This window comes from Acomys minous, assembly GCF_964271855.1.
Source record: "Acomys minous genome assembly, chromosome: 2".
Taxonomy (NCBI): Eukaryota; Metazoa; Chordata; class Mammalia; order Rodentia; family Muridae; genus Acomys; species Acomys minous.
The window spans coordinates 142,316,387-142,604,744 of record NC_140484.1 but is presented as its reverse complement, the minus strand read 5'-3'; the positions used below and the strand labels follow the sequence as shown (position 1 = coordinate 142,604,744).

Here is a 288,358-nt window from a genome sequence, read left to right as displayed (position 1 = left end):
CGCAGGTGATTCTAGACTCTTGAATCTAGGGTAGCGGTTGTCAACCTGTGGGTTGCAGCTCCTTTCAGGGGATTGAAAGAACCTTTCATAGGGTCGCCTAAATACAGATGTTTTTACCTTATGATTCATAATAGTAGTGAAACTACAGTTAAAATCTTATGGGTAGAGTCATCACAGCATGAGGAATTGTACCAAAGAGTCGCAGCGTTCGGAGGTTGAGAGCCACTGGCCTAGAGCCTTCAAATCAATGGCTGAGATTAAGCATCAGAGATGGCAATACTGTAATTTAGATCTGCAATGAACCCCTAAAAGTCTCTGGGACCCATTTTATTGCTCTTGGGATGTTGTGGAAACTTTAAAGGGTAGATGTAATGGAAGGTTTTGAGGCATGGGGGCAATGTCCTCAGAGAGATAGTAGAACTCTGTCCGGCCTTTTCCTGTTCTGGTCTTATTTTTATTTCCTGGCCAGGAGCTTGGGCTGTTTGTTCTATCATGACCTCCCTGAAACGATGTGCTTTCTACACACAGGTCCAAAACTGCTTACGGATTGAGACCTCCAAAACGGGGAGCCCAAGTAAACCTTTTCTCTTTTTAAGACGATTTCTCAAAGTATTTTGTTACAGTAACGGAATGCCAACTACCGCAGGGAAGATGCAGTGAAGTTAAGTAAGACAGAGGAGTGCCTTTGAGCGAAACTGGGGGTTGGGGTGTGGTCTGAAGGACGAAGTAGAGTAAACTCAACTCTGAAGTCTTCACTGAGGGTCATGCTGGCCTAAGAAAAGGGCCTTTAGAAGGAAAACCAACAGCTTCAATCTTGCTTTTTTAAAAAATGTGGATGTCATCCTAAAAGCTCCAGGGACATCCTACAAGCATCTAAATGATTTACAAAGGAGTGGACAAGAAGGCAGAGTATGGGACAGCGGTCTTCAGGCCTTATGTTCACTCGTGGAGGCCGTGCGGCCAACAGTGTCCTTAATCCAGCTGCACAGGCTTAAATGCACGGGAACAGGGTCTTGTAGGGCACAGTAACTCTTGTGTTTGTCTCTTCCCTAAGATTCCTGCATGCAGCGGCTCACTAGAAAAGATTCAGTTAAAAGGGCTGAGTGGGCCAGGGTCTGTGGCTCAGTTGGTACAGTACTTGCCTAGCATGCAGGAGGCCCTGAGTTCTAGCCCCGGCTCCACGTAAACTAGCATAGCCTCCCATGACTACTTCCAGCTCTCAGCTGGAGGCCAGGGAGTCAGAGCTCAAAGGCACTCTTGGATACATAGGGAGTTCAAAGCTAGGCTGGGCCTGCAGGAGGCCTGTCAATAAAACTAAAAAGCTAGAGACAGCTCTGGTTCAGCTTGGGATGTCACCATGAAGGACTTTATGAGGCTGACCACACAGCTCTGCTCTGTAGGGCATCTACCCCCTTGGGGCATTCGTTCAGGATAATATGACCTCTCTCTCTCTCTCTCTCTCTCTCTCTCTCTCTCTCTCTCTCTCTCTCTCTCTCTCTCTCCCCCCCCTCCCTCTCTCTCCCACCCCCTCTTCTATTTTTCTTTCTTTGCTTCTTTTTCTTCTTCTTCTGTTTGTTTGTTTGTTTTTCAAAACAGGGTTTCTCTGTGTAGCCTTGGCTGTTCAGGACTCACTTTGTAGACCAGGCTGGCCTCCAACTCACAGCGATCTGCCCTACCTCTGCCTCCCGAGTGCTGGGATTAAAGGCGTGTGCCACCCCGCCCAGCAACTTGTTTTTGTTTTTTAAGACAGGGTTTCTTTATGTAGCTTTGGCTGTCCTGAAACTTACTATGCAGCGGGCTGGCCTCCAACTCACAGAAATTCACCTGCCTCTGCCTGCCAAGTACTGGGATTAAAGGTGTGCACCACTGTGCCTGGCCTTCTATTTCTTATAGCCACTCCAATATTTACTGGGAATTTCTCACCTCTGTCTTGTGCTAAATCTTCACCTGACAGGTAATTACCAGCTCTGGGCTATGGGTGAGATGGCTCCACCTCCATAGGGGAAATAGCTGAAAAGACCTTGCTGTGGCTAAGCCTTCCCAATTCTTTCTCACAGGTCTGCTGAACTCTCTGTGAGAGGTCTCACGTGTGTGCAACCAGGTCCTGGGTGTGAGGCCAGGCTAGGCTGGAATCTCATGTAGCTTTTTTGGGGGTAGGGCAGGGGTTCGAGACAGGGTTTCTCTGTGTAGCCTTGGTTGTCCTGGAACTCACTAAGTAGACCAAGCAGGCCTAGAACTCACAGAGATCCATATGCCTCTGCATCCTACATGCTAGGATTAAAGGTGTGTGCCCCCACGCCCAGCACTCCTGCCAGCTAATGATCAGAAAGACAAACTTGGTTTCTGTGTAAAAGGTGGAGATTTAGAAGGCCCACCTCACAAGAGGAATGCAGGGAAATACACATCCTCCTACAATGTAACCTCTTGGAGGAGTCCAGGCAACAGTGGCTTCCCCACTCATCCTGCAGGAACATACATTAGGCAAACATTTCCACACTGGAGACTTCACTTCCCTTTTCAAGAATTTAAGAATGGGCTGACAAGATGGTGGGGAGAGATGCTTGCTGCCAAACCCAGCACCCTGACTTCCACCAGAACCCACATAGCTCAAGAGAAATGACTCCTACAAATTGTCCTCTGATTTCCATACTCTTACTGTGGCATGCGCCCCTCCTCAAGTAAACAATCAATACATGTTTGTTAAAAAGGGGGGGTGGCTGGAGAGATGGCTCAGCGGTTAAGAGCACTGACTGCTCATCCAGAGGTCCTGAGTTCAATTCCCAGCAACCACATGGTGGCTCACAACCATCTGTAATGTGATCTAATGCCCTCTTCTGTCATGCAGGCAAGCACTGTATACATAATAAATAAATAAATCTTGAAAAAATATTTTTAAAAAAGGGGGTGGGGGAGGGGTAAACTAGTCTAAGAACTGAACAATGAGTGGAAACTGAAAACCAAAAGTAAAAAGAATTTAAGAATGAGGCCAGGTGCAGTGTCCTAGCTAGAAAGAAAAGCTCAGACAAACCTAAACTGGTAGCAGCTGTTAATTAGCAACTTGGCCCGTATGTTTATTGTGTTTAGGTTTAATTTTTGGTATAGGTGTGTAAAGAGAAACATAAATGTTTTCATGACATCACCTTCTAAGAATCACTGTTCCACTAGACTCAGATGAAAAAGATAATTGTTTGTTTTTATAGCTCTAGTTCTTCTGTTATCTTCGTTGTCCTGCTCCTAGGGAGTGTTGGCCCCTCCTACTTTCACATCATTGGCCAGTTCTGTTGGGAGACAAGATTGCTAACAGGTAAATCTGCCCAGAGAAGGAAGGGGAAAAAAAAAATGAAAAGAACACTTCGCCTTCTTCTTCCTCTTCCCTCCCCACTCCTCCTCCTCCTCTTTTTTTTTTTTTTTTTTTTTTGTTTTGTTTTGTTTTGTTTTAATACAGGGTCTCATGTAGCCCAGGCTGGCCTCAGACTCATTGTATGACTTTGAACCTTTGACCCTCCTCCACCACCTGTCGAATGTTGGGATTATGGTTCTGAACCACTATGCTTTTTTTTTTACATAACCCTGAAGATCAAACTCAGGCAGGCAACTCTTCCAGGAGAGCTACACCCCATCCCTTTCCTGTCATGCAAACTCCTCTAAGCAAAGGCTTTTTTCCTTGTTGTTGTGGCTCTGGAGCAAAGCCAGGGACTTGAACATTTACACAAGAACTCTACCACCAAGATGCACCCCAGCCCCATAAACACCTCCACCGGTTAGGACAGTGATGTTCATGAGGCCCTGATTTTGAGACCACATGAATTAATAAATTTTAATGAAACTATTTTTAACAACAAAAAAACAAAGCAATATCTAATGACGTATACAATAAAACAGGTACTCTTGTGCATGTTTAATTAGGATAAATAGTTTGAAAGGAGCGGGGCAATGAGCATAAGCTTATGAACGTGACTGCTCTTTAATGCGAGGATTCTCTTCCTGAGAATCTTTTGGGGTGAGCAGGAAGGGAGTCTCCACCGCAGATGCATCGAGTTACGTTACAACAGTTAGAGTGGAGGTTAATAACGTGAGGTGTCAAGAAACACTGAAGCTCTTACCAGGTGGATGGATCTTCTCCTGAGTGTTGGCTGTGGTATAGGGGCCGAAGCAGGCACACAACCTTATCAAAATTATGTGCAACAACAGAGCAAAATGGGAAAGCTTCAAAATGCACACAAAGCCCTGAAGGGAACTTCGGCAAATTTTGGCAGTGACAGGCTTTTTGTGATAAGAGACTGGGTGTGCCTTTTCTTTCTTTCCCAAATTCATGTCGTGTTCAGGTTTTTCATCAAGATTGTGCTTTGCAGCTGGGCAGTGGTGGCGCACGCCTTTAATCCCAGCACTCGGGAGGCAGAGGCAGGCGGATCACTGTGAGTTCAAGGCCAGCCTGGTCTACAGAGTGAGTCCAGGACAGCCAAGGCTACACAGAGAGAGACCTTGTCTTGAAAACAACAACAACAACAACAACAACAACAAATTATGCTATGTAGCTTTTCTAAGAAAGAAAAAAGTAATGACGATAATAACCAGCTTTAAAAAAAAAAAAACATTTATTATGTGTGTGTGTGCGCGTTCACGGGTGCATGACAAGGCATCCCTGTGGAGATCAGAGGACAACTTCAGGACTCAGTTCTCACGTTCCACCACGTGAGCCCTGGGGATCAAACTCAGGCTGTCAGGCTTGGTGGCAAGCGGCTTTTACCGGTGAAGCCACCACCTCATGGGCCTAAGAGCCGCACTTTACAGAAGGAAGAAAGCATGGTGAGGGCGCGTGGGTCATGGGCATGGACAAGCACAGCAAATGGGATGCGTGGGGACAATTGCTCAGAGCATCATCCTAACTCCAGAAGAAAGATGGGGCAGGCTGGGTAGCAGCCTAATGACATTGTCTCCATACACTCGCTGGACCTCCATGGGGCCTGGAAACAAACAGAGAACCAGATCCCCTGTCCCAAGGCCAGGGACGCCAATGTTGTCTCACCCCTAATGTCATGAGAACTGTCCACATGCAGAAAAATGGGCTGCACTCAGCATCCGAGCCCACGTCCACGCTTGTGACAAGAACTTTTCACAAAATCAACTATCGCGCCTCCTCCTGCTCCCAATCCTCTTTTCTCCTGCTCTCACAGAGAGAGCCTTTTAGGAATAGAACTGGTTGGAATGAAAGAAAAAAGCAACAGACTGGACTGTCCTTTGTTATAAGCAAAGCCGCCAGTTGCCGGTTGCCAGAAGAGTTTTAAGTAGGGAAACACTTTCAGGTGCTAGGGACGAGGGATGTTCTCAAAGCCCTGCAGGCCCCTCCTCCTGTGATGTGGCATGTTTGCTTTGCAGGTTTCAGGCATATTTGCTGACGTCAGCTACCCATCAAAGTTTAAAATAATAATAGTGAAAAGGAAAACAGCTCCTTTCTGCCAGGCAGCCACGCTCTGCCAACTTCTATGTTCTTTCTGAGCTAATAAACATCCAAGAACCACCTCCCCTACAACCCTAAGGGGAAAGGGGGGGGGGGGAAGCACAATAATTTAAAAAACCACCAGGTCAGCCCATTGCCAGCACAAACCATTCAGACAGGTGGCATTTGTCACAGTCTAATGAGGACTTTACCTCTGCCTCAAAAGGAAGGCTGTCGTTAAGCTTTGTGTTTACCGAATCACATGACTATCTGAGGACAGGGAGTTTCTTTTGGTCCCTACCTCATTTAAGTGATGCCATGGGGCCACGTGTGTGAATGTTTTCTGCATCAGATGAAACTAAGCAACAACAACAACAACAACAACAAAACTGCACCAAATAAGGTCTTTCAAAAAGTATTAATTAAGAATATCAACTTTTCACTTTGACTTTACTTGAAAACCTGAGACCGGTCGCATGTGTTCTAATTCCACAGCAGCAGCAGGGTTGGGACAGTCCGGGAAGGAGACCCTCCAGCAGTGGGTGATTCAGGGGCTCAGGAGGACATGCTCTTGCTGGGGGACACTCAGACAGCTGATCTCGCAAGGAAAGAAACAGCTATGAACCCCAAGGCCTCTGCTGTGGGAACTGGAGGCCAGCCCCTTGCTAGCTCAGTTGATAGCAGCCTTCTGTACCTCACTGGCAGCACACACACCCCATTGTTAATGCCTCCTTCGCACAGATTAGATCCACACTCCTCAGAAAATACTGAGCTCCACAGGGAAATGGACCAGCGGCCCCCTTCCACTGGCCCAACAGCTAACGACAACTGATAAGTTTTAATTGAAATACCGGGAACAATTACATTGAACGCCCCCCAGCACTATCACCAGCTCCAGGAGACAATGCCACTCTTATATCTCCCCTGCCACTCGCAAAGCCCTCCCCTCACCCCCCAGCCAGGGGGCGGGAGCAACTCAAGTTCTTAACTCACTTTCAAGTGCTTTTACCATGGCTCCTTACTATGGTTAATCTATTTGTTTACCCACAGTGGCCTATGGGATTGCTCCCCGCCCTGGCTCTTTGGGGGAGGGGGAGGGAGGCCCTAGCTAGTAACCCCTGACGTTTGCACTTGAAGTTAATTGGCACTTGCAGTTTACTTGAACCAGAACCCCTCTCTCCAGCCAAAGAAACTGAAGCTGCACTTGGGTCTGGCTAACAGGCATGAAAGTCATGGCTGGTTTTGCTCACAGGGCTGGATTTAACAGCTAAACACTATGCAGAGATCTTTGCTTTCAAGATGTAGTTGACACGAGATGTTCTTTAGAACGGCAAAGCGGGCTGTGCTTCATTCTGCAGCTACCCCCCCCCCCTTTTTCTTTTTTCTTAACTTGTAATTGAGTCAATGAACAGGCATCATGAACTAAGCAGACAGCCCTCCTGCCTCTGCAGAAACACCCCAACGAGCCAGATTACATTTATATCCTAGATTGTGTGTGCCAGGATTTTATCATTCCAAGTGCTACGTTGGGGGGGGGGGGGGGGTTGCAGCTTTTAACACATTGTAGGTAGTAGAGAGACGCTTAGCCTTACGTTTCAATGCAGTTTGGCTTTTGGCAGAAATAAAAGGCAAACGATTTAGCAGACGGGTAATTCGCAAACCTGAAGCAATGTAAACAGCCAGGATTTTATGCCTATGGGTTTTTTTTTTTTTATCAAAGATGTTAAGCAAGGCAGGGACCAACACTAGTGCGTCCTCTTTGGCTAGTTTTAACACGTTTCCAGTCACAATTAACATTCAAAGAATTTCCTTTTCATCCAAGTGTTTTCTTTTAACAGCACTTTATGCCACAGACCATAGTTTTAGCTGTCATCAGTCCTTCCCATACAGAGGAGTGGTAAAAATGTCCATAATCTTTTTCCTTTCCGCTCCCTCTCCTAGTTTTGAAAATGGGCTTGGACCTCGTCGATTTACCTAATGTGTTTTTAAAAATAGGGGGGTGGGGGGTGGGTTTCTCACCTCCTGACTCCTTTTCCCTCTAAAGCATAGGAAGTTTAGGGCTTCCTTGTCCACGACCCTCCCCTACACTCACTCTGAATCAGAGGAGCACACTGCCTAGCAGGCGTCCCCTCCATACTCCAGACCCGTCTGTGGGAACTCTGAGCTCACAGCTCACCCCCACGGCCTCAATTCGTGTCCCTGAGCAGGCTGGGCCAGTGCATGCTGTAACTGTCTAGGCTCACTCCCTACCACTTTTCTACACGAGGGATTCGCCCACGGGAGGTACCGAGTCCGAGTCTTGGCTATGCATGGAGCTCAGCCCGGTATCTGAGTCCTCGTCGTTGCCGGGGCAGCTCTTAGCTAGTCCCCGGGCCTGGTCTACCCACATTTCTGCACAGGTCTGGGGCTGAGGTTCCCGAGGGGGCCCACCGGAACCCAGAGCCCCATCATGCACCACTGTCTGCTCAAACGTGCGCAAAGTCTGCAGAAGGCCCTGCAGCTCGCGCTCCTTAATGTCCCTCTGCTGCTGGCTGTAATCCAAGTCCGCCTTGACGGCCTCCAGGTCTGTGCTGAGCCTCAGCCCGATGTAAAGGCTGGTGCTGAGCTGCGTCCTGACCCGCTCCTGCTCCAACAGCAGCTCGCCATCTGGACCGCCGTCGGGCTCCGGGGGCTCCTCTCTTGCCGCCAGTTCTTCATTGCGCCGCTGCATCCACCGCTGGTTCAGTTCCTCCTGGATCTCGGCGGACAGGCGCTCCAGCAACTCCTCCTGCTGGGAGCGCTCCTCCTGCAGCCTCACCAAGTCGTCGCAGCGCCGGGCTAGCTCCTCTAGCGCGGCCGCCTGCACCTCGCCGTCCAAAGGTGTCGTCGCCTCCGTCCCCTTCTCCGCCAGCGTCGCATCCTCGGGCTCCTCTTCAGGAGCTGGCCCGTCGAAGTCGATGCCGGCCCCCACCAGATACGTATCCTGCACGTAGTTGACTCCGTGTCTCCGCATGCGGTCTAGGTGCACCTTGGCCTCGTAGCGATCTATCTCGCGGTCCAGTTCCCGGAGCCGCTGCACCTGTTGGCGGATAGTGTGGTCCTGAGACAGCACCAGATGCACCAGCGTCTCCATGCGCTCCACCGACGCGCTCTCGTGGGCCCGAGGAGGCGACGAGCAGGAGGAGGTAGTGGACGACGACGTGGACGAACAAGGCGATGGTGGCTGCTGCTGGCGCCTCCGGTTGAGCTTGGCCAGCTTGCGGAAGGCCTTGCGTACCACCCGCCGCTGCTTCTCCTGGGTCAAGGCCAGGCTGGGCCGCGCCGGGGCTCCCCGGGCCGGGCAGGGGCGCTCACGGCTGAGCACTACCCGCGCCTCCGCGCTGCGCGGCCCGGCGTTGGGCAGCGACGCCTCGCTGCGTACTAGCACGAAGCGCACATTCTCCTGCTCTTCGCCCCAGGCAGTCCAGAGGCGCAAGATTCGCGTCTTGTTGGGCAGGATGCGCTCAAAGCCGCGCCACTTCTCCACGATGCAATAGCAGTGCGGGGGCCCACATAGCATGCCCTGGGGCATCGTGTCGTCGTCGTCCTCGTCGTTTTCATCCGGGGGCTCTGGCAACTCCAACTGGCCGGAGGGGTCCTCCGCGATCCCCCGTCGCTGGCCCCGCCGCTGCCTGCGGCGCCGCCGGCAGCCGTCCTCCAAAAGCACTCGCACCACGTCCGAGCAGGTGGTGCGGCGGGAGAGGCCGGACACGAGCTTCTCCTCCTGGCAGATCCACACCGATATCTTCTTCTCGGAAAGATCCATGGCGCAACTGGGAGGCGAGGGACAGATCCGGCTGTGTGCTACTGGGGCGGCAGGGCCAGCGCGGGCAACCTGGCAGCTCCCGAACAGAAGAAGAATCCGCGACCCGCTCTCCGGCCTCACTAGCCTTTCTCCCCGACTGTGTACTGAACTCAGGCGGCGGCTCCGGCAGCAGCGGCTACTTTGGGCTGGCTTGGACCGCGGGCTCTCTCGAGGCAGGGTGCCGGGGTTTGTGTTCCAGCGGCTCTGGCATTGCCCGCGGTGCCCGAGGCCTCCGGGTTTTGCTCCTCCCCACCTGGCTCCACCTCTTCCCGCCCCCAGCGCCCTGAGTTGCAGCGGAGAGCACCGCGGGCGCGGCACCCAGACTCGCCCCTCCCAGTCCCGCCGCCGGGTCTGCCCCTGGCTCCGGTTACTGGAGTCCAATAAAGAGTTTTATCCACTCCAAGCAATGGACTCCGGAACTTCTCTGCCACAAGGCCTGGAGCCCGCACCTCACTAGGTATCTGCTCCGAGCCTCCCTAGGTTCGGCTTCTCCTTGCCTTGTGTCTAGAGCTGCTTGGAAACACCTTCCTTGTTTTCCAGTTCCCCCAATCCTCCAGATGCGCGTGGTCTTGGTCCATCAGGACAGCGCCCTCTTTGTACAGGCGGGGAAACTGAGGCATCAAACAGTTTCTAGTCGAGATGTTGTGATCCACTACCTAAGCAGCTTAGATGTGTAATCGCTGCCTCTTAAGACTTCCACTCTTCCCCAACTACAACCGGGTCCATGCACTGACGTGCAATGACCTGAGGGTGGTGCCCAATTCCCCACAGCTGAGAGCTGACGATTCCCGCCTCGCTCCTCCACTTCCCACAGCCTTCTTGACAGAAGGGGTCCAAATTCCAGGGGGCCCAAATCTAAATTGTTCACAGGTCCTAATTCCAAAGGGGAAACTGAGCCGAGCGTGGTGGCGCACGCCTTTAATCCCAGCACTTGGGAGGCAGAGGCAGGAGGATGGCTGTGAGTTCGAGGCCAGCCTGGTCTACAAAGTGAGTCTAGGACAGCCAAGACTACACAAAGAAACCCTGTCTCGAAAAAAACCAAACCAACCAAACAAAAAACCAATGGGGAAACTGAGGCTGTTACTATAACTGTTTCTGTTATTTTCTGGCATCTAGATGTGTTCGGAAAAGCTCAAAGTCAAGTATCAGAGCACAAATCCAAAGCCACAACACGAAGCTCAAAGCCCTCTCAGTGCAAGGCTTTCTCTGAGCTTGTTCTGGGAGGCTCCATCTGAGCAGTGAGGAGATCTCACTGCCCTGTCTAAAGACCTTGGACAGCTCATTATTTCTTGTAAAGTACTTTTGTCGATTGACTGATTCCTCCCTGGAACATTTGCTGAGTTCCCACTGTGCTCTAAGTCCAGGGCAAGGGATGTGATGATGAGCAAATCTCCTGGCCTGCCAGGAGCTCACCGGAGCTCAATAAACATTTCCAGCACCAGGCCTTGCGTGTTCTGACCAGGGAAGTCACCGTGCGTTAAGGGAACACACCTGGATGCTGCACAGAGGCATAGACCTCATCTGGGAGAGTCCGAAAAGACTTCCCATCAGGGGTACCACTGAGCAACACAAAAAAGAGCCATTTGAAAGAGATGGGAGGGGCAGGGGTAAACACATGACAGAAAGCATCAATATGCAGACTCAAAAAAAAAAAATCAAGAGAGCATGGCAGTCACTGGCTATAAAGAGTTAAGTGAAGAAGTTTCTGATAAGGATGAACTAACAAGAGCCAGGTCAAGAAGGCTCTCATGCTATGCTTTTGAGCATATTGAAAGCATGGTGTAAATGCTGGGTGCTCACAGTGGATGCTTTTACCTACTGTGACCTTAAGAAAAATATGCAATATCTCTGAATCGTATCTGTGAAATGGTGATAATTTTTAAAAGTAATTGCTGTAAGGATAAAATGGCAAGTCCTGGTAAGTCTATAGCAGAAGTTTTTATTGAAAGGTTAGAAACTCTGGAGGTATATGGTTTTTCACTGCTATAAAAATGGATTACCATGAACTTGGTAGCTGAGAGCAACACCCACACATGGTTTCACTTTTCTGAAGGTCACGGCTTGTACTTGGCTTGCTTGCTCAGAGTTCCAGGCTAACGGTAGTGTGTTTCGACTAGGCAGGGTTCAGGATGGAGAGGGAAGCCACTTCGAACCCGCTCAGGTGTGTTTCCAGAAGCCACTTCCCTCCCGCTGAAGCTCTGAAGTCCCCAGCCTCTTCTCAGTGTTTGCCCCATTTAAAGCTGTAGTGGCAAGTCAGAACACCCCCCATCCCACAAACACCCCCCCCCCATCCTCTTGGCATCTAATCCTCCAGGCATCATCCTTTGCTAGCTATGAGAGAAAATTCTGCTTGTAAAAGGCTGGCGTCATCAGGCAGGCCCACCTGGTGGAGAAACTCTCTATATTAAGGTTGACTGATTAGTCACTGCGCGGGCTAGATTTATGTCAACTTGACACAAGATAAAGTCATCAGAGAGGAAGGAGCCTCAATGGAGAAAATGCCTCCATGAGACTGGGTTGTAGGCAAGCTTGTAGGGCATTTTCTTAATTAGCGGTTGATAAGGGAGTGCCTGGCCCATGATGGGTGGAGCCATTGCTGGGCAGGTGATCCTGGGTTCTAACAGAAAGCAGGCTGAGCAAGCAAGCAGCACCCCTCCATGGCCTCTGAGAGGCTGCTGCCCTGCTTGACTTCCTGTCCTCACTGTTTTTGATGGTGAGCTTAATATGGGACTGGAAGTGAACTAACCCTTTCCTCCCAGGTTGCTTTAGTCATGGTGTTTCATCACAGCTATAGTGACCCTAACTGAAACGGTGGCCTTTAACTATTTCTGCATGGTGACTTTGTGGGATGTAACCATCCCCAGAGCAATGACAGGAGTGGAGGAAGCAGGGAGTCATGAGGTCAGCTTGAGATTCCTCCCACCCCCACAATGGAGTTTAACAACATGACCGAGCTTCACTTTTGAACCATCACACTGTATGGGGGCCACAGGGTGGGGAGAGGTGGAGTGTCAGGCTAGAAGGCCACTCAGCCAGGCGGTGCTGGAGCAGGCAAAGGCGGGTGGATCTCTGTGAGTTCGAGGCCAGCCCGGTCTACAGAGTGAGTTCCAAGATAAAGAAAGCCTGTCTCAAACAAACAGCAAACAAACAAAATCCCACTCATGAAAAGAAGAGTTGATGGGCTACATTGCTTCTAGAGAAAAGGATGAAGGAGACATGTGTGTGGTCATTTAGCAGTGTTCCAGCGGGTTCTGGAGGTAACCCCCAATAATAAAGGAATAAAACAAACTCTCCTGTCCTCTCACTCAGCAGAAGTGGGTATGAAGAGAAAAGGGCTCCCACCCACTAAGCGGATAAGCGGTTCTTCGGCAGCCACCAGCTAACTGCCTTCAAACTCAATTTCATTCTGACACTGTCCGCCTTGAGAGCTCAGTACCTAAGGCTGACCCCTACCCTACCCCAAATGACAGCCTCAAGCCCAGGCTTGAATCGAGGGTCAGATGGAGAGGTGCAGGGCAAGCTGTAGTGGGGTGGGGTGCTTCCATGCCACCTTCCAGGTACCTCCATGTATTCAACTGTGCAAAATTCTCCAATCCAATCATTTGGGGGAAGGCCTATCACCAGATAGGCAAGATGGTTGAAAGCATTGGCCATGATGGCCAACCTAACCTTCATTCTGTCTTCCATCCAAGGGGCGTGAGCCCTCCTAGTCTGGCTGGCTGCTCTGGCAACCATCCCTCCCATCCAGTATTTACTCGAAGAGACATCCCAAAACACTGTCTCAAGCATGCTTGCAAGGGCTCCCCGAAAAACAAAAGCTTGTCTATCACCGCCATCACTCTGGAGATTCTTTCAAGGACCAAGGACAAAAGAACAAATGTCTGCCCCCCAAAATGCCCTTCTTGCTCTAAATCATTTAGGAAATTACAAAGACTGCAATGGCTTCACGCCAGGAGCTGGTGATCGAGAGGGAAGATGTGCAGTCACGAACTGCATAATGACGTTCCTGCCAAGGACAGACCTCATATCGGGTGGTGTTCACATGACAACAGAATGGGGGAGCTGGAGGCTTCCTGTTGCCCAGGGATGCTGTAGCCACCCTCGTATGATCACACGCTACCTGGGTCATGCGTGCCGATGTAAACAAGTCTGCCATGCTGCCAATGCTATAAAAGCAAAACACAGACAGTTACTGTCGGATAATGGAAATTAATGAGTGTGTTTGCTTTGTGTTTATGGTTTGTGTTCTTAGTATACTGCACTCATGAGTGTTATTTTAGAGTGAACTTGTGCTTAGAAAAACACGCTTGGCTGCAGAACAGCTCCGCACTGTCCTGTGCAGGCCGCAGTTCAGACATGTGTTTACGGCAACACTTCACTGCAAGGCTTTCGCCTATGCTTGATTTTATCTTGTGTTGTTTTTGTCTCTCATGATTCTAGCAGCCATAGGAGCGTGTGTGTGTGTGTGTGTGTGTGTGTGTGTGTGTGTCTGTGTCTGTGTGTGTCATCCGCTATACCATCTAGGTTTGTGTGAATATTCTCTGCAGTGTTTGCACAATGACAGATTCACCTACTGCATTTCTCAGAATTTATCCCTTCCTCCTGTTGTCCAGCAACGGAAAACTGTACGTCATATGGCCTGGAGAGATGACTCTGTAATTAAGAGTGCTTACCACTCCATCCCAGAACCAGCACTCTATTCGGTCCCCAGCACCCACATAGTGACTCAAAACATCTCTAACTCCCACTTTAGGGAATCTGACCATAATGTCACAATAGCCAGGAAGTCCCCATCTCCTGATCTGAGTAAAGCGTGAGAATCATCTTTATGGAGTTGATGCTACATTGGAACAAAACAACGTACAAAACATAAAATACTTAGCAGGTTGATTATTGTCAACTTCGCTGGGTTTGGAAGCACCTAAAAAAGACACATCTCTTGGCACATCTGTGAGGGTGCTGCTAATAGGTAACTCAGGGGAGCGACTCACCTGATTGCGGGAGCACCATCGCATGGACTGGGGTCCCAGGATAAAAGGTACCTAACAAAGGATAAATAAGACACAGCACAAAGCGTACACAAGGGGCACTTTCTGTTTTTGTAGCACATTAATGGAGACCACGGGAATACCCACCCATTAAGGGATGACTCCACAGACAGGAAGTTGCCCCCAGCTCTGAAGGTTTGCAGCAATTAAATCTGGTAAAGTAGATTTATTTGTCTAGGCAACAATGAATCTCCAACATGTACTGGCCAGTACAAAATGCCAGTTTCAGAAGGATTCTTGTCAGAGGATCTTGCTTGTATTTTAGAAGACATACACGGAATACAGATGCAGATGCATAAAATTGCTCTGTGTGTTTTCCGGGAGTCCAGACACCTGTATGGACATGCATAGAGAACAGTCCTAAGGAACAGTCAGCTCAAAGCAGTGACTCCTTGGGGGGGGGGGGATCAAATGTCACGTCATAATGATTTTATATGAATTTACTCATCTGTTAACTATTCGGTCACAATGAATAATTTGTTTGCTTCCTTGCTTGCTCCAGGCAGGGTCTCACTCTGTAGCCCAGGGCTGGCCTTGAACTTGAAGTAATCCTACTGCCTCAGCCTCCTGAGTGTTGTTATTTACAGGCATGTGCCACCACACACATCTCTGTAGTGTGTAACTCTCAGAAGTGAAGATGCTAGAGTTGGCACCCCTGCCGGTTCTCCTGCAGGCCCCTCCCTAGCCCGCCTATGTCTCCTCTCTGTGGTCCCAGCCACTACGCAGCTGTGTCTGCTGTGTCCACAGGGAGCATTTTACGTAGCTTCTGACTTTGTGCCAATGCTTGTGAGAATAATGGCGCTCCTGGTAGAGGGATGGAAGGCAGCATGAGTCCCACAGCGTGTGCTCTACACAGCTTCATTCGCCTCTCTCCAGGGACACTTTCCAAATACTTCTCAGTTCTCAGAGGGGTGGCAGAGGCCTCTTTTAAATTCCCACGTTGGCTCTCAAAGGTGGCACGTCATTCGAGCCTGTGGGAGTTTTGTCAGTGGTTTACCTTTCTAAGACCTATGAGAGGTAAGGCATAGCTCTTTTACCATGAGAAAATTGGGGCCAGAGGGGAGGGGTTGGCTAGTTTCCCAGCTCACATGGCTCTGTGGACGGTGGCATTTTTCTGGAACTTTCTACTTTTCCAATCTGTCAGTCAAGGTTCACAGCAGTCCGGAAAACCCCAAACAGGAACTTCCAACCTTAATTATGTTGAACCACACAAAAACGTGACTGGATTTTATTGACTGAATCAGCTTCTTGTAATGATTAGCTCCAGAAAATAATTTGGCAAACTGTGTTTACAGAAAGTTGTGGCTCCTCTCAGGCTTGGTGGAGGAAGCTGAACACGACCACCCGTATACACCTTATGGACAAGCCCCTTCCGTAACACAGTTGAGCCCAGAGCTGGGGCTATTATCCTGGGGACAGATGCTTCTTAAAGTGAGGGAGAACCTGGCCCTGTGCTTTTAAAAATGTAGTTTACTGGACTCTATTCATGGGAATCCTTGTCTGTAAACCCAGGAGTCTGTTTTTAAGATGGTCTTCTCTGATGGTTATTATTTACAAAGTCAATATTATTTTAAAACATTATTATCGTTATTATGGTGTGTGTGTGTGTGTGTGTGTGTGTGAGAGAGAGAGAGAGAGAGAGAGAGAGAGAGAGAGAGAGAGAGAGAGAGAGAGAGAGGAGAGAGAGAGATTGTCTGAGTTTGGGCACATACCTGCCACAGCACACATGTAAAGGTCAGAGGACAACTTTTGAAAGTCTGCATTTGCCTTCTACAATGGGTCCCAGGGATCGAACTCAGGTAGTCAGGGCTTGTCAGGCTTGCATGCTTTTTGTTGGGTTTTTGGTTTGTTTGTTTTTGTTTCTTGGGTTGTTTGTTTGTTTGTTTGTTTTGAGACAGGGTTTCTCTGTGTAGCCTCAGCTATCCTGGACTCACTTTGTAGACCAGACTGGTCTTGAATGCACAGCGATCCTCCTGCCTCTGCCTCCCAAGTGTTGGGAATAAAGGCGTGCGCCACCACACGCGGCCTGTTTTTGCCTTACGAGCCACCATCTGGCCTCTCCTGGTGATTCTTATGTACACTAACCTATGGGGACACATATGACACAGACACATGGGGATCTAAGAACTAGATGTAAAAACAATGAGAATTTGCTTTGGCCATTCTGGCCCCGTAGATGACAACGATACACATCTTTATACAAGGACATGGCAGGAGCATGTGGCAGGTTAGAAAAAGATCCCTCAGACAGGACGGAGAAAGCAGAGCTCAGCCAGGGTGGGAGGAGCTGTTTATCTACTCTCCTCTTGGGACCGGCGAATGGTTAGTGGACATCTGGGCTATGAGCTGAGAACATAGCAACGCTTAGGTATGGGACTCTAAAGCAACAGTCACTCCAGGGATGGGACAGACATTCTACAAGTGTGTAAGCATGCTTAGTCTTTGTTCCAAGCATAGGAGCCTGGCATCTGTTTGAGAGATCCTCTGGGAATTTACAGTACATACAGAGCAGAGCTGTCACCTATTCAAGGTTGGTGACATCACCCTTGAGGACTATGTCAAAGGGGGTTTTGTTTGATTAATTTTCATTATCTGTTGTTACCGAGTAATGAAAGGTGATACTATTAATGAGTGTGTGAACGAGACAGTGTCTTCAACGCCATATCTGAACCGTTCCCAGCTTTGTCAGGGTTGAATAGCCCTGACCCAAAGTGTGCCCTTTCTCCATTGTAGGGAACACTAGTCTTTCTCTCCAAGTGTCCCCGACACCAAATTATTGTGTATCAGCTGCTCGCTTCTCAGAGCACAGTATGAGGCCTGTGCTTGAGTTTCTGTTATTCTGTGTGGGCAGAATGCGAGCTTTCTTTCTGCAGTGAAGTTGATTGAGTTGAGAGGAGTTTCAATGCCATATTGATTGGCTTGGAAGTGTGGCTCTTTTAGAAGCTGGTACGAATTGCAAGGACTCTCGAGTCCATTTGAGGAACATTGTTTTGAAGAACTTAAATTGGACTGAGCGGAGCATTGGATGCAAATGACCGCTGAAATGCTGAAACCATCCTCACAAGATGTCCTCGTTTTCTCCACGGAGGAAGGCATGGAGGTATTTTCCGCCTGTCATCACATCCATCCGGCGAGAAGAAGAAGGAGGCTGTGGGTTAGATAAGAGATGGAGGTCACATCCGGCATCCCGGAGTTCTTTCCCCACTCGCTGAAGAGGCTTCTCTTTGTTTCGTTCCTGAAGCGCAGCGTTGTTTTCTTGGGCCATGCTCTGGGTTAAACCTGGGTTACACTGTGGATCCCTTACACTTGATCCCGTGATTGGGAGACCCACACAAATGCAAGCCTAGAACACAATCGGACCCCTATTAGCTGAAAGCTCCGTGAATAGCCCAGAAGCCACTCGATCTCACGGAAGCCCTGTGGGGTGGGCTTTCTCATTTGTACCAGCTAGGCTTCCAGATGAAATCAGCTGGATTGTCAGCCTGCGGGTGTTTGCTGCTTTCGAATACACCTTCTGAGAATTCTGCAAAACTATACATACTTTCAGATGTACTTCCTCCATAGGATAAAAAAAAAAAATTCTCTCTGAATAGGTATCTACCCAAACGGACTGATAGCAGGACCTCAGAAATGGTCGCACCCCATGTTCATCATCCACAATACTGTGAGGTCTACTGATATATCGATGAATAAATACCACTGCTATATACACATAATGAATTGTTGTAAGATTTAGGAACCTTGAGAACATCATGCCAAACAAAGCAAGGCAATTTATCAAAAAGACAGACGGGGGCCTGGAGAGATGGCTCAGAGGTTAAGAGCACTGGCTGCTCGTCCAAAGGTCCTGAGTTCAATTCCTAGCAACCACATGGTGGCTCACAACCATCTATAATGAGATCTGGTGCCCTCTTCTGGTGTACATGGAGCCAAAACACTGTGTATATATGATAAATAAATAAATTTTTATTTTTATTTTTTTAAAAAGACAGACTGTTCTAACTCTCCTTGTATAAGGTGCCCAGAATAATCAAGTTCATAGAGCCAGAGAATCCAGTGGTGTCCCAGGGCAGACGGAGGAAGTGTCGACCGAGGGCGGAGGGAGGAAGTGGGGAGCTCTCACATAGCTTCGCTTCTGCAGTAAGAAAACAGTTCTGGATTCTGACGGTGGTGACGGCTGCATAACACAGACGCATACTCAATGCCACTGAATTTCTCATTTAAAGCCACTTAGGACGCTCTCGTGGTTTGAATGAGATGCCCACCCTAATATCAGGCATTTGATTGTTTGTTTGGTTTTTTGTTGTTGTTGTTTTTCGAGAATACCACATTTCCCGCTGGTTGCGCTGTTTGGGGAGGCTTAGGAGGCGTGGCCTCGCTGGAGGAACTACGTCACTGGAGGCGGGCTTTGAGAGGATAAAGACCCAGTGGCGGTTCCAGTTCATCCTCTTCATGATCACGGTTCAAGACGGTTCAAGACGTGAGCCTCCAGCCTCGGCCCTAGCTGCCACAAGTGCTGCATGCTACCCTGGTGGTCTTTCACCCCTCTGGAAGTGTATGTCAGATAACAAACCCTTCGTCCACAAGTTACTTTGGTCATAGTTTTTTATCACAGCAATAGAAAAGTAACTGACACCAGGTGCTAAATGTTACGTATACTCCTCTACTTTTGAAAATAGTAACAAAGGGCTGAGAGGAAGCTTATCAATTAGGAATTCTTACAGCTGTTGTAGATGGCATGGGTCATCTGCACCCTCACTGGGTGGTTCACAGCCACCCATGACTCCGCAGGCACCTGGAAGCACACAAGACACATAAATTCACACAAACACACACACATATAATAAACCTTTAAAAGAAAATAATACATTTTTTCTTTTTAAAAATATTTATTTATTATGTATACAATGCTCTGCCTGCATGTAGGCCTGCACACCAGAAGAAGGCATCAGATCACATTATAGATGGTTGTGAGCCACCATGTGGTTGCTGGGAATTGAACTCAGGACCTATGGAAGAGTAGACAGTGCTCTTAACCACTGTGCCATCCCTCCATCCCATAACTTTTTTCTTAAAAAAAAAAAACTTCATATGCATGGATGTTTTGCCTGCATGTATGTATGAATGTATGTCTATACCATTTGCATGTAGTACACAAAAGCCAGAAGAAGGAGTCAAGAGTCCCTAGGAATGGAGTTACAGACTGTTGTGAGTTGCCATGTGGGTGCTGGGAATCGAACCTGTGTCCTCTGCAAGAGTAGCCAGTGCTTTTAACTGCTGAGTCATCTCTCCAGCCCCAAGTAATAATAGTTTTAAAAGACTTTATGCTCTATTTCTTATTAAGAGAGCCTCCAACTTTGTCAGTTGTCGGTGTTGTCCGTAGCTTCACTGCTCTCGGCTCCACCAGCGACTCAGGTAGGCAAGTGCACCTATTGTTACGCTTGATGACAGATGGCTGGGTACCAGCAACTCTGCATTGAGGAGCCTGTATGTCTCTCTGTTGACAAAGTGTATTCCTAGTCTCACCAAGATTGATGTTCCTTCTACTTCTCTAAGATGCTCACAGAAACCACAGCACACAGCCTGCCTGAGTACCTGGAAACTGCGGGCAGGACACACGCCATCCCAGCAGGTGTTTGCTTATTAATCAATAGTTTAAAAAAAAAAAGTGTGGTGGATTCAAAGGCTCTTCATCCTTGTACCCTGGAGCACTAGGTCCCTAAGCAGTGACGCGAAATGGAGCTAAGCCTTCATGTCTAAGTCAGCTATGAAGCTGCATTTGTGTTTGTATACACTGTACATTGTTTAAGCACGAGGTGGCTTCTGAGAGTCTCCTTGGCCGCTGTCATTACTGTAGGAAGCATACCTACACTGATCCCGAGTGGCACGGGCCAGTCACCCACTGTGGCCTTCAGAATCAGTCAGCAAAATAAACACAGGTACACGAAGTGGCTTGACACTGATTTGGGGGTTCAGAGGACACCTCTGGTGGGGTTTTAGGTTTTTGTTCCCAGAACAGGAAACTGAACAGAGAAACCTAGCTATAGCAAAAACAGAGACAGATTATTAAGAAAAGATATGCTTCCTGGGGAGGAAGCAGGCTGGAGCAAGGAAAAGGTTTAGTAGTTGAAAAAAACCATATGTTTTCCCACACATGCTATGTTACATGTAGCCCAGCTTGCAACTTCATGTGTCATGTGTCTCATTAGCATTTTCAATCACCCAGGGTGAGCAAGTTGGCATTGTAAGGAGCCACGACTCGCCTTCACACATACGAGCTGTGCTAAGAGCAATCACCCAGTGTTTTTTTTTTCTGTCCTTTCTCATTTGCATAATTCTCACAGCTGCATGACAGGAAGGAGATAGAAGCTCCCTGCCCATCAATAAAGACATTAGGTGAGTTTCAAACCTTGGTGCAAGGGTGGGTGCAATAGCACAGTGGCAGAGCACCTCTCTAGCATGCATGAGGTCCTGGGTTCAATCCCCAGTACTGCAAACAAAACAAAACAGAACAGTGCTTTTTCTTTGCACTGCTGGGGTTGGCCAATAGGTTTGCTGGAAGCCCAAATGACAGTGGCCTCCTGGATCTAGGACCGATGGCCTCTTCCAGGAAAGACACAAAGACTGGGGAGCTGTCTTCCAAGCCACCCACCGCACAGACACATCTAGCGGTTTCCTTGGAAGGAATGGTGTACCAGGCAATCTACTAGGGGAAAGGGGGGCATTTGTTTTTTAGTTTAAATGTGGGAAACTGGCCGTCCTCATTGTCTACCTTGAAAGTAATAAATCTGAGCAGCTGGCAGCTCAGGTCCAGAGCAAACCCTCATATGTGCAGTCCACGGGGGCTTTCCCACTTTCTTCTCCAGACCAGGGCTGACACTTAAACCCACAGCCCCACACTTAGTAATTGCTTGTTTAGAGAACCCTAGGTACCACCCAGGCCAATCTGAGAGCATAGTGTGGCTGCTGAAAAAGCAATATGAAATGGTCATTGTTTGGAGAGATGGTGATGTCAAAACGGTTCAAGTGACAGGTACGGGAAGAGGTGCTTTAGAGATGTGCCTCTTAGGCCAGTGACAGGTACACTGCAGGTTCCATGGTGATGTGTCTACAAAGATGGTGGTCCTTAAAGATATTCAGATGGAGGAGGCTGCTCACAAAACAAACAAACAAAAAAAAAAACACTCTATTTACCAGCGGACAAGGCTGATGCAATGGCTTAGTGGGTAAAAGCACTTGCCCCACAAGGCTGATGGTCTGAGTTCGATTCCCGAACCCAGAAAGGTAAAAGGAGAGAACTGATTCCATAAATATGTCCCCTGACCGCCAAATGTACACTTTGGGATGTGCATGTCTGTGTGGATGTGCACACACATGTTGATAATAAATAAATGAGGGCCTGGCTCAGAGGGTAAAGGCACTTGCCACAAAGCCTGGCAGCCTGAGTTTATCCCTGGAGCCCATGTGATGGAAAGAGAAAACTGACTTCCACAAGTTTTCCTCTGACCTTCACACTTGTGCTGTGTGGCACACTTGCCCATACACACACACACACACACACACACACACACACACACACACACAAACTAATTTAGTTTAAACATCTTTTTAAGTGAACAGGTGATTTAAATAAGCAAGGCAGAGTAAAGCACAGGTTCAGAAACTCGGGGCCCTGTTTGCTTTGTTTCTTCCTCTGTCTGCCGCATTCAGTGGCCTGGGGAGTCATTTGTGGTTGCAGAGGGCAAACAGGTTGACCCAGAGTCTAATTATAGTTGCATGCCTTAAGGCTGAGGGAAGCCTGCATGCAGATGATGAGTTTGCCCAGAGACAGAGGGCATCTTTCTGAGGGATGCTGAGGGGGTCTGGGAGACAAGGCAGGTGGAACTCACCACTGGGGCAGATGGTTGGCTTGGCTCATGATAGGAAGAAGGGACCATCTCTGTAAAGAGTAACAGTGGATTTGAAGACAGACTTTGGAGTACACAAGCTACATCTCCCAGCTCTTGCCGACAGTTACGTAGGCCCTGTGCTCCCGACTGACTGAGTCCTGGGATCACCCCGGAGTGTCTCAGTGCTTGGATCTTTTGCCTGATGTTTACATTCAATTGATCTGAAATGGAACCCAGAGATCAATATTTTACAAAAGCCTTGAAAGTGGCTCTCATGCTCCAAGGTGGAGAATCAGTCATAGCTCAGAGCAGGAACGCCTTTGGAATGCCACCGTTGGCTTGTGACATGTTGAAGGAACTCAAAAGAGACACTTGGGGCCTTTTGAACCACACTCTACACATCTCCGCTGTCTCAGCAGGCCCTGGTCTCGGGACTGACAAGTTGCCTTGAGAGCATGTCCCTGAGGGGCCCCTGAGAAGTACACTCATGATACCCAACCAGGCAGACGTCAAAGAGCACTGCAGAACCCGCATGACACTAAAGGGACGGTCACATTGGGGGACTGGCATAGAGCACAGAGCACCAGGGGGGCACCAAGAGCTCTGTCTGTCACCTGTAACTCTGAAACTATCCTGCTCTGCCACCTGGGGACATTGCTCATCTTTCTGATCTCCCTCAAACCCTCACTTTCGGCTAAGTTCCCTTGGATTCATGTGACCCAGAGATGACCACTATTAAACACTCTGCTGTCACCCTTTGGGTCTGGAATGTCCCCCACAGGCTCATCTTGTGTTTGAACACCTGTTTCCCCATGCACAGTGCTGTTTGGGCTGGCTGTGGAACCTAGAGGAGCTGCGATTTGGCGGGGCAGGCAGAACTCGGGGAACCCCTAGTTCTGGTCCTGTGCTCAGTTCCTTAGTCTAGCCACCACGTGAGGAACCCTGTCCTGGGCTTTCCCCCCCATCACAAACTGAACCCACCCCTTTGCCACAATGAACTGAAAATGCTCTGAAAACCATGAGCCAAAATAAATACGTCCTGAAGGCGTGGTTCTGTTGGGCAGTTTTGATGTGAGAAGTGAATTAGTACGCCTACGAGTTGCTCAGTTTCTTGACTTTGGGAAGGAAGGCAGTATCAAAGGGCAACACAAAAGGAAGGAAAAAACGGGCATAGGTTATTTACACCTTAGGAGGAATTAATAAGGTTCTGTGCCTAGAGTCCACAAAGCACTCTAAAGTTGTTTCATGCTGAAGTTCTTTCAGTTCTTCAGATTGGAGAGGAAATGGTGTCCTAAGTGTCCTAAGTGTCCTAATAATGGACACTTAGGTCAGAAGCAATCTACCACGATCACCCATATCACCACCATCAACTTCAAAATCATAAGAGACATTTACATAACACTCGACAGTTTGCAAAGTTCTTTCTTTCTTTCTTTCTTTCTTTCTTTCTTTCTTTGTTTTGTTTTGAGACAGGGTTTCTCTGTGTAGCCCTGGCTGTCCTGGGCTCGCTTTGTAGACCAGGCTGGCCTCGAACTCACAGCGATGCCACCCACCTGCCTCTACCTCCCGAGTACTGGGATTAAAGGCGTGCGCCGCTGTGCCTGGTTGCAAAGTATTTTCAAATAACACAAACAGCAACAACAACCACTATATAGTAGCTTATAGTAAAAGAAGATGTTTAAAGCTTTTCCACATGCCACTGTAGGGATGGGTGCTGGATAAAGTTCTACATGGGCAGGCTTGGGAGGATGGGCATCTACAGCTGGAGAGTGGACACCTCGGAGGATGGCCGGGTCCACCTGTGTGTCTCGCCCAGGGGTTTCCTTGTCTTGTGCTGAGCAGGATTTGAATCATGCAACTCTGCTACCTTCCTGGTGTCTTTCCTTAATCATCAGCTGTCAATCATTCTGTCCTTTGTCTCTGAAGAGAATCCTTGCCTGAGAGTGAAGAACCTTAAGCTCCACTCCCAGCTCTGCCATTTAATGACTACATTCTTTCTAACCAGTCCTCACTTTTCCTGCCCAGGGAGGAGCACGGAAACAGCTTTTATCTGCCTCCGTAGGTCCATATGAGGCCCAAATACAGTGAACTTTTTATTTTGTAAGTGAGAAATATTCAACAGCTCTATTCAGAAGTATCTGAAAGAGAGCACACAAACCTCGTGGGGGAGCACAGCAGAACCGGGAATTTGCTTTCATTGCTTTCAAAACAAGTCAGTGTGATGCTGACCTTATGACCCTCCTGGACTCCTCTTCCTGGCCACACAAGCATCTGGGTACACTGGTTCTGGGATGAGGCCCGGTGTGAAAGAGGTGAGAAGATTGCTAGTTTGAGACCAGTCTGGGGTACATGAGACCCTGTTAATAGAGGAAGGAAGGTAGGAATGGAAGAACGAAGAGAGGGAAGGAGGGAGGGAGGAAGGGAGGGAGGGATGGAAGGAGGGAGGGAGAGAGAGAGGGAGGGAGGGAGAGAGAGAGGGAGGGAGGGAGGGACAGATGGAGGGAAGGAGGGAGGGAGAGAGGGTAGAGGGAGGGAGGGAAGGAGAAAAAGATCTGATGAGCCTAAATGAAACAACGGGCTTTGAAATGTGTCCCTTGATGAGAATTAATATTTAGAAAGCCTTGCTGAGCAATAACATACCCTGCAAATTCATGGACTCCAGACAATAGCTTAGGATGCTACATAATTAACATCAGTGGCGATGCAGGCCTGCATGGACTGGGGGAAGAAATAACACCTCAGGGCCAGTGAAAGCCAGTCTCAGAGCATCCACCCTGGCAGGAGCTGTGGCCTGGGACAGGGATGCAGCAGATGCCAGAGGCACAGACAGGCAGAGAAGAATCTCCAGCCTTCTCCTGTGGCTACCCTTCCGTCTCTAGCCAATGCCTCCCTGGCTTCAAAGGAAATCAGATGGCACAGAGCTTTGTGATGTTTTCAGGGACTGACCCTTCAGATCCCAGAGGCAGGCTTGGGGTGGGCAGTAGAAAGAGAAAGACCAACCCAGGCAAAGGGAATCTGAAGGGATTCTCTTGTCATTTTGAAGTCCAAGATAGAAAACGGAAGGGCTTAGGGACCTGACCCCTTATGCTTATTTCTTTCTGTGGAAGATCCATCAGAGTTGGCATGAGTGACTATAGAAACAAAGACCTGACGAGCTCTGCTACCCTGGGACAGACACTGCTCAAGTGGCATTCGTGGCTCCAGTCAGAATTCCTGGATGTGACTGGCACTGAGTGGTCTGCCAGTCTCTTAAGTGCTGATCATGTGTTAGAAGTAGATTTTGAAAAAAATTAAATCTTCAGGTTGGCAACTTGCCATTATGGAAGGAGCCGACGTCCCAGAGTCAGAGAGTTCTGGGCTTCCTGGTGTCTTCCCGTGAGGCTCTTCACACACACCCCATGTGCGTGAGCGGACATTGGGAAGGCAGGTCACAAGAGACACCATGGTGTCTGTCTTATTCTCCACCTGGCTCATTCTGCAGAATGTCACTGCTAAAGAAGCCAAGCTTCCAGATCAGGGTTACAAGAACGAAGTCTCTTGCTGATCCACTCCCCAGTCCTCTCATGTCCACTCCCCATCCCTTGTGACCTCCCCCTCAAAACAAAACAAAATCTATTTTGTATTGTCCTCATATTCACTGGAGCATAGTCAAATTCCCAGTGGCCAGCCCCTTAAGGAAAGCCGAGACCTTCTCCACCTGCACCCCTGCCAGAAGCCACCAACTGTGGAGAGCCACACTTGACCATCCCTAGCACAGTGTTTAAGAGTTTTCTTGGGTGGCTTTCTTTTTAGGATGTTACTTTTTGAGGGCAAGGCATGGCGGGGGGGGGGGGGGGTTGGAGATGAGGCAGAGGTTGTCACAGAAGCCTTCTGTGCCTCCCTCTCTCAACTGTGTGTCTGCAGTCATCAATACAAACTGCAAGAGGATCTTTGGTGCCTTTACAGTCAGCAGGAGGATGAATTCTGGGCTTCTCCGTGGTTTCTGACAATAAAACGGACCTTAAGCATCCCTGTGGTCTCCAGTATCAGCACGTGCCAAGGACCTTCAGTTGGTCTCCAGTAGCAGTAAGGCCCACAGACATCAACATCATCCTCTGCCGAAGCGTGGGCCATGGACCAGCACAGCCTCCAGGAGAAAGGCCTCCACAGGGGTCACTCAAGGAGGTCCAGTGCAGTAAATGGACCCTTCTTTATCTCAGACATCCTGTTTACTGTTCAGAGGCAGGGTGACTGTGCACCTGGGCAGCTCGTTTGGGGGCTGAGTCTGCTCAAGCTCCAGGCTTCTTCACACCATCCTGCTGACCTGACTGGGCAACGACCTGTTCCTCCATCAACAGCAGCAGCCTCCTCTCACACCCACCACAGTTGTCAAGTCTCTAGTTCTGCACACACCACTCTGCTCCTCCATCTTTCCCGCCTCTCCATCGCGTATTTGTTCATCGTAGTGGGAAGGAGAAGGAGACAGAGAGACCCTGATTTGCTGGTATTTTATTACTAAGACATAGGACAAGCCCTGGCATTAGCACATCAAAAGAATCTACTTCTGCCTTTTCTGCATAGGGAGAAAAACTAAGCTCTCCCCTCTAATCCTGCAAGCATAGAAGACTTTTGCTTTGGGTGGCCTGAAGGCATGAGGTCTGTTGAGACCCCCCCAGTCTCGAGGGCGTAGAGAGTGCTTTTGGGGCTCCATCAGGACTGGGAACAGAAGGCTCTGTCAACAATCTGGGCTCAGCAGCACACTGGAGAGGAAACCCCTGTTTGCCAACAGCATGACTTCACAGACTTCTCTCTACCCAAAGACTTTCATGTGGTCTCAAGTTCCTTTGTCTTCAGCTCCGGAAGAAGCTGGCTGCCGGAAGAGGTGAACGCCTGCTCTGGTTTTATTGCTGACTGCCTCACCTTGGTCTTGATCATGGCCCAAGCTCTGCTTTTGTTTCTAAAGGCCACAGGTGGAGAAACCTCCTTTGCTGAGTCAAAATGAACAAGAAGACAGAATTGTGGCCATGGATGAACAGAAAGAACCTCAAAACTTAGAGGAAGAACATGTGTGTGCGTGTGTAAAGATGAACATTCTTAGTGAGGTAGACAGGTAGGAGGGTTGACAAATTTGGCAAATATATTCTTGGGCCTTTGAGGTGCCCACTGGGTAAATGCGCTTACTGACAATCTTGATAACCTAAGTTCAGTCCTCAAGACCCACACGGTGGAGGGAGAAAACTGGATTCCCAGAGATTGACTTCTGACTACCATACACATGACCTGAGTGCATATGCACATGTGTGCATGCACACATATACACACAGATACACACACACACACAGATACACACACATACACACACAGATACACACACATACACACACAGATACACACACACACGCACACACACACACACACAGAGACAGAGAGAGAGAGAGACAGAGAGACAGAGAGAGAGAGACAGAGAGAAATACAAGAAAACATTTATATACATACCACATAAATTTAAGAAAATATTTTTAAAGGACTAGAGAGCTAGCTCAGTGGTTAAAAGTGCATACTGCTCTTACAGAGGACTTGAATTTGGTCCCAGGGACCCACATCAAGTGTCTCACAACCAGCTCCAGAGAATCGAACAACTTCTTTAGCTTGCACTTGTACACACACGTACACACATATACACATAGTTTATAAAACAGTAAATCTACAAGATAGACATTTTTGATGCCCATGGACTCCCTGAAGCTTCTCTGACTGAAAAGCGTTGACCTCTCACAAGGCAGCTAGAAGCAGAATGAAAGCCTGGTGTCTCTGCAGTCATTCAACACCAATCTACTTCACTTTGGCTGAAGACCCAAAGATAAGTCATTATCCGAAACCTGCCGTCACCTTCGATTCTAGGAACGGCAAAACTTCGCAGGGCAAAACTTCGCATTTATCCGTGCTGGTGAGATTGTGTTCTGGAGCATAAGTGATGCCCTCCAGAGAACGTCATTGTCCTCTCAAGCAGCGATTTCTCTGCTGCAGAACCAGGTAGACTGGCTGGGAAGAGAATGGAGAACAGAAAAGGGCTGGGATACGGGGAGTTGGTAAAAATCAAACGCGAAGGGTATCAGGGCCACGCCCTAATAAAGCACCAGAGCGAGTCAGTCCAATTGGAATTTGTAATGTCACCATGATAGAGGGCCACTGTCATCTTACTTAGCCTCAGTCCAGCCAGGCTACTGGGATGACTGGAGTTCCTGAGGTCAGAGATGGTCCACTGGACACTTTGCTAAAGTTTCCAGGGAAAAGCAGGGTCGCTACAAGTTATATCCTGGGAATCACAGCTGAATGTCAGTACTGGACAAACCTGAGCTCTGTTCTGTCTCTAATCTCATAAGTACCGTGCCAGGAAGGGAAGGCAAAGATGAAACACAGGACAGGTGTGGAGTAGTTTGAGTGGGTCCAGCACCCATCCATGGATTCGGGATTGCATTAATTGTTGTTCCAGTGCCTAACACATGGTGGATCCCCTCACTTCAAAGATAAGTGAACAGAGTTGTAAACACGGTATCCACAAAGTGCTTGCCACATAAGCACAAACAGGCATGGGTGTGTGCTTGTAATCCCAGTTCCGGCACAGCGGAGACAGGAGAATCCCTGAGGCAGGCCAGCTAGTCTGGCCAAATAGGAGAGTTCCAGGTTCAGCGAGAGACCCTGCCTCAAGGAACAAAGTGGCGAGCACTATAGAAAGACAGCGAACATCAACCTCTGTCCTCCAAAGTGAGAAACTCTAACATCTAAACTAGAGAGAAGAAGTAGAAGCCCCGTTCCTTCTAAGCTTCCAGATCTGCCATAGTACCTAATCACAAAACAGGATGCTTTCTAAGCTTCCAGACCGCCTTTGCAGTAGACTGACTCTCTCTGTGTGGGCCAGGATTGCCATCTAGGTGCTAATAACACATGATGCAAAGCCCAGCATAGAGAAAATGACCAAGCAAGAGCGGGGCTGCTCACACAGGGGGAGATGCCAGGTTCTAGATACATGTTGAAGGCAAAGCCAAAAGGATTCCTTATTGAGTTGAGGATACAAGAAAGAAGAGAAGGTAACTCAACAATTCTGGCTGGGGAGCCTGGAAGGTGGAGAAAGCTGGAAGTAGGTAAGAGGCTCTCCTTTGCACAGGTGCATTCTGGGTGCCCATAAGCCATCTGAAGCAAGAGGCTGCATAACAGCTCAGGTTCGAGAAAGAGGTTTATATTAAAGGTAAAAAGAAAATTGAGATTCTTTGGCATAAAGATGATATGGAAAGCTCTCGAAACTGTGTGCTTTCACCAAAGAGTAGACATGGGGTGGCCCTGAAATAGTACAATAGGAAAATTTGGGGAAGAGGTAGAGACACCAGAAAACAAAAACAATGAACAGTGACCCAAGATATAGCTAAGAAAAAGAAAAAAAAAAAAAAAAAAAGAGGAAAGACAGGGATGGCCTAAAAGAGTGAGGAAAAAAAATCACATCAGGGAAAAAGGATGGATGTTCAACAGTGTCAATTGCTTTTGAGGGAGCTGAGGAGTGAGAATTACACACTGGACTTAGCAGATGGACTCACGGTGACCACAATGAGACTGTGTGTTGGTCAACAGCTTGGGGGTGAGTCTGAGAGAGGGAGAGAGGCTAGGACCTGGAGATTAGGAAGTCTAGTCACTACAAGAATTCAATAAGTGTGCTGAACAGATGGCTCAGCAGTTAAGAGAACTGCCTGCTCTTCCAGAGGTCTTGAGTTCAATTCCCAGCAGCCACATGGCGGCTCACAACCATCTGTAATGGGATCTAGTTCCCTTTCTGACATGCACTAATATACATAAATAACTTTTTAAAAATTCGATAAGCAATGGTGGTGCATGCCTTTAATCCCAGCACTTGGGAGGCAGAGGCAGGGGGTCTCTGTGAGTTCAAGGCCAGCCTGGTCTGCACATGAGTAGCAGGACAGCCAGGGCTACACAGTACACAGAGAAACCCTGTCTCTAAAAGCCAAGAGGAAAAAAAATTTGGTAAGGAGAAGCAACAAGATGGGCACTATAGCCAGCAGGGGATGTGCTGGGAGGTCACATGTTTGTCACTCTTGGTAGAGTATCAGCATGTGGGAGCACTGACTCTGCTGCCTTGATGAGACAATGGCTGGATTGCCTCAACTCAGCCACGCTTCCCTTCTCTAGGTCTGAATCCTAATTTTTCTCAAGGAGCACATGCCTTTTCCTTGATTCTTATCCTATTGCTACTAAATAGATACTTAGAAATCAACCTCATGAATGACTGTACGCCTGACCCAATGGTTAACTGAGCCACAGTTACTTCTGCCTCAGTATTAAATACAAGACACATCAGTGCATAGAAAGGGTCTGGTTTGTCATTGGTACCCAATATTACTTTCAATAAATCCAACTAATCCAATGCCTTCATGTTATAGATAACGTATCTAAAGTCCAGAAAACAGTTTGCTCAAGGTTTCACAGCAAGTGGCAGATAATGAATTCTCTTGAATTTCTTCCATGGGACCAGATTGAGGTCATGAGAAGCTCAGACATTCAGAATCGATAGCAGCTGTGAAATCTCCCTGTGCCCTTCCCACATGGCCAGCATACAACCTTTCCATGTGACATGTCAGCCCTGCCAGGCCACCCCTTGCTCCACAGTGTTCCATAGCCCTCTCTCGGCTTCTTTTCTTGTTTTACCTGAACCCCATTCCTAACCTCCTGGTAGCAACCCTTGCTATTCCTCTCATCTTCAAGTCAAGTGACCAAGCCCCCCCCCCATGCGCTCTTTTCACTTATAATTAACTGTTTTTTAAGCTCAGGTGGCTGATTCTTCTAGCTCCAAGCACAGGTCACTGTCTCAGTACAAGGCCAGCATCCGTTTCTGAATGCATTAATGGACGAGTTTGTGAGCTAGGAGCACACCTCTGTCATTGTCCTTGTGAGCGATGACCAGCCTACCCTTTTCCGGATGAATGGAGCCTGTTTACTTTGCCTGCATTTATCCATGGAGTACTATATGCAGCAATCCCTTTAATAAGACAGTAAATCTTTAGCGTGGTTTATAGCTGTCTTTCATCCAAAGACCTCAAAGACATTTTACTCACACCGTCATTATTAATCATCCAGCTTGCCCAGGGAGGTAAGCTGTGCTTGTTTCAAAGAGAGAAACTGAGGTTCCAACAAGGTTTATGTGACTTCTCAGGGTCATGAACAAGGTCAGAAGAAAGGCCTGGGCACGGAGCCCAAATTCCTTTCTATCAGGCCAAGAGCCCAGCCCTCCCCTCGAAGCTCTCCAAACACTCCCTTTTGGTAGAAAGCATGATTTGTTACCTTGATCTATTAAGCAGGAATGAACCCTGAACTCTTCTTCAATGACACCGGGAACCCCACATTTTATTTTTGAAGTTCCCTCCAGTCATAAAAGGCCTGATTCACTGTGTTAAATACTAGCATCGACCTGAGCAGATAGCTTTGTAGCTAATAATACCCTGGATAAGTGATGCCTTGGCAGCGCAGTTCACAGGCTTCTGAAGACATTTGGTCTCTTTTTGATTTCAAGTATCTCCTTCCTTTGCTTTTCCCGCGTCTTCTCCACAAGCCCCTCCCCTTCATCAAGCCCCTTCTCCTGCTAATCCCTCGGTTCTGCGTGTTGCCCCAAGTTCTCAGGATAAAAGGAACTCTTTGGGGGTGGACCCAAGAGAGCCTCCCAGGACTGTGGAGCAAGTGTGCGGTGAGAATCCGTGGGGATCCTCCGACACATATATATGGGACTGAGTCCTGCTTGCGAGGACAGGTAGCAGGCGGCAACTGGTCGCTCGGCTGCTGTTTGCCAACCTCTGCTCTGGGTGTTTGGATAAGAGAAATCCTTGGTTTGTATGACTGCTGGGTGCATTTGGCAAGGAATTACGGTCAGCATCTAAGTTTGGGAAGTAATGACTGGTTTGAGAGAAGAGAAGAGAGGAACGAGAACTTTCGGTCCTGTCTTACCCCCACCCCCACCCCACCCCTGTCTCCTGAACTCTAAGTGGTCTACAAATGCTGTGGGGCTCTTAGTGCCCACTCAGATGTAGGAACAAGGAGGGACGTTATTGGAGAATAGAAATTGGGAAGCAGAACTCAGTGTTTTAAAAAGACTCGAAAAACTGAGGGGAGAACAGAACTGCACCAAGTACAAAGGCCCTGGGGCGGAAGTAGTCCTAGGATCCTCAGGGCAACATGGGTGTCAGTATGACTGGAGCAGATGAGACAAAGTGTGGGGTGACAGATGGACGTGGGGTGATGGAGAGGAGATCACAAGAGTGGTTGTAATGATCCTGAGGATGCTAGTTTTTAGCATGGGAAGCCCTAGAGGGTGTTAGAGTGGCCAGGAACGTATGCTTATACACTGATTTATGGCTTTCTTTTCTGTCTCTCACTCTTTCTTTCTCAAATTGAATCTCATGTAGCCCAGACTGGCCTCAAACTAACTATGTACACAAGGATGATCTTGAACTGCTGGCCCCTCCTGCCTCCATTTCTCCAGCGCTGAGATGATAGGCCTGTAGCATTGTGCCCGGTTTCTCCAGTGCTGGGGACCAAACGGGGGGCTCATGCATGCTAGATCAATACTCTACCAACTGGTCTCCATCCCCAGGCAACGATTTATGTTTTCCAAAGAGTTATCCTGGTTAGGGGGCAGAGAGAGAGAGACAGAGACAGACAGACAGACAGACAGACAGACAGACAGACAGACAAAGACAGACAGAGACAGAGACAGAGACAGACAGAGACAGGGACAGGGACAGGGACAGGGACAGGGACAGAGGCAGGCATGGTGGTGCCCACCTTTACTCCCAGGACTCAGAAGGCAAAGGCCTTGGATTTCTGTGAGCTCAAGTCCAGTCAGTGGCAAAGTGAGATCTTGTCTCAAAAAAGAAACAAACCAAGGAGGGGGTGGGGGTTAAGTAAAAAGATTAGGCAAGAGTTCTTGCAGTAATCCACGTATCAGTCCATCCATTCAGTCAGTCAGTCAGTCACTCACTCACTCACTCACTCACTCACTGCACAGGCATTTCTTGGCTCCACCCAGAATGAGATCATGGCTGGTATTTCCCATTCATAAGGTTGTCATAAGGGACTGCCATCGAATAACACTGCGGGATCCGACAGGAAACATCATTATCATAACATGAGATGATATGGAAAACCATAAGAGCGTATCCCTTTCATCTGGGCATGGTGGTGCGGGACTCCAATCCCAGCACTGTGGATTCTAGAGGGTCAGGACTTCAAAGTCGTCTCTGCTGCCAAGCATGTTGGAGGGCGGTCTGTGCTATTTGAGATCCTGTTGAGAGAGAGGACTTTCACTGTTGACTTTTGGAACAACATCCTTATTCTCAGGACCCAAACACTGACGTTTAAAAGACTGAGGGGTACATATGATGGAAAAGCATACCCCATAGAATTTACCTTCAAGGGTTCAGAAAACAAACATACCCCAAATATATGTGCATGTAACATAGTAAAATACATGAGTGTGTTTATAGACACATGTGCTTAAGAGAATAAGGTGAACACTAATACAAAACAGAGCTTCTGGAAAGGGCTGCCGAAATTATCGACACGACTTAAAAAATACTTCTCCATTACATTAAAAAAAAACTTCTAAAGGCTTTTACCCAGGCGTGGCAGTTTGTGCTTATAATGAGCACTTGAGAGGCTAAGTAGGGATATTTTGGTCAGTTCAGGTCTACCCTGGGCTGCATAGTGAGTTTGAGGCCAGCCTGGGCTACACAGAGAGACGTAATCCAAAGCCAAGTAGAAAGTTGAAAAAAAGAGAAAAACAAACAAGCTGGCCATGCTGTAGCCCCCTGCCATAAGAAGATGGGCGGGGTGGGGGTGGGGCATTCTGCTTCAAGGACACCCTGATATTCAGAGGTCAGAAAAAAAGATGAGAGCCTGCTTAATTTCCGACCAGAAGTCAGTAAGCCATCCACTCTTGCTGCCATGGAGCAAGAAACCATGGGCTTGTAACAGCCACCAGGCCTGCCTGGCTCCCACACACACCAGGTCTAATAGCACCTGAGGCAGGAACTCCCGCAGCCTTGCTGGTCCCACCTCTGAGGTTCTGAGCTCCCGTGAGGAGCTAGGAAGCAGGGGAGGGGCATGGGGCTCCTGAAGTAAGAGTTTGAACAGCTGTGAGTCACCTGTACAACAATCCAAAAACCCTGAATCCTAACACCTCAGCTCCTACTCCGAGCTAGGCACAGAGCTGGGGAGATGGTGCAGGTGTGTGGTGCAGGTGTGTGGTACAGGTGTGTGGTGCAGGTGTGTGGTGCAGGTGGGTGGTGCAGGTGGGTGGTGCAGGTGGGTGGTTGGTACCAGCTCTACTCCCCACATGCTACCTCACATGCTGTGGTCCCAAGGATTGCAATTCCAGAAGACCAAAGTCCCTAAAGCCCACTATCACCAAAGTCACAAAGCCCAAGAGATCAAAATTCTAAGTGTCCAAAGGTGGCAGGAAGGGGGTGGAGAAAGAAAGGAGTTAGAGGGGGAAAAAGAACAAACACTTATGCGAAGTATAAGGAAAGGCCTTACGACAGAGCACAAGGTAACCTTCGGTTTAAAACCTGTCATCTGATGCCAGGCGGTGGTGGCGCACGCCTTTAATCCCAGCACTCAGGAAGCAGAGGCAGGCGGATCGCTGTGAGGCCAGCCTGGTCTACAAAGGGACTCCAGGACAAAGGCTACACAGAGAAATCCTGTCTCGAAAACCGAACAAAAACAAAAACAAAACCTGTCATCTGCAGATCACTCAGCCTGTGAGGAAAGTCATCTTGGTGAAATGCTTTGCCTGGGACCCCGATTCCCAGGAACCCTGCTCATTGTGTAAATGGTGAACTCAATTTATAGAATTAAACTTTGTATTTGAAATAAAAGATGATGTTCTGTTCATCCGTGTTAGTGTTCCTTCAGCTGCTGAGATGCCACGCAGTCCATCCTGGGTTTGCAAGGATCCTGTCCAAAGACTTAGAGGCTCATTCTGGTACGTCAGATGACTCCCAGCAGTGACGAAGCAGTGTGCAGCCACCAGCGGTCCACCTTCCACCCTGTGTCCTCGTAAACAGGGTTCATCTGCTCCTATCGGGTGTCACTGACAAACCTGGGTATTTCCTGTGCTTATAGAAACGTGATGATTTTTCTGTTTAATGTGTGAATTGGCCTCTAGAAAGCTTTTTCATGTATCAGAGAAAAGCTTTTCAAAACGTATTATTTTAATGTAAGCACTTTTTATTTAAGTGAGACTTTTTTGTTGTAAAATTTTGTCTCAAGGAGACAAAGACAACAACGACCACAAAGGAACAAACAGGAAGAAGAAAGAAAAGAGTACACATAGTCCCCTTCCGCAGCTCTTGCAGGCCTGAAGCTCATGATGTAACCCGGACTGGTCAAACTCAGTGATCCCCCTGCCTCAGCCTCTCAGTGCTGGGATTATAAGTACGAACTACCACAGTTTGTAAATCTTTCCTTCAAACAAACAAACTATTAATTTCTGCTGTTTTAAGATTATTTTAATTACTTTTTTTCAGATCTACATATTTTAGTCTTTGACCTTTCAATATCTAAATTTTACATTGTTTGCTCTTCTGAACTCTCAACAATTGAATGAGGCCACTGAGGGATTGTGGTTCACACCTGCTTGCACAAGAAACACCCTCCCTTGATTGACAGCTTCAGGGTCTCCATGGAATTCAAGGAAGTTGGGAGTCACTGTTGGAGGATGAACAAACAGGAAGGTAAAGGGCTTTCAGAGGAAATTCAGAGCCTTTTTTTCCCAGGTGTGCAAGCCACCTCCACATACCCCCTAAACAGGCCAGCAGCAGACAGATTCTCAGCACAGAGCAGTCAGGAGGCAGGGTGACCCTGAGCCAGCCCTGTAGCTCAGATGAACTCTGTCTTTTGTCCACTGGAAAGCCGGCTCAGGCTTGAAGGTACATCTCTTCAAAGAAAGTCATTTGTTGCAGCCTGGGAAAACTAGTTTGCAGCAGCCCCTGGTGCTGTGGGGAAGGGGGGGTCATGCCATGGGCTCTTTTCTGTTCCCCAAGTTCAAGACATGTTTCCAAAGTTCTTCATTCAAATGCTATTAAATGCTAGGATGTAAGTGTCTAATGGGTAGTTACCAGGCTTTGAAATTTTGCCCCCAAAGAGTTAAAATATCTACTTGACTGAAACTGAGGAGAGAGGCTGATGTCCTTGTGGGAAGAATTTTTAGCCCCTGGAATTTTATGTCTGATCTCCCTCCCCAACATGTGATCAGCAGGAGACTGCAGAGGTGGGGGGGTGGGGGCTTGGGGGGGCTGGGACAGTTTGGGGTGGGGGGAGGGGCCTGCAGGTGTTCCATCCCATGCCAACCAGTGAGGGCTGCCACCCCTTCTCAGCCCCCAGCAGGAAGACACAGGAGTCAGCTTGCAAATGACTCTCCACAGCATTGGTCCCAGCTGGATCCTAGGGGAGCGGGTATGGAGGTGTGGAAACTGGGGCTGCAGGCAGAAGGCCCACAGGAGAAGCCACCATGGCAGAGTCTAGGACCACCAGTGATGACCCCAGACACCCCTGCTGGGACCCACAGCTTCTCTCCTGTTGCTATATCAAGAGCAGACTAATCTGCAAGCAGGGGGAGGGGGGAGCTGCACCCCATCTCCAGCCTCAGCTGCAATGACTTCCCTGTTTTACAGAGTCCTGGCTGTTCTGGACTCGCTTTGCAGACCACGCTGGCCTGGGACTCACAGAGATCCACCTGCCTCTGCCTTCTGAGTGCTGGGATCTAAGGAGTGGCCACCATGCCTGGCTTCCCTTTCTTTTTTGTGCTGGCTGGCTGGCTGGCTGGGACAGGGTCTCAGGTAGGTTTGAACTCACTATGTGGCAAGGATGACCTTGAACTTCTGCTTTCCCTGCCCCCACTTCCAGAATGCTAGGATTCCAGGCCTGTGCTGCTGCACTTGGTCTATGCACTCACTGCTGGCATCCATGCTAGAGAGCCCTGAGCCAACGGAACTACACCCCAGCACCCGCTCTCTCTTTCAATAAGCATTCTGAGGCCTGTTCCTGGAGAAGCCAAACACTGCCCTCCCGGAAGGCTGCAGCCAGCAAGTACTCAATATAGCCATTTGCTCAATAGATGTCAGTTCTTAACTCTGGCTTAAGAAAACACACGGTCGGTCGTCTGGGGTGACATGTCAGATGTGACATGAGAGCCCCAAAAAGGGAGTCACGCAGTAAGGTACTGAGGACATTAAGGAGGCTGGTGGCATCAGGGCTGAAAAAGGACTATAGTCATGCCAGCCAATTACCAGGGACTCTCAGGTCTGGCTCCTGGGCAGACAGGTCCAAGTTTAAAGGAATGTTCATGGAACAAAATTTAGCAAGCATTTATGAAAGGAAGATAAAGTTGAAGGCGAGGGGGCTTGTCCCCACCAAAGCAAGAGGCAGAAGAAGAAAGGGACTTCAAGTGTCCACTCGAGAGTGGCAGAGAGCTGAAGAGAGGGGAGGGTGAGGAAGGCCACGTGAACCCCTGTCGAGCTTCCGGGGTGTGAGGAGGGAGGCCAAAGGCTGGAGAAGAAAGAGCCGGAAGAGTCAACAGTTAAGTTTTGAGCTCTCTTTGCTGCTGCTGAGAACAGCAGGCTCTTCCTAAGGGCAACTCAATCCCCTTCAACTGCCTTTACCCTTGTGGTCTTAACCTCAACCAGGGCCCACAGTCTGCCCCAGGCCACCCACCAATAGACCACTGCTTTCCCTATCTCCCCTCCAGACCTAGAAATCAGTGCCTGCATCGCTGGGATCCTAGCACTTGGAAGGGTTCCTTCCCACCCCCACCCCGCCCGCATAAACTCCTTTCTGCCTTCTTGTCTCAGACCCCTTGACAGTGAGCTACATTTTCAGGATAATATTTTTTAATCAGATTTGCTGTTATTGATTTTTCTGACCCAGCCCTCATTCTAAAAAGGATGGGAGGCAGCTCCCAAAGTTGCAGGTGGTGACTGCTGGGATTGCAGCGCTCCAACCCTCTTCCCCAAGCACCCCCGCCCACAGCCTCCCCAGCGCCCACAGCCTCCCCAGCGCCCATAGCCTCTCCTGAGCCCACAGCCTCCCCTGTGCCCACAGCCTCCCCTGCGCCCACAGCCTCCCCAGCGCCCACAGCCTCCCCAGCGCCCACAGCCTCCCCAGTGCCCATAGCCTCCCCAGCGCCCACAGCCTCCAGAGTACCAGAGTACCAATGCTGGGTCTGGTTTAAGAGTTAAACCGGTGAAAAGGTGCCTTTGAAGCCTGTCTCCAAGGCAGGAGCCATGGGAAGACAGCATCTTAGTGCCCTAAGATAGTAGACACCAGTTAGTAGGGTGTCTGGGCCACAGAAAACAGCCTTCAGGGTGACATTGGTGAGCTATGTTTGAGAAGTGTTTGTAACATTCCGGCCTCCTCAAGTGTGACCCTGAGGCACGGCGCTGCTACTCCGCCTGGGGTTTGGATCCTGAGTTCCGGACACAGGGGTTTGTTTTCCCACAAGCTGCAGACCTGCATTGGAAGGAGGGGGTTGTGAGGAGCGGGGTTTCTGTCCTCCAGAACCCTGAACACTCACACCTCTTCAGGCCTCTTTCTGGCCAAACTTGCACCTCTGCCCACAGGGGATTGAGCTTACAGGTACCAGCTGAGCAGAGCTGGCTGAAACTGGAATCTATTGCTAAAAGGCCTCTTGGCCACTGCCCAGCTCAGCAGGGGAGGTCGAGCTTTGTTTCTAGGGAGCTCCTGTGAGACTCCCTCTCTTGGGAATTCCCATACTGTGGGAGACTCAGAGGTGCTGCCCTCCCTCCCACATTCACAGAGATTGCATTTGCTTGGGTCCACCCTTAGGTCTGAGAAAGGCCAGGAAAAAATCCATAGATGTTCACTCTGGGAACGGCAGGGCTTGTCTCTGCCCGGGACCCAGGCAAGATCTGCTGTCTCAGCACAACGGGGGGTGGGGGGGGAGTGGGGGCGTATGGCGGGGGGGCGGGGGGGGGGACTAAAGGGCTTTTTTGGAACAAGCAGAAGATAGAGCTAAGTGCAGAGGGGGGATGGGCAACTAACCTGACAGGGTTCCTGTGCCCCCTCCAAAGAGCTGAGCATGGAGGTGGGGACAGGATGGGCAACTAACCTGAGAGGGTTCCTATGCCACCTCCACATGGCACCCACACTCTCTTGCATTCTCACAATAGCATGGGATAAATATCACCAACATCCTATGCTGAAGAGAGCTTGTCCTGGAGAGAAATGACCAAACTTCTCACAGCTAAAAGGGCACCAGCAGCAGACCAAAGTAACAATCCCACCAAAGTCCAGCTTAGCCAGCCAATGCGTTTACATAGCTTACTTACAGGGCAAAGGTGAAAGGTTACTTACAGGGCAAAGGTGAAAGGTTACTTAGAGGAGCCTGAGTAACTCAAGGCACCTGCACCACTAAAGAGTCTCACCCCTGTATGAATGGTGACTTCCCCAAAGCTACATAGATAAGCACCCCCATTGGCTAACATTCCATACTCTATACACCTCCAGAGTCCCTAAGACCACAAGCTTCTAGGGCCAAATTGATATACATCTGGGAGCAGGGGTGTAGGTAGGAGTGCCTGGAAGCTCAGGGGAGAGTCAGTGGGACCTAACAGGTGTGGTAAAAAAGGAGAGGAGTGTGGGTGTGATGCCGAGATGGCACAGGGATGCTCCTAGCTTAGTCCCCTCTCCTGTCCAGCTTCTTCTTTGCATAGCGCATCCTCTGCTTGGCCAAAGACCACGCCACCTCATTCTTGATGGTCTCTTGTGGGTGACACAGGTGTTTGCTGGATGCCAGCTGTCCCGATAGAACAAATCCTCTGAAAGAGCTGGGTCACAGCCTGAGGGAGTACCTTTTTTTTTGGATTGCCATCTTAAACTTATTTCTACTTACAGCACATCGAGGCGAGACAGCATTTTTCTATCTATTTCATTAGTCACTAATTGGGTTTGTGGAGTGAATACCTTTTTTTTTTTAAAAGAAAGTTGGTAGAGAAGGGTTCGAATCCATGTCATTCCACATCATAGCTATGAGGTCCTGGGAAGCTGCCTTAAGTTAGAGTCCAGTGTCCTCACGAGGAAAGGGAAAGAGGACAACACAGAGCTTTCTGGAGCGCTATCAGGATGAGGGGCAGCCCTGTGGAGACTCTACACCAGGTACTTTGAAAGGCTCTAGAGCAGGTCTGTCTGTTTCAGGGGCAGCGTGGCCAAGGCACTGTATACCCTTCCCTGGCTCCCAGTGTCAAGGTTAAAAGATCTAGAGGAATGAGTTCAAGTTTCAAAGAAATAACAGCCACATATGACCTTGACTGAAGGGTTCTAGGGTTTGCTTGGTTGGTTTTAGGTTTTGGATGTGTGTGTTGGGGGGGGTGCACTGTTTCGTCTTAAGACAGGGTCTCTCATGTATCCTGGGCTGACCTTGAAGTTGCTAGGTGGCTGAAGACGGCCTTGAACTGGTGAACCTACAGTGCTGGAGATATAGGTGTGGGACACTGGTTTCCATGGTGCTGGAAATAAAGCCAACAGTCTCATGTACACAGGAAAGAACTCTATTACTAGGGCTATAGCCCCAGCCCTTGGTTTCCGGGTGGTTTTGCTGTTATTTGGTTTCTATTAGACAGCCAGCTGAATTCACTATACTGCCCAAGCTGTCCTTGATTTGGTCCCCAAAGTTCTGGGGTTACAAGCACATACTTAACACTGGTTAAAAACTTGAAGCCAACCAACGCTAGGCCTTACCCTATAGCCTGCTTTATCTCCCTACCTAAGCCTCCAGAAGGAGCAGTGTTGACATGGCACTTTGCTGCCCTCTGCTGTCCACATGAGGAACTTCCTAAATTTTGTTTTATTTTAACTCCCTAGAAGCCTGTGGCCCAGCCTTGCATATTGTTTTTTAAATTATCTGTATTATCAGTAGGCCTGATTAACAATCAATCAAGTCACAGACACTTGTTATATTTTAAAATAGCCTTAGTTAACCTGGGGCAGGGCACATATCAATCCTCTAAATTACCTCCGATAGTGGGGCAGGCATGGGATCTCTGTCTCACTCAATCCCACGCCATCTGCTTCCAATAACTTCTATCAAGCTACCTCCCATCCATAATCCCATATACTTGTTAATGGTCTTCATCTGGGCCGGATTCTCCATCCACGCCAGCCACATGCCCTCCCCCCCCCCCCACCATGGTGGCTTTCCTCTCTTCCCTTCAGGTCTCTCTTTTTTCCTCGTGGTGGTCTTTTTTCTTTCCAGAATTGCTCTTTTCTTAAGCCCCACCGATCTCCTTTGCCCTGCCCAGGTGGGATGGCTTTTTATTAAGCAAAAGGGTGGGTCACACAGACAACAAAAGTAATCAGACCATCCCCCCAACACTTGCAGAACTCACTTCACTCTTCTAAAAGTAGCCCCAGAAATGGTAGTGCCAGGCCTGGCTGCATAGTCTGAGGGGCCCAAAGACCTTGCTAAAATGTATTACATTGTGATTTGTCCTCTGATTTCCACATCCACGCACATCACACACACACACACACACACACACACACACACACACACACACACAGAGAGAGAGAGAGAGAGAGAGAGAGAGAGAGGGAGGGAGGGAGGGAGAGGGAGAGAGAGAGGGAGAGAGAGAGAGAGAGAGAGAGAGAGAGAGAGAGAGAGAGAGAGAGAGAGAGAGAGACAAATGTAGCAAAGATGAAAACTCACAAATCCAGACTCTTTCCAACTTGCTATTAAGGCCAGGAGGGGCCAAAAACTCAAAAACCCCTGTCCACACCCCTGAAGTCTGTTCAGTCTTAGGAGCTGGACCAACAGGGATTCGGGTGTCAGTTCTGTACAGAGCAGGCTACACTAAGGACAGAGGTGAGTTAAGAAAGACCACACGGTGGGAAAATTCAGCCGCAAATTTCTCCAAGAGAGATGATTCCAAAAGAGAGCGTGGTAACTCAGTGTACATTCACGGAAGAAGGAAGAAGTGGAGAAGGTGCCAGTCGGGTTGGAGGGGGGCATGGTGCAGAGGTCTCTGTGAGGGAGTCATGGCAGCGAGCACGGGCGGGCAGCCTGGAGTGGATTCGGGGAACTAGCGAGGGAGGTAAGGGGGAAGGAACCTAGGGCTAGCAGAAGTGCAGTCACTGGCGCTCCACACGGAGACATGAGGTGGTGTGCCCACACCTGTGGACTGCTGCTGGGAGTCAGCCACACCCAGGGTCCCTCAGACCGGAACTGAGAGCATCAGAAAATGCAGCTGGGCTGGTTCAGAGAGAGGACAGCATCCTGGCTTCTATCCCTGGCTTGCCCTGGCCACACGCAGATGGCATGCCGCTGTCCCAGGAGGCGGGAGAGGAGATCCCACAAGGTCAGTGCCCACGAATGACAGAGGCATGGAGAGGCCTGGGTATGCGCACAGCCTACCCAGCACCAGCTCTCATCTTCGGTGGCTACAAAACGTGTGCCTGCCACTTGTCCTCGAGCCAAAGCATACATCTCTGCAGCCACGTGGGAAGGCCCTCAGCCTTGCTTCCTTTTCCTGGGGCTCTGTGGCCACCCTGTTCTCAACTCTTCCTCCTCAGCCTTCCCTCTTCCTCCCCTTGTTTGCCACCCCTCCTTCTGTTTCTTTCCTCCTTTTTCTCCCTTTCCCTCTAACTTCCCATCCTTCTTTTCTCCACCTCTTTCTTTCCTATTACTGGGCTCGCTGACGTCATGGCCGTTGTATGCACTAGGTACTTTTTTCCCAGTGAACATTTCTGTGCAGCCCACAGCATCAGTTCCTCTTTGTTGGTGGTTTTGCCTCCCGTGGCTTTAATCGCTGGGTCTGTTGCCCACAATCAATTCCTGAGGCTTTAAAGTGTATCACAGCTTGAACAGTGTGATGAGGTCTACCTGCTGCTCCATCCTCCCCGGGGACATGACTGTTGCCCCTGCCCAGTGCAGCCACGGTGTATACTAACTACCTGACGGTTTGCTCCTATGTAGGCCAGCATCTTCACCATGGTAAAGCTCTGTGCTTATGTTCAAGTCACCTCAACTCTACTTAATAATGACCCCAAAGCACATGAGCCGTAACCTGTGGAAGGGCAGAGCAACTGTGGGACTATGTGCACAGGCTCTATTTCGGTCATATTGGAAAACACTGTGTAGACAAGATCAGTACCACCTGTGGTTTCACACGCCTAATAAGAATCTTGGAATGTGGCCCTACTAAATAGAAAGAGGGTAGGGTGTGAAGACACAGTATGACCACTGACCCCACCCCCACCTCCACACCCAGGAAGCCCCAAATCCAGATGTCCACATGTGCGAATGAAAAATCAATCCAAACTTCCTTTACTAAGTGCCTAGATTTGACAGTGACTTCATGGCAGAACTGGGAAGACTCTGCAAGTACAGAGAGGAAAAACATGTAAATCCTGTGCCAAGGGAAGCAGTGATAATAATAATGCTTGCTCAGTAAGACTTCTGCAGCCGGGTGGTGGTGGTACATGCCTTTAATCCCAGTACTCAGGAGGCAGAGGCAGGCAGATCGCTGTGAGTTTGAGGTTAGCCCTGTCTACAAAGCGAGTCCAGGACAGCCAAGGCTACACAGAGAAACCCTGTCTCGAAAAACAAAAACAAAACAAAAATACCAACCAGACTTCTGCTCACAGTAATGATTACGGACACTTTTGTTGGGTGGACAACATTTGAAATGCAGCTCCCCAAAGGCACTCAAGAGAGAACTCAGTAGGCAGGTTCTGGGGAAATCCAGGCCTAATGCTGAGAGGTTACAGAAGTAAGAGTCCCTCCCTGCTTCTGTTTTTGAGGCTGAGGGTACCCAGTGCTGTATGAGTTACTGCCGCTACCGGTGAAAAGCAGCCATTGTTTTGGTCCCTGAAATAGAAGGTGGCCTTCAGAGCGATGATAGCTGAATATCAAGTGTCCGGGAAGGCAGAGAGCCAGAGGCCCCGACCCTCAGCCCCCACCAAAAGCTGCCCACTCCTGCCTCTGGCTAGCCCCTGAACTGAGCATGCCCAGAAAGACATGCAGTGTCTCAGCTAAAGGCAAAGGCACTTTAGAAAGAGTGAATGAAGCTGCTGCCCCCAATAGGCTGCGGTCATTCAAAGAAAACATCCGTCTGTCCGTCCGTGAAGATGGGTGTGAGGTGTAGCATCACAGGAGCAGACAGGCCGAAGAACTGCAGCAAATTCAGGGGCAGCTGGGCTGCCCAAGAGTTCCAGGTCAGCCGGGCAGACCCTGTATTAAAAGTAGTGGGGGTCAGGCAGCCAGCCAGACGCATTTACTATGAAGGGAGAGGCAAACAGTCTAAATTTGCAGATGAAAAGTCCTACAATCCTTTACAAAAAGCTATTCAACTAATAAACAATTTTACCAAGGGTGGATACAGGGTCAGCCTGCAAAGTCAGCTGAATTCCCATGTACTCACAATGGGTAGATTAAATGAGATTTTAAAAAAAGAATCACATCTTTAAAGAAGATAACACAGATTTCATTGAGATTCAATGTTTTTGCTCCTCAAATGGTCAAGCTAAAAAACTGCAAAGACAAGTCACAGATTGGGGAGAAGAGACTGGCAATGCATCTATCCAAGCACAGGCTGGTATCCAGACTATACAAAACCCTCCAAAACTCAACAATTAAAAGAAATAAACATGAAGGAAAGATTTGAATGATTACTTCATGAGATTAATGAGTAGCCAAGAGGCACATGAAAAGCTCTCAGCCTCACGAGGTCATCCAGGAAGTTCTCAGCCTCGAGAGGTCATCCAGGAAGTTCAAGTGAAAATCACAAAGCGATGCCATTATGGGTACCCACTAGGCTAACCGGCGAGGAGTGACAATTGCCAACTCCAAAGATGGCGTTCATTGCTGGAGGCCATGGGAAATGGTACAGTTGTGTGGGGAAACAGAGGAACAAGCTCCTGTAAAGACACACTTGCCAACAGCTCAATGATGCCCTTCTAGAAACATGGACACACGTGCTCACAAAGGCTTGCTAGCACAGACCCTTCTTACAGCAGCGGGATACACTAAAGCCCAAAGTTGGCAACAGCTCAAATGCCCAGCAGCTGGGGACCTAGTAGTGGTCCATGTGTGCTCTGGATCACCACTCTCAGCGAAGAAAAGGGGATGAACCATTGCTTTAAGAAATATCATCATGGGGGCTGGAGAGATGGCTTAGAGGTTAAGAGCACCGTCTGCTCTTCCAAAAGTCCCGAGTTCAATTCCCAGCAACCACATGGTGGCTTATAACCACTTGTAATGAGATCTGGTGCCTTCTTGTGGTGGGCAGGCACACATGTGGGCAGAATACTGTGTAAATAACAAATAAATCTTTTTAAAAAAGAAAGAAATATCATCATAGGGGCTGGAGAGATGGCTCAGAGGTTAAGAGCACCAGCTGCCCTTCCAGGGGTCCTGAGTTCAATTCCCAGCAACTACCTGATGGCTCACAACCATCTACAATGAGATCTGGTGCCCTCTTCTGCTGTACGGGCATTATATGCAGGCAGCACATTGTATACATAGTAAATAAATAAATCTTTCTTTAAAATATCAGAAATATCATTGATAACCCTGAAGCATGTTATTCAAATGAAAGAAAAGAAATAGAAAAGACTGCATATAGTGTGTCTGCAATTACATCAACTCCTAGAAAAACAATCATAGAGAAACAGAATATAAACTTGCACTTGCCTGGCTGAGGCTGCAGTTTGGTGAGGGGTGGGGGAGCGGATGGCTTGCAGAGGACCGGGGCAAGCTCTGAGGGTGGGTGGTACATATGTGCTGTACTTTATGTGGCAACGCTTACGCAACCAGATACAATTTTCCTAACTCATTATTTACTTCTAATGAGCACAAAGTATACTTTTGAAAGGCTGGATTTAAAGGTAAAGAGCACGAGCTGGCTGATGGTGCAGTGGGCAAAAGCATCCGTGTGAAAGCCAGGACCGGTGGCACCGTCTACAAGCCCAGTGCTTTGGGGAGCAGAGGTAGACATAGGAGGCTCCCCAGAGCTAGCTGGCCAGCCAGTCCAGCGAGAGACCCTGACTCAAGAAATAAGGTGGAGACCAATAAAGGAAGTGATCCAGTGTCAACTTCTTGACCACTACACATGCATGTTGGAGCATGCACACTTATATACACTCATGCGTATACATTCATACACTTTAATTAATAATGATGACATCACAGTCAAGGAGTTCTTCCTCAGTTACAAGACACTGGGCTTTTATCTTCATGTCCTTTATATTTGTATCATGGTCCATTGTGCCAGTAAATACTTGATGGGGCTAGAGAAATGGCTCAGAGGTTGAGAGCGGGTGCTGCTCTTGCAAAGAACCCTAGTTATGTCCCTGTACTCACATTACACAGCTCAACACCCGACCTGTAGCTCCAGATCCAGGGAATCTGATGTCCTCTTCTGACTTCCATGGGCAGTGCCTTCACATAGCACTCTCTCCCTCTCTCCCCCCTCCCCCATCTCTCTCCCACCTACACACACACACACACACACACACACACACACACACACACACACACACACACTTAGGGAGTCTGGAAGTCAGGTGAAAGAGGCATCTCCTTCCTCTCTCTAGACTGAAGAACAAAGAGTAAGGAAGGAGCTAAAGACAGGGATGGCGTGGTTAATTACCAGTATGTCTAATAATGTTTATTATTAGGCCTCTACTTATTAATACTTATTAGTATTTTCTAATCCGATAGCAATCAATCAAGACACAGACACCTGTTATATTTTAAAATAGCCTTAGTTAACCTGGGCAGGGCAGATATTAATCCCCTGAACTACTTCCCATAGTGGGGCAGGTATGAGATACCTGTCCTAATCCCATGCCATCTGCTTCTAATAATTTCCATCAAGCTACCTCCATCCCATGGTAGCAAACTACCATATACTTGCTAATGTTCTTCATCTGGACCAAATCCTCCATCCACGCCAGCCATGTGCTTCTCCTCCACCTAACCCATGATGGTGAGACCTCCTTCTCTCCCCCCCCCCCCCCAAGATTCTCCTCAAGCCCAGGAACCTTAGCCACACCCATCCCATTTGTCCTGGCCTTGCGTGTTTATTGGTCAAACAGGTTAGGCTCTCAGGCAAGGTGGGTCACAGTGACAGCAAGAAGTAATTAGCATCAAAATACATCAGACCACCCTCCAACACAGGGAATCCTACCTTTCCCCATCAAAGGCTGAGATTCGTATCATGTAAAGGAGGGAGTGAGCTTGCCATTAGAGCATGCGCTCTCTCTGTCCTCAAAGCCCAAGCGTGCACTTGCCCATTTTCCAAGGCTCTGCTCCAGGATGGCAAAGCAGGGACAGAGGATGGAGTTGGTACTTGGAGAAAAACCAACAGATAATTGATAGAGCCTCCTCACTTATTCTTCCTCTCCAAGAGTTCGTGAGTCATTTTTGATTCTCTGAATCTCTGAACACTGCACAGCGAGGGCACAAAGGCAAGCACTGAAACTTTATTTGGCGATATTTACACTATAGATTATTTAGGTAGAATTGATGACTTCATCTCAGCAGTATCTTCAGCTCTTCATTGACTAATGTGTTGGAACTATTTTTTGTTTTGATTTTGAGTCAGGGTTTCTCTGTGTAGCCCTGGCTGGGCTGGAGCTCACTCTGTCGATCAGGCTGGCCTTAAACGCCTTGTTTGATCTGCCCACTTCTGTCTCTCAAACACTGGGATTAAAGGCACACCTTCATGATGTTCAAGAAATGGTACTTGGATTTGTTTTCCTTGTATAAAAACAAATGTGGTTTGGTTGTTGTATTTTGCTCTTTGTTTTCTGAGCAGGATCATTAGCCAAGTGTGGTCTCAAACTGGCTATGCAGCTGGGGGTGACCTTGAAGTTCTAGTCCTCTTGGCTCTATTTTCCTAGTGTAAAGATTATAGGCACGCATCAGCAAACTGCTTATATGATGGTAGACATCAAATTCGGGGCCTCATGCATCCTAGGAGCACTCTTCTAACTGAGCCACACCCACGCCCACGGCAAATGCAACCCTAGGCATTCATACCTTGCTTTGTATGCACCATGCGCTCCTTTACCATCCATTTCCAGCCATATACCTGTATGTTTTTTTGTTTTTTTCTATATATGCATGACCTTATCTTGTAAGAACAATGGCAGGTTAGAGTCTCATATTAGGTATTTTGTTTTTTTTTTTTCTAACTTAGTTTCACTGTTCGGAAGCTCACTAGACGGGATGACACATGGAGGTATCCTTGTTTCATTTCCCAAATTAGAATTATTTCATTAACAGCATATTTTTTTTGATAGCCATTTATTCGCTTGGAAAAGGCCTTTCCAGTCTTAACTAAAATAATAATAATAATAATAATAATAATAATAATAATAATAATAATAATAATAATAATAAATAATAATAATAATAAAGTGTTTAGGGTTAAACAAAACCAGGGTGTTAACAGAGTCTAAGGGCGCTGCAGTCTGCAGATGACTTCCTCCCTGCTGTGATCTTGCATGGAGGAAGCAGAAGGCCCTTTTCTCTCCTTGTAATGGCCCTAACCCCCTTAGTGGGAATCCTATTCACATACTCTGTGATTGCAGTTGCCTCAAAAGCTCTGCCTCCAAACATACCACGTTGGGGATCAGAGCTTCAACACAGGGGATTTGTCGGGGTTGGGAGACACACTACGCTATTGGACGCACCTGTTTTTTCACATGCTTTTGTTTCTTTTGTTTTCAGTGAGAGTTACATGGACTGACTTTCTAATGTTAAGCCAAGCTTACATTCCTTGGAGTGGGCACTCTGTAGACCAGGCTGGCCTCGAACTCACAGAGATCTACCTGCCTCTGCCTCCCCGAGCATCACACCAAACTTCTTAACCTAAGGCTAATTTCATTTCCATGGCTTATTTTTCCTATGAATTGGAATTCTTTTGCTTATTCATCCCGAAGTATATAGTTAAAAAAAAAAAGATTCTATTTTGATTTCTACTTCAATTGTATTAAGGCCAGAGAATACTCTTATAGCAATCCTTTGACATATAGAGATTTGTTTAATTTGCAAATATACAGTTTTCAAGTTGTTCCCTTAAATTTGAAATGTGGGGGATATACTGTATACACATAAATGTTTGTTATATTGTATACGCATACATGTTCACTAATGCAAAATATCTATATATGTCTTCGTATTAGTTTGTTTCGTTCACAGCTGGGAGAAGTTTATGAGTTTTATTTGGAGCACTTTCTTATTTTTGTTTGTTCGTTTTTTTTGTTTTGTTTTGTTTTGTTTTGAGACAAGGTTTCTCTGTGTAGCCTTGGCTGTCCTAGACTTACTTCGTAGACCAGGCTGGCCTGGAACTCACAGCGATCCACCTGCCTCTGCCTCCCGAGTGCTGGGATTAAAGGCGTGTGCGCCACCACGCCCGGCTTCACTTTCTTATTTTTGTCTCTTGTTCATTAAGGCACAGTCATCAAGGGCACACTTACATTTAGAACACCTCCCCAAGGTGTGCCCAAGTTCCTACCACCGCTGCTGCTAGACGAAGGGTAAATTCTCAACATGGTCCAATCAGCAAAGTTGGGCCGGTGCTTCTGGAGGTCGGGGACCAGCAAAAGCTACAGGACCTGCCCAGTCTGAACTCCTCCCAACAGGAGCTGGGAGACTGCGCCTTGCAGCAAATCTTGAGAACTTGAGTCTGGGCTAGGTTATAGAGAGCACCCTGGTGTACCCGGCGCCCTCCTGCAACTCAAGACTTAAGATCCCAGTAAGCCTGGTGCTGCTTGTAATGGGCTGCTGGGCAGCCCCTTGACGCTTGAAGGAAACTGTGCTCTAGAGACCATGCTGCTGGGATGGACTGGTAACTTGAGACTGGAGTGCCCACTTCATTTGTGTCTTAAGGTCTAGACAGAGCATTAAAACTATACTGAATAAGAACCAATACTGAGAAACCCGGTGGTTTGCAAGCACGGTTTGGTGATAGTTGATACCGGTGTGGAATTGTGTGGAGGTTTTAGGGCTCCGATGGCAGCACGGAGCTGTCAGAGGCAAGGAATATGGCAGCCAAGTGGGGCAGCCCACAGTGATGTGGGGAGACAGTAAGTAGACAGGGCAAGGCAGGGACAAGGAAGAACAGTAACCATTGGAGGTGCTATTAGCTGCTTTAGAAATATATGTTTTGATACGTGATCAGATTCAGCTGGTGCAATCAATCAAGGTCACCATTCCTGGGGTTGGAAGGACTGTTCAGTCCTGAGTTTGACCCCAAGAACCGCCATTATGAAGAGATAGGCATGGCAGGCTACAGTTGTAATCCCAGCCCCCGAGAGGTAGGGACAGGATCTCTAGGGCTCACTGGTCACCATGCGGCTCCAGCAGTAGCTTTAGGACCGAGGAGACACATGTTCCCAAGTATGACAGCTGAGCTTGCCATCCACTCTATAAATGCCCACACTGAGGCCCCCGCCCCCATAACTCATAATTAATCTCTCCCTTCCTCACTCCGTCCAGACTTGAGGTTGTCCACACACCATAGGCTGTTGATGTAAAGGAAAACTGGGTGGAAAGTGTTATAACCACTGATCAGGGTATGTACACACAGAAGAAAGAGAAGCTACTCTTTTAGGGTTACTGAATACAGGGCCTTGTTTTATGGCTTAGAGTGAGTTGGGTGGTAAAATTTTCCCCTACACATTGCAAAAAGCCAGAAAGGAATTCTTTCAGATTCTGTGGGCTACAGGGTCTTTGTCATGGTCAACTCTGCTACCGAGGCGTGAAAGAAGTCACAGCAGTAGAAGTAGCAAATAGTAATGGCTGTGTCCCATCAAGACTTTAGAGAGTGGGCCACTTGGCACTGGCCGGCTTCCTGACTGCTGGCTTTGGGTATGGCCACTATTCTTAAGAACTCGGTAGATTGTGTGCACCATTTCATACTCAGTACATTAGAAGAGGATCATCAAGTTTTAATGTTCAAATCCTCTCTGCTGCACGTGTGTGCTTTACAACTGAATGTTTACAACCCACTAGGATCACCAATGTATTCATTTTTTACTTTATAGCTAGGTTAATGGGCACATGCTAGTTTTTACATTTTATTCCAAACTCAGACCACTGTGATCATCACTGCTCTAGGGAGAATTTATATCATGAGTGGTAAAAGTTGAAGATGAATGAAAGATTTACACTACATATCACATAGTAAATAATTATGTTATTTACTAGCCAGTGGAGGTTCATTTTCTCCTTTCCAACCTGTGGGTCCTGGAGATCAAAGTCAAGTGGACAGGCTGGTAGCGGGTGTTTTCACCCACGGAGCCACCTTGCCAGCTGTCTTCGTAATCTTCAATCTTTTCGTGGTTTTTATGTCGTTGGTTTTTTTTTTTTTTTTCTTTTTTGGTTTTTCGAGGCAGGGTTTCTCTGTGTAACAGCTCTATCTGTCCTGGAACTCACTTTGTAGACCGGGCTGGCCTCGAACTCCCAGCGATCCACCTGCCTCTGCCTCCTGAGGACTGGGATTAAAGGCGTGCGCCACCACCACCCCCCGGCTTTTATGTTGTTGGTTTTTGTTTTGTTTTGTTTTTGTTTTTAATTTGGTTCCTTATGAATATTGCAGAGACTTTCAAGTCTCAGCTGCTTGGAGGCTAAAGTGAATGAAAGCATCTGGCTTGCTGTCCCAACATCTGGGGCATAGTGACGGCCAGGCACTGGGCAGAACAAGGGCATCTTTGCGCAGTTTCACCATTTCCCACTATGGATTTTGACCAGGTTCCAACCGTCGCTCAGTAGTTCCACCACAACAGCTAACCTGGCTTTCTCTAAGTGCTCTTTAGAACCCCGAGGCAGTGCGGCAGGAAGAACGCATGAGGATTCCCAGAGAAGTTGCTTGTCCCCTCAGGTCTTTACTTACCCCCCCCCCCCCAATACCTGAATGCCCTCATACACTGGTGCTAGTTTCCCGGTGTTTCACTCTTCCCTCTGTCCTTCATAAAACCCATCACCGCACACAGGGCAAGTTTTTAGACTAGGCAAGATGTTCCAATGGGTAGAGGCACTGGCTGCCAAACCTGATGACCCAAATTAAATTCCCTGGTGGAAGTTGACGACTGTGCAAGCCAGCCACTGGCTGGTGTGGGCTTCCCACTCCAATAAAGTAAATGTAATTAAAAAAAAAAAGGCAGATTTCATTCTCAACAACATAGACTTTTGCAGATAAGAAAGGTGACCCACACTTTCATTTTCTTTATTTTTCATTGATACCGTATGGATACAAAGTTTCTAGAAAGCTACAAAATGTCTACCACTTTATCAAGAAGGCATCAAAATGTGTCACTTTGCAAAGACATGAAAACACCTGCAGGAACTGACACAAAAATAGCATTTTTAGAGTGATGAAATAATTGCACTTAACTGTCATGGATATTAAAGTTATCACACATATGTACCGCGAAAGCTAGAATACATTTTTTTTTTACAAAGCACTTTATAAAAAAATTCTCTGCACACAAACCCTATAATTTTCATATAACTATCATACTAAAGATAAATTCACTTTAAAGCCAACACTTAGAACATTTTTTAAACAGAAAGGTACCAGTACCTAAACACAAACGTTAACGAATACAAGAATACTGTACTGCCGGGAAGTTTAGCCAGATGCCTTTTGAAAGTTTCTGCAAACAGTTTAAGAACACAAGTGAATGAGCCACCCCACCCTCTTCTCAACTGTCTCCCCCAAGAGGAACCCAGTCACCCAAAGGCTCAGGTTCCGGCCCAGTCTCAGCAGCAGTACAGTATCAAAGGAGCCACTGACCAGATGAAACGTTTACGCCACAAGCCCACCATCCTATACACTTTACACGAGACACAACAGAGAAGCCATGAAGTCGCTTAGAATGTGAACGAACACACGTGGCAAAATCCAATTTACATAAAATTTGAGCGTATCAAAGAAGTAAAGGCTTTTCAGGTTTTTAAAATGTTACAAAAAGGTTTTTTTTGTCATTTTTCAGGCACGTACTGTTTTTGTTTTTACTGTTTTTTTTTCCCTTGTCTGAAGTCATAAGCCCACTCAAAAAGGCCTAGAGAAGTTGATCTTTCAAGAAGGTAACAGGAGACGTACATCCTTTTTTTTTTCTTTTAAAGAAGTGCAGTTAATAATCTATTTTATACATTAAAACTACTCACAGAAAACAATTCTAAAAATAAAAGCATGAAACTCACAGAAAGGTTTTCTAAAAAGAAGGACGTGTGGATTCTGCCTGCCTCTCTTAGAGAGAAGGGAAACAGAATGCACATGAAAACCAGTAAGGGTCAGGCTGAGCAAGGCTGGAGTCTAGTGTGACTGGACCCCACGGCCATGAAACGAGGGTGGGACACAAATAGACAAATGCTGCTTCTATGCTTCTATCTAAAATGATGTCGTGTGGGGCGCAGAGACCCAAAGCAGATTCACAGAGAGAACAAGTCACGGCTTAGGAACCAACAGCAACTACAGACATCTCGTCTTAGTTAATGGTGCTTGACTTCAGTGAGGCCTACCCTTTGCAACGCAGTCAATGTTAAACACAAAACCTTCATTTTAAAAGATATAAGCAAAGAGCTTAGGAGAGAAAGCTACCGCCGGACAAGACAGCAGTGTCTAGCAGGAGGCACGAGAAAACACACACTTGGGGAATTTCTTCAAGTTGTGCTGTGTCCTGCCAGGGAGGAGTCTAAAACACCAAACCGCTAACTCTAACCTGTGCTGAGGAGTTCTCCTCTTCATCTGATAAGCTGTTTTTCTTTAGAAACACAGCAACAACAAAAACAGGACTTTTGTACATACTCACAACTTGGGTGGATACAAATCACTTTGTAATGTCAGAGCCCCGGGTGGCTATTCCTTAGACACCAGGGAGGGGCAAAGAGAACACATGTGGTAGTTTCAAGGCTAACTTTCAAAGTTGTCTGTCATTACTTTTTACACTTACATCAGCAAAGGAATAAAAAAACAAAACAAAAACAAACACCTATTTTTTTTTCCTGGCTTCTTTTTGCCTCCTTTATTCTTTTCATTACTGTATGGGGTTTCCAGATGCACAAAATTTTACTCTAAGCTGATACAGACTTCAAAGAGTTGGCTCTCTGAGGACTAGAACATTCTTGAAAATGCCGAATTGCAAATGGTGTGCTCTCTGGAAGTCTCTCACAGCACATGAGGACATCTGGAGCCAGCAAATCTGCCCAAAGACGCTTCAACTGCTATGACCCTAGTGAACCCATTTTTAATTTTTGTTCTGCACTGTCATCTCCATCCGAGGCTTCCAACAACCAAACGTGTAAAGCAGTCAAGTGCGCACTGGCGTCCCAGTGGACGAGAGTCTCCACAGACTAGACACGGACACAGGGAGAAGGCAAAGCCGTGGTGTCCGTCCACCGGCGGGATTCGGGTGTTTGTGCGCGAGTTCCTTCCCAGGGATGCAGAGCTGGGTGACGAGTCGACGGACATGCCGGGGAGAGTCGGCACACACAGACACAACAGTTTTCAGGGTTCCCCGCTGCTGCACTGTGCTATAGGTGAGTGGTGGTGGGGTCCCCACTGGCAGGCAGACTCACAGCAGGCAGGGATCACACGGTGCTCTCGTGAACACAGGCCTGTGGTTGGTTACTCATCCCGGTTAACCAAAGGCATTATGGTGATCTCGAAATATTTTTGGTCTCTCTACAAATTGTCGGTTATTACGGTGGCACTTTCTAAGCTGGAATCTCGAGCCAAAGGCACTTTCATGCTGGAGCGCAGAAGATTCACAAATAGCTAAGTATTTGGTCATGAATTGAAAAAAGGCATCAATGAAAAGTACAATTCGCTCTTCACAGTCAGCTGCGAAGCTGCAGCCTTTGGTTTTGGTATGGATACAGACGTGAGAGCAATGGTCAAATAACTGACTTGGGTTTCCCGGTTCAGGTTGTTTGAAACCAAGTCATCAGCTTCCTATAGAGCTGGATTTAAAAATGGGCTTCTGAAACACAAATGAGAAGGGTTTTGGCTTGCCTGCTTCGGATACAGGGCCAATTAGCAAGTGGACACCGAGAGCAGGCTGAGAAAAGGCTGGCGGCTACAAGGTACTGCTAAGGCACTGCTTTACTGGGAGGCTTTGGCAGCTGTGAACTGAAAACTATGAAAAGTAACAGTAGTAAGAGAAATGCTTCCAGCTTACAAAAGGGCTCACGGTTCCCAGGCAGCCTGTCACACTGACAGCCTACGGACGTCTCCGAGATTTAAGGCTTTTTCAGGAATGACACGAGCAGGGCTTAGCCACAGAAACATCAACATAGAAGCCAGCAACCCATACATCCTCCTAATGTCACCGATGAGGACACCAACAGTTACACTACCCTTCCTTAGGACAGGTGTGGTACACCAGAGCGTATACAAAAGTACACAAATTACAGGTACCTGGTTTATAAAACGGACCATCATGTGACTTCAATACTAGATGGTTGTATAAAAGGTGGCTAACGCCACCATGGTTGAAGCCTAAAGAAGACCTGGGTCTAAAAGTCCTCTGAGGAATTTTAATACCAAGGGTTCTATGTTGGCTGGTGTGTGGGCAGGGCGTGGCTACTGGGATGGTGGCAAATAGAAATTTGACTCGAAGCCTGTGGCTGGAGAACTGTCCCTCGAGGAAGGGAAAAGGCGCATCAGCCTTGCCATCTGCTCAAGGTCCCCAGACAGCTAGAGGAGATCTGAACTGACCCTAACCATTCACAGGGACCACTTACGCACAGAGCACCAGAAAAGGCAGCTGCTACCAACCACAAGAGGCCGAAGATGAATGAGAAGCCCTCAAACCTTGCTCTGTGACTCACTAACTGGGAGGCTTTGGACCAGGCACCTCTCATCCCCTTAAGGTGAAGGGGCATGGGCCGGGCTCTTTCAGTCTGAGTATAAGCCACTTTCTGTAACAGATCCAGGCCTGCGCCGTCCCTAAGGATGGAAGAGATTCAATAGAGAGCGTGGACCGTAAGGCAGACAGCAGGAGCAGTGTAGTGGAGATCTACAGCAACCAGGGCTGAAGACAGGGCCGAAGGACTGTAAAAGCAGGGGGTGTGGTGGGGTGGAGGGAGCAAATCAGCACATCAGCACATCAGTGGGTCAACATTCCAGCGCTGAGGAGCTGCTGACAGGTGATGGCTTCTGGGGGAAAAGAAGCCAGTTAAAAGAGTGTGGTTCCTGGCAGGCCCACCATGGTCCAGTGGGTGTCCCTACACCCGTGAGTGTATGGACAGTACAGCCTGGCCATGTAAGTGTGCTGGCTAGTTTTATGTCAACTTAACACACACTATAATCATTTGAGAAAAAGAAACCTCAAAACTGAGAAGATATCTCCATCAGTAATGGGTGCAGGCAAGCCTTTGGGCATTTTTTTTTTTTAAATCAGTGAAGGGGGAGGGGTCAGCCAGTGTGAGTGGTGTCATCCTCGGGGCTGCTGGTGCTAAGTTCTGTAAGAAAGCAGACTGAGCAAGCCGTGAGGAGCAAGCCAGTAAGCAGCACCCCTTCACGGTTTCTGTATCAACTCACAGTCTCAAGTTCCTGCTGCGGCTTCCTTCGGTGATGGACTATGACGCAGAAATGTAAGCCCGCTTTACTCCCTAGCCTGCTTTGGGTCAGGGTCTCCATGATAGCAATTGGAACCCTAACTAAGACGGTGGGCTATTTTTGTTTTCTAAAGGTGAGAAAGAACAAGTTGGGAGGGGCGGAGATATGGGGGAGGGGGCGTGGTGAAAAGGTAAGAAGGGAGGAGTGGGAAGCAAAATGTATATGAAAGACTTTTACAGCTGTTTTAAGAACAAAAGGTAAATCAGGGCCATTCCTGCTCACTCCCACCCCCAGAAAGGCATTCGCAAGAAGAGGACACAGTGATGTAGGTGCCTGCACTGTGAGGCAGCAGACACGGAACCGTAGTCTGTGGAGTCGTACCCTTTGCACTGCCAACTGCTGGTACTTGGGGAAAAAGAGCCCCAGCCCTTGGTGGTACAGAGGGGCAGCTCCACTACTGAGTGGTACACTCCTCACCCCCATCATATTCTGGGATGGCCTGGCCTGTAGCCACAGATCATCTGTACCCACTCATGTCGTCCTGGTCTCCGGACAGTAGTGGGCTCCTCTCAAGGAAGGACACAGGAAATCTAAGCCAAAGAAACATCAAAAAGATTAACTAAAGGGTCTCACACCCAGGAGAGACCCTGAAACACCTGGGTTTTGGAAACTCAGGGTAGCCATTCCTTTGAGGGCTGGCTTAGGAACATGGAAGCAAGGCAGTTCTCAGGAAGAGAAACAATCCCGGCTGGCTCACATAACGAGGTACACTGCAAATGGCAAAATCTTATATATTCTCCTCGTCTTTCTAGGGACCAGGGATGTGGCTGGGAGGAGACAGTCGAGCCAATTGGTTCTTTTAGCTACAGGCCAGCCACACCCACCGATGGCCAAAGGATGCTAGAGCAAAGGGGTATGTGTCACCTGGACGTAGCAGACGTAGGATTTTACTTTACAGCCTCAATGAAAGGCAAATTGCTGGGGCTGGAGAGATGGCTCAGAGGTTAAGAGCACTGGCTGCTCTTCCAGAGGTCCTGAGTTCTATTCCCAGCAACCACATGGTGGCTCACAGCCATCTATAATGGAATCAGATGCCCTCTTCTGGCCTGCAGGTGTAAATGCAGGCAGAGCACTGCATACAAAATAAATAAATAAATCTTAAGCCAGAGTAGTGGGGCACACGCCTTTAATCCCAGCACTCAGGAGGCAGAGGCAGGTGGCTTGCTGAGAGTTCGAGGCCAGCCTGGTCTACAAAGTGAGTCCTGAACAGCCAAGGCTACACAGAGAAACCCTGTCTCGAAAAACAAAAAACAAACAAACAAAAAAAGCAAATTGCTATGCTTTTGTGTTTTTTTTTTTAATTTAAAAAGTTTATGCCATGGTCTATTGTGTTCACATATTCCTAACAGTTGTTTGTGTGTGTGTGTGTGTGTGTGTGTGTGTGTGTGTGTGTATGTGTGTGTACACACACATACGTACATGTATGTAAAGAAACTCTTACTTTTCCTCTTACCTTCGCTGGGAAGTGGAGGGGTAACCCTTTCTTGCTTCTCCAGTAAGAAAAGCACTTGGGGAAGTAGCCCAAGACTGGCCGCATCAGACCAACTCTGCTGGGCAATGCTTTGGACTAATTAGATGAGAGAGATGAAATCCCTCTTGGAAACAGAGCTTCCTAATATGGGGGTTTGCTTGAAAAAATGGGGGGGGGGAGGAGAAGAGGGGGAGCGAGAGAGAGAGAGAGAGAGACTATATGAATATAAAGTGCCCACTGAGGCTTATGAAGAAATGCCTTCGAGAAAGCATGTCCACATCTACTGTGCAGACGGAGAGAGGCGATGAAGAACTAGCAAAGTGACAAGAAACAGCGCCCAAAGAGCTGAACACCCACATGTGGGGACACAGAGCTGTAGTCACAGAGGCTCTCTGTGCACACTGGGTTCCCAGCCACAACCCATCCTCAAGCTGGCGGGGAGGCCTATGACAGTGACACTGATGACAGTGACATTGGGGGAGCAGAGACACCAAGCTTTGATGAGCCTTCTGCTTGTTTGGTTGATGACAACTTTCTTCCAGCCACAGGATTCTGCATTCTTTGCAACTCACAGTGCAGTATTCATGCCAATTTTAAAATTTGCTATCAAATTTCAGCGGTTCAAATATGAACCTGTCTCCATAAAAAATTTGGTGGACCTCATAAAACGTAACTGCACACACAGGATATAACGTTGTAAGCTTAGATTTGTTCCAGTATTATCTACTTATTGCAAAAAGAGCCGTCTTTTCTTTTTCATTAAATAATCACTTATCACATTAGTACAATACAATTTTACATTTTTAAATATACTATATATGTTAAGGATAAGGGGTGACATTTTCCTCCTTTATAACACCTGTTTCAAGAGTTTAATGAATTAGGGTATTAGTTTCAACCTTGAGAGGGGTAAAGGTACAAATTTGTCTCATTAGGATATTTCTAACAAGTATTTCTTAAGGCTATAGTTTAACATTTGGTTTTAAAATGAAAGAAAGATTTCATTCAAAAAATAATTTAGTGAATTACATTCTTCCATGACTTCCACCCTAATTAGTTACAAAGATAAGTCTAAAGAATCTTAGTTTTCCTGTACTAGTTTACATTTATATTTAAAGATTAATTTTACTTGTATCTTAAAACAAGAATTTCATGTTGGAAAAAAAAAAACTAAATACATTAGTATAAAGGCAGTCAATGCCCCATGGCCAATCCTCTGTCTCAGTACTTTCTACCACAACAGGAAACAGGTCTGCAGAGAGAGAGAGGCTTAGACTGTAAGATTCACCTTCCCCAAGGAATTGTGGGTTGCAGATCTGAGGAATACACACAAAAAAAACTGCATCACAACTTCACAGCTACAATGATAGCATGAACACATGGAAAAAATAATAATAATAAGTTCACTCAAACAGGATTTAGAAAAGTCAGGGTGTGGCGCCCGGAGGACCAGGGCAGCACCCTGTGTGGTGAGGTTTACAGTCAGTCGTTTGATAATGGAGAGTGTGTGTGTGCACATACGTGTGTGTATATACAGATATCAATATATATATAAATAACCAGGTTCAGTCCTTTACAAGCCTGTAGATATGATGCTGTGCTCCGTGTTCACTATTTGACACTTCAAATACACAGGCCATGCAGAGGAGAGTTTCTTGTGTGTCCCTGTTTGTTACCACCTGTTAAAGGAGAAAAAAAAAAAGGCATATATATCATCAGCCCATATAAACTAAACGAGGGAGCATGATCTAACAGGAGAGAGGCTGTCTTAAGATGATGGCGGATCAGAGCCCTACTCAGCCTCGCTCTGTATCCTCCAACACACTCAGGAGAGTGCAAGCCCCACTGGATCCCCACTGAGCCTGGCAGCAGACACAAGACCCTAGTGACGGTCACCTGCAAGAACTGGTGTGGTTTCTGGGTTCGGGGCTAATATTGTTATCATCAATAATTCTCTCTCACAGGGCACTCACATGTTTTAGGTGATTCTCGTGTGTTTCAGTATTGTTGTTTTTAATTTTAATTGACAAATAATTGTAATATATTATAGGGTAATGTGGTGTTTACATTGTGGAATGGTTAAGACAAGCTAATTACTATAGTCACCATATTTATTTGTGTTAAAAAAACACTTAAGGCCTCAATTTCCCCATCCTACATTTCACTTGAGCTAAATCGTATTTTCCAACAACCAACGGCAGAATTAATTTTATGGGCACCTTGATTAGTTATACCACATTAGCCAGCAGTACCAGTGTACTTGCTGTGAAAAGGACAGTGGTACACACAAAATCCTGTCTGATGCTACTGCTTCCTGCTGACACTGGCTGTGCCTCTCACAACGTGTTAGGAAATGCTTACCCATCCACTGGGCCGCTCTCCCTCACACCCATCACCCTAGCCTCTTTTCAGATCTGCACTCTGACCTTCCTCCTCACGATGGCCTCAGCCCCCCAGGCTGCCTCAGAAGGAACACTGTGAAGGACATCCTGATCAAACGCACCACCTCACAACGCTTCGATGGTTCTCTGTGACTTTCACACTCAAAAATGTTTTGAACTCTGGTGTCTTATCGAGCTGGTCAAGGGCTTAATTGGCCCTCCGCAATGGTCTGCTTCACCCACTTAAGTTCCCCTAGCCTTCAAGCACCCAAGCTCAGGGTCCCTGACTGAAAAAATAAGGCCTTGCTTCTGATTTTCCCCGTGGAGTTGTTTTTCAGGAAACACCACAGACTGGTGTTTTGTAGTATCCAGCTCACCCAGTGGACTATGAAGAATTGGGACCATGTTTTCTAGTTAACTAGCTCAGACCTGGCATGCCGCGGCCAAGCACGGCACGAGTGAGCAAAGCTTCCACTGCCGTGTGCCTGTTATGCATTTAATATGTTACGAGATGCCGGGCACAGGCTCTGTGACTGGGTGCTACCGTTCCCTATGGCAGAGAGGAGGCGGGGGTGCCATCTGCTCAAGGCTAACCAGCTCAAAGCTGCTAACTCACATGGAGGTTTGCCCACCTATGAGCTAAGGCTTATCATCTCAGCACTATGGGCCTCTCTGCCAGACACTGGTGAAAGTTTGTTTTTGTTTTTTATTTTTAAGATTTATTTATTTATTTATTTTGTATACAGTGTTCTGCCTGCACACCAGAAGAGGGCATCAGATCTCATTATAGATGGTTGTGAGCCACCATGTGGTTGCTAGGAACTGAACTCAGGACCTTTGGAAGAGCAGGCAGTGCTCTTAACCTCTGAGCCAGGTCTCCAGCCGACATTGGTGATAGTGTTATTTTCTACTCATTTACTGGATGAATGGCTGCCACCCTCATCTGACCTTGGGCTGCCTGCCCCACTCACCCAGTCCATCACAATACTCCAAGCACCTGACACCCATCCACGCACGTAGCTAAACGTCTTACTTGCTTGGTAAATGTGAAAACTGCTTGTTCCTCAGCGTAAACACCTTCCTTAACATCCCTGAGAACCCCTCCCCCACCCCTTCCATGGTGTTTTTTTTTTTTTTCCAGAAATATCAGCAATTTAAAGGACTGTGTGTGTCATAAGCTGATCATTTGCTTCTTTACGCAACAGGCCATAAGCTACCACGGTAAATTCCGTGCTCTTAACTCGCCTCCCGGCAGCCAGTGCTACATCCATGGTATGGCTGAGGGATAAAGGACTCTCACTGGTCATCCTGGAGGTAAAAACGACAGAGTTGAGTGGTCCATCTATTAACGGATCTAGCCAGGCACATCTGAAGACTCTGAGTGGCCTGGCTGGACACATGAAGCAGAGAGGACCTTCAGTTCAAGCTTTCTGTTTCACGACTCAGTCTACGCCGATCACTCTGACCTCAGCGGGTTGTAAGGATTCCATAACCACAAAAATGTTACTGTTGTTCGCAGTTAAGAATTTTTATTTTTTTAAGTGTTTGTATTAGTATTTCTTCACATGTACATGTGTGTACATCTGTATAAATACATGTGCCCGAGGTTAGGGGCATTCCCTGCAGCTGGGGTTACAAGCGGTTGCAGGCTAGGACTTGATCTTGGTCTCTCTGAAGGAACAATACATTTCTTTTAAAGACTTATTTATGGATTATGTATATAGTGCTCTGCCTGCATGTACACCTGCAGGCCAGAAGAGGGCACCAGATCATATCACAGATGGTTGTGAGCCACCATGTGGTTGCTGGGAATTGAACTCAGGACCTCTGGTAGAGCAGACGGTGCAATTAACCTCCATATGCCAAATACAAGAGATAAGTGCGTGCATGCGTGAGTGAGTGCGTGCGTGCGTGCGTACACATTACTACTGGCTTTCATTACACATTTTAGCCAAGTCCAGTGAGGTCTAGGATTTCTCTGCTGGTGGAAGTTCTCTGTCCCAGAGGCGTATAGCTGACAGGTTATTGGGCTCTGGGAGAATTAGGGTCTTGGCTCTGACATCTCAGGGCCACATTCAATTCAGCCAGGCTCTCTGAGGCAGAGTGCAGACTGAGGCACAAACAGAGCTGGAGTTGAAACTCCTGCCACAAGACGTGGTTGGCCACTCACCTAAGAGGTCAAGTCACTGAGGTGGTTTGAGTGTCTTGAAAGGACCGCCCCCCTCGCTGCCTGCTCCCAAGCGCTGAGGCCTGCACTTGCTTTGTCTTTGTGTGTGTGTTGAGGCCAGAGTTTGAAGTTGCATGTCCTCCCTGATCACCTTATTTTACTACTGTTTCCTTCCTGAGATATGCTCTCTAACTATGGAGGTCACTGATGAGGCCCCGCTGGCTGATGGCCTCCAGGGACTGAGCTATCCGTCCCCACCTCCCCAGGGCCGGGGAGCACAGGCAGTGAGTGCCATGAGGCCTGGCCTTCGGTACAGCAGAGAAGCAGTCCTCAGCCCTCAGGCTTGGGTGGCAAGCCATCCTCCCCAGTTCCCACACACTTGGACTGTAGCAGGGTACAGTTCTGAGACAGCCACCTGCTCCCTGCTGCCACTCACTCTGCAAACTGCTCATCTTCCACCAAAAGGGTACTGGTGACTGTTAAAGACAGGCGTTCTCCATTTCCCCAGACATCCAGTGTCTAAGCTTTCAGGAGCACACAGCCACCGTTGAGACTAAACTAAGAGTCTCTCTCTAGAGACAGTCAAGCTTGTATGCAAAACCCCACCTTTGCCTGTGGCTCCTAGGACTGAGCTCTGAGATTCCAGTCCCTGACATGGCAGTGACTCCTATTTCTGGCTATGCCGTGACTACTCAGGTTGCTAGGTGTTCATGGCAAGCACCTTTACCTGAGCTACCTCATTGGCTTGTTTTTTTGTTTGTTTGTTTGTTTTTTTGTTTTTGTTTTTCGACACAGGGTCTCTCAGTGTAGCCTTGGCCATCCTGGACTCACTTTGTAGACCAGGCTGGCCTCGAACTCACAGCGATCCGCCTTCCTCTGCCTCCCCAGTGCTGGGATTAAAGGCGTGCGCCACCACGCCCGGCTTCACTGGCTTGTTTTAAGATAGATAGGATCTCACTATGTTGCCCAACCTGCCCTCAATCTCCTGATGCCCCTGCCTCAGTCTCCCTATGGGGATTACAAGCAGGTACTACCACATAAGGCTTGAATTGGTTTGTTTTTATTTTTTAAACAAAAAATGGGGCAGGTGGAAAAGAGCCTCTCAAACCAAACCAAAACAGCATGTATCTTACTGAGAACCACAGCGGAACCAAACGCATCAGGTAAGGGATCCCCGGGGGAAACACCCAGGCTCCCCAGGAACAGAATAATGTGGTGTGACCACAGGGGTGCCCTTGTCACCCCCCAGGGGATCTGTTCTCACTGAGTTTTACTTTGGCATTCTGACCTTCCAGTTTAATCAAGAACTTCTATTTTCTTTTTTAAAAAGATAAAACCCATTACTGAATATTTTATGAACATGTTTTAAGGAGAAGAGCCTCTGATTCTGGCAACTGATCCAGAATTCAAAATTTTAAACATTTTTTGGGACTTCCTCAACTCGGTAGCCATGGTACAGAAGAAACCGGGCCGTCATTTCCTACCATCTCTGCTCTGCATTCAGAAACCCCCGATGCGTAGACCTGTCTTCTATCTCACAGCCCAGTACGACCCAAGTTGGTTGGTTGGGTCATGTGATTCAGCTGTTGCCTGACCACCAGATACCCAAGTGCCCTTGCTGAAAACCGTGGTGCCTCCCCATCCACCTTCCTCACCATCCCCAAGAAGCCTCAGCACAGACTCTGCCAAACCAGGAGAGAGACAAACATTACCAATAAAATGGTGAAGTTTTCCAAAACACTGTTCATCATATATTTCTCTGGTAGGTGTTTGAGCTTGTGAATGAAGTTGATCATATATTCACACATTGGCGAGCGGTTTATTCGGTACACAAATCGGCCATTCTCGAACCTTGCATATTCCGTCTGTGAGGAAAAGGAGGTTTGAGTATCTTTATACTTCAAAACACAGAGAACAGCTGCTTCTGGAAGCACGCACTTCTCAAAATGAATCACCTTAATATGCTCTGTTATTTGTGTAGTGAAAACAAATCCTACCTCTAAATTTACTGCCTTATACAGAATCCATTATTTTTCTGCAACTTAAAAGAATGTTGTAAAGAGTGATCTTTAAAGCATTTGACAGATGCTTTCAGTAAAAGTGTGTGTGTGTGTGTGTGTGTGTGTGTGTGTGTGTGTGTGTGTGTATGAGAGAGAGAGAGAGAGAGAGAGAGAGAGAGAGAGAGAGAGAGAGAGAGAGAGAGACAGAGACAGAGACAGAGACACTTCACACACCCCCTAAGAGGCAAAGTAACACAAACTTAGACAACACAATATTCTGGCCTACAAAAATACAAAGTGCTAGTACTGATCTAAAAGGAGAGCAGACACAGAGTGCAGACTGCAGAGGAGACCACTAGGCCTGACTACACAGAGAACTCAAGACCTTAAGGGAGGAACCTGGGTTACATTGGAGAAGCTGCTATGTGGGATACTCTGAAGACAGATCTCCCCTTGAGACAGGTCTCTCTATGTAGCCCTGGCTGGCCTGGAACTAGCCATGTGGACCAGGCTGGACTCGAACTTCCTGGGATTAAAGGCATGCACCACCATGCACAGCTCTGTAGACAGACCTTTGATATAGATCTTTAGATGAGTTTCCTAAACCCAAAGCCTGTCTGTTCTAGAAACCAGAATCTAGAAACTGAAACTGACATAAATCATAAAATATTCAGAATCTAACAAGGAAAAAGCTGAAAAAAGCCATGAAATCCTATTAAAACACCTGCAATGAGAGAGAAGTGCAAACAGATTTATTATTAATAATACATCTATTTGTGGAGGCGGTTCAAGATAGGATTTCTCTGTGTAGCCCTGGCTGTCCTGGACTTGTTTTGTATATACTAGGCTGGCCTCAAACTCACAGCGATCCTCCTGCCTCTACCTCCCGAGTGCTGGGATTAGAGGCGTGCGCTACCATGCCCAGCTTATTAATAATACATCATTGTAAGTGTAATTTTAGTGTTCAAAACTGTCTGCCTTTCTACACATTAAATAAAGTGCACACTGGTTAGAAGTAAGAAGGCTGGCTCCTAGCTTAGCAAAGACAGAAAAAGAACAGTAAGAGCAACTTGTTGCACTGGACCCCAGAACCTAGTCACAAAGTCACCATGACTAAGGCCGCAGGGTCCTGGGTTGGACAGGGACACGCTGATGTTGAACAGGGTCCAGAAGCCTCTAGGATAATCAGGAATGATACAGGGAAAGACTCAGCTGGAGAAAGATTAATACTTAACAAGTAGATTTATTTTCATGTTTATTTTGTGTGTGTGTGTGTGTGTGTGTGTGTGTCACTACATACGTATGGAGGTCAAAAGAAAACCTACACGAGTTAGTTCTTTCTCTTCTTCCACCATGTGGGTGCCAGAAATCAAACGCAGACTTTTAGGTTGGCAGCAAGCGCCTTAACCACTGAGCCATCTTGCTAGCTGATTCCCTACCCCACAATCTGATCCTAATGTGCTCCTGCTGCTCTGTCAGGACAGCCACACACACCCTAGATTTAATTTTCCTTAATGCTCAGGATTCCCAATTGATATTTCCTGTCTCTCAAGACTACTCTTGTTTCTATAATTATGTCCCATTTGTCCCTTGAAAAGGTACTTTCTGGTCACTGCTGCTGGCAAGCATAAAGGGTGACCTCTGCCTCTCCCTCCTCTTTAAACTTTAATATGCAGTTACTAAATTCTATTTAAAACCTCTTACTGGAGTCCCACTGAAGCCATTTCAGAAAAGCTCATGACCCCAGTTAATTCACCATCAACTCAGCCCACCCATATCCCTCTCCCTGCCTTTTAAACATCCGCCCCGCATGGCCCGAGCTGTGTTCAGCAAGCTCGGAGGCAGCCCATGCCCCACAGCTCTGCCTAAGCTCTACCCTTCCCTCTCCGGCCAGGATCCTCTAGGCTTGGTTGGAAGCTACAGTCTTGCCACAGGCAAGTTAGGCTCCTGGATTGAGAGTCCAGGCCTGCTGCAAACAAAACCTCAACCTTCAGGCAGTAGGGGTAGGGTGGGCGGCACAGAAGCAACTAACCCTGATAAGACAAGGTTAGTTCCTTTGTAGAAGGAAGAGGGCAAGAAATATGCAAGGTGAATGGGGATATTTCCTAACACAGGGTGAGTTTTCCTAACACAGTTGAGTTTCTTTGTTTTGAGACAGGGACTCTAGTAAAGTAGCCCAGGCCGGCCTGGAGGGTGCGAGTCTCATGCCTCAGACTCCCAAGTGCTGGGACTTCAGGCATGAGCCAACACTCCCTGCTGAAATTTAAGCTAAAAACAGCTTTAAAAAACAAACAAACAAACAAACAAACAAAACCAAATTCAAGCTCAAGGTGCCAGGTCTTAAAAGGAGGGTACCACTGAGCTGCAGCCACCTTGGCCATCATCCCAACCCAGAGGTCCTTCCAGACCCCGCCAGGGGCCTCTCACCAAGGAGACCAGTACTGGCTAGCTGGGCAGGGCATCCCTCAGAGAAGGCTCACACAGAGCACCCTGTCTGCCCTCAGGTGTTGCCAATCACTTTCCCCTTCCCGATATAACATGGAAAAGGTACAAGCAGAGGAGGAAGGAAGGCGACAAGTCACCCAGAGGATGTTTCTCAGCTGCAGAGGCCCACTTACCTCTACTTTTTCTACTACTTGTTTCCCAAAGGAGCACACTTTGGTGGAGCAGGTGACGGTCATGTTTTCAGAGCTCTCGTACTGACTGCTCACCCCATAAAAGGCCCCGGCGTCGTCTTGGATATTGCAGTTTAAGTCCGCCTGTTGGAAGGAAGTAGGGGCAGGTTATTTTCTCATCCTAGGATCACCAGTGGCAAAGAACAGAGTAAGCCATCCAGCAGCTATGCAGTGGGGAAGAGAGCGATGCCTTTCGACAGACACCCCCTTGATGGGAAGCCACGTCCCTCCCAGGCAGCGCAGGGACTTGCCCCATAGCCAAGGATGAGCATCAACTCCAATCTCCACCTCCTAAGTGCTTACAGGAATGTGCTGCCATACCTGGTTCCCAGGGACTGCCCCAGCCAGGCCTCCTGCACGCTAGGTAAGCACAACTGAACCCTGCGGGGGTGCACATTTGGGAAAGTCCTCCCTTGAGGGAACCGACTATGAGTGTGCATTCAGCCTGACGTCCTTGCTATCAGTATTGGAAAAGGACTGTACCCTTGTAATGAAAACTCAAAACGTTTCTAAAATGTACAGAAAGCAGGGCATGAATCGACTGGGTAATCTTCCAATCTTGTGAGGCTTAAAAGAACAGGCCGCTGCAGCTGACTCATCACTGCTACAAACGTGCTTACCACATCCAGAGGGGAAAGACTTCCTACTCATGAGCACCCCACAAAAATGCTAAAACCACGGCTACTCACCTAACACAATTTTTTTTTGAGACAGGGTTTCTCTGTGTAGCCTTGGCTATCCCTTTGTAGACCAGGCTGGCCTCAAACCCACAAGGAACCACCTGCCTCTGCCTCTTTAGGCGTGCACCACTGAGGCTAACCACACATTCTCATGAATGGCCAACCTATGTAAGGCTCATGCTGGACATGACAGCACCTAGCTACAACCCAATGTGGGAGACGAGTCCAGGGGAGTGGCTCTGCCGACAGGGAGTATCACACTAAGGGATGATGGAAGGTCATAGGTTAGTTAGGACCAGCACATGCAGAGGTAATGGAGGCCTGGAGTGCTTCTTCCCAGCTCTAGTCCTCATGCATGAACCAACGCGCCCAGGAGAAACAGGCTTATAGCTCAGGCTGTGGACGGCTAAACACAAAGCGGAGGTTGCCTCTTGGAGCAAAGGGCAGACCTGAAACTTCCCAAAGGCCGCCCTGGTCTACAAAGTGAGTTCAGGGCAGCCAAAGCTACACAGAGAAACCCTGTCTCAGAAAGGCAAAAAAATAAAAATAAAAAGGAGTAAATGTAAGCTGGACATGGCAGCACATGCCTATAATTCCATCACTGAGGGGACAGAGGCAGCCTGAACCACATGAAAGTAAGTTTCAAGCTAACTAAGGCTACACAGTGAGATCCTGTCTCAGAAGGAAGGAAGGAGGGAGGGAGGGAAGGAGGGAGGGAGGGAGGGAGGAAAGGAAGGAAGGAAGGAAAGAAAGAAATCGCAACAACAAAGTGGGTAATTATGTGCTGAAAAGAGAATGTAAACCAACTTACTATTCTAAGCTAAACAACCTAGTCCTTTTGGGTTCTTCTGAGAGACACAGTGAAGGAAACAAGCAGGTGTTTTAGACCGAGGTGGGGAGGGAACTCAGGAGACGAAGAATGGCTGGGAGGAGAGGGTGGGGAGCTAAGCCGGTGGTAATGGAAGGAAACTGTAACAAGGTGTTGACCTCATTATTCAAAACACTCACAGTAACTTGTCAGTGCACACACACATTCTGAAAAGACCAACCAATTCAGAACGGCAGCCATGGTCTGACATCAGGCAGGCTGATGACAGTGTTCCGTGTTCACCCTTCCATCCCTGTGAGCTTAGGGGAAGCTGCTGTCACTGGTGGCCACAAACCTAGATTCCTAACAAGGTGGGTTGGGTGCTCCATTTCTTTACTCCCAGTATTAGCTGGCACTCTGTATCTCTATTTGAAACATCAAACTCTAAAAGAGAGACAGTAGAGACAGTAGGATGGAAGTGGCTGGGTCTGCCCTAGCACCCTCACCATCACTAAGGCACTGTCCTTCATTTACAAATCTGTTAAAGGAAACCAATGAATGAGGTTGTACCCGAGGTTCAAGCTGCAGCTGGCTCAGACGCTTCCAAGTTGTTACACACTTAACTCCAGAAAGAAAAACAAAACTATAATGCACTCATGTGTGTTGCTTAAGGCTAATGACAAAGGCTATGTGTATTTTAAAGCATTTAAGTGCTATGTATAAAAAAATAAATAAATCTCCAATTTATCATTTCCTTAATGAGGAATTAGACAAGCATCTCGGGGAAGGTGCCTTTTATCAGTAAAATTACTTAGAACTGTGCACACATGATAATAATAAAAAGAAGACTTTTTGGATTTTGTTTGTTTCAAGACATGGTTCACTGGACTTGCTTTGTAGACCAGGCTGGCCTCGAACTCACAGAGATCTACCTGCCTCTGCCTCCCAAGTGCGCTGGGATTAAAGGCATGTGCCACATACACCTGGATCAAGACGACCTTTTAAAAACAAAAAACAAAAAACAAAAACAAAAACAAAAATGGTTTTCGGCATTGTCTATCAATTTGCTACAGACAAGCAACGCTCTTAGCCTAATCCTGCACCAGATCAGGCTCGTTTCTATGTTGCTCTGGGTCATGCCCTGTGTCACTGCTGTATCATCCAGACAATGCTGATGAACTTCCACTTGGAGTACATGATCTACCATCATACTGATCCTCAAAAATGAAGTTACTGGTCCGGTGTGGTGGCACAGCCCTGTAATCCCAGCTCCTCAGAGGCCAAAGCCAGAGGACTGCAGCAAGTTTGAGGCCAGCTTGGTCTACAAGTCAATTCAAGGCTGGCCAGGACTACATAATGAGACCCAGTACTCCCCAGGGTGAAGGGGAAAAAAGGTTATTATGGGTCTGGAGGAGCCAGGCAGTGGTGGTGCACGCCTTTACTCCTAGCACTCGGGAGGCATATCTCCATGTGAGTTCCAGGCCAGCATTGTCTACACAGAGAGTTCTACAACAACCAGGGCCACACAGAGAAACCTTCTCTCAAAACAAAACAAAACAAAAGGTCTGGTAGCAATGTTTGGCAGCTAAAGGCTAAAGCATTGGTTGCTTTTCTGGAGACTTACTACTCTCTGTAATTTCAGTTCTAAGGAATCTGATGCCCTGTTTTTGCCTCCTTGAGTACCAGGTATTCATGCAGCACACAGGTAAATTCCACAAGAGTAGATTGCAGGCAAACCACCCAGACACATACATGAGCGAAATGAGCAAATGAGAGAGAAGGGAAGAAAACCTAAAGGTGCTGGGACTCAAGTTTAGTTGGCAGAGTGCTCACACAGCACACACATGACCGTGGCTCAATCCCTAGCACCTCAAAAACTGGGCATGGGACTCACGGAAACTAGTACCCACCCTGTTGACTTCCCCACAACCAAAACCACCTAACTCCTGGGATTCTGAAGGCAAGAAAATAAAGAAAAATTATGCTGCTGTTGAGGACAGGGAGGAGGTGTTCAAACTATTCCTGCCGGGTTTCTACCTAACCAGGAAAAGTGTTTTCTGAAAGCAAATAAACACAAAAATACAAGAAACAGCGAAAGACAACCCATCCTCTTGCTGCAAACCAGACTCAAACCGCAGCCTGTACCCTGGTTAGTTGAACAGGCTGACTGTGGAGTGGGCTCTGAAAAGAGAGGGATAGGCAGCCCAAGGAGACAGCCCTTCTGAGAGACCCACTCAGTTGCCCTAAGGATGAATGAACTTCATTCAGAGTTCAACTATTTGTCCTCCACGCAGAAATCCCATTTCTTCAGAAGCACTGCAGGATGCAGCCAATAGTCTCATTAGCTCCTTTTCTGTCCCATGGGCTTCTTACTGCTGCTGCCACAAACTGTGGTCTTAGTCAGGGTTTCTACTGCTGCAATGGAACACCATGACCAGGAAGCAAGTTGAGGGGAAGAGGGATTTTATTCAGCTCACATTTCTACCTTGCTCTTTATCCCCAAAGGAAATCAGGACAGGAATTCAAACAGTGCAGGAACCTGGAGGCAGGAGCTGATGCAGAGGCCATGGAGGGGTGCTGCTTACTGGCTTGCTCAGCCTGCTTTGTTATAGAACCCAGGACCAGGGATGGCCCCACCTACAATGGGCTGGGCCCTGCCCCATTGATCACTAATTGAGAAAATGCCTTACAGCTGGATCTCACGGAGGCATCTCCTCAACTAAGGCAACTTCCTCTCGGATGACTCTAGCTTGTGTCAAGTTGACATAAAACCAGCCAGTACAAACTGCCACAGATTTAGAGGCTTAAGACAACATTAACTTATCTTGTACTCCGGGTGGTCAGAAATCCTACTGGGTCTCACCAGGCTAAAAACCAAGATGTGAATCAGCAAGGCTGTCTCTTGTTGGAGACTTTGGAGGAAATCTGTTTCTTAGCCTCTTCTAGCATGTAGGGACACCCAACCCCCTCCTCTGTATCTCTTGTTTCCATTTCTTTTCTTTTTTTTTTTTTTAATTTAAGTTTAATTTATGTGTGTTGGTGTGAGGGTGTCAGATCTTAGAGTTACAGACAGTTGTGAGCTGCCATGTGGGTGCTGGGAATTGAACCCAGGTCCTTTGGAAGAGCAGGCAGTGCTCTTAACCACTGAGCCATCTCTCCAGCCCCCTTGTTTACATTTCTTATCTCTCTGGGTCTGAGTCCCTTCTCCATCTCTCCTTCCCCATCATTACTCTGGGATCAGTTGGAAAGTGTAAGCTATCCTTCCACATGAACCTTAGCCCCACTGAGCTCCTCCTTGTGCCTCGCTGTGGCACAGCCACAGACCTCACAGATACAAGCATGGCAGTCCCCAGGGCATCAGGACTGCCTAGCACAGGTGCTGACAAGCCAGATCCATTAAGAGCTCTCTGGCCTACCATTCTCATTGGGCAGGGTCAAGGACCTGGCTAAGGGAATGCCTTTCAGGAAGATGCTCCTAGGGAAGTAGGTTCACTCCAAGCCATACTAAAGAGAAAGGAGTGATAATTAGTGCTTTAATGAGACAATATGGACTGGGACCACAACTATAGGGCTCCATAAGCCTGCCCCCTTTCCTGAATTACTCAGAAATGGCTTAATCTTTCCTTTTTTTCTTCTTCTGTTCTAAAAATGCCTCCTTGGGTACCCTGGTCTTCCTTCCTTCCATATGCATTCTGCAAAAGCCACTCACAAGCCACGTGGTTACCTCTCTGCCAGCCACGTGACTGACTCTGGGTTAATTCAAACCGTTTGCCTCTCTCTCCATTCCCAGCTCTGAGCAGTGCTGAGATTCGCAGTTTATTAATGAGAAGAACTCCAAGAGGGGACCCAGATTTACCCTAGGACTCAAATTACAACTCTGTTTTCCTTAAGCGCCCCGCCCCCGCGCCCCCCCCCCCCCCTGTTAGATTCCCTCTCTCTAGTCCAGATAGTCTGGACGCTGCTTCACCTGCCATGGCCTCGTCTCTGACATCTGAACAATGGCAGGACAGCAGGGCCTCACATTTCCCATCTTTTACAGCGGAGATGACGTGAACCACAGCTGCCGCTGTGCCGTGAGGAACGGGCGCAGACCAACGCACCTGCAAGCTGCGCATGTACAACGGCGGCTGGTAAGAAGCACCACCGTTACACCTTCTAACTCCACAAGTGAAAGTGTCCAGGACAGAGCCTCAAGCCCCCGAGCTTAGCTTCATCCACTCGTGTGTGAATGGCAGGCTGGCTTGTCCCAGATGAGCAAAGCAGGATGCTTCCCTGACTTGTGAGTCTTATGACAAATCTGACACACGAGGTGTAACTACTCAGGCAGGTACAAACCCACCACTCTGCACATAGGCAAGGGTAGAGATGACAGAATTCCCTCTGGAAACAAACAGGGGTGGGGTGGAGAGAGGGAGAGGGAGAGGGAAAGATTGATTTGCAGACAAGCTCTGGAAAGCAGGGTGGGGGCAAAGGCAGGTCAAACAAATAACAAAAATATACGCACACCTTTAATCCCAGCACTCAGAAAGGCAGAGATGGATCTCTGTGAGTTCAAGGCCAGCCTGGTTTACAAAGTGAGTGCAGGGCGGCCAAGGCTACATGAAGAAACCCTGTCTTGGGGGTGGGGTGGGGTGGGGGAAAGGAAGGCTGAAGAGATGGCTCAGCAGTTAAGAGTACTGGCCGCTCTTCCAGAGGTCCTGAGATTGAGTCCCAGCACCCACATGGGGCTCACCACCATCTATAATGTGATCTGATGCCTTCTTCTGGCCTGCAGGTGTACATGTTGATATAACGCTCACATACATAAAATAAATAAATACATCTTTTAAAAAAATACAAAAAGACCATCAAAAAGTACCCCTGAGGCTGGGAATGTGACCCAGTTGGGACAGTGCCTGACTACTATGCGGGGGGATGTGGGTTCAATCTTTAGCACTCATAAACCAGGCACGCTGGCACATGCCTGTAATCTACACACGAGACACAGACACGAGGATCTGGAGTTCAAGGCCGGCCTTTGCTACATGAGTCTCATTAAGGCATGGTTTCTCCTCATGGTCCTCTTATTTAATAGGCCTACTTATTCAAGGCTGTTGTTGGATTTCACGGTGCATGCCTGTGTGTGTGTGTGTGTGTGTGTGTGTGTGTGTGTGTGTGCGCGCGCGTGCGTGCGCGCGCGCGCGCGCCACGTGCAGCTTTGGGGTAAGCATTAAGATGCAATTACCAGAAAGAGAAAGAAAGAAAGAAAGAAAGAAAGAAAGAAAGAAAGAAAGAAAGAAAGAAAGAGCCTTGTCCATGTGTGTGGGATCCAGACCCTGAAGAAAGAGACAGGGCCAAGAACAGAGCAACTGTCCCTGCAAAGCATGTGGCCTCTGGAGAGCTGGCTGCAGGGGAAGGGGCAGCAGGAGATGACGGCCCATGCTGCCAATGAAGGCTGGGAGCTGGCAGCCCACAAAGCAAGGATGCTGATGAGGCAAAGCTTGCTGTAGGGGTGTGAGAGAAGCCGTAAGGTAAGGACATGGAGACTCAGGAGCAGCTGTGGGACACCCCCTTCCTACTAACCTCCTTTCAGTCTTCAGTGTGCAGAAGGGCTGGGCAGGAATTATGCAGTTGCAAGAAACCCATCCAGGACAGCCCCTGACAAGAGCCAACGTAATAGACACTGATGCGCTGATGGATGGGCTGTTTTCAAACCACCACTTTGAATCTCTCCTCTGCATCCTCTCTGAGCCGTGATCAAAGGACCAAGATTTCAAATTGTGAAGCAATTTCTCCCAATGGCAGCATCTGGCTGCTTGGCAGGCGGCACCGGGAGCTGGGCCGTGTTGTGGGCGGCTGTCCAGGCCTGCCACATGGTGAGGCTAGGCTAGGCCAGGCAGGGCACGCCTTGCCGGCTTTGCAGCTGCTCCCACAGGCGCCAAAGGACAATTGCTCTGCACAGGGCGAAAGGGCCCTAAGAGACTGGGCCTATCTGGGGCTGGGTGTGGGGAGTAGGGAGTAGGTCTGGAGAAAGTTGGCAGCCCCAGAGCCCTCCCAGCCTGCTTCATTTGCATGCATCTGCACCTTGGCCCAGACCCCTGAAGTGATGCTGGACACCTCTCCAGTTAGTTAGACAGCCTGCCTCAGCGGCCGAGGAAGGAGCTGAGGGCAGGGCAGTGCAGGCCCATTCACCAGGGCATTGTCCCCATGGCCAACACAAGTGAAGCAGAGGCCACTCTCTGGCCACAGCTGTTTTAAATAAGAATAACAGAAATAAACTCCGCCAGCCCAGCTCTTCAAGTTACTTCCCGCTAATTATGGCATATATTTACATCCACAAAATAGACGATTTTTAAAAACACCACCAGGGCTCCTTTATTGTGCAGATTGCACACCCCTATTTGAATTTCATAAACATTTAGTACTTCAAAGAATCTTAAAAGCTTGCTCTAATTACAATAAGCCTGGTTTGAAAAGGCTGTCTGTTTGCATTGCAAATGTCCCACCAATACCAGCATTCATTTACAAAAATGCAATTAATATCAGCCACACAACTCCAGGTAAGGACCACAGTAGACTAGAGACTGGGGCTGCTCAGACCAGTGCCTTCCAACTGAGTCAGGCAATGAGCCCTGAGTGCCCAGGGAGGGCAGCTGAACCGCGGTTCATCAGGTGTGCTGTGTTCCCAGGAAATGGAACTGTTTTCTGAACTGGAGTTTCCACACATGAAATGTCTTTCTTAAATAAACAACAACCACCAGGCAACCAATCACACACAGTGAAGTCACAGTTATATGTGAATACACTACAGGCCACCTGGGGAAATCCGTATGGCAGGTAAGCATCACGCAGTACTTTGGTCCTCAAAGTGTTCCAACAATCTCATGGATACTTGCGCTGAAATTCAATTTTAACTGGGAAGCCTTCAGCGTTAGTTACTAACCCAGTAATGCTATTTATGCTAATGAGTCATCTTTACTAAAAAGAACAAACATTAAAACTTACCCTCAAATTCTGACTGCTATAAGAAAACGTTATAAGCCACTGGGGTGGGGGTGTACTGCACAGTTGTGGAATGGGGATACACATTTACACATAATTTTTTATTTATTTATTTTTTTTTAATTTTTATTTTTTTAGTAAAAACACTGTGTCCATGCACCATCCTCAGAGACCTGGCTGAGAGCTAACTGGGCCAAAGTCTGTCTCACAGTTTAGACTGTATCCCTGTGTCTGCTTGAACTACTTGTAACTAACTTGTATTCCTTTCAAGAGATTTTAATCTTTATCATTTTTTAACTGTGTATCTGTGTGCCTGTGTACATGAGTGCAGGTGTCCTGGGAAGCCAGAGGTGTCTGACCCGAAGGAGCTGGAGTTACGACGGTTGTGTACCACCCCGTTTGAGTGCTGGCATCTGACCTCTGGTCCTCTGGGAAAGCAGCATGTAACTGTTAACGACCAAGCCTTCTCTCTAGGGAGACAGGGCCGATAATGGATCTCCCTCAACACCTCAACAGATTGGAGGGTTCCTCTGTGACTGGGAGTGTAAACTCAGCGGGTGAGTGCCTGCTTAGCTTATACAGTGCTTTGGAACTACAAACAAGAACAAAAACCAGAACAAGTGTGGGAAGGGCAGTGTCACTCTGTGTCCCTTCCCAGCAGCCCCTCCCTAGTTGTCCACCCCTCCATCCCATTCTGTTCAGTGGCAGCTCTCCTAGGACAGCAGCAATGTTTAAACAGCCACACACAGGAACAGCTGCACCCCGTCCCTGCCCTGTGTTTTGCCAGCAAATACTAAGCCCAGTGACCCAGGAGAGAAAGCTGTTGAAGACTGGCCCAGTGTGGTCAAGGCAATTCCCAAAGGAAGAGATCCTGTGTGGGTTCTCTAGGCTAGCCCATGCCAGATAACTTTTTCTCAGGCTCATAAAATTCTCTCCTATCTGTGGAGTTAGTAAATTAGGCTAGCCTTTCTTTTCTTTTTCTTTCTTTCTTTCTTTTTTTTTTTTTTTTTTTTTTTTTTTTTTTTTTTTTTTGGTTTTTCCAGACAGGGTTTCTCTGTGTAGCCTTGGCTATCCTGGACTCACTTTGTAGACCAGGCTGGCCTTGAACTCACAGCAATCCGCCTGCCTCTGCCTCCCGAGTGCTGGGATTAAAGGCATGCGCCACCACGCCCGGCAAGCTGGCCTTTTTAATTCCTTTTTAAAAGTGGTTATGCAGGCTTGGTGATGCACAGCTTTCATCCAAGCCCTTGGGAGGCACGGGAAGGCAGATCTTTGTGAGTTCAAGGCCAGCCTGATCCACATAGTGGACAGCCAAGGTTACATGTGTAGCCAAGGCTACACAGAGAAACCCTATCTCAGGAAAAACAAAACAAAAAACAATAACAACAACAAAAAAGAAAGCCAAAAATCAAAACAAAACCACAATATAGGGAAGGCAAGCCAGGCATAGTGATCCTTTAATCCCAGCACTCAGGAGGCAGATGCAATCTGATCTCTGTGAGTTCGAGGCCAGCCTAGTCTGCAAAGCGAGTCCAGGACAGCCATGGCTCTGTTACACAGAGAAATCCTGGCTCAGGAAAAGAAAGGGGGGGGGGGGAGTGGGGGAGTGGGGGGAAAGGACTGCAATTTCAGGGATTTGGCATCTCCACACAGACATACCTGCAGGCGAAACACCAATCACATAAAATAAAAATAAATCATTAAAAAAAGAATATAGAGTAATACATATCTTAGTTTCTAACTAAGATATATATATAAGTAATATATAGTTATATATAACTATATACTAACTACATATGATTCAGAAGGAAAACAAAATAAGTGCACATTGGAAAACTTTATGCCTAGTACAAAGGATGTGTATCTGTACAGCTACAAGTTTTTTTTTTTTAAGATCTATTGCATTTTAGAGTGAGCATGATGACTCACGCCTTTAACCCTACACTTGAGAGGCAGAGGCAGGGGGATTTCTGTGAGTACATGGACAGCCTGGCCTACATAGTGAGTTCCAGACCAGCTAGCCAGGTAACACCTCCCTCTCAAAAAGAAAAAAGATTTTATTTTTATATGTGTATATGCACATGCATGCAGATTTGTGTGTGTGTGTGTGCACATTCACACCCATGCATGTGCTCTCATAGGCCAGAATGGGGTGTCAGATCCCCTGGTGCTCCAAAAGGTTGTGAGCCACCTGCTGTAGGTGCTGGGACTTAAACCCTGGTCCTCTGTAAGAGCAGCAGGCTCTCTCAGCAGCTGAGATGTCTCTCCAGCCCCCAGCTACAATGTTTCATTACTTCCTCATTGTCATGCTAAACCTTATTATGAATACTTTAGGGCTGTGAGGTAAAAATATACAGCTTTTTTTACAATCATTATTTCCAATCTTGACACTCCTGAGCCCTGTTAGGACTAAAAGTAGAAATCTGAGATCCTTTCAGAGATACTAGCCTCACCTGCATTCCTTAAAAATCACCTCATTTGGCTTCACTGCTGCCCAGCCCAGCCAGCACCTCCTGAGCTCTGCAGTCTACCACTGGCTCTGTTTGTGCGTCTGTGAAATGGCAGCACAGGTATTTTTCGCTCCATAGGAAACACCTCGGGTTGTCCTGCCTCACTGAACACTATGAAAATGGAATTTCAACAGCAATCAAATGAGCAAATTAAGAGTCCTCCTGATTTGAGAAAGAGGCAAAAGGGAGACCGGCTGGGTACCAGGTCTCTGCTGTAATTTACCGAATTCACACTAAGAAGAAAATCTGCTGAATGAATTGCTAATATAAAGGAGGCTTCAAAGGGAGCATTAAACCTTCTGAAGCATCGTCTACAGCACGCACCTGCTGATACCCAAGGATGCAGATGCTAAGAGCGCAACTCATCCTCACCAAGTCATTACAGAAGCCAGGGAGACTGCAAACTGCAGCCTGATTGAAACCGCCTCCTCTGCTGGGCTCTAGCAGCTCCGAACAAATTTCCTCGGAAAGGTCAAGGACTCCCTACAGTGGTGCTGAACGGGCCACGTTTCCTATCATATTCATGGAAGTGCTCAGTTTTAATCCTGTATATCTGAATAGAACAGATAAGTACCTGGGCTCAGAGAGCTGCACTCTATCTGCACACCATGAGGCACACACCTGCAATCTAGGCCTCCTTACGAGGAGATGTTATCAGGAGAGTCATGACCCAAGGGGCTCCTCAGGGAGGCAGCTCAGACAGTGGGTAAAAGGCAATTTTGGAAGCAAAGCCAAAAAAACCCCCCAAATCTGTTCAAGCACCTTCCACATCAATTCACACTGAAACAAAATGTTAATTATAAGAAATCTTATCAGTAAAACTCACTGCTGTTTAATTTAAATGTACTGAAAGTGGTTTCCTCTAATTATCTCATACTTTCTTATTAACTTGGATGAACAGCCCCATTTCCTGCCTTTAACAATGTGAGTGTCAAAAACCAAAAGAAAACAAACAAACAAACAAACAACAACAACAAAAAACCAATATGACTGTCCTACTTGACTCAAGGACCATTCTTAGGCTTAAAACACAGCTTTTGTTTTTCACAGTTCACACCTATTTTCTATACTCTACATAGTTTTTACCTTATCTTACAGTAGCCTCAAAAAAAAAAAAGCCCCACAAATATGCTAATGTATACCTTTTAAGATTTAATCATACAAGCATACAGAGATAGATATAGATAGATGTTTTTGCTTTTTGAGACAGTTTTCCCCCCTCCTGTGTAACCCTACTTGTCCTGGAACTCTCACTGTAGACCAGGCTGGTCTTGAACTCAGAAATCCACCTGTCTCTGCTTCACCACAAGTCCCGGCTAAGCATACGTATATTTTTTTAAGGTAGTAGGAGGGGTTTTCAGTGTGGTGGGCACACCTTTAATCCCAGCACTTCGGGCAGAGGTAGTCCAATCTCTGTGGGTTTGAAGCCGGCCTGGGTTACCAAGTGTAAACCTGCCTCAAAAGGTCAGCCTGGTCTACAAAGCAAGTCCAGGACAGCCAAGGCTACACCCCAGGAAAACCCTGTCTTGGAAAAACAAAAACCTGCCTCAAAAAAATGGGGAGGGAGCGGTGGGGGTGGGGGCAGCACTGTTTTACATTTATAATAGGTTATTCAGTGATTACATCGATTTTCCTTCTGTGTGCACTGTGTCCAGGAGCCCAATGGACAATCTCTGGTATTGTCCCTCAACATGTAATTATTATATTTATATTCTACATGCTTATTTATTTATTGTGTGGGTCCATCATATGTGAATGACCAGAAGACAACTTTTGAGAGTCAATTCTTCACTGCATAAGTCTCGGGGATTGAATTCAGACCATCAAGCTTGGCAGTTTACACTCACTGAGCCATCCGGCAGGCCTCACCTGCTGTCATGGGGCAAGGTGTCTCCCTAAGCAGGGCTGCCCAGGAATCCCCTGTATCTGTCTCCCTGACACTGGGATTACAAGTGCATGCCACCACACGTGGCTCTCTATACGGGACCAGGACATCACACTTGCCTCCTCCGCCACATTAAAATCCAGTGTCCCCAGCACAGTTCTGACTATTACTGTGGCTACCATCAGAAATCCTTTAAGTGCTGGGCACCTGGCAAGTGTACTGAAATGGGGACAAATTCCCCAAAATTCTAGTTTTCCTTTACAAACTTAAATTTTATCTTTGGCAACACGTAACGTCTGTAGTCTTCCATGCTGGGATGGGCTCACTGTGTCCACCACCATCATGTGGCCCAGATCCCAAGTGTGTTCGAATGCACACAGGACTTGTTGGATTGGCTTGTGCTTTCTAACATGCCGGGTGCATTGTGGGAGCGGAGCCTTGGCCTCGGGTCTTACTGTCTCACTCCTTTCTCACCACTGTGTTTGTAACACCCGACTGACTATCATCAGCAGGGTCCAGATCAGGGCACTCCTCAGTATTCTATCAGGGACAGTTTGAATCTTATCAGTCCGTTAGAGGCTACTGAGGAAGGGCTGGCAGTAGAGCTCTGTGGGTGCAGAGGGCATGCTTAGCGCAGCATGCATGGAGCCCTGGGGTGCATCTCCAGCACCCCAGACAGGCAGGTGTGGGATCACATACCTACAATTCTAGCCCTCAGAGGTAAAGGCAGAAGGGCCAGAAGTTATCACTGGCTACACAGCAAGTTCAAGACCAGGCTGGGATACGAGAGAACTTGCTGCACGGAAGCAGACAAGCAAGCAGAGGAAGCCAGTAGGTGCTTATTTTATAATGAACCCCTGAACACACCCACATCCTTACAAACAGCCCCCAGCTTAGAGAGGTCGCTCATGCAGCTTTCTCAAGCTGCCCTGTATCAATATGGCCACACCTGTCTACACCTCAACACTGATGGCTCCCCAGAAGGATGGAAAAGCTGACTAGATTTAATGTGCAAATTCCTCCAAGGGATTTTTTTCCTTTAATCCATCCATTTGTTCCCATATTGGCTAGGCTTTCCTCCCCGCCCCCCCTCTAGGGACACATGCTTGGTGTCAAAAAATATGGAATGCCTCAGGGTGACAAGCCCTGTGTCTCATGGGAGCTAAGCTGCCTAGACAGAGGGAGGTCTACTGAGGTTGACAGATCTGATTTCAAGTTCCAGGTCCCCGGCCTCAAGCAGCTTGTCCTTTTGTCGTTCCCTAGTTGGGTATCAGACAAATTCCACTTACCGCATGAAATCCATGTAAAGCACTTAGCCCACTCCCAGCACACAGCAGGTGCTCAGTAAACGGAAGCCACTCTGTGAATAAGGTCCCCTGGGGCGGTCAGAGTCCAGTGGGGAGCTGCACACGTGGCCCAGTAATTATGACCCAGCATGAGAACCGATTAACACAAAATGAAACAGGAGTAAAAGGGGGGGCTGGGGGAGGGGGTAATCAATGTCCTGCTTCAGTGAGGAAGGAGCTGGCTTGGTGACAGAAGAGGAAAAGAGGCTGGATTCTGGATCGGGATGAGGGTGTGTAGGTACACAGAAGGGACACGGAGGTCCTAAGGAAGGGGCCTGCACAAGCCAGCAGGAAAGCACCTCAGGAGAGGGCACTGAGGGCCTTGAATGACGCATTAAAGGACATAAACACCTGACGCATCTTCTCTGGCTACTCGGGCTCTCTCAATGCTAGCTAGCCCTTTGTCTTCTGTGCTCGCCCCCCCCCCAAGCACCCACACATCCTACCTATGCCGGTACAGCCTGGTCAGCAAAGGGGCGAAGGGACACAGAGCTTCTGCAGATGCTAACATCTGCAAGTCCAAGCACTGAGGATTTCTTTCCTTCTTTCTTGTGTGTACAGGACGGAGGACATCCTCGGGGGTGGTTCCTCAGGTGTCAAATCCACCTTGGCTCTTGGAGACAGTCTCCCCTCACTACACAGGCTACTCTGGCTGGCCAGAGAAGCACGGAGACCCTGTGTGTGCCTCCACAGCACTGGGGTGACAGGCGCGCGTGCGCTTCTTGACGAGTGTGGGAAATCACACTCAGATACTTGTGCTGGACTGGCTAGCGTTTCCTAACTGAACCATCTCCCCAGCCCAGGAAAGACACTATCACTGCAAATCACTGTGTAGCCTCCCTGACACTTAGAAAACCTTCAAGCACACAACTCTACTTCCTCCTGACTCCAGGTCCCGGCTCCCGCGGAAGTCACAGGTCACTTGGCTTAATTAATGGGGTGATAAGCAGCAAGAAGGAGCAATGGCTCAAGTTCTGCACTGCAGCTCCACCACCTGAGAGTCACCACATGAGCCAGCCCCGCGACCCACCCAACCCGGCCAGTGTGAAACCACAGCCGCGCCTCGCTCACCGGAAAGCAGGGAAGTCACGGCCGCCGGCTACTCACCCAGAATTTTACGAGGAAGAAGGCGTTTTGAGGACCCTTCCCAAACAGCTCCTTCAAGCCACCTTTCTTTTCGGGGAACTTGTCATATATCTGACGGATGTCCACGGATTCGAGCAACGGGTCACTGTAAGAATGGTTGGCATGCCCGATGTGCACGAAGAGGTGTTTGTTGTACTGCAAGACACCATCGGAGACATTCCCATTAGAAACTTCTTCATGGGGGGGAAAAAAAACCACAAGTTTTTCATGGAATGGGGAACGGTGTGAACTAAGAACGAGCAGGAAGCTTAGAGAAAAAAAGCTGTTAGAACGCGGAGGAAAACAACCCTTGTCCCCAGGCAAGGTCACATACTTTCCCAAATGCCTAAGGAAAGCCTCTCAGAGTGTTAACTACTAAACCAAGAAATAATTCTATTATCCGGCTTCATCTGGCTCACTCTTCGCAGCTCCTTATCACAGAATAAACCTTCTATGGCTACAACATCACCCACAATGCGCCTCTAACCGCAGCTTTCCAAAAGTAGGGGTGTGGGCACAGCAGTCTGGTTGATGGTGCCCCCTTCCTTCCAGAAGAGTGTGCTGAGCCTCTGGGTCACCAGGCACCTTAGGGACACATGTCAAACTTGTGTGAAGGGCTGGCCAACACAGCTGAGTGCAGAGTTAGGGCTGCAAGGGAAGAATCTCCAAGACAAACAGGGATAGTGAGAAAAAAAACAAAAACAAAAGTGAGAATAAGGAAAGACATTTACTCTCAAAACTCTTCCCTTGCTTCTTTACAGAACCTTATTTGGTGTGTCTGTTTTTTTTTTTTAAATGGGGTCTCACTATGCAGCCCAGGCTAGCCCACTGTTTGATATGTAGAGCAGGCTGAACACACATAAATCCACCTGCCTCTGCCTCTAAGTGCTGGGATGAAACCTGTTGTCACCACACCTGGCTTAAGACCTTGTATAGGGTACACAAAGGAGTGTGCCCTGACCCTCGACAACTATTTAAACATCATCAATGCCTGGACCGGACTCTCACTGATCTAGAATGTCTGGGAACTTAGACAGGCATAGGTCGTTCTGAAAGTTCTTTGATGAGGTCCAACGTTTAGCTTGAGCATGAAGCTACCGTCTAGAAACTCACTATCAGATACCTAAGGCCTGCATTTCCCACCCAGTGGCATGGCCCAGAGTGTCCCCAAGAGCAGAGGCTCTACCAGGAGAACTCAAGACATCACAAGCAACACTGCACCTCCACTTCTTCACACAGCACAGCCACCCTCCCCGCCCCCCCACCCCCCACTAACAAGGCTTAAGCCGATTTTATCAAGTCTGACCCTGAGTTGGACTATCACAGCAGTTGTCAAACTTGAGAACACTCCACAAGTTGCGCAGTGGTTCACAATGTACGGTTCAGACAAAACCCCATGTCCCAGGGATGCGATCTGTGGCAGTGGCCTGGCCTCCTTAGTGTCCAAAATGGCAGCAATGATGGAATGACTCTCACAGGGTTGTCAGAGGGCTTAAAGGACATGGCACTTCAGAGTTTGTCACAGATCCTAGAGCCACCGGAACGCAAGCACTCGAACGCTAGCTGCTGTCACTTTTAATGAAACACCCAAGATTCACAGTGAATACTTGCACATTTAAAGTACTACCATAACAGAACATAAAGGAAGTGTTCTGGGGCTATGAACTCCAGGGAGAGCTGGCTGCTATCCAACTGAAGAACTAACTCTGGCCATGACGCTGACAAGCAGGACAGGCATCCCATGCATGCACAGCGTGACTAGATGTGTCCTCAGTATGGCCACACCCGCTTAGGCTACTTCTGAGCCATACCGTTCTCAGAGCTTCCAAGATTAGTGGATCGCCGGTGAGATGAAAATAAGACGCTAGCCGGGCGTGGTGGCGCACGCCTTTAATCCCAGCACTCAGGAGGCAGAGGCAGGTGGATCGCTGTGAGTTCGAGGCCAGCCTGGTCTACAAAGTGAGTCCAGGATGGCCAAGGCTACACAGAGAAACCCTGTCTCGAAAAACAAAAAAAATAAAAAACAAACAGAAAATAAGACCCTATAGAAAGAACTCTTACATACACCCAGCACAGGAACCAGATCCGGGCAGCTTTGAGATCAAACTGAGAACTGGTAGGTCTCTATAGAAAAAGAAGAGTGAGGCCGGGCGTGGTGGCGCACGCCTTTAATCCCAGCACTCAGGAGGCAGAGGCAGGCGGATCGCTGTGAGTTCAAGGCCAGCCTGGTCTACAAAGTGAGTCCAGGATGGCCAAGGCTACACAGAGAAACCCTGTCTCGGAAAAAAAAAAGAGTGAGCCTACGCCTAAAGGCTTAGGAAAGGTACAAGGCAAAGCCCCTGTACTAGGAAGATGAAGTCATGGAGAACACAAGGCCATCACACTAGCTTTTCCTTTTTATTGATTTTCATGTGTATGGGTGTTTCCTTGCATGTATGTCTATGTGCCACATGTGTGCCTGGTGCCCACAGAGGCCAAAACAGGAGATCAGCGCCCATGGAACTGAAGTCACTACAGATGGTTTTAAGCTGCCATGCGGGTGCTGGGAACCAAACCCAGGTCCTCAGCAGGAGCAGCGGAGGCGCTTATCCTCTGAGCCGTCTCCCCACACCCAAGACCATCTTCTCAGTGAAAAGAAAACAAAAGCGACAGGAAGTCATGAGGTACAGTGAAGGTTAAGGAAGCGCTAGTCTCGAGCTTGCAGCTAGCTCCCTAGCCCCCCAAGTCTGAGAGGTCCCATTTCTGCCATGTAGGCAAGGAGTCATGGAAGAGAGCAGGGTCCAGGGGACGCAGGAACTGAATGCAGATGTCCCGCCCAAGCTCCCAGCTCTGGCCTTGTCCCTGTGACGTCTTCTTGCTCTTGGCACTGAGATGTCCCTAAACAACAGTGTTGGCGGTCAAACCGCCCCTTGCCAAGAGATCCGGTGAATTTCACCACACTCCAATGGAGGCTAAGAAGGGGTCGCCATGCTGCAAAACCCCGTCCTTTGAGCCCAAATGCCATCACTGACTTCTTGAGAGCAGCTGGGATTGCCTCCCGGACACCTTCCAGGTCCAGCCTGTTGAGGTTCCCTCAGGGGAGAGGGAGTGGGGAGACCATCAGACCCCTTCCTACTCCGTATATAATTTTCCCTGACTGTACAATGCTTTGGTGGTGGGGTGTCTCAGGAACCCCCAAAAGTAGGCAGAACGTGGAAGGCTAATTGAATGGGGAACCCAGTTTATGCAGCTATGGGACAGTTGCCATTGATACTGAGGAAAGCCTGCCTTTCTTTCTTTCTTTCTTTCTTTCTTTCTTCCTTTCGGAGGTGGGAGGCTGGGGTAATAGACTACACCACTGCGCTAAAAGCAACTTGCACTCATGCTCTGTGAGTGAGCCAGTGGACTGATTCACTGCTTCCCAAGTTGGACCTGAATGGAATCTTTACTTGCTTTCTGCTTTTTCTTTTTTTCTTTTTCTTTTTTTTCCTTTTTGGCTTTTTGAGACAGGGTTTCTCTGTGTAGACTTGGCTGTCCTGGACTCACTTTGTAGATCAGGCTGGCCTTGAACTCACAGCGATCTGCCTGCCTCTGCCTCCCAAGTGCTGGGATTAAAGGCATGCGCCACTATGCCCAGCTACTTTGTTGATGCCTAATTTGGGGTTCAGAGAGGTTTGTTTTCATCTCCCCAAGACAAGTTCATACAACAAACTGAAAACCATGGTGCCGACTAAACACAAAGAAGGAGGCCTCTGAGCTCCCTGTGCACCCTGGCAGTGTGCGGCCTGCACAAGAGACCTCCAAGATGCGAGGTGGCTGTTACAGGCAGTGGCGCTTGCAATAAAGCCTGCCAGATACAGAGCAGTCAATAAACTAGCTGTTAAGACCACACATGGTCTGGGTTATGTATAGTCACTCCATCCTGAGGTAGGAGAAAAAAAAAATCCACCCCTCCAGAACTAGAAGCAAGTAGAAGAAGGTGTGTAGCAGGCAGGGTTAAATGCTGGAGTTCCAGGACCCTTACAGCCAGCTGCGCAAGGGGAGCCGAAGCTCTTGCCTGTGCAGAAGGAAGGACCAGGTCTTGTGTCCCCAGGCTGTTGTGAGCCACACTTTTCGTACGTATGAGTTCAGCTCATCCTTGCTGCAGTGGGCGTTACCTTTTCCTTACAGAGGCCAAGGCAGGAGGTCAGGAGTTACACGTGGTTGCTTTTTAATTACCTATTTACTGGTATTTTATTTTATGTGCATTGGTGTTTTGCCTCTATGTATTTCTATGAAAGGGTGTCAGATCTTGGAGTTATAGACAGTTGTGAGCTGCCATGTGGGTGCTGGGAATTGAACCTGGGTCCTCTGGAAAAGCAGTTAACGCTCTTAACCACTGAGCCATCTCTCCAGCCCCCCCACTCCCACCCCCCGCCCAGAGATACACATTGTTGGCCGAGGTCACACATTCAGGAAATAGGTCTGGAGGTAAGAAGAAAATTTGGGCATGTGGGAGCCAGGCTTCGCTCTGCACAGACACCACCACGATCTCCCAGAGCAACCACCTGTGCCCTTCCCAATGTGCAGTCAACTGCTCCTGAGTGCTGCGTTGAGGAAAAGAGCTGAACAGCCCTTTCCCAAGTCCGTGAAATTAAATTAGAATTCTAGATCAAGTCACAAGAGCAGTGGACCGAGCCTTCAAAGGGTTCTATTTTGAGGATGTGACCTCTGTGCCTGAGGGCCTGAAAGGGACAGACAGAGAAGCTGGAACTGTCTCTCCAACGCTGGGGACTTAAAACCAAACCCTGGCCAGGGGTGTCTGCAGGCCTGATTGCTGCCAAAGACTGACTTTGTTTCTAAGAATACAAAGGACTGAAGAAGGTGTCCTGGAGACCATAGCGTGGAACAAACAGACCGTGCTCTTCTCCTCAACTCAACCTGGGTAGCTCGGGAGTCCCTCTGGCCACAAATCCAAAGGGCGAAAGGAAGAAAGCAGACTGATGTGCTCGTGTGTAAAGGAAATAAAACCTCTCAAGACCACTGGGTGAGGCCGTAACTCTCCGCCTTCGGCCTGCTTTCCTGGTAAGGAAATGGGATGGAGGCTTCCAAACTAGCTCTCTCTCTTCCCCCAAGAAACCCAAGAGGAGGTGCTCTCTCCCCAAAAGTGCCATACACAACCAAAAAGGGGGCAGGAAAACACTTTCAAAAGGAAGCAGCTGCCAACAAGTGGCCCGTGCCAAGGCCTAGGACTCCAAGTCTTCAAAGCCCAACCTGCTCAGTTGAAAACAGTCATGTGTAAACACCGCAAATGGGCTGCACAGGAGAAGACTCTGCAAGCCTAAGTTAAAACACTGTGTGACCCATGTAAAGGGGGGAAAATAGAGAACTAACTCCACAAAGCTGCCCTCTAGCTTCTACACGTGATCAACAAATACGCAGAAACCATAAATATAAATAATCCAAAGAAAAAAATTAAGAATAAAGTTTCCTAGGCACTTAACAGCTCTAAAGAGTCCCCCAAATGCCAAGGGAAACAACAGAAACGGTACCCACTATGTATCTTTTTTGTGGATTTCAGTGGAACGACCTACACGCCTACCACCTCCCACCCACCAGGCACTGAGCTAGGAACACTCAATCCATAAACAAGCACTACAGGCTGCTCTTCCTCAGGGACTCTGCAAAAACAGAGACCCTACAGGGCAGCTCACAGTCATCCCTAACTCCGGCTCCAGGCATCTGGGCTCTGAAGGCTCTTCCGGCTCCTACATGTACCACATCTGCCAAAAACTTGTACAGGTAACATAAAAATAAATAAATCTAAAAACAGAACAAGAGACCCACACATGTCTTCCGTGAGTAATAGTGTTGTTTTGTTTTGTTTTTTTAATTAACAAGGAGTGTGTGTGCAGAATCCAAGAATATGCATCAGGTTATCTATTTCCATGAGAGCAGAGTCCACGTTCAAACGCAGGAGGCTCCCCTGATGTTTTTAGTAGCTATAGGATACATTTGTAACAATCAAAAGAGAAAGGGCCCATCCCAACAGGACCTGGCCAGCAATGTGGGCTGTGGACTCCTGGCGAGTTGGTAGGAAGAAAAACCCTATCAGAACATCCAGAGAAAGTTCTAGAGCTGTACTAGAAATGGGGTGCCTGTGTGCATGTAGAACCCCTAGAAAGATATACACTTGTGTGGATATAAAAATAAAAACCCGAACGGATGAAGGATAGAAGCAATCACACTGGGGGCACTTTATAAAAAAGAAGACAGACTTAACAGGTCACACTGTTGTATGAAAATAAATAAATAATTCAACCAGTTTGTAATGTAAAAGCTAAATTTAGTACATGCTAAACAGAGAGAGCTAAATCCTGTTCTCCCGTAGTAGGAAGTCAATGAGTGTTTCCTAAAAAGCATGACCAGAGCCAAGAGTAAAAGCCCTGGCCTTCAAGAGTCTAAAGACCGAGGCCCATCACACAGCCAAAGGAGAGAACTGGCTCCAAAAAGCTACATGTCAACACGGCCACACTCACATGGAGAGACCACACAGACACAGGTGATAACAAGTTATAGCTAAAAAACCAAAGACAAAAACAAAACAAAAACGCCAAGAAGTTGTTGCAAGGGCTATACAGAGTTATCACTGAGAGGTATGCGGACATACAGGGTAGCAAGCAGCTGATTTCCTTATGGGACACGAGGTTCAGTTTGCCTTAGCTGAAATAAGTAGTCCATGAAAAACTACCAAGGAACATGGGGGGGGGGGGGTGAGGGCGAGGCAGGAGGAAAAAAACAAAACAAAACAAAAAAAAGGAAACAAAAGTGCAACTTTCAGGATGTCCACTAGGCATGACTACAAGCTCCCTGGGCTGAGGAAGTAGGCTGCACTGGAGTCGGGGTGACTGTGCACGTGCGGGACTCCCAGAAAAGGCAAATTCACTGTGGATCTGAGGAGTTTCTTGGCTCCTCTCTCCGCTGCTGTGACCCTAGCCTGTCCGCAGTGCCGTCACTAGGAGCCTGAAATGTGAACAAGAATCCTTAGCGTCAGGAACTGGGAGGTGGAGGACCACAGGCCCTTCCCCTTCCGCTCATGTTCTGTCTTCCGGATGGATGCCTGGTTCCATATGACCTGTGCTGCCTATGGAAACCATAGGGGAATGACGGGGCCTGGGCCCTGCAGTCAGCTGAGACCTGGGACTGGAGTCCATCCACTTCCTAGAACTTTCTGGGCTGGGGCTTTCAGCCCTCAACCAGAGCAGCCTCCATTCTAAGTTCCTGCCCTGCATGACTGCCAGAGGATTGAGAGACCGCATGGAAGCCAGGCTTAGTGGCGCACGCCTTCTAATCCCAGCACTCGGGAGGAAGAGGCAGGAGGATCACTGTGAGTTCGAGGCCAGCCTGGTCTACAAAGTGAGTCCAGGACAGCCAAGGCTACACAGAGAAACTCTGTCCCGAAAAAAAAAAAAAAAAAAAGAAAGAAAAAGAAAAAGAGAAGAAAAAAGAGAGAGAGGAAGGGAGGGCGGGAGGGAGGAAGAGAGAGAATGAGAGCGCACGGTAATGACATCATCAACCGAGCCTACAGAAGAATCTGTCCAGAAAACTATTTATTCCATAATGTGACAGTTCTCTTCTTGGCCTGAGATACTCTGAAGTCAGTGCATCCCTCAGATGGGAACAAAACGCAAAGACTGATTGAAAACAGAACCGGTGAGTGCCAGTTCCAGACTCACGGGGTGATCCCCACTGTCGTGAACTACCATCACCACTGGAGTTGGCTAGCGGACTCCACTGGAGGCTCCTTATGAGGAAGCACAAACGCTCTGCCCTCAAAGGAGATGGAGCGGCCGGAAAGGTGCCCAGCAGAGCTCCCAATAGCTCACTGTTTTCTCCTCCCCTCTCTCCCCCATAGGACTGATAGTCTATCTTGTTTAGGGACTTTCTGATGTGGCCGGTCCCATCTCTGTGTACTGGGATAAGGCCTGAGAGCTGCACTGCACCATGTGACCTGAAGATGGCGATCTTTCCCTAAACTTCTCAAAAATTCCAAGTATTTGAAGAACTGAGTAAAAACCTTGAAAAATGAGTGCTGTCAAACAATACCAAGAGAAAAATTATAATCTATTTAGGAATTTAAAGAAACCCAGACAAATAGCTCGTGCCGAAGTATCCTAATGTCTAAGCTAATTCAGAACGGTGGCATTTGCTTCCCGTCACGCTCCAGCCTGGCCTGTCTGTCCCAGCACCCGCACAGGGTGGCCTGGGCAGCCTTTCCATGGCAGGAACAGGGAATGGGTGTGGAGTCAGGCCAAGAAAGGGAACAGAAGATTCAACCAGGAAAGGCTGGGGGATTGCCTGGGGAAAAGGTGAGCCAGGAGTCTCTTCCCAAGCACTGCAGGCTGCGGATCTCCCTTGTACTTCCAGGATGTTATACTAGGATGCCTCCTTCCTGGCTTCCTCTTTCCAAGAAGGGCAGCTGAGAACATGCAAGGGCTGAGTGCAGGGCGGCCCCTGGGAAGGCCAGCAGGAGGGAAGCTGACCCGCCAAGGAGAGCAGATGGAGTCTGGCTGGGCCTCTGTGAAATGCCTATAAAACCTGCATTTCCAGATGCTTTCAATTGCCTTCTCCCCAAAGGCTAATGAAGAAAGAGGGTGAGTTCCCAGAGCAGCTTAGAGCAGAGCATATAAACCACCCAGCAGACAGGCTGTAGCCATGGGAAGCTGTGTGCTGGGTGGGGGGACAACTTAGCGTCATTCAAAATAGCAGGAGCCAAGGGGAGGGACTGTACCAATCACTTAGAGTCCTGGGTGCCACCCCAACTCTCAGGTCCTCTGCTGGAAGACCACATGGGTTCAGCCAACCATCAGATCAAGTTGTCGCACCCCTCAAGTTGAGGCCTGGAGCCTCAAACGAACTTTGGGACCATGTAGTCTAAGTGTGTTAAGGATGCTAAGAACGCACAGGTAGGAATGTGCTATGTGTGAGCTGTGTGACCCATAGCTTATTATTAGCCTTTCTGGGTTGTGTCATCTGAACCCAGGGATGACACACCTGTCTGGGTCATCTCCAGGGGTCAACGTGAAGGTCAAGTGAAAGGGAGAGCTGCTAAGGAATCTGTAAGAGATCTGCCCAGGCAGCCACACCCCTCACTGAGACACAGGAACTGCCCCAGGAGCCCCGGAAGCTTCCCAGCTGACACTCCAGGCCAGAGGGAGGAATGCTTCGCAATCTAGAATCTAAACTCTCCTCCCAGCCCACACCTCACCCTCAGCCCTCCCCCCATCACCCCCCCTCTCACACAAAGGTCGCTAGGTGCTGAGTCCCTATCACTTGTTCTGATGACATTTCCCAAACTAGCAATCTTCGGAGCTGTGGTCTGACAAAGGAATTGTACTGGATCTGGGAATTTAAGCCTTTGAAAGGAGCCATAAAGATAAGAAAATTAAATCATCTTAGGGCCTATGTTGGCCCAACCACTTTACTGGAAGGAATCAGGTTATCTGAGGGCCCATCTGTGGAACACCAACGAGAGGCCATGGTCTCCCGCAGCCAGCTTTAGGCAAGAGAGCTGCTGACTCACACTACAGCCCAGCATCCCAAGCTCTAGAGTCTTCCAGCAGCAGCCAGGCACTGCAGGACCCCTGGCCTAGGCCACCCTTCATCCACGTGAGTCCTCCACATGCCCACTGGAGAACTCACTGTCCATCTTGGTCCTCTTTCTCTCCCAACTCGAGGGAGACGTCATCCTCTCACTGAAAGGTGCTGTGTGGGAGGGCACTTGTCCACCCAGAGACCTCCCTAGATATTAGTAGCTTATTGCTTGGGCGACTTTCCCTAAAATGCCTCAAGCTTTTGATTCGAAGTTCAACGGCCAAGCCTCTCGCCGTCTGTGAACTGCTTCCAACGCCACGGAAGCTCTCTGAGGCCAGGGCCCCAAACCAACATCAGCATACTGTTCAGTTGGAGGATGACAAGAAACTGCACGAGACGCTTCCTCTGCTACTCTATGGCTCCTCTGCATCCCATCAGCACGCTTGGCCATTCCAGGGACCTGCTGCCTCTCACAGCTGGCCAATCCCCAAGGCTCTGTCCTCACTGCCCACCATCTGGCCCTGTTTCCCATCCTATCATTTTTAAGACCAGCTCAAATAACATTGGCCACTGGCTGACTTGCCTAAAGACAGCACCAAAATGTAGCTAAGACAGTCAGCTACCCAGACACCCTGCCACATTCACATCGAAGCCTGGAAACGGAGGCTCACACCGCTGATTAGAAGCCAGGGAATCCTATCTTTGTATGAAATACAGATGTCATCAGAGAGAGGCAGGAGAGCTCAGGTGAGGACAGTATTTGCTTTTCTGGCTTTCACAGAACACTGAGCTGTTTAAAGAGAGGGAGGGGGAGGGGGGAGAGAGAGAGAGAAAGAGAGAGAGAGAGACACCCCGAACGCTGGTCCAGCTCTCCATCCATTGCCAGGGGCCTTTCTCCTGGAGAGCACACATCCTGAAGGCACAGTGCTGCTGCTGTGGCTAAGTAAGCTCTCTCGATGACTACCATGCAGGTGCACACAAAGGAAGCTCAAGAAGGTCTAGCCTGGTCAAATGTGCTCCAGTACCGCATCAGAGAGCTTGATCATGTGTCACCTGCTCTCCCAGGGTCCCGTTCTATAATACAACTCCCAACCTAAGCAACCCTGCACATCCTCCTTTCTTGTTCACTCTGCCACTCAGACCACAGTGAATGGGAAACACGGACCCTGCCACCAGGGAAAGTGTGACAGGAAGGCGGTGTGCTATGCGTGAGTAGAGGGGCAACACACCACTGAAGGAACCTTCCTTGTTCCAGGAGTGGGTTGGGGACAGGGGCTGAGGACCCACCCAGGCTTTATCGGGCCCGCACAGGACACCACACACAGCTTCCTACTGAGAAATTTTGTGTATACAAGGAAGCAGCTGCCCAGTTGCCCCACCCCCACCCCAGACAGCCGCCCCTGCCCGCCCCCATTCCAGGACTGGCGCTTTAAATTGCTGGCCCCATCAGGAGCTTGCACCTCACACTTTAAGCCCTTTGATACACAACACTGAAACAGTGTTAGAAAGTGTATTTTCAAAGCACTCTCAAACACTTCTAAAACAGTCTTTGTTTTTTTAGGTTCTTCTTTCTTTTCTTCACCCTCTGCTGTTTTTCTCTTAGCTTCTAGTGGGAGCCAAAGGTAACAGAGGGACTGCCTTGCTGGTTTTCCACCAACATAAACAACCACCAACTTGGGGCTGTGCTGCCATCTGCCACACAGGGGACCCGGCGCCAGCAGGGGGCGTGCACCCACCTAGTATTCCTCCATCAGCGCCTCACAGCCTTGGGCCATGAACACAGACTACTCTCAGACATAAATGCACCAGACAGCCTTTCGGTCACAATCTCAGGACTCAAGAGTCATCTGACCCGGATATGAATCCCATTTCAAGTATCAGTTAGCAGTCTAACATTAGACAAAACTACTTCAGAAGAATTAAATAAGCCAACGAATAGTGCTGGCACATAGGAAAGGTTTAAGAAGCACTGGCCATAACTGTTACTGAAACTAACACTGTCCGTATGACAGCGGCAAAAATGAGAAGTCCTTAGTGATGACAAGTGTCATGTGGTGAGCCAGCAGGCTTTCAAGAAAGGCGGGTACTGAGTGTGCAGTCCTGGGCCAGGGAGGCAAGCTAGGTCGCAGGCTCTTAGGCAGCTACACCATCATGATAGAGACGCCCAGGGTTCAAAGCTGCCTATGAGACACAATCCCCTTCATTCAGGGAGAGGTAGTGACCTACTTCAGCGTCGAGCTACAGAGGACTGTGTACTGTGCCTGGCCGCTTCGTTTCTTTTTTGCTCTCGCTGCCTATAAGTCCTCCTACTGAGAAAACCCTTTAAGTCTTGCTTTACTTCAATTATGTGTGCCTGTGTGTCTGAGTTTAGGGATGTGCACAAGCACAGGTGCTCACCGACCCCTGGTGAGCTCCTGATGTGTCCTCCGAAAGAGCAGAAAGCACTCTTAAGCCCAGAGCCTTGTCCCTACTGCAGGTACATCACCACCTCAGGATTTCAATGAGCCTACACTGGCTGCAAAGGAACAGAAGAGACCCACCTGCACGCTGCGTGGAGTAAACATCTAGAGGCTCCAACCACAACATTTAATTTGGTTAAGGTCCTTGAATTATTGGCTGCTTTGCTGGTTTCCTTATCAAATTAATGTTTAATGGTTTCATGTTAAATTGTAACTAAGTATTTCCGAATGTGTTTAAACATACCAGCTGGGTATTTTAAATGACCTTAATGGTTCTTTCTTAAAACAAAAGTACAAAAGAGTTCGAGGCCAGCTTGGTATACAAAGCTAGTCTAAGACGGCCAGGGCTACACAGAGAAACCCTGTCTCAAAAATAACAACAACAACAACAAAAAAAAAAAAAAAGAAGAAGAAGAAGAAGAAGAAGAAGAAGAAGAAGGAAGGAAGGAAGGAAGAAAGGCCTGCAGAAGCCACAGAAAGTATCAAGAGCCAAAGAAACCATCCACATGTTTTAAATTTCTCAGCCTAATCTTAATTCTGAAGGAGCACTCAGGCCTGTTAGCGACAGCACAGGGCGTTTGCCTAGTGACGTCACTACAAAGGGTGGAGCTTGAGATGTTGCTAGATGCTTCAAATAATTTTGTTAATTCCCCTTCACTTCCAGGAGTCAATTCCCGCATTTCTCCTCCAGTACAGGAAGCATGCTTTGAGCCTCTTGTTTCCTCTGAAGTCAGAGATGCACACCGCCCAGCCCTCGACACAGGCTGGCTTGCAATTAGTTCATTATGGACCCAAGCATGACTGTAAACTCCTGATCCTCCTATCTCTACATCCCAGAGGCTGGGATTATCAGGACACGTGTCATGTTTAGGCTACATGGCTCTGGCAATCAAACCCAGGGCTCCATGCATGTTAGGTAAGCACTCTTCCACTGAGCCAGCCCCCATAATTCATCTATACACATTTAGCTGCAAAATGGGTCTTCTTTTGCCATCTCCCCAGGCCCCAAAATGGGTGTTCCAAGAAATAATGTGAGACTAGGTAACACAAAATTTTTATTTCAGTTGGTTAAGCCTGATATTATTAAAAGTCATATCTCAAGTCGGAAACATCAAGATACATTAGAAAGTATTTTCATTGTCTGAAACTATACTTTCTCACTCCTGAGATGCTGTAGAAGTCCAGGGTCTTGCCCATGCTAAATAAGCCCTCTCCCACTGAGCTTTGAAACTAGAGACATTTTCAAACTAAAGATCAAGTAACTTATTTTGAAAAAAAGGTCTGAGTTTTCATTAGGTTTCTAGCGTATGCATCTTTGAGTGCACATGCCTTGGAGGCCAGAAGAGGGCGTCAGATTTCTTGAAGCTGGAGTTGCAGGTGGATGAGTTCTCTGCAGGCGCAGTACATGAAGAAGAGCAAGCAATTTTCAATTGTGAGGAAAGACAATTATTCTATCTTGGCACTTAGAGGCCTCTGGCATAGTATATTTAGTTGGCGCTCAGGGTACTTCCTTTTAATTCAGTTTGGGGCCTCAATCTATGGCATGGTGCCATCTGCATCCCCTGAACAGTGAAGTATAGAACTACTAATAAATAAGTAATCTATGATTTAAAGTATAGAGAAGTGTGTGTGCAGGCTATAAAGGAATTGAGCATCTGAAGTTTCTGGAATTTTCTGCTCACACTGAGGACCATGGTCAAGAAATCTGATGTGTGTTATATTAGGTATATTTCAAACATCAGCAATAGGATACAACAGGAGAGACTGGCTCATCTAGGGCCTATTGGAGACCACACAGGCAGTTCAGGCGTCCCTCAGGTGTGACTTACAGCAGTGATGAGAGGACACACCAGGAGAAGGTGTAGACAGGTTTGCTAACTGTATACCTTACTTAAGTCACCAAATGTGCCTGGCCTCAGTTTCCTCCTCTGCAAAGTTAGGAAAATAGAGCCTACAGAAAGGAGCACTATGGGGACAGAACGACTGAATCGGTGACAAAGCATTCTGAAGCAGGGGGGAGGTCAGGCCAGCCTCCGAGGACGCCATCTTCTGTTATCAAAATGCCACCAACTGTGTGGATCGGGCCAGCAGGCCGTTCTTCCTGGGCAGCCGCTAGTCGTGGAGAAGATCAGGCAGCTTCATCCTTCCTCTGGTCTCCAGGGGTTCAGTTTCGGTTACCCACTTTCCTTCAAAGCCCTATATTCTGCCAGAGCCCTCAGAGGGGCAGGTGTATATCAGAGCCTGCCCCCCGCCCCCCGCATGAACCCTTGGTGTACTTTGATAGCATGGGGTACAGTGCCTCTGCTTCGGGTACCTCTGTGCTCAGCTAAGCAGAAGCTTGGAAGGTCACCCCGAATGCTCAGGATACTGTCCACTTACGACAGACTGTGTGGTGTGCTCACCTCTGTCCCTCTGCCTCTCTTCCTCTGACCCCCACTCCGTCCTCCATGGTCTTTCTCACTATGTATCCCTGGCTGGCCTAGAAATCACTGCAGAGACCAGGCTGGCCTTAAATTAGCAGAGGTCCACCCGCCTCTGTGTGTGCTGCCATGCCGAAGCTCTGATTCTTTCACTTGATAACGGATGACAGCAAGACTTAGAAGTGAACCTTAGACCCACACACCCAGTGTGGCCCCGGAAGAGGTCAGCGCCTGGAGATGCGGAGTGTGGAAAGGACTTGGTGAGGATCCCAAACACCAACTCATGACTGCCTCAACTGCTGCCTGGGGCTCACCCACACACAGATGCAACCCTCACACTCACAGCCAAGGAGTGGGCGTGAACAAAGGGTACAAGGCTTATGGGGCGGGAAAGAAGGGAGGCTCGCATATGCATGGGATGATGCGTACAAGATGGAGTGGGCGGGGAAGGAAAAGAAGAAAATGACAAACAGAGTCCAGATGCCTGGGTTTCTGGTATTTACAACACGGCAAGACATTGTAGTCTACGGTAGCTATCAGAGCACCACCATTACTTCTGAAGTTTGTTTTTTTTTTTTTAATAGAGTAGGGGGACAACTTAGAAATGCCAGATACTGTGAGGACTGTTCAGCCCTTAGTGTTTTAGGATGAATTCTTTAACCTAGCAGATAGTAGCTATAAGACTGAAGAAGTTCCTAATCCAGGGTCCTCATTCATCTAACAGTTTCCAAATACTTTACGTTGTATCAACCACACAAGAAGGCTCAGTAAGTGCTACCTGCTGTTACACATTATGAAACACAAGCTTGGTGAGGGCCTGCCATCCAGCCAAGGTACTCCCTGGAGCTTGTGGTCCACGCAGCAAAAAAACCCCCACCCACCTCTCAAGCTGGAGCTATCTGCTAACAGCATCCTTCTCCCTGGGGAAGAAGGGCTGCCTGGCTGTCCCACATCTATTTTTTACACAGGACGTTTCACATAGGTACAAGGAGGGCGTCCGTAAGGGACAGACCACAGGGTGAATGAACGAGCAGGCATGAAAGTTCTTCCTGCTAGCCACACCGCTCTGGGCATACTCACCGAGTCTGGGTCTCTTTGCTGTTCGAGGAAAGCCGAAAATTCCACCAGGCGAAGCTTGGTTGTGCCAATGGAGCGGCCCTGCCAGGCGGGGACCGAGGGAGCTGGGGCTGATGCAGGCTCAAACCCTGAAATAAGAATTGTTTAAAAAATAAAATTTTCATATTTACACAACTCCACATGCACCCCACCTCTCCACCTCAATGGGGCAGAATTCTGCCTTGGAAGGCAAGGGCAAGTCCCTGCACTAGTGGCACTCTGGCAGGTGACACTCTGGCTGGGGCTTTTACAGACAGTGGCCAGCTAAGCAGACTGCATGAAGCTCATCCCTGAAGCCGGCTTCTGCTAAGGGTAAAGGGATGGGCAGGAGGACACTGTGATGGCTAATGTCCACTGTCAGCTTGGGGAAATCCAGAATCACCTCGGTCAACACCTATAAAGGTTTAAGTGAAGAAGAGAGCCCCTCCCAGCTTGTGCACAGCCCCATCCCACAGCTAGGGGCCTGAACAATACAAGGGGGTGGGGGGAAGAGTGAGAGTACCAGCTTCCTGACAGTGGATATAATGTGACCAGCTGCCTCACACTGCTGCCACCATGACGTCACTGCCATGAAAGACTATACCCTATACCCTCAAACCATGAACACAAACAAGCCATTTCTCTTCAGTTGTTTGTATAGATATTTTGTCACAGCTACTGATAGAGAAAGCTAATCCTGAGTAAAGGGAACCAGCTCCAGAAGCAGGTGAGAATGGCGGAAGTGTCTAAGGAAACACCTGGGAAGGCATCCCGTGAAGACTACAGGCTCATCTCCTGGCTCATCTTCTATCTCAAGACTGTCCTCACCAGCACTATAGAACCTCCCCTCAGGACACTCCATGGAAACAGAGGGCAACCTAGGAACACACTTTTGACTAGGGATGTTGAAAGGGTAGGTCAAGGACTGTATTGCTATCCCAGGAGGTTCAGCTGAGTGATGACTCTATGTACAGTTGGGTGAGAGAGCTCGTGAGAAGGGAGCCAGACTGGTCAGCCAGATTCACCGTGTCTGCTGTGACCTTCCACGGAAGCCCTTCTTTACAGGCGGGAGCCAACAAGGAACTGAAATTCACCACCTCAGAAAGCGTAAGTAATCTATGCCTGACTCAGCTCCATGATGTGGCAGCTTCTGAAGAGAGAAACCACAACTACTTCCCCTTCTAAGTGGGGCCAGCGCCTTCAGTGAAAGTGGCCGGGCTTCCTGCTTCCTGACAGTCCCACAGGAAGAGCTCTTGGGAGAAAGGGCTCTTTTTAAATTTAATTATTTTTCGGGGGTCTTCGAGACAGGGTCTCTCTGTGTTAGCCTTAGCTGTCCTGGACTCGCTTTGTAGACCAGGCTGGCCTCGAACTCACAGCGATCTGCCTGCCTCTGCCTCCCAAGTGCTGGGATTAAAGGCGTGCGCCACCACGCCTGACTTAAACTTATTTTTATTCACTTGTTTTTATCATCTAATTGTTCTGCCTGCATATATATATATACATATGTGCAACCTGTGGGTGCCTGGTGCCTGTGAGTGAGAAAAGGGCATTGTATCCCCTGGAACTAGATTAACAGATCTTCTCCAGCCACCATGAGGGTACTGGGAAAGGGACCCAGGTCCTCCCTCGGCAGTGACAACTGGGGCTCTTAACCACTGAGCCATCTCTCCAGGCCCCAGGAGCCTGATGAGAGATGCTTGGGACTTCTCTCAGCTTCAAGATGCATATGGCCTGCCCTTAGGGAAGGGAATGGGGCGGGGGGTGGCTAAGACCAACACCAGTATACTTCTGGGACAAAAGAAGCCAGGCTGCCCCTCATTCCTCACCCAAGAAGCGGGGAGACTCACCTGGAATGGGGGCCGTGACTGCTGGCTGGATGGGGTAGGCCTGTTGCACAAAGGGCTTGACGCTGGGAACAAATAAATGGTTGGCAAGAGTCACAATTATGATGTAGTGATGGTTACTGCCTGAGCCTGGCCTTGGCTTTCAGTAGGACTCCCCCATCACCCTCTGGGCCTTGCTCCCCTGTCTGCAGTGGGATGCCCATTCCATGCAGAGCTACATAAATAAATAAATTCCCTCCTTCCAAAGGAGAGGCTGCTCAGCAGGCTGCTGAGGTGCAAACACCCACAACGACATGGTGGGATAAGCTGGTCCAGGGTCACCCTGGCGTCCCCACAGGGCAGCAGATACCCATGGAATGCACTTTTTAGCCCCACACAGAGCAAGGTCAGCTGGCATCACCCAGAGGCTAAAAGTCAGGGTCTCCCTTTTCCAGGCCACTAGACCAAATATATACAAAGAAAAATTCTGTTCTACGTTATCCCCAAACTGCTCTTGGCTCTTGTTGGCTGAGCTTGCTCCGTGCACTCAAGGGGTCTCGGGGACAGCCACAAGGGAAAGAGACGATGTCTTTGCTGCCCTCTCTCAGGTAAAGGAAATGCTGAGGCTGCAGCCAAAGCCACGAAGGATAAGGGACCTAATTCAACTTTCTAGCTATGTCATTGCTGATACTGCAAGTGGGAGAAAGGAATCTATACCCTTGCCAACTTTTTTTTGGGGGGGGTTTGTTTTTTTGTTTTGTTTTGTTTTTTCGAGACAGGGTTTCTCTGTGTAGCCTTGGCCATCCTTGACTCACTTTGTAGACCAGGCTGGCCTCGAACTCACAGCGATCCGCCTGCCTCTGCCTCCCAAGTGCTGGGATTAAAGGCGTGCGCCACCACGCCCGGCTTCTTTTCTTTTCTTGAGACAGGGTTTCTCTGCATAGCCTTGGTGGTCCTGGACTCACTCTGTAGACCAGGCTGGCCTTGAACTCGCAGTGATCTATCTGCTTCTGCCTCCCTGAGTGCTGGGATTAAAGGCGTGTGCCATCACAACTGGCCCCCTTTCCACATCCTGGAACACGGGGACATAAAGAAGGACAGACTGCTTGCTGTTGGACTGTCTTTTCTCCCTTAAGCCCTTGAGAGAGCATACTGCAGGAGAACTTTCCCCAGGGTGGACGGTCTAGCCTCTGCTGTCTGGGCCCTTTACAAACTTACTCTTGTGAGGATCCCGGCTGTCCTGTCTGAATCATTCCAGGCCAGAACTGGAAGGCAAGAGGCAAAGGCTTCAGGGTTATGAGTTCTCACCAAAGTACAGTTTGGGGCATGTTCAAATCCAAAGCCCCTGCCGAAGAGCACCAGCCTAGCACAGCTGCCCACTCCACCACAGCTGTTGAGATCGTCTTCCTGGAGTCCGGCTGTGGTCAGTACTGTGTTTGAGAGCTTGGCCCTACCTCTGCCCTGCTAACCCGGGAGTTTCCTCTAGCCACTGTGTCCTGAAAACTCTCCTAAGGCCAAGAGGCAGTGTGGAAGCACTTCAGTTTATCCCTCTACTCCAGAGGCTTCCTGCACACTTCACAGGATGTAGCTCTGGAGGTCCAATAGAGCAACACTTGGACTTTGAAACAAAGAAGCCAGAGCTTGGAGAAGCAAGGACACCCTTTTATTTATTTTTTAAGGTTTACTTATTATGCATTACAATGTTCTGCCTGCATGTACACCTGCACAGCAGAAGAGGGCATCAGATCACATTATAGAGCCACCATGTGGTTGCTGGGAATTGAACTCAGGACCTCTGGAAGAACAGCTAGTGCTTTTAACCTTGAGCCATCTCTCCAGCCCCCAAGGATACTCATTTTTGTTGTAAGCATACCTAAGGCCTTTGGCAGAATCCTGACAGCACTACCTATCTGAATGGCCAAGCCACCTCAGCTATGTCACCTGCAAAATGTCCATGACACTGAGACTATGGAAGATGGCTCTGGGGTGAAACTAGATGTAATAACTTCTCAGCCTGTGGGGGCTGTCAAATGAAAATGTCGAAAAGAATATTTTGCCCTGTGGGGTTTGGTTGCTATAACATAACCCTGAGGACACAGGGATAGAGACCAAGAGCCAGGAAAAAGAGTGAGAGAAGCTGACCACAACTAAATGGGACACAAGAAATAAGATATTTAATTTCATGTCTTTAAATTTCACTATTTTCCTCTTCCTCTATATTTCCTTTTTTCCTCTTTCCTCCCTCCCCTCCTCCCTTTCTTTTTTTTTCCTAGCCCCATCTCACTTCCCTATTTATCCATCCATCGTCTTTTATTCTATCTGTTCATCTATCCTCTATCTCTTGTCAGTCTGTCTGTCGTCTACCTGTCCATCCATCATCTACCTTTTATTTTGTGATAGTGTGGGCTGTCCCAAGATCCTCCTGCATGATGGTCACGTGCTCTACTCCTAAGCCACACCCTCAGTCCCTTCTCATGCTAGTTACAGAGAGAGCCGCATCAAATCGCCCAGGCTGGCCTTGAACTTACTATGTAGCCTGAGCAGGCTTCCAAAGTCGCAACCCTCTTACATCAGCCTCCTGGAGTCCTAACTTACCCCTGCTGTCCCTGGGAAGGTGGGACGTGGAATCCCAGGCAGCCCCAGCTTGTTGTGGATGGCAGTAGCTGAGACGATCTGTGCCGATGACATGGCAGCCATGTGCTGCAGGGCCTTGTCCTTGGCAGTCTGATCCTTGAGGATGACAGTGACACACTGACTTAATACAGAACACATGGCTACCATGTGGATTAGACAGTACAGCCACAAGCACGAAGACTAAAATACTGAGCCACACGGGGCCATGAAAGCACACATGCACAGAGAGAAGCCATCGTGGCTGGGAGGCTGTGACTCTGGCAGTTGGAATTGGGGGGAGGGGGGGGGGGCACTAGTAAACAAAGCCTATCGACAAGGTTGGGTTTTAAACCCTGAATCCATTTTCCAACAGAGAGGAAGCCAAACAATGCCTTCATTGTTTCTACTTCCAGAGAATTCTCAATGATTTATCAGACCAGGGCTGGGGGTGACCCTGCTTTCAAATGAAAGGTGACAGAAATGGTTGCCAGCAGGGGCAGGGAGCAATTCTTGGGTGCTGGCTGTCGCAGAGCCACTGGGCCAGGCCCTGCTGGAGTCATTCGAGGCTTAGGAACCCTGGCAGACATCTGTGGGGGCGCAGCTCAGAAGCAGCAGACGGGCAGGGGGCAGCCAAGCAGCATGCTGTCAGGGCACATGCTATGGGGCTAAGGCTATGGTAGTTCCTTTACAACGTTTGGGGTGGGGGTGGGGAGCTGCTACAGTTTGTCCTTTCCTAAATGGATCTTATCTACAAAGCCAAGACTGGGAACATAAAGCTAGCCAAAAAAGAAAAAAAGAAAAAGAAAGGCTGCCAAGCACAGCTAAAATACAGAATACTCAGTTCAGAGAATATACTTACCATGCTTGTTACCTGGATACAATAATAAACAGTTTGTTAAAAGGATCACATACAAAGGCAGGGTTACTTTTCTTCTTCAGTTAAAAAAAAAAAAAAAAATATATATATATATAAACACAACATTCATGTGTTATAAAAATGCATGTATGAATACGGTCATTTTTGTTTTTGCTTTAATACTTTGAGAGTATGTCATACAGATAGCTATCCAACAACCACCATTGACAGAAGTGACCACCCATCTCCCTGGCTGTGTGCCTATGTGGTATCCCCATTATAGATGGAGCAACGGTCAGTCGGGCCTTGTGTGCTGCAGGCCCTATGGGTGGGTGGGTGGGGGGGGTCTATACTCAGAACCCACGGGCCCCTGGAGCAGGAACAAAATAGTGACACCAACCCTAACTGTGATGCCCTCCACCCAGCTGCCACTCAGAGTTTGCAGTGAGGAATGGTGGCTGAGACACAACACTAAGTGTCAGACAGGAGGCAGCTTCCATGTTTGCATAACTAACCAAAGGTGAGGAACAAACAGGCTGAGGAGCCAAAAGGAAGGTCAAGAAAAAACTGAAAAGGAATCGGACTAGAAAACAATTCTGGAAGCTTCTGACAAGAATGTATTCAATCCTCCAAAGTGTAGACAGCACATTGCCCCAGCACACCAGGAACACTAGGAGGCTGTCTCTGAAAGCTCGTACCCAGAGAGAGATTCTTAAAGAATAAAAATATTTTACTACAAAAATTTTGAAAGGAGGAGCAGGAGGAGCTAAACGTGCATTTCTACATTTCTGTGCTTTGTTCCCAAGAGCTCCGGGTCAGCGCTCCAGGCTGCACCTGCCTACTGGGAACATCTGCCTCGCCATGCCACCTTCTGCATCAAGGACACGGTGAAGGTCTGGGAGAGCTTGTTTGCTTGCTGCCCGCTGCTACAATGGCCCAGGGTGGCTACGAAGGATGCTTAGTCTAGTCATCTCCTCGGCAGCCGGCACTCTTTCAAGGCAGGCTTTATAGGCCAGCCAGTCAAACCTCTAACCTCAAGCCTATCCAACCTCAAGTTGAAACAAATAGAAATTTAAAGGTTCCAAAAGGTTTACACACACACACACACACACACACACACACACACACACACACACACACACACCCTCTGCCACTCCACTCACATCCAAATCCCTGCGGCTTCACCTGGCCCCACCCACTCCCTCAGAAGGAAATCTCTGGGCAGCAAGCATGGCTCTGCTCACAGTGAAGAATGCCTGACTCCAAAACACACTGGTTAGTTTTTCTTTGTACCCATCACTTTTGGACTCTAGCCCCGAAGCCACCCACCCCCTGGTGAGAGGTTATAAAATCTCTCTGGGCAATTTGCTGGGCCTGAGGTAATGGCAGAGGAATGGCCACAGGTGCCTGGCCCACACTTCACATCCACTTTGGGGCCCAGAATATAGTGGTTTGGAAAGGAGAAGGCCAGACTTTTTACCTGCCAGGCTGCTGTGAATTCTGAAAAACTACAAGATCACTTCAGGACCTGGCTCTGTCCCTTGAGGAAGTCAGTCATGCAGCCCTCTCAGAGACCTGTGAGTTCTTGTTTCTGGGATACTGATAAGAGGTGACTCTGCCCCACTGTGGAATATGACCATGCATTTTAACGCGGCAACTTGCGAAGCCAAAGCCCAGGTCCAGAGAAAAATCAGTTCCTTGAACTCTAAGACCCACTGAAATGAGGACCTACTGGAAGGGTTTCTCTCAGATTCGTACATTCAGAAGTTCCTCAAAATATTCATGAAGGACTGATGGTTTCCGTAAAAAAAAATTTTTTTTCAAACATTTACTCAGTACGTATGTGCCTGCCCACACGTGGTGTTAAGAGAACACTTTGTAGGAGTCGGTTCTCCTTGCACTGTCTGAGTCCCAGGGATTGAACTCGGATCATCAGGCTTGACAACAAGTCCCTTTACCTGCTGAGCCACCTCACCGGCTACATCCCTTTTCTTTTTAGGTTTTTTGAGACAGGGTTTCTCTGTGTAGCCTTGGCTGTCCTTTCTAGACTTCATTTGTATACCAGGCTGGCCTCGAACTCATAGTGATCCACCTGCCTCTGCTTCCCGAGTGCTGGGATTAAAGGAGTGGCCAGCTCTACTTTAAAAAAAAAAAGTACGGGAGGGGGGAAAAACGTAACTTTGCTGTTTGTCGCTCATAGCCTCAGAACAAGAAGTTAATGACTGCTGGCAACTCTGTCTGCGAGGCAGAAAAATAAAAACAAAGTCTGAAGGCAAAAGAGCAGATCCTTTGTTTTCTGCGAGTCCCATAGCACTGGCTGCTTTCTTGGAGTGACGCACAAGCTGTTGCAGAGTGAGTCAAGTGCCTAGCTTCCTGCTCCGCCTAGGACAAGAATCCTGACACCTCTTACTTTTTTCACTTATGAAGAATTTCACCTTGATCTCTTCCTCCCCCCCCCCCCCCAGTCCCATTACAAATGTTATGTGCTCATAGCTATGAGGGCGGCTGGCGAATCCCATTATAAATAACCAGAACATCACAATCTATAAGGCCAGTGAACTAATGACCGGAGGCAACCAAGCAGTTTGTTCAAATCTGGACATCTCTTAGCTGCCTGTCCTGACAGACATAAAGCCAAACGTGGGGCGGAAATGTCATCTCAAGTAGTGGCTCCTGCACTTGACCCACCTGCCTGAGAAGGGGCAATTTTCTGTAAATGGACTAAAACGTCTTCACTCGTGATTCCTACCTTTTGGGGCAGAGATACTCTATTCACTGATTCTCACTGCAGTGGCCCTTCAGCTACAATATCCGTGTGAAAATTAGAAGGGTTATGTTATGTGTGGCTGGGGAGGGGCGCAGTGCATAAAATCTATCGTAACCCTGGAGACAGATGATAATAAGCACTGGCAGGCAGGGCAGCATCAAAGTCAGGGTGAGAGCCTGGCCGTAGACTCTCTTACCCCCGAGATGGGAGTTGGAAAGATGATCTCCTGGCTGTCATTTGCAGCCCAGAGACACGTGCCTGGCTTTGGAAAAATTATCACTCTAAGTGCCAAACCTGGGTAAATTGCCTGCCTGCATCACTTCGGGATAATATCCTGGCCTTTTATCTGTTGGTGCCTCTCACCCTCATACAAAAGAAGAGGGGCTGATGGACCCAGTGGGCCTCGGTGCATGTAAGAAACGTGAGCCACACTCACACACAAAATTAATTTCACTCTAAGATGTATTTGTACCTCTCGACGTTTCTGAGATGAGGATGAGATTTACAAAGGATGAGCCAACTGTTTTATCTTGAAACACCATAGGAAGTCAATAATGAGTCGTACTCTGCCTGACTTAGGATCTTCCCCCCCCCCTCGTGTGTGTGTGTGTGTGTGTGCGTGTGTGTGTGTGTGTGTGTGTGTGTGTGTGTGTGTGTGTGTGTGTGTGTGTGTGTAGGGGGAAATCGTGGGACAGACCTCCCAGAGTAGCAAGCGTGGGCTTGGATGCTGTACAGCCTGGGCTAGAGGTAAGTGTCTCATTATCTGCCCATTTCCCCGCACCAATTCACTCAATTTATACCACACACGGCCAACTGCCGCACTGCCCCTGCCCAGTCCTACAGGCTGAGTCGCCCATCAACTCCTCGGCCTGAAGGCTTTTGCAAACTGTTACCTAAGTAAGCAGGCTTTCACATCTCATGAAGATCAGCTCTGTTCTACAGACTGCCTCTCCTCCATGATCAAAACAGAAGTGGTGTTAGGAAAATACACGAATGTAATCCCCATGATGGGAAGGCAGCAATGTGACCGCACATGGCTAGGAGGAGGTCCTTAAAGTCCAGGAGACTGTATGAACGAAGCTCTGGCCACAGCGTAGGCCGTTCCCTCTTTTCTCTTTGCTTTGCCAGCACCCAGTTGGTTTGCAAATGATCTCATTGTCTGTAGACATTATCCACAGACAAACTTTGAGGGTAATAAATACAAAGAGAGCACATGCTCCCATATGCAGTGCATCACAGCTGCCATCCACTAATGAGCATATAGATAACCTGTAAAGTTCTAATATATAGAATATATACAGTGTGTACATGCAAACCATATAGCACACCAATTTATTCATGAACTATCATCTCAGAAATTCATATGGAAATATTAGCAACACTGCAGGAAAAAAAGACATAAAATCACAGAGGCCACAGAGTAAAAAAAAGCTGTCATGAGCTAGCAAATGCTTTCCTGCAAACATACTTTCCCCAGCAACATAAAATTATAATGCAAGGGAGGGAAAACAGCAATTTGCTGGGGGGGGAAGGGGGGGAACAACACACTTTTTTTTTTCTACTAGAAAATGATAAAAACACAAAATACTTCCCTAAGAATTACTTTTGCAGATGTTGTTTCTAATCAAGCCGAGTGTGGATTCAGGTGACCTTCGCAATAATTAGCCATGACCCCTGAGCAGATAAACATCACAGAAACAGAAGGTGGTCTTGGGGAAAGATGGGGCACTCGAATGTTTTCTAGCCATGATCTCTAATTTACTTATCATTGCAGAAGGCAGGAGCAAATTCAAAAGGGGCGATTCTGGTCAGGCCATAGCCACGGTGGAGGAGGGAAGGCACATTCAGCGCTGGCCTGACTTGCTGCCTAATGAGTAGCAATTAATTCATGGCATTGTATTTCGAAATGCCCAAGACTCCATTCACATCAAAGAAAAAATTTTTCAAGGCTTTTACACATTGTTCATTTTCAAATGCACAGAGCTATGTTTAGCACTGTGTCATTGTCCACAGTGGTTCTTTTCTCTCTGATGTGGGCCTCGGTCTTCACAAAAGAGCTGCCGATGAAGAGCCGGGCAGGTGAGCCTTGAGACAGACGATCCTAGGAACGGAGGCTGTAGCCAGCTCAGTCTGGGGCTAGGTGCCAAGGAAAAGATGCTGAAAGCTGGCTTTGCCATTTCCTTCCAACTCACAGAGAAAGGCCAGGTATAGGAAACTCACACACAACGCCATGAGTCGGGGACATGAACACTTCTGGGCTCTGGCACCAGACAGGCTAAAGAGATCAAGGTCAGGGGGCTGGAGAGATGGCTCAGAGGTTAAGAGCACCGGCTGCTCTTCCAAAGGTCCTGAGTTCAATTCCCAGCAGTCACATGGTGGCTCATAAGCATTTTAGATCAGGGACAGATCTGCAACCCCAGGCAGGTGAGGAAGAGTGAGCTCTCATCTCACTTCCTCACTGCTAAAGCAGGGACAAAGGCGGATGGGCAGCAGGGACAGAGGTGATGACCCGCTGGCACACCATCCAGGCTTCCCCTGCTGTGGCCTGCTCTGCTCAGGAGATCTAGTCTTTCCAACACAATCTTGGTTACTAGCTTACTCTACCCCTCTCTCTGACAGACCTTGCAGGTTGCTTAGAGAGAGATTTCTCAATTCGGGGTGAATGTATAGACCAGAGCTGCTTCAGGAGAGAGAGAGAGAGAGAGAGAGAGAGAGAGAGAGAGAGAGAGAGAGAGAGAGAGAGAGAGAAAAGCTCTTCCAGGCCTGGCTGAGAACAAAAAGGCAAACAGTACTGGGCTCACACAGCCAGCCTTGCATTGCCACATCCCTCTAATCCCTGCCCACGTCAGCTAAAGTTCCCACAAGGCCAAAGGACTCCTGCCTGCCGTGACGGCAAAAGAACCGGAAGAGTGGAGCCCGGGGGAAGCCGGCACAGTTTCCCAAACCCAAGACACCACCAGAATGGTGCAGGTTGCCACCAAGGCTTGTGTTCAGTTCAGGCCCACTCCTCACGTGCGGTCCAGGCGTCCACAGGGAGTGCGGCACGTCCGCCTCCCCAGGGGTATGCCTTGGTCACAACGCCAATGGACGCAGCAGGGAGCACTTGAGCAAGGCCCGCAGGAAGTTCCTGAACTTGGGAGAATGAAAGCAATGGCTTCCACTTTCAGCTCTCTGCTTAATGGAGGGAATGCCTGGCTGGAAGGTCTGTTTGAAAAATCAAATCATGCAGGGCGTGGTGGCGCACGCCTTTAATCCCAGCACTTGGGAGGCAGAGGCAGGTGGATCACTGTGAGTTCGAGGCCAGCCTAGTCTACAAAGGGAGTCTAGGACAGCCAGGGCCACACAGAGAAATCTTGTCTCGAAAAACCAAAAAAGAGAAAGAAAAATCAAATCACAAAAATGAAAGGAAAAAAAAAAAGTGTGGCCCTAGGAGAGTTCATGTAGCATATAATTTAGTCCGTCACTGGAGGGATCAGAGACGCGTGCCTCTTCCGCCCCGCTGGGATGACACACTATTGCTTCTCTTCGATGCCTGCCACAGCTAGACACGAACAAATCTTCCACCCAAGACATCCTGCCAAGGTGAGGACAGAGCAATGGCCTCGTTTCCTCTTCAGATTTTCTCACATCATACTACCATCTGAATGCAAACATGGTTCCGTCCATCTTCCTCAAGGAAGATGACCGTGGAGTGCCACCTGCAGGGCCAGGTATGGGTGTCTCTGCCATGATGCTTGTGAACATCTTGGGTGGAGAAAGAGTCTCCGCATAGGAAAGGAAAAGATACAAAAATGGCAATTGAGCCACAGTCTTTTTCCACACCAGACTGAGTCTCAAGCACAGAGATCGGGAAAGAGTTAATTTTTTTTGTTGTTTGTTTGAGACAGGGTTTCTCTGTGTGGCCTTGACTGTCCTGGAGTCACTCTGTAGACCAGGCTGGCCTCAAACTCACATTGATCCGCCTGCCCCTGCCTCCCTAACCCTGAGTGCTGGGATTAAAGGGATGCGCCACCACGCCCGGCTGCTAATTTTGATTTATCCCCGGAGAAGACATTTGGGAGTAGGGGAGAATTTCACTGTGACCTCTATGCTGTCTCCTGCAACCCAATCTGAGATTTCGGTAACTCTAAACTGCAGGGGACTAGGGTATCGATGCAATACAGGAAAGCAGCCCAGGAGGCGGCTGCAGCGGATGCATCTGGTGACAAAAGTCACACACCCAGCTCCAAGTTGGCATCCGTGAATTCCGATGCACCTTAGAGGCCACTTGCCTAAGCCATGGTATGGGTCTATCTTCTATCTTGTTGACTACATCCGGACAGCTACAAAGCTGTGGGTCATCTAAAACACACCCCCCTTAGAGAGGAGGCTCGGGTCAGAAGGGCCCTGTCCAAGCAGGAAAGGCATCCTGCTGAAGATAAGCTCCCGGAGGCCTGGAGGAAGTGCCTTTGCTCCTTCCTTAGGCACCTCGATGAAGATAAGATAAGCCCTGGGCTGTGTGAATTTTCCACCATCTTGGTGCTCTGGCCACAAACGCCTGGCATTCCTCTCTCAGTCTTCATGGGCTGTTCTTGAGCGTGTCCGCGAAGTGGCCGACGCCATCGTCCCTGCTCTGATGCACTGTTTCTTGTCTCCTTTTTAAAACACTGTTAGGGATCCAACTGCACCAGGCAAGCCCTCAGCCACTTAGCTATATCCCAACCTGTCACTCAACTACCTTGCATCTCTCCCACATAACCATGGCTTGTATCTGAGGTCATCCCAAGTGTTGGGGGCACATAAACCTAGGTATTACTGTGTTTCATTTTTGAGGTGGAGTTATGGTTGGCCTAGGAGACTGACCTTAAGTTCAATCCTCCTACCTCCCAAGGCTGTGATGACAGATATGAGCCAGCATACCTGACTATGTACTGACTTTTACATACTTAAGCAGTTGCTTCACCATTAATTTTGGTGCATGCTCCCAGCTCTTAAGAAGTTCAGGGTCAGGGCTGGAGAGATGGCTCAGAGGTTAAGAGCACTGGCTGCTTTTCTTGGTTTCGCTCCCCCTTGGCCCCAGTGCAAGCACCTTCCCCTCTTACTTTCCTCCTTATTGTTCTGAGACATGCTGGCTGCTGAGAGCAAGCTCAAGGGATGCCGAGGGACCTCCCAAGCACCGTTTTTTCAAGGGTGCCGAGGATCTAACCTCAGGTCCCAATGTTTGCTTGGCAAGCATTTTATTGGCTCAAGCATTTTCCACCTCTTAACAAGGTATATTTTAAATGTGTTACTGAAAATCTTGTTCAGGGGCTGGAGACATGGCTCAGCAGCTAAGAGCACTGGCTTTTCTTTCAGAGGTTGTGAGTTCAATTCCCAGCACCTGTGGTGGCTTACAACTGTCCCTGAGGAACCCGACGCCATCTTTTGGGTGTAGAGACACGCACGCAGGGAACAAAAAATTTTTCAATCGCATTCAGAAGTTCTATTATACAGTCTTTTGGATATAACTTGCATTCATAATTCTTCAAAAATACTGAGGAGGGCTGGAGAGATGGCTCAGAGGTTAAGAGCACTGGCTGCTCTTCTAGAGGTCCAGAGTTCAATTCCCAGCAACTACATAGTGGCTCATAACCATGTATAATGAGATCTGGGGCCCTCTTCTGGTGTGCAGGCACACATGCAGGCAGAACACTGTACACTTAATAAATAAGTAAATCTTTAAAAAGAAAGACAAAAAACACTGAGGAAACCAGCACAGTCATAGTGGGCTGAAGTGGGGAGTCAGTGGAGGCTGGCCAAAAAGGACAATGGAAGGTCGCTGAGTAGGGCTCAAGCTGTGGTGGAACTCCTGGACCAGGTGCCTACTTCTACCATACTGTCACAGTTGAGGCACTAGGCCATTGGCCCTAGCTGGGCCTCTCTTACTCGCCATCTTCCTAGAGCACTATAAGGTCTTTCCAAAGAGGCCCATTGAAAATCTAATCTGTGTGTGCTGCCTTGCACCCTGAGCAAATCCCCCTTCTTCAGTTAGATGACACAGGGCTGCCCCAATCATTGCCCAGGGACAGCTTCCACAGTACTCTGCGGGGTAATTCGGAAACCCTACCTATATGAAACCTCAATAGGGTCCTTGATAACCAGCTCTAACTCGCTCCCTTCACGGAGCTTTCTTCAATGTCCCATCCTCAGATCGGACTCGAACTTGGCCCTGTTTCCTGTCTACTGCAGTCCTGGCTGTGGGAATTTTCCGACCAGGGAATTCACAGAAGGATTGGTGTTTCCCTGGAATTCCAGGTCTGTAGGCTGCACACGGTTTGAAGACGCCCCAGAGGCTGAGTGGAGCAGTCACTCACTTGCTGTTAAGAGTTCACCAGAACCTTTTCCTGCTTGCTAAGACGAAAACAGACTTGGAGTCTGTGTCCTGGGGGATCATCTAGCTTGCGATGACTCTGAGACACTGTCAGGGGCAGTGCTGACCTTTAGAACTTACATCGACATTTTTTTAAGAGTGACCGCAGCTGGGACTACTCACTGAGACAGTGACAGGGGAGTCCTTTGCTCTGAGAAACACTCCTCAGGAGCCAGCACTAATATATATATTAAAAAAAAAACTGGCCCTGGAGTGAGTGGCCTCCTTCTGCCTGAGGCAGGGTTGGTGGTTTCTCAAACTAGAGCCCATGTAACAGCCAAAGGACAAAGAGCTAAGGAGCTAAGGAGAGGGTGGGCTTCAGTCAGATCCACTTTTACTATTTTATATCACAGTGTCAGGAAGATTTTCAGCTTCAAACATGAGTTTTCCTGCTCTGCTTTGCTGGGGAGATGGGCTGTGGCTGAAGCACCAGTCATGAAGTATACGGACCTGGAGTCTGAAGTCCCCAGCACCCAGATAAATATGGGGGGTGGGGTGGGGGTGGGGGTGGCCCCTTCTGCGATCCCCACACAGGAGGTAGAGACAGGGATACTGGAGCAAGCTGGGTTGCCAGAGCCACCAGGTCAGTGAGTTCGGCAGTAAAAAGAGCGAGACGCTGCCTCAATATAAAGTGAAGAGAAACTGAGGAAGACACCCCATTGTCCACACACACACACACACACACACACACACACACACACACACACACACACACACAGTATCCTGGTTGTTTTTTGTCAGTTTGCCACAAGCTAGAGTTACTAGGAAAGAGGAGCCTCAATTGGGAAAGCCTCCAGCCCGGCGTGGGGGCACACGCCTTTAATCCCAGCACTCAGGAGGCAGAGGCAGGTAGATCTCTGTGAGTTTGAGGCCAGCCTGGTCTACAAAGAGAGTCCAGGACAGCCAAGGCTACACAGAGAAACCTTGTCTCGGAAAAAAAAAAAAAACTCTCATAGCCGGGTATAGTGGTGCACACTTGTAGTCCCGACACACACAAGGCAGAGGCAGGTGGATCTCTGTGAGTTCAAGGCTAGCCTGGTCTACACAGCCAGTCCAATACAGCCATGGCTACAGAGAAAAACCTTGTCTCGAAAAAAACCAAAAGAATTCTATCAGACCCTGTTCTGGAAAGGGAGAAGCAGTAAGGCTTGGGGTAGAAAGACTGCCTGACAGAGACCCATATTGCTGGAAGTTAAGACTAGACACCTGAAAGTGCTGTTCTCTGACCTTAAGTTTGTGCGCCTCCCCCCCCCCTTTCTCTCTCACACACACTATTAAAGCAAACAGGCTTCTTGGAATTGTACCCACCGAAGACCCAGTTGTACACACAACCCTTTGCCAACTAAGGAAATGAGACCTTAGTTTTAGTATTCACTCACTACATCCACCTGCACCCCATGTGCACCCCACTTTGATTTCTGGATATATGGAGACATAGTGACTAGCCTGGAAGAAATAGTGCCAGTGAGAATAGACCAGTGGTGGCCAAGTCAAGTTACCGCCGACAAGCATCCTACAGAGAATGTAATCTTGGCCACTTCCTGCCACCCTCACTGCATACCCAGAAGCTATTTGTGTCACTTTCAAGATGACTTCAAATTGTGTAGTAAGTTTATGTCATCAGTTACTGTGGGTGTCACTAGGACAGATCAGTCTATCCCTGTGGTGAACTCAGTGAACTTACTGCTAGACACCACAGCTCAGCAGAGAGAGCAGAGACAGGAATCTGAGACCACCTACCCTTCCAAGAACTACAAACCTGCACCTGTGTTCTGCCAATGGCTAGTAAAGCAACATCAGGCTAACGTGTCCACAGGACACATGACTGGCAAGCAGATATCCCCACAGCCATCCTTGACAGTCCTGAGACTCTGAGAGCAGGGACAAGGCACTACCATCTAACCTACGTTACCAGTGGCCACTGGTGTCCTTCTGGCCTGTTTGCTCATATGCAGACAGAGCACTGTGTACATGATAATAAATAAATCTTTTTTTTTTTAAAGGCCACTTCTTTCCGTGGCTCAGATGTGGAGGCAGCTGCCATCCTACAACCTGTGCCTGACACCTGCTCCCTGTGTCTGCCCCTAAGAGTGGGGTGAAAGTGGGGAGGAAGCAATCTTTTTCATTGTTTAAGAACAAATATATGAACAACTCTGTCTGTCTGAATACAGGTGTATGTATAATACCACGACACATTTGATTTAAAGAAAAACGGTGAAAAATGAGGTGATTTCTCATACCTCAAGGGGGATCCCTTCTGAGCCAGGTAGTTTTTATTACCTGCTGAGGTTTCCGGTCCACCTCCACGACCCCCTCACACCCCCACCCCCACCCTCACCCTCACCCCCACCCCCACGAGCCTACAGGAAACACACACAGTGGAGTGAGAGAGAGAGAGTTTGTAACATCACAGATGGAAATACAAAATTGGTATCTGTCAACCTCTTTTGTGCATCATTAATTCATTAGCCTAGAGAACGGAGAGTCAGAGTGAGAACTGAGCAAGCACCAGGGTGGTTACGTATACATAGAGAGGACAGCACCGTTGGTTAAAAAGCAGGACCTAGAAAGTTCCTTCAGCCTTTCAACTGCTCAGCCAGTGCAGCTCAAAGCCAGCCACCATCAGCCACACGTGCGGGCGGGCAAGCGAGCATGCTGCCCACTGCAGAGCGCAGAGCCTGTGTTCCCTCCTGCTAGGTCCTCAGCCGGTCAGCCTGCCTCGCTTGTTTAAAGTTGAGGGGCTTCTGGGGAGGGGGCTCAAGTGCTCAGCACTGTGAAACGGCACCAGTTTGTTGTGGAACAAAGCCACAGACGTAAGTGGTGGTGATGGTGGTGGGGGAGGGGGTTTAGGGATGCATGAGGATGGCAGCAATATGATCCGAAATTAATTTTTATTATGAACTAAAGACCTTCCAAGAGGCTTCTGAAATTAATTGCATTTCAGAAAAGTGTCGTGCATACTATACTATAGACTGGAGCAGAAAGGGGAACTTGGGAATTAAAAATTATCAATGCCTTAATTTTTAAATTTGTATTTATTTGTTAGTGTGGATGGCACTTGGTTATAGATGAGGCACATATAAAAATGCTCTACATAAACCCTGCATGATAATTACCTCCAAGACCCATCGTTTTTTGTTTGTTTGTTTTGGGTTTTTTTTGGGGGGGGTTGTTTGTTTGTTTTTATCTGTGGCCATATCTGCAGATTTTTTCTTTTTTCTTTTTTTCCAGAGACAGGGTTTCTCTGTGTAGCCTTGGCTGTCCTGGACTAGTTTTGTAGCGATCCGCCTGCCTCTAGAGCCTCCTGAATGCTGGGATTAAAGGTGTGCGCCAGCTACTATCTGCATATTTCTTTACCTCTCTTCTCTGTCTTTTTGAGCTGTTATCTCATTATGATTTGTAGCCATCCCCCTTGGCCCTGCCTCCTTTCTACTGAGATCACAGGTAACAGGCCACCATGCCTGGTCTGCACTTCTCTACTAGAGAGATATCTATTTAAAAACAGCATGTCAGACAACGTGGACAACGTCGGGTGAAAATACTACCCGGGTGAAAAATGCAATGAAGTGTTGAAGGAGACACTTTCAAAAACGTATTTTCTTAAGTTATTTTTTTCCCTTAAGTTATTATTATTTATTTTATATGTGTTTTCCTGGCAGAGGGTAGAAAACAACATTGGATCTCCTGGAACTGGAGTTACAGACAGTTGTGAGTTCCCAGGAAGATGCTGGGGCTAGAACCAGGGCTTGGGTTTTCGTTTTATTTTGTTTTATTTTTCAAGGCAGGGTTTCTCTGTGTAGCCTTGACTGTCCTGGACTCACATTGTAGACCAGGCTGGCATCGAATTTACAGAGATCCTCCTGCCTCTGCCTCCTGGGATTAAAGGGAAGCTCCATTTCGCCTGGCTGAAACAGAGTTTTCTGGAGGAGAAGCAGTGCTCTTAACCACTGAGCCATCTTGCCAGGCCAATAATATTATTTAAAACATACAAATTAGAATCATTGCTACATGTATTATAAAATTCATTTCAGAAAAACTCTGGAGATCATTTCTTTCTTCTCTTTTTTTTTTTTTAAAGTATACTATCCATCAATTGCTTCTCTGGGTACAGGCTGCTAGCCCAGTGCCACAGGACGGTTTAAGGTTTGTTTTTTTTTTTTTCTCTTTCTTTTAATCGTTGTTTCTGTGCTGAAGTTATCAAGCTCTCTGTTGCGATTGCGTTGTTACTGGGAACTCGCACACACTCACACACACACAGAGTTTAACGTGAGGCCAGGACAGAAACGGAGGGAGAGATTAGACACAAAGAAAATGTAAACAGCCTTCACATGCTAGGAAGCTAGTTACAAGAATCCCGGCACCAGGCATTCACCAGTCACCATGGAAAACAGGAAGTGAGGTGCATAGCAACCACGAGCCAAGAAGCAGAAAAGCGCATACCTTTAGCTTGGAATGAAAATCACGAGATTTCCTTCTGGCAAGAACCTGAATGTGACTAGACACCTGCAGGGTAGGGGAAGGGAGGAAAACAAAGGAAAAGCCTGTAACCATGGAGATGAAAAGCCCCCTACAACTGGGCAAGCCAGACGTACCTTAATGGCGGCTTGAATTTCTCGAACTTTCTTTCTTGCTAAGACCTGTATATGACTAGACACCTACATTTTTCGGGTTTATGCGGGGGGAGGGGGGGGGACAAAAACGAGAAAAAAAACAAAAACAAAAACAAAAAAACAAACAAAAAAAGGAAATCAAATATAAAATCTCTATTCCTTGGGAGGGGTGGGGTGGGGGGAGGTTATTTGCATCTCAAAGAAGCTCTGCGGTTAGGAACACAGTCCCGGCCAGACACCAAGCCCCCAGCACGGCTCTAAAGCTTTATGGACAGGGTCCTCACTGCAGTGACTTGCCTCAGAAGTGTGGCAGGCTCACCTCCATGATATAAGCCCACCTGGAGAGATCACGGGTAGGCGCTGAGGGAAACCTTATTCGGAGGGCCATGAGAAGGGGAGAGGAGTACTTTATGAAATTAAAAAGGCAGGGGTAGAGGTAAATGAAAATATTTACAGCGTCTCAGCATCCGGAGAGAACCCCCCTTCCCCTTTTCAATTTAGAGGGGACTGTCCATAAATTAACGTGTTCTACAGAATCAAAGCTGAGGCTGTGATCTGGATTCTGATCTCTTGGAGGACTCCAGATTCTGTGGCAAACGTTTACTGGCACGTAAAATGAAATCTCAAAGAGAAATGGGACCCGGTTAGCAGAGCCTCTCCCCCCCCCCCCCCCCCCGCCCTTAAAATTTCTTTAATCCTCCCACTCTTTTGGGAATTAACTGGGTGCCAAGTGGATCTGCATATTATTACAAAAAGAAATGTGTGAATACAGCCAGCCAGCCAGTTAAAAATCTGGTCTGAAAAACCACTCAGCTTTGCTGAACAACACTGGAGAGGTGTCACCAACTGTCCTACTGGCTCCCTGAGGGTGATGCTGGTGTAGAAACAAGGCCAGGAAAGCCGCTGACACAGTGTCAGTGGGGCAAGCAAGCCCGCACCATTTTAGTGGGGTTCGATTACATTTAGAGGAGCCCCCAGGGAAGGGGTCGCCAGGCAAATGACCAGAGTTCTCCGGCCAACAGGCCAGCTCGGCACCAGAGAAGGAAGAGCCTGTTGCCTCCATCTGGAGATTCTGAACTTCACATTACAAGTTCAGAGACTAGGGCTTTGTGGGAGTTACCTCATTCCTAACTCTCCAGGGACTGACAACAGGACCCCAGATTATCAGAGATCTTTAGGTGGTGAAATTTGTCTTTTGAGTTTTTGGGCCATTCACTTTCTTCCCATTTCCAATCACCCCCTCCATCTGGCTCCTGCTGTTACTCATTTTCACCCACAATCCTGTCTGGTGCTCTGACAGGATGAGGACCGTGGCTGGGTGCGGCCCCAGCAGCCAGCGCTGCTTGCCTCTGTGCTGGCAGGAGGCCACCCCCTTTCTGCTGACTCAGCACGAGGCCGGCACAGGCAACGTTTCTGGGGGACAGCCCAGCCCCCTGATTCGCACTCCAGAAAGAGAAGATTCTTTCCCCATGGGGGAGTGGGGTGGGGGTGGGGGGCGCATGCACCCTACTGCTCCTCGGCCTTAAAGAGACCAGGGTGGGTTGGCTGTATTCTGGCTCTAGTTACCGCCCCTCACCTCACTTGAGTCATTTGGAGATGAGGTGTCTCCTTGATGTAAATGGTCTTCAACTCTTGGGCTCAAAAGATGGTGATGCCTCAGATTCCCAACTAGCTGGGACGAGAGGTACACTCCACCACATCTAGTTAGTTGCAGCTGCTGAACTGTGCTTTCATTGCATACAGGTTAACGTCAAAAGATAAAGCGTTTTCCTGTTATCAACCAACCAACATGATGGGTTGTTTGGTTTTGTTTTTTTCGTTTTTGGGTTTTTTTTGTTTTGTTTGGTTTGGGTTTTTTTTTTTTTTTTTTCGAGACAGGGTTTCTCTGTGTAGCCTTCACTGTCCTGGACTCACTTTGTAGACAGGCTGGCCTCAAACTTGCAGCAATCCGCCTGCCTCTGCCTCCTGAGTGCTGGGATTAAAGGCCCACCACCACCCAGGCTCTTTTTCTGTTTTCAGAGGCTGACTTGACACCCAATCCATTTGTGAACCTGGTCACATCGGAGGTCTCGGCTGTATTGTGTTCAAAGGAACCAGGGAAGGCAGAGCCCTGGCCAAGGTCAAGAAAAGAATTCCCATCCCTGCTCTGCGGCATTTAAAATTGTAACTGCTCCATAGTCGCAGCAGAGGCTGACAAAAAGCCATTGCTAAAGAAGCCACAGTGCCCTGGAAGTGTATCCTTCAGTGTCATATTTAGGCCATTTGCTAAACGCCACTGGTGTGACTTCACCTAGAACACAACAGTTACGTAATCATTTCAGGATGCACAGAGCCTCCCAATCTCTTGGCTTGCCAGCGTCTATGCACCTGCAGCCTTCTGCAACTCCAACAAATGTTTGGGAGGTGAAGGATGGAAACCCAGCAAGGGCAAGTTCAGATACTGGCTTGGCAGTGAACTTTTCCCATGCGCGTGTGACCGTGCAGTAGCACGTGGTCGAGCCACAGAGACGATGAAGAGTGGGAGAAAGCCACTCTCGGGGGGACACCTACACCACGGACTCCTTCCAGGGCACTGGGACAGGGGCTCCTAGAGCCAAACGAAGCACAGCAGCCAAGGCAGCCCAAGGTCTCAGGGCCATTCGCTGACATGCAGACCTCACAGGCGGGCACTGTACCTGTTTCCTGGTCCTCGTCTTCCCCGTCCTGAGCTTGATGTATCTGGCTATCAATTCATTTCTACCTGCAGGAAAAGGAGAATTTACAATAAGCTGGGCTACTTGAGAATAAACAAAACCCTTAAAACCCAAGAATGCAAATAAGAAGTCAAGAAGTTTGGGTAGAAGGGGCCTTGGGGAGAAGGCTCAGTGGTTAAGAGCGCTGGCTGCTCTTGCACGGGACCCAGGTCCAGTTTCCAGCACCCATATGGGGATCTGGCTCCTTCTTCCCCATAGACACTCACACATGCAGCACACATCCACATGTGCAGGCACAACACACATATACATCAAATAAAAACAAATCCTAAAAGAAGAACGGAATTTTGGATTGGAACTGCTGGTGGGATACTTGCTCGCCCGGCCCTGGGCTAGCTCCCGACACCATATAAACCAGGCCTGGTTTGCACACGTGTAATGCCAGCACTTGGGAGGTGAAGGTAGGAGGATCAGACATTTCAATCCAGCCTGGGCTAGATAGATGAGGCCTTAATCTTTCTGTCTGTCTGTCTTTCTTTCTTTCTTTTTCTTTCTTTCTTTCTAAGTTCTTTGAGACAAGGTTTCTCTGAGTAGCCCTGGCTGTCCTGGAACTCGCTTTGTACATCAAGCTGACCTGGAACTCACAGAGATGAGCCTGCTTCTGCCTCCAGAGTGCTGGAAATAAAGGCATATGCCACCACTGCCTGGGGCTTTTTTTCTTTTTTAATTGGTGCCCTTTTAGTTTATTTGTGACAGAAAAACAGCATAACGGTCTGGAAAAATAATTACTAAGGAAAATTAAGATAAAGATTCCTTAACTTCAAATTCTGTCCGGCCACCGAGATTGAAATGTATCTTTTAAGAAAATACCAGTATAGCTGGGCATGATGGCACACGCCTTTGATCCCAGCACACAGGAGGCCTCTGAGGCAGGCGGATCTCTGAGAGTTCCAGGCCAGCCTGATCTACAGAGCGAGTTCCAAGACAGCCAGGGATATAGAAAGAGACCCTGTCTCAAAAAGATCAAACACAAGAAGGCCTGTGTGATGTGTTTGCTTGTAGCTAAAAGTGTTGAATTGGAAAGGATGGACACGGACGCACGAGAACGAACACACACACACACACACACACACACACACACACACACACACACACACACACTGGTGGTGGTATTTATTCTAGGAAAAAATGAGCCCAGTTCTGTTTTAGTCTTTAATTCTCAATGGTCATTTTCTTCTTCATTCGAGCTTCTCCCTGTGGTCACCTCATTACAGACACAGAGAGCAAGTCCCTTGTAGCTGCCAAGTACAGCCAGGAAAGGGAGCTCAACAGTACAGAAGCAGAAGAGCCTGAAGTGTGGTCTTCACATTCGCAACAGCAGCTAACTGCAGACAAGACTGCTCTCATGCCTGTGTATAAGGAGTGACTCAACCTTCTCCAAGCTTTGAGCCAAGGGGGAGGGGAAGAAAGAAAGAAAGAAAGAAAGAAAGAAAGAAAGAAAGAAAGAAAGAAAGAAAGAAAGAAAGAAAGAACACCTGAACAGGAAAACTTTTCATTCTTATGCTGCTGGCAAACGGAAATTGTACACAGTGTGATGTGAGAGAACTACACTCTGACAGAAAAGCATTCTCCCAGGAGCTGAAGAGACAAAGTACCACTAAGCTACCATGAGAAAGAAAACCCACTCTCGACGTGGGTCCTAAGAGCGGGCGGTGATCCTGGTGACCTGTCCCAGGAAGCAGAGGTACACACACAGGTACATGTAGAGGTACTCTACCCCACAACGCTCCAGAACACTTCATGGCCTTTAACCGGCCCCTTTGGTTCCGGGAATTGTCTCCTGCCCTGCTTCAACATGACACCAGGGCTGCTGGAAGCAGTAAGCCCTGCCCTTTCTCCTCCTGGGATGCACCTGAACTCCCTCCCATGGCACTGTCAATACAGCTTGTACTCTGTGTCTAATTTTCCAGACACATGGCACACCTGAAGAGCCCAAGAACTCTTTTTCATATCCAAACTGTCCTGGACACCCAGGACCTTGGTGGGCACAGGGTAATAGAAGAAAATAGTGCATTGGATTGAATGTGGAACGTTTCTCCCACCACCAACCACCACCAAAGGCTTTTGTTTGAATGCATGTTCCCAAGATGCTGGCACTGCCTGAAGAGGTTGTGTGGCCTTAAGGACACAGACTCTAGCTGGTGGGTGATGTCACTAGAGGCAGCCTCCGAAGGTTAACTAAACCCTAACATTGTCTCTTTCCAGAGGGCACCCTATGAGAAGTGGCTATGTACGCTCATACCATGAAGCACTAACGTGAGCCAAGCATGGAGTTTCCCCATGACAATGTGGTGTGCCCTCTAAACTGTGAGCCAAATAAATTCTGCTTCCCTCAAGCTGTTCCCGTGGTGTTTGGTCAAAGAAACAGAAGTCACCAACATGTGCACCTGCCTCTGACAGAATAAAGTAAGCTAAAACGCAGACAATTCACTGCAGCCTTAACGTCGGTGTCCTTACAGTAACTTGAGCCCATCAGCTGTCTGCTTCAGGACCTCACAGAACATATACAGCACAGAAGACAGAGATGACACGGTGTCACAAAGTATCTCTGGGTCACTCACTCCTTTCTCTGAAACTAAAAATCACCCCAAACCTAAGCCAACATGTTTAGAATGGGCAAAGAGGCTTGCTGGATCTTGAAGCAGATTAGTAAGACAAGAGCCCGACTTATACAAGGTTTCTTCTAACTTTCATCTTTAGATTCGTCCAGCCTCCACCCTGCTACCCCCTAACTCTCTACCCCCACCGCTTATTTTTTCAAGACAGGGTTTCTCTGTAGCCTTGGTTTTGATGGACTCACTTTTTAAAAATATAGTTTATTAATTTATTCATATTACATCTCAATTGTTATCCCATCCCTTGTATCCTTCCATTCCTCCCTCCCTCCCATTTTCCCCCTACTCCCCTCCCCTATGACTGTGACTGAGGGGGATTTCCTCCCCCTGTATATGCTCATAGGGTATCAAGTCTCTTCTTGGTTGGACTCACTTTTTAGACCAGGCTGGCCTCAAACTCACAGAGATGCCCCTATGCCTGCCTCCCTGAATGCTGGGATTATAGGTGTGCACTACCGTGCCCTGCTAATATTTTTTTAATTTTTATTTATTTCGTGCACATGAATGATCTATCTGCATGCACACCTATGTGCCAGAAGAGGGCATCGGATCTCATTATAGATGGGTGTGGTTTCTAGGAATTGAACTCAGAATCTCTAGAAGAGCAGACAGCACTCGTAACCACTGAGCCACCTCTCTAGCGCCGTTCCAGGTGCTCTTGCGGGCCTTCACACAGATGCCTGGCTGCCTTTCAGGGGTCCTCTTGGATCCCCAGGTTGCCCCCATCTATCTTCCTTTCAAAAGAAAATGCCGAACTAGAAATGATCATGCTGTGAAGTTGAGTATGCCTCTCCCCTTCTGAGCCTGGACACTACTACCCCACCACCTCTAATTTATTATTGTTGTTATTATTAATCACCTTATGTGTATGGGTGTTTTATCTGCATGCCTGCGCACCATGTGCACGCCTGGTGCCCGTGGAGGAAGAACAGCATGTCATACGCCCCAGGACTGGAGTTACAAACGACTGTAAGTCATCCTGTGGGAGCTGCTCCTCAGACACGTCCCTTGCCCTGTTCCTCTTCCTTTCAGAAGTGCTGGTATTTTTAAGACCCCAATACAAAACTTTCTGTTTATATCTACTCCCGTCTCACCCTATTAAATTGAGCCTATCATTCCAGCCTGTCAAAATCTTTTCAGATCCCAACTCTGTGGCCGAATGCACCTTTCCCGGAGCATTTAGGAGAGAAGGGCTTCTGAGCTCAGCTCGGGGATTGCTTCGGCGAGCATCCCCTTTCAAACGGCTCGTTGCCAATATCCCCTGGAGTGTCATCGGGCCTACTTGTCCATCACAGAGAAGGCTGTGCAGATTTTGCAATTTGTCATAAAGGCTCACTGACAGCCGAGCCCAGCCAGGAGTGCCTAATTACCAGAAACCAGACCCGAATGACAATGTCCACAGATCAGCCGAGTGCCCTCCAGCCCTGGGCCCTCTCTGGGCAGCCATTCGGGGCTGCTTGAGTGGGCAGGGCTTGTGCGACATGCAATTTCATCTGGATCTAGTCTGGGTGGCACAAAAGAGACTCTTTCCCCAAACTTGCTTATTTTCTGTGGATACAGAAAAGATGGCTGGGGCATGTGACATGAAACCGACATAACAACTTTTGATTTCTGGAAGCATCAATCAGGCTGAAGGAGTAAGATGCCTATCCAGGAACCTCGGAGCCTATGCAAACGGCCCTGTGCTTTAAGTCATGCTGGAAAGCAGTTCTAAAGGCTGCTTGCTGCTTCCACAGCAGGTCCTTACTGAAGGGATGCGTAAGCACGCCTCTCTGGTCATTTCCCTGAAAGCCTAGTTTATGCTGTTGGTGGTGGGGTAGGAGGTGGGCAGTGTACCATCCTGGGTTACACAGGGAGATCCTGTATTTAAAAAAAAAAAAAATAAGAAGGCTTATCTTACTCTCACATCCTTGTTCCAGAGATGACCAGGACCACTTTACAAAGCCTGGGGTTTTTTATTTCATGCCCTGCTCCAGAATTTATGTCTTTTAGACATTGAACCACCTGTTTTCACTTATGAAGAGAGTGTCTTCTATAAGATACAGCATAGAAGCCTGAGCAATCCTCCTGTCAGCAACGTCCTAATACAGCTTGTAAGCCTTGCGTGGTTTCAGCCCTCTCCACCTGGTTCACTTAATTTGGAAGCATAAGCTATTTGGGGGTGGAGGGTTCAAGACGTATTTCTCTATCTTGAAACTTGCTCTGTAGACCACGCTGGCCTCGAACTGACAAGAGAAGTCTCCTGCCTCTGCCTCCTGAGTGCTGGGATTACAGGCCGATGCCACCACCACCTGGCTGAATCAAATTATTTTAAAGAAGTATTTGAAAATAGCAAATGCACAGAAACCCTTTAAACCGGAATAGAAATCATATGGCTGAGTCTATTAAAACTTTCTATATTTCTAAATCTTGCCTGAATTAAAATATCTTGACTTACTTGGGGAAAAGGAGTGGCATTCAAATCTCTGAGGTTCTCTGTGTCCCTGATAGGACACCCTGAGTGCTACTTCTAGGTGTGTGTGTCTGTCTGTCTGTCTCTGTTCGTGCATACATGCTCACACATGTACATGCACATCCAAGCAAGTGTTTGCATTGAGAGGACAGAGAGAAGAATGCTTTCATACTGCGCCATCACAGTCTCCTTTACTCTCTTGACAAAGAGTCTCTCACTAAAGCGGAGCTCAGCCAGGCTAGCTTGCCAGCAAGCCGCAGCAATCCCTCTGCGTCTGTTCTACTCTCTCTACCCCAAACTGGTTTTTGTTTTGTTTTGTTTTTTTAATGTGGGTTCCGGGGATCTAAACTAAGCTCCTGGAGCTTGTGTTTACTCGTGAAGCTATCACTACAGACCTCACTTACACGTCTATAATAACCGTCTCTCAAAGTCCACAACCCTCAAACTGGACTGTGCAAGTTTCTGAGTCAAGAGCCAGGACAGACACTACACCAGCCTGGGAGGGGTACCCAGTTTGCACTACAGGCTCTCTCACCCGCCCCAGGGTCTTTTTTGTTTTTCTGAGACAGGGATTTTCTGTGTATCCTTGGCTGTCCTGGACTTGCTTATAGACCAGGCTGGCCTCAAACTCACAGCAATCCACCTGCGTCTGCCTCCGAGCACCATCACACCTGGCCACACTACAGGGTCTTGCTGAACACCCACAATCAGAACACTGGCCAGTAGAAACACTCGCTCTTGCCTCTCTATTTCTTGAGTGCAGTTCCCACCCCCACTGTGCCCACACAGGTACAGAGGTCCATGAACTCTACATTGTGAAATGGACTTCAAACAAGTTAAATTTCATTTTACACTATATCCCATACAGATTCTACACATTACCAAAATGCTCAGGAACTAGCCTGTAGAAAATGTAATACTTTTGAAAAAGAAAAAGAAAAAAGAAAAAAAGAAAAGGGAAAAAACAAAGCAAGTAACAACAACAACAAAACAAGTTTTAACTTCAACCTGTCACATGAGGTGGACCTGATACTTTTCTTTTTCTTTTTCTTTATTTTTTATGTATATGAGTTCTTTATCTGCATGTATACCTGCATGCCAGAATAGGGCATCAGATGACATTATAGATGGTTATGAGCCACCGTGTGGTTGCTGGGAATTGAACTCAGGGCCTCTGGAAGAGCAGACAGTGCTCTTAACCACTCAACCATCTCTCCAGCCCCGGACCTGATACTTTTCAATAAATTCCAAATGCATTCCTGATGGCTGTATTAGGAATAGCCAAGCTGTATTTAATCTTCCTGTTTCTTTAGGTTTTTGGAGGCAGGGTCTCAAGTACCGCAGGAAGATGACCTTGAATGCCTAAACCGCTTTCTCCATCTTCCAAGAGCTGAGCTTAAGGGTGTGTGCAGCAGCACAGGTGCTTGCTTCCCTCTCCCCGGCCACAAAGGCCTGTTATATTGTTGTGAGATGAAGGCATCTAAAGTGTGTATGACTACTTGAGTGCACATATCATTACCTAGAATGACAGGACAGTGGGGTGATGCTGACCACTGTTGACAGATAAGAGCTTATCTTTACAAGCAGGATCTGGGGATTCTTGTAAAAACCACACTGGCTGCCCTCAGACTTGCTGAGCTTGCTAATAAGCCTGCTTGGGAGGCTACTACGGGCACATAGGACACACTTGGTATTCCTGGTACATCCCTGCTCCCTGAGAGCAGTAAGCAGCCTATAGAGCTAAGTGGCTCATTACTAAATGCCACCTCGTCTCATGGCACAACTCCTAGAGGTGTACACACACACACACACGCACACGCACACGCACACGCGCACACACACACACACACCCCTACCCCTCTGGTCTAAGAACTTGTGAGTAAGTTTGCTTCTCTTCCAGGCAGAAGGGCACGGCCACACCCAGCTTGCTTAGCTGACCCATCACCCTCCCCAGGTCTTTAGATCTCTGAATTTAGTGTTTGGCAGCGGGGCCTGCCTCTGGCTTTTCCTGCCAACAGTGTATGGACCTTCTTGCTACAGGGCAAGATGGGGAGGATGAGCTAAAAAGCACAGACTTCACACTGGGCTTCCAGGCCCAGAGGAGGCTGGTTAACATTGTTGTGGGCTGTATATGCGAAGGAAAGTGACCTCGAGGTCGTGTTTGAGGCTCAGCAAATGCAGGGTCTGTGGCTACAAATTGTAGGCCAGAGACACAGAGCTTTAACAGAATAAGAGCCACTTTGTGAGTGAATGGAGTCAGACTGCCAGAGAGAGGAACGCTCCCCCAACCCTGCTCCAACCTCAGGCAGGGCTCCTATGACCTCAGGAATACGGAAAGGGCGCTGGCCCAGTACTGAGAGGAAACTTCTGTTGCCCTTCAACTTCCAGCAGAGCTATGTGAGGACCCCACCATTGGGGAGCTACGTGAGGACCCACGCTCCACGCTCATCATCGATGTAGAAGAATGGGAAGCCGAGAAGAGACTTAAGCTGTATCTGACCCTGCTGTTATCTACAGACACAGCTACAGAGTCAGTGATACACCACCCCAAATCCTGATTACTACAATGTCCTCTGAGGACACTGAGTTTCCTGGGTAACCGGAATCCCTGTGGACTGCCGCATGTCTAGAGTCCTTTCTGACAGCATCGTCTTCCCAGGGTTTTGACCGGATACAAGGCCACCAGACGGCCCTTTTTCTAAACATTCCTGTCCCTTAAAATGACAGCGTGCAGGTCTTCTGTACCTGCCCTGCGAAGCATCTCAGTGTTAGTGGTATCATGCCCTCATATGGGACATAAACATCCCTATACACAAATTTGATTATGGACCATCACCAGTAGGCCGAGAAGAAGATACAGTGAGGAGGAGAAGAAGCAGCGAGAAGCTTTCCAAAAGTACCACAGCCAAGGAAGGGGTGAGGGAAGGGAGACTAGGTGCAGGCTCTGTGCCCCGCAACGCCAGCAGCAGCCCACAGCACAGGCAGGGCCCACAGGATTTTCTGAGACGCGATGGTATTAACATTAACTTCTAGCTCTAGGAGTCATTTTCATTAAGCTTGAGTTCATCTAAATGAGAGGGGAGGCAAACCTTCCAGTATGTGAAAGCTAGAAACCAAAAGGCACAGGAGTAGGGGACACGGCAGGAGCCAAGCGTCACCACCGGCTCAGCAGAGGTCTGGAGGATGCGCATTTGTGGACCTGGCCAGAGGAGGCACTCACTGACTGACTGGCCTCTCTCTACTAACATTAAGGCTTAATAATTAACCATTACCATCACTGCAACTTGTCCTGGCATAGTGGGAGGTGGGGAGGCCTACCAAGGGAGGGAGACACTCACTGGTCAAAGCCAAATGGGTATATTTGATGGAGGACAGGCAACACGAGAGTAAAGCGATGTCGCCTGAAGGACTTCGTAATGTTTAGAGCATCTCCAGAGAAGACCTGGCTGGGTAGTCCTACTGTGTGCTCACAAGGTGCCCACCGTCTCCTCGTGGCCTAAACACCGTAGCCCCTTCCCTGCCCCACCTCCCAACACACACAAGGCAGGAAGTTCCACGGGAGCGTGGAGCGGAGCTGGGTTTCTGTTCACTGTACCGAGGCAGGCCATGGGTAGGCACGAACAGACAGGGTGAATGGCTCCATGGGAGGGATGTGGGATCAGTGTGAGAGGGTGACGTCATCATGAAAAGGGGCATTTCAATCAGTCCCTGAGCGCCGTCAAGGAGGAAGTAACCAGACCAATGTCTCAGTTAATCTCCAATATAAATCATTGACCAAAACCCAGTGCCAATGTGGAAAATCACCAGGAGAGGCCAGGGCACCTTCCTAGCTTGTTGGGTGCTGGGACTGCATGTTCCTGAGCTAAAGGGCTACAAAGGGGCTGGTGGCAGTTTCCTGAGATGACTGGTCTCTTCACATTCAGGGGCATCGGTGAACAGCTCACACTTAAAAGGAGAGAGGGTTGATGGAACCCAGTCAGTGACAAGTTCAGTTCTCGCTAGAATCTTTATGAAGTTAAGTGCCTGGTAATAACCCAAGTTCTAGCTTTCTGGGAGTGCCATCAGTCTACCCACCTTAATAGCATCATCAAGTGACAACCCCATAAAATGCCTTCATCTTGGGAGTAAGACAGCTATGGTTCCTTTGCGCGGAATTACAGAAAAGCAGGTACAAGTGGCTAAGGCTGTGCGTGCTGAGCGTGACAGTTCTGACTCCGCACACATACAATCCACGCTATAATAGCGCTGTAGAATAAGTAGGAATGCTATTTTCTAGTGGCTAACTTGTTATGAAGCAGTAAAAGATACACTACTCAGTCACTTTCTTAATCCCCAAGTGGACAGTGCTACCTTTAGAGCTTCAAACCACTGTCCCTGCCTCTCTGACAGTGACTTACAGCACGGCTCTGGGACAGTCGATCCACAGCTTCAAGACCATCAGTGAGTCCCTGGTGCTTCCACTCTAAATCGCTTTAGTGGGGTGTCTAATAGTTGTCACCATCTATTCCCCCACTTATTTTTATTTTTCATGGCACCCTCCTGAATCATTTAATTCACTTCACCATTGAGATGCATAGCCAGCTTCTAGGTCCATGAACGCATCCAGCCATCCTAAAGTTACTCTACTCACAGAATCACTATCCCCCAAGACAGTGAGACCATTAGCTTCAACTGTCAACTGGAGCAAGCCTAGAACCACCAGGAAAAGCCTGTCCGTGGGAGTCTGTCTACACTGCAGCGCGTCTGTGGGAAGGACACACCACAGTGGATGCTACCATTTCTGAGTATGTGCAGAGGCCCTGTGCTGCGTAAGGGAGAGGGACTGAGCTGAGAAGCAAGCGGTTTACCGTGCAGATTGAGAGGACCAGGGCACGATGGATTAAAACCTGGAATTAAGAGCTAATTTTCTCCTTTCTCTCCTGTCAGGGGGGTAACTTATCATGGTGACAGAGGGAAGTAGGGCAGATTATCAATCACAATCCACCCAGGCCCAGCTCAGAATGTGTTTCCTCAAAGAAAATCCATCTGAAACAGACAGGTCATGGTGCTGTGGGGGTGGGGGTGGGGTTGCTGAGTGGTGAGCCAGGTGGCTGGAGATCGCCTTGCAGGGAAGACCACAGGGATCACAAAGCGAAGTGAGAGATACAAGAAACTGTGAGTCAAACGAAACAAGTAGCTTAGTGTGTGAGGAGCGTGACTGCCACCAGGCGAGCGGCACGGGAGTCAGCATGTCACCCTAGGCCTGCAGCTCGTCTCCTCCTTGTGGGCCTGGGTACTGCCCAGAACTTGATAGGTGCCCACCTAACAGACTGGAAGCTCCCAAAAGGTACCCTCTGTATCTTTACTACCTTGGCGCCCCACACGCCTACTGCCCTCTTTACAGCGATCTGACCAGAACCCTGCCCAGAGCTTTCAGAACAAAGGTGACTTGAGAGTCCTTTTCAACTCATCTTTCAGGCCCAACTTCTGTTTATGTTGGGTTCTGTAAACGGTTTGAAAGGCAATGACCACACAGATAAAATGTCCTAATACTTGGACTCTAGTTGATGAGTCTCACTAAAGAAAATGGAGCTATAGCCCCACCTCACTTCTTGCCCTGCCTCTGGCCCTGGTTAGTACCACTAAGGAATAATAGTACCGAGGCATTCTTGCCATCGTGCCGCCCCTCCTAGGATGGACTGTATCCTTCAAACCAGGAGCCACATAAACTCTTCACCCACTAAGTTGCTATGGGTGACTGACTATTTTATCAAAACCATGTGAAAGAGTACTGAGTTTACCCTTCCTGCAGACCCAGCGTCGCCCTCGGAGCATTCCTGCATAGGGATCGCCTACTGCTCACCCATGAGGTGGGCTTTCCCACACCAGGCTCTGCTCTCCATGCCTCTGTCTCGGCCACTGTGTAGCCTTTCTCCCTATGGCGTTCTTGCCCTCCTCTTTTGCTTGCAAGCTCCTAAGCATCCCACCTGCTGCATCTCCTCCATGTGGTCCAGAACTCTGCTGCTTCCCTCTGACTTTATTCAGCACCTCCTAACTACACCAGATGATACATTTTGTTTCTCTCTTTTGCATGAGGAAGAGCAAAAGGAAAAGCCAAAGGACCAGGGAAGCTGGGAGCCACAACCACTATCACCTGGGCTCGAAAGCCTTTTCTGCTCAAAATTTCCGAGATGCACACTTTTCTGAGCTCTGTGGTTTAACACTGCCAATGGACTGGCCACCACATGTGCCTTCCTCCTTCGTGCCCCACCACCAGCTGTGACAGAAATAGGGACCTAGTCCAAAAGGAGAGCTAATCTCAACATGAGCCCAGGAAAGCCTCGTTAATGAAAAACTTTGCTAAGAACACTCTGTCTGTTTATTAATTAGTTGGCCTTAGAGAAGTGTGAAGTCCACACATGAGAAGTGCTAAGAACCACTGGTCTTCACGGACACTCTTTACTCACCCGCTGATTCACACTTTTGGGTGTGGCTGCTTCCACTGTTGAGACCATCCTCTACTCCCACTGTTGCTTCCTTTTTTTCTCACCTCCCTCCTTCCCTCCCCCATATCTTTTTTCCCCTCTCTTTAAGACACTGTCTCATTATGTAGCCCTGGTTGGCCTGGAACTTGCTATGTAGAGGAGGCTGGCCTCGAACTCACAGAGAACCACCTGCCACTGAGCACATGACCACCTGGACCTCTCTGGAGATACTGAGTAACTGAACCTCCTCCTCCCCCTATAATGCTGAGCAAACAGCATGGATCTGAGTGTTTGCTGCCTGTGTTACCAACCATAATGTGGAGGTGTTGTCACCTTGACCTCGGGCCCATCATTGTCATGTGGTGCCACTGTGCAGGTTTGAGTTGCTGGTGTCTGAAAGCCCTCAGAAGGGTTACAAAGGTCCTCTGCCTAAGGCACCATCCTACTGGACATCTAGTATAAGACAGCTCCCCTGTTACTGAAATGGAAACACAATGTTCTTTTCATTTAAAACGATTCTTCTGGGGCTGGAGATGGCTCAGTGGTTAAGAGCACACAGTCTGCTCTTCCACAGGACCAGGTTCAATTCCCAGCGCCCACATGGCAGCTCACAACTGTCTATAATTTCAGTTCCAAGGGATCTGACACCTCATACCAACACACATAAAAAAGACTCTTCTAGCTTGTGAGATGACATGCTTTGCCACCAAGTTTGATGGTCTGCCTTCAATCCCTGGAACCTACACTGTTGAGGTTAGAAACTGATTTGTACAAAGTATCCTCCCAACTCTAGACCTGCAGGAAGGCATGAGCGTGACAACCTACTGACCTGCACAAAGTAACTAAATGTTAAAAAAAACAGATTTCTCATCAAATAAAATAGTAAACACCTGGTTTTCAGAAGAGATAAGTGTCAGAAGGGCTGGGTAGCAAGTCTGAGATGGCTCAGTAGTTAAGGACACTGGCTGCTCTTCTAGGACTAGGGTTCAATTCCCAGCACCCACATGACAGCTCACAGCTGTCTGTAATTCCAGTCCCACAGATATGAATGCAGGCAAAATACCAACGTACAAGAAATAAGAATAAAGTAGCAGGAAAGCAAACTTAGGCCAAGCAGCCAAAATAAAGCTTTCCTTCTTTTAAAAAAAAAAAAAAAACTTTAAAAGGCAGTGGGTGGTGCACTTCTTTAATCCCAGCCCTCAGGAGGCAGAGGCAGGAAGGCCTGAATTCCAGAGCTACAGAGAAACCTTGTTCTGAAAAAAAGAGCACTTCTACCAAAAGAGAGAAATTCTTGGGGAACAGGGAGGCAGCTGAGTGTGGCCAAGTTTCTTACGCGTTGTGACAGCTTTTTAAAAGTCACCTCTGTGAATAAGCAGGAAGAATGCCACCAACAGCAGAAACTCCACGACTCGGTGTACTGCGTAGAAGCATGCACTCTCTCCACAGGAGTTAGCAGTCAACTGCTACAGCCACTGAGCAAGAGTTGGGCAAAGGCAAGTCACACAAACCCTACATCAGAAGAATGGCATGTAGCATCACCTGCTGCTTAGAAAGCCTGTTGAAGCCAGGCCACACCTTGTGTCTGCCTCCCATCAGCACCAAAACCCCATCTATGCACACACTGAACCTTCATACCCGCACTTCTGCCCTTTCAGATGCCGAAAGCCGAGCTCAAACTTCCTTCAGGGATAGGCATCCAGTGCTGCTTCCCAGGCTCATAACCGCTTAATTCCCATGCCTCTCATCTCTTTACACAACCATTACAGAATGCCCAACAAGCCGGGCAGCGGTGGTGGTGCACTCCTTTAATCCCGGCACTCGGGAGGCAGAAGCAGACAGATCTCTGTGAGTTCGAGGCTAGTCTGGTCTACAAAATGAGTCCAGGAAAGCAAAGGCTACACTGAGAAACCCTTTCTTGAAAAAAACCAACCAACCAAATCAACAACAACAATCAAACAAAAACAAAAACCTAAAACGCAGCCGGGCGTGGTGGCGCACGCCTTTAATCCCAGCACTCGGGAGGCAGAGGCAGGCGGATCGCTATGAGTTCGAGGCCAACTTGGTCTACAAAAGCGACTCCAGGACAGCCAAGGCTACACAGAGAAACCCTATCTCGGAAAAAAAACATAAAAACAAACAAACAAACAAAAAAACCAACCAACCAACCAAACACCTAAAATGTCCAACAAGAATAAAATCATTGAAGGGACAGAATTCAACCAAGAAATGGACTGAATCACATAGGCTCCCTTGAACATGGTCTCTGCACCCCAGTTACAACACAGAGTAAGTCTTAACTGCTGTCCACGTAGCGAACGCCTTCACGGGACACAAGACACGTCCCCAGGACTGCTGACCTAGTGCGAGACCATGATGAGATGCATACTCTGGAATAAGACCCATTCGGACCTCCCTAGGTGGGGGCAAGTTCTAGAATTAGAGGGAGAGGCTGCGCTGAAGTACAGCCTGGGACCCACGTGCCGTGATGCTGCCTCCTGAAGTTGTCCCTGATCTGGGTCACGTGACCTGACAGTTCTTCCAACCTCTGTGGGGCCAAGCTGGAGAGAAAGCAGTGGCTTGGAATATGTCCTTCCATGTTAAGACAGAATCAGATTAAAATATACCACCCTCAGGGACTGGAGAGATGGCTCAGCAGTTAAGAAAGAGCACTGAATGCTCCTCCAGAGGACCCAGGTTCAATTCCCAGCACCCACATGGCAGCTCGCAGTTGTCTGTAACTTCAAGATCTGACACCCTCACGTAGTCATACATGTATGAAGCAGGCAAAACACCAATGCATCATTAAAAAAAAAAAACACACCACCTCTCTAGGATGGATGTGAGATTCAGGAAAGTCAGTCATTTTTATGTATCTTTTACTTCTGCCACAGATATCCTCCCCACCTTGCAAAACAAAAGCCTAGATGACATGTGTACACACCACCTTTGGCCATCTCGCCTGTCACCCTGTGTACACCCTTCCCTGACACAGCCTTACTCCTCAGCACCTGCTGGCAAAATGACTCGCCCTCAATCTTTCCTGTCGCCGTGGTCCACCCACCCAAATCTGCTGAACAATACCTGCTAAGTTGCTAGGACACCATGGCCCAGAACATCAGAGCCAGCTCCTGGATCTCTGGATGCCCCAGAGCGATGAGCTGGAATGGCCTGGTGATGCAGAATGAGGATCTGCCCCTTTCCTTGGCAAATGCTTGGCTTCACGAACATAGGGGCCACATTCGGTCCCCACAGCCCACTGTCCTCCTGGCTCCCAGCACTGTCTTCATAAGGAGGGCCACACAATGGTGGCTTCCATCTTCTCCCGCCACACTTTTATTTTGAAGAGCAGCATCACAGCACAAAGGAAGCAGTAATTCCACGTGTTCTTGGGACTGAAAACATGAAAGAGCCCCACGCTGGCAGGAGGAGGAAAAGCCAGTGCTCCTGTCCTTGAGGTACACAGGGTCTGGGTAGAAGGATCATAGAATGCTGAGCTATCTGTGAACCCCCAAAACCCACTCCCCCTGCCAGACAGCTGAGACAAAGGGCCACAGGGCAGAATGAACGGCCTGCCCTATTTCCTAGTAGAATGAATTCAGGAAAATCTAGAAGCTTCTATTGTCAAAGTCTATCCACCTCTGTGCCCATCCGTCTTGACACAAGGTCTTCCCATGATGCCTGGGCTAGTCTTAAATGCCACAAAAAGTAACCTTTCAGTGTTGAGCCTGGAGTCAGTGGCTGAGAGGCTGGCATGGGGCACCTGGCTTCCCTTTTTAAAATTCTAGGTGGCCTTCCCAGCTTTTTGAAGCAGCATCCTGCTTCAATTGAGCAGATGCAGAGGGTAAGTCAGCCTTTAGGGAAGTATTTCCCAGGAGCCATCTCCTCTTTACAACAGGTCAAACAAGTAAGAATCAACTAACTTGGGGGCCACAATGCATGTTCACAATGTTTCCTAAAGACAGAAGGACTATCTGCCAGCTTATTCACTACACTCAAGAGCCCACACGTCACACCCTTACGATGGCTCTAGCCTTGACTGTTGCTTTGTAAAGATATCTCAAAGTGAAATTATCCAGCAAACCCTTGTGTGGATAGAAGGTTCCACAAGTCAACAACCGCTTAAGCAGTTTAAACCAACAAGCAAGATGCCTTCTATTTAAATGCTATGAGCGAATCTATTTTAAGCCTTTAAAAATCCTTTGGGCAGGTGTTTAAGCTGTGTACTGACTGCGCCTGTGGAGGCTCTGGGGTGGGGGATGGCAGCCTCTACTCTCCAGGCAGGCAACGTTTTGTTCAGACAATCTTCCTGCTGCAGGTCATGTGACAAAGGCCAAATAAACAGCATCTGGGGATTTTCAATTACAGACCTTCGCCCAGCATGCCTGCACTGTAATCTCTACCAGATGAGGCCCAGGCCTCCCTATTTTCAATAATTCACACACTGTGTACACATAACATGACAATAAGGGCATTCATGGTGCGGCCTGATTCGCAGATCAAAGCTAGCGGAGGGCCAGGAGGACCAGCTGTACGCAGGCTCGGCTGCTGGATGCTCCGGGCTTTTCAAGGGCTTGGAAAGGCTCTCCCTGGGGTCTGGCAAGCCGGTCTCTTTCCTGAGTTGTATTGCTGAGCAAACTCTGGAAGGGAAGAGGGTGCCCTCAGGGATTGCCAGAGAGGCAACCATTCCATGTACATCTGGGGACGCTGGGACGCTGCTGTACCACTCTCATCCACTCAGAAAAGCTGCCTCTTGGCTGGTCCAAGATCAGCACAAATGTTCCTGGGCCAGGTGGTGCCTAAAAATATGTCCAGTCTAAAAACACTGTACCTTACCTAGACAGCCTAACCAAGTGCTATGTCTTCCCATTTAGCCTGCAGGAGCACACTGACGCCAGGTGACACAGAGTCATATTTTAAAAGTATGTCACAGAACCTCAGGTGTGGGGAATGAAAGACAAGACTCTGTCGTTAGTGAAATCGGTACAGTTAATTAACTCAATTAACCCACATGTGGAGACCAGTGCGGTTTAGTGACTGTGTGCGTGCGTGCGTGCGTGCGTGCGTGCGTGCGTGCGTGCGTGTTGCATGCACATGCACACCCCCTGTCTGCTCTAAATGCACAGGATTCTCAAGTCCACGTCATTCCTGTTGCTGCAGGGTGAGACTCTAGCAGGAACGTGGCTTCCTCCTCTCAAGATCTGACACTCAGGGCAGGAACCAGGAAAAAGTCATAATGGTGACTTCCTCTTTGCAAACACACGCTGCTGCCAGCTGTGGCTGTATGTCCTTCCCCCTCTTCTCTCTCCCCTTCAGAATGGTTTCCTCCTAATCACAATAATTCTGGAAGTGCTAAAACATATCAATCCTTGGCTAAGCCGCGCCTACAAAGGGGCCAGCCGGCTGGCTTTGATGGCCTTGTCCAACAGCAGCTGACACGTCATTCAGCGACAAATCCAATTTAGCACTTACAAGAGGGTTAGCATCCCTGAAAAACTACGGGGTTGATCTGGTGCTCAGAGTCGGCACATGAGCCCAGACACTGTTTTGCAGGTTTTTCTTTCTGCTGCAGTACTTGGAAGTCTAGATTCAACGTTTTGCGCCCCCAAACACAACCCCTAAGGCCCCAAAATCTGATGGCAGTAGTAATAGTCAGGCCAGTAACTGTTTGTGAACAGTGTGGGTTTCTGACGGACATGGGGACGGACACACACACACACACACACACACACACACACACACACACACACAGGAAAACTAGTAGCCACAAATAGTTGTCACAAATTCCTAACACACTGGAGAAAGCTAAGATCCAACCCGAGTTTGTTCTTAAACCTTGGTGCTTTAGGTCAGCTCAAGATGAGGGAAAAAATATTAAGATGTTTACCATTTCAATAAAATTTGTTTTACAATAGGGTCTGGAACTAACAGAATCTAAAATGAAATTGCTCTTTTAAATATCAAATGTTGGCCCCATGAGGGAAAGCAAGAAACTGACAGAAAGATTATTCATTTTTGTTGTTGGGCTCTCTTTTTTTTTTTTCTTTTTTTCTTTTTTGGTTTTTCGAGACAAGGTTTCTCTGTGTTACCGTTAGAGTATTCATTTTTAAACCTTTGCATTCTTTCCAGTTGATTATCTAAGTTCAGGTTAAAAGACTCTCCAGAGAAAATGACTTCAATAATTCAGGCATAAAAAGAATCCTCTACCACCACCACCAAGATGTCATTTTTTAAGCCACAAGGTAATTTAGAAAGAAAAATAAAAAGGAAATGATGTAACAGGAACATGGGCTGGTTTCTCCTTAATATTAGGCTTTGTAGTCAATAGTTGCTTAGTTATCCCAGCTACAGTTGTAAATATATATATATTGAACCACAGAGACATCTGGTTTAAAAACAAATTTTTTTTCCGTGCCCTAAAAGAGATGCACGCAATTGTGGCTGGCGAGTTATCAATGATGGAATATTCCATACATGGAGTTCTCATTTCATGTGGTTTTAAAGAACTTACTCTTCTCTGTGCACTTTAGAAAGCAAAAAATGAAACAACAAAATACACCCCTAGAGACTGCAGACAAATAGACCATTAGATTAATATTTTGTCAATGTCACTTGTTACAACAGAAGCGGCGTTTCTCATTTACTTGAAGACTGGTTTAATTAAAAATTCAAAAAAAACCGCGACAAACCTATATTGAATTTCATTGGTTGCATGGCAATTACTTACTTTGTAGCTAACTATAAACAGTATTTTATTACATCCACAAAAATGCATTAAAAAGCTAACAGGAACTCTGACACAGGCAGAGAGCAAGCCCTGCCTCTTCCACTTGAAATGAGAAGCTACTTCCTATTAATGTGACCTAAGAAACTGAGGACCCATGAGTTCCTTTTCCCAACACACAGGGATGATGGGCAGGCCTGCATGGCCCTCCCTCACGCCAAGACCCGGCTTTAGCAGAGCCTGATGAATGAGTCCCACCCCCCTGGACCAACAGCAAGAGTCTGGCTTGGCTCAAACCCAAGATTGAGACAATGGAGGCTGCCAGGCATGATGGATGACTGAGAAGACTTAAAACTACCATTTGCATTCTCCCAGATAAACAACTGGGGGGGAGAGGGGGACGTCCAGGGGGCTGGAAGCAACCTGCAAATAAATATCTCTCATACACCCAGATGAAAAGACTTGCTTAGTGAAGCCAGGCTGACTAACTTTCTAAAAGTCCACAGCATTATTATATTAAGGTGTCTCATTGGATGAGAAGAAGCAAGGGGTTAGGGAAAGTTTAGAATCTTTAAGTTAGGAAAGGGGCGTACAACACCCTTTCAGCATCAGAAGGATTTCCGTGCAGTGTGGCTGGCGCCTCTAATTCCTTCTTCCTTTATTTTCAACCCACATGGTTCTAACATGCATCACAGTAACTTTTAAAAAGTCATTTATGGAACAAGGCGGGCAGAAATAAATGCGATTTAAGCGTGAAGGAAAGGAAGCCGGCTTCAGAGTTTCTTGCCAGGCAGAAACCGGCAGCTCTGAGGCCACGTACAATCTCTTGAGCTCACGAAGCACCCGGGTGGGGGTGAGAGATGCTTGGCAGGGACAGAAAAAATGTCTTAAAAGTCAACATTCATTTCTCCAGAAAGATTTACAAGCCTGAACAAGAGTGCCTCCGGAAGTCCACCAATTCTCCATTAATGCAGCAGGCAGCAGTGTGGTTTCCATGGCAACGGAGACTCTTGCTCGCCAGCAAGCTTAGTGCACATTGCCAAAGGTTTCTCCTCAAATCTCAACTTCCTGTTTGCAGGTGCTGACAAAACCAGACAGACTTTCTAAGTACAGGCAAATAGTGTGGTGATTTTCCCCCCCTTCCAAGGGGATTCTAAATCTTGGTGTTTGGCAAAAGTGACCTGGCAGGATCACAAGGCTTTGCAGTTAAACCTTGCACTGGAGACTCAGCGAACAATCTAAAAGGGAGTTAGGAGCCTCCTGAGAACATTCAGTGAGTTAAATATATTTGCTGTAATATTATAATGTGTTATGACAAGCTATATATGAACATAATAGGCTCCCGTGATTAACAGTAGTCTGGTTTCTTTTATTTTCACCCTGTGTGTTATACAGTTGGTAACAGAATTCAGAGACTACAGAAATCTGAACATACTGCTTGTGTGCTGTCTGTCTGTCTGTTCTCCACCTGTGCACACACACTCAGCTCCAGTAAACCCCTACCTCTGCCTCCTCAGCATTGGGACTGGAAGCAAGGGTGGCTGAGCCCAGTTTTTAATATGGGTGCTGGAGATCCAAACTCAGGTTCCCATGGATGAATAGCAGTCACTTTCCAACCTTAGCCATATTCCCAAACCCTGACTACAGTTCTTTAACACCCGTATTTAGTGAGTCAGGATGCACTAAGACACTTTTCTCCATGTGGAGAGAGAATTAAAGGAAAGGACTAAGAAGAGCTCTCCCATTAATGGTGCTAGCTTGTGACAAAGTTCCCAGCCTTTTTCAGTCTAAGCTTCTTCCCGGGTCTAATACTGTGACTTCTGGCTACTTTTTACATACCCTCCAAACACATGTAGACAGCACCAGAAAGCAATTGTGGTTTGACTGGGGGCCTTCAATTAATACCCCCCGCCCATGCCCTTCTGAACGTTGTGTGTGCTTCAACAATGCAAATCAAAGCAGGTGCATCTGCTCGGGAAGGAGGCTCCTAACAGCTGAGGTCATTTCACAGCCAAGGTCGACAAAAACAGCACTGCAGCCGGCAGGCCCCAGCTGCTCGTGGGAATGGAGTGCTCTGGGGAAGAGGATGGTCTACCTGCTAGGGCAACACACGCACTTCTTACTCAGGAACCATCTCGCCTTCTGACAGAGGTTGGAGGCATGACCTGGGAGGAGGTAGCTAGCGGGACAGGAGGAAAGGCCCTCTGTCCTTCTGCATCCACTGAGTCCCGTCCTTCCAGGTCACGGTGAACAGCAGATACAGGCAGGAGAAAGGCACAGCACAGTGGCTAAGTATTTTTCAGGATTTTCCATTTTAAGTGGCCCTCCCCGCTTTCTCAAGCTAAGAGGCTCTGTCAGACAAGTTCCTGGTGGCTGTGGCAGTCACTAACACAAGAGAGGAGAAGGATACCCCATTTCAGTCTGCAGCATGTGTGTCTCAGGACAACCTGGCTGAAGGACAGAAATTGCTTCCTATGCACGTCCCACCCCTGAGAAAGCCACAAAGATATCAGCTTTCAAGTATCTATCAAAATTCATGGGGTTGGGGGATTTAGCTCAGTGGTAGAACCCTTGCCAGCAAATGCAAGGCCCTGGGTTCGGCCCTCAGCTTGGGGGGGGGGGGGAAGTATCTATCAGAATTCTTAGTGCCACTGCATGCAGATATGCAGATCTTATCCTGCTCATGCAGAGGGTCACACGCAGGGGCAGCACCACTTCTGACAGAGACGGCGTATCTCAGTTCACCAAGTGCGTACAGCCAGCCTCTAGACACTGAACCAACGATGCTTCTCAGTGCTCTGACCACAGTTTAAGGATACAGCCCACCAGGGGAGGAAAGAAAGGGATGTAGCTGGGAAGCCTGGCTGGCTTCCTCCTATTTATTCAGAACAGCGCCCCAACCCATGGTTGGGTGTCACCCACTCACATTTCACCTGAGTCTGCCCAATCTAAAAGTTCCTAATGTGTCCAGATGCGATTCATCCAGTCAAGCTGACAACCAGTATTAACCACTATGGATGGAGACTTAATTCGTGGAGATAAACACCTGAGGGTTAGGTGGGAAGTGTTTCCAGTCACCCTAGTATAAGAATGTGACTGACCTTTCTCTACGATTTAATGAGATCTTTACATGAATGCAACTGAGTGCTTCCTGAGCTCCATGCAGAAGCTAGTTAGATGACTCCTGCATTCCCAGGGCTCACTGAGCATCGCAGTATAATACTTCTGCCAGACAACACAAGGTGAACCTGGCTCCACCCCGTGAACGGGGCCCACAGGTGCGGATGCAGTCAGGAAAGGAATGCCCCAACACCAGGATGACAGAGAAAGGACAACTAGGGGACTGAGCTATTTGTGTGTGACTTACTCAGGGGAGATTCACAGAAAAGACACTAGCCAGGCAGTGTGTGCCTTTAATCCTAGCATTTGGGAAACTGAGGCAAGAGGATGAGTTCAGAGCCAGCAGGGGCTAACAGAGTGAGTTCCAGGCCACTCTAGGCTGCAACATGAGACCCCAAGACAGGACAGAAAGTGAACTAAGAAAAGGGATGGAGGGAAAGACGGGTGGACTTCAGTGGCCAAGTGGTATTTTTAGCTCTCCTGTTCTTGGAAGCAAAGAATACCACAGGGGAGAAGGCAGCAAGAGCAGTGCGGCAGTGAGCTGCATCCTGAGTAAGTGAGGGACTTGGGGACAAAAGGCTTCTGAGTGGAGCTCTCCAGGAGGCAGCTGGCCGTGCGGAGCAGACTCCAAGGTCACACTGCCGACCACTGAACCCCAGAGCATAAAAGCTAACCACCGGCGGAACGTAGAAGGCCACAGGAAGTGAGGAGGACAGGGGTCTAACGAGAGGCAAAGGCAGCGCAGAGGAGAGGAAGAAGTGACCGAGGAACAGCCCTTCCAAGAGTTCAAAGCTCTACGGTGTGACGCTGGGCAAAGACACGCCACAAGCCACCGTGAGGCTGCTCCAGAACACACTACATGGCATCTCTAGAATGCTAACACATGTTCTCAGCGGATGCCTACGCATCAGACTTGCTACAAATGGAAACCAAGTCCAAGAGGGGTGGCCAAGTGGCGGGGTACAGGTAGAGAGAGGGGTGACACAGCCGAGCCTTTTGGGTAGAAGAAATAAGGGGAAGGAAGACAGATATGTGCCCAAACACGTGAGAAGGCTGAGCTGGAAGGTGATGGCTCACTTTGTCCAGTAGCTGTTGACTTAGCAGTACAAGATTTCTTTGAGGGGTGGGAGGGAGGAAACCAATGTGTTCTGTGACAAGCAATAGCCTACATAGAATTGACAATAAAAATGGCAGAATATTTACTATTTGAAAATTGTATAAGGAACGCTTGACATTAGAAACATTTTAATCAACATGCAGTGTTTAAGCGTGTGCGCATGCGCACACTCGCACGGTTAGGAACGGTCAGCACTGCCACTACCTAGATAGAGCCACTCAACTTCATCCAGGCTCTGCAAGTGTCAAGGGAGAAGCAAACACGTCTAGAATCAGCTGAGTATCCAGCATGGCTGCTTCTTAGCCTTCACCAGTTATGTCTGTTTTCACAACAGATTGACCATTTTCTCTCTTTCTTTCAGTAAGTCTTGCTTTGCGGCCTTCCTCACCTCTTACTCGTCGCTGGACTCCCCATGGCACACCGTACTGCGCTACAAACACACTACAGAAAATGTCAGCGCTCCCTGCCACCTGCACGCCTCCACTGTGTGCTGCTGGAGACCCTCTGCTCTCAAAGCCTCAGCTGTTCTCAGTGTCAAAGACACCTGTCTACCCAGCTCAGACACCCAAGACAGGGTTTCTCTGTGTAGCCTTGATTGTCCTGGACTCACTTTGTAGACCAGGCTGGTCTCGAACTCACAGAGATCTGCTGGCCTCTGCTCCCCAAGTGCCAGGAACACAGGAATGTGCCACCACACCCCGCATGACTGCCAGAGGATTGAGAAAATGCACAGACCCCACCGTCGTGGCGCATGCTGGGATTAAAGGCGTGAGCTGCCACGTCAGGCCACGGAAGTACTTTTCTAAGTTTAAGATTCTTTTAAGTGTGTGTGTGTGTGTGTGTGTGTGTGTGTGTGTGATTAAAAAGCTGCCTTTGCGGTGACGAATGAAGCTATTTCCCTAGTTTGAGCCCCGCACATTTTTCTGCTGAGAAATGCTGTAATAGCATGTATGTTGCTCCTCATCTCTCCGAGCCTCCAATTACAAAACATTATCACTCAAAAAACCAAGCGCGAATGATGAGTCTCTGCAACGCCCTGCCTGGGCCGGGAACCTTCTGAAGATGGAATGCCTAACTCCAGCAGACACCCGAGGTCCGGACACAAGGCCAATGTCTCAGATAAGAAAATCAGAGCGAAGAGACGCCGAGCCCGTCACAGCCAGCCCTGCCTGACTTTGGGAGGCTTTGTTCTTTGGTTTCCCTCCTTCATGTTGGGGTGTGGCAATAGGATGGGGAGGATGCATGTGGAGGTCAGAGAACAACTTTGGGAAGTTCAGGATACAGAAAGATGTAGGGGCAAGAAAGGCTCCAATCAGATCGAGATGGGGAGACAGGAGGGAGACTGTGCTCACAGGAGGCCATGGAAAGAACGGTGAGAAAAGGCAAGGAGAGCAGCCTTGGGGATGTTATGCAGGCAGGCTGAAACCTGCGCTTCCAGGTTGGCCGGGTGTGCGTCTCACTAGGCTGGCCTTGAACTGTTTGTTTTGTGTTTTTGAGACAAGAGTTTCCGTGTGAAGCCTTGGCTATGCTGGGCTTGTTTTATAGACCCGGCTGGCCTAGAACTCAGAGATCCTCTATCTCTGCTGAGTGGTGGTGCACGCCTTTAATTCCAGCACTCAGGAGGAAGAGGCAGGCGGATCTCCTTTGAGGCTGGGGGCTGAGGGAGTGGGGACAAAAACAAAAAAACTTTAAACACAACACTACAGGATGATAAGGTCAGCTATTTTTTGTTTCGTTATTTTGAGATGGTTTTGTAGAACCCAGGCTAGCCTCAAACCTATTCTGTATCTGAAAATTACCTTATATTCTTTTTCTTTTACATGTATGTGAAGTATGTGCACTTACATGTATATGGCATGTATCTGAGCATGTGTGGTTTACATGTGTGATGTGTGTCTGTGTATATGTATGTGTGCTTACATGTGTGGCCTATGTCTGAGTATGTGTGATTTATGTGCGTAGTGTGTGTCTGAGTATGTGTGTTTCCATGTGTGTGGGCACAGTTGTGAAAACCAGAGGTTGGCACTGGGGACCTCAGACCACACAGATTCCACTAGTTTAACTAGCTATCTTACTAAACTAATTAAGTGGTTAATTTTCAGATTATAAATTAATTTCCAGCATTATGAATAGTTAACTTCCCACCTCTGAAACTCTGGGGTTACAGGCAGAACAACACCCCATATGTGTATAGGTGCTAGGGATCCAAAATCCTATTCTCACACTTGTACGACAAGTTATTTACCATCTTAGCCATCTCCCTAAACTCAGCCTTAAGCTTTTGATCCTGTGTTTCTACTTCCCAAATGCTGTGACTGTGTGCTGTGAGACCCACAGGTAGGATGCCAGGAGAAGACAGAGCGGGAAATAAGCATGTTGGCTCCTTGTAACCTGAGGCAGATGTTAAGCTCTGCTAGCAGCGTACACTCCTGCGCACTGTAAGGAGTTAATGTCCAGATGACTGACAGTGGATGCAGGTAGTTAATTAAGCTGTTTGCCTTTGCACTGGGGTATATGTGGCTGCTTGGCTAGAAGGAAAGAGTCACTACGGGATGCTCAGCATTAATTAACTTGTGCTTAATTGCTGAACATTAAAAAAAAAAGTATGAAGATGCTGAGTTAGTTGAATTAAAGGAAACTGCATTTCATAATACAATGCCTTCAATGGTTATCACTGCAAAGGAAAAATAGATTTTTTAAAGACCTGTTTTAATTATCTGTAATTGTCTGCTCATGTGTGTATGTGTGTATGTAAGTGGAGGTGCTCACTCAGAGTCTAACAGAAGAATCGGGCCCCGTGGAGCTGGAGTCACATGGGCTGTCGTGATTTACCCAACTTAGGTTTGGGGAACTGAACTCTGGGCCTCCGCAAGAGCAGTGCTTGCTCTTAAGCACTGAGCCATCTCTGTAGCCCTCAGAAACAGGTCCTGTTACGACAAATGTACGCTGCCATGTCCAAGATCTGGTAAAGGTTTGTCACAACCACTGTTAAGGCAGAGACACCGGGGTAAACACGGACAGCTCAGCAGTGAAGACACACACGTCCTGACACCACCAATGTGGCGAGCCACACATGTGACCTCTGCATTGGGGTGGCAAGCAGGTAGCTCCAGCTTGTCTTGCACCGGGTTCATAACATCTCCGCGGGCTTGTGTGAAGCCAAGCCATGAAAGCAAGCCTGCTACAAGGAATGAAACACATCCCAGGAAGTTTTGACTACTTTGTTGCTGACCTGACAAAAGGTGGTCATTCTCTTCCTGCTATCTCTTGGTGCCAAATATCCTAAGTGTCCGCTGGACTCCAAAAGCGCTTGCGTGCGCACTCACTCTCTCTCTCTCTCTCTCTCTCCCCCCTCCCCTCTCCCCCTCCCTCTCTCTCTGTTCTTGGACCTGTTCCCCCACCCTGTATCCCAAGGAGCCCAGTTTGGCATGAAGAGTAAGCATTCCGGCTGAACTTGCTCACACTAAACTAGTCAACCCCATTACCTAACAAGACACAGAGAGGAACAGATCACAAGGTGTCTGTGTCTGTCCATTTGTCTGTTTAACAAACTGCTTTGCTTTTTGATTGATAGCTTTATGGTGAGGTGTATGGTACCGCTTTGACACACACTGCAGAGTGACAGCATTGGGCTGGTACACACCTGCTCATTTATTTCACCATTTATAATCTCACTGAGAACATACTGCTGAGTCACCGAGGAATGACGTCTAGGTGAACGCTGCCGCGGTTGCCAGATCTACCCCACAACAGTGACTCTGATTCCATCACATAGAAGGTTGCACGCTTTCCAGTTAGAAAAGCAAGGTTTGGCAGGTCACGGTGGTGTACACCTTTAATCCCAGCTCTCAGAAGGCAGAGGCAGGTGGATCTCTATGAATTGGCTGCTCTGGTCTATGTGATCTCCAGACCAGGCAAGGCCACAAACTGAGTCCATCTTTCTTTCTAATTTATTTACTTTTATTTTATGTGCACTGGTGTTTTGCCTGCGTATATGCCTATAGGAGAGTGTCGGATCTTGGAGTTGCAGTAAGCTGCCTGGGTAAGTTGGAAGGTGCTAGGACTTGAACCCGGGACCTCTGGAATAGCAGTCAGTGCCCTTAAGGGCTGAGCCATCCCTCCTTCCCGAGATCATGTTTCAAACAAGCAAGCCAACCAGAAAAGCATGGTTTGCTGGTCCCCACATTCAAGGCGACTATTGGGCCCTGGATAAGAAGTGCATGCTTTCTGAGACAACGGAAGCCACACGCAACTAGAGGTAGGGTTAAGGGGTGAAGGCTATGGCTGGGTTATTAGAGCACTTGCCTAGCATACACTAAGGCCAGGCTAGATCCCAACAGAAGATAAAACAAAGACGGCAGTACATACTTCCCGTCCCAGGACTCAGGATGGAGAGGCAAGGGGATCCGGAAGGAGTTCATGGTCCTTTTCAGCTAATGAGATGGGTAAAGTGTTGACAACCTGAGTTCAGTCCCCAGGACCCGCAGGAGAGAAGAGAACAGACTCCTGCAAGTTATCCTCTAACTGCCATGTACCCACTGTGGTACCCACTTGAGGGTGCACTCGCACAGAGGAGATAAAATACAATTTAAAAAAATTAACATCACTACAACAAAAAGCCTATGTTTAATCAGTACCAAGAAGTGCTTGTGGAAAATCTGCTATGCACCCTCAGGCACTGTCAACACACAATCCATCAGCTTTTCAGTAGTGTGACCAATTTCAGGGTCAGGGTATCACATGCATTCCACCTGACAGGTAGGGAAGCAGAGCCCAAGACCTATGCTCGCCCACAGCACAGCTGATCAAATGATGCTAGCCTGCTATGTCAGATGCCACAGCCCATGCTGAGTGCTGGATGCCCAGTTATCTGTCTCATCCAGGCTGTGCCCACAGCACTCAGAAGGCACAGGCGGGGCGGATCTCTGTGAGTTCAAAGCCAGCCTGGTCTATAGTGAGTCCAGGACAGTGAGGGCTACAGAGGAGAGGAAAACTAATAATAATAAAAAAAGGTATCAATTCTGCCTTATACTTCACCTTGTGCTCTCCTCTCCACAGAGAAACTGATTTGTGTCCCTACAGTTTTGCACCATACTGTAACAATGTCCTCGGACTGGTGGCCAGCCATTTACTCATGGGATTTCACAATATCTAACTGGATCCAAGTTGTCCTTCTTGGACTCAAACTTCAAATTCTCATTCCTCAAAAGGTAACGACTGCAGCTCAATTCGGAAAGCATTCACTCAGCCCTTACATAATTAAATGTGCCATGTCCTCAAACGCAGCCCTTGCCCAAGTCACGCTCGAGGTTTGCTCTTTGAAACAAGTAAACAACCTGCAAACACAAAGATGGGAAGTTTGGAAAATGCTGTGGAGCCACCTCAGGGGCTTTGAAATATGAACAATCAAGAATGGGTATTGTGGGCTGGAGAGATGGCTCAGAGGTTAAGAGCACTGACTGCTCTTCCAAAGGTCATGAGTTCAATTCCCAGCAACCACATGGTGGCTCACAACCATCTACAAAGAGATCTGGTGCCCTCTTCTCACATGGAGGTGTACATGCAGGCAGAGCGTTGTATACATAATAAATAAATAAATCTTTTTTAAAAAATGGCTATTGTATCAAAGAGCACACCAAGTTTTTTTGTTTGTTTTATTTTGTTTTTTGGTTTTTCAAGGCTCTTTGTAGCCTTGGCTGTCCTGAATTCGCTTTGTAGACCAGGCTGGCCTCGAACTCACAGAGCTCTGTCTGCCTCTGCCTCCCGAGTGCTGGGATTAAAGGGGTGCGCCACCACCGCCTGGTGAGCACACCAAGTTTTTGTTTGTTGTTTGTTTTAAAGTATAAATTGAAAGTTACCACTTCTGATTGTCAAGCAAAACTGTATGACAGACATTAACAGCAAAGTTATAAACAGTTTTTAAAATTTTTTTTTTATTTAAAAAGACTTACTGTATTTTATATTTGCCCGTGTGTTATGTCCAGGTGTGTGCAGGTGACTGCCAATGCCAGAAGAGGGCGCCAGCATGTCAGATCCCCTAAAGCAGCAGTTACAGGTGGCTGTGAGCCTCCCAACATGGGTACCAGGAACCCAGCGCTCTTGAGCCCCACTACAAAACAGTTTTACAGGAGAAAAGGGCCCTGTGTTGGTGGGGTGAGGGTAGTCTTTCCCTAGAAGCATGGCCGCAGGAGACAACTGAGTTTCAGGAGGGTAATGAATATTCTGGATCTCTTCCACAGCAAGAGGCTTGAAGAGAACTTCCACATGTCCAGATTGTACAGGCCCTGGGCGTCCGGTTTCTAAGGACAAATTTCACAGACAGCTACCTAAGGATCTCCTCCGTGTCCCTGTGATTCAGGCACAGGGGCATCCAGCCTCACATGGGATCCTAGAACACCTGAGGACCAGGGAAAAAGCCAAGTTGAAATCTGTGGTATCTCTGCAGGCTGGAACGCAATGTTCATTGTTACACTACTGAATTTCCCCCTTGCTTATTTTTTTTTTCCCTTCCCTCAACTCATTGACAAAGTCTTGATTAAAAATACAGACATTTTGTCATCCTTACTACATTAACCTCATCTCCAAACTCTCCTGGCAGGATGAGAGCTGATGCCGCTGCCTCTGTCTGGTCAATTATTGCACAGACACGAGGGACCAATTAATGCCATCCATAAAAGCCTGAATCATTCTGTCAATTAACGAGAGCTAACTATGTCATCAGATATATTACTGGTGAGCAAGTCTATTTGGTTGCAGTATGTCTTGGAGGAGAGCACTATCAAATGAATCACAATTGACTTGGACAACTGCTAGCATAATTTCGAAAGATGAAAAGACAGATGTGGTAGTTATTAGTGGTCCCCTGAGGAATTACGGCCAAGCAATCGCGATGTGCTAAGGCTGCACTAGCAGGTGCCTGCAGTAGGAATCAGGCGGAGGGTTAAATCAATATTTTCAATTTCTTAGGATCAATCTGGTGTTTGAACGAGATGGAAACTTGTTAGCAATTGGCAGGATGTGTAAATGAAAAGTCAAACTTCTTATTATTTGTTAAAAGGGAACAAGTGCACTGCCTCATGCCCTTGGCACAAGCTAACGCTTTCATGATCCAGTGGCGGGGCATTCGCAGGGAATCAAGCGGTTCTTACATTTTAATAGAGTACAAAAGGTTAGCTTCATAAAGGTTGAACATTTGAGATCTTTACAAAATGATTGAAGTGTCAATGGGAAAGTTTTGAGCTGTGACAACAGTATAGTTATTAATGATTAGTGCAAAACGCAGAAGGAAATGTCAGGCCAGCTAGCGAGAGGGCAGAAGCAGTCTTACTGACAAGTGAAGATTAAGCGCAGCTCTGGAAACAGCACCGGCTTCTCTGTCTCTAGAATCAGTGTGACCTTAAGGGTGATTTACCAAAAACCTTACTCTCCCCCCAATCTTCTATAACACATGTGAACGTCATTCATTCATTCATTCATTCATTTGGTTTTTTGAGACAGGGTTTCTTTCTCTGTGTAGCCTTGGCTGTCCTGGACTTGCTTTGCAGGCCAAGCTGGCCTCAAACTCACAAAGATCCACCTGCCTTGGCCTCCCTGAGTGCTAGGATTACAAGCATGTGCCACTGCACCCAGCTCATCTTTTATTCTTAAAAAAATTTAATTGCATAGTAAGGAGGGGGTAGAGAGACAGAGAGACAGACAGAGACAGAGACAGAAAGAGACAGAGACGACTTAAGTCATCAGGTTTGGCCACACAAGGGCCTACTGTGCCATATCACCAGCCCCTGAGCACCTTAACTGAATCATCTCTGACAATGTCCTATCTCATGTTTTGCTTGCTTGCTGTGAATTTAGGGATAGACAATCCTTTAAGGGACACAACAGTATTAAGGACCAGAATATTTCAAGAAAACTTGGAATAAGCAATTAAATTTTGCAACTTAATCCATCCTCTGTGAGCTGACACTGGAACAGCTAAAGAGAGGGCCAGTGTGCTCCCGGGGACGGACAGTCAGAGAACAGCACCAATCAGGCTCTGCCAGGCGCTTTCCCACTGTGCTGCAGATCCTCTCACACCTGTTGACCGATGCATGGGAAAGCTCCTGCCTGGCGTATCAATTTAAAGGTGCAAAGGTCTGCACCTTACATTCTATTTAATTACATTATCTCAGAGTAAAAAACAAGAGTATATAAAATAAATTGCAAGGCCAACCTAAGTATTAATAGACAAAACTGAGACTATCAATAATTTTCCTATAGGGGAAACCCTATTTTAAAAAAGCAAACAAACAAACAAAAAAAACTAATCCAAACAAGGATTTGACTATATTGGAGCAAGGCCTCAGAGACAGGAGGATAACAATGTGGAGCATCTGCCCTTGAGGGAGGGGTGGGAGTGCATGGCAATTAAGAGTAAACAAAGCAGATGTAAGAATAGAGACGGGCACTGGGGGAATTCAGGAAGGAGAAAGCGTTCAACCTGGATGGGGTGAGGAAGAGAAACCTCCATCGCAAGACCCTACAAAAGCTCCCAGAGGTGAGCTGGGTGAGCTAGAGACAGGGCTAAGAAAGGGGGCTGTCAGAGAGAGGTACACCGGGAGCCAAAGGAGGCACAAGGTCCTGGATTCAGTTCCCAGCACTGCACCAACTGGGCGCAGCGGCACGCACCTGCCATGCCACCACTCACAGGTGGAGGCTTAAGGGTCAAGAGTTCAAAGAAGCCATCCTGAGCTACATATACCACAAGTTCAAGGCAAGCCCAGGCCACATGAAGAAAAAAGAGGGAGGGAGGAAGGGAGAGAGAGCATTTAACACAGAGAAAGACCCACGTGAGGGAGGAGGGAAACATCAGCTTCCTGTCACAGTACTGGGCCCTGGAAAGGCTAGGGTTCAGCCAACAACAGAACAGAGAAGAGGACCCAGTGGCTGGGTGGGAGGCGTGCTGCACACGCTCCGCCCACACCTGCGATGTGGGTTTCTCTTTTGAACTGGCCACAATGTCTCTGTCTGTGTGCAGACATAGGCGCTTATGTGTTTCATTTAAAAGAACATGCTCCAGGCCGTTTTTTATTAAAACAATAAGCAGCAGGTATCTAAGAACAAAGGGCTCAGTCAGAGGTGAGGGGACAACATTCTCCCCTGGGCCACGGCCCTGGGCCCTAGAGCATCACTTCCTGATCTCTGAGGATGAGGGAGACCAAGCCCCAGCCTTGAGTCCTTACAGGGTTGTGACATCAGGGGCAAATCACCCAGCAGGGCAGCCAAGCCTACCAAGGAGAGGCTACCTTATTCGACACGGAGACAAATACAACATCACTAGAATTTGCAGGAAAATGCCAAGAGTGAGATGTGGCCCCTTCTCAAACATATCTAGACTTTTCCATCTCCAGGTCAAACCCACTGACTGCTCCGGCCAATGGGCCTGTCCTCTGCCCTCACTTGCACAGTGAGGGGTCTTATCAGAAAGTTCTCAGCATGCTTGTGTCCTTTAGGGCATCCCTCTCAGCCTCCACCAGGACATCACTCACTGGGACTCTGTTCCATTTCCAAAGTTAATCTCCTGATTCCCAAAGTACGGGAGCTTTTACACAACCTTTTCCTAGTGGCTCCCTGGACTCTGTGTTCACGGGCTAAGTCTATCTATCTACCAGGGGGTGGTAGGGGCTGTGGACTCATACCTAATGTTCATACTTGGTCTGTTCTCATGCGACAATGAAACTCAATGAACACAGTCTAGAAAGGATCAGGAAGCAGGAACAGTACCAATTGGTACTCAAAATCAGCAACAGGAACAAATGTTCAACGCAAGGGCACTGGGACGAGCAATACCAGAGGCTTCAATCACTGTTGGCACTAACGACCCTAGTACATCATCGCCCAGTGAGCTGGGACAGAGTCTCACCCAATGAATGCAACTCAAAGGGTAATTACAAGGGAATAGGAAGTAGATGCTAGAGTAAGTGGCCTCAACATTCTCAAGAATTTTCTGGGCTGGGTACCATGAGAAACTATGGAAAGTGAAGGGTACAGGCAAGACTGTCATGTGGAAACTTAGGGTATCCTGAGCCAAACAGATGAGGGTAAACGCTGCCTGCTATCCTCAGTTTGGGAGGGGTGGCTCTGACATTACGCCTCCAGGTGCCCCTGCGCCATGATACACTCAAAAATAGCAACACAGTGAGGGCACTAAGGAATGAGGGAGCTGGGCATGGTGGTGCACACCTGTGCATGGTGGTGCACACCTGCAAGCTCAGCACTCGGGAGGTAGAGAAAGTCAAGGCAAGCATCAGATATGTGAGCTACACCAGACTATGTCTAAAAAAATTAAAATAAAACAAAACACAAACAAACAAACAGGGAAGTGAAGGGGGAAAACTGAAATTTCCCCCAATATTTAAACTTAAAACAGCAATGCAAACCTGTACAGTGAGGCTCTGTCTCTCCCATAATGACATCATCTGTACAACTGGTGTCTACATATACAAAACAGAATTCAAGCAGCTTATTTCTACTCTAACTTGCTCCCCAAAGCGTTTGAGGCACGCTCCAAAAAACACATGATGAAGAGAAAAGGCAAGAACCCTACCAATGAGAAGACAGACAGCTGGGTGACCAGAAAAAAAAAAAAGAAAAAAGAAAAAAAGAAAGCCAGAGTGAAGGCTGACACCAACAAATAACATTGAAACCATTCACTTAAGAGTTTTGTTTTAATCGCTGTGAGTTTGTGGTCAGCGTGGTCTACAAAGGGAGTCCAGGACAGCCAAGGCTACATAGAGAAAAAAACCTGTCTCAGGGAGAGAGAGAGAGAGAGAGAGAGAGAGAGAGAGAGAGAGAGAGAGAGAGAGAGAGAGAGAGAGAGAAGGGGGGGTGAGTCTTGTTTTATGTGTGTGGTACATGTAAACATGCTTGCATATATATGGGTAAAGCTAATGTTTTCCTTGATCACTCTCCATTCTGTGGAGTTTGGGGCCAGCCTGGTCTACTATTAAAGCTCCTCCTCGCCAGCAAGGGGAATACAGTGAGACTGTCTTTAATGGGATTTGACGAGGTGTTTCCACTAAACCAACTTCCTATCCTTCATTTAAATTCGATTAATATGTGATGCTTCCTTTAAAACACAGACAGCTGGGAGCAGTGGAACACATCTGTAATCCCAGCACGCAGGGAGGCTGAGTCAGGTGGATTGCTTTGAGTTTGATGAGGCCAGCCTGGTGTACAGTGAGTTCAGAACAGCCAAGCCTACACAGAGAAACCCTGTCTTAAAAATAAATAAATAAAATAAAAACAAAAACAAAACAAAAAACTCATAGACAAACACACACCTCAGATTTTTGTTGTCGTTTAAATGCACTGGGCACTGCAACTCATAAAAAAAAAAAGGAAAGCTGTACCTTTAAGAAACTCAGCTCAAAACCACCAGGCTTTGAAAACTAGGGTTCAGCAAGGAGGAGCCAATAAAAACCCTGTAACTTGAAACCAACCCACACTGCATTAGAAGAAAGGGGCCCAGCAGCGCCCAGTTTGCTGGACAAGAAGCTAATTGACCGGCACGTCTGCTGCATAAGCTATAAACTAAGTACATAAGAACAATATGAACATACAGTTACACAAAAAGGCCTGACTGTCCAACACCGCACCACACACCAAACAAGCAGGGCGATTGTTTGAGAAGCCGCTGGAGGAAGAAGGAATAATTAGCGCCTCGTGAATCAAGTATCTGCCAGGAAGAGGTCCTCATCCCATTGCATGTCCCTGGCCCAGTGGTACCTCTGGCCCTCCAAAATCAAGCTAGGAGGTTGGGGGGATGCTTCAGGCAGGAGGACCTAGTTCAGATGCAGAGTGCTGTGGGAGCGAGGCCTAGATGGGGCTGAGAGATGGGCCAGGCAGATGACAATGCTGGGCTCCAGGCCCCCAGGAGACACCCCGTCGCAGAAAGGAAGGTCGGAGAGCCATTGAGGAAAATGTCCAACATATACCTCGGGTTTCCACACAGGCAGGGGACAGATACACAGGGCCAAGGTTGGATTTTTAAGGACATTTTATTGATGACCATGAAGGAGGCAAACACACATTCTTCAGCCAAACAAGCTTTCCCACTCCGCTGCGGCCGCCGCCACCGGGGCCATCTCTCCTCTGGAACACATACCTCTCTTCTGGTTTCACCAGCTGCCTCTTTCCATGACCAGGAAGGGTCGTTTTCTCTCATTTATTGCTTTGTTGGCTAGAGATTTAACAGCCTGTGCCAGAGGGGTGGGGAAGAGGACCAGAGCACCCATCCGAGCCATCATGACACAAAGGGGCCTACAGCAAAATATCCCATCAGTGGAAGTTTGTCCAGGGCTCAGAGAAAAGGGTCCTCAGCTCCATCTCTCACTAAGCATGAAAGTCAGTAGGACACAGACAGGGTGCAGGGAATGCCACCAGGAGAAAATTCCTGGAGTGGAGGTTCCTGTCACCTCCAGGAGAAGCTGCTCTCCAGGCAGAGCAGTGGGGTAGCTCAGAACCCAGAGTTTGCAAATCCAAGTTCAAATCCCCACCCTCTCTGAAGAACAGTGTCACCAAGTCACTCATTTCCACGGGCTTTCCTTCTCCCTCACACCCACCCTGCTCCAGCATTGTTGAATGCACAGAGAAGAGATTTTCTTTTAAGCCTCTGAACTGAACTTGGCATGGACGTGAGGAACCATGAGGCAGAGTCTCCTGGCTATGCATGCTACGCATAGATGCAGCTCCCGGCTGAGAGCTCACAGGCTAGCTGGAGTCAGGCTACGCAGGGTGAGTGATAAAGCCAGGTAAGGCGTATGGCACTGGAGATAATGAGTCTAAATGTTACTTATTCGACTTGATTCTTCCGCACTCAAGAAATCTATTGGGCTCCATCCAGAAGGCGCACAGCCCTAAAGACAATAACAAGAGAACAGATGAGCCGCACCTCCCCGACCCCACCAAGGGGATTCTCAGAGACAGAGAGCTGAGAAGAATTCCCTCCTGGGTTTTACTTACTCAATGAAGCCAAGCCACAGGCAAAGCTACAGCCCAAAGGAAATCATGTCTGCACTGACAAAAGAACTTGCTTCGGACTTTGCACTGAAGTGCATTTTACAAAGGAAGCACTTAGGAGTTGGAACCCGAGTCAGGAACCTCTAGGGTCTGAGCTCTGAGCCCCGTAAACCTGAACACTGGCACTCGGCAAAATGAATAATGGGTTGGTTTTTTTTTTTTCCTTCCTGCCAGGCCCTGCGCTAGCAAACCCTCAAACAATTTTTTCTTCCAGTTCATGCTCAAAGCAGCCTTACAGGAAAAATAATTTCTTTTTCTCTTTTGCATGACATCAAGTGATGATGAGCTTGAAGTTTGAAGAGCTAAGAAGTGAATCAAGCTCTGAATCCAGCTAATTTGTTATCCCATCCTGATCGCTTATTTGTTTGGGCTATAGCCAATTTACACCCTATATCAATCGTTGTCTTGAAAATGACTCACATAATCTTTTTTGCTGAGGGACTAAAGACACCAAAGCATCCCCATGCGCTGGGGGTTCACAGACAGCAGAGAAAATGTAATCCCACCCACTTGGATTCAAGCATTTTCTCCAGAAAGGCTTCAGGAATTAAAAGAGTGTGGCCAAAGTCTAGAACAGCTGAGATAGCTCTAAACGAGTGATACACGCATACGCACATACTCACTGGGGGGGGGGGGGGGTTGCTAACCATGTAAAGCCGTCTACTACCAACCCTAACCACCTGAGTACAATCTCAGACCAACATGATGGAAGGAGACTCCTTCAAATTGTCCTCTGACTTCCACACATGACTGTAGCATGAACACACACACACACACACACACACACACACACACACACAGAGCGCAAATGTCCCAGAAAGGAAGATGGATGGCTCCAAGTCTGGCTTTACAGCTAAGCACTCTCCCTACCTCAAGGTCATGAGGATTTGATACGATGGTTTTCTGGGAGATCCTACTTAGACTTACAACCCATTTTTAACTACATTCTGTATATGGAATGTGAGACAAGGCTCTAAAATTATCTCTGTGTGTGTGTGTGTGTGTGTGTGTGTCGATCCAATTTCCTAGCGGTGTTTGTGGAAGACTACTGAATTAAGCCATTACTTCAGATTGCACTGGCTCCTGTGTAGGAAGATCAACAATGAATAATGGTTTATTTCTGCCCTCGCAGATGTCTAGGCTTATACCACTAACACGGTCTATCAGTGTCGCTGTGCGTAAGTTTTGAAACCAGTATGTTTACATCTTCTAAGCCTTTTCCTTAAAATTATGGTCGTTATCTTGGGTGTTCTGCTTTACTCTATGGATTTAGGAACTGGCTGCCAACTCCGCCATAAGGAAACAGGTGCTCGGCGTTTCCAATGCTCGTACTGCATCTAAGTCAGTGTGGAGGTTAAACAACGCTAGCTTTGCGATCCACGAAGGAGAAACAGCTACGCCTGTTCACGTCTTGACACCTTTCACTGTTGGGAGTTTCAGACTTATTTCGTTAAATGTATTATTAAGAATCTTATTCTTGCCAGGCAGTGGTGGCGCACGCCTTTAACCCCAGAACTCGCGAGAGCCAGAGGCAGGTTTGTCTCTGAGTTTGAGTTCAGCCTGGTCTATAGAGTGACTTCCAGGACAGCCAGAGCTACACAGAGAAACCCTGCCTCCAAAAACCAAACAAACAAAAACAAACCCAAAAACAAAACTAAAGAAACTTACTCTTTGAGCAGAACTGTTTTACTTTTCATGTGTGTCTGCCTGTCTGTGTGTCTGTGTGTCTGTGTGTCTATTTCTCAGGACTGGCCATACCAACCAAACCTATCGTGGTGTGAAGATGGTTTCTTCCTCTTGCTAAGCTGGATAACTGTCATTTCTGAGTGTGCCATGTCCTTTTAATCAGAAGTAGCCCTTTGCCCTCCAGGATTAGGATTAGGAGGAAGCTACCACCATCATCTGGATGAAGTCAGCTACCCAAGTGGTTCTCGGGAGAACTGGAGAAATAGCTTCTTATACTGATGACCTGTGAACACTCCACAAATGAAAAATACACTTGTAAACTACACAAAAAAACAAAAACCAAAGCAGGTATTAACTTTAAGGAGAACCAAAAACAGCCAACAGCCTACTTCTTTGCTAAAGTATAAGGTTAATGACTACTAAGTATATGGGAAAACAAAACAAAACAAAAACAGCACACTTCACGTAACGATTGCTTCAAGCAAAGATAAGGCAACCAAGCAGAGGCAGGCCAGAGCAGCTGCGGCCTGAGAAGAGGCCAACCTCCCACAGGCTCTCCACCCGGGTCCCAGCCCCAGTGCTCCCGTCCACTCTCTGGATGACCAGGACTAGCGCTGCTGAGGAGCCTTCTTCTCACTACCCTGTTAGCCAAGTGCGAGTTAGTCTGCATGGGTCTGGAAGACAAGCAGCCTCCAGCAGGAGCCCTCACTCAGCAGCCTCTATCTTACCAAACAGCCAGAATTTAAAACAAAACAAAACAGAAAACTGGATTCTAGGACGGAACATCCAACATTGCTTGAAAGAACACACTGCTTTCAAAGATGTTGTTTTCTCAAAAAGGCAAAAGTCTAGATGGCCAGGCAAGGGGCAGGTGCAGAATGTGCCGGCTGGCCTAACTCGGGGCTCCGACACACTGTCAGACTGTCCTGTACATACCTGCACGGATCAACCTAGTACACCTAGAAAACCGAACCCACAGTGCGCTTGTTCGTCCTTGTGTCATCCTTTCTATTGTACAGTACTTCAAATCTAGATCAGAAAAGCATGGATGAACAAACTAGACACTACATGCAAGGATTTCATAGAAAGTAAGTCGAAATATTAAGAGACTTAACATTTCGCAGGAAAAGGGTAAAGACCTGAAGCAGTCGCAACTGGGGCAGAACTCTGGCTTCCTCCCCTAGTGTACAAGAGTTCACACTCTAGAGAGCCTTGGAAGACGGAGAGACCCTAACCACCCACCCTGCTCTGACCCAGGAAGCGGGTGTAGTGCAAAGGTCTCCAGCTTCTGAAGGAAATACTGGCTTTCCAGAGAATCACCTGCTCCTCCGTGAACAGGCTCCCCACGTCCTTGTTTGTTTGTTTTGTTTTTTTCAAGACAGGGTTTCTCTGTGTAGCCCTGGCCGTCCTGGACTCTCTCTGTAAACCAGGCTGGTCTTGAACTCACAGCGATCCGCCTGCCTCTGCCTCCCGAGTGCTGGAATTAAAGGTGTGCGTCACCACGCCCAAGCGTGTTCAGTATCCCTTAGCTTCTCACCCCATGCATTCCCAGTGACTGTTACTGCAGCACCAAAGCTATGGCGCCAGGAACACAACCGGGATCCAGGAAACGCCCCCGTCTTCCTCTCTAAAAGCTTTTTACCGTGAAACACTAGTTAGTGCCAGCCCCAAATATGGTTTAGAGGAAGACTACAGTCTACGGTAAGAAGGTGGATGCCTGCTAGCCCACCCCTTCACTTAAGGTCCCTCCTACAGAAAGCACCTCTGGATGGGAAGGTGCCGTGACCAACTAGGGTCGCCTAAGAGACACCTAGTAGCTCCAGCAGGGCAGCTCTGGTTTGCCCTACAGATTACTTCCAAACGATGCCTACAATGACTGCACGCATGCACGCACAGCCTTTCGAAGCAGGCCTGGTCTAGGAAATGTGAATATCCTCCAGGTTCGAGAGACCAAATAACCTGCTCCAGATGACCAGGCCAGTGGAGACTCAGCAGCTTACTTGCCCCTGCCACATCAAGTGCCTGAAGGGTTTATTTGCCATTAAACAGTTCCTAAAGAGGCTGGAAAAATGGCTCAGAGATGAAGAGCACACCAGCTGCTCTTCCAGAGGACGTGGGTTCAACTCCCAGTATCGGTAAGGTGGCTCACAGCTGTCTACAACTGCAGTTCCAGGGGCTCTAACAGGCAGGCACGTGGTACACATACATGCCTGTAGGCAAAACACTGATAACACATAAAGTCCGAAAGAGCTCAGAGGCAGCGTTTCGGTGAGGACAGCGAGGGACAACCCGCACAGCAGCTCGCTTCTTGTTAAGATGTGCCAAGAGAGCAGAAACTTTTAGGTGAGAAAAAACTGACATATATCTTTAAATATTACTGGACAATTTTACCTACTAAAAATGTTGTCCCGAAATGTGAAAACTACAAATTAAACCCAGGCTAGGTTCTGAAGTGCTTTTTCAGTTCACTTGTGTGTACAGCATGTAATCAGGCATGCTCGGAAGATTACCCCAATAAGCTTTGAAAGAGCAGTCATTAGATAAAATCATAAGATAATTGCAGGGTTCTCCAGGCGGGGGTGTTACTAATAAGGATGCTAATCTTGTCTGTGCAGCCATGCTGATATCAGAACCAGGGCACCCCTGAAACTCAAGTTGCCCCATGCACCCTGTTCTCCAAGGTACATAGCAAGGGAAAGAAACTTCTCCGGCTTCTGCCCTCTGGCTGTCAAGATCAGAGACCACGGGCATGGTCCCTGGCAAAGGCTCTATGGCTCTCCAGCTACTCCGCTCCGTGCGCATCCCAGGTCAGACTCCACATGTGAAGCTGGGTCTGTGGCTCAGGAAGTACTTGTCCTACACACATAGGAACCTGAGGTCACGTGCTTAGAGCCATGTGACAAGCTGGGCATGACTGTAATCCTAGCCCCGGGGATAGAGACGGGAGCATTCTGAGGCCTCACTGGCCAGCTGGCCTCACCAAAACACAAGCTTCCAGTTAGGTGAGAGATCCTATCTTGAGGCAATAAAGCAGAGAGTGATAAAAGACCGCAACCCATCTATGCCTTGCCTCTGGTCCCCTCATGCATGTGTCTATGTGCACACCCACACCATACATAGCCACACACCAAAATGAAAAGTACAAAGCAAAAAGCATAGGGCGGGCAACCTGAGTACACACTGGAGGAAGAAAAAAAACTTTCCCTCTTGTGGTGACATCACATCTTACAGGCTGTCAACTGAATGGGAGTGCATTACACCCTGTATACCTGGGGCTGATTAGGGAGGGGTCCGAAGTCAGAACACCTGGGTTCAAATCCCAGCCTTTCTGCTTTCTAGCTCGGGTGTGCCCCACAATTTGCTCACCCTATTAGCCAGAAAAATAAATGGCAGTGCTACTCCTTTGGGTAAATAAGAGAATGAAAAGAAGCTAACTTATATATAAAATACAAGTTACAAAAATGGTGTGAATTATGTTGTTGAAGTCTAAGTTAGGCATCCCCTGGTATCTGTGGAGGACTAGTTCAGGAGTATCCTGGGTACCAAAACCTGAATGCTAACATTTCTTCTGCAAAATGGTGTCATTATTTCCACGCAATCTGCAAATATCCAGTACACTTTAAATAGCCTCTAGGTCACTCAGAATGCCTAGTCTGATGTAAACACGAAGTAAACTGTTTCAGCCTCCTTTTCTTGAATAAGCCTGTGGGTGTTTGAAGAAGCCAGTACACAGATGCCCAGCTGTACAACTGCTTCCTCAATGCCAAGGCAGGGGCAAAACAAGGCAGGCTGGAAGGGAACACAGCACAATTCCCGCTCCTTCAGCCCTTCCTCTGCCAACAGCCCATATCTGAAAGAGATGTGGCTAGAAATATATATATATATATATATATGTATTACATACCATATTTTCTGACCCCATGGGATTTGCAATACAACTCTTTGTCACCTTGATACTGCCTGTATTAAGTTCATTTGTTTACATCTACAGTACACAGAAACATGGTGATAATATGACAGCAAATAAGAGTTAATCTTGGGAGATGGCACTCACGCTCCCACAGCCCAAACAAAACAAACCAAGGCTTCACCCGTCTGGGTTGCGGCTGGCCCTGGACCCCTGGACCAGCAGCCATGACTGTGAACAGACACTACTTTGTGTTCTGATTCTTCCCCATAATTGCACTTCCCCTCTCAACCCAAGCATGTCTAATAGCCCTGCAAGTTCCTGCTCCAAAGCCCTCTTTTAGGGTGTTGCGATCTCATCACTAATGGAGACAACTGCTTCCAAACAGCTCTGTGACATGTCTGACTTGTGAGCCTCTGAGATCATGGTTTGGGTGAGGAGGACGCCGCTTTCAGAGTGGGATAAGAGGGAGGGACAAACAAGTGTGTCTTTCTTCTCACAAGACAAAGTGCTATTAGACCGGAGCTGTAGATGGCCCCCGTGGGTGAAGTGAGCGGGGGTGACACAGAGCCATAAGGGTAGCACATAGAGTCTGCTCTCCCTCCCCGACAGCAGCAGAGACTGAAGGAAATTATTGTAAGGCAAGAGCCTTGAGCATATGACATTCAAACTGGACTGGACCATGTCACATCCGCCACCATCCTCTTAAGACCTTTGTCACAAAGCTTTGCACTGATGAAGGACTGTACACGGGGAGGCATACAGCACTCTCCATGACCTGTCTCGATGACTTTTTAACCATTTTGCCCCCTCCTCTGACCACACAGGCCTGAGCTCCCAGTAACTGGCTCACTGAGTTCTTTCACCTTTAGTAACAGGAAGGGTAAAAGGGTGTCACTGCTCTCAAGAAACTCCAGTCAGAGCAAGAAGGGTACGTTGGCACCCAAGAACCAGTGAGCAGGCCATTTCCTCGTCTGCAGGGCGGTCCTGACTCATTAAGTCCAATGGTCTAAAATGTGCCCAATGGATTACAAAGTGAGGCTGCTCTTCTAAGTTATATTCTCCTGTAACATACACAGAACTAAGGTGGGAGGGACAGAGGGAAGGAGGAGAGGGCTGAGGACTTTGTGTGTGATCCCCAACAAGCGAAGGGAAGGAGGTGAGGAGGGTAGCAAAGACAGGGAAAGAACAGAGGGGACAGAAAGGGAGGGAAGAGGAAAATAGTCACAAACAAACAAACAAAAAAAAAAAAAAGTTAAGTCTCCTGAGTACCAGCAATAACACCACCACCATGCAGTCATCCTGTCCCCAGGAAATGCAAGCTGGCCTTCCATGCCCATGCAGCTCTCTAACCTGCACGACAATGGCCCACTGTGTACCCCTTAGCCAAAATCCACCCATGGTGATGGATGTGTTGGCCTCAATGGTCCCCAGAGGCCTCCAGAGCTCCAACACTAAGGGCAACAACAGAAACCTGAAACACAGCCTGGAGCCCACAGCCTGTGTGCCCACCTACTGCCCGTGCCCCTGGAGCCCACAGCCTGTGTGCCCACCTACTGCCCGTGCCCCTGGAGCCCACAGTCTGTGTGCCCACCTACTGCCCGTGCCCCTGGAGCCCACAGCCTGTGTGCCCACCTACTGCCCGTGCCCCTGGAGCCCACAGCCTGTGTGCCCACCTACTGCCCGTGCCCCTGGAGCCCACAGCCTGTGTGCCCGCCTACTGCCCGTGCCCCTGGAGCCCACAGCCTGTGTGCCCGCCTACTGCCTGTGCCCCTGGAGCCCACAGCCTGTGTGCCCACCTACTGCCCGTGCCCCTGGAGCCCACAGCCTGTGTGCCCACCTACTGCCCGTGCCCCTGGAGCCCACAGCCTGTGTGCCCGCCTACTGCCCGTGCCCCTGGAGCCCACAGCCTGTGTGCCCGCCTACTGCCTGTGCCCCTGGAGCCCACAGCCTGTGTGCCCGCCTACTGCCCGTGCCCCTGCAAAACCTGAGAGGACTCTCTTGCTTCCTATTGGTCCTAAGTCAGTATACAGTTGAGTCACCCAGGTTTTCTCATTTCACCACTGAGCTGATAAAGGTTACAAGTATTTCTGGTGAGATTCTAAATGGCAGGTGTGCACCTCAGCCTGCGAGAGCCTCGGGCATAGTTAACACAGCTCTGGTTCTCGGTCTCCTCCCTGCGCTCTAAAATCTGCTGATAATGAATCACCTTTAATGGCTCAGGCAATGATGGTGGCGCCAGGGGAGGGTATTCAGAGGAGAGCACCTCTACAGAGCTGGCCTTTACCAGATCTCACCAACACAAAGCCTTCACATACCCAGAAGCTGCACACCTTGAGTTATGATGCTTCTAAGCGATGCCACTCACTTCCAAGCTGGCTGTATTTCCAGGGACGCCGCCTTTTTTTTTGGGGGGGGGGGCGTGTCCTAGAAGAGGTTTAGTTTTTCGAGACAGGGGTTTCTCTGTGTAACGGCTCTGGCTAGACTCACTCTGTAGACCAGGCTGGCCTCAAACTCACCGAGATCCGCCTGCCTCTGCCACAGCTATCTCTGCAAGTGTTTAATGGGGTATGGATTGACAGAGCTACCCAGACCCCCGTCTGTGTTGTGTGAGTGTGTGCACACTTGCCTGTGTAGCCACATGTTAGCTGGCAGAGGCTAGGGTCTCGACAGCTTGCTTCTTCTATGGCTTCTCCACCTTATTTTTGTATACAAGGTCTCATTGGACCTCCCTTTGGCCAGGGAGTCCCAAGGGATCTGCCTCTTTCCTCACGCCACTCCTGGGGTGGTACATTCCAGGTACATGCAGCCACAATGGCACTGCGTGAATTCTAGTGATCCGAAATCAGTCCTTCGTTGCTTGCATGGCAAGCACTTTTACCCAGCTCCAACATCCCACAGGCAATGCTAGTGGTCATAAATTTAAGAGGGAGCAGGATACGACACTAAGGGATGTTATCAAAGATAGATGCTGTCTAAGGGAGAAGTGACACGCTGAACACTGCATCTGTGTACTATGTACTCTGGATTTAAAAAAAAAATGGGTGTGCACTTTCACTGTACCAGGAATTGGGGTGAAGGTTAAAAATCAGAGGTGCTTAATGGTTATTGGATGGCACCACCCACGTGTATGAGAAGTAATGGGAGCGTGTCTTCTGATTTCCTCTAGGTTGCCTGCCAAATTCCTGCCTTCTTCCTAGGACAGAATCTGCAGTGTTTTCTTTGCCACACTGATATACCCTGTGTCATTATAAACAAACGCCGCTTTCTTTGCAGCTAATAACCACAATGTGTGGGTAAGAAACCTCTCCAGGATAAATCCGTGGGGACAAGGCTGCATTGTGGGCATTAAATAATTATAACAATCTGACATGAGTCAGAGGATTGTTTCTCAATGGTCCAACTGCACTTCCAGCTTTAAAGTCAACCCCAAACTCTCTTTTCCTGGCATTCTGTCCATGTGCTCAGCTATTGGGAAACAATTCTTTATAGTTCAGTCTCATTGCAAGAAGCTGGCAACGTGGGAATTCATGAAATATTAACATGATACATTGATTTTTTTAATAAGTGTGGCCAACAGTGGATCAATTATATTACTATGAAAAGCTTTCTATAATTCATTTGGGGGAGGAGGGAATCGGGAGCTCATCGCTGGACGGCAATCACAATGAAGCTGACAATTGTGAAGAGGTTGGGACTCTCAGGCAGAGAACACATTATATAGTGAAAACAATGTTGACCGCTTTCATCTGCCAGGAAGATTGAAACAGGGTACAACAGATTAGCAAACTGGTTACGTCCGAGCCAGTTTCTCTCCATGAACAGGAATAGGAAAGAAAACTCGTGGACACCGGTCATTTATCCCCCTTATGTGGACCACTATATGTCTACCAACACCTCCCTCTAAAATAAGATGTGCTAATTGCTAATTCCCTGAACTTCTTTTATTCCAAACAGTATACTATAAACTCTGATTTCGCTGGGTTTTTTGTTTGCTTGGGTTTTCTGGGAGAAGGTCCCTGTGTGCAGCCTAGGCTGGCCTCAAACTCACAATCCTGCCTCCACATCCCTAGCCGAGAAAATTCAGGCCCATGCCAACATGCCTGACATACGCTGATTATGAACAGTGAGATACCAGCAGTGTGGCAGGGTATACGATTCACTCCCAACCCAGAGGCTGAAAGAACCCCAATACCTAGACAGTGTGAGTCCAAGTAGTGCTCAGCCCAGGTGCTGACCCAGCCACTAATAAAGCGCTTGGGCTCCTCGCTCTCGGCATATCAAGTACATAAACCCCACACAGATTTGTGCGGACAGTTCCATCAGCCCCAGGAATAAACTCTATTATACAGCAGGCCTGTGGCCACACTGGCCAGGGAGTCAAAAAGGCATCAAGAAAATAAGGGTTAGTGGGTCCACAAGGGAAGGGCGCTGCCAGTCCTGCACTCTCGGCTGCTGTGGTCTGTGGCCAGCTGTTCTAGAGTCACAGGGAAGATGTGAACAGATGTGGTAAGCCAACAGCCACAGGGTGTGCATTCTCCTTCCGGTGCTCCACACCTCACAGGCAGAAGGTAAACGCTTCCTCTTTCTCAAACTGCTCCGCCAGGATTTCAAAAAGTCACCCAAATGGCCTCTTCTTGAGCTCCTGTATTAAGACCTAGCACAGAGATGCCCAGAATACACAGACAAACATTTTCAATTACTCCGGGCTTAGAATCTAACAGGAATACTCTCAAGGGAGGTGGGAGAGATTTAACTGTTCAGGGTAACCCCAAGGTCCCTGGGAAACAAGTGTGCAGGAAGAGGAGACCGCTGTATGGCTGGGCTATGCTGAACACAGAGCCATGGTTGACCCAAGACATTCTCAAGACCTTCTGTAAAACCCTGCCAGGACTGACCGGTGGCACAAGGGAAACGTGACCAGGTCTTAGACTTTGAGATAAAAGCTGGGGATGACAAGGCCAGCAGTCTGCCTACCATCTCGCCCCACGGTGAACACAAACATGGGCTGATTAAGAATTTGCCACGTATAAGCACAGCATCCACAGCCCCCCACCCCCACCCCCGTAGCTCACTACCAGAGAAGGCGGAGTCAGAGCAGTACCCAGCTGTCCCACCTCAACAGAAGCCCTGCGTGGGGTTCATAAGATCCATTCATGTTCTGAAAGACTGAAGATTTCAGTCAGGAGTCGATCAAAGCCCGAGGTACAGCGATTAGGAAGTAACTGAAAAGGACAGTGTTTCTGTTTCCTCCTGAGCCAGGGGTGGTGCCAGGAAGGAATTCATCATCGATCTGTAAGGCAGTCAACAACTTCCAGGTGCCACCTGCCGCCAATGCTTGCTGCCCTACACACTGCAGGACTAAAATCACACAAGAAGTCTGTGACCCAGTCTAGATTCTGAAAAACATGGAAGAGACACCCCCAATTCTAAAAGCAGCCAGTCCCTACGGCTTCTGAATATATTACAGATCAGTTTGACAACCTCCCATCGCTGGAACTATCTACATTTGAAACATCTGGAATTAGTTGCATTTGGTTGAGCTCTCAGCTTGCTACTAGTTTCAGAGACCCGGCATGAAGCTGGTGTCCAGTATTAACTGAGGAACAAAGAGAGGACATAGGCAACCAGGGGGAGAACACTGTTTTTCCCTAGTTCATATGCATTTCTAGACTCTCTTCAGATTCCTCTATTTTTAAGTTTATTAAATGTTTAAAATTTTTTTTTTTTGGCCATGTGCTGTGTGTGCGTGCGCGTGCAGCGCTCACACAAGGGCAGGTATCTGCAGCAGTGACCTGGTACACCTGGTATCATATCTGGAGTCAGAGTTAACAGGCTGTTGTGATCTTCACAACATGGTGCTGGGAACCACACTTGGGCCCTCCGCAAGAGAAACACACTCTTAGTCACTAAACACACACTTAATCTTAACACACCTCTCCATCCCCAATCGATAACTATACTTTTAAAATTACTTTAAGCCGGGCGTGGTGACGCACGCCTGTAATCCCAGCACTTGGGAGGCAGAGGCAGGTGGATCGCTGTGAGTTCGAGGCCAGCCTGGTCTACAAGGTGACTCCAGGACAGCCAAGGCTAACACAGAGAAACCTTGTCAATAAATAAATAAATAAATAAATAAATAAATAAATAATTGCTTTAAATGTCCTACAATAGCCAGGCGTGGTGGCACACACCTTTAATCCCAGCACTCGGGAGGCAGAGGCAGGTGAATCATTGGGAGTTCGAGGCCAGCCTGGTCTACAAAGCGAATCCAGGACAGCCAGGACTACACAGAGAAATCCTGTCTTGAAAAACAACAGCAACAAAAAAGGTCCTACAATAAATAATAACTGGAAAATAATTATTTGGAGAGAGTCTCGGGATGCTGCAGAGGCTGGTCTGGACCTTGCTGTCCTCCTGCCTCAGCCTCCCTGGTTTTGAGACTGCAGGATTGTATCGCTGTGCTTAGCTATGGACTGAAAAACATCTGAAAAGCAAACCGAATGGAAACCCCTGAGGATGGGCTGAACACAGGCAGAAGCCAGCCCCCCTTTCAAAATCATCTTCTCCGCAACTTGGAGAAAGGCCTCAAGAGGCACAGAATGAAACCTACCCTAATCTACAAACAAAACTTGCTTTGATGTTGCCAAGCCGGCCAGCAAACCTTTCAATGGCGATTTACCAGCAGCTGCATCTCCACTAAGCATTTAGTCAGCAACCATTAGGGGGGCCCAGTTCTGTACCAGGTGCCTCTCTGGAACAAGAGACAGAGAAGGCAGGCAGGCAGGCAGGCAGACAGACAGACAGACAGACAGACAGACAGACAGACTCTCTGTCTCTCTCAGTCTCTCTCTCTCTCCTGTCTCTGTCTGTGTGTCTCTCCTCTCTCTCCTGTCCCTCTGTCCCTCCCTCCCTCTCTCCCTCTCTACTCCTCCTCTCCCTCCCCCTCCCCCTCTCTCTCAGTAGAGGGTGCTATACTTGAGGTCACACCTCGCTTCTTCACCATCCCTGCTCCACGGCGATTTGGCTCCTCACTGATTTCTGATTCCCTCCTTAAGCTGATCTTCCCTCTGTGGCACTGGGGCCCAGGCCCGGCATTTTTAACAGGTTCTTTTGAAGCCCACAGATCCCTCCCAATCCAGGCTCACACTTCCTTCCATGTTAACTGTTCTTGCTGGGCTGGCAGGGATGCAGGGAGGGAGCAGAGATGTCAAAGATTCCAACTGCACCTCTTTAGTGCTGGCCAGAGCACCCTTTGCACATTCCAACAACCTCTCAAGATGTTGCGTATACATCTAGTTCAAAGAACAAATTGGCTCAAGAGCTAGGGTGGAACCCAGCATTGGGTACAATCTCAGCGTCCCAAGACACCATGCACTTAAAAGGGGCGCTCAGGTGTACTCTGAGTGCACTCTCTGGCACTCCGAGGCCTCAGCTCTCACCACCCCTGACAAACAGCCTCTATCCACAGAGCGTTCACAATGACCTACACTGTCACTTTACACTTCTCCCACACAGTCAGCCCTTGTGACCAGTGAGAGGGACAAGTCACAAATAGAAGGAGAGGAGGAGAGAGAAAAGTTTCCAGAACAGCCTGCTTGTGTGTAGTCAACTGTTCAGGACCAGGATGCCAAGGGGAGAGATACGTCTTTTGTGGAGTGCTTGTCCAGGACCGCATCCAGGAGAGCTAGACCTGTGATGGGCAGCGCCTTCTCTCCTGTCACCCCTGGAGGTGACTCAAAACCCAATCCAGTCTAATCCAAACAGAACCTGGAGCGTTCAAGGTGAATTTGGAGCTCAGGAGGTTGCCCCTCCAGAACCACTCCACCTGGGGTCAGGAGGAGAGGGAGGCTGGCACACGTGGAGCATCCACTCCGGGCCATGTGTGTGGTACACTTAACTCACTGAGCCCTCGGAGGGCCCCCTAAGGAAGGAAGGAACGCACCAAGGTTCAGAAGGGAAGGGGCTTGCACAACCCACGCGGCTTGTAACTGGCGCATCTCCCCATATTTCCTTCACTTTCAGGACTTCCCTCCCTCTGATCTGGTGACAAATGACCATCAAGTGTACAGCACTCTTTTTAAAAATAAGTTGGGCCAGGTTCTAGCAGTCCACCAGCTGTCCCTGTAAGTGTCATTGTATAAAGGCGTGCACCTCTGTGGGATTCGGAAAGCTGTGCACATGTTTTCTTCTCCTGGTGATCAGCGAACACTAAATGATTTACTTTCTGTATAGACGGGACTAGACGCAAAGCTTCAGTGATCCTCTGCCTCCCATGGCTGACCAGCCACAGGCAGCTTTTAACTGCCACCATTTTGGGATTCTAATGACAATATCCAGCAGGGATTAGATGCGGCTGCTCTTCAAAATAACCACAGCATTCCTGCCCTTTGCTCTCGCTCATCCAAGCACTCACTTAGTCTGTGGCAGCAATGGAGTCATGTCCCTACAGTCCCTGTAAACCCAGGAAGCAAGTTTGGTGATCCACAACCCACGTGCACCATTTCTGAGCTTGGCCCTGACTGGTGCGAAGCTAGTCTGTGTGAGGCATCAGATCAGTCACAGGTGTGTGCCAGACTAGAAACCCAACATCACCCAGCAAAACAAGCAAAGAGCACCACCTCTTGCTGCTTGCAGACAAAAACCTGCTATACAACTGCCTGAGAGACAACAGAATTGGGGTTCCCCCAGTCAATACACAGAAGCGTATGTAAAACCTAGGCAAAGACAGGCTCTGGCTGGGATCCTTGGTTCATCTGGGGCTACCGCACAGTGAAAACGAACTCCCACAGATCCACACCTATCCTAGGCAGTCTTTCCATGGGGGTCCTAGCTAGATACCTCTGTTTAACTGGCTCTTAGCTTTGACATAAGGTAGAGGACAAAGGAAGACCCTGGTCCCAGAGGCAGGAGACTTGCAGGTCAACCTCAGGCATGTGGTCCTGACACAGAATTTGCATATTAGGGAGCAGGTTTGGCCCCATTCCAAAGAGAGTACTGTCATCCTAACTGGACTAGTAAGGTGCCTACATAAACCCTCAATCAAGTCATGAATCAAATGAATGAATGAATGAATGAATGAATGAATGAATGAATGAATTTCCTCAACAGCTCTACAGTGAAAAAATAAATAAATAAATAAAAGAAACTTCCGGAGACAACCTAGCAGCTTAGAATAGCAACAGATGAGCTGTAAAACTAACTTGATTTACATAGATTGATCCTCAGGAAGGTCCAAGGTGTATCAATCAATGCTTCCACCGGATTCTGTGCCTACTAATCTTTATCTGATCACAGGGCCCATGAGTCGACAGCCTTAGTTGCAAAGCCTCCCCGGGCTGTCTCTAAACCAAGCATGGGAAAGGGTCACTCACGACCAGTTCATCTCCGGAATTACGAGGTGTGCCCTTACAAAGAGCAACCATTTTGCAAATGAAAAGACACCAAGCTGTGCAGAGAACTGGAGCCCCGACTTTAGTGAGTCTGCGGCAGGGTTAGCAGGAGTTTTGTTTTCTTTTCATAGTGCTTTTACAATCACTAGGTCACATTACATATTCTTTACTTCTAGTGTAAAAAAAGGAATTAAACACCCACGATGCATAATTATGATATAACAGTTACAGTGAAATTAGGCCAGGGTTGTGATATGAAATAGAAAGGATTTCTTGTAGTAAAAACTACCTACCTCAAAAACACACGTACAAAGGTTCTACCTAGTGTTTCTAAATTTGAAAAGTCCCCTCAACAGAGATAGACTAGGACTGAGGAGAGGACTCAGTTGATAAAGTGTGTGCCACCAGAGCATGAGGGGCCTGGCTTTGGATCCCCGGAACCATGTTTTACAAAAAAAAGCAAAACAAACAAAACAACAACAACAACAAACAAAGCCAGGGATGGTAACGAGTGCCTAGGATCCTAGCACCAGGAAGGAGAAGACATGAGGATCAGAACAGCTCAGTCAGTACTCTCCAGCTCAGGGACAGATCCTGTCTTAAAAACTATAAAGCAATAGAAAGGCACCCAACCGAGGTGTGCCTCTGGCTTCCACAAACATGAGCACAATGGTATGCACAGCCTTGTGTGCACACACACACAAACACACACACGCACCTGTAAGCAAGCAAGTACAGCAATTCATATACACACACCAAGAGACAAGCAATGCAAAGCAGCGTGTTAACTGCCTTACTACCGTTCATTCTGAGCATCTGTCCCTCACATGGATGGCATGCCTGTTCTGGACAGAACGTTTATGACTACAAATCCTTAAGGAGATTTACCCAAATGAAGCAAACCATCAAAAGGCCATGTGACCCGCCCCATCACCCATGGCTCGCTATCCCAAAGTTGAAGTCTAGTCTGTCTTTGTAGGATTATTAAAAGCACTTGAAAAGCAGGGGGGGGGGGGGGGGGGGGGGAAGGGGGGTTTGAGGGAGGAAGAGGAAGGAAGGAGGAGGAGGAGGCAGTGGCAGCACAATCTGACCACCTTCAAGAGGCGTTCGTTGTTTCTGGACCCAGAGCCTAATTCTAATTCATCATGGCCTGTGTGCACTTTGAGCACGCTGCATAAGATGCTTTTTTTTTTTTTAAGCCAAACATGCCCCTGCCTTCAACGCCACGCAGGACACCTGGCTCTCTACGTTATCTGAGGGCCCTGTACATGCTTAACATATCCAGAAGTGACTGTGCCTGTGCACTAAAGACACGGAGGACGGAAGAGCACCTGTGTGTTTCCACACGCATCAGCTCTCCTCCAGCTATGCAGCCCGAGACGGGGTTCGCTTCTGCGAGAGCACCGCGTGTGGCCCACCGGGCTCTCCCCGGGTGTTCGTGTCTGTGTGCCAGCTGCACATCTAGACCCTGCCCTCCCTCACGCGACCCCCCTCTTCCAGCACCGGCAGATTGCTCTCTGCATTCTGAGTCAAGCGCATAGGTGCAAACTCAAGGCACTAAGTAAGACCGCATGGTCACCGCATAAAAGGCTCTCCAGCCTCCTCACCTGCCCTCACCCTTGGGCCTTAACCAGCTGCAATTCAGAGAGATCAGCCTCTGCATTCGGCCCGTAAAATGTCTATTTTTAACAAGGAGACGTGATTAAATCATATCAGATGTCTTGTTTACTACATTAACCTCAGTTTCTGCCTAATACGCTGCTCAAAGGAAAGGAGGCGCCTCGCCTGGAACGGCCGGGTTTTAATGAGCCTGTGCTGGGGACAGGGAGTCTCCACCAGGGAAAAGCGGGCTCGGCCCGTACTGAAAGGCACTATACACTACTCATGAATCAGCCACAGAACTGAGGGTAAAGCACCTGGACACAAAGCCCAGGCACGAGCACTTTCCCCTTCAGGTTCCCTAGGAGATCTGAAGAATCATGTTCATACTAGGGAGGCAGATTCAGGAGTTTGTCAGTTCAAGGCCAGCCTGGGCTACATACACAGCAAAGCTCCTGCCACGCTGAGCTATATGGCAAGATGGAAAGAGAAGAATGTAAAAAGAAGACGATCAAAGGAGGGAGACGTCACAGGAGACAGCCTTTGCTCTGAAGAAAACATTTACTTTAGGCATAAGCTCTTGGGAGGGGGTGTTGGGCTCAAAAGGCTAGCCCACTCTTGGGTGTGAGGGTGCTCTGGGTGTCACAACCTGTCACCCCACTGATGACCGGGACTGATTCACCTGATCTAGCTAGCTACATGGGGGTGGGGGGGGGTCTCTTCTCATCCACATGGGGGTGGGGGGGTCTCTTCTCATCCACACTGCTTGTAGGCTGCACACTGAAGTGAACCATCTCCCCAGACAGCGTACCTCCCTACCCGCAAGGGTAACAAACCTCTGGGCCCTCTATCTAGCTTTCTAAGCAAAGGTGTGAGCACACTGCACAGAGCAAACCCATCAACAGCCCCGTGGAGCACCTGAGTATGGAGCCAAGGGGCAGGGTCGCCACAAGCAGCCTGGGAGAGCCAATTCCAGGAAGAGTTGTTCAGCCTCTGTGAGCCTCTGCAGACACTCGGGATCTGAGTCTCCCTCCCTACCCACCTCCCACCTCGTCCTTTCGGGTGGGCCACACACACAGCACTCAATCAACAAAAGCCGTGAAAAGTATCACCTTCTTTGTGGCTTATGAAAAGCTGTAATTCTCCTTCCTAATTTACTCAAAGCCACCTGAAGTCGCCTGTTCTCAAACGTGGCCCACATAAGCCGTGGAAGCTTCCAGAGGCAGGAAAGAGGAGCCCTTCCTCATCAGGATGGAAAAAGAAAGTGGTTCTAAATTTACGCGCACGCGCGCACACCCCTACACCTACCACACTAGGGCCTTCAGAAATGCCCAAAGGAGGAAGAAATTTCCTCGAATGTTCTGTGGCTCAGAACACCTAGGGTTTCAGGATGAGTGATAATGGAAAATTTACCATAAACAAGGAATGGGAACCAGCTTAGAAAGCCTTTCCGGAAAGGAGGAGAAGCCTCCGGACTCAGGGCCAGGTGGGCAAGGACGGCAGTTTTCTGCGGAGCAGAAAAATATAGGTAGAAAGATTAGGCCTGTGTAACTTTTGTTTTCTACACATCCAGCACCCAGGATGGCCCTGGTCAGAAGGCTGCTTGGCTCCTGGATACCGTGGTGTTTTTCTTTCTTGACAATTCACTTCCCCAACAGGCACGGTGCCAACTCAAATGAGACTCAGAGCACTGAAAAGCCCTTCAGGTAAACAGTGTGATAAGCTAAACTGAAAAACTAGACAATGTTTTTGGACTATGAGGTAGTTGCTATGGAGACAGTTGCTAATTAACTGCTTTCAAGCAGGAGAACAAAGGGCTCAGGGCGGGCAGGCCTCTGTATCTCCTCACCAGTAATGCGGCGGGCTTGCGCAACAGAACATCGCTCATATCTGGAATACCTGAGACCTGGCTGATGTGCTAAATGCCTAGGGAATTGACAAAAGTGCACTTTCTTCATCTTGACCTGGATTAACAGCACCTGGCCACCAGAACCTGTCAGGGAAGCAAACGACTCAGAGAAACAACAGATTCACAGGTTCCAATAGAAAGCCTGGCCCTTTCCTAAGCAGCATCTCCACTGCTGCCTGGAGACAAGCGGAAGTGTTTGAATGAAGGGCCGGGCAGAGAAAGTTTTTTTGTTTTGGGCCCTGGGGTTGAGGCCAGCGCTTTGCACATACATGATAAGCATGCATTCTATCATGAAGCTACTACCTGCCAACGGTTTGTATGCACATGTGTTTCTAATGTGTACTTATGAGGCCGTAGGTCTACACTAGGTACCCATCCTCAGCTGCTCTGCCTTAGTTTTTGAGACAGGGCCTTTAATTGAATATGGAACCCACTAATATGGCCTGACTCCTAACCAGAGATCCTACAGGATCCACCCGGCCTCTACACCCCAGCACTGGGGTTACAGACACATGCAACTGGTCCTATGTTTTGCAATAAGTGCTGGGAATCCAGCTTGCACAGTAAGCATGTTACCCACTGAGGCATCATCTCAGTGGGCCCCACCCCCAATATCATTTGTAAACGGTGAGTTTAACTCTTCATGTTTCATTACAGACCGGGACCATTTGAAAACAAAGACATTACACCTCTTCATTTGGGACTCAAGTTCACTGTGGAAAACAGCGTCTGGATATAGCTCCAGCATCGCATCATACACACTCAAAAAACATGCACAAGAGCACGACTGAAACACCTATGTCTTATCGCCCTTTCACACACAAGCCTGTGTATGGCTTATCACGCTCTTTCCTCCTCCATCACCACCCCAAGCTGACTGGGCATCCAGTCCAAGCCGGATACTACAGTCCCTTACAGCTATCAGAACCAGAGGGGCAATAGCACATCACAGCTAGTGAGCAGCGCTCTTGGACAGACAGGGAAGGACAGTGACCCCGCCACTGAGGCCCAACTTGTTGTCTATGCCAGGATACATGAAAAACATTGGCATTAAATAAATGCCACCGCTGTCCAGTAAGCTTTGCCTCCGAGAACACATCAAACACGCCTCTTTTCTCCTTAAGCCTCTCCGATCAATGCGTCCAGGAGCATTCACCTCCATTACCAGAGGCAGAATCTCGATTAAGCAGGCCGTGATTCTCAGAGACACAGGAAGAGGAATCTCAGCTGGATTCTGGGGTGTCTAGGTTTCCTGGCATGGCTGACACCCCACCCCCACCCCCAGTGCAGGAGCTGTGAAAACAGGCATGCCGGGTCACCCCGGGTTCTTGTGACACTGTCTTCTGCAATACTGGCCCCTCTGAGCTCTGGGTTTCACATCTGCAAAAGAGACCGGTTTCAGGGAGTTACTGAGCGGGCTGGGCGTTTGCTCCCGTCTACAGCGGCTGTTTGCCAGCGTCTCCGTCTGTTAACTGCTCTCCTTTACAAGTGGCATAAAGCTGCTGGAGACTTTAATTCCCCAGGAAGAGAGAAAAGGTATTTTCAACCTGATCTGTGACTCTCTCTGTCCACAATACGGTTTGAACTGCGGGCACTGGACCAAACTGTCCCACCCAAGCTCAGCTGCTGATACAAACCGGCTCTGTGAAAGCAAGGAGTTAACTTGTTCTGCAGCAGGCAGTTTTTTTAATAAGGCTTGCAGCCCGAGCCCCTCCCTGCCTGGGTTAAATTTCATCAGCCAGTGCCCAGGGACATCTCACCTCTGTCTCATGTCAACCTGGTCCCACTGCTTCTTCCAGACTGTCCCCATCCATCCACCCACCCATCCATCCATCCATTTATCCATCCACATGTTTAACAGAACTTACCAGCCATGAAAGTTGTGGCAAACATGGTGAGCTAATGCAGAGAACACAAAAACCTAACTGACCCCAAATCACAAGAGGTTCACAGGCCAGTGTCACTGACACGGGACCCTTACAAATCTTTGAAAAGGAGCTGGTCAGATAGCTCCTGCCGAGCTTGACAACCTGATCTCACTCCTCCAGGACCCGTAAGATACAAAGAGAACTGACTCCCTCAAGTCTGCCTCTGACCTCCACACAAGTGCTGTGGCAGGCGCTCTCTCCCACAAGTAAGTATGTGCAATTTAAAAAAACAAAAACAAAACTCTGGGAGAAGCCCCGCATGGTGGTGCATGCCTGTAATCTGGATACCTGGGAGGCTTAAGGGTTCAAAGCCAGCCCAAGCCCAGAGGTGGAAACGAGGGAGATGAGGAGGCCCTACCACAGTCTTCCTAAGAGAAAAACCTGGCTGTCAGGACATTTTTCCTTTTTGTACCACTACCATGCATGCCCACTATGCTCCCTGTGCCCAAATCTATTTGATGAAGAGGAACCAAAAAGAGGAAAGGTGACATACGAGCGTACATTGTTCCCCACTCCCTCGGACACACACACACACACACACACACACACACACACACACACACACACGCTTGGTCACCTGTCCTTCTGTTCAAAGTGCCCGTGCAGATGCCACTGCTGCACATAAACGTCTCTGCACTGAAATAAGCTGAGGTCTGAGATCACAAACTAAGCAGGAACCCTGGTGGAAGCCAAGCTCTGACCCATCACTCCCAGACATAGATGGCAGAGCCTGAGGGTTCCGTGGTAGAAAACAGCCCTCCAAGCTCCAGCCACAGTGTCTTTACCCACTGCCCGTCTCTTCTGAAGACCAGCTCTCCATAAGCTGAGGAGCTTCCCAGCCCACATAGCCCAAGAAAATTCCCAAAAAATGATATAGATTTTTAAAAATCAAAGTAGATATTAAAAAACAAAAAAAAGGAAAAAATCATTGTAGCACCTGTTAATTTCCCCTCTTTCCACCTGTTAATTTCTCCTCTTTCAAAAAAGCAGTAGTCTCGGCCGCCCACTTCTGCCATCCAGCGAATCTACCCGTGGGATTCCAGATGGACCAACTTAACAAGTAGCCTCAACACAGAGACTTATGTCATACACAGCTGTCGGAGCAAAGGGTTGGAGGTTCACACTGCTGTGTGACCGTCCTGCTAAGGATATAGCCCAGTCTCTCCACCTCCCTAAACTGCAAATTTCTTCTGCTGGGTGGAAGCAAATGGACTAAGGGATACAGAATCTGAAAAAGCAACAATAAACGAGGGGGGGGGTTGTAATGTAACACACACAAAACCTGATGAGGCAAAGAAAAATCTTGAAGTTAAATGCGAGGGAGCATACTCCAATACTGGCATTCATGACAATGAGGCAGAAGACAAAGCTCCTGGCCAGCTGGGGCCACACAGCCAGACTCTGCAAAATGAGTGGGAAGAAACAAAACAAAACAAAACAAAACAAAAATGTGTGAGAATAAAAGGCATAGAGCTGGGCTTTAAATTGGTAATAATGAACTCAGTCATCTGCATCACTATTGGGGGTCAAGACAACGTTTTAAATATGCCCTTTTGAAATTGTTTTTTCTTTCTCTTGTGTGTGTGTATTTTAGGGTTTGTGCGTGTGAATGCAGTACCCACAGAGGCCAGAAGGGGGCATGAAATCAAGCAGGCGTGAGCTGCCTGGCCAGGGTGCAGGGAACCAATCTCAGGTCCTCCTCTGCCAGAGCAGAAGGCCGTCTTAGCCGCAGAGCCATGCCTCCAGCCCTTAAAACGACCTTACAGGGCACTGGCTGGCATTGGTGAAGGAAGAATAGGCACACGCACTTTTTGGCGTGCTGTTTTAAAACATCAGTAATTTAAAACTTAAACTCAACTGAGTTCATTTGTGTGAAGAAACAGCAAAACCAGTGCATAGCTGTTTCTAATTTGACAAGTGAGACCAGCAGGTAAATTACAAGTAAACAGTGAACGAGCACTTCTCATAAACCTGTTCTCTCAGGCCTTAGTCTACCGTTAGCAGCCACCGGGGTCAAAACACAATTGCACCTCTAATGCCCACCTTCCTGCTTTCAACATAGTATCAGCAAGCAAATCACCAAGTTTGTGTTCCTGTTTGTTGCTTATTTACAGGTGAAGAGGGGAGAGAAGGAAAAACAAAAAAACAACTCAGTTGTTGAGCCAGTGTCTTCACTTCTTCTCCACTAAGTGTGATAGAACCGCCCTGAGACATCAGTCACTACCGCCACAGCCTAGCACCTGAAGCAAGGAGAGAGCCGGGCTGCTTTCGTGCCAAGCTCAACGGCAAACGCAAGATCCCTTTGCCTCCAGTGATGACACAAAGCACTCTGCCTTCAACACACCAGAAGCCTGGCCCGTTAGCTTGTTTCAATAAATACACGCATATAGTCCCAAGTCCCTTCACACACGTGGCCTGAAGCCCTGAGATCCTACTATGTCGGATAGGGAAATGGCAACCGAAGTCGAGCCTTTTAAGACAGCCCGAACCTGGCTTTAAGGGTTAGCAGCCGGGTTAGAGGTTAACAAAGTTAATGAACCCTGCTACGGTGGTATATTCCTGCAGCCACACTCAAGAGGCTGAGTGTGATATTAGCAATTGTTATGAGTTCAAGTGCAGCCTGGGCTATAGAGCAAGCTCCTATAGCAAAAAAAAAAAAAAAAAAAAAAAAAAAAAAAAAAGGCAAAAAGATGGCTCTGAGGCTAAGAGCACTCAGTGTTCTAAGAGCGAAGTTGAGTTTTCAGCAGCCATGTCTGGTGGTTTACAATTGCCTATAACAGGTCCAGGAAAATCTGACACTATTTTTTGCCCTCTGTGGGACCCCACATGCACATGGCCCATACATACACACAGACACAAACAAATCTCAAAAAAAAAAAAATAAATAAATAAATAAAACAAAACAAAAATGAGGAAGAGGAGAAGACTCAAGGATTGACCACACAAGTCAAGAAGTTTCCGGGAAAGCAGCAGATGTGGGCCAGCAAGGGGTGCCAGCAGGAAAGTGCCTGCTGTGCAAATCCCACTGGCCTGAGCTCAACACCCAGACCCCACGCATGAAGCTGAGTGAGGTGGCATGTGCTTCTACATAGGAGTGGGCCGGGTGGGTGGGGCACACAAAAGGCCAAACAAACTGGGAACCTGCAGGACAGCTAGTCTGGAGTACATCACCATGTGGTGACAAGGTGAAAGGCTAACTACAAAAGCTGCACAGTAGCAGCCGCGTGCATGCATGCGTACGTGCGCACACAGAGGGGAAAAACTGTGTTTTTAAAAACTGATAGATGGAGGCTGAAGGCACAGACAGACAGACTCAGACAGAAAGACTCAGACAGCCCTCTAATGAGGAGGAGCCAGGTCAGCGGCAGTTTCAGAATCCTGGCTCTCACTTCAAGAACCTGCCACAAGTCCCAAAGGTGCACTCCAAGCCCAAAATACCCACAGCACCACAAATTTGGTGTTTTTAAAGTGTGTGTGTGGGGGGGGGGGGGGGGAATATGAGCACGTTTGTGTACATCTGAAAATACACATCAAATTAACCGTAAGATATTTTTTAGCTATCAGAGGTATTTTACAATTTGAAGACCCAGCGCTGAGCATGACCTGGGAAATTGGGGGGTATGTCATGTTTGTAGTGGGGTGAACACTGTAATATGGAAGGATTATCAAAGCCCTTAAAGTACTGCACCTTGTAACTACATTTTGGAATTGGTACTAAGGAAATTACCAAGATTATCATACTGAAACATTCATATTTCCCCTTCATATGGAAGGGGAAAACTATTTTAATCACAATCAAACATAGGCAATTAACTAATAAAGCATGAGTATTTATAAATATTCATTTCCTATGAACAATTCTTGATACACACTTACAAACAAATGTCAAGTAACTTCAGAGATAATGACACGTAGGTGTATAAATTACAATCTGTAGGTGTGGTAGCGCACACCTTTAATCCCAGCACCGGGGAGGCAGAGGCAGGTAGATCTCTGTTGAGTTTGAGGCCAGCCTGGTCTAAAGAGCACATTCTAAGACAGCTAAGGCTACATAGAGAAACCCTATCTTGGAGAGAAAAAAAAAACTTTAAAAGAAGTTACAATGTTCAATTTTACAAAAAGTAGCAGGCACAGGAAAAAAAGATAAGATATATACCAATATAATAACTTAATTAGGCTATAGTCAATACTCCTCACCCAGTTCCTTATAATTGGCTAAATAAACTATTCCTTCTGCTGCATGGTCAATGACTAAACAAATGAATATTAACTTGATTAATTTCCAGAAAAGAATTGAATTTATTTTAATGTTTTCCAACTCTCTCTAATGCTACAATTAAAAGCAAAAACCACAAGTGAACTTTAAAATTAGAAACCTGAGTTACAGCCGGGCATGGTGGCACACGCCTTTAATCCCAGCACTCGGGAGGCAGAGGCAGGCAGATCGCCATGAGTTTGAGGCCAGCCTGGTCTACAAAGTGAGTCAAGGACAGCCAAGGTTACATAGAGAAACCCTGTCTCAAAAAAAAATTTTTTTTAAATAAATAAATAAAAGAACCTGAGTTACACTTTTCACTAAACCGTTTACATGGATGATAATATGGCCAATAACCTGGTGGAGCATTTTACCATATTCTTGGCAGACCAACTTCCCTGTGTCTCCTCACAACAGCTGCACAGCTGTTCCCCAGAACTGCCCTGTGTTAAGCTCAAGACCCGGTGAGGAGTGAGTACAGGTTCCGCAAACAAAAGCTACTCAGTGCAAGCCCAGCCTCACATCCTAACACCAGGACTTCTGAGAGGGCATCTACAGAGGGATCCCCGGAAACCACTCCACATGTGAGTTCCTGTGAGCCTCACCCAGGCAAGGACAACGAAGAGCAACAGCAGGGGTCCAGACTGGCCTATTTGTATGCCTAGCCCCAAGCCTTCCTCATAGTGCTAAACAAACAGGCCAGGCAGTGGCGGCTCATGCCTTTAGTCCCAACAGGAAGAACACACTCCTCTGACTCCAGCTTTCCTTTTCTGGTTGCTTGCAAGAGTCCTTACACCCTTCCTGACCCAATGAAGGGTCAAGGCTTTAAAATGCCTTAAGGAGAAATGCCCCAGAGGGGATGGGCATGGTTATCTACCAGATTGTGATGGAAATCGCTCCTAGAAATACTTACTTTCCCCTTAGGTCACTGCAGGTCACCCATCAAGGGCTCTAATCAGGAAGGTGATCTCCAAGTATCCCCAAGCACCTGGAGTGTCTTAAGACACACCCCTGCAGCCTCACCTCCCATCCCCTAGGCTGCCCTCCCACAACTGTTAACTGCTCCCTTGGTTAGCATGTTATCCCTAGGCCTCATGCGACGGGGGGGGGGGGGGGGGGGGGGGGGGTGCGCACACAACACCTAATGTCAGAACTCACAGCCCTCTGAGCATTTGATCAGAGGACTGTCTTAACGTGCGCGCCCCCCATCCGTCAGAAGGCCCTGAGGCTGACACTTAACCCCTGCCCTTCACTCACACACCTGTCACACACACAACCTGTCTGGTTGGAGCCAGAATAAGCCTGTTGCTCAGGTATGTCAAGCACTGGAAACTTCTCCAAGGAGGCCCCACCCAACTCAGAAACTGACAAGTCCTTATCAAGTCATTCAGAGATAACTCGGTCCTGACAGGATCTTCTATCAGCCAGGAATACTTTTCCAAGCCTGCAACCCACACAACAACAAGAGGTCCGCCCATGCAGGTTCTGAGGAATTCTGGAAGCCTAGGAGAACTTAGATGCGGTTCACAGATACTGTTTCTACCACTCTGTGACTCAGAGATCTGCCTGCCTCTGCCTCCTGGGTGCTAGGATTAAGGGCGTGGGCCACTAATTTAGGCTAGGTACAAGTCTAATTACATAAAACCATCCCTGGAAGGCCTCTGCAGATTCTCCTTGTCCCTGAGAGGCTATCTAAGATAACAGCGGGTCACCCAGAGGCTGCCTCTACGTGTGAGTCCGCATACAAGTTTGTTAGCTCAATGCCCTAAGCAGGAGTCCATGCTGAACATCTCAACTCCCTGGTTGCTGTCCAAGAAAGTTCACCCCTCACATTCTCCCCTAGCTCTGTGTGTGTGTGTGTGTGTGTGTGAGAGAGAGAGAGAGAGAGAGAGAGAGAGAGAGAGAGAGAGAGAGAGAGAGAGAGAGCGTACCAGTTCCCCCACCTTCCCCCAATTTCAATCAGCTTGCTGGGTTGCTGACCCCTCAGCCACCCAAGCCATGACAGTGTGCTAATGATGTCCATAAGGAAGCGCCTGTGTCTGCAATAGCTGGTGGGATCCAGTGTCTCTGTGTGCCTTTTAGCAGTTTACATACCGTTCTTAAGAGGGAAGGCCTGCTTAGATCCACTGGGGTGACGCTGGTGAACCTCTGGGTCAGTAAATGGCAAGGCCACATGAGCTTCTTTCTGAGCCTACCTCATATCAGAGAGGGGGACAGATGTCCCTTCACTAGATCCCCTCCTGCCACAGCTAAACAAGAACTGACATACATCTTCTCTCCTCAACCTCACACAGGGGTGAAGACATTATTGTCCACATTTAACCAGTTATTTGCTGGGCAAAGACTGCCCCAAGGGACATAGAGATGAATCCAGGCGGGCAGCTTTCAAGGGCTCAACTGTCTATCAAAGCAAGGAGCCCCACGAAGTACCAAGGCCTCAGCTATGTGGGAGAAGTAACGTCTAGGTATGGCAGAACAGACACCCCCCACCCCCCAATCTCAGGCCATGCTGGGGTGAAGGGTCCCCTGTGGGCAGGGAACAGGCACTGTAATTACCTTCAATGCCCCCTGAAGCCTTGTCCCACGGAATGTAAGGACTCTGCTGTGACGGTTACCCCCCCCCCCCGGCCCCCAGTCAATGGAGAGTAAGGTCTCGGGCTGCAGTGACGGTTACCCCCCTAGTCAGAGGCCCAGAGACAGAACCCTGCAGAGGTGATGAGCTGAAACCTGTAGCACACACACTGTCACTGCTGCGGCGGGAAGCTGTCACCAGCAAGTTGACAGATTTAAATAGCGTAGCAGGGACTGAGGCAGTTCAGGCCTAACAACACAGGCTTCAAAGCAGCTGGAGGCCACAGCCCCCAACTGGGGCCCTTCTGCTCCCCGAGGCCACAGGGCAGGCAAGACCCAGGATAGGAACCGGTGTCTGTATACCAGCTGAGCCCAGGATAGGCCCAACTCAGGGTGATGCCTACAGCAGCCCAGCTGAGCCTGGCCGCACCCCCAGCCAGGCAGACCTCCACATGCCACGTGCTCCACTCTCGGCTTACATTTGTTGATACTAATTATCAAGCTGGCAGGGCAGCCATCTGGAGAGACATATCAAGCAGAAAGGCACATCCACTAGAACTTAGCGCCCCCTTCTAACCTGTGCCAATAACTCTATATCACCTGCTTGCTTGCCCTCAAAGCACTAGAAAGATGTTGGTCACACACCCAAACCTGAAGTGGAGTGCTCCTGAATATTCTATCAGCTGGTCTCAGTCAACAAACAGTGTGGCAAGAGAGATGGTTCGATGTTAAAAGTATGTGACTGCAGTTGAGAATCAAGGTTCGATTCCCAGCATCCATGTTGGGACTCTCACAATTGCTCCAACTCCAACTCCAGGAGATCTGATGTGCACAGAGGCACACAAATATGTACATAATTTTAAAAATATAAAATGACTTAGCGAGCCAGGAGTAGTGGGGCATGCCTGTAATTCCAGCAGAAGCAAGCAGGCCTATGTGAGTTCGAGGCCAGCCTGGTCTACAAAGAGAGTCCAGGACATTCAAGGTTGTTACACAGAGAAATCCTGTCTCAAAAAACAAAACAAAACCCAAAAACAACAAAAATACTTAGCAGGAGAGGTGTGTGTGTGTGTGTGTGTGTGTGTGTGTGTGTGTGTAACAATTAAATAGAAGAAAAGGTAGGGGTGGGTGCATGGAAAGGGGTAGGAGGAAGGAAAGGGAAAACAATGTAATATTTTAATTAAAAATATTAAGTAAAGCAGTAAATCTTTAATAACAAAAGCAGTGCTGCTAAGAATGACTGGCTGCCACATGGCAGCATATGTGACACTGGGCACCATGGAGGGGGCCAATACCAGTCACCTCACTTAACCAGCATAAGTAATCTTTCACACGGTTTTATTATTCTCAGTTTTAAATAACAATTATTTGTTCGTTTGGGGGAGAGACAACCACAATTTGTGTGTGGAGAGCAGAGACAGCTCGCAGGAACCTGGTCCCCTTCCAGGGGCGGAGTTGAAGCCTCCAAGCTCAGCAACACGCACCTCTACCCACTGAGTCATCTTGCCCGCCCTATTATTTCCATCTTACAAAAAGGAATTTATGACTTAAAGAAATTACAATCAGAAGTGAGTGATAGGTAGTACTGTTAGATCTTCCTTCTCTACAATAAGTACTGCCTCACCACGGTGAGTACCCTCCACTACACCTGAACACTTTCAACTGAGACGTAATATCTGACCCATCCCCTTTAAAAATAAAACTGCTAGCAGACAACAGAAAAGCTATGTAAACCAACTGCAGTTCTTGCTAATTAAGCACACGCACACCCGGAGTTCACCTTCACGCCAGGTTTTCCAAGCGGTGAGCCCTACCTCCCATGCACCTCAGGTGGTGCCTGAGGCATGGAACACCAGCTCCAAGATCTGCTCAGTTCTGGATCATCAGGCGTGCTTCCTAACTGGGGAGAGCCGGTCTATTTTCATATCTGAAATCTGTGTGATGTAGAAGTGTTAAAGTGTCTTCTGTTTGTACCCTCTCAAACACATTTTGTGGGTACTCTGACACACTCAGTGAGTCCTCGGCAAGGCTCGCTTACCAGTCTGCCATTAGTCAATAGGCTTGTCAACGGGTTTTGGAAAATATTTGCCTCCCCTGTCCAACTCCCATCATGAAAACTGGCTGACATTTAGAATAATTTTCACTACTTAAAAACCCAAGCCTGTATAGGCCCAGTCCTTCCCCTGTCCCCCAAAACAAAAGTTATTTCATGAAATCAACTGAATCTTTACTTTTGAGTACGTTCACTGTGACATTTAAATGTTTTTCTTTCCCATGTCTTTGCTTGTTTTTATGTACACAGGCATGCATGCCACAACGCAGGTATGGGGGTCAAAGGACAAATTGCAGGAGTCCACTCACTCCTTCCAGTGTACGGGTTCAGACCTGACAGCAAGCTCCTTTCCCGTTCATGTAGCATTTGAAGTCAGGTCTGGCTAAGTAGCTCAGACTGGCCTTCAGCTCTCTCCCCTCAAGCCCATGAGCGCCGGGGTTACCGCTATAAAGGTCAAAGCAGGCTGCCCTGGCCAGGGGAGAGAGAGAGAAGAGAGAGAGAGAGAGAGAGAGAGAGAGAGAGAGAGAGAGAGAGAGAGAGAGAGAGAGAGAGAACACCTTGTCTGCCTTTTCAGGTTGGAAAAGAAAGAGAAGCCATCAGGCTCATCAGCTCTCTAACAAGTTCAACTTAAGCCTATTTAACAAAAAAACAACTTCAGGGCTGCAGAGATGAGTCGTGGCTAAGAGTGCTTACTTCAGAAAGCATGGGTCCTGCAATGCTTGTGCCTTCACGCTGTTCAGGGCAGAGGCAGGAGCATTACTGAGCCTCCTTCTAGGTTCAGTGAGAGACGCTGTCTTACAGAATAAAGAAGAGAGTGATAAAACAGGGCGCCAATGTAGGTAGCCTCCATAAAGGCACTGGGTCGGACAGACAGACACAGGCAAATATGCACAAGACGGTCATACGGGCAGACAAGATATGACTTCTCTCCAGATTTTACATGGATGCCTTCTCTACAAATATTCACATACACCTACATAAATACATGAAAGATGCAGGGCCTGAAGAGAGTACTGTGTAGGAGTGGAGGGAGGTCATCTTTTTTGGCTGTTTCTTGTTGACTGGTTTTTGGGCTAACATATTCCATTTACCCACCACACACTCCACTGTAGGCTCGACAAATTCAGGATCTCACACCTGGTTTTACTCAGTGAAGTGTCCCTAGTGCCTGGAACAGCATCTGCCATATGTTGATCTTGACACTCAACAAACTGCCACTGGGCTGAATAAAAGATCACTGTGACTGGCTTCGCCATGCCTCTGCAGTGGGCAACCTGGCCGGTCCCTACTAACTGAGGTTGCCATGCAGAACACATCCTTTGCACAGGATATGCTTGAATTAAAAAAAAAAAAAAAAACTTGTCCGCAATTCAAATCTAACTGGGCACCAACCACACTGAACACGGAGTCTCAGGGCTAATTATAGGAGAGAATGGTCAGACCGGCCCCCACCCAAGACCCCCAGGGGAGACAGAACTCTAGGGTGCCATTTGAAGACCCAGTGACCTTTTCTGTCCTTTATTACAGAGGCCCTGTGGTGATCCAAGTTCTGCCAGATTTGGATGAGAAATGGCTTGGTGCTGGCTAAGACAGCACAGGACAGAGCCCTGGCGGTCACCTCTTCTGCTGTCAAAGATCCTACTCTGCCAAGGGTTGAGAGGCCCAGCTGCTCGGATGGAAACCATACAGGAGGGGCGAGTTCCCAGCCTCCCCTCTCCCCCCTGCCAGGAGCCTGCAGCCTCGGGCTTTGCTCTGCACCTGCGTAATGCCGGCCCTAGAACCCTGGAGGAGAAAGTGTCTCTCGTGAGCCGTGCGCTACCAGCAGCCACCCTGGCCGTGGCAAGCCCATGTGCCTGTTTAGAATAAGAAGAATGTTAACAGATGTACCCCAAGTCCTGAAAATCAACCCCCCCACATCTAGTCGCCATACCATCATGCACGGGCTTTCCTGGGCCTCTGCTGTGGGAGGGACCTGAAGTGTCTGCTCCATAGCTCAACCTCAAAGCACCTACTAGATCTAAAGTTCATGGTACCTAAAGTCATTGGATGGGGGATGGGGGGGGCACGTATAAGCCCAAAAGGGAGCTATGGGAAGAGAGATCCTGCTTCCTGTTTTGCTTGGCATAGTCCTGGTTGATTCTGGTTCTCCCGGTGTCATTACAAACAACACCTCTTCTCCAAAGTGTTTCTCTGGATTTTAGATAGGATAGCCATCCTAGGCTGGGGACACACTAGGAACAACATCTGAGCCCTGGGACTGGGATGTCAGAGGGGAGCAGCTATGCAGGAGGAGCAGCTGCAAACAAGGCAGCCAGTGTGTCCCCAGAACTGGAACCTGGAAAGGGCCTCACTGGACGCAGCTTCTGTGAAAGCTGAGGCGACCGGCTGCCCTCTCCAGATCCCCTAGCCTTGAGTTCCAGGGGCAGCTGCTGTGAGTCTGCCCTCTCTCCATGCCAGCCCACAGAAGCGCATGCAGGCCCACACGTCCTCAGCTCCCAGGCCCCAGAACGCCCCAGCCCTGGCTGAGGCACACCTTCACAGGAGGGTTATCAAATGACTGGGGAAGCTCATTTGATGTGACACAGAGAAAGGGCAGGCTTCTCTGCTCCTCTGACAAGCCCTGCCTACCAACTATCTCTGGGTTTTCTCTACAATTTCTCAGGCCCTGGGGCTGGCCCCAAAACAGCATGCTAACGAGAGTTTAGACCATATCCTGCTAGAATCCAGTGAAAGACGGGGCCTGCAAAGGGGCCCAGACAGCTTTGGTGTTAGGAAAGGCTAGGATAACAGGACTGACTGGTGGAGGTCCTATAGGGAGCCCCAGAGTAAAGCAGGTCAGGGCGCTAGGCATCCCCTGAGGCTAGCAGGAAAACCATCATGCCAGCATCCCACCCGGCCCCTGCACCACGTCTACAGGGCTCCATGAGCCGTCAGATGATCACTAAGACGTCCACATGGCTTAGCTAGCTGGAGTTCAGACCATGGCTGGTTCTTCCACTTCCGTTGGGCCCTCCTCCCAGTTTCCTCTCTATCCTGCACATCACCAACACAATCCCTCACCCACTTCCAAGGTCCTAAGCCCAAACATTCCTTGATGTCTTCCAGACTGTTCTCAAACCAAGAGTCCTGAACTGTTAAAAGTACCTGCGGAGAGCGTCACCGCATAGAAATACCCCAATCCAAACCAATCACCCCAAAGCTGCCCCCTAAAACATGCTCCTCCAGGCTGTCTACAATTCTCGGCAAATGACATCTTCAGCCATGCAGAAGAAAAGCCACCGTTATACCGCCCCGGCACTGTTACGTGCAAATACCCTGTCTTTTACATAAAGACGTAAAGGCCCATTCCCACCCAAATGCTCCCTTAGCCTCTTTCGGAGTTCACACCTCCTCATCTACAAGGAGTTTGATGGGGCCACCTCTGGGGGGGGGGGGGGGAGAATACTCCTCCCAAACAATGGGGTGAATATCCTAAGAGCACAGGGTCCCCAGCCCTGGTCTCTGTGTGGTACTCCAATGGAGAAACAGAACCCTTCTGTGGTGTTCCCTCCCTGAGCTTTACCGTTCCGGTTCTGTCCTTCCAGATGTTCCACATTCTAGCTCTGTTCTCAATCTGTGCCCTACTGAGTCCTGGGAGCTGGCTCTCAAGTCCCTAAGCCATGGCTAGGCAGGACCACAGCCTGGTCAAGTCATTCTAACACAAGCTGAAGCAGCTTACACATACGACGTCACCCGAGAAGGGCCACTCTTCAAGGTGACTTCCACACAACTCAAATTAAACCCAGAGTGGATCTGGGGAAAGCAACGTGCAAGCATGCATCCTGCACACGCGTGCCCACTCCTGCCGTTAAAAGATAACACCTCAGTCACACAGACACGCCACCAACGCCTCAGTCACAGAGACAAGCCACCAACTGGCTCCAAGTTTCTTCTCACCTGAAGAAAACATCCTGGCCTCCTGGGTTGTTTCTTATCTAAGAAATAAACAGCTACCTTCATTATTTCATCAGAATGTCCTTAAATGTGATTTTTTTAAATTAGACTGTGATAAAGGGGATCCTCTCAGGGTAAACAATAGCCTTTCTCCTAACACCTTCCACTGAATTAACCATGTCTGAAAGTCCGCAATGAAGCAGTTGGCTGTGCTGAGGACAGGGACACAGAAAAGGGCCAAACCATAGCATTTGCCCTTGGAGAGTCCTTAGACAGACCAGACAGACAGACAGGCAGGCAAGCAGGCAGGCAGAAACATACATACACACACACACACACACACACACACACACACACACACACACACACACACACACAGTGTCCTTAACAGTTCTTAGCATAATTTAAGAGCCAAGTCGGCTGAGCTCTTTAACAGATGGCTAATGGTCTATTAAGAAAGGATCTAGATGGCGGGCATGGTGGTGTACACTGTTAGACCCAGCACTCAGGAGGCAGAGGCAGGTGGATATCTGAGTTCAAGTCCAGCCTGGTCTACAGAGTGAGTTCCAGGATATCCAGGGCTGCACAGAGAAACCCTGGCTCAAAACAAAACAAAAAGAAGAAGAGGAAAAAGAGAAGGCGGGAGGAGGGAGGGAGGGAGGGAGGGACAGGCAGGCAAGCAGACACTGACTGACCCATTACTGGAACCAGAGCCACAGGCAGTTGTTGTGAGGCAACATGTGGGTGCTGGGTACTAAACCCAGGTCCTCTGCACATGCACCAGTATTATTAACTGCTCATCCATGTAGACCTAGACAGGGCATTGATTTCTACAAGGTCTTGAAAGTCCAGTGGGGGTTTACCAAGCAGAAAGAAGGATCGAAAGTATTCCGAGATCCAGGAAAATTCATTCTCCCTCCCCCACTGTTCCCTGGAACCAATCTACCAGAGCAGGCAGCAGTGTGCGAACACTAGACTCCCGGGACAGCAAGGAGATCAGAGTTGCTGCCGCCCAGCTGAACTGTGCCTTGTGCCTTGGCTAGAACAACCACCAGCTATATAATCCTAGGCATCTTTTCTGGACCGTGATAATGCTTAAAGGCTACAACCACTTTGGCTGTATGAATGTTCTTATCCAGACATTTCCAGGCCCTAAATCTCCTCTCAGAAAAAAATGGTCAAGAACAGTGAGTTCTCCTAAGAAGTCATACATTATACGTATTATGATAACGACAGGAGCCATCTGTAAAAATCCAGAGTCTTAATTATTGAGAGTAGTACTTGGCACACTGCACACACAACAGTAATAATTGTTGTTGTTATTACTACTGCTATGATTACCTGTCACAACACCTGCACCGTTCAGCCCATGCCTTAGTGACACACACTTCCTTCCTTTTTTTTTTTTTTTTAATTTTTTTTTTGGGAGGGGAGGGGGGGTTTCGAGGCTGGCCCCAAACTCAGAGATCTCTCTGCCTCTGTCTCCCGAATGCTCAAACTAAAGGTGTGACCCACCATGCCTGGCCATAGTAAAACACATTTCAAAGATGTCTTATCACTATGCCAGTGTTCAAGATATCCGAGAAGCCGCTGCGGCTAGAAATGCCCACAGGTGCGGGCACGGGGCCTACAGGCGTTGAGAGTGCAGTTTTACAATCCTAGTAACGGAAGTCACCCGATAGCATCTCTCATACATGCAGCCCTTCGCCACTCCAACTCGTGTGTTGCTGCAAGACAGAAAACACAGCCACACATCCTACTGCGGAGCTCTGGACCTGAATGAACACGCAACCCGACACCTGACACTGGGCATGCCGCCTCCCCAATACCTTTTTCACAATCAAGTGTTTAAGGTTGCATCACTTTACAGGTATGCGTGTCCCTCCCTCTCAGACATCACTGTGCCCCGGAACTCACTCAGTAACGTGGTTATGAAGGGCTAACTCTCCTAAGCTGTCGTGGAAGCAACTGCTCTTGGAACAGAACCATTCATCCGGGGACAGCTGCCAACGCCACCTCAACGCTACGGCAAGCGACTCACAGAGAATAAATAGGGCAGGCAAGAGCAAGTCCAGGGGAAAACTCAATTATAAACATACAGGAAATTGACATATCTTCCAGAAGTCTCTTTTTTAGGTTGTCTAAAGGTTTCTCTGACGCTTGCAAAAAGAACAGTGTTCTACAGAAAAGGTTCAGGTACTGACTAGTTTCATCTTAAGGAAGGGGGGGGGGGAGAGAAGAGGCTGTTCTCATTCATATTCATTCCCTCCCCCTCCCCCTTCCCACGGTCTGCCCCCTACTACCACTACACACAGTATTTTGAGACAAGGGCTCACAGTGTAGGCTCTCATTATACTAGGACTTAAGTAGGAAGACAAGCCAGGCTGGCCTTGAACTCACAGAGACTCACCTGCCTCTGCCTCCCAATGGCTGGAGTAAAGGTGTGCTTCTATTCCTTTTTTGCTTTCAATAAACCTAAAGTCCTAGGCATCATCGGGCTTCACAGCCACGCCTGTCAGCGTATGTTCTAGCAGGCCAAGAGGGATGGGAAAGGCTATTGATACAGGAAAAGAAGTTGACAAAATGACACCCAGACTTTTGTTACCTGCCTGAAATGGAAGTGTTCAGGAAAGGGAAGGAAGACAGATAGACTCTTAACAGAAGCAACAGGTCAACGGAACCCGTCTGCAATCAAGTATAATCTAATGGGTGATGAGAGTCGAGTGAGACTTTGCAACACGTGCCATAAAGTCCCTGGAGCATTTTCAAATGAATGCTAAACGCACCAACTGTGCCCAAAGGTAAGGCAAGTAGGAGATCACTTGCCAGGAATATGTTACAAAGAATAGCGTGTCATCACAAAAACTACTGGCATTAAAAAAAAAAAAAAAAAAAAAAGGCAGTTCCCCCAAGCACCCTAGAATAAGCCAGGTCTACAGGCTGAATGACAGAGAAGACCCCAGCTCGGCAGGGATCCAACTCACTCTGGTGACCCTCCGAGCCTCTGAGGAAGTGTTCCCCAGCCCACCCCCACCCCCACTTTAACCAGAAGGCGTAACCACTGACTGCTGGTCTGGGCAGCTGACTCCCAGACCCAAGTGGCTGGGCACCTGTTTAACTCCTGCACTCATGTCCTGAAAACCATGCTAAGAACACTCTGTTCTCAGCACAGGCCACATGACCCCCTGTACCCCAACCTAGGCATCCCAGCCACCCCAAGTGAGAGAAGAGTTGCTCTCTGAGCCCCACCCTCCTGCCCTGGGACCCTGGAAAGACCTGCACAGAGCACCCAGGCACTGTGGTTCCCTGTCTACTCTTTGCTGTTCTTCACAATTGCCTTTAATGAGTAGTTCTTACTTGGAGGAAAAAAATAAAATAAACTTGATATAATTATTCTCTTTTCCTCTAATTCCAAAAGAAGCATATGTTCACTATTTTTAAAGCCCCATTAACACCAAATCCTTTAACAGAAAGAAGCACGAAGCCCCATTCCCCCTCAGCAACCACTGCATGTTGTAAATGATTCGATTGTTTTGTGATTTTCCCCCACACGATGCATTTATAATATTTTTAATTTACTAAGTTGAATGGTATGAAAGACAGGGTCTTTACTTAGTCATCAGCAAAGCACTGCAATGGTTATATATAAATGCTGATTCACACTTGTTGGCAGATTTCAGTATCAATGGAATTGGGTGCAAACAGATAAACTAGACCACACACTCTTCAGGTGAAATGCAAGTCATCACTAAGCAAGAACCTGGGCTCTAGAAGAAGGGGCTGGCGGGGGTAAGAGGGGGGCTGTGTGGCTGACAGCATGTACCCCCTCCCTTCTCTCTGAGGCAGTAGAGCCTCCTGCCTGCCTCGGGGCTCCTCCCCTCTGCCCAACAACTGCTCCCACTGTTCCTCCCATTATATCTAACTCAGGCCGCAGTGTCTGCTCTACACTCCCTCTACTCTCCTCCTTTGCAGAAAGGAGAGCTCAGGGCAATCCCTCCCTTAACAGAGCCAAGCCTGAGAGGCCCTCCTGGGTCAGTTCTGTGGAAACATGTCGTCACACACAACCGCGTGCTCTCCAGACCCCGCTGAGGAGTGGAGAGGAGGAACCTGGCTTTCTGGCCTCCATTCTTCTGATGATAACTGGCCCAAGGAGACTTCACAGGTACATAAGGCACAAGACAGGACAAAAAGGAAACATGTCCTCTGGCCCTAAAGTCCCTTCTGCCATCATTGTCTTCATGCTATTGAAATCTTTCAAACCCTGGCACAGTGGCCCACGCCTGTCATCCCAGCACTAAGAGGCAGAGGCAGGGGGATCACTGTGAGTTCGAGGCCAGCCTGAGCTACAAAGAGAGGCCAGGACAGCCAAGGACATACAGAGAAACCCTGTCTTGGGGTGGGGGTGGGGGGTTCTGAAATCTATCAAGCTCTTTCTACTCACAGCCGAGGAACCACCTAAAGTCACCCAGGAATAGTTGCTCAGGTAGTTTACTCACAGATGCACAACGTAATTCTTCCAAATGGACGCAGTTAACCAACCTAACCCGACACAGACCACACATGGCCCCATGCTCTTCTTTCTTGTCTCCATGACCACGACTCATGTTCACGCATCCTGGCTATACTAGGGGCTGTATCACTAAGCCCAGAACCTTCTTGTCTACTCTGGAGTCTGCAATCCTATCCCCACCCTCATACCCAATAGGCTTCTAACAGGCTCCATCTGTCATGACTGGCTTCTCCTGCCTCTCATCTCCATGCCCACTACCACCCTGATGTAAGGCTATGGACAGACTCAAGATGTTCAATCATGCCAGTGGCCTCCCTTGAAAGAAATAGCAAAAAGGAGGAGGAGGAGGAAGAAGAAGAGGAGGAAGAGGAGGAGAAGAAGAAGAAGAAATAGCTCTCCACCGTACACAGAATTTGATTCAAAAAGGACTGCACAATGTGGTTCGAAACATGAAACTTTTAAAGTAAGAGAACAGAGACGTTCTTGGCCAAGCACTGGGCATGACTAGCAGAGGGAAAGCTACTGGCACAAACAGCATGACAATGAAGCTTCTACTTTTCTTTTAAAAGTTTTACCCAACTGGGCATGGTGGCACACACACATCATCTCAACACTTGGGAGGTAGAGGCAAAAGTACAAGGAGTTCAAGGCTAGCCTCAGGCCAGACGCTGTCTCAAAAAGACACCCCACTCCCTGTGCACTCCAGTTTCACTCGGCTAAAACAATTTGGTTTTTGGTGTTCACCCCAACATTAAAAAAGACAATGACAACATGGAGAAAAAAAAACTTGTGAACCATGAATCCCACAAAGTCCTGTATCTAAAAGGCTTTTCAAATGCCCAACTATAAGATGGAAAAACCAACCAAAGTGATGTTACCACCCAGGAAGATGCACAAAACAACACAGGAAAATGTAGTCAACTTTAGTAGTCACTAAGGCGATGCAAATTAGAATCATAGGAGCCTCTGGCCCACATTTTTATGGGTAAGATAAAACAATAGGAGCCCGGCAGTGCTGGTGCACGCCTTTAATCCCAGCACTTGGGAGGAGGCAGAGGCAATGGAACCTCATGAGTTCTGAGTTCAAGACCAGGCCGGTCTAGAGAGTGAGTTTCAAGCAGCCAGGGCTACATAGAGAAGCCCTGTCTTGAAAAACCAGAACAGGTAACAATGCAGACCGAAAGGACAAAATGGTAGTGAGGGGTGCAGGGAATGTAGATGAAAACATGAAATAAGGCAGCCACTCCTTGAAAGAGCTGGGCAGTTCAGTGGCCCTGCTCCACAGGTATCTACCCCCAAAAAGAAATGTGCCCCACAGACTCAAACCCCCAAAACAAATGTTTATAAAATGGAGGTGGTGAAAGGTTGGTCAACCTAGATGCCTTCCAATATATGTTTAACCATTTAAACCTGAGATGGGGAGATGGTTCCATGGCAAAGAAGGCCTGTAGTTTAAGTATGAAGACCCGAGTTCGAATCCCAGTACCCACTTAAAAGTCAAGGCATAGCAGCAGACATGTCTGTTGTGACTGTGCTGCAGGGGACAGGAGGCTCTTTAGGGCTTGCTAGTTGTAAGGCTAGATCTAGGTTCATTAAGAGGCCACTGTCTCAAGGAAATAAACGGGGCTGAGTGGGAAAATACCACTATCAAAAGACAATGCATGGCACACACATAATTCCACTAATTAAAAAAAAAAGGTTAAACTGTTAATATTTCAGAAATGGAGGGCAGATCAGTGGTTGTCAGAAGACAGAGTGGGTAAGGAAAGGGCAGGACAGAAGGTTGCAGTCAATAAGGGTCCTTGTGGTGTTGGGACTATTTGGCATTCCGACACTGTACAACCTAACGTGCCTGACTGCGCATGCACACATGCATGCGTGCACGCATAGCTGGGAAAATCTAAGTAAGCTCAGTGGGCTGTGTTGACGTAATATCCTGGCTGTGGTATCACAGTTGTGCAAAATCTAACCACTGGGAGAAATGGGCAAGTGCACACAAAGGGGCCCGTTGTATATTATTTCTTGCAATTGCATGTGAATCTATAATTATCTCAATAAAAATTTCAATAAAGAAAGAAAGTAATAGCCTCCAACTTCCCTTGGGCCCACTGAGGTTAGGTCGCCAATTCTGCGCTGTCTGTCTAGGTCCCATTCTCATACAGTTGCACTAGGCCTGCTCCACTTCTCCACAGCCTGTGGGCCAGCTCAGCCATGTGGCCTTAATCACTCAGCCCTCAGCTCTTCTCCTCCACTGTGCTCCAGAACAGAAGAAGCCCCACCCTTTAAAGTCCCTTCTGGCTTGTGCTTTATCAAAAACACCCTCAACTCGCCAATTCCTCTCCCTAGCTCATCATGTGGTCAAGCCTGTGCTTGCCTGGAAAGCTAGTCTTCCAAGTCACCAGGTGTCACTCCACCCCAGAGCCTGGGCCACGGTGTGTTAAAAGCAGACTGAGTGGAGAGGTCCACTCAGTTCCCCCGGTGTTGGGAGGTCAGGGGACCTGCTCACTTGGTCCCTCTACCACAGAACTGCTGCCCGTCCCTATGCTGCTCAAGCCTGATACCCACCTGACATCCACAAGTACTCAGAGACTCTGGGACACTCGCTCGCCTCCTCCCCCACCCCCATCCCGCTCCTCAACCTTCTGCTGCTGATAATCAGGTGGAAGGACCATGGGCCTGTTCTTTTGTTTCTTTAAAATAAAAACACAGCAATCGCGGGTTGGGGTATGGCTCCCAGAGTGCTTGCCCAGCAAGCGCAAGGCCTGGGTTTAGGCCCAGCGCTGCACACACTGGGGCATGGTGTTCCAGTCACGCAACCCCAGGAGTAAGGAGGTAAAGGCAGAGGGGATGCAAGTTAGATAGAGGTCATGTTCCTGGGCTACATAAGACCCTGTAAGAAAGAAATGGGGGGGGGCGAGGACTCACAGGAAGCAACCTGTTTTCTCTCCCCACAACTCTAGACATTTCATTGAAAACCCGATGCCAGGGGCCTGCAAGATAACTCAGCAGGTAAAGGTGCTTGCCAGTGTCCAGTCTTTAACCCCGCCCCCTCCCTCCCCTCCACCCCCACCCCAAGCCTGAGGACCTCAGCCGGATGACAGCGAGAACCTGCTGCCACAGTTATCCTCTGAGTTCTGCATGCGTGTGTACCATCCAGTACACACGTGTAATGTTTTGGGTTTGGTTTTTTGATCCACGCCACTTTAGGCGTCGCTAAACTGCTAACCTGGCAGCACAGGCCCCTGCCACCACTCCTACAGCATGAGAGTGTATTTCTCCTCCCTGGGCATCTCTTACCTGAGCTCTAAGCCTGAGTCTCCAACCAGTACATGATGCAAAGCACCTCATCCCCCACCTCTCCCAAACTGGCCTCTCCTGTCTCCACTCCCCATCTCATTCCATAACCCACCTACCACCCAGGAGTGCAACCTCAACATACACCTACTCTTTCACAAACCACTTCCGGTCAGCCAGTTCTGTGGGTTCCACCTTGGAAACGTCCCCACCGTCCTCAGGGCCCACGCTCCAGCATCAGCACCAACGCCAACGGATGGTTCCAGGAAGCATCTACTGAATCTTTGCTTGCAGAGGTGGCTTTGTAACACATAGCGAGTCACCTCAGTCACGTTAGGTCTCCTGACACAGTGCAGGCTGTTTCACAACAGGGAGTCCACCCCTTTTCGTTCCCACCACTGACGAAAGTCATGTGAAGTCACCTGTCAACATCTATGGCTATGCCCGCCTCTGAACAAGACTGGTCTTGTGTGAAGTCCCCTGCCACAACACTGCAACGACCTAAAATACGCATTCACTGTCTTTGGCCAGGAGGGGTCTAGAATCCAAAGAAAACTAGAATTCCCAGAATTCAAAGCTAGAGCGGATAAACTGTCTGTCTCTCATCTATCTCATCCTCACTTCCCTGCACATCTACTCACAAATATACGTATGGAATTTTCCGATCTTTTTTCCTCCCCTCCGACCCCGCAACACTAAATTTTGTATCTCTAGAACAAAATACACTTCCACTGAGCACTTAGTTCTAAGTGACTGTAGTTGGTGGCGAATGTCCGCTCCACGGCTTCTTTGCTGTGTGGCTTTGAATAAAACAACGTGACCTTGCTGATGACCTCAAGCTTCCCCCTCTGCAGCGGTGCCCCTTTGTCGCTGGGTTGTTAGGACCGAGCAAGACACCACCATTCTACAGCAGCTGGAACAGCCCATCTGCTCTCCTTACTCCCTGTGTTATCCCACTTGTGGTCAGAGCACCCTGCAGTCCTCTATGGGTGATTTCTAAATCTGTATCCCCGGGGTGTCAACTGGCCATGGCAAAGACACAGAAGAACTGGAGAATGACTTAGCATTTTTTTTTCCCTTTTCCACCCTCATGACCCATTCCTAAGCCACACACACCTTGGGAATAAACGTCAGTATCCCTGACCTCCCCCACGCCCACCCCATTATTTCCCAATCAAAATACTGATGACAGCAGCTAGTCTCACAGGAACCAAGCTGGGTCAAAATCCCCCCATTACTCATCTGCAGCAAGAAGTCCAGAAATCACCCTGGCTCCCCTTGTGTCCCCATTTGGATCAGAAAACTTTCTTAATCCTTCAACAAAGAGTTGGCAGCTCAAGCTGCAAAACCCAAGAGTTCCTCTGCCCTCATCTACACAACAAAGCAAGCTTTTCTCTTCTCTCCCCCTTCCCACTGTCCCACTGAAGAGGTTCTCAGAGCCCAAGCCACAAGCACCGAAGACACTTCAGTGGGTGCGACCTAAACGCAGAGTCCCTGTTACCCGCCAGTCCCACAGTAAAGGTCTTTGTGTTTCACAGTCCAAGAGGTCAGCTGGAAGCAAAAGGTCAAAAAGAAAGAAAGTTAAAGACGCCACAGGGGGCTGGAGAGATGGCTCAGAGGTTAAGAGCACCAACTGCTCTTCCAGAGGACCTGAGTTCAATTCCCAGCAACCACACGGTGGCTCACAACCATCTATAATGTGATCTGATGTCCTTTTCTGGCCTGCAGGTGTACATGTAGACAGAGCACTGTCTACATAATAAATAAAAAATAAATCTTTTTTTTTTTTTTTAAAGATACCACAGGGTTCTCAAAGACCTAGCAAGAGTGTGTTCAACACAGGCCCAAGAGACACTTTCCTCAGAACCAGCAACAGTAGGCACTGGAGTCTGTATTCATTTACATACCAGGGCCTCTGCACGCTCCACAGACTCAGCCACTATCCTCATCCCAAAAATGAACCCTGCGAGCAGTTTTCCTACGGGAGCACAGACAGTCCTGCCTCTCCTAAGACAGTTCTCAGGCCTGGGCACTGCCCGAGGACTAACAGCACTGGCCCCTCTAGCTGTCTGACTGGCACACAGTCATGTTCACCCATGTACACTCTCACCCTGATGCCCCGGTTGGATGCTGTGACTCACTAAGCAAGCCCCTTCCTCTTGAAAAGACAGTTAATCCCAAAGGCTGCTCATGACTGGCAAGACACAGGTCAGCAGTGAGGCAGAGGCACATAAACATCTCTCCTGTCCTCCTCAACTAGCTAGCTCTCCGGGACTGATCAGTTGACTGACCAGTTGGCCTAGCATCCCAGCAAGAAAAGAGCTCCCCACATACAGCTAAGGATACAGAATTCCTGTCTTGCAGGCATGAGACCCTGGGTTCAACCTCCAGCACCAGAGAAAAAATATCAACAACATAAACAAAAAAATCACCGGAGGGGGCAGGGCGATAGACCCTGCTTCCTGCCCCGCTATTCTCAAAAAGGAGGCTAGAGATATCTGTTCACAGAAGGAGAAAGCCATTGCCTACCAGTGGCTGTGCCCATTCAGCCTGCAGTGTCCTAGGACACTAGAACCTTCCAGACATCTTCCTGGCCAGCACCAGGGCCAGCCTTGTGATCAGGGCCCTCCCCGCTGTGTTCTCTTCCTGCCAGCAGCAGGCCAGGTGTCCTGGACTTTGGTAGCCAAGAACAGGCTTCAAAAGGCTAAGTGGAAGGTGACCGTCTTCAAAGCGTCCTCAGACTTCCCAGAAATCCCTGGCATCCAGCCCTGACCTCAGGTCAGTTGCCGGCAAATGAACTTGTGACATGACAGCTCCATGAGGGCAGGGACTCTGACGGTGTCTGTCTGGGGCCCTGGCCTCACCCTGGCAACCCCAAGCACAAGGCTCGCATACAGCAATGCTCTACGGTGACTTGCTGGACTGAGGTGACTGCCACCAAGGAATGATGGGAAGCACCGTGCAGGCAGCCCAGGCTTCAGAGCGAGCCACCGAGCCACCGACCTAGAGCGGAAGCCACCAGCTACAGGCTGCGCTGCCTCTCCCTGCCCAGCCCCCTCCTCACAGCTCCTCAGAGCGCTCTCAGGAATGTCAGCTGGAAATAACATACAACAAAGGCAGAAACTCCTGGGTTGGTTTCGGTCCATAAACACTTCTTTAGCACTCAACTGCGCACAAGATCCCGTTCCAGCACGGTGGGCAATCCCAGATCCCGATCGCTTCCGGTTCATTTTTGTGACAATCCTCTGGAGTTGGATCTATTTAACACTCTCCTTTGCAGCTTCAGACTTTGAAACACAAGAGAACTAAGGCAACTTGCCCGAAGGCTGAGACCGAAAAATGCTGGGCCAGGATTCATATTAATTACACAGTCTAAACTGCTAAAGTGCTGCACCTGTCTGCCTCTAGGGCAGACACTCACTGCAAACTGGTTTCTGTCCCAACCCTTGTAGGATTCCAAGGACATCTGACCACACTACCAGACAGTGTCTTCAGTTACAGAGGAAAGAGACACACGTATTCCTGTGGATCACTGCCTCCCTTGCCCCTCCTGCCTTGTGCCCCCAAACTATGGCGTACTCCCCTGAAATCCAATTTCAGATGAGCATGCTCATGCTCATTAAAAATTTCCCTCCCGTCCCATCCTCCCCCACAACGTACCAGAAAAAGAAACACACAGCTATGCAAAAATAAGAAAGGAAAGGCAGAGAGAAAAGGGCAGGTCTGTGCCTTTAGAGCAAAGTCAGAGGCAGTGCGTGAGAGCAGGAGCTCTGGTCAGGGAACAGAGGCGCAGCCCACACACACAGCTTCAGCTGCCCAGTGTCCAAAGTAACAGAAAATTAAGCCACCTCCCCTCCAAGGAAACAGACGCTTATCATAAAGAACTTTCTTTCTACCTAGTCTCCTGCCAACCATGATGGAAATCTCATTACCAAACTACACCGCTTGCCCTAGGACTGGTGACATCACAAAGAACTCCACAGATGCTCAAGGAGAGGGAACACACCAGCTCATTCACTTGGATGTGACTGAGTGACTGCGCAGGATCTTAGACACTGCCAGTGCATTCGCCTTCAAAGCCCGTAGAGAGAGAAGGCGCTCTCAGGAGCTGCTAGCTTCAGGCCTAGCTATGTTCGATTCATGCATGTGACTGCAAGAGCATGGTCACAAAGGGTTGACTCTGGCCTCACACTGGGTCGCATGACTCTGTCCCCAATTGCCTGAGGTAATACTGTGGAGAGTCACTTTTCTCCAATCTCATAGTCGCTGGTAAGGCAGAGAGGCAGCTCCCCTGAAGGGGAAGACAGACCAGTCTTCACCTCCCCTAGTCCAGGAACTTCTCTCCAAGAAAGCAGGGGCATTCTATCACAGGGCACAAAGACAGGGAGCTGAGGGGAGTGTCTCCTCCCTGGAGGGAGCGGGAGGCTGCAAGACCAGTGAAGAAAATCCATCTCTTCCTACAGGTTGTGTGTGTACTCTCTGCCCCGTGCGCACCCACAATCAGTACTAGACTTGCAGTCCCTAATGAGACGTAATTCCTGAGGCCGCTCGCTCAAAAGGGTTGCCTCATTTTAAATCTGGCTGGCCACCAACACAGACAGTAATCGGATAGTGTTGACTTAAGGAAAAAGACACCATACTCAAAAACAGACACAACTAAGCCAGGTGTGATTGGTGCACGCCTTTAATCCCAGCACTCAGGAGGCAGAGGCAGAGGCAGAGGCAGGCGGATCATTGTAAGTTTGAGGCTAGCCTGGTCTACCTAGTGAGTCCAAAACAGCCAAGGCTACACAGTGAAACCTTGTCTCAGGGGAAAAAAAAAAAAGACACAACTGGCAAGTACTGAGAACCAAGTTGCCCTGGTCATCCAGACATGTCCCGTAGCCAACACTAAGCTTACCAATATCCAATCACCCCGCTGAGCGCCACACTCCAGAACCACAAGGTCTAACACAGCAAGTCCCCAAGGGCCTGTGGTCTTCATTTACTTAACCATCCTCCCCGAGGGGCCAACACTAGACTAACACCAAGGGTAGCAGTGACCAGGTTAAGTGTTGACAGAACAACTCAAAGCCGAGGCTTCCTGTGGTTCAGTTCCTAGCAAGAGATGATAAAAGATCACTTCCACATTTAGAAGTTTACAGTTGAGTTACAGACTATTCACAAATGAAGCATGGCCTCAGCACATAGCCCAGGCTAGCTCTAAGCTCCCACGTAGCCTCCTGCCTTAGCTTCCTGAGGGTTGGCGCTACAGGTGTACACTACCAAATCTGTCTTAAGTCATTAGATTACAACAATTTCTGAGCAAACAAGCGGGAGCTGAAGAGCACAGTGCCCCAAAGGCACGCTTCACCGAAGTCATCTTCAAATGAGAGACAGGGGAAGGGGAAGTCAGGGAGGGAAGGACTCAGGCCACCTGAGGCCTCAAAACGGTCCGCCCGCCCGCCCGCAGCAGCTAAGCAGTTTCGGCCCAACTAGATAAAAAGAGAGCTCTTTGGCTAAAGCAGAATTCACAGGAGCGTAAAACAAATGTCGCAAGTTTGGGCTCTCAGTCCCGGGTGTGCGGCAAGCTGAGTGGCTCAGTGCTGCAGAAAGCAAAAGTCTCTTTGTTTCCACTACATCATCCGTGGTGAAGGGGGAGGGCAGGCGGGGCACAGCTGGTGGCAGCTGTGCCACCATCTGCTTCCCCTCAGCAGCCTTTGCTGGTCTGAGCACAGCCTCCTCGGGGCTCCTGACGCAGAAGCGCGCGGGGTTAAAGGTACAACACCCTATTACAGAAATAGTGGGAATTACTGAGAAATAAATCACTCCTCTGTTGAGTTAACAGCCTTGGGAAGCAGATGAGCCGGTGGTTCTTGGAATTTATGCTGGTTGACTCTCTTTAGACTTGGTGACAGCACAAACTCCGTCAGCTCAATGAGACAAGCACTGTATACAAGCAACCACCTTCCATCTGCTTCCCTAAAGGTGGTAGGTAGGCCAAAAATACCACAGGCCTGAAGCTGGGATCATTCTGGAAAGGAAGAAGGAAAGCCCTCCACCCTGTAGAGGCACGCTGCAGACCAGCTAGGGAGCCATTTGGAATGCTAGGCTTGCCTTCCACATCCTCAGGTAGCTTTTTTCAGAACCTACCACAGGACACTCACCGGTGAAAGTACAGCTGGTGCCTGGGGACCACACACACATGAGGAAAAGGGAGGAGGTGGGCATAGCACACGACATCACTATCTCAACTAGCCTTTCAACGGCAGGCTGAAAGCAAGCATGGAAGCAGGCAGATCAAGCCCCATGCGTGGGATTTAAGTCTTTTCAGAAGGGCAGAGTGTTGAGTCAGGCTCTCACATAGTCCAGGATGAGCAAAATTCTCTGCAGAGGAAGCAGAGGAAGAGCTGAACTTCTGGTCAGCCTGCCTCCATTTCCCTGAGTGCTGGGATTACAGGGCCTGCCTCACTTCCAAAGCGCTGTGCCTTAAACCTAGGGGTTTTTGGTTTGTTGTTGTTGTTTTTTGTTTTTTGGGTTGTTTTTTTTTTTTGCCGCTGGGCAAGCAGCCTACAAAACCGAGCCACCTCCCTGGCCAATAAAAGGGATAGATTCCAAACATAAATCTAAATCACAGGCTCTTCCTGTAAGCCACAGACTCATTCCTGACACCAGCACCGTGGAGCTAAATGGCAATGCTCAGGTAAAGAGCATGCGCTCAACAACCTGTTCCCTCCTGCGTGTATGGCCACCGTGGCACCTGGACCTTGAGAGCATCTGCCAGAAAGCCTGTCAAGCAGGAAGAAAGAGCAAATCCCAAGGGATGATATCCCGGGATCCTCTGCAGTGGAGGCCCGGTTTCAGAGAGCATCCTCCTCCCACCACGGTGGCACGTTGCAGTCCCTGAAAGGAATGTCCCAGGCCACTTACCATACATTTTGCCTTCATCTGATAAGATGATTTTCCTCCTCCCACAGGGCGGATAGATAGCCAGGGCCTCCTGGAAACTCTGCTCAATGTCGGGACTCCAGACTCCCTCGGCGTCGTTGTCAATCGGCTTATCGGCCGAGTCGCTCAGCCTCTCCATGTTTTCGGCAGGGCTCTCGCTGCCGCTCCAGCTGCTGGGCTCAATTTTGGCGGTTGGGTTTTCCAAGCCGAAGCCTGGAGCCTTTTCAAGGAAACAAACCTAAGAGAGAAATGATAAAACGGCGTAAGGGTGGGTGTGGCCATCAACTCGCTGCTCCTAGGAGCTGCACAGCAGGTTCTTGGGCCACCAGTGTGGCGTCGACAATGACTCCTGGTAGGAATATGGCATTCTGGGAACCCAGATGGTTCTGTTCACCGAGCGTCCTGTGAAGTACCCTACAGAAACATTAGCGGCCTCCTGAAGCTGGGTAATCTTCCTGGATGAGAGGGAATTCTCAGCCGTGGTGGCACTCGCTCACGTGAGAACCTTGTACCAAGTGCCTGTACCCTAACAAGCAGCACTGTGCTCAGAGGCGGTCGAATCTCCATAGCAGAATAAGTTTGTATGACGTTGGCCTCACACTCTAGAGACTGACATCAGTGAAATGTCAAGTCACCCCAATAATGAGCATCAGGATGCAAGGACAGGGACGGAAGAAATGAGATCGCTTCAGTGCTGTGGCTGCTCCTCCTGCAGAGTTGGTGATGCCAGCCAACCTACACCTAGAGCACTGGTCTTTGGGGATCCTGGCCTGTGGAGTCAGGTCACTGGGCCCTAAACTGTAACCCTGCATGAAGCAGAGACCAGCCCTGACCTCTCCTACACCTGCCACTCTTGCGGGAATGCACCTCTCCCTGTGGGGCAGCGGCCCGTCCTGTAGCATCCTCTGAGTTCCCCACCACATGGAAACTGTGGGGACAGCCTTTCCTTAATTTTTCTGGGCAGGAAAGATAACAGAAGCAGAAGAAATCGTTCTCTAAAATGTAAATGCATTCCCTTTCAATTACACATGCCCCCTACAGTCACAAGGGGATAAGCTTTCTAAACAAATGTCACGCTGGCTTGACACCAAGGTGAAAATGCTCTAACCCAGTACTCCCTGCTGGCTGCACACTAACATATCAATATTGCTTTGTGAAGACCACATCAGATCATTAGCGCAGAGGACTCCCCAAAAGAAGGAGGGAGAAGAACTGCCCCCGGAAGAAGGATGGGGAGTGGCTCACAGTGGACCTGAGCAAGGAAAGCATGCTGGGTGCCAGGGTGCTGTCAGCTTTTGCGACGGAAGCTTCTCGCCTGTTCTCCCTAAGCTGTGGGTCTCGACAGAGCCCAGGTACAGAAACCCTGAATACTGCAGTGTCTGTGCTCCAGCTGAAAGGTGGCTTTGGGCGCCTCACCTTGACTTTCTTCAATTTGGCAGCATTTGAATTAAAAACAAAAACAAAAAAGTCAGCACACATGTTTTTAACTGTCATCACTAAACCATCCTTCAGGTAGATACTGATGGTCCCTTACCCACTCACAGGTGCTTACACACGACTTCAGAATGTGCCAATGTCAAGGTATAAATTATGAAACAAGGAAGGGTTTTGTGACTGGCCCCAAGATGAACTCTGGGAGCCCGCCTCATGGGCCTTTTGAATTTTCAAGTGATTACATTTTGGGTTGGGATCTGAAAGTACTATAAAATCTGAGCTAAGTTGTAACCACTCTAGTGATTGCTTACTGGAGAAATTACGAGACTAGGAGGGAACTCTTTGATAGTGGCTAGCCTCTCTCCCAACCAACCAAACAATGCACACACACACATAAAACCACAGGCCAACCTAGCTTAGATCACAGTGGAATGAACTCACCCAAGGAAACTGCATGTAAAGATATACATTAGGTACGTGGGTGCTCAACCAGTATGGCCCAGGGATGGAATGCAGCAGAGGGCTGAGGGGCTGGGCCTTGGCTGGCCTGGGAAGAACTTCTCATGCAAGCACAAGTACAGTCTCCAGAAGGAAAACACAGCACCAACGCCCACCCAAAGCCTGAAGCCCATCCATCTTATCAGCTGGTCACACAGGCTGCGCTGGAACCTCACCAGCCAGGACACTCGCTGGCCCCCCAGCACCTCCCACCTGCACACTGGTTTGCGGAAACTACTCAGCCAATTAATTAAGTTAACATCATTTCCTTGCTGGGCTTTACCCTACTCATACCTCGACCCCCCGGGGGGGTGGTGCGAGATGGGGTGAGGGGTGTTTATCCATCCTCTAGGTCAGCTTCTCCTCAAAGACCCATTTCCTATGGCCTGACTAGCCCTTGGGACCCATATGGACCTTCCTAGCTCTGCCCACGTCTCATCAACGTATCTGAAATCCCAAGGAAGGGGGTCAGCTCCACTCTGTGATGCTTGGAAGAAGGCAGGAAAGCCCCTCCACTAGCCAAACGGTCCACCAAAGATGGCCTCACTCAGCAGACTGGCGGCAAAGTTGCTTCTAAGGCTAAAAGTCACACACTTTAATTGATCTACCCACCCAGGAAGCAGACACAGTGCTAAGCGCTCCTACACTTTGATTCATTTGCAGCAAAGGTGGGAATTTCACGATTCTGGTCTACTGGAGCTCATTGGCCTGGAGTTGCCCCCTCTGGCCATGAAGTAGTACCCAGCTCCAGAAAACACCAGACACAAAATCCAGAGCCACTCACTCGGGCCCTTGGTGTTACAACTCCACTGTAAGATGAGTCCCTGTATGGGCAGAGTTTCCGATCACAAGGCTGGTGGGGCTGGCTGAGAAAACTCCCCGTACTAGATACCAAAATAACCGTCCTGGCATTTCACTCCCCCAGCTCCATCCAAAGCCACCTCGTCCTGGAATCTGGCCTTGTCGCTCTAGTGACTCTGAGAGTATCAGTCACATGTTACGTTACGAGCATCCTACACATGTAGAGCTGCCTACTGCTCAATCTACCTGGATTTGAATGCATACCAAGAAGTGCCTGCTTATTAGCAACAGTGAGATCTAATCAAGGCAGGCGGAGCGACACCCGCCTGTCACCTCAGCACTCTGGAGGTGGGCCTGGGAGGGTCCTGAAATGAAGGCCAACCTGGGCTACATAGTAAGAACTCCGGCTCAGTCAACAACACCACAGAACATAATGGATTTCACAGGCTATCTGAAAAGCCGATAACCAACACATATATTGGATGTGACAGTCCAGTTTCCTTCAACTCAGAATGATCTCTTTCTCCCTCTCTGTCTGTCTCTGTCTCTGTCTCTCTCTCTGTCTGTCTGTCTCTCTCTCTCTCTCTCTCTCTCTCTCTCTCTCTCTCTGTGTGTGTGTGTGTGTGTGTGTGTGTGTATGTGTGTGTGTGTTACATTCAAACTGGGATCTAGATTCCAAACTTGACTCACTCACAAGCCATGTGACTCAAACTAAATTAGTTAATCTTTTAGAGCTCATTTTCCCTTACACAATGGAGATATTAAATTCTATCCTAATGCAGAAAAACAACAGGGGGAAAGGCAACTGCAGAGTGATTGCTGTGAGATCACGTGAGATAAGAGGAGGAATTCTGCCACCTGAGAGACACTGCTCTCATTCACTGATTATCCGGCGCATCCTCTAGACCACAGCGTGCCATGATGCCAAAACACCTTAAAAAAAAAAAAAAGGCCAAGCACAATGGCGCAGGCCCAACACTCAGGGAGGCAGAGGCAGGTGGATCACTGTGAGTTTGAAGTCAGCCTGCTCTACAAAGCTAATGCAGACCAGCCAAAGCTACACAAAAAAACCCTGGGGGGTGGGGTAGGGTGGGGGGACCCACACATACAAAAAGAAAAAACTAGGATAGTGGAGGAATAAAACTGCCTCCCCTGAAAGAAAGTTCACTTAAAGAAAAATCAATTTACAAGGGACTTGCATCTTAAAAGTCTTCCCAAGTGACAGGAGAAATGGCTCAATGGTTATGGGAGAGTGGCTAAGTGGCTGCTCTTCCAAAGGATCCCAGGTTTAACTCCTAGGACCCACATGGCAGCTCACAACACAGCAGCTCACAATGTCTGTAACTCCAGTTCCAAGGGATCAGACACTCTCACACCAGTGCACATAAAATGAAGTTAAAAAAAAAACCACACACACACACACAACAAAGTCATCAAAAGAAAAAAAAAATCCGATTGTTGAAAACTAGTTCCCTTAAATCCACCTAAGTTCACATTCTCTAATTATAGTTTTCATGCTCTTCTAGGCAAGGTGTCTCCAAGGGAAGTTTGTTGGCACGAACAAACCCCTGTGTAAGTGCTCTGTAGTCTGAAGGCCCTCCATTTCCACCATGAACACCGTTCTGTAGGCCCCTCAACTCCTCAAAGTCCCTAGCCCACAGTCAAAACACAGCTGTTAAGAATAACCCAAGTAGCCTGCTAACTGCCTAGACAGCCGCCTCCCACAGGGACATTCCTTTCCCAGAACCCACCAACACTTCACGAAGAGTCACAAGAGCATGGGGGGAGGTGTCACAAGCACACTTGACCCACACAGCCTATTCTAAGAGCCTCAGGACAGAGCGAGAGGGGAGCAAATGCAGGCAGGCACTTCTGACACCAACTCTTCACAGGGTTGACAAGTGACAAGAGAAGATGCTACTCCCTCACAGATTTCCATGAGGCCCTCACCAAGCAAACATCTTTCTCCTTCATTAAAATTAACCCTTGTGGTTAATAAACTGTCATTGAGCGTGAGAGGCGGAAAAAAAAAATACATAAACCTTGTTTTAGCCAATGTCTTAATTGTCTATGAAAACATAGGAAAGGGGCCAGTCTAAGAGTTGGACTCAGATGCCTGCCTAAGTACCCATGTGCTTGAGTTTCCACTGTTAGCCATGAAGGAAGCCAATTCATCCATCCATCCGCCATCTTGTATTCCCTAAACAGTGCCTATAATAGAACTACATATTACTGTGCCCTTTAACTGCACCCCAGTGTACTTTAGGGAAGGCACCCTTGTGCTCACCATAACATCTTCACCCCAGTGATGACACAATATCCGATACAGAAACTGCCAATAAAGGAATGAGTCACCCAGACGACCTGAGCATGCTTTGATAACCTGACAGCTCATTCTCCATACTCAAGCTAGCTAATTTTCCCTGAATAGTAAGTACTTAACTTAGTAACTACTTAAATATGGAGCTTGAGCTGGGCAGTGGTAGCGCACACCTTTAATCCCAGCACTTGGAAGGCTGAGGCAGGCAGATTGCTGTGAGTTTGAGGCCAGCCTGGTCTACAAAGTGAGTCCATGACAGCCAGGGCTACACAGAGAAACCCTGTCATAACAACAACAAAAAGATGGAGCTTGGTGGTGACGTGCTTGAATAGCGTGTTTGAGGTACTAGGGTTATCCACAAAAAGAAAATGAGGGGAAATCACCATATTAGAAACACTAGCCAGACAATGTGGACAGCCCCACTCCTTATCTGTCCGCGATTATTACTGACACTAGTAGTTCCGTGCAAGAGACAAATAAGGTCTTGATCCTAAGAGGTAAGCTGCTCTCATCATAAACCTGTTTAAAGGAACTTCCAAATTCTCCAGTTCCCTGGTACCTAGGAAGGCAGAGGCAGACAGATCTCTGTGAGTTCGAGGCCAGCCTGGTCTACAAAGAGAGCTCCAGGACAGCCAGGGCTATTACACAGAGAAACACCGTCTCGAACCGCCTCCCCCCACCAAAAAAAAAGAAAAGAAAAGAAAAGGAAAGAAAAGAAATTCAAAAGCAAAGGAGATGGTAAGGCAATGGAACAGGCAGGGAAGCAGGGGATGGGCGGGAGGAGAGCTAATAAGCGCAGGTCTTCACTAGCTCAAGAAGTGCTCGAGCGGGAGCCACTGGGAGAGGGGCTGCGGGAAAGAGACTCACACAGAGAGATATTTATAGCACTCAGCTTGACCACCAATTGGATAGCTTGAAGGTCACGGTGATCCTCACAAAAGCCCAGATGTTTTATGAAAGGAAAAAAAGCTATTCTCCGTCAAAAAACAAAGAAGAACCCAGGGTGCCAAGGAACTTCCCTGCCAATGTAATCTCAGACAGCACATCTAATGACAATCCCACAGCCTCCCAGGGGCCCCAGGTGATGAGCAGTAGTGAGTGACAAAGACTTTGTCTGCAGGCCCTTCATCACTGCTCTGACCTTGGGCATTATCCCCACCTTAGGTGGTCCAGAGATGGAAGTTGCCCAAAGTCACGAGCGGCACAGAACCTGTGTCTGGTCCAGGTGGAGTGAATTCCATAGGCACATCAGACTCACTTGACACCCTCAGTAGGCGGGAGGGAGGCAGTGCTGAATTCCCAGCTCTGTCCACAGCTGACATCACCACGCACAGTCTAATTAATTCCTAATGAATAGTGATGACACTGACTCACCTCCCAGGGCAGTTGGGAGGAATTTCAGGCAGTAATGACAGTTAATTGCTTCTGCATATGTAAAGTGGGGCATGTAATTATTTTCCTATCATTTCAGACTCTCACAAACCTTGCTAACGAGTGACCTAATCACGTGAGGCTCAGTAGCCAGAGGGGCGGGACTAAAGGTTACATGTAATGGTCAGAGATGGCAGAACTCTCTAGAATGCAGGCTCTGAGGCTTCTGTCGCACAGCCAGCAGCAACCAGTGAGCCTTGTTTGGTGTCATGGGCTCCAATTGTCAACAGTGTCCCTCTACATTGGGTGAAAAAGGAAAGGCTAGTTATAATCACTCCTTTCCAAAGCCACTTTCCTGTCAACAGAGTCCCGCCCACAGGCCAATGCTTCTCCAGCCCACTGTCTCTGAGTACCCCATGCAGGCCTTGACATTACCATCCTGGGCCTGAGTGCACGCCCAGTGTACCGCTCAAGAAAACCTCTGACTTCATATGATACAAATCTTACCACACTGTTTAAAGAAACTCCCTTGTCCATTCATGAACCAGAGAACAGCACAGCAATCGTGTCTTCCTCTAATACCTCCACCCCCACTGGAGGTGAGCACAGCTCTCCTTCAGCTGTGAATTCCACAAAAAAAGATGCAGCCACCCACCCACCCACCCAGTGCCAGGCAGGCTATCCTTCCCACCGAGCCTCCTCAGTCCAAAAATCTGACGTACATCAGGAAGCGCGATACGATGCAGTCAGGAGACTGGGTACAGACCCTCTAGCGTGAGGGTTAATACTGTCAGTTTGACGGGACCTAGCATCACCTAGGAGAGATGACATGCCAGTGACAGATTCTCTAAATCTTGTTGACTAAGATGTGGGAAGAGTCACATTAATTGTAGGCACCATCCAGGCTGGGGTCCTAGACTGAGTAAAAAGAGAAAGTAAGCTGAACACACAGATTTGTTACTCTGTTTCCTAGCTGCAGATTTGATAAGAGCAGCTGCCTCAAATTCCTGACAGGATGTTTTCCTGGACATGACGGACTGACTAACTCCTTGAAATGTGAGCCATAAAATAAAAAATAATAATTTAAAAAAAAAAAAAACTTCCTTCCACAAGGTATTTCTGCTAGCTATTTTGTCACAGCTAAACAACTATCCGAGAGACATAGACTGAGTGAGACACAGCTGCAAGAGCTGCCCACAGTTAAAGAGTTCACCCTTCAAGCAGCCAGCCATCAGTGTCTCCAGAGGAAAACTCGTGATCTTGCCCAGAGGTTAACCACAGAACTCCAAGAGGACCTTCTGAATTCCAACAGGCCTACCAAACAGATGAATGTTCCAGGTATACAAAACAATGCTACATTATCTAAACCAGCAAGACTAACACTTCTGAGGTAGCAAGTACCCTATATATATAACCATAATGCCACTTGCTCGGAAAGACTAGTTCACAGCATTGAGTAGGGCTGGAGAGATGGCTCAGCAGTTAAGAGCACGCAGTACTTGGTACTTGCAGAGAACCCGGGTTCAGTCTCAACGCCCATGTCAGGCAGCTTCCAACTACCTGTAACTCCTACACTTTCTTTTAGGTTTCAGGGCACCATCACTAACACATACACACTCCCACACACACAAACACACACTCCGGCTTTGTTTTGTTTAAATCCGAAAGTAAACAACTCCTATTTTTATTTCTTTTTAATGTTTCTTTTGATTGTATGAGTATTGGTGTTTTGTCTCCATGTATGCATATGCATTACATGCATGCCTAGTGCCCAGAAGAGAGAGTTAGATCCCCTAAAAGGTAAGCTACCAACAGTTGTAAGCCAACATGTAGGAACTAAACCTGGGTCCTCCAGTGCTCAGAGCTGATAGACTATCTAGTCCAACAGCCCCTACTTTACGACATACCACATAAGCATGTACATTGTGCTTGGGTACACCCTGTAGGAAACCAGCATTTCCAAAGGGGTCCACCTTCAACCACACGCCTCAAGTGATGCCTGTAAGCGAGCACCATTCCAAGGGGCACTGGTAAATGCTGCAGGAGTCACACCCCTGATTACAAAATAGACTCACCTAGTGTCGCTGCTCGCTGCCAGCTGACTTAATGATACGTTGGCTCTGGATTCACACCAGAGCCTAGCAGCTGACCTGTCCGACGTGGCTCCCCCTTGGAGATTCAGAATACCCACTCCCTGCATCAGAAACATCACTCCCACTATACGTGGGGGAGCCACCCTTGCTGTCCTCTCCAGCTTCTGGGACTCACGCGGCTTCTCTTTTTTTCTGGGTCCCCATCAGTGCTGTTGGCTTTGTTGCACATTGGTCAGGGAATTGAGAAGGAGAAACCCACAGCTCACCTCTCCCTAGGTCTTAAGTTGGACAAGAAGAAGATCCTGAGCCAAGATGGCATTTTGAGTTGTTGAACTAAGGAGCCAAAGCCCTGCTCTAGGTCACCTACCACGGACCCTGCATCAGAGCTTCTCTGAAGACCCAGAGGAGCCTCACGGATCTCCCAGCACCTGCATCAGAAGATCCAAAATCTAGGCTCCAACACACCCAAAGGGAGAAAGGACCTTGCCAACAAGCTAAGGTAACCCAGAAATGATCCATTACAGCACACTCTTCCCTTTCCTACCCAACAGACAAGGTCCTAAAGGGTAGGAGAGCAGGCATCCTGACAGTTAACCTAAATCATGCTTGGTTCCGGTTTTGAGTCCCAAATGTAATCACTAAACACCTAGGGCACAGAAACTGATATTGTGTGATCTCTAGAACCCAGCACAGTGACCATTAGGACGGGTTTTTTGTTGTTGTTGATTTTTTTTTGGTTGGGTTGTTTGTTTGTTTGTTTGTTTGTTTGTTTGAAGGGGTGGTGGTGCTAGATAAAGCAATGGGCAAAGCTCACCTGGTGCAACAAATCCACACTCATGCAATTCTGAAGCCCAAAGCTCAACGGCTTACAATGGCCTATATTAAAACTCCCACGTCAGGCACTATGGCACAGCCTGTAACCCCAGCATCCAGGAGGCTGGGGCCAGAGGATCCTGTGTTAGAGGTCAGTCTGGGTCACACAGCAAGTTTGAGGGCAGCTTGGGTTACACAGTAAGTCCATGTCACCAAGGTATACAGGGTAAAGCAGGGCAGTAGCTCAAGAGTCCAGAAACAACCCCTACCTACGTGTTTGCACTTGGTCTGTGACAAGGGTAGCACTGTGCTGCCTTTGGTAAAGAACAGCTTTGTCAATAAATAAATAAGGACACTCAGTATCTATGTGAACAAAACAAATGACCCCTACCTCACACTGTACTCAAAATTCAACCTAAACGAGACTTTAGATCTAAATTTCAAAAACAAAATAATAAAGGCTTTAGAAGAAAGCCCATATCTGGGTGGTGGTGGTGTACGCCTTTAATCCCAGCACTCAGGAAGCAGAGGCAGGCAGATCTGTGAGTTTGAGGCCAGCCTGGTCTACAAAGCAAGTCCAGGACAGCCAAGGCTACACAGAGAGACCCTGTCTCAAAAAAATCAGAAGAAGAAGAATGAAGAAGAGAGGAGAAGGAGGAGGAGGAGAAGGCCCAGAAACTGATTTTAATGTATCAAATTATTACTGTAAAAGGACAAAATGGAGCTGGTGATTTGACCAACAGGTGAAGGTGCTTGTGACCAAGCCCAATTAACCTAAACTCAATTCCAGGGCCCAATACTAAAGAGAATGCACTCCCATTCTGGATGGATGGAGGGGGGAAGGGAGCAAGGGAGGGAGCGAGGGAGTGGAGAGAGAGAGAGAGAGAGAGAGAGAGAGAGAGAGAGAGAGAGAGAGAGAGAGAGAGAGAGAGAGATATGGATCCTTGGTTAAGAGCACACATTGTCCTTGCATAAGACAGTTCCCAATACTAGCCTGTGAGTCCAGGGATCCAATGTCCTCTGGTCTCACTGGGCAATATTTTTCATGTACAGAAAAGTAAATAAGTTAAAAATAATAATACTAAGCCAGGTGTGGTGGCACACACATGTAATCCCAGCACTCAAGGAGGCAGAGACAGGCAGATCTGAGTTTAAGACCAGCCTGGTCTACAAAACAAGTCCAGGATAGCCAAGGCTACACAGAGAAACTCTATCTTGAAAAAAATAAAATAAAATAATGATGACAACGATGATAAAGCAAGAAGATGACTTGAACCCAGAAATTCAAGGCCAGCCTATGTAGAACCAAGCCTCAAAAAAGCAATGGAGGGAGGGAGGGAGGGAGAGACCCTGCTACAAGTAAAAACTTCCTTGTACTTCAAGAAGCATAAAATAAAATTCACCAGGCATTGTGGACGCAGGCTGATCTCTGTGTCTAAGGGCAGCAAGTTCCGGGCCAGCCAGGGCTACACAGTAAGACCCTGCCTCAATCAAATTTTCAAAAGAAGCCATAGCTGCAAAGTCACTCAGCAGATAAGCATCTCCTTGATACTTAATAAACTCCTACCAACTAATAGAAATCAGGCAGTAGTAGTAATAAATGTATTGTATTGTATAAAAAACAAAGGGACAATGAATGAGGTGGTGTTCAACCAGTTACTAAACACGTCCACATTGAAACTATGTGGCCGGTGTGGCATCTGAGGACAAGTTCTACAGTCACACCTGTCTTTCCACCATCTCTGAAGCTGCTGTAATGCATGTTCTGGGCTAGCTGGCCACTCATAACATCACAGACAGACAGACAGACAGACAGACAGACACACACACACACACACACACACACACACACACACACACACACACCGCTTTCTGGATGACTCCCATCTCTGCCTCAGTACAGAAGAGCTGCGATTCCACTAAGGTCTCCACAGAGGCAGTCTGCTCATGTCATCGGGCCCCACAGCAACACGTTTACTTGACAAGCCATTCTCTGAGGCCCTAAAACAAAAGGCTAAAAAGCTGTCAAGGATGTTGAGGGCCCAGAACCCTCACAGACAGCTGATGAGAGAATAAAGCACTCCAGGCATTCTGGAAAACTCATTGGCAATCACTATGAACTACCAGAACTGATGAGATGCATTATTTGGTAACTCCGAGTCCTTCTCACAAGCCCAACAGAGGGCTCTGGAGGATGGGTACATGAACATTTATGGGAGCGCTCATCAGAGAAGCCAGAGGTGCTCAAATTCTTATTCACTGCAGGACACATTGCATCACATTCACAACACTTGTGGCTAGAAAAACCCACAAATCCAATATGGTCAGCGTTAAGAGCAGGCGCGTTTCAGTGTCAGTTGCTAATATTAAGTCAGCAGCACTTCGTGTGCTCAGGGGCAGCCTGTGGCTAGTGGCTACAGTGTAACACGAGGCAGGCAAGAAGTGGTTTGGCCGCTGTCAACGTTCTGCAGGATGTTGCTGTTGCAGTCAATTGTGATGGTTAGTGGCATAAACCAAAGAAAAATCTATTCTACGCATCCATTCACAAGTTCCGACACTAAGGAGACTGAGCCACGAGGCAGGTGTAGTGGTGCATGCCTGTAATAGCAGCACTGAGAGGTTAAGGAAGACTTCAGATTCTGGGTTAGCCTGGGCGGAGGGTGAGAACCTGTCTTTAGAGAAAGAGAGCTGACTTCAAAGAGAAGCCTACTCAGTGTTACTGGAGGTGAGGACAGCAGCCCCCTTTGGAGGTTGGGAGTGGTGGCACACGCCTGTAAGAGGAGCCGAGATTCTATTTTAATCTTGGTTTCGAAATCAGTCCGAGGCCAGCCTGGGCTACAAGACACCCTGTCTCCAAAACAAAACAAAAAGGTCTGGACGTGTAAGTGTTCACAGTGGAAAAATACAGGGTCTCGAAACTGATGACGCTTGCACTTTTTTTTCTAAGCATGTTAGTTACACTTCAGTAAAAATCTTGGCAGGGGGGAGGTGAGAGAACCCAGCCGAGCATGGTGGCACACGTCTGTAATCTCAGTACCAAAGGCACAAATTTGAAGCCAGCCTGGGCTACAACGAAGAGACCTTATCTCCTAAGAAGGATTTGGGGGTGGGTGAGCAATACAAGGATAATGAAAACCACCTGTGTGTTCTATGTTACTCGGTGTCTATTCCGGCAGTTTTGAGCACAACTGCTCTTACTGTGAGATGTTGGATGTGTTGCCATGGGCACTGGATCCTCCCTAGTGAGGGTGAGGATGCCACTCATAACATCACAGACAGACAGACAGACAGACAGACAGACAGACACACACACACACACACACACACACACACACAGCTTTTTTACAAAGATCCCTAAAGGAGGGAGGAGGAAGAGAGGGAGCAAGAGCACCATACGGAACCACACTAATCCCAAGTGCTGGGATTAAAGGCACATGCTGTCATGCCTGGCTGAAACCAGAGTTTCTAAGTCAAAAGCATTTTTAATGTGCTCTGAGGCCAAGAAACCTCTCTGGATTGTCTTAGGAAATACAATGTGGTGTGTCTCTTAAGCATTCCAAATTCCCCAATGCATGATAGTGACAACTCAGAGAGACACTCAGGGAGGCACAGGTGCCTTGTTTGAACAGCCTAGACCTGTGGATTAATTCTGCTGGGGAGAGGTGCATTCACTCGGCTCCAAGAACCGCTCACCCAACTTTGTCTTCAGTCTTCCCGAATAGTCCCCTGCTCCCTGAGGAGAGGTGGTGAGTGACAGTGTGGTAATTCAAGCCTCACCTCTCCAGGCTGCTGGGCTAAGGCCAGCAAAGCCAATACAAGCTAACACAGGAATTGACCAAAACCACACAGCAGTGCATGAGTGTGGCCATCCATGTGCACCAGATGAGCTGTTCCCCACCCTTCAAGGGTGAAATGAAACCTGGACTAAGAGGAAGCATCTGTAAACCGGGTCTCACACTGAACAAGATGTGACGTCAATGGCCAATTAAAACCCCACCCTCAGGCCAACTCATCCTCCAACTAGATCAAACGCAGCAGAAGAAAAAAAATCTTGGCATTGCAGTTAAAGATTGGCTACGGCCAGATAAGGCAGTGACTACTGTCTCTCTCTGGGACAATGAATTACTTAGTGGATACATAGTCCGTGTGAATTTTTAATTCTGCTCTTAGTAACTGTGGCCCAGCTTCTTTTCCTCCAATAATATCACCATGGTAAAGTGGTAAGCGACACGATCCGTAGAAACCCTTAATAAGTAGCATGTCCCTGTCATTGGCTGACAGTCATAGGCTGCTTTAGCTAAATGTATACAGACTAGTGTGAACACTCTTTTCCTTTTTGGAGATTCACTTTATAGCCCTGGCTGACCTGGAGTGGGCTATGCAGACCAGGCCAGCCTCAAATGCAGAGATCTGCCTGCCTCTGCCTCCTGAGTGCTCGGATCAAAGGTGTGCGCCGCCACGCCCAAGTGTACAAGCAGCTTGACTTTGCTGGCATGCTGCCATGTCTCTCAGGCAACTGCTGAGTAAATACATGCAACAATATTTGACAGTTACAGCTTAAATATGTGTTCACTCTGTAGGACCAATTTTCCAAAGCAGGAGCTCTTTTCCCTTCAGGCCTGTACCCCTCCCAACACCTAACACAATTCAGTCAATAGCCATCCAATTTATTTTATTAATACTTCCTTTTATGACTTTTAAGAAACCAAGCCAGGACCAGTAGTACGGTGCCTGTTAACACCAGAGCTCGAGAGGTAGAGGCTGACTGCCTTTTCAAGGCCTGCTTAGACTACAAGCTCAGACCCTAGGAGACTGGGCACAAAAATCCCATCTCATCTGGCAAACTTTCAAGGACCGATTCAGGCATACCCGAGTCTAGACCCACAGAGCAAAAGCAGGAACTACTGACTTGAAAAATAGTCTTCCCATTTCCCCCAAACCCCCAACCCTCTCCAGACTCGAGGCTGGGGCCCCACCTGCTGATCTGAAGTCCTCACTAGGGACCCCGGCCCCCAGCCCCCAAGGCAGCTGCTTGGCCTGGGTGACTGCTACAGCACTGGCCTGAGCTGCTTCTTTCTTCACCTCCTGAAGGCCAGGGGGCTGCTCTAAGTATCACGTTACCACAAAAATAACAGCAGGCCTGCCTACACCCCTGCCAAGTGCAAGAGGGAAGTGCCCAGGAAGTGAGAGAGAGTGGCCCTGGGGAGGAAAAGAGGCAGGCATTTGAACAGAAGCAGAAGAGAGCCCCCACTTTGAGAACTGCATTTTAGAATCCGTATCTGCTTTCTTAACAACATCTCCACAGTGGACCCCTCACAACTCTTAATTCACTCAGAAGCCAGAGGGACTCTGTTACTTGGCCATTCTGAAGGTGCTTTTAAAAAACTGTTGGGGGCGGGGGGCGCATAGCATACATGAAAGTTCAGACAGGAGTCAAAGGTTTGTACCAGGATTCCCAACTCTCCAAGTCCCTGATGTTGCACAGCTCTCTAATGTAATGCTCTCAAAACAAAATTCCAGTGCCGCAAAGCTAATTAGGTCTCCAGGAGGAGAGGCAGGGCCCTCAAGAAAGAAAATGCTAGTAAAAGAGCATTTATTCGCTGTTCTGCTCCTTTTCTAAAATGAAATCAAAGTTCACTCCCGTGCCACTGCCCTCGCGTGCGCGGGTGCACTGCTGGCTTGATGTGGTCTGGCCCAGCCTCACCATTTCAAATAAAGTGAACTTCAATCACCCTACAGAGTTAGCAGGTTATTGATTCTCCGTCCATCATTCTTTCATCTTAGTTTGCTCCCCTACACAGCCTCTTTAATTGGCTCCTGGAAACTGTTTTATAAGTGGGTGGGTGTGGACCCAGCATCAAGTCTCTCCTTTGGACCTGGCAGGTAAACCTCAAGACCAGGCCATCAACCTGGGCAGATTAAGTCTCCTACTGAAATTCCACAAATGTGAAAGAAACTGGAAAGAAAGCCTTGAAATACCTGGAAGGCTGGGCTAATTCTTATAAGCACGGGAGACTCTCCAAAATGGGGGTGTGAAGGCAAACAGGTCACACTCATAAACAAAAGCATCTAATGAATTCTTAGCCAGGTAGTGGTGCGCGCCTTTAATCCCAGCACTCAGGAGGCAGAGGCAGGAGGACTGCTGTGAGTTCGAGGCCAGCTGGTCTACAAAGCGAGTCCAGGACAGCTAAGGCTAACACACAGAGAACCTGTCTCGAGAAAAACAAAAAACAAAAAATGGAATTCCCAAAGGTTTGGATTTTGTTTGGGGTTTAGCTTTCTTCGGATTCTTGGGGTCCCCGGGCAGCTCAGGGGAGCCTCTGAGTTGCTATGTGTAGTCAAGACCGGCCTTCATCTCCTGGTCCTTAAGCCTCTACTTTCTGAGCACAGGGATTATAAGCATGAAACACCATGCCTGGCTCTAAGATTTCTTTTCAACTTAATTTTGAGGGTGGCGGTGTGTCCCCCAAAGTCACATTGCTTTGTAGTTGGTTTGTGTTTTATGTTAAAACAAAGGGATAACAAGTACCCTAAAACACAGCAATATTCTAAACAAGAAAGATTTTATAAACATTTTAGTGCATACTATTAACAGCAGCAGCCATGCAGACAGAGGCAGGGATGGTGGGATTTCTGGGTTTTGTTTTTTTCCTTAGCTTGTAAGAAACAGCCCTTCTCCCAGCTAAGTCAGTGAGGAACTTCAGAGGACCCATTACCAAGCGACCCCACCTTCACAAACCATGCCCAGCTCCCAGAACGCAGGATCCCATCTACTCGCCCCAATGGCATCATCAACACACTCCATGCGGAGCTCAGCACACCATGCACATATCAACCAGCTCAAAAATTCTGGAAGAATCCTGGTGTTTACCATAAAAGCTCTCATTATTATCCCAGCTCTCTTTGCTTGGTCAGTGTGCCTGGCCACTTACAGGAGGATGAGAAAAATACACGGGCTCAACTCATCTTTCCCCGGCTGCGTCTCCCAGGGAGCCGCTGATGTCTCTGCAGCACAATGCCACCACACTGGCTGGCTGGGTTTAAAATTAGCCGAGCCCTGGAGGGCCGTGGGTAACCTTCTGACAAGGTTAGCCAGAGAGCTGAGCACCGCTCAGAGAGGGACATTAATAAGAAGCCAAGTGGGGCCTTTCAACAAGCCCATTAGGGCCTCTCGGAAGCCCGATCGGCTGGGAGAGCCAGGTGGCAGCACGGGGAGGCTGACCTAGGCTCTTATTTTTATCCCACGGAGTCAGCGGCTTCCTTTACAGGCGATCAGCACAGCCTCCAGTGTGCCTCTAATAGTATAAATCCAACACATCCACCCACAAACTGGACAGTTTGTGCTTAAGACGTTTAATTGGATTATCTTTTTTTCAAATCTAGTATTTGTGCACTAGCTCTCACCAGAAACACCCATCACATGGAACACAGGGAGATTTACCAGGAAACATTAACAGTACTGTACCATCAAGACACTCGGTGTGAACCATGCACTCAGTAGGGTCTCTCTTGCATTAATAACCTGCTGTCACCCAGCTGTGCTGGTTGGAGGCTCTGCAGTCCACCTAACACTCACATTCAGCATCTTACTGAACCTGAAACCTCACCCCCTGCCCCACCCCCACCCGTACACACTGTAGAAAAGATTCAAGACCATATTTGTTTCAATGTTTCATTGTGTCACATTTAGCTTTTTGTCCCAAGTTTTCTTGTGGGGCCAAACACCCTCCAACACACACACACACACACACACACACACACACACACACACACACACACACACACACACAAGCCCTGGCTGGCCTGGAACTCGTTCTGGCCTCAAACTCACAGAGATCCGCCTGCCTCTGCTTCCCGAGTGCTGGGATTAAAGGCATGCGCCACCAAGCCTGACAAAAATCTTCATTGGCATCACTTTGACAGTTTCTTAAATTCCACCATCAACCTGCCTTCTACTTCTGTAAGCTCAAGTTTTCAAAGTTACCAATCACTAGGAATACACTCTCACCAACATGCCTAGCCCGCAACTGTTTCCATTAAAGGCACAACAGTCCCGTTAGACAGGACAGCTGTAAATGTCAACGGCATAGAGTCAGCCTGAATCACAAGGGCCTTTGAGCAACTCTCCCACCTCCAACCAGCCTCTGAGCAAAACTTAAGCGAAGGGGAGGAAGTGCTGAGATTTGGTGCTGCGCGCAGGAGGCACGTGGAGCCAGCCCAGCCTTCTGCCAGAACCCTCCCGATCTGGGCTTACCCACAGCAGCACTAGAAGCAAAGCCGACTGGAAACGGGCTGGGCATGGGCTATACATCTGGAACCCAGCTCTGCCATTACCAGAGGCAAAGCCTTGTGCTTTACTGTGGAAGAGTACAGATAATAGCATGTGGACTGAGCTTCATTTCCTTGCAGTGTTTTCATCTGTCCTCTATTGGGGATGCCAAGGCAGGAAAACCAGCCAAGAAAGGAAAGAGACACAAACAAGGGGCCTGTATAATCACTCTGAAAGCAGAGAAGGTGCAAACCTAGGTGCAGTTCAGCCCTGCCCAGCCCAGCAGGAAGGTCACAGCCCCAGAGGGATAAGCTCAAAGGGGCAGGGCTCACCCATCTACACTGAAGGGGAATAAATGCCAACTTCAGAACCACCACTGTGGGAGTGAGAGGCGAAGCTACACCTTCCACACCAGGCTCAGGAGACGCTAAGCATCTTCACTTGGTTCCTATTGGTTTGATTAAAAAAAAAAAAACCATGACCAAAAAGCAACTTGAGGAGAAAAGGCTTTGTCTGGCTTACATATTCCAAGTCACAGCATCAGGGGGAGCCAAGGCAGGAACCCGGAAGCAGAAACTGCATTGAGACCATAGTGGAACACTGCTTACAGGCTTGATCCTCATGGCAGTTTCATACAGTCTAGGGCCAGTAGCCCAGAACTGACATCACTCACACACAGACACAGACACACACACAGAGAGGGGTGGGGGGTGAGGGGAGGTTGGGCGGCCAAGCCCTCTCACATCTACCCATTAGCCAAGAAAATTCCCCACAGATTTTGTCTAAAGACCAGTCTATTGAAGACTTTTTTCAGTCGAGGTTCCCTCTTCTTGAATGAACATAACTTGTATTAAGTTGACCAAAAACTAATTCAGCAATCAATCATCCTCAAAGTAACGATTCTATGATCCATACATGAGGTATAAGGATTAGCATTTAACTTTCTGGATGTTAATTCTATAGTATCATATGGGATTAATATAGACTTTTGGATACCTGTACACAGAGTGGAAGGATCTCATCAGGTTGATTAATCTATCACCTCAAATATGTAGCATCTCTTTTTAAAACTCCAGTTTTGTTATTTAAACATATGTCATCTTTCCCCCCTTAAATTCCTTTCTGACATCTATCTATTGTGTGTATGTGTGTGCACACTGGGGTGCACCTGTGGAGAGTGGGGGCACAGCCTGCAGGGACTCTGTTCCCTTCTCTCTCCTTCTACCTGTGGGTTCTGGGCAAGTATCATTAAGCCACCTCTCTGGCCCCTAAACATACATTATTCTTAGCTACTGTCACTGTGCTGTCAAATAGAAGACCAGAGTGTCCCTACCTGAATCTCAACCCTGTTTTCCAGCCTTCCTGGGCCCAGTGCCCAGCTTTTGGACAAACACCAACCTGCCTTCTCCTTCTGTTAAGCTCAACTTCTCACAGCCTTGGATCGTGGCTTTATTATTTTGTTTATCCCCATCATAACTATGAGGTAGAGCTGTAGTCACATCACTGATAAGCTTGATACTAAAACCTGGTCTTAACACCGTGAACCTAAGGTCTATCCGTACTGTGAGGTGCTGGCGCTCACACCACTGGGAACAGCCAATCAACAGCTACAGGCTGTCTTGACAGGGACATATTAGAAAGGGAAGGGGAAGAGGGTCAAGGAAGGTCTAGTCCATCTTCTGACCTACAGTGGCAGAAAACAAAGTGCCAAGGTATGCCAGTTCTGCACAAGGTGGTGCTTGTGGGACACAAAGAGCCAGCGAGACCACGGACGGTGTAAACGTACCTTAAACTAAGATCACAGGAGGACATAGTAGCCAGGCATTGACTGGGGAGACGGTGCAGTCAGCACAGTGCTCGCCACACAATCATGAAGACTTGATTCCCCAGAACCTATTAATGACAATAACTTTTTTAAAAGCTGGGTACACTGAGGCACACTTGTTATCCTACTGTTGGGGAGGCAAAGGCAGCTGGACCCTGGAGCTCTTTGGCCAGCCAGGCTAATCTACTCACAAGATCGGGTATAACTGAGGGACCGTGTCTCAAAAAAGGTAGATGGCACCTGAGGAACAATATCCAAGAGTGATCTCTAGTCTCCATACACATGTGCACGCACGCACACACATGCGTAAGTCCACACAAATGTTTTTAAAGGCAGCTGAAGACAGACAAGCAGCTCCAGAGTCAAGCTGGTCACTGGGGCCCAATGGGACTGAGATACATGCACAATATGATGCCCTTCCCTGCTTTTCCATATCCTCCACGGCCAGGAAAGTCTGACACTGCCTGGCCAGGAAGAAGTCCCGCCCCTGGACCTTCCTCCCACATAACACCAACCTTTCTGGTGATGAAACAATTAAAATCTACACTGGGAAATATACACACAGAGCCCAACTAGAAACAGATGGAGAACCCCAGAGCAGGCAGCAAGCACATATGCATCTCCACCACGAGAGAGGGAAATGAGCCACAGCCAAGCAAACTTCAGGCAGTGAGTGCTTTAAAACGTCTCATCAGCAGACCTTGAAAGGTGCTCACACGGCCACAGCATACCAGTGAGTAAACCACACAAGCACGCTGAGGGTAGCTGTGCAAACCCTACCAGCTACATGGCTGAAGAGCCTCAAGAGGCTCAAATCCTTTGACCTCCTAGGAAGATACCAAAAACAAGAGCGGCATAAGTACTACAAGGCCGGGCCGTAGTGGCACACGCTATTAGTCCCAGCACTAGGGAGGCAGAGGCAGCAGGAACTCTGTAAGTTCGAGGCCAGCCTGTCTACAGAGCAAGTTGCAGGACAGGCATGGCTACACAGAGAATCCTTGTCATGAAAAAAAAAAAAGATATGCACTACAAATTATTTACATAGTGCTGCAAAAGATAGGAGAAAAGAAGTGACATCTGAAAGCTGTTGTAGGACCTCCACCTGTGTGCTCAAAACAAATCAATGTTTGTTTGTTTGTTTTTTAATTACTGTGTGTGTGTGTGTGTGTGTGTGTGTGTGTGTGTGTGTGTTTCGAGACAGAGTTTCTCTGTCTATCCTTGGCTGTCCTGGACTCATGCGCCGCCGCCACCAGGCCTCTGGCTGTTTCTAATGAAGATTAGGGTAGATGTCAGATCCGAGACAGCTGAGCATCTTAACGGAAGAAATTTCAGAGATCAGAGATAAAACACTTAACCATTTTCTTCTGCAACATCCATGGGTCCAAGCCCTTTGTTTTCTTCACAAAGTTAAACATTCATAAAGGGCTTATCACCTGCTCTTAGTAGCTAAATAGTCAGGAAGACAGACAAGCGCATGAATGAATGACTTCTCAGTGATTGAGGAAGAAGACACGGAGTGTGCCGGGCGGGACTACCTCAACACTCCAGGGGTAAAAATAAGACCTTGACTACTCATACTTGAGAAATAAGATGATTCTGACAAGTGCTCAAGATGCCACTAAGTGAAATAAGCCAGGAACAAAAGGACTAGTCATGTAATGGTCTCACTCACATGAGGTGCCACAAGTCAAATTCATAGACAGGGGAACTGTGCTTTGCCAATGCTGGGGAGTTACTGAATGAGCACAGAGCTTCGGTGCCCCCCCCTACTTCTTAACGAGGCTAAGCCCTTGCCTGCATGTACATATATGCACATTGTGTCTGTTCAATGCCCACAGAGGACAGACCATGGGTCGGATCCCCTGTAACTGATTGCTGATGGTTGTTAACCATTTCTCCAGCCCCCAGAGTTTCACTTTTGCAGAAAAGAGTCCTAGGATGAATAGTCATGACACCCAACAAAACCACGCCTCACCAACAAAGTCACTCCTCAACTACACACTTAAAAGTACATAGGATGCTAAATTCTGGGTTTGTGTATTGTCACACAGGTACAAAGACAGAATGACAGCATGGGGCCTCAAAGAAAGCAGACCACACCAAATGTCTATCCTGAGTTCCAAACACGACCTCAAGCCAACGGAGGAAGCAATATCTAATAGATGCCTGACAAGCCCACAAGACTGTGGCAGATGTCTAGCCATCCATCAACAGACCTACATTTCTCTTGAAGACATCCTGGGCACCCAAATCCATCTGGACAGATAGCCCAGCTGCAAGGCCCCATCCCACCACAGCCTTAACCAGTGTGCCTGAGTGCCAGCCTGTCAAGACCACAGTCCTAGTTAGGATTACTATTGCTGTGATGAAACACCACGACCAACAGCAAGTTGGGGAGGAAAGGGTTTATTTGGATTACACTTCCATATCATAGTCCGTCACGGAAGGAAGTCAGGACAGGAACTAAAGCAGGGCAGGCAGCTGGGGGCAGGGGCTGGTACAGAGGCTCTAGATGGGGGGGGGGGGGGGCTGCTGCTTAGTGGCTTGTTTATCATGGCTTGTTCAGTCAGCGTTCTTGAAACCAGGACCACCGGCCACAGTGGGCTGGGCTTTCCTCTATTAGTCACTAATTAAGAAAACACTCTACAGCCAGATCTTACAGAAGCATTTGCTCCTGTCCTTCAGGTGACTCTACCTTGTGTCACGATGACATAAAACTAGCCAGCACAACTACCTTCCCAATGTTAAGGTCACTTAAGGCAGGATCCTGTCTTCCTGTGTCCTCCCTCAGGACTGGGCTCTGAGTCTGTCTGTCACCTTTAAGCAACACTGAATCCACACAGGAAATGTCCAAGGCCAGGAGAAGGGGTCAGGTAGAAAGCTGATCTTGAGAGCTCACACATGCCCGGCTGGGTAGAGGGAGCTGTTTTAAATAATAAGGTTAGTAAATTGAAAGAAAAAAAAAAAATCACACATAGGCTGTTTTTGTATAAAACTAAATCACAACTGGCCTTAGGCAGGCATGTGGTCATATCCAGGGAAAGCTCTGTGTTATAATAATAGCAGGCTGCTCCTTCGCAGGCCTCACAGTGAGGTGCCAGGGAGAGGGCAACAGGGAGCACAAAGGCCGCCTGGTAACAGTAATGAGGAGAAAGATGATGAAGAAAGCAGAGAGGCTGGGCAGGGAGGCCCATGTCAACACGGGCTGCGCAGGTGTCCTTCCGCCTAGGTCACACTTATTTTTGTTTTTTTGTTTTGTTTTGTTTTTCAAGACAGAGTCTATCTGTGTTAGCCTTGGCTGTCCTGGACTTGCTTTGTAGACCAGGCTGGCCTCGAACTCACAGCGATCCGCCTGCCTCTGCCTCCCGAGTGCTGGGATTAAAGGCTTGCGCCACCACGCCCGGCCTAGGTCACACTTATAACCCCAGAATCCAGGACAAGGAAAAAGAAAAACACAAGAGGGAAGGTGAGGAGAGATATGCAAGCAGCGTGGAAGCCGGGAGGTAAGCAGAAGTAGGAAGTGAGGCCACATGGAATGTGACCCAGACCTACAGATGTGGGTCTGCACCAGCCACACTTTGCAGCTGGGCTCCAGGGCACTGCATTTGCCCCCTGGAGGCCATGGTGTCCTGTGCAGTCTTGGGAGGTCTATGGCATAAGGAATACATGGAATGGCGGCCAAGGCAAAGGCATTTACCGCAATCCCTGCTCCTGGAAATGCTTCACAATGTCCCTGTGCTGCTCAAAGCCAAGACCAGGAAGGCTAAGTGAGAGGGGAGGGAGGAGCTGTTTTTGTCAGTTTATTTTCCTTTCCTTCTACCTACCTTTCCTTTCCAACAAAAAACGTCTCAGGGAATGACTTGAAAAGAGACCTGAAGAAGAGAGAGGGGCCGGGGAATCCCTGGCTAGCGGTGGAGCATGGAAAAGATGGGTGTGCTTGCCAGGTGTGGTGGTGCACGCCTTTAGGCCCAGCACTCGGGAGGCAGAGGCAGGTGGATTGTTGCGGGTTTGAGGCCAGCCTGGTCCTCAAAGCGAGTGTAGGACAGCCAAGGCTACTCAGAGAAACTCTGGGAAAAAAAGAAAGAAAGAAGGAAGGAAGGAGGGAAGGAACGAACAGCAGAATGTTAATACTTGACCAATACAAAAGATCTAAGCTGACTAAACTAATCTAATTTTAGATCTAACTTCTAAAGAAACTGTATCTAGGTTCTGGGGTGTTTCTATAACAGAGTTCTGGCTCCAAACATGGGAATTTGTGTGTGCGTGTATGTTCCGGTGTAGGCACCTCTTGGGAAAATCAAGTCAGCAGTAGGTATGAACCTTTAGCCAAAGGCAAACTTGCCTGGTCATGACTGAGAGAAGTAGACCAGGCACCATGCACGTGGAGAGGCAGGAAAGGTCAACTGCATTTGCCTCGGAAACTTGCACGCTCACACTGCACACACAGCTAGAGTCTACCCAATGTGGAGGCTACTGTGTTTCCCAGGCCACCACTGGCAAGGACTGATAAGTGTTGAGGCCCTGTGCAGCCTGCTTCAACGCAAGGCTCCCCTTCAGCCATGGGAGTGGAAGCCTTTGAGGACTGGGAAACAGAGGTCCCAGATCCAGACACTGTCTAAGAGAGAAAGACGGCCACAGCCGGGCGGTGGTGGCGCATGCCTTTAATCCCAGCACTTGGGAGGCAGAGGCAGACGGATCTTGGTAAGTTCGAGGCCAGCTTGTTCTGCAGAGTGATTCTGGGAAAGCCAGGGCTACACATAGAGAAACCCTGTCTCAAAAAACTAAAACAGAAAGAAAAGAAAAAAAAGAGAGAAGAGAAGAGAAGAGAAGAGAAGAGAAGAAAAGAGAAGAGAAGAGAAGAGAAGAGAAAAAAGAAAAGAAAGACGTCCGTGCCAAAAAAATCTACAACACTTAGCTCCTGCCCCTTTTCTTCTGGAGCTGGGATGCACTGCAAAAAGGTCAGTGACTTGTTAAGTAAGGAGGAAGTTATCACTTTTTACAGGTGAGGAAGCTAATAAAAGTGACACTGAGGGTCCCGCATCAGGGCCCAGAAGTGAGCCTAGAGCAAAGCTGCCTCGCTGTCTCCACACCGCGACTGCAACTTGGAGGAAGTGAGAAGGGCCTGGACTCTGGGTTTTATTTCAACCTCTCACATAAAATCCATCAGTCATCAGATCTGAGGTGAGCTTGGCTAACAGAGTGCTTGCTGCACAGGCACAAAACCCTGGGTTTGCCCCCACATTGGTGATCCAAGCCCCAGCCCTTCACACTTTATCAACTCAGCCATCTTCCCGGCCCCTACTTGACGCTTTGTCTCACTGGGGTGGATTACTGAAGTAAGTTAAGCAACTTATACTAATAAAATGGGGGGGGGGGGGGTAGGGGGCGTGCATCACTGTGGCCAAATATATTGGACTGGAGTCCCTCAAGATATCACCGCTTTCCCAGTGAAACGCTGTCGATCTACAGCAGATGAGTCAAGTAGGTCACATGAGCCAAACCCCCATTATTCACCCGTGCAAACTCCCAGCTCTGGGCATCTCAAGACAACAGCAGTTGAGGACTAGAGGCACTAGTGTTCTCTACCAGGAAAGCACCGACAAAGATGTTAGCCCGCCAACCAACAAGGCTTGGCGGCCCCACCTTGACCTGGCCAGAAATAGCTCATCACAAGATCCTACACTGTGCTCAAGGGCCACACCCCTTACAAGCCCACCCAGTCCTCTGGCCTTCCTCTGACCACCTACGCCACCGAACAGCAGAGTAATCTACAGTTCCTCTCCAGTTTACAAAATTGAATTGTGATTTTTTTCATCATGCAAGGCTTCCCCCTTCTTTCATAATCGTAGGTGCACAGTAGACACTCAAGATATAATGATGAACTGGCTGAACGCTAAGAGCCAGGTCATTTGAAGTGTGACCAATGGATGGGCATTGTTGGGATGGCCTGGGAGCTTCTGGAAGATGCAGATTCCAGAGCCTGTCCTAGACACAGAGTTCAAAATCTGCATTTGAACAAATGCCCCTTAGATGCACACACACTGAAACAAGGTGCAGATGGCTGGTGCTGTTGGTCCACAGACCAAGGCCTGGGGAACTCTACTCCACCTTAACCTTGTGACATGGCCGCATCCGTTCATTAAGGCCTTCAACAACTCAGGACCCGCACATGCAATTCCTATGCCTTGCCAGGTTATCTTTATTAGCAGCAAGCTTCATCGTAACCGGGTGCCACAGAATGGGAAGGCTGCCTTAGTGGTAGAATCAGGCTGCCTGTCCTCAGAACCCAGCTCCGAACAGTGCAAGAAAGAGCCCGTGGATTCTAGGCCCTCCAAATGCCTTGCAGGTGTCAGGCTGAGACACGCCCAAACAATAGCCAGGCACCATGGTTTGGGCAGAGCTCCTTCTATTTCTGCAGGTGGCACATTCCAAAGATGTTTCTTCTTACAAAACATGGCAAGAATTCTACACTGGGGAGGAAAAGAGGCTAATTAAGGGCCTCCTTCTGCCCCCGGGGACGGGAGAAACTCAAGCCTCTCCCAAAGAAGTTTACATTTTAAATATATATTTATTTTATCAACCACAAGCTTGCAAGTCAAACATCTTCCCAAAGATGTTTTGCAGATAGAGATATTCTGGGAACACTGGAGGCAAGTGTATTTATGTCCTGCCATTATAAGACTAGCCTGGAGGATGTGTATCAGATGCTGGCCACGCAAATGACTGCCCGCCCGCTGACTACACCAGGTCACAGCCACCTTACGCTCCTGCTCAGCAGTCAGGCTGCGTCCTCTGCTCCTCTCAGAGCCTTCCAGCCAGCCTGTGTTACTCTTGTCAGGGAAGGGCTCTTGGCCCCATGTCTGCGACAGGTAAACTGGTGGCGGGAAGCAAGGACAGGTACCGCACCATTGCTGGAGGTTGCCGTGGTGCCAGGAATCCCGGCCAGCTTACAGAAAGCTAGACCAACACAGATCAGTGGCTTCAGGGCTCAAAGGGGAAATGCAAGGAACAGGATTCCTGGCAGCTATAAATGGGTCAAGACCACAGCCCCTTCCTTCAGCGTTTTGAATCAGGTCACCTTGTCAATCACAGACTTAACATGATGGACGCCTCCCACAGTATTCTTGGTCACCGATTCCTTGATCTAGTCCCTGTGGTACCAGCAGAGAACACTCTGGGTGCAGGGGTTGTGGCCAGTTCATCACCACATGGCATCCCTGTAGCCCGGCAGCCAAATGGCAATACATTTCAAAGAACTCAGTAAATTTCAGAAAGACAATATGAGAAACTTAAAAGATGGAGGGAGTGGATCAGATAGCGAGTCTAAGCAAGGAACGAGAACCGTGTAAGCCTGGAAACAGCGTCGATGTAAGGGATGACCACCAAGAAGGCCAAGTGTGACACAGAAGGAATTTCCTTATCCACAGCACCCCACTGACCCACGAGTCTGCAATCACCGTGTGTGGAAGATGTTTCCCACACACTAGATTCGGACTCTCCAACTGACCACAGTTCCTGTCGAACTTGGAAAACCTCATCAGCACACAATGCAATGACACGTTGACCTCACACTGCCCACTACAAAGAGAAGCACCACTTCCAAGGGGATGAGCTTTTCATCTAAAATCTGGGGAACTCCACCCTATTTGTTCCTTCAGCCCCTCACCAGGACGGAATGAGATCTGGAGACAGGGACCTGCCTCACCATGTCGTGAGTGCCAAGATGCCCAGCTTAGATACTTTAAAAATGTTTTTCGTAGGCGTTTTAGCTCCGTTTTCAATTAAGGTAGAGAGGCTGTGGTGTAAAATGCACCTGCCCCCCAGCCCCCCCGCATGAGTTATACCTTGGTCATGATTGGTCTCAAACCAAGCATGTGGCGCACACCTTTAACCTCAGCACTCAGGGAGTCAGAGGTCAGTGAGTTCGAGGCCAGCCTGGTCTACAAAGAGTCTAGGACAGCCAAGACAACACAGAGAAACCCCATCTCAAGGGAAAATAAAAACCTTGCCTTCCACCATCCTCACCTCCTCTCTCAAGTCACTCCAGACCCAACTTCACCACCCACAGAAGCCTCAAAAGGAAGTTTCTAAGTCAACAGGAGAAACTGATTTGAATAACTATTAGCCCATGATGAAAATGTATTGACCTTGACTGGGGGGGGGGGGTAATACGTTTTAATACTTTTAATACGTTATTTTTGTATTTAACCCTCTGTACTAAATCTTCCAAGTCTGTGATCAGTCTTATCAGCACACAGTGCATTCTCAGGGCACGCTGGGCATGCACCCAGGACCCAGTGGCACCCAGCACTGGTACCTCCCACACTGCATGGCGTAAGGCTTGGGGAGGGCTTCTTCCCCCTGCTGTTCCTCTGTACACAAAGCCTCTTCAGAGATACTAATGTTGGATCACAAAGTGGACCCCCAAATGACAGTGCTGATGCACTATTTTAGGGTGACAGCTCAGGTCCCACCTGGGTCAGGTTTGGCTAAACTGTTTCTCAGAAGCCCTCAATGGCTAGTTGACCGTTCCTAACCCTAACTGTCAGCACCTCATCTGTTCAGAGTGCCCACCCTAACCCCTCGGCTGTCCTAGATTCTGAGCCTTCTCCCCCTGTCACATACCCGTATGAAATCCAACAAACTCTGCAGCTGGACACTGTCCTTCGCTCTCCAAGGCAGCACCGTAAACTGCTTTTTTTCCATGGTCTAGGTTTACTTGATGGTTTCTTGCTGTGCCTGCTTGCGCCCAAGGAGGGAAGCCTGGCCTCTCCCTCAATATAAACCTGTTGGCTCGCAGATGGTGGTGGTGCACGCCTTTAATGCCAGAACTCAGGAGGCAGAGGCCGGCAGATCTTAGTGAATTCGAGGCCAGCTTGGTCTACAGAGTAAATTCCAGGAAAGCCAGGGCTACACAGAGAAACCCTGTCTCCAAAGACAGAGCCCTGCCGGCCTGTGCCATCCATCACACACAATTCCTGATCCTGAGCTCCTGTGTCTCTTCATCACCTTGCCTGACTAGGGAAGGAGGCATCCTTCCTTCGAAACTGTCTGCTCAACTTTTCTGGCCACAAAGTCCTGAGAGCCTGTCACTTAGTCTGGAACGCCCATCCCTGGTGATCTAGACATTCTCTTGACAAACTTCAACCCATTTGGGGACACCCTCTGGGTGAGTTTCCATCCAGTGGCACTAACCCACTTCTGTGTCCTCCAGGGCTCTCTGCTCCCTTCTTCCACATCTCTATGATCTGTAACCCCCAAGGCCCTTGTGCTTGCGGATACTATTGGTCTCCGCTTCTCAGCAGGTCTTCTACTCACTGTTCCCAGTGTGGACTACATCCCTTTTGCCCCAATGCTGGGATTCCTTCTGGGCTGCCTCCTTTCCAGGACTTCATCTCATTCACCATAGGACCCCCCTCTTGCCGGTCTCCCAAATCTCTTTCTTCTCTTGGACCATCTTAATTTTTCACTGTAATGCAGCTTGGCCTCATTACAAACTTGACCTCCACCAAAGCACTAGCCAACGGCCCGAAGTCCCTTACATCCAAGCTCCCTTATGACTTTTGCCATACACATCAAACCCTCCTGGCAAAAACCAAACTCCACACAAAGTAACTATCATCTGGAGCCCGTGACTTCCTCTGCCTATGCTTTAGACAGAGAGGACCTGAGCCCACAACAAGCACCTCCCCAACCAGGTCCGCCAACGCACCTTCTCAATCACCTGCTCCTGACACCCCTTCTCGGCATCCCTGTCACTGACTCCCCAAACCTCAGCCTCCACAAGCGCTGTCAACTTTTTTACCCACTGGCCCCGCAACCCTCACAGGCACCACAGCCTCTTGGGGAAGTGGTGGATGACAAGGAGCTCTCTCTTTGATTTTTCTCAGGTAGAAAAACATCTTGAGCCGGGCGTGGTGGCGCACGCCTTTAATCCCAGCACTCGGGAGGCAGAGGTAGGCGGATCGCTGTGAGTTCGAGGCCAGCCTGGTCTACAAAGTGAGTCCAGGACAGCCAAGGCTACACAGAGAAACCCTGTCTCGAAAAACCAAAAAAAAAAAAAAAAAAAAAAAGAAAAAAGAAAAACATCTTGGTCCTTTCTCTAAGGACCCCACGAACTTCATCAAGGAATGTGGGTACCTTACAGCCTCACCTAGCATGACCTCCATGTCCTTTCCTCCTCTGTTCTCACCCTAGAAGAGGTGGAATCAGTCTGGACATCTGCACCAGCTCATGTAGATGATGTCCCCAGCACTGGTGGTGGCTTTCCCAGGGAGGGGACTGTTGTCCTTCGTAGTGATCTATTGGAACTACTGAACCGATACAAAAAAAAAAAAAAAAAACCTGGTCTCTCAGCAAGGCAGCCTGGGACAAGGCTGCCTGGTTCCTGGCGGGGCTTCTAACGGCCTCCCATGAAGTGGTCAGTTTTGACAAAAGAGGTTACACAGAGGCCAGATGAAAACCTCATGCAGCTCAGAGGCTCTTTTTCACTTTACTAAACTAGACCTAAACTCTGAAGTGGGCATGCTTGACCTCAATATTCACTTTCTTAGTCAGCCCCTGACATCAGAAAAAACTGAAAAGGCTGGATGGTGGCCCTCAAACCCCTCAGAGATCCATTGAATATGGCACTTAAGGTGTTTAAAGGAAGGAAGAGGCAGGAAAGGGCAAAAAGGGTTCCCTGTGTGAGGCAGAGGTACCCGCTTCTCTTGTCCCTGAAATGTGGTCCTACAAGCTACTGTACTGGCTCTCCAAACCTTCATCAGCCCTTTATCTCTATGCTTCTGAAAAATAAAGAATGACCTTAGGGGTCCTATTTCGGATGAAAGGGCCCACATCTACCCACTTTTTATTTTAAGTTTTTCTTAGCTTTTTTAGTTTTTCGAGACAGGGTTTCTCTGTGTAACCTTGGCTGTCCTAAACTCACTTTGTAGACCAGGCTATCCTTGAACTGACAGAGATCTACCTGCCTCTGCCTCCCAAGTACTAGGACTAAAGGTGTGGGCCACCACTGCCTGGTTCCCGCCCCCCCTCTCCCTTTTTTTAAATCTTTCCAAACAACTGGATCGAACCTTGCCTATGGATATTAGCAGCTGTCTCCCTATCAGGATGCCACTTTGTCTCTGTCCTCTCCCTTTATAGGCTCGAAGACCTCCTGTCACAGAAGCCTTTCTGTTCGATTTCCCTCTAACCCTGCCTCTTCTATATCCCCACACACACACACACACACACACACATACACAAAAGATTTTACCACGTGGTTGCTGAGAATTGAACTCCAGTCTCTGTATCACCTTTTAAGAGAACTCCAAGTCAGGCTTGGTGGCACAGGCCTTTAATCCCAGCACTCAGGAGGCAGAGGCAGGCAGATCTCTGAGTTCAAGGCCAGCCTGGTCTACAGAGTGAGTTCCAGGCCAGCTACAGCTATAGAGAGAGAGGAGACCCAGGGATGTGCGGCGTGAGGGTGCACTCCAATATTTCTCTTGACTCCTGCCCGCCTCTTAACACAGTTACACTCCCCCAAGGCTACTAGCCACTTACCCACTCCTGCCTGGAATCACCAGATGCCCTCGCCTACAAGAATCCGAAACTCTATTTCCCCTCTGCGACTCCCCGACTACAGATGGAAGCTCTTCTCTCGGCTCTTCTGGCTCCCTCCAAGCAGACGATGCCACGGCTCTTCTCACCAGGTCATAGCATCTGCCCCAGGCACTTGTGAGAAGGCAGAGCCCTTGGAAGGCCCTCTCACTTTAATGTAAGACAAGACCATCAATGTACACTGGTCCTACACGCGCATCCCACGCGCTGCCCTGCCATGCTTCCACTTGGCAGGATAGGGGCTCCCTTGTCACCACAGGTACATCCATTACCAATGGGCTGCTAGTCTCAAAGGTCTGGAAGCTTATCTTCCCAAGCAGGCGGTGGCTAGTCACTGTTGAGGTCACGAGGCCCCTATCAAAGATAGAGCTTTGGGAAGCGCTTTCACTGACAAGACTGTGAAGGAAGTTAGCCTTCCTCCATTCTCTTCCTGGGCCCTCCAAACTTAACTCTTACCTACCCAAAGACAGACCCTCCAGGATATGGGACCCATTGTTGGGGGAGGGGGGAAGGCTAGCTTGTTTTACTAGACAGGTCCAGCCTCCCTGAAGTCCTTTCACACTGGGTCTCAACCTCTCTAGCGCCCCTGCCATGACTGTGCCTGTCCGGCCGCGTTTCCTCCACTGGCTGCATTTTCCTTGGAGACAGGCTTGGATGTTTCCACTTCCAGCCCAAGCCTTGTCTCCCGGCCCAGCGGGAGCACAGTTGATTATTTAGAGGATGCACGGATTAAATAAAAGAACTCCTCCTTAGAGTCACCTGTCTATAAAATCTCCATGGCTCCTCCAGCACGCACATGGCCCCGCTGTTGGCACAAGGGACAGGTGAAAGTGGAAGCTGACAGGTGGCCTTCTGCACAACCACCTATACCAGGTGACCAGGAAAGAAACTTTACACTGCATTTCTCTGACCCTCAACCCCTCGGGGGTTTGCTTGTTTGTTTTGGGGGGTCACACACTGTAGGCCAGACCCAGGCTGCTCTCTAACATGGGACAACTCACCACCTCAGCCTCCTGAGTGCTTGAACTGTAGGTTGACTTGCAACTTTTTAATATATCTTGTGGTTTCCAGCTAGCCTACAGAACTAAAGAAATATATACCATAAATATATCTCATCTCATCTAATTCTTGAGTTTCAATGGCCAGCTGTTCGGTTTTTTTGGTTGGTTGGTTTGGTTTTTTCGAGACAAGGTCTCTCTGCGTAGCTTTAATTGTCCTAGACTCACTATGTAGACCAGGCTGGCCTCGAACTCACAGTAATCAGCCTGCCTCTGCTTCCCAAGTGCTGGGATTAAGGGCGTGTGCCACCACACCCAGCATGGCCAGCTATATTTACATATGTTTCATTTCATGCTTATTGAATCAATGTTATAAAATGATCTTAAGGTCAAATTTTGGACACTGGGTTTTCAAGGCCAGTTCCTTACTATGTGATCATGGACATGTTATTTTAACGTCCACCCACCTCCATTTCCTCATCTCTAGAACAAGGAATACAATAAATCCAAATCACAAAACTGACTCAATGTCAGAATACACCAAATGGAAAGACAAGAGAACGGTCATTTTTATCCATGTGCCTTCAACTTACAAAACACAGCTTTCCTAAATTAAGCAGCAGTTACTATATAAACTGATATATACTAACTGCTACGTCTGAGTAGGTAACAGACAAAATAAACAAGGCCACCACCAAAACCCAGGCCTGGAGACACAAAGGCCAGAGGAACCCCAACGTACGCTCTCAGGTCCCAAATGTGGGGGTCTCCTAGGCTGGCCTCACCAGGTGAGCCAGGCTCAGCCATGGGAAACCTCAGACTCCAAGAGAAGTAAGTGGCTGTGAGCTGGTGGCCTACCTGAGCACAAGGAGCCAAGCCAGGGAGTGCGAAGGGAGGGAGGCAAGAGGAGCCTGCCCTAGTCAGGCCAGTCAGGCCAGGCAAGCCAGGGGGAGCTTCCCGCCTTTTTCTTCCTCTTTCTTCTGCATGAACTTTCCCAAACCAGCTCTGCCTGTTTCACACAGGAACCAGGCACATTTTATTACTTCAGAAGAAAGCATCTGCAGTTGGCTAGTGAGTCATCAGTAAGCCTTGTCAATCTGCCAGCGGCCTGCCCCTCTTCATTACAAACGTAAAGATAAAAGCCCTCGCTGCATTAGCTGGCATCCGCCTCCACAGACAGCACAAATAAATTAATTGTGCCTCATCACAGAGAGAGAGAGAGAGAGAGAGAGAGAGAGAGAGAGAGAGAGAGATGTGTGTGCAGGAGGGGAAAACATGCTCCATGTTTCATTAACAAATTAAACAGCAGAACCACCACACACCTGACTACACTGCCAACTTTACAGATTCTTCCCCCAGGCCTGGCCAGCATCATCCCAGCAGTCAGCCCATCACTACAGGAGAGAGGACAGGGGCAGGAGGGGAAGGGGCTGCACTGGGAAGCCAGACCCAAGCTTGGCATCTCCACTGTGAGCCTGAGGAACAGCCACCCAGTAGTGCCCATCAGGTGCTGGGTGCTACCGCTGCAGGTGGGGAGGAGGGGTGTTTCCACAATTTACCCGAGGCAAATAAACAAACCAGTTCTGGGGGCCGTGGTATGCTCGGTCCAGTGAGAGAGCTTGAGTGAGAGAGCTTGTCAAGGAGAGAGCTGTCATACTGAGGATGGCAAACATTCCAGAAAGAACGGGGTGAGTCAAGACCAACTTGAAAAACACGTTGGACTTAGCTGCACCACCAGCTAAAATTACACCCTCAAACACACCTTTCTAAGAGTTCGTGCTTTAGTCACAGGCAATTTGTTACAATGCTGTGATTTTCTTCTTGTTCTGTAGTACATAATTTAGAAAAGCTGTGTTTTATAAGTTGAAGGCGCATGACTAAAAACCAATCCTTTTATGTTTTTATCTCTAAAGGCACAAACACAGTACACAGGAGGGGAGGCGGGGGACAGGAAATGGGGGTGGGGGCTGGAAGGAAAGAACAAAGAGAAGTCTTTAAAAAAAGATGAGGAAAAGACCCTCAACTCTCCAAATGTCACCCTATTAACTTGTGACCTGTAAGGAAGTTAAGATCACGAACAGCTAATCCAACCATAAAATATGTCCAAAGTATTTATTATACAGATGGACTCTGGGTTCACTTGTTCGTTTAGTTGGTTTGTATCCTAGCTATAAAATCCAAGAAGATAAAAAGTTCTACACAGAAAAAAAAATTTTTGACCTGAGCTAGCTAGGACCTGCCTATAAACAGCAAAGGAAATAAAAGCAGCAGCAGCATAATGATGTCATGTGCAACTTTTCCACCATCCAAGAAAAGGCACCCCTGAACCAAGCCTCTGGTTTAAAAGCAAAAACAAAAAAAATGTAGTGTCTACTGCGAGCCACAATGTCAAAAGCAGGGCCTGCATCCTCGCTTGCAGCACTGCAGAGGTCCAGCGCTCCCTCTGGAAAGCAACTCATCAAGAAGCAAAACATTCTTTGTTATCTTTTAACCTACCCCAAATCCTGCTTCTGGGAATTCACCCTAGGAAAAACAATCTATAATCACAACAAAACTGCATCTCAAAGTATCGTTTTTAACAGCACAAAACTGCAGGGGTGGGAGGCAGATGGAGAGAATGGGCATCTAACCGCCCAATAACAGAGTAGACAAGTAAATTCAGTCTGTGGGATGATAGGGTAAGACCATGAACAATCCTCCTGAAGAGGATGCAGGCTCGCAGAGAGCATCTCCTTAAGGTTTACTGAGAACGGAGGGCAAGACTGAGTCTCCACAGGACTCTAGACTGAAGTGTGGTCAGGGGCTACCAGTAATTTTAAAACACAGAGCCTGTGGGGGACTTTTTCCCCCTTCTGTTCTCTGTTTTACTTCCTTTATTGTGGTTAGAGGATTTCTGTTATTGTTGTTGTTTTGAGGTTTTTTGTGAAAGAAAAGTCACAGGGTGCAGAGGCAACTGCTCAGCTCACATTCAGAAGGAAACCAACCTCGTATTGGGGGGGTGGGGGCAGACCACACTTATCCTGAAGGCCTGCCTCTGTCTGCCCTGGCTTTACTTGGGTCCCAGCATTCACGTGGCTCCCAGCAAGAAGCCTGAAGAAAAAAGGGTGACTGAGAAGTGGGTTTGGGTCTGTCTAAACGCTGCCTGCAGGAGGCTCTGCAGACCCCAGAAACATGGTCCATACTATCCACTGCGGCTCCTAATTCCAAGGCCTCTCTCCTCTTCAGAAAATAGTTTCTTCCTGAATAAAAAGAAGAGGTGCCAGCATTGCCCTGAGGTCAGTTCTCCGACCACTTGCACCGAGATTACTGTTAGAGCAGGTGAAACTGAGGCACCACAGCCTGCCTTTACGAGCCTCCCAGGCAACTCCCATGCACACAGTGAGAGGCATAGGTCTAAGCGTCACTACGACAGCTTCCAAGTCCCAACACCCAAACCCCTATGCCCATCCCCCCGCCCACATAAAACTGTCGGGGAGGGGGCTTCCCTCAGAGACTGTGCTTCCTCTACTGAATACTTAAACAGGAGGGCACAGGACAACGATCGCTTTCCAGCACCTTCTTTTCTGGTAAAAATCATTCCTGGGCCCACAAGATTCGCTATGCACTGTGCTTGGAACAGGTGCCCAAAACTGCTTGTGCAAAAGACAGGCACCAGAAAATGGGAGTGAATGAGTGTGAGCTGGCAGTCAGACACAGACAGACACAGACACACTCTTCTTAAAAAAAAAAAAAAAAAAAAAAGACAACTCATAGGACAGGAAAGGTATGTACAAACCCCACTAGGCACTTCCACAAACATCAAGATCTAGTGCTCTTCCCTAAAGCACAGTGGTGTTAGGCAAGACCAGGTGCTACTCCAGTGACCACCAGGATATACCCAGCATTAGCAGATTCAAAACCAGCAAGCAAGGCTCCAGGGAGAGCAGTGAACCCATAACCCATAAACGAGTGAACATTCCCCCCCCCATTCCCCTCCCCCTCCCCCGGGTTATTATTGAGTTTTCACAGGAGCATCGTGTATTATTGCGGAGAGCGCTACTCTGACATAACCTAATAAGAAGCCGGTCCCAGCATTCAGCAAGAGTGAATGCTACAGGGCACACGTGCAAACCTGATTCTCGGTCCAGGGGTGATTTCTGTGGAGGTCTAATTCCATTGTCGGCTGCACCCAGCACATCTTCTAGCCATAAAGCTCAAAGCCTCCATCCGTCACGGTTCTCAGGAATGAAAGGCCTCGCCGCCCTCCCCACCCCACCCCACCCCACCATCCTGGGATGCAAGGTGCAGCTAGCCCCCCTCCGTGACAGGAAGTCAAAGCTAATCTGATCTTTTCATTTAGACCACACAATGGTGGAGCATGCACAGGGTTGTGTGTACCAAGTGGCATTTCTCCAGAGGGACGCATCATGTCCACCGTTCAGCTCGGCCAGTTACTTATTTATTGGCCCCAAATTACTTGCGATTTATACTGTGATCAGTATACATGCATTACAATACTGACTCTCAGACTAGCCTGAACGAGCGGTGCGTTCTCTAAAGATTCACAGACCCAGCAGGGCGGCTCTTTCTTTGGGTAGCTAGCAGTGAGATGGGCTCTTGGACCTGCATCTCTGGGCAGCTGAACCAACCGTTAAACCCAGTCCTTAATGTCCTGGCCCAATCTGCCACCTGGGAGACGCAGAAGCTGTGACCTGAGAGGGAGAAAACCACTCAAACTGAAAGTGGGGACTGCAAGCCAGGCTTCTGGTCTGTTACATCCTTGCGCTGATGACTCAGAAGTGGGTTGGCAAACTGAAGCTCACAGGCCGAATCTGGTCCGCCATCTGTTTTCATATGGCCCTCGGAGGGAGAATGAGTTTACCATTTTTAAATGGTTGAAAATTAACCCGAAGGGCATATTACTTAGCATTCGCGTTTCAGTGTCCCTAATGAGTTCTTGTAGGGACATAGTCACAGCAACAGGTCTGCACACTGTCTGTGGCTACTTGCACACTGACTCCACAGAGCTGGGTGGTGGGTGGCTCAGACCATATGGCCTGTGTTGTCAGAAATATTTACTGTCTGGCTTTTAAAGTTTGCTGATTCCTAACATACGAGCCAGGGCCATAGCACTGCTGGGAAAAGGCCTTGACTTAAGGGCAGAGTCCAGGAGGAAAATACACACAGTTACTTCTCAGCTCTAGACACAAGCTCTGGGAGCTGACAGCTTAAATACACCTGCCTGCCTAAGGGGAGCATCTACAAGGGACCAGAACATTGTACTTGTCCTGTGCCTCAGATTCAACTGAAAGAGAGAGCAAGGCATGATGGGAAGAAGTCTGTGCCAGAACTCTGCACCCATCCTTCCGGCCCTGAAAGGGGCAGACAAAAAAACAGAGAAGGGCGCTGGGCCCAAGCTAAGTCATCAAGAAGCCATGGCCTCTGGGGGCTGCTTTGTGGGGGGCTGCTTAGTAAAAAAAGATGACAGTCAGGCTCAGCGGAGCCATGTATGGGGTGCTATAGACCATGAGCCCAGTGTCTTTTTCTTATTAATTTTTTTTGGGGTTGTGTCCGTGAGTAGGGTCAGAGGATCTGGGAGAAGTTGGGGGAGATAAAAATATGAACAAAACCTATTGTATGAAAAATAAAAATTTAAATCCCCAAGATTAAAAAAAAAATGAGTCCAATATTTTTGCCAAGTTTTTCTCATTTTATTGAGTTACGGTTGACTCTTCCTTTCCCCCATCATCCTTGCCTTCTTTCTTATTCTGGAAATCCCTCGGGTTGGGGGTTAAATAAGTAAAAATACAAAGCACTACTTCAAGATCAATTTGTCGCCCCCCCCCCCTTTTTTAAAGTAAAATTTTGCTCCAAACACTGCTTCTCTGAAATGTAAACATGGATGTGATAGGCAAACTTACTGGGCATTCTGTATCCTATCCAGCAGCCACGCCAGAAACAATCACTCAGAGGAGGTGACTCTTTGAACCCCAGCATGAGAGCTGTCTGGACCTTGGTCCTGCTTCTATGCAGTTCCCTGGCCTCCACACAGTGGCTACCTCACTGGCCAGACAGCAACCACCTCCTGGACCCAGCTGACAAGAATGCAACTAGCCCTAACCAAAAGAGATGATTCTCCTGCCTCTGGTAGTCCTAATGTACCCAAGCCCTGGGCCCCACTGCATTCTCTCAGGAAGGCCCTCCAACTAGAAAGGCCATGGGGACTGACAGGCACGGTGTGCAGCTCTGATGAGGAACACATCCAACAAGGATTTTCAGGAGACCAAGCCCAGAGGCAGTAACCGAGCAGTAAGCCTGGCATCCAGGGTCAGCTCCAGGATTTCTATCTAGGCATAGCTGTCTTCCTACTGTCTAGAACGATGCTTGACTCTCACTCACACCCAAGAGATAACTGTGGGATAGTTATGGGGGCAGAGCTATGACCCCACCCCCACCCCCAAATGCACTGAAATCCACACTGCTAATGACTGAAGAAGTGACTGTATTTTGAGTTGTGCTCCTCCTTAGCTGTCCTTAGGTAACACCAGGTTAAAATGAGTTTGATGGTGCCCTTTAAAGAGGAGATGTGGGGCTGGAGAGATGGCTCCATGCTTAAGAGGACCCAAGGCTGGGTCCCATCACCAACTCGATAGCTCTAGTTCTACAGGATCTGATGCTTTCCTCTGACATCGAAACGCACCAGGCATGCATCACACACGCACACACGCACACATGTGGGGCTCAAGGTCATGTAAGAACATGCAGAGACTGCAAGCCAAGGAGAGAAACACAGAGGCGCCAACATCTTGATCTTTGACTCTAGCCTCTCAAACTGTGAAAAAAGAAATGTCTGTTGTTTTTCCTTTTGGTTTGGTTTTTTTGGTTTTTCGAAATAGAGTTTCTCTGTGCAGCCTTGGCCGTCCTGGACTCGCTTTGTAGACCAGGCTGGCCTCGAACTCACAGAGATCCGTGAGTGCTGGGATTAAAACATGTGCCACCACACCCAGCGAAATGCCTGTCCTTTTAACCGCCCCATCTGTGGTGTTTTGTTATGGCAGCCCTGGGAACAATAGAACAAACCAGCCAAAGAAAGGAGGACGCGTCCATGCCTGGCCCTTCTCTTTGAGGTTGTGTGTTCCAGGCCTATGGCGGTGGTGAGCACTCAGTCAGAAGGCCATGGGGAAGAAGTGAGGACTCAGCTCGGAGGCACTGTGCCGGCCAAGCATTCACAAGGTCGTGGGTTCTGTCCCCAGGCCTGAACATCACAGAAGAAGCAGGGGCCGGCCACAGGCTCTAGAGCTGCTATGAGACCCTGACTGCCTAGAGTTGAACGGTCCAACAGCAGCCCAGATTATTGCTAGCAGAGATGCAGTTTTCTCCCCGACATTTTACCCTACTTTTCTTGAGGGTGAAGTCCTGAGCCCAGGTTGTGTGATTTCATTCACCAGGCCCTTGGTTTCATCTAGAAATAAGTATGTCGGCTAGACTCAGCAGTCCAAATGAGGCATGAAAGAAGTCCGAGGGCTGGCCAACAACAGGAAAGGATTCCTACTGAGAGAAAGGCAATGACTATTCGCAGGCATTCCCGTGGGGATCTGAAGCCTGGAGCTAAAGGATGGACAAGTGAAAATTGCAAAAGAAACAGGCGTTTAATGCAGTTTCCAAATTGCCAATTTAAGACTGTCTACCTTTAAAATTTGTCCTGTGAGACCTCTGTTCTCCTTGCCAACCCACAGTCACCTGGCTTCCCCCTCCACACCGCATACCCTAGAAGGCGCCAGCTTTTGGGTTTCACTGGTCACAATCTACATTCTAGACTTGATCACTAATTTGGGAAACCCCTTTTAATAGTAACAGAACATAGGCAGGCATGGTAGCGCACACCTTTAATCCCAGCACTAGGGAGGCAGAGGCAGGCGGATTGCTGTGAGTTAGAGGCCAGCCTGGTCCACAAAGCAACTCCAGGACAGCCAAGGCTAACACAGAGAGACCCTGTCTCAAAGAAGCAAAAATAAATAAATAAATAAATAAATAAATAAATAAATAATAACAACACCAGAACATTCTACAGTCCACCCATCCAATAGGGTCCTACTTTTTTTTTTTTTTTTTTGGTTTTTCGAGACACGGTCTTTCTGTGTAGCCTTGGCCTTCCTAGACTCGCTTTGTAGACCAGGCTGGCCTCGAACTCACAGGGTCCTACTTTTAATATGCAATGATAAAGAACCAATCACCTAAAAGATTGTCCAGTAATGTTTTCCGCTGAATGTGCATTTTAGGCATTTGGACACATCTGCAAACACACATGTGTTTCCACACCCCTCCACCAAACGGAGCTGCAGACAGTCCTTGGCATGCCCAAGTGGCTCACAACCCCAACACTTACTGCACAGGCCTCAAAGCACACCCAAGAAGCACTTTGCCTTCAACTAGAGAATCCTGCTAGCCAGAGAGCTGGCTCGGCAGTTAAAATGCTTTCGATGCAAGCAAGAGGCCCAGAGTTCAGAGCCCCAAAACCTGGGTAGGCTCGCAAGCACCTCCTCCAGCCTCAGAAGATATGGGCAGAGAACCTCCAGAGCAAGCTGGCTGGTGAGAGCAGCCGCATACTGCTGAGCTCTGAGAACGATCGAAGTTGACTCCAGACTCAGGTCTCCAGATAGAAACACTCGCTCATGCATGCACACAACACACACTTGTGCCCTCACATATGCAAACACAAACACACACACACACACACACACACACACACACACACACACACACACGAAAATAGAATACAGCCACTAGACAGAAAGACTAAGATCTACTCCCCAAGGAAATGACAGAAGGGTAGTGACGGTGCAGCACTTACAGTAATGGTGGCGGCTCATGCTGATACCTTTTTAGTTTAATCTGACCCAGCCAATGGGCCAGCCCCAAGCTAGGCAGCAGAGCCAAGAGGGCAGTCCCAGCCCACAAACACCCGGTGGAAGAAGGCACACCAGCAACAGTTCCATAAACACAGATGGGGCGGAGGGAAAGGACGAACCTGCGTCCCTGACGCGCAGACTTTTACATCCTGGGTACTAAGAGCAGTGGCATGGTCCCAAAGGGAGCTCAAATTATCAGACAGATAGACAGGCTGGTGGGTGAGTGGTAGATAGTGGGAGATTTTTAAGGAAGATTCCTGTAGGGAGACTTCCCATCACTTACTAGCTAGGGACTACTTCAGAATGCCCCACAATGCAGTGGGCACTCAAGAGGAGCAGGTGAGGGAGGAGCTGGAGAAAGCGAGGCCAGCACATCTGAGGGGCGAGGGGAGTAAGCAGTGAGATGGAGACACCTGGTGTGCTTCCTGGAGGAGCCAGGGACCAGGTATCAGGGACAATGGTTCCTGATGGGACCCCTGTGCTGAACCAGGTACTAGGGAGGCAGAGGCAGGCGGATCGCTGTGAGTTCGAGGCCAGCCTGGCCTGCTCAGTGAGTTCCAGGACAGCCAGGGTTACAGAGATGCCTCAGAATGAACGAATGCTGAGAGATAGGGGGGGTTGGGGGGGTGACTTGGTCCAATCCTGAGGCCTCAGCTATTACCCCCGCCCCCACCAGGGAGAGGGGCTTGGCACTTGCTTGGGGAAAGTGGGATGTGGAATGAAATATTCTCTAAGAACAGGGAGCTCAGAAAAGAGTTACTGGTGACTTCCGTAGGGACACCACACAACCATGGATTAAAATACATGGAATGAATTTGCTCCCATGATCCCTTCCAACTGCCAATCTGGTCAGGATTTCTGTGGTCTAGTACTGTGTGCACTTCACCCCGCCTTCTGTGCCACAGTCCAGCCCCTGCAGTGGCCTCCACAAGGCCACTCTGATCCTGGCTTCTTTCCCTTCCAATCCAGCTTCGAGGCCAGAGGCAATGTCCTCACGCCCGTCATCCTGCCAATCTCTTCCCAGTTTAAAGAGCAGTGGACAAGCTGGTCACGAAGGGCTGTGACCCAGACTGCTAAATACAGAGCAGAGGCTAGAGACTGCACCCCAGCCTTGTCATGGGCACCTCAAGAACAAATGGGCTTCCTGCACACGGCCACTGCCACCTCTGTGCCTTGGCACCAGCGACACCCTCTGTCTGGAGGTCTCCAGCTCTCCCACATCTCCCAGCACCCAATGCTCATCACACTCTGTCACACATCCACTGGCCAGGTCCCTCCTGCTGTGCTCTTTCTCTTACACCAGAGATGCTCTGGCCAGGGAGGCCCTGCGTGCTGTTCACAGCTGTCTCCAGGGCCTTGCTCTGTTGTTGGGTGATCAGGTGACTAGCACTGCTCTGTCCTCACTAGATACAAAGAACGGCCAGCTAAGTATGAGGGACAACGGTGCAGCTTCCCTACACACTCAGTGTCACCTGGGACCTCTTCGATCTTCGAATGCCAGGCACGTCTTAGCCATTGTACCCCCAAACACCCAGCACACGCTAGGTGTCACATGGCATTATTTTCACAAAAGATAGCAAAAATTCTAGTTTTAAACCACACGCCTACTTTACCATGCTGGCTGCTGATTAGCAGGGAGCTGTCCCAGATCACTCTTCACCTTATTTGAAGAGGCTAGTTAGGCGGCTTGTTATGACAACCCCCCCCCCACACATACACACACACACACACACACACATCTGCCTTCAGAGCTCTGGGATTCTGGGCAGGCGGCCATACCCACTCAGAATTACACCAGTGCCGAGGATCCGACCTCTGTTCTTCACACTCAGTGGCAAGTAATTTAGCTGCTGAGCCACCTCCCCAGCCTTGAAGACACTCCATCAAAACTAAAAGCCCGGCTATTGGCCAGGACAGCACGGAGCTTCACGCCGACAGCATCACTGGAGGAACTGCCTTTCATGGACATGCTTTCAGTATGAATTCAAACACTGAGATGTGCAGGACTTTCCGTTTGAGTTTTCCTTTTCTTCTTCTTCTTCTTCTTCTTTAAAAAAAAAAAGTATTTTATGTATATGAGTGCTCTATCTTGCATGTACACTTACAGGCTAGAAGAGGACAGCAGATATCATTATAGATGGTTATGAGCCACCGTGTGGTTGCTGGGAATTGAACTCAGGACCTCTGGAAGAGCAGCTAGTGCTCTTTAACAACTGACCCATCTCTCCAACCCCCATTTGAGTTTTTCTAAAATTCTCCATCTTTCTCAACAGAGCCCACTAGACGAACTAACCAATCACAGTGTCGTGCAGAGGACAACACTGACCTCCTGTCAGAAGCATAAGGCTGCGCGAAGCCTACAAAGCGCATGTCTGCACCATCCCCAGCTCTCCCTAGCAAACACCCTCTGTGTTTATAGATACTATGTTGGGAAGTAGAAATTTGTTAAGTTAGAACTGAAAAGACGTGTGGAACAAGAAGGTAGTATGGAGAGGCTGCCCTATGTGCGTGGGGGGCCTGCTCTAAAAAATGGCCTATGAATGTAAGAGCTAAGTTCTGCTACCCAGTAGTCTGGTACCAGGCTACTGAAGCCAGGTACAATGACTCATGTCCATAATCCTGGCAACTGAGAAGGCAGTGGTATTGCTCTGAGTTCAAGGTCAGACTGCGCTACCATAACAACATCCTATCTCCCCCAAAATAAAAGAAAATGAAATTAAAACCCTGATTATCATGCCTCAAAGTTGTTGTCACAGCTCAGACATGCCCTTTAGTAGAGGGACTTTGTTTTCGAGGCATAGAAGCAGGAAGCCATCTGGCCACCAGTGGTTTAAAAAAATGAGGAGCAAAAGGTGGACTCAGGACCAGAGTTTCAAAACCTATCCACTTTGTTCCTCCCCAGCGAAGAAAGGAGATGGCACCCAGGCACAAGAGCAAGGCTCTGTCATACTAGGGTTAGAAACTACGGAAGTAGAGCCAGCTTATGCTGCTCTTGTGGAGGACTAGAGTCCAGTTCTCAGAGCCCTCTCTGGCAGCTCACCTCTAACTCCAGCTCTGGTAGATCCAACGCCCTCTTCTGGCCTACATTCACATACACAGACAGACAGACAGACAGACAGGCGCACACACACACACACACACACACACACACACACACACACACACACTTTGAAGAAATAAATCTTTTATAAGGCCTGCACCAATTCAAACCAGACAAAATCCCAGCATTTAGAAGGGAAAGCAAGCACAAAGCCCCACCCCTAACTGAGAAGCTGTCTGCAACTAATACCAGCAGAGAAAGGAGGAAAAATGTTTTCCTCCAATGGGGTGTCACGAGATGTATCAGCCACACTCCAGGGCAGGCTCCATGCCTGGTGGAGTTGACCAAGACAAAACAAACTCCATGGTACTTTCGTGCACTTTTGGTTTTGCTGTGTCTTGTCTTATTGTTTCCTTAGGTTTTTTGTTTGTTTTTTAGTTTTTCGAGACAGGGTTTTCTGTGTAGCCTTGGCTGTCCTGGACTCCCTTTGAAGACGAGGCTGGCCTTGAACTCAGCGATCTGCCTGCCTCTGCCTCCCAAGTGCTGGGATTAAAGGCATGTCACCATGCCCCACCAGTTTCCTTAGTTGTTTAGTTTATCCCTTTGACTTACGTTTTGAGAAAGAGAAATAAAGTCTGGTGAGTAGGGGCATGGACAAGATCTACTAGAAGTTGGGGACAGGGAAAAAGATATAACCAAAAATATAGTATATAAAAATATTTTAAAATAAAATCTTTTCTAAGTACAGCCCTATTTCTTGTTAGGAAATGCTGAGCCAAAAAGGGGGCTACAGAGATATTTCCTCAGCTAGTTTAGCTTTATCTAAGGAAAATATAATGTTAAAACACCCAGAACAGAACTGAAAGCCTAATGACATCAGTTCTCACTATCTGCAGACACGTGGTTCCGGCTCTCACTATCCGCAGACACGTGCTCCCGGCTCTCACTATTCACAGACACGTGGTCCCAGCTCTCTCTATCCCCAGACATGTGGTCCCGGCTCTCTCTATCCCCAGACACGTGGTCCCGGCTCTCTCTATCCCCAGACACGTGGTCCCGGCTCTTACTATACGCAGACACGTGGTCTCGGCTCTTACTATCTGCAGACACGTGGTCCCGGCTCTTACTATACGCAGACACGTGGTCTCGGCTCTTACTATCTGCAGACACGTGGTCCCGGCTCTCTCTATCCCCAGACACGTGGTCCCGGCTCTTACTATCCGCAGACACGTGGTCCCGGCTCTCTCTATCCCCAGATACGTGGTCCCGGCTCTCTCTATCCCCAGACACGTGGTCCCGGCTCTCTCTATCCCCAGATACGTGGTCCCGGCTCTCACTATCTGCAGACACGTGGTTCCGGCTCTCTCTATCCCCAGACACGTGGTCCTGGCTCTCTCTATCCCCAGACACGTGGTCCCGGCTCTCACTATCCGCAGACACGTGGTCCCGGCTCTCTCTATCCCCAGACATGTGGTCCCGGCTCTTACTATCCGCAGACACGTGGTCCCGGCTCTCTCTATCCCCAGACACGTGGTCCCGGCTCTCACTATCCGCAGACACGTGGTCCCGGCTCTCTCTATCCCCAGACATGTGGTCCCGGCTCTTACTATCCCCAGACACGTGGTCCCGGCTCTCTCTATCCCCAGACACGTGGTCCCGGCTCTCTCTATCCCCAGACACGTGGTCCCGGCTCTTACTATCCCCAGACACGTGGTCCTGGCTCTCTCTATCCCCAGATACGTGGTCCCGGCTCTCACTATCTGCAGACACGTGGTTCCGGCTCTCTCTATCCCCAGACACGTGGTCCCGGCTCTCTCTATCCCCAGACACGTGGTCCCGGCTCTTACTATCCGCAGACACGTGGTCCCGGCTCTCTCTATCCCCAGACACGTGGTCCTGGCTCTCTCTATCCCCAGATACGTGGTCCCGGCTCTCTCTATCCCCAGACACGTGGTCCCGGCTCTCTCTATCCCCAGACACGTGGTCCTGGCTCTCTCTATCCCCAGATACGTGGTACCGGCTCTCACTATCTGCAGACACGTGGTTCCGGCTCTCTCTATCCCCAGACACGTGGTGCCGGCTCTCTCTATCCCCAGATTTGTGGTCCCGGCTCCAACAAGTGTTTATTAAAAACTCTAACACAAACCCCATTGCATTATTTTCCTGGAAGAAATCAAGCTTGTCTCAATTTCACTACTGGTTCTCAGCCTAAGTCCTAAACAAGATACTAAACACAGTGGATTGCCTGGTGGATTTCATTCAATTTACTTAATTCCACAGGACACAAGTAATGACAACTGTTATATTGGAGAGGTCTAGAACAATCAAAGTTCTTTGTGAGGCAATGGATTTTTTTAAAACATCATTTGCCATTGAAATATCTGGATCTCAGTCTAGCAGTGGTGGCGCACGTCTTTAATCACAGCGCTCAGGTGGCAGAGGCAAGTGGATCTCTGTTGAGTTCAAGGCCAGCTTGGTCTATAATTTGAGTTCAGGATAGCTGGAGTTACACAGAGAAACCCTGTCTTGAAGAAGAAAAAAATTAAGTTAAAAAAAAAAAAGTAGATCTGCACTTCAAGATTCAATTAAGTGGTCAACAAACTAGTCCACAAAAGTCAGCTTCTAAGAATGATTATATCACCATGAACAGCCCAAAAGATGTATTAGCATGACAAGCAATCCACGTACACACGTGGTGCTGTTCTCAAAGGCTGCCAACGTAAAGAGCAGACCCTGGCATCCACCCGTGGGTCCAAGCTTTCCCGAGTGTGTGAAGGAACAGGTCTTGCTGTGTGTGTTAGCTGAGCTCTCCTTCACAGGCCAACACCCAGACCCTTTCCTGGATGTATCACTGTGCAGTGCTGGCGGCACCAACGGCGTTCACGGCTGCTTCAGACAAGAGACACTGGGAGCCTCGAAGTCTGAGGTAAACTTTTAGGATTCTGTTGACCACCACAGATTTACCATGTAGAGCACTAAAGATGGGAGTCGTGAAGCAAATGGGGGGAGGGATGTGGGGGGAGGAGCAATGAAAAGGGACTAAGCTAGAAAATAAAAACAGAAAAGTCCACCAAACCCTGCCTCGCTGTTAGCAGACAGGAAGGAACACCAGGCTCTGTGTCGCACACGTCACCCTACACAACCTCAGGCTGGGACCACAGGTTACAGAAGGGTCTGTCTATGGGCCTGTCCCCAAGCGTTGAAAGAGACTTCACTGACTGTGACAAGTCACTGCGTGGATCAAGGAAGTGAGCAAGAAAAATATAACAGCCCTTGGTTCATTCCCCTCCAGATAACTTAGTCATAAAGCCATAAAGCTTGTGAGCAAACCAGAAAAAAATAAATAAATATAGGTTCAGGCCAGAGGGAGTTGGGGGGCTAAGAAGCAGTCTGCCGTGACCAGGCAGAGGCCCCCCCAGTTCCTCCATCTGTATATAAGCCAACTTGTGTTGTTCCTACATTACAATGTTACTCACTAGATAGGACTTCATATAGAGATTTGTTTTAAAAAAAAAAAAATTAATGCCATGTAGTTTCTGTAGCCCAGGAGCTCCTATTCATTCCGGATAAGACTTTCTTTTAGGTATGTTAAAAAAAAAAAAAAATTTTTTTTTTCAGGAGCCCCAGCCCCAAGGCTTTTCTGACAGGCTCCACACCTCCCTCATCACATGATTCAACATGGTGGCTCTTTTAAGGCCTTTCTTCCTGGCTGGTGCCTGTATTTTCTAGAAGCTCTCTGAGCCACTAGTACAGGTTTTGTGGGACTCTCTTTGTTTTCTGAATCTCTACCACAGAGCTCCAACTCCAGTGGAACATGAACTGAAATTCAGGGACCAGAAGGCAGCGAGCCAGAACCCAGGTTCTCTGCCCACTCAGAACAGAGCTAATTAGCTCCCTGATTAGTGTCCCCCAAAAGTCCACTTCCAGCCTGAGGTGGCAAAGGTTTCCTTAGGCTGGACACCTTAACTTCTGTTCTCACTACTATAGCTTCCGGCAAAGTAAAACCCCTTATTACCTTTCAAATACAGTTACTAAAATTAAAAGCACTCTGGAATATTGCCTTTTCATTCGACCAACTTTTTTGGGCTAGTTTTCAACAGTTTTAAAGCTGATGAACCAGAGAAAAACCTTTATTTAAAGAAAGGGGGGGGGGGAACAATCTAGGTCAACAGTTGCCCCTGTGAGCTAAGCATTTGGACACAGTCTGTCCACATAAGGATAAACGCAGTTTTATTAAAGAAAACACAATAGCCTTCCACTTTCCAAATATTGTACACTGTACACATAAGGAATCCAAAGAGGTGAGTGAGGCAACAGGGTCCCTGGGGAAGAACACAGGCTTGCTCAGAAGTTGGAGTCGGACAGGGCCTGAGCTGGGCCCAGGCACCTGCTTTGTCTTGTCCAAGGTAAAGCTGCCTGGGGACTGGCAGACAGAGCCACAGAAGACAAAATCCCGAGAGAGACCTTGGTGACTGAGCTCAAAACAGCTTTTATCAGGCTTTGAGATGTCTTGGTGGATAAAATGCTCGCTGTGTAAGGACAAAGATCTGAGTTAGCCTTACCTCCCAGTCATCTGCACTCGGTACACACACACACACACACACACACACACACACACACACACACACACACACAGCTAAAAATAATAGTAAAGAAAAGAACAGCCAGGTGTGGTGCGCAGACCTTTAATCCAAGCACTCAGGAGGCAGAGGCAGGCAGATAACTGAGTTCGAGGCCAGCCTGGTCTACAAATCAAGTCCAGGACAGCCAAGGCTACACAGAGAAACCTGTCTCAAAAAACAAAACAAAACAAAATACAAAAAAGAAAAGAAAAGAACATTAGGCACAATTAAATTAGATATAATCTCAATTTTCCTGGAATCCCAAATGCACTGTATATTCTTCTGTACTTTCGTTGTTCTTACTATCTGAGCACAGTATAACACTCGTTACGTTAGCAGTGACAAAACCAAAGAGATGCCACACCTGCCCATGGAGAACTTGTAAGTTGGCTACCTGTTTCTCAGACGAAATGGCTTAATTGGGGAATGCAAACTTCTCTAAGGAATGTCTACTTAAAAAATAAAGAACCAAGGGTTTTTGGCAAAAGTGTTTTCTTTTGTAGCTGGTGAAGATGCTTGCCACCATGCCTGATGACCTGATGTCAACTGCTGTGACCAGCATGTAAAGGAAAACTGACCCTGGCAAGTTGTCCTCTGACCTCAGCAAGTGCACGGCGATGTGTACACATCTGCACCTTTGTATGTATGCGCGCACGCAAAGTAAATACGTGAAATATTATATTTTTATTTTCACACATTAAAAAAGTACTAAGGGCTGGAGAGATGGCTTAGCGGTTAAGAAAGAGCACTGGCTGTTCTTCCAGAGGTCATGAGTTCAATTCCCAGCAACCACATGGTGGCTCACAACCATCTATTTAAAACAAACAAACAAACAAACAAACAAAATCAAACAAAAAAAAGTACTAACACCAGGAGTTAGAGAGATGGCTCAAGAATTAAGAGCCTGATTCTCCTGCAGAGGACCTGGATTCCAGACATCCCCACAGTGACTCACCCCCATCTGAAACCCCAATCCCACGGATCAGACATGCTCTTCTGTCTCTGCTAGCACCAGAGCAAGCAATCATACAAATAATTAACTTTTTAAAAACTAGTAATACCAAAACAATATTTTTCTTTTTTATTCTTTTCTTTTCTTTGATTATTTGTTTGTTTGTTTTGAGACAGGGTTTCTTTGTATAGGCCTGGCTGTCCTGGAAGTCGCTCTGCAGAACTCTGCAGATAAGGCTGGCCTCGAACTCAGAGATCCTCTTTTTTTTTTTTAATTTATTTTATGTATGTGAGTCCTCTATTTTGCCTGTACACCTGCATGACAGAAGAGGGCATTAGGTCATATTACAGATGGTTAGGAGCCACCATGTGGTTGCCAGGAATTGAACTCAGAACCTTTGGAAGAGCAGGCAGTATTCTTAACCGCTGAGTCATCTCTCCAGCCCACCTCTGCCTCTCTTAAAGCTGTGCACCATCCCCACCCAGCTTCCCAGAACAAAGTTCTAAACACAAAGTGACAGAATTAACTACCAAAGACACCCCCCCCCCCACTGACTATGCACAAGGAAGTCACGCCTTCTTGACAAACTTCAAAATACCCTCACTGTTACAATTCGGTATCAGTTTCCCCACAAAAGACTTCCCATCTGGTGGGTCCAACCACTGAGAAGAGATCAGATGACTATTCAGATGGTCCACTGCCCTTTCAGAGAGATGATACTAAGTTTCAGGGGTGAGGCCTAGAGGGAGGAAAACTGTATCTTGTCCAGGACCACCTCTGTCTCTCTCTGCTTCCTGACCAGTAGGCACGGGTCAATTTCCCTCCATTTCACCCTTCCACAATGAATTTCTGCCTCACCGTAGCCCACTGAAACCATGAGCCAAAATAAATGGCTCCTCTTTTAGGCTGTCCCTCAGGAATTTCGTCAGAGCACTGAAATAATGGTTACCATGTGCAGCCTTGATTCAATAGCAGAGAACTGTCATGTCTGCCAAAAGACCACAGGGCAATCTCAAGATGTGTGAAGAGTGCCACCGGGACCCATGACAGAAGATTGCACATGTTACTGACCATCCATCACAGGGCCAGAGCCTCCGGGAACCCATGTGTATGGGCATCCACATGCTGGGGATTTCCTAGACCACAGTTCCTCATTTGTGGGTTGAGATTCAACATGGGGGTGGTCAAGTAACCGAATACAGGGAAACAGTGGGGGAGGTCACCAAAAAGTTAACAACAATAAAGTTCCTGAAAGTACAAGCACCAAAAAATAACAATAAACCAAGTATGTAATGAAGCCATGGTGCATGCTTCTGACCTCAACTCAGCCGTGATAGGTCTACATACAGCCTTGGCTCCAAACATACAACACGTGCACTCTGTACTGTGTGTGACATCACCCACGTAACCCCCAAAGATACAGTTTAAAACACCTCAGCTCAGATCCGAGGCTGCTATATGCTATGACCTGCAAGGGTAGTTTTACTGTACTGTGCCCAACTCTTGGAGGAACATCATGGTTTACAGACAACAAAACAGTTCAGTACTGCAGCTCCCAGGCATGTGAGTACTGAATTACATCTTAGAATGTAGTTTTGATTTTTCAAATTGCTATTTGTGGGCTGAGGATGTTGCTCAGTTAACAGAGTGTCAAGCTAACAAGCACTGAGCCTGGGTTCAAAGCTCCAAACCAAATAGAACTAGGTATCTGGCCTACCACTGCAATCCCAGCACTGGGAACTGGAGGCAGGGAGAACCGGGTCAGCAAGACCAGAAGTTCAAGGCCATCCCTGGCTACATAGTTTGACGCTAGCCTGTGTTACATGAGACCCTGTCTCAAAAAATACATAAGTAAAATTTGTTAATTGAGATGAATGTCCCTAAACACACGGAGGTGCCCACAGAAGATGGAGGGCGTCAGATACCCTGGGCGCGCAGTCATGAGCCATCATGTTCGCGCTAGAAATCAAGCCCAGGTCCTCTTCAAAGGCAAAAGGTGTTCTTACTGGCTAAGAACGGTATCTCTCTAGCCCAACTCTGTCACTTGGTACTGTATATGCATGCAAATACATATGTTCTCAGCATTTATCAGCAAATGTTTGAGCTACACACCCAATTTATAGTCCTGGGGACATGAAAGAAGTTCTTGGGTACAAAGGGGTCATGGTTAGACTAATTTGAGAAGTCAGGTACCAGATACTGAGCAGTCACCCCGGCAGACACAACATCCCCAAGACCATCTCCTGAGAGGATGAACCTAGTGAGCAAGGCAGGTCATGAGTTTCTGTTACTGAAAGGAATGATCGGACAGCACTTTCAAACATGCAATGCAAGAGCTCATGCGACTAAAAAAGTGAAATGCGAACACACAGGAAGGACTCAGAAAAGACAAAGTCTTTCTTTAAAAGGTTGGGGGGGGGGGTTGACTAAACAAAACAAACAAAAAGACCTTCTGTGTAAGCTTCTACTCAAATAAGCTATTTCTAACGTTCAGTAAGTACATATAAACTTGATGATGAAAGCCAGGAGAAAATAGCTTTTGAAAAAAAGTAACAAGAAATGAGTAGCTGTTAGATATAATAATACTTGACAGAGCTGGGCAGTGGTGGCGCACGCCTTTAATCCCAGCACTTGGGAGGCAGAGGCAGGTGGATCGCTGTGAGTTGGAGGCTCAGCCTGGTCTACAAAGCAAGTCCAGGACAGCCAAGGCTACACAGAGAAACCCTGTCTCAAAAAAACTAAATAAATAAATACTTGGCAGTACCAGCCAGCCAGATAGCTCAACGGGTAAAAGTGCCTGCTGCCAAGCCTGACAACATGAGTTCAATCCCCAGGACTCACACACTAGAAACTTCCACAGGCTTCCTCTGACCTGCACACACACACACACACACACACACACACACAGCAAGCATTTACCCACACATGTACCCATAAACTGAATAAACATACTACAGAGCTACAGTAATTAAGCTAACAATGGTAATAGAATAAATATATTGAATTTGGCGTAGAGATCATAAGGGAAGTCAACAGGAAAAAAGATGCCGGGGCTGAAGAGTGGTTAAGAGCACTGTCTGCTCCTCCAAAGGACGCAGGTTCAATTCCTGGCACCCATGTGGCAGCTTATAACTGTTTGAAACTCCAGTTTCAAGACATCTGACACCCGTATATCAATGCACGTGAAAATTTAAAGGGGGGGGTGTCATCCCTGTGACAGAAGGCCAGCCACCAGGTCTAGATCTCAACCTCAGTCCTATTAGCTTTCCAAAGACACTGTATACACACCAACTATGTAAAGCACATCTGGTTCCCGTTTTAAGTAGAGGACATCTGTCCATTTCAAAGCAGAAAAGTCTTAAGTCTACATATGGAAACCCAAGTAGAAATGATAACCCGGCTCAAAATTAGTTTGTGCATGAATAAATTATACAAGGGAATGACACATTTGGAAAGAGCCATGCGTTATCCCTCTGTCTTCACAGCGGGAGCACCCCTGTGCACTTTCCAAGAGCGTGCCTCTTAGAGCTTACTGCACACACCGACCACCTGGAATGTCAGCAAGGAGGCAGGTGCACATCCAACAGACTTGAACTTGACACAGTAGTCAGGCAGCGTCCAATTCTGCATTTTTAGCCAAGGTTCCAGCTACAAGTATCTACACTCTGTACCAGGTAAGGTAACGATGCCCTGGGCCAGAACACCCTGGTCTCAGACCGCTCAAGCTCCCCAGCTTGAGTCTGACTCTGAACAAGGTGCCATCCCCTTCCTCCGACCCCCAAGTGGCATGCAAATGATGAGCCTGTTGTGAAAACTGGCAGAAGCCACCTGAGCCTGTCCCAGCTCTTTCTTATGCTCTTAGGTACCACAGAGGCGTATGTGACCCTTTACCTTCATCAGAACCCTCTCTCTCAGCTCCACTGGTGGGTCAATCTCCCCACAACAGAAGCTGACAAATAAAGAAGGCACAGCAAAGGTGGCCCGGGTCTTCCTCACTCCATGGCTGTGGGACTCTGGGTGTCTCTCTCACTTTCTCACTTAGAAAGACCAAAATGGGGGGGGGGGGGGGAGACGACCCAGTAGGCAAAGTGCTTACCACACAAGTAGGAAGTGCCGAGTGTGACTCCCAGCACCAACATGAAACAGGCAGGTGGTGCAGCAGCACGCATGCGCATAACGCCAGCACTGGGAAGGCTAAGAGAGGCCACTGACTGGGGCTCGCTCCGTGGACAGCCAGACTAGCCAAATCCAAGTTCCAGGCTTAATGAGAAGCTCAAACACAAGATGATGAACAGTGACTGAGGAAGATGTTCAATGTTAACTTCTGGTGTCCGTGTGTACCCATGCATATATGCACACGTACACACACACACAGAAATGCCTAGGTGCTGTGACAAACAAACCAATTAACCTGCAAAGAAAGCTATCCACACCACAAAGCACTGTGTAAGTCGGAGCTGTACTTTCGCTGACCCGGGCAGCAGCTGGCAACCAAGCAGCCTGAGTCTTCACATCCCAGCAAGGTACGACGGCCGCCCCTGGTCTCCACACTCTCCATTCAAAGAACGTTGCATGTTTCCACTTTTAAATGTGAAACTGAACTTTATGAGCAAAACAGGTTAAGACATTCGATGTCAAACCAAGCCGAAATAGTTTCAAATTTTTTAGACACCAACAAATGTGTGTGTGTGTGTGTGTGTGTGTGTGTGTCATATGTATGTCAAATAAGGTACACAGTGGTTTTGTTCTTAATTATCTCTTTAAATAACTTTTAGAGATAGGTAGGGGTGTCTGTCTGTCTGTCTATGCATGTGTGCCTGGGAAAAAGAAAACACGTCTGGCATGAGCAAGGCCCTGAGTTCAATCTCCAACACAGGAAGAAAATGAATGAGTGAATGAGCGAATGAATAAATGACTCTCATTCCATTATGCCAAAGTTTAAGTCCCCCACAAGGCATCCCTGGCTGTCGTCCTGGAACTCATGCGTGCACCTGCCTCTGCCCCCCGCATGCTAGGACTGAAGCCTCCTGACCGGGTGCTTCCACTTCCCTCCTGGGCCTGTCTAGACCTCACTGGTCCCCTCGAAAGAGGCTTTTGCTTTTGAAGCCTCCTACAGCAAAACTCACTGATCTCAAAGACTGACACAAGAAGCTTCTGCATACGCTCTGCATACGCACTGCATATTTATACCATTGATCACAGGCAAGCACTTGCCAAAGGCTTCTAGAACATTCCTTCCATATTGCTCAGAGATGGAATGAGGCAAGGGGAGAAGCCAGCAGGCAGGACACTCAGGTCTAATGACACACCTGGCTTGCCTCTTTGCCAGATGCTCAGTTAACCAGAACTCTGTGGTGCCCAGAGGCCGACTGGAAAAATTCCTCACCTGCCTCACACTCTGGAACAGCACTCTGCACAGCCTCAACCCAGAGGGTGGACAGGCACAGACAGTAAAGGCAGCAGACTAGCAGGGCAGTGCAGGTTCCAATCCATTTCTGGCTCTTCTGCCTTTTTTTGGTTTTGTTTGTCTGTTTGTTTATTTTCAGTTTTTTGTTTTGGTTTGGTTTGTTGGTTTTTGGCTTTTCTAGACAGGGTTTCTGTTATACAGAGCCCTGGCTGTCCAGGACTCTCTTTGTAGACCAGGCTGGCCTCAAACTCCCAGAGATCCACCTGTCTCTGCCTCCCAAGTGGCAGACCTCGTTTTTTTGGTTTTGTTCTTTGTTTTCCAAGACAGGGTTTCTCTGTGTGGCCTTGACTGTCCTGGACTCACTTTGTAGCCTAGGCTGGCCTCGAACTCACAGTGATCTCCCGGCCTCTGCCTCCCAAGTGCTGGGATTAAAGGCATGCGCCACCAGGCCTGGCCACTCTTAGAAGGTTCTCAGCAGGGATTGTGCCTGCAGAGAAGCAGGTCTGGCTAATACATCCAAAGGCCCTAGAAGTCTTTGAACAGAGGGACATACACACACAACATGCAAAACAAACATGACACACATGACACTTTACATGGCATGCACAAAATACAAACAGCACACATGACGCACAAAAATGTAACATACAGCACACACAAAACACACCAGGAAATACCTAAGATGCACATCAAACAACTGCAACATATACAAAACATACAAGACACACAGAGCTGGAGCGCTCTGGAGCAGTGTCAAGCAGTCTCCTGTGGTAGGAAGGCTTCTGGAGGCAAGGCTACAGGCCAGGGCCCCGTCCCGACAAACACCACTGGACTTTGCAGAGTCCATCTTCTGCTGCACCTAAACAAACAAAACACAGTCCTCACAGATCATGGGCTGCTCCGTGAGGTGGCTAATAGGATAATCTGTTACAGGAGGCTTACAAATCCATTTAAATTGATTTTAATTAATGAATCAATCCTGGCCCAATGGAAAAACTAGGTCCACAGACAGTAAGCAATATACAAAGGTTTGGTCTCTTAACCCCAGCCTCAAATCCACATAAAAAAGAAAGGCATTTTCTGGTCAGTAGTAACAACAGTTTGGATATTAGTTTAGTACCAAGCAGTCTGAGGGGAAAGTCCCTCTACCATTAGATAGTACCTGGCCCACCAGTGTAAGGGAAATAGATTTTTATAATGCTTTCCACACAACTCCCCCTAACATGAGGGAGTCCTGTACCAGACTGACATCTGGAACCTCGAAGGTCAAACAAGCCCATCTTTCTCAAAGCCCAGAGTCCTTCAATCTGGACAGAATGTTACCTACGCTCTGCACCCCAAACTCAAGTGACAGGTTAAGCATGAAGCAACCCTCTGCCCAGCTGACTGCTTGGGTTCTGGTCCCCAGAACCAAAATTAAAACAAAATAAAAACTCAGGCAAACTTTTGCGTTGGCTCAGGGGTCCCCAGCACCAAAACTAAAATAAAACAAAACTCCAGACAAACTTCTGTGTTTACTGCGATTTTATTCTTTCTAGGGACTAAAAGAGCATCTGGCTTTTCAGAGTGGCTGCCGGAGATGAGCTAGAAACAGTCCTCACTTAAAGGCAGTACAGAGCTGCTCAGTGTCTCTGGGTTTGGGTTTTGTTTTGGTTTTTTGTTTTTGGGTTTTTTTCCCTCCTTTCTCAGTAGCTAGCTTCTTACTGGCCTGCTGACCCATTCTATTTTTAGTATCTGATCAGAATTTCCAAGAGTAGACTACTCCATAAAAACATTTAGCATGGAGACAGAGGTCTCCTTCGCGTCCTTTTATTTTTTAAAGGAAAATCTGCAACCAATACCAATTACCAGAGGAGAGAGACGGAAGGCTACAAAAAAAAGGCAAGTTCACCATTCAAATGCTTTCTAAAGTTTGAGAACGCCCTGTCGAGGCACACTAACACACAAAGCCACAGTGAGTCCCCGCTTGGCCCGGACATTGCCTCTGTGCAGAAGGCTGCAGAGAAAGAAAAAGAAATGCAAGCCATAGCAGCAAGGCCAGGGCGCCTGGAGACAACTGCTTCAAGTTTCTCCCTCACCCCTTCAAGATAGTTCACAAAACAGTTTGATTTAGCAAGAAACAAATGGAAGAGTGGCTGGAACACTGAAAACAAAACACAAAACAGCAGCAACAACAACAAAAAAAACAAACAAACAAAAACAGCCACAAGAGTGCATTAGGAAGAGGACTGCAGGAAAAAAGATCAGGGCCCCGGCCAGAGCTTAGGCAAAAAGGTCGTGTGCAGAGCGCAGAGAGGATGTGTCTGTCTATCTGCACCTCTCTCTCCCTCTCGCCCCCCACCCCCACCCCATGTGTGTGTAGGGAGGATGCGCCTATCTGCCTGCGAGCCTCCCTCTCTCTCCCTCCCTCTCCCCCCCCCTCCCCCGTGTGTGTGTGTGTGTGTGTGTGTGTGTGTGTGTGTGTGTGTGTGCGCGCGCTGTGTGCACACAGGGAGAATGTATCTGCCTCCCTCCCTCCCTCTCTGTGTCTGTGTGTTTCTCTGTGTCATCGGTCTCACTCCCCTACAAGGAGAAGAAACAGAAGAACTCTGCTCCCAAGCCCCCAGATTTGAGGACACCCCAGTACCACGTGCCATGACTGTGCGGGGGCAAATACGGAGACCTAGCCTGTGCTTTTGGGGCTGCTGGGCTGTGCAAGGCTCTATAGCAGATCGGAGAGTACCAATACAGCCTGAGATTCAGAGCGAGACCACAAACTATAAACAGTTTCAGCAAACTGACTTGGGAGCCTTTTGTTCCTCAGACACCCATGCAGGCAGGAACCTCCCCACTGCCACAGCCGGGACCAGGAAAGGAAGTCGTTGAAGCCTGGATTTCCTGCTTTTGCTTGTAGCCAAGAAGTATGAGCTTGTAGTGGTTTCAGGAACTGACTCATCCCATGATTCATGGGTAAGATACAGCCTTTAATACCATTCTGACCCTAAGACTGAGGTACTTAAAAACCAACCTGAAGACACGCTCCACTCTTAACAGTGCGAATGACTAGTTGGGGCAAAATAAACAGGACACCAGGTTACAATTCCTTAGGCAGAGCAGGGAAAATGAAAGAACATCAGATGGCAAACGGCTATCAGAACTTAATCCACAGGCTGTGACTTGACAACAGCCCAACTGCCCCAAAGTGGACAACAGGTGGGTTAGGGTTATTTTCAGACATCATTCCCCTAGATGTAAAAATAGATTTAGCACAGCAATATTTTAATTCAGGCCCATGTAGGGTTGAGACTCCATATACCAAGATGTGCAGAAGCTCATGGCTGAGTGCATGTGTTGGGGGTGGGGGGTGGGGGTCGTGCAGAGAGATAGAGACAAGACAGCCAGCCAATCCGCCCCAGAGGCTAACTGACCAATGAGCAATGGGTGATAAAGACTCCACTGTGCATGCAGGAAACTGCAACTCTATTCCTACTCACGCTGATCAGACCCTCTCCTTTCTTCTGCACACACATAAACAGGCACATATGTACACACAGGGAGGCACACATATGTACACACGTGTGCGCACGCGCGCGCACACACACACACACACACACACACACACACACACACACACACACACGCTTACAGACACACACAAGCAAGCATGGAGTCCAGGACTTATAAGCATCATTTTGCAAAAGAGCAGAACCCACCCTGTTGTACTGCACGTAATCTAATTAAACTCAGTGGATCGCAAACTAAGGACACCAAAGAAGAGAGAGGCCTGCTGGAAAGAAAGGGCCCAGTGAATATGAAGGGCGTTGAGGGTTTCTTGGAGGGTGCAGATGATCAAAATACATTAAAATAGACGCATGAAACTGACAAAGAATAAATTATAGAATTGTTAGCTACAATACTGGGGCCTTCCACTTCTGGATGCTCCCCTAAAGATCTCCATCAGTTTATCATCAAAGACAAGACTACTGGGGGGGGGGGGGGGAGAGTCTCAGCACCATGCCCAACAGCCCATGGACCCTAGCGTCCCCTCTCCAACTCTAATACAGTACATAGAAGAAGCCCAGGGCAAGGGCAGGTTTCAAGGGTGGTTTTCATAGACACTTAACAGATTTCAATACAAGCTGGGCTGCACAGAGGAAAAGGGGGGGCAGGGAGGAAAAGAAAACAAGAGCACAGGCTTGGGGGGGCGGGTAGAGAATAGGTGAAAAGACAGGGCCAAAGTGCAGGGGCCGGCAGGCGCTGGGTGGCAGGGCTCCTCCATCAGATTTACTGATGTGAGGCCAGTGGCTCCCATCCAGAGTTCTGACAGCTTTCAGCACTCCCTCCTTCCACTGTGCAGGGGAACTACAGGACCAATGGGGAAAATTCCCTTTGTGAAGGTGAGTTTTCCTCCAGGCAGAGGCCTGCCTTATGAAGGAAGAGGTTCTGCAGCCTTTTCTGGGTATACATGGAGCAAAAGGGTGGAGCCAAAACCTGTAATACTGTACCCCACAGCGCAGAGGGGCCATCAAAGGAAGTTTGTGGAGTGGGGGACACTAAACGCAGATCATGATTCCCCAGGCCAGGGGTTCAGCCCAGTGGAGTCAGGAGACAGCAGTTTCCGGATCCCTCCCTCACGCTGGTTCTAGGCTGTGCTGCACTGCACATGGCTTTGTTTTGCCAACAAAACAAGAAAGAATCCACTAAAGCTAAAAGCCCAAACGCCAACGGAACTTCTGAAGAGATTATAGTTGGTATTTTTAAAAATGAGCCTTCCCTCCCCTTTTCTCTGCCTAAGAGATGCACCAACATGGGCATGGAACAATTTCCAAGAAGCAGAGGCAGGAATAACTAAAAATGAGTTTAGTAATGGGCCTGTTAAGCAAAAACAAAACAAACAACAACAAAAAAAAACCCACTCATTTTTGACATATAGTGCTTACTAGGGCTTTCCCGTGTTAGTAAAGCAATAGCTGTGCTCCCTGGGGACCTTTCCTGAACTACAAAGTCAACATTCTTTTTTTACTAATGGAAATAATAAATTGGTGATAAATTCCTTAAATGACTGAAACATTAAATACACTCTATTTTAAACACTCTGAACAGAGGACTTACAGCCCTTAATCCGGTATTTACAGAACAAATGTACATAAATGGCCCCAGTAGCATCTTCAAACAAAGCCTGCAGTATGCGGGACCCAGGGTACCACGGAGTGAGGCATGCCACCTGGGGTTGCTTTGGTGGATGGGGGGGGGGGGATGAGACAACTCCCAGGGCAACATGGGGAAGGAGCTTTGGTTTTTTAAATCAAACCGTGGACCACATTAAAGTGCAGGTGAGTCTTCAATTTGGGGACTGTTTAGTGGGTTTGGAAGCTTGGGGGCCAGGTTGGGGGGGGGGGAGTCTTACTATAATGTCCAGGTAGGTCTCCTGGCCATGCTCCTGCCTCAGTCTTCTTCTTAAATTCTGGGGCATGCCACTGCACCTGGCTAATTTTTCTCAAGGAAAATCTAAGGTGACCAGCAGATGTGTGAAAATAGGAAATCAGACCCAAAGGGGCCTAGCATGCGAACATGTACACAAGGTTCTTAAGACGGATCCAGGGGTGACATAGCAAGTAAGGTCCAATTCTAAGCTAGAGCAGGGTATGATTAGAATCCCTAGCTACTGCCAGGCATGGTGGCGCACGCCCTTAGTCCCAGCACTTGGGAGGCAGGCGGATCGCTGTGAGTTCAAGGCCAGCCTGGTCTACAAAGTGAGTCCAGGACAGGCAAGGCTACATAGGGAAACCCTGTCTGGAAAAAAAAAAAAACCACAACAAAACAAAAAGAACCCCTAGCTAAAACAAAGTGTGACATCAAAATTCTTCCCACAGCAGGAACATAAACTACAAAGACACTTGTCATAAATAAGCCTGGGAACCCACAAGAGACCAAGCACTGAGGAAGCAGAGGGTCCCAGGAAAAAGACCCAGGAGGCAATGAAAGCCACCACTGCCGGCCAGCAGTGAGCGTGAGTAGCCAGAATAGATTCAGACCCATCTGAAAGCCTACAGTCTATGACGACAAAAATCACAAAGCCACAACAGAAAACGGCAGAGTATAGCAGCACACTGGTAGACACTTGCCTAAGTGAGGCACAGGTTGAGGGGTGACGCTGCCCTCCTTTTAAGGAAATGGAAGGCGAGGTTAAACAAACAGCTGGCGAAGAGATATAATTGTAACCAGGGAAGAATACCTGAAATATGGGACACAGAGCAGGGATATGGAGTCAGCAAGCATAACCAATCGAGCTCCCGTCGTGAGACAGAACAGATATTATGTGTATGTCAAAAAATTAAAATAACTGCGGGCTGGAGAGGTCTCAGCTGTCTCGCTCAGTCCGGGCAGTTCACAAGCACCTGCAAAACTCCAACTCCAAAAGATCCAAAGGCTCAGGCCTCTACAGACACCTGCACTCACATGCACAGACCCACACACAAGCATACTTTATTTTTTTTTTTTTAAATAAAAGCAACACAAAACCGATCAAATTCCAGATTTAAAAGGCAGTATGTGGAGCAGCTCCAGAATCCTGGGGGAGACACACACACACAGACACACACACACACACACACACACACACACGTATGTGTGGGCACACGTGTCACAGGGGCAGTGCATGGGTCCAAAGTCCTTACCTTCCTTTCCCCCTTGTCTAAGGCAGGGACCCTTGCTCACTGGTGTATGCTCCGGGCTGGTTGGCCTGTGACTGTCACCTCTCACATCGCTGTGGGAATGCTGGGTTCCCCAGTTCCTGCCGCCTCCTCCAGCTTTACGTGTGGCTTCTAACGTTCGGAACTCAGGTCCTAGTGCTTGTGTGGCAAGAGGTACCCACCCAGGCATCTCCCGAACCCCACAGAGATGTAAGAAACGGCAGCCAAGCCTAACCTGTTGGTCTTGCTTGGACCCTGATTTGAACAACTTAACTAGAGAAAACATTTATGAGGCAATCAAGGAGCTCTGAGCAGCGATGCTAAGCAGTTTCGAAGGTGCCCGTGTGAATGTGGCATTGTGGTTGGTGGGGCTTTAGACATTTTTTAAAAATGTTTAACAGTGCATGTGGGGTGTGGCGTGTACGTACTTGAGTGCAAGTACTTACAGAGCCAGAAGAGGGCATCAGATCCCCTGGAACTGGAATTACAAGCCAGACACGGTACTGGGACCAGAACTCCAGTCCTCTACTGGGAGCACAGCAAACACTCTTAACTCCACAGCCACCTCTCCAGCCCCACCCGGCCCACACCCAGTGGTTTGTTTTTGTTTGTTTGTTTTTTAAGCAATTAATATATGAACAGACACTGAAAACTCCACAGATGAACCAGAAGTGCTCCAAGACAGGGCTGGAGGAGAGGGGCTGGAAGAGGGCGGCTGCTAGGTTGAAACAGCTTGGGGGAGGGGGCGGGAGGGGGGGGTGGGGGTTGGGGTCCTGCCCTCTGCTTGGCTGCACTTTTTCCTGACTAAAAATCTCAAAACAGAAGAAAAACAGGAATGTCAGACAGCAGAGGCAATGGGTGGCAGTCAGCTTCAGAGTGACGGTGACCACAGTCTTCACTACAACCACACTGTTTAGGAGGTACCACACTGACTGACCCTTGGAATAACCCAGGAGCCCACAACTTCATCCAGGCCACAGGTAAGGAACAGCGGTCCTCAGGATCAATGAGGCACTAGTCAGATGAGGGAAGGCAAACTCGAGTGCAGCAGCTAAGGGAAATCACAGCGAGTTGTCTTTGCAAAAAGGCCAAGAGCCGTCATCTATAAGCCAAGAACTCCAGTACAGTCGGAGGAGGGAGAGATGCTTCCCCCATGGCCATTTTTGGCGAGGAGGGGGGGGGGGAGAAGAGAAGAGAAGAGAAGAGAAGAGAAGAGAAGAGAAGAGAAGAGAAGAGAAACCACTAAAGTGGGAGAAAAGCCAGGCCTGGCAATCTGCAACCCCAGAGCTCAGAAGACAGAGGCAGGAGGATGTAAGATTGAGGGTAGCCTAGGCTAACAGCAAGATATTTTCTCAGAAGGGGAAAAAAAATACAGGGAATCAAGAAGAAAGGGCAGAGGGAGTTGGGCAAGAGCAGGAACTCCAGCAAGGAGGAAAGCTAGGAAGCCTGAAACCTTCCCTCAAAGGAGGCAGATGGAAAAGGGTCTTAGCTGGACTGAGACCTGCAGTGGAAGGAGCATCTGCAAAGTTGGAGGGACACACAGGGAAGCTTCCAGAAGGCTGGCTGTGAGATTTCAGGGTCCTCACACCCACAAGTACTATCAGTCCCTCCCCCACTTGTCAGGGGGGGACACTGTGGCTGGCCTGGGTCACTTGGTCAATAGCCAAAAAAGGCCAGGACCTAGGTCTAATGGCAAGGACACTCTGCCAGGCTGATTTGCACCAAGCACAGCAGTGAACATGGCTGAGGGTGTCACGCCAAAACTCTACAACAAGAAGCATCTAAAAGGGACTGCTGAGGGAGCAGCTGTGATGGAGGGAAAGAACCCAAAAAACCACCACCACCCCCTGGAGAGAGGACAGCAAGTTACAAATCTTCCACTCTCTTAAAACTGAGAGAGGACCACCCTAGTCCCCACCGCATCTCCAAGGTCAGCCTCTGAGAAGCAGGTGCTGGCCCTGTGGGAAGATGGGGGGGGGGGTTAGGGAGGGTGGTGGTGGTAGAATTCATCAAGGTCACCTGGGGGACCCTATCCTAGCAAGAGTCATTTGCATAAAGAAGCCTTCAGGGGAGTGACTAAAGTCTTCTGACAGCCAACCAAGAAAGGCCACTAGCTTCGCGGCCATACTCCCCCTCCCCCATAGACCACAGGAGGCAGACAGACTCCCACCTTCTCTGTTCCCAGTGGCCAGTCTCAGGTCCTCGCAGTACTGAAAGACTAAAGCCAAAAGCTAAAGCTAACCTTTGCTCTTTCCCTGCCAGACAAACAGAAGGCTCCCCTGGGCCACACCCAACTGTTTTAAGATCTCAGCCACAGGTTTATACTCAAGATAGAGAAAATGGAACTGCCAGAGATAAAGCATTATTCACCATCCATCCCCTTTCCAATGCAAAAGCATTAACTGAGAAGTCTCTTTGTTTCCATATCAAGGACTACCTTAACCCATTCAAATTCCACAATAAAATCTGATAGGTGAGTTAACCCTAAATCCTTTGTCAGTCGGCACACGTCTTAAGAACTCGCTGTGTGACCTTGGGAAGCTTACTAAACCTCTCAGAGCTTCTTCTGGGGCCTCAATTACAAATGGAGCTTTTACGTTTAAATGACAGGTGTTTAAAACAGAGCCTACCTCCCCCCCACCCCCTTCCTACCCAAATTCCCACTAGAGAGTCCAGGAATTATTACAAATTAAAAGGGCAAAGGGGTGGTCGGCTGGCTTTAGAAGTGTGGACTCCCAGATTCACCTCACGCACCCAAGCAGCTCCAGGGGCAGACACTCATCCTAGACCAAAAGCTGGCAGCATGCCACCAAGGTAAGAGAGCCCCTTGCCTGGCTAGTGAGCCCCATCCCAGCACAAGCATGAGGCCACAGGAGACCCCATGGCAGGGAACAGAGGGGCCAAGCCCCAAACTCGAGGACCTTCATTGCCCTCTTGTCAACAGACAGCATCAGTGAAAATGTGTACCCTGGGCTCAAAGACCAGATCCAAAGGCCCCATTCTCCCTGGGACCTCAAAGACACAGAACAGAATAGAGCAGTGGAGACAACACAGATAGATGAGGCTCGCAGAGCTGGGCGTGGTGGTGCCGGCCCTTGAACCCAGTGTTCCCGGAGCAGAGGCAAGAGAATCTCTGTTGAGTTCAGAGGCCAGCCTGGCCTACAGAGTGAGATCCAGGCCAGTCAAGCTATACAGTGAGACCCTGTCTCAAAAACAAACAAAAAAGACCCACTAACCCTGAGTGATTCATACTGACTTTGGGTTGAGGCAAGGATTTCTTCCAAACCTTCCTCCCCGTTTCCCCCACCCTTGTGTAGGAACTGGTAACCTAAGATCCCCAGCTCCTTCTCCACAGGACCAAAGGCTCCAAAGGAGGATCTACACCATACACACAAGAGCTCACAGTACGGCTGGAACCTTCCAGAATCTAATGGATCAAAAGTTCCTTCTAAATGAAACTGTTGGTCTAAAAGGAAACCAACCAGCAGTCTGAGTTTGAGTCTGGCCACTTCAGTACTTAGGAACTGATCCACAGAACAGCACAGGGTGTGGAGGGGTCTGGCTAAAACGGAGCACGTGCGTGAAGGAAACAGCCTCCAGGAATCCGTCAGGCAAACCCAAAGGGCTGGGATGCAGCTGAGTGGTAAGGCACTTTTCCAGCATTCAGGAAGTCCTGGGTCCCATCCTCAGCAGCATTCTCCTATTAGAAATGCTACATTCCAGCTGGGCGGTGGTGGCACACGCTTTTAATCCCAGCACTCAGGAGGCAGAGGCAGGAGGATCCCTGTGAGTTCAAGCCCAGGAAGGGAGGAAGGGATGAAGGAAGGAAGGAGAGAGGGAGGGAAGGAAAGAAGGAAGGAAGGAAGGAAAAGAAAGTGACTTGGGCTCCTTCCCCTACAAACTGGACCTGATGTTGGACAAGCAGCCCTATGTCCTGTCCAGAGGTGACTTCACCTCCTACATGATCCCTCATGATGCCATCTCCTTAGATGCCACTAGCTTAAGAAGGCTTGCCCAGCAGGCATAGTTCCCTGGTTTAGATCTCAACAGTAGGATCAGAAGCTCAAGGTTCTCCTTAGCTATACAGCAAGCAAGTTTGACCCTAACCTGGGCTCTATAAAACCCCATCTCAAACAAAAACAAACACACACAAAAAGGAGCCAGTAACTAGACATTACTGGCACTTAGTAAGTGAAAGATTCCCCACACTTGGTTTGTTTTGAGACAAGGGTCTCATTATGTAGCTCTGGCTGGCCTCGAACTCACAGAGATCTAGCTGCCAGCCTCAGACTCACAGGGCTCAGATTACGCAAGGAAGAACCCAAGTCCTCTCACATGCTGGGCCAGGGCTACACTCAACCCAGTGTGCGGGTCCCTCTAAGCGCAGTGTTCTCAACCTGCGGGTTGAGTTTATATTACAATTCCTAACAGTACAAAACTGCAGGTAAGAAGAAGTAACAAAACAATTTTATGGTTAGAAGGTCACCACCACACAAAGAACTGTACGAAAGGGTCGCAGCATTAGGAAGGCTGAGAACCACTGCTTTAAAGGACCTCTCTGGGTTTTCCTGTCCCCACTTCACGACACCCAACAAACTGACATAAGCTCCTTTCATTAGGCCTAAAAATTAATTGCTTACCACCACTAAAACTCACGGGACCTGGCAGGGTGTACAACAGAAGAGGGCAGTCAGGGCAGTGACTAGATCCCAGGTGCATCACTTTGAAGACACCGTTCACACACTATAAAGCTTGACCTCTGAGCCTATACAACACACGGCCTCTCAGGAAAGCCAGGGACAGGGCTCTGTCTTGTTGAGAAATCTTGTGGCCGGCCCTGCCTTCTTCCAGAATCGTTCCTCTCTTCCCTGCGACATTTTTAGTTTTCACTTTTTCAGACTAGGAAACCGGACTGGGTAGTGCACCACCCTTCCACGCATGGCTTCTTAAGAGATAAGGAAAGGAAGCCGATAAAACGCAGGTGGTCCCTGGCTCGGGCTCCCACAGAGCAACGTTTAACTGCTCAGCCTGTTCAGCCAGAGCGGCCTTAAAAATCAGGGTCAATGACACACCCTGATCTCTAGCTGAGAATCTGAGCAGGGCAGGACCAGTGAGGAGCAGCTGACTTCAAAAACTACCCACGTGAACTGGTGGAAGAATTCAAAAGAATAAAAAGAACAACGGGCAATCTGGCTTCTGAGGAGTCCAGCAGTTGGCTCACTTATCCAGGAAATACCTGGAGTTAGATATTCACCACTTAAGGTAACAAATGCCCTACCCCCTTAAGTATGCAAATAGCAAATAAACAGAGGGAAAAAAGCTGCAACCTGCCACACAAGCACCCAAATTAGCATGTGAAATGTACCTGAGGTCCAGAAAAGGAGAGGCTTAAAGGAGCAAAGGGCAACTGTGCAGTCTGCAGTCTGGGAGCTACGAGCAGCCACTCCTGCAGCCGGCCTGAGAGCAGACACTGACCAGCGGAAGTGCCACTCCAATGCCTCATCCCGTTTTCCAGGTGAGGAACCGGAAGGCAGCCCTGCCTTAAGCAGTCTCAGAGTTGCAGAGAGCGCCTAGCTGGAGGAGGCCAAGTTGGATGCTAGCCTGTTCTATGTAGTGAGCTCCAGTTCAGCCACAGCTACAAGAGCAAAAACTCAAATTACAGAGAGGACAACGTAGCTAGGCATGAGCTGTGTGTGTCCTTCTCTGCCTCCCAAGGCTAGGTGCCCTCAGAACCGCCACCCCACCCCCTCCCACCCCCAAGTTTCTGGCATGGTTTTCCTCGTAGGTCTAAGCTCTTCAAGCTCTCTCCCTAGGAAAAGGCCCCTTCCAACAGTCAGCAAAATAATTTATAGACCCCAAGTTCAGCAATCAGGAAGAAAGCCCCCAAAAGAATTTTCTTTTGGAAAGCTACAAATTACCTGTATTCCGAAGAATTTTCAGGTAATTCTTTATTACCACTTGGCAAAGATAACTTCAACTATTATATATTTATAATATATAAATATTATATATTTACTGATGGCTTCTTCTACTTACTGTATTGGGGTTAGGGGGTTCCGAGTGATGACGGTAGGGACTTTGCATGGCTGCTTAAGCCTTGTCTGGATGACAGAAACTGGCTTCCTGAGGAACCACCTCCAAAGCCACCCTGCAGGCTGACCCTGAGGCAGTCCCTGGAAAGTCTGGTCCGTCCAGTCAACAGTCTAGTGAATACTTTATACTTCAGTTAGTGCACTGACGGCCTTCTCTCCAGATTAACAGACAGGGTGGCAAACAGACATGGTGGTACCAGCTTGCAATCATAAACATTCCAAAAGCTGAGGCAGGAGGATCACGAATTCCAGGCCAACTTGGGCTATATAAAAAGATCTTGTCCAAGGGGACTGGAGGCATGGCTCAGAGGTCAAGGGCACTGTCTGTTCTTCCAAAGGTCCTGAGTTCAATTCCCAGCAACCACATGGTGGCTCACAACTATCTATAGTGAGATCTGGTGCCCTCTTCTGGTGTGCAGGCACACACATGGAGGCAAAATACTGTATAAAAAATAAATAAATAAAATATCTCTTTTAAAAAAAGATCTTGCCCAAATTGGAATGGTAAGAGAGGGGAGGAAAACTGGTTTGGTTTTGTTTTTCTAAGACAGGGTTTCTCTGTGTAGCCTTCGCTGTCCTGGAACTCTCTTTGTAGACCAGGCTGGCCTGGAACTCACAGCAATCCACCTGCCTCTGCCTCCCTGGGATCAAAGGCATGAACCACCACACCAGGGCGGAGGAAGCACTCTGATGAAGAAAACCAAAGCCCAGAGACATAGCAGCTGAGACAACCCAGAATGACCCAAGTCTACACTTCTCCACACAACCTCACCCCTGGCGATGTGACAGTAGAAGATCGCTTACTACCCACTCTGGGACTTGTCTCACACTGACTGCGTACAGTCCGCGCGAGCGCGCTCTGAAGAGTATTTGCAGTCACATGGATTATGAAGACCACAGCATGGCCAGCCCCAAGATCCACCCACACATCTAGGCTTCCAAAACACTCAAGCCGGCCGGAGATATATAGCTCAGCTGGTAGAGAGCCCGCGTGTCTGCAGGAAGCCCAGGGTTCCAGTTCCAGCACCACACAACCAGCCATGGTGACATAATCCCAGGACTCAGAAGGTAGGAACATGGTCACCAGTTCAAAGTCATCCTCAGGGTAGGTATAGAGTGAGTTAGTTCCAGGCCAGCCTAGGACACATAAAAGAATAAAAGAAAAAAGTACCCCTTGGACTGAGGATGTAACCCTGTGTGTGAGAGAAAGAGGGCGGGGGCGGGAGTGGGGTAGGGAGAATAGAATATTTGATGCTTAGTACCACAAAGGTGAAAAGAAAATAAATATTTGCCCTTTAGAACTCAGGAAATTCAATACACAAACCTTCCCCACCAGCTTATCAGTCACTACCTCTGCTTGTCTGTCTTGGAGGGGCCCGGACACTGCTCACTGGCTGCCTCTTCCTGATCGCCAAGTCACTGTCACTGTCTCAAGGCACAGCAACAAGCTGCCGCTCTAGAAAGATGAGGAGCACCCGGATGGCCAAGTGCCCGGGAGGAAAGGAGAGGAGGCCTAAGGGCAGGAAGCCGAGCAGTGTGGTCCCTGCTGTTGGGATCACCCCTGACCCTTCAGTGCTCTGAGGCACAGGAGGGGCTCTATAGCCTACCTTCCCCCCCACACCCCCCCCACCCCCGCTCAGAGCAGGACCACAGCAGCCAGAGCAGAGCTCTGCCCTAAGCCCTGGGAATCACATCTGGAAACAACTACAGGCCTCTGCTGGGGAGTTGGTGATGCCAGACACAGAGAAGATGGTCTGGATTGTTTTATTGGTCCTTTCGTACAAAAAGGTGGGCCAGTAAGATGGCACACATACACAGTCAGTGAATAGTTTTTTTTTTTAAGATTTATTTATTATGTATCCAGTTTGCATCAGATCTCATTATAGATGGTTGAGAGCCACCATGTGGTTGCTGGGAGTTGAACTCAGGACCTCCGGAAGAGCAGTCAGTGCTCTTAACTGCTGAGCCATCTCTCCAGCCCCCAGTAAATAGTTTTTTAAGGTAGGACTTTGTGCTCATTGTTTGTGAATTCCATGAAGATTCCTCTAAATTCCTAGAGGCAGACAACCTCACAGATAATTGAGAAACCACCTACCCTGACTCTACCAGAGGATAAAAGGAGAAACAGATAGAACATGGTCCTCTCCCTCAACACATCCTCACGGGCCTCTAAGGAGTCCAGCCCTTCAGGCTCTGCGGCTGGTGTTCATGGTATGAGGCGGGTGAGTCATGAGTCAGCCACGAAACCAGTCTGTGTGCCCTCAGTTACAAATCCAAATGTCAAAACGTGAAAACAGGTGAGGAGCAGCCACGAAACCAGTCTGTGTGCCCTCAGTTACAAATCCAAATGTCAAAACGTGAAAACAGGCGAGGAGCCGGGCATGGTGGCGCACGCCTTTAATCCCAGCACTCGGAAGGCAGAGGCAGGCAGATCGCTGTGAGTTCGAGGCCAGCCTGGTCTACAAAGTGAGTCTAGGACAGCCAAGGATACACAGAGAAACCCTGTCTCAAAAAACTGAAAACAAAAGAAAACAAAAGAAAGAAAGAAAACAGGTGAGGGGCCTGAAGAGTGGGTGCGCACGTACAGATGGGGAGGTGATTGGGGAAAGGGTCTCACCCCAGCTTCCCAGGTGTATATAACTGAGGTAAAGCATATGCTCAGGGGCTGATAAGCCAGTGACCATGTGCACAGCCGAACCTTCTCAGCCATTCCTGTGTGCAGGGCCCAGGGACTCACCAATCGGCTAATTCTGACTTTCAATTGCATCTCTTAACAATTCCTGGTTATGAAAAGCAGCCACTTCCTGTCCCCAAATCATACATGCCCCTTCCAGACAAACACTTCATGATGAAGGTGAAAGAAAACTAGGGAGGTCTATCACAGAAACCTTTTATCATACTAGCAACAGCAGCAATGGTATCTCCTGGGTACTTAAAACAAAAGACAACTCCTAATTAAGGGACCGCTTGGCTCTGCCAATATTAAGTGAGCCTGTTCTTTGCTGGTCTGTCACTGGCAACACCTGAGGAGGATTTGCCGACAGCACCAGCATCCCTTCAGATGATGGGGAACTCTGACTTTAATTTAACCGCTACCGTCTCGGAGCAGCTCTGAGGTGAGGAAGCATCAAGAGAGAAAGGACTGAAAGAAATCCTACCAAAGGAAATAAGGGCTCACCATGGTTTGGGAGTCAGGCCAGCCCCCGGCGGATGGGCGATCTGAAATCGAGGCATATCAAAGTGCTACTGATAACCTGAGTCAGTAGACCGCTTAGCAGAGGCCCTCATGGGCCATATGGTGCCTCAACTTCTGCTACCACAATAGGCTCGCCTGCCCAGAAAGCACTGCGGTCAGAGAAGCTCAGCAGCAGAGGCACGCCACCGCCGGCTAGGGTGTTTACATTTTATCTTGTGCTATTAGCTTTGTGTTTCCCCTAGTGGGGAATTGAAACACACACCCCACACACACTTCACCTCAGACAACCAGGGCTACCTGCAGAACGCACACGTGTGTGTTCTGCATGTGTGCTTGTGGATGCAGACAGAGCAGGTGAACAAAAGCAGATGTCAACTTCAGAACAGGAATTCGGCTGGTGGGGGAGGGTGAGCAGGCAGGCTCCCAGCTAGTGCTGGAGCAGACAATGCTCTTTTCTCAAAAGAAAAAAAAAAAAAAAAAAACCAACAACAACACTCCGCTGGCCTCGGGGAGTGACTATTTAAAACGCTCGGCTTCCTTTATTCCACCACCATGGAAGTGAATCCAGTTCTTCAGAGTCAGAGCAAATGGAGTCATTTGGCTTCTGTGGGTTCTCTATGCCCTCGGCAGCAGGAACTGGGCCGTCTAAGTGGTCCTTACTTCATTAATTTCATTTTCTTTGAAGAAGATAGTACGGTCATAGAAAATTTTTAGGATGTGGGGGAAGTGGGACAGATGCTGTCAAAGCCATCAGGAAGTCAGGGTGTGAAGGCAACAGGTGTCGCCTGCCCAAGGCTGGGCTGGCACGAAAGGCTGGCCCAGGATTTTGTCAATGAATTCATAAGTATTCTACGTGTCTTTTTTTTTTTCCCCAGACAAGGTTTCTCTGTGTTAGCCTTGGCTGTCCTGGACTCACTTTGTAGACCAGGCTGGCCTCAAACTCACAGCGATCCACCTGCCTCTGCCACCCGAGTGCTGGGATTACAGGCAGGCGCCACCACACCCGGCTTTTTTTTTTTTCTGAGACAGGGTTTCTTTGTGTATTCTTGGCTGTCCTGGACTCGCTTTGTAGACCAGGCTGGCCTCGAACTCACAGCGATCCATCTGCCTCTGCCTCCCGAGTGCTGGGATTAAAGGCGTGCGCCACCAAGCCTGGCTGTATTCTACGTGTCTTACTATTTTCTTAGAGTTTTTTTCCATGTCTTTGCAGATGATCATAAGATATTAATTCATCTAGGTGACTCCCTATTAAAGAAGACACTGAGCCGGGTGTGGTGGCGCACACCTATAATCCCAGCACTATGGAGGCAGAGGCTGGCATAGATGCATCCATGTGAGTTCAAGGCCAGGTTGGTCTACAAAGTGAGTCCAGGACAGTCAGGGCTTTTGCACTGAGAAACATCAAACAAACAGACAAACAAATAAGGACACTAGTTTGCAATAAGAACTCCACAGCTAAACTGGGCGTGGTGGCACACTCTGGAGGCAGAGGCTGGCAGATCGCTGTGAGTTCAAGGCCAGCCTGGTCTACAAAGCCAGGATAGCCGAGATTAACACAGAAAGACCCTCTCTTGAAAAAAAAAAATCAGATGACATAAAAATTGCCCTAAGATGCAGGTCCCTGAGGTGGCTTAAAGCAAAAATGGAGGCAGAAGTTTCTCCCTCAATACCCACAGCAGAACTATTGCAAAAAGGCACTGATTTAATCTGCCCGCCACCATCCCCACACCAAAGTGGACAACATTCTTGGATGAACTTCTCAAATTGTCTTAAACATTCTCAGATTTTTTTTAATCCCTTTCAAGTTAAATTGAGATTACACTTGAACTCCATCCAAGAGCGAAGCTGAACTGAATTATGATAATTAGAAAGCTGTGCCTATAATTTTTTTAAAGGCAACACAGTTGATGTATTTTTTTTTAAGTTCATGCCAGAGAATATAAGTTCAGTATGTTCTCACATAATTAGCATTTGCCACCATTATCAGAAGTTTTTCGATTTGCCTATCACTGCTGTTGTGTATTCCTAGACCTCACTGCTGTCATACATCTGAGCCTGTCACAAGCCTGGGGGCTCCAAAAACTCGCCCCTGCAGAGGCGGGATGCCTAACTTCGTCATCAGTAAGTTGGACCACGTTTAAGTCTAAGCTCATTTTCCAACACCCTTTCTTTCCAATTAAGAAATAATATTAATCCAGGGTTGACAATGTGGCTCGGTCCTCACAGGGGTTGCCTGCCAATGCATGAGGCCGGGAGTGTGAGCCCAAGCAAGGGTGTAATATAAACCGAGCTCGGTGGCGCAGGCTTGTAAGCCACCATGTTAGGAGAAGGAACAGGAAGATCATGGGTTCAGGGCCATCCTCAGTTACATAGTAAGCTGAGGAAGTCCTGCTGCATGGGACCTGCTTCAAAAAACAAAGAGAGCCAGCAAAATCCTACAGCAGAGCCTCAGAGGCGACTGCGAATATGAAGACCAGGTTAAAAAAAAAAAAAACAAGACAAGAAACACCAGCCTGAAATGGAGGGTGGTAGGGTGCATGGCCCTCCCTTGGGTAGCCATGACACTGAAAATATAGCTTCTCTGGAATGCCACTCCCATTATCCAGCCAGAAGAGAGGGTGTGTGTGGGGGGGGTGTCCATCCATTATGTCAGGAAACCATCCTGAGACATCCACCTTCATAAGCGAACAAAATGGGAACAAAATGGGATCTGAGAGTAGCGCACCCTGTGGGAAACAGTGGCCTGGTCCCTTCCCTGCAAAGCCAAAACTTGCCATTCGCCTGGACCAAGTGGAAAAAAAAAAATACACCTTTCAGAACTCTCCTACTCTGTCCCAAAGCAAAGCCCGAACAGTTCTAAAGAGATGGTCACATTTCACCCTCAAGTGCAATGTACACGGAGCAGCAATGAAGCAGCTCATATAAAAGAGAACGGAGGGACTGGCAACTCCGCTCACATCTTCGAAACTAGACAAAAAGCCCCCCAAAATGGAAACCCAAATATTCCAGCATTACACACTACACCCTAGAAGCCAGGAGAGTGGAACACCCTGTTCAGAGATGCACAGTAGCTGCCACACAACCGTGTCTAAATGAGTCTACGCAAAAGCCCATCCTGAGATGGTGCTAAAGACAGACCTGAACCGCTTGACTTTAGCACCTTGATGTGTATGAAACAAAACATATTCATGCTACATGATTCAGGCTCCAACTTAAAGTAAGGTGAACTGAAGCCTCTACACCTGACTCAAGAAAAGGCAGCACACAGCTAGGACGCACGCCGGCAGCCAAGCACGGTTTATGCTGGTCAGTGAGGGTGAGCCATGATATAGTCTCCTTACTGAGTTCAGAAGTAGGACATAAGCAGTCCGCAATCCCAGTCACCGAACTCTAAAAGAGACATTGCCTTGGTTAACAAAAATGATGATGGTTTTCTTGCAGTAGAGGGGAGTGGAGCACTCACCTTCAGCCAGTATTTCTCAAGCCTCTGGGGGTAAGGGGAGAACAGACCCTACTCAAAGTTTTAGCGCCTGGCAGATTTGGCACATCTCCTACTCAGAAATACACAGACTTTTTTTTTTCTGTTTTCATACTCCCTTTATTGGGGAACAGAACCAAGCACCAAAAATGGTAGCTTCGGAGCAAGGCCCCTAATTTCTCTGCGTGGATAAAATCATTGTTTTTAAGGCCGCTGGATTGTACACAGTTATCTGTCCGGGCCTCTGCAGTGATAAGAGGCCATCACAATTTCCACTTGCAAGCAGTGTAATTATGCTCACAATTAACCCATAACACATGAGATTAGAGAGGAAAGTAATCCTACAGATGTTCAAACTCTTGTTCAAGCATGGATTGGGGACTGAGGGGAATCTATCCATTTCCAAAGGCGGCAACAGCTCCCTAATGCTGCTTAACGGCCTGGCTCCCACTTGGGGTCTCCTTCCTCTCCGATGCTCATTATATATCTTCCCAGACAATATGATACCAAACACAAGTTTAGACACAGACGGTGCCATAAAGATATACCTTCTTACATTAGCTTCTGCACATTGTCAGAACTACCTAAAATTAAAACTGGTTATATACTACTGAACTTTAAAAAAAAAAATTCTTTTTCTTAGTTTTCTGTCTTCTCAAATCAGGAGGAGATGCCACCAGCATCCAAAGTTAAGTATGTATGCGACCACAGAATCCCAGATGCATGCAGCAAATGGGGGCGGGGAGAGAAAGCAGGAGAGGCAGGAAGCCAACTCCCTACCAGACCACCCTCACGCTTTCGCAGTGCTGTGTGGAAAGCACACACTATGTGCCACAGCAGAAGCCAGAGTTACCCGTTCAGTTTCTGCAACCTTGGTCACACTATGTTAGGATGTCTGCCTCCTTCAAATTAAAGGCCACTAACTATATACATGTCCTGGTGAGGCCTGGCCTTTGCTGGTACAAAATTTTCAATAATCTCAGAATGTTCCCTTAGAGTTTATAAAGGACCCTAGTAAAGAGGAACTCACACAAAGATTCTTTCTCCCTTCCTTCCCCCCCCCCCTTTTTTTTTAACTCTTCTGTAAAGACAAAGTGTCTCTCTCTGGCTTTGTTTCAAACTTGTTTTAAAAAAACAAAAAGTATTCTAATATTTTCCTAAATCTGCAGTTTAAACAATACTTGCCATTAAACGGGAAATAAAATGGTTCACTGAGGACAGCAGCAAGCCTAAGTAAGGGAGACAGCTTATCAGCTCATTTTTTTTTTATACCAACAACAAATAAAAGAATTGTAAACTCTGTTGAGAACCTGCAACCTGAGAGTCCCACACAGAGTTACACATTCACAGAAATACTACACAAAAATATCTTATGACCATTTATGGAAATACTGAGATTAGAAAAATACGCCTTTCCTCCTTAAAATCATCAACAATTTCAAAGCCTGCTGTTGACAAAGGTTCAGCTTAAACGCATTTGTCTTTCCGGAGTCGTGATGTAACTGGCTCTACTGTTTCCTTCTAAAGAGGAAAGATTCTTACCAAAGTTGGATCTAAGTCTGGCCCTTATAAGCATTCAGATGTGCCTGGGCCCAAAGATCCTGCTATTCACAGAAAAACGCAGACTCCGCTGAAAGGCGGAAGCCCCTGGCACAGTCTGTACAGCCTAAGGATGATTCCCAGTCCTAGTCTCAAGGCAGATTAGCCCCCACCCTGGAGTTCAGGCTTGCACAGACAAGTACCCATTGGCTCCTGGCAGATCGAGTCTCCCTAACGGGAAGGATCTGTCCACCCGGGGAACCACCTGCAGGCGCTCAGCACACCCAGACCACCTAAACTTCCACAACGAATAAAGGCCACAAGGCGGGGAGCAGTCTAAGCTTTGCAGTATCCGTAGGAATTGAAATATTTTCCTTTCACTATTTTGAAATCTGATCGTATTTACAGACCTGTTTGCCCCAAGGACCTCGGCTCCTTTCAAATGCGCTATTTTAATACCCGGCCTTTCTACAGTTCCCGATTCCTGGAATATCTGTCTGTAAGTTTCCAGCGCTGCCTGAGATCAATTTGCATTTCTGTAAATCACAGACAGCTTCCAAGAACTTAACAAGCCTCCTGAGAAACGCTGGTGGCTGGTATTTCATTGTTTCATAAATATTTTTATACGGGTGACACCATTCAACTTTAAATAAATCTTTTTTTTTTAAAAGACGATTAAAAGCGAGGGAAAGTGGTCTGAGTTTTTATTTTCTCCGGAAGAGGATACGTGAAGTGTGAGCCCCCCACCCCCACCCCCCCCCGCTCCGTCGTTTTCGACTTCTTAAAATGTAGCCTTGGTTTTTTGTTTTGGGTTGGGTTTTTTTTTTAATGCATTAAAAAGAAAAAGAAAACTCCTAGAAGTTGAACTTTCTTTCAAACGGGCCTCTAGACTTTGAAAACAAGTGGTGCTGCCACGAACAAAGGCTAAAAGTGTCCCCAGATTTTTTTTTCCTCTTTGGGCCCTCCTGGGGATGGTTTCTTCTCCAATAAACAAACAATCCCCCAGTATTTCCTACCGAGGGGAAGTTTTCCAGGAGAGTCGGCTCCCGGGTTTGGTGGTAAGTGCGACTCAGTCTTTTTTGGACACAATGTTTCTGCTGACTCCTGAAAATTTTCCACTTGAATGTGCACTGGAGCGGCGGCGGCGGCAGCGCTGGAGAGGCGGCAAGGGCGAGAGAGCCCTCTTTCATCTCCCGGGAGGAGGAGCCCGGGTCCGCGCGGACCCCGAAGGGGCCGGGCGCCGGGGAAGTCGCCCCGCTACAAGCTCTCGGCAGCGCGCCGGACGCTCTCCCTACCGGCGATCGCACCGAACTCGGCGCTTCCCGGACAAGGAGCGCGGGAGAGACGGGCGCGAAGGAGAGGCGAGCGGGGCCGCCTGTTGCCGCGCGGGGCTGCGGCCCAACTTGCAGGGTGGCGCAGCCGCTCCCCTCCCGGAGCATCGGGAGCACCGGGAGCCCCACACAAAGCGTCGATCGCGGTGACGCCTAGGCAGCCCGCGCCCCCAAGTCCGCCCCGCGCGCAACTTACCTCGACCGCCCGGGCGGGCGCGGCAAACTTCGGGGCGCTGGGCCGCCGCCCCCGCGCTACTCCAGCCGATACTCCCCGCGGTGCTCCCGCGCCGGGCAGCCCCAGCCTGGCCTCGCCGGCTCCCGGGACGGGCAGGGCGCGCCGGGGCAGCTGCCCGCGCTCGGGCGACGCTGCGCTCTGTGGGGGGGTCAGCGCATGGCCTGCGCCCCGCCGCGGCCGCCCCGGGCCCCGGCCCCGGCGCGCGGACTCCCCGCGGGCTGGAAGCGAGTGTGCGAAGTACTGGGGGGGCGCTCGCGGCGGGCGGCGGGGCCGCGGAGGCTCGGCTCGGCTCGGGCGGCGCGGCGCGGCGCGAGCGATGCGAAGAATGTGCGGAATGAGGACAGGAATGAAATGAACGCCAGGACCGAACTCGCTCCGGAGGGGTGGGGCCTCGGTGACGTCATGCCGCCGGGGCTGGGTGGGGCGGGGCCTGCCGCTGCGGTGACGTCATGTATGTGGGGCGGGGTGCGTGGGGCGGTGCTTGGCGCCCAAGGGGGAGCGAGCCGCGCGCGCTCAGGGCTTTGTGCAATATGAGGCCGGGCGGCCGGTTGCTAAAAAGGCCGGGATTGCGCCACCACCACTACCACCACCACCACCTCCGCTTGCTGTGCCTCAGTTTACCACCTCCTGGTGGGCACGGGCTCTGGCAATCCCAAGCTGGAGGGGAGGTTGCTTTTCTGGAAACTGAGGCCCCGGCGTTCTGTTTCCCTAGCCCGCCACTCCTCCCCTAGCCCTTTCGTTTTCCCCAAGTTCACAATTCTTGCGCAAATGTAGGCTTTGCAGATTCTGAGTTGGAACACAGGAGAGTTCTCGTCCGCCTCCTACCCTTTCTTTCTGGAAGTGAAGTTCATTTGTGCTGCGAGTTGAGTCTACAGAAACCCTGCACACGGTTAAATAACAAAAAATAAAGTCTTGCCCAGCTGCAAAAGGCAGCTCTGCGCCGTCCCTTTAAGGAGAAAGTGAGGGTCGATCATAAGCGGTTTGAACTCTTGTTTTAGAGTGGACGAAACTGCAATACTTCAGAACTCGGGTAAAGTTAACGGTGACTGGGGACAGACATGCTGGCAGTTTGGGCTGCTTGCAGTCCGTAGTTTCCCAGAAAGGAGGGAGCCCTTCCCGCACCGAGACTTCCTTCTTTCAGCTCTGGCTTCAGAACAAACTAATGGCGCCTGTTTTGTGCCCGAGGATTCCCGGAGTGTGCATAACTCAGGAAAGCGAATGGGACTCTGCGCGCCTTTGCTCAGAAACGTTTACTAATGCGTTTTTAAGGCAACAGTATCGTTCATTGATGCATTTTTAAAATTTTATGTCCAAAGAACTGAAGTTGTAAAAAGTAATACAGAGACATTCTTTGTTCACTTTGCCCAGCTTTTCCCCCCAAGCCATGTCAGCCAAAATTATATCACAATCAGGGTATTAATTTCGCGCGGATTTTTCAGTACTACTTGTACACATCAGTGAATCTCTGTTTAATTCTATACAATTTGCTCACCTGTGTAGATGCCCACCACAGTCAAATACAAATGTGTATTCTTTCTAGTTACTTCATAAGTAATGTGACAGGCTGACAATAAGAATCTCAGCCACCTAGGCAGAGTATTAGAGAATACACGCCCAGTTTCACCTTAAAACTGTGGCAGGTGCATCTTTTCCCAGCTACCATCCCATAACAGTGCCAAATAAAGTCAGAAAGCAGAAGCCGGGCAGATGGTTCAGGGCTTAACAGGACTTGCCCCTCTAGCAGAAGACCTGTTCAGTTCCCAGCCCACATGGTTGCTTTCAACAGTCTGTAACTCCAGTCCTGGGGACACCAGTCCTGGGGACACCAGGCACAAACACGGTGCGCATGCATGCGGGTAAAATCTTCATGTACATAAATAAATAAGTTTAAGTCAGATAGCAGAGACAGCCTACCAGTGGGTAAAATTTCCAAACCAGTATTTATCTTGCCCAGTGCAAGAAACCCTTCAGATTCCAGTTGCTCTCCTGGACTCACTTTGTAGACCAGGCTGGCCTCGAACTCACAGAAATCCACCTGCCTCCCAAGTGCTGGAACTAAAGGTTTGCGCCACCATACCTGGCCCTGTTCTCTCCTTCTACTAAGTTAGGAAAGATTCCTTGGCCAAACATTCGGAGCTCTTCATGATGTGCTGTAGCTCCTTGGCCAGCGCTTTCTACAACTTCTTTCATCAATGCACACACCTCATGATATGTATGCTAAAAATCTTTTCTTCGAGGAAGTCTGCTCAGCTGTAGCCAAGCATAGTGGCATCTGCATCCAAGCAATCAAGAGGCTGAGGCAGGAGGATTGGCATGAGTTTGAGGAAATCTTGGGCTAAAGAATTAGAGTCTAGGTGTTGGAGAGATGACTCAGTGGTTAAGAGCTTTGCCTGCTCTTCTGGAAGTCCTGAGTTCAAGTCCCAGAAATCACATGGTGGCTCACAACCACCTACACTGGGATCTGATGCCCTCTTCTGGCATACAAGTGTACATGCAGGCAGAGCACTTAACTACATAAAATAAATAAATAAATCATTTTTTAAAAGATGTATTTATTATGTATACAGTGCTCTGCCTGCATGCATACCTGCAGGCTGGAAGAGGGCACCAGATCTCATTATAGATGGTTGTGAGCCACCATGTGGTTGCTGGGAATTGAACTCAGGACCTCTGGAAGAGCTGACAGTGCTCTTAACCTCTGAGCCACCTCTCCAGCCCCAAATAAATAAATCTTTATAAAAAGAGTTAGATTCTGGCCGTGCTGTGGTGGTACATGCCTTTAATGCCAGCACTCAGGAGGCAGAGACAGGCAGATCTCTGTGAGTTCGAGGTCAGCCTGGGCTACAGAGTGAATCCAGGACAGTCAAGGCTGCACAGAGAGACCCTGTCTCGAAAAAATAAAAAAATAAGATAGGCAAGCTGAGGACCAGAGGAGTAAGATAACTTGGCTTGGGTTGTGTGCTTAGTAAATGCAGATCGAGAATGAAAACCTGGACCGCAGCCGGGCGTGGTGGTGCACGCCTTTAATCCTAGCACTCGGGAGGCAGAGGCAGGCGGATCGCTGTGAGTTCGAGGCCAGCCTGGTCTACAAAGTGAGTCCAGAACAGTCAAGGCTACACAGAGAAACCCTGTCTCGAAAAAACAAAAAAACAAAACAAAACAAAAAAAATTAGTGGTCTACAGGGGTCACTGACCCAGAGATGTAGCAACCTTATGCTATCTAATGACAAAAAAAGGAAAGAAGCTAATGACTTGTAACACAAAAGAAACAGTGAGACACTGACTGGTGACTCATCTCGCTGAGGAAGAGGTTCCCAGTCCTCTGAGCTGAAAGAACCCCAGGCAGAAGGGCATGGCCAAGAAAGTTACTTCTTTCCAAGCTAAAATGCTTTGTAACAATAATTTGTTCCTACTATTTAGGCTCCTTCTCTTTCTTTACTTTTCTCCCCCACCCCCCACCCCCGCCACTCCCAGACAAGAGAGACAAGGTTTCTCTCTGTATCCTTGGCTGTCCTAGACTCACTTTGTAGACCAGGCTGTCCTGGAACTCACAGGGATCCACCTGCCTCTGCCTCCCGAGTGCTGGGATTAAAGGCCTACTCCTTCTCCTTCTTTCCTTCTTTCTTTCTTCCCTTTCCTTTCTTTCTTCTTTCTTTCTTCCCTTTTTTCTTTTTTTAAGACAGGGTCTCACTAGTTTGCCTTGACTGTCCTGGAATCCACTATGTAGACCAGGCTGGCCTCAAGCTCACAAAGACCCACCTGCCTCTGCCTCCCCACCCCACCCCAGGACCCCAGTGCTGGGATTAAAACATGCTTTTTGTTGTTGTTGTTGTTGTTGTTTTTCAAGATAGGGTTTCTCTGTGTACCCTTGGCTGTCCTGAACTCACTTTGTAGATCAGGCTGGTCTCAACCTCACAGCAATCTGCCTGCCTCCGCCTCCCGAGTGCTGGGACTAATGGCATGCACCACCATGCACAGCTGGGATTAAAACATGTACTACCAAAAAAATTAAATAAATAAAAAAGGAAAATAAAAACAGATTAACTGGGAGGTGGCGGTGTACACCTTTAATTCTAACATTTGGGAGGCAGAGACAGGCAGATCTCTTGAGTGTGAGGCCAGCCTGATCTACAGAGAGACTTCCAGGACAGCCAAGACTACATAGAGAAACCATGTCTCAAAAACGGGGAGGCGGGGAAGCAGTGGGGAATAAAAATGAATAAAAATATGTACCATAAGCTGGGCATGGTGATGCACACCTTTAATCCCAGCACCTGGGAGGTAGAGGCAGGTAGATCACTGTAAGTTCGAGGCCAGCCTGGTCTACAAAGCGAGTCAAAGATAGTCAAGGCTACAGAAGAAACCCTTGTCTCAAAAAAAAAAAGTTACTACAGCATGGTAGCACATGTCTTTAGCTCCAGCACTCAGGGAGGTAGAGGCAGGCGGATTGCTGTGAGTTTGAGGTTAACATGGTCTGCAGCTAAGGCTACACAGATAAACTCTGTCTCAAAAACCAAAACAAACAAACAAAGGACAACATCCAACTTTTAAAAAAAAAAGATTTATTTATTATTTATACAGTATTCTGCCTGCATGTGTGCCTACAGGCCAGAAGAGGGCACCAGATCTTATTATAGATGGTTGTGAGCCACCCCATGTGGTTGCTGGGGATTGAACATATGACTTTGGAAGAGCAGACAGTATGTTTGTTTTAAACTCTTTCTTTTTTTTTTTTTTTTTTTTTGGTTTTTCAAGACAGAGTCTCTCTGTGTGGCCTTGGCTGTCCTGGACTCACTTTGTAGACCAGGCTGGCCTCAAACTCACAGCGATCCGCCTGCCTCTGCCTCCCAAGTGCTGGGATTAAAGGCGTGCGCCACCACGCCCGGCCCTAAACTCTTTCTTTTCTTTTTTGGTTTAGTTTTTCCGAGACAGGGTTTCTCTGTGTAGCCTTAGCTGTGAAGGACTCACTTTGTAGACCAGGCTGGCCTCAAACTCACAGAGATCTGCCTGTCTTTGCCTCCTGAGTGCTGGGATTAAAGGCGTGTGTGCCACCACACCCAGCTAAGCTCTTTCTGTTGTTACCGTTATTGTCCTTTTGAAACAGAGTCTGACAATGTAGACCTGGCTGGCCTGGAAATTCTTATGTAGACCAGGTTGGCTCAGAACCCAGAGCATTCCTCCTGCCTCTGCCTCCCAAGTACTGGATTACGGGTGTTTTTCATTATGTCCAGCTATATCTTTTGTATGTTTACAAGTTTGTTGTTTTGAGATAGACTCATATAGGCTGGGTTGCCCACAAACTCACTACAGAGCTGAAGATGACCTTGAATTCCTCATCTTCTTAATTCAGTCTCCCCAAATGTTGGGGTAACAGGTTTACACCATCTCATCTAGTTCTATAATTTATTATTATTATTATTAGTAGTAGTAGTAGTAGTAGTAGTAGTAGTAGTAGTAGTAGTAGTAGTAGTAGTAGTAGTAGTAGTGTGTATATGTATGTTGGGGTTTTTTTTCTTTTTTTTTTTCTTTTTTTTTTTTTTTGAGATAGGGTTTCTCTGGGTAGCCCTGATGGTCTTGGATTCACTTTGTAGACCAGGCTGGCCTTGAACTCACAGTGATCATTTGCCTCTGCCTCTGCCTCTGCCTTCCACCTATATTGATTCTTTTGAGACAGGGTTTTTCTGTGTCGTCTTTTCTGTCCTGGAACTCACTCTATAGACTGGGCTGGTCTCATAGAGAACTGAACTCACAGAGATCTGCCTGCCTCTGCCACTTGAGTGCTGGGATTAAAGGTGTGCACCACCACCAGGCTGTTTTATTTTGTATATATAGTGTTTTGCCTGCATTTATGTCTAGGGACCACTTGAGTGCCTGTACTCACAGAGGCCAGAAGAGGACATCCAATCCCATAGAACTGGAGTTACAGATGGTTGGGAGGCACCATGTGGGTGCTGGGCATTGAACCTAAGTCCTCTGGAAGAGCATCACGTGCTCTTAACCACTGAGCCATCTATCTCTAGCCCAAGAACTTTATTTTATTTTACTTATTTATTTGTTTGTTTGTTTTGAGACAGGGTGTCTCTGTGTTAGCCTTGGCTGTCCTGGACTTGCTTTGTAGACTAGGCTGGCTTAGAACTCACAGCAATCCACCTGCCTCTGCCTCCCAGAGTGCTGAGATAAAGGCATGCGCCACCATGCCCGGACCAAGGACTTTAAAATGCATACCACTATTCCACTTTTCCCCAGGGCCCAGCAGCGTTACTGAGCTCTGAGCCGCATAACTGCACAATCTTTCTGAAAATCTTTCCGCGTCCACTGTTCCCTCGCTCTCTTCCAGCTTTGGCATTTAAGAATCTCTGTCCCATTTGCCAAGAAAGAGCAACAGAAAAGGCCTTCGGTCAATCTAGCTTCACCCCATCTCTGCCTCTGTTCTCCCTTTCACTGCTGCCTTTCTGAAAGGAACTGCCTGACACACACACACCCTCCCCTCCCCCCACATACACCGCTGGTCCCTTAGCCTCTCCAGCTGGGCTTCCTCTCATGGCCTTACTTCTCATCCTACATTCTTAGACTAGGTAGTTGTGATTGCCACCTCTCTGCAACCAGTTCCTTATTTTCTTCCTGTGTGTATGTGTGTGTGCGTGTGCGTGCGTGCGTGTGCGTGTGCGTGTGTGTGTGCGCTCACTCTCTTCTGAGGATGTATTTTCTTGCACTTAGCCTGGAAGTCTGTGGTTGTGTGTTATGGACTTCCTGCTGGCCTTGCTTTATAAGCCTTTATTTCACTCCCATGGTTTCAATTACTATTTGTTTGTTGTTGTCATTTGACCGTACAAGGGTAATCCATCTCTCACTCTCTGGAGTGCCAAAGGTGTGTATCAAATCTCTTGCTTGGCATCACCATCTGAATATCTGATACATCTCAAGCAATCTGTGCAGAATCAAGGCCTCACACTGTAGACTCAGCCTTCCATAGGTGTTTGTCATCTCCTGGAAAATTCACAGAAACCTAGATGCCAAGCTTGATACAGCCCCACCTAACTAAAACTCCCCAAGAGTACACACAAGGCCATGTTTATAATAAGAGGTTCTTCTAAGACCTTGAATAATCTGACCTGCCAACGTACATTTTCAGGC

General features: G+C 48.4%; 2 protein-coding genes and 1 long non-coding RNA gene across 3 annotated transcripts; all 3 read right to left on the bottom strand.

The window, feature by feature from the left end:
• Positions 1–4,583: 4,583 nt before the first annotated feature.
• RASSF10 (Ras association domain family member 10) lies at positions 4,584–9,663 on the bottom strand. The gene has a single exon (XM_084772970.1). It carries the CDS (start codon positions 9,219–9,221, stop codon positions 7,695–7,697), a length of 1,527 nt encoding a protein of 508 aa, XP_084629096.1. The 5' UTR covers positions 9,222–9,663; the 3' UTR covers positions 4,584–7,694.
• Positions 9,664–52,437: 42,774 nt separating this feature from the next.
• On the bottom strand, positions 52,438–281,601 carry TEAD1 (TEA domain transcription factor 1). The gene is made up of 14 exons (XM_084773005.1): positions 281,186–281,601; positions 203,736–203,991; positions 120,167–120,231; positions 117,474–117,536; positions 117,322–117,384; positions 103,730–103,741; positions 102,853–102,987; positions 101,476–101,522; positions 100,282–100,343; positions 98,420–98,544; positions 82,891–83,064; positions 67,517–67,657; positions 64,611–64,763; positions 52,438–60,029 (listed from the first exon to the last, which is right to left on the bottom strand). Exons 2-14 carry the CDS (start codon positions 203,890–203,892, stop codon positions 59,916–59,918), a joined length of 1,311 nt encoding a protein of 436 aa, XP_084629131.1. The 5' UTR covers positions 203,893–203,991; positions 281,186–281,601; the 3' UTR covers positions 52,438–59,915.
• Positions 273,275–281,179, bottom strand: LOC311592511. The gene is made up of 2 exons (XR_014777429.1): positions 278,889–281,179; positions 273,275–278,126 (listed from the first exon to the last, which is right to left on the bottom strand). It is a non-coding gene; the product is annotated as an uncharacterized lncRNA (long non-coding RNA).
• Positions 281,602–288,358: the final 6,757 nt, after the last annotated feature.

What these genes read in the sequence shown, in the direction of transcription:
- RASSF10 (XM_084772970.1), bottom strand. Translation starts at nt 9,221, where the DNA reads ATGGATCTTTCCGAGAAGAAGATATCGGTGTGGATCTGCCAGGAGGAG.
- TEAD1 (XM_084773005.1), bottom strand. Translation starts at nt 203,892, where the DNA reads ATGGAGAGGCTGAGCGACTCGGCCGATAAGCCGATTGACAACGACGCC. An exon ending in AGACGAGGACCAGGAAACAG is followed by an intron (nt 117,537 to 120,166) that starts GTACAGTGCCCG and finishes CGAAAAATGTAG; the next exon opens with GTGTCTAGTCATATACAGGT. An exon ending in AAAACTTCACCATTTTATTG is followed by an intron (nt 60,030 to 64,610) that starts GTAATGTTTGTC and finishes CTCCTTTAACAG; the next exon opens with GTGGTAACAAACAGGGACAC.